Source organism: Schistocerca gregaria, chromosome 3, assembly GCF_023897955.1.
Source record: "Schistocerca gregaria isolate iqSchGreg1 chromosome 3, iqSchGreg1.2, whole genome shotgun sequence".
NCBI classification, from domain to species: Eukaryota; Metazoa; Arthropoda; class Insecta; order Orthoptera; family Acrididae; genus Schistocerca; species Schistocerca gregaria.
This window is the reverse complement of record NC_064922.1, coordinates 830,251,866-830,531,895: the sequence shown is the minus strand read 5'-3', so window position 1 is coordinate 830,531,895 and position 280,030 is coordinate 830,251,866. Positions and strand designations below refer to the sequence as shown.

The 280,030-nt window shown below is 40.4% G+C and overlaps 1 protein-coding gene and 1 non-coding gene across 2 annotated transcripts; both read left to right on the top strand.

The window, feature by feature from the left end:
• Window positions 1-68,682: 68,682 nt before the first annotated feature.
• Window positions 68,683-237,599, top strand: LOC126354623 (cilia- and flagella-associated protein 45-like). Its single transcript, XM_050004387.1, has 9 exons — window positions 68,683-68,918; window positions 97,392-97,657; window positions 130,390-130,512; window positions 170,176-170,365; window positions 185,535-185,708; window positions 193,609-193,782; window positions 208,527-208,742; window positions 236,517-236,686; window positions 236,775-237,599. Exons 4-9 carry the CDS (start codon window positions 170,213-170,215, stop codon window positions 236,836-236,838), a joined length of 951 nt encoding a protein of 316 aa, XP_049860344.1. The 5' UTR covers window positions 68,683-68,918; window positions 97,392-97,657; window positions 130,390-130,512; window positions 170,176-170,212; the 3' UTR covers window positions 236,839-237,599.
• Trnat-ugu (transfer RNA threonine (anticodon UGU)) lies at window positions 143,652-143,725 on the top strand. The gene has a single exon. It is a non-coding gene; the product is annotated as a tRNA-Thr (tRNA).
• Window positions 237,600-280,030: the final 42,431 nt, after the last annotated feature.

Below are 280,030 nucleotides of genomic sequence, written 5' to 3'. Positions count from 1 at the left end.
CAACGATATCCGAAATGGAATGGCCCAGGAATCTAACGGCAACTACCATTCCGCAAACGAAGTCTGCTAATTCACATCATAAACTTTTTCATGGGACCCACCTGAGTACAAATGACAGTTTCACCAATGCATGCCTGTGTGTGTGACACTACAGCCATATGTATATGGGAGCATCGCTGTCCCATGATTAGATTAGCATACGCAAGCGTCTGCTAGATATATGGAAGTGTCAAAATAAGTGGAACCCAGCTGACAGATTGGTAGCTTTTCATAAAAAAGACTTATAATGTTTGTATCTGTCTATCAAATGGAAATGGCTTGAGGTGTGAATTTATAAAAGCAATCTGAAATAATAATATCAGCAGATATTACTGCCAACTTGCAACTTACAGACTGTCATTAATAACATTACAGAAATAACTCAAGATATCAATAACTGAAACATAGTTTATACATGAATGAAAAATAAGTAAACACAGCTTTATATACAAAGCTATAGTTTGTGAGATTATGAGGAAGTAACTCACATGATAGAAACTGGTGATATGCATATTTTAGAAACGATTGATGAAAATAGTGAGGATCGAATTTTAGAAAATCACAGACAAAGTTTAAAACATATTTATGACAATGACAATCACACTGAGTTGAAAGTTAAGAATTCAGTTCAGCATATTTACTAAGTTATTATTAATAGTAAAAATAGAATTCTGAGGATATTATTCATTCCTTCATTCATTCACACACCGTTTTCACTTGTCCCATCATGAAGAAGAGCTTAAAAAGTGTCAGATTACGCATTAAGTAACATGAGTAGCCACTCTAGGTTACTTCTGTTAAGTGTACAAAAACAATTTATGACTAGGGCTAATTTATTCATAAAATGTTAACTCCATCCAAGAGCCCTCAAGGTCCATTTGTACTGAGTGATCAGCCTCTGCCACTGGCATCAGTGGACGTGATATGGAGATGCATGGAGTCAGCACACTGCTCTCCTGGACATTGTCAGTTTTCAAGACACAGAGCAGCTACTACTTGATCAAGCAATTCCCCAATTGGTCATATGAGACTGAGTGCACTACTTTCCAGTCCTCCCACCAAGCAAGACTACCTAATAATGCAGTAAATCGAACCCAAGTTCTCTGCATGGCTGTTATCGGCACTGACCACACAGCTATGGACATGGAAGCTAATCCATCCATACACTCCTGGAAATGGAAAAAAGAACACATTGACACCAGTGTGTCAGACTCACCATACTTGCTCCGGACACTGCGAGAGGGCTGTACAAGCAATGATCACACGCACGGCACAGCGAACACACCAGGAACCGCGGTGTTGGCCGTCGAATGGCGCTAGCTGCGCAGCATTTGTGCACCGCCGCCGTCAGTGTCAGCCAGTTTGCCGTGGCATACGGAGCTCCATCGCAGTCTTTAACACTGGTAGCATGCCGCGACAGCGTGGACGTGAACCGTATGTGCAGTTGACAGACTTTGAGCGAGGGCGTATAGTGGGCATGCGGGAGGCCGGGTGGACGTACCGCCGAATTGCTCAACACGTGGGACGTGAGGTCTCCACAGTACATCGATGTTGTCGCCAGTGGTCGGCGGAAGGTGCACGTGACCGTCGACCTGGGACCGGACCACAGCGATGCACGGATGCACGCCAAGACCGTAGGATCCTACGCAGTGCCGTAGGGGACCGCACCGCCACTTCCCAGGAAATTAGGGACACTGTTGCTCCTGGGGTATCGGCGAGGACCATTCGCAACCGTCTCCATGAAGCTGGGCTACGGTCCTGCACACCGTTAGGCCGTCTTCCGCTCACGCCCCAACATCGTGCAGCCCGCCTCCAGTGGTGTCGTGACAGCCGTGAATGGAGGGACGAATGGAGACGTGTCGTCTTCAGCGATGAGAGTCGCTTCAGCCTTGGTGCCAATGATGGTCGTATGCGTGTTTGGCGCCGTGCAGGTGAGCGCCACAATCAGGACTGCATACGACCGAGGCACACAGGGCCAACACCCGGCATCATGGTGTGGGGAGCGATCTCCTACACTGGCCGTACACCTCTGGTGATCGTCGAGGGGACACTGAATAGTGCACGGTGCATCCAAACAGTCATCGAACCCATCGTTCTACCATTCCTAGACCGGCAAGGGAACCTGCTGTTCCAACAGGACAATGAACGTCCGCATGTCTCCCGTGCCACCCAACGTGCTCTAGAAGGTGTAAGTCAACTACCCTGGATGAAGCGTCGTCTCACGCGGTCTGCACGTCCAGCACGAACGCTGGTCCAACTGAGGCGCCAGGTGGAAATGGCATGGCAAGCCGTTCCACAGGACTACATCCAGCATCTCTACGATCGTCTCCATGGGAGAATAGCAGCCTGCATTGCTGCAAAAGGTGGATATACACTGTACTAGTGCCGACATTGTGCATGCTCTGTTGCCTGTGTCTATGTGCCTGTGGTTCTGTCAGTGTGATCATGTGATGTATCTGACCCCAGGAATGTGTCAATAAAGTTTCCCCTTCCTGGGACAATGAATTCATGGTGTTCTTATTTCAATTTCCAGGAGTGTATTAATAAGTGAAGGGAATTGTTGCTAGGTTACTTTAGGAACAGTACAGCAGTTCACTTCCTCTTACCCTACATTGCTGCTGTTTGTATCTAATACTTCAGAGAAAGTAGTAATGTAAATTAATAGAAAACACTACCAGCCGTCTATGAATTTATTAAGTTAAAGCCTTTTTAATGAGAACTTTAGTGTTAACTGGATTTTACATACTTGATTTCATATTAAATTACTTGCTAATGATATATACTATTAGTTAGGGTTTGAATATTTCTGAATTATTAGTTTCCTGCCTGATTAGATTAAATTAATACTAGTTCCATAGATCATGAATACGATATTTCGTAATGCTGTGGAAGGAGTCAGATTTTCCAATACATGACATAATTAAGTTACTTTAACAACACAATTAAGTTAATATAACAACTTTAAAAAGTTATAATCTTTTTTGTTTTTTTTTCTTTTTTTCTTAATTTATATCTAAAAATTCATCTATGGAATAGAAGGAGTTGTCATTCAGAAATTCTTTTAGTTTGTTCTTAAATACTTGTTGGTTATCTGTCAGACTTTTGATAGTATTTGGTAAGTGACCAAAGACTTTAGTGGCAGTATAATTCACCCCTTTCTGTGCCAAATTTAGATTTAATCTTGAATAGTGAAGATAATCCTTTCTCCTAGTATTGTAGTTATGCACACTGCTATTACTTTTGAATTGGGTTTGGTTGTTAATAACAAATTTCATAAAATAGTATATATACTGAGAAGCTACTGTGAATATCCCTAGATCCTTAAATAAATGTCTTCAGGATGATCTTGGGTGGATTCCAGCTGTTATTCTGATAAAATGCTTTTGTGCAATAAATACTTTATTCCTTAGTGATGAATTAACCCCAAAATATGATGCCATATAAGCAATGAGTGAAAATAAGCGTAGTAAGCTAATTTACTAAGATGTTTATCACCAAAATTTGCAGTGACCCTTATTGCATAAGTAGCTGAACTCAAACGTTTCAGCTGATCATCAATGTGTTTCTTCCAATTTAATTTCTTATCAGTGGGCACATCTAAAAATTTTGAATATTCTACCTTAGCTATATGCTTCTGATTAAGGTCTATATATATTAATGGCGTCATACCATTTACTGTATGGAACTGTATGTACTGTGTCTTATCAAAATTCAGTGAGAGTCCATTTACAAGGAACCACTTAGTAATTTTCTGAAACACATTATTGACAATTTCATCAGTTAATTCTTGTTTGTCAGGTGTGATTACTGTACTTGTATCATCAGCAAACAGAACTAACTTTGCCTCTTCATGAATACAGAATGGCAAGTCATTAATATATATTAAGAACAACAAAGGACCCAAGACCGACCCTTGTGGAACCCTATTCTTGATAGTTCCCCAATTTGAGGAATGTGATGATTAGATTAGATTAGATTAGATTAGATTAATACTTGTTCCACAGATCATGAATACGACAGTTCGTAATGATGTGGAACGTGTCAGGTCTTTGCATATTATGAGAACTGCTTATTTCAACTTTCTGCACTCTTCCACTTAGGTACTAATTAAACCATTTGTGCACTGTCCCACTCATGCCACAATACTTGAGCTTGTCTAGCAGAATTTCATGATTTACACAATCAAAAGCCTTTGAGAGATCACAAAAAATTCCAATGGGTGGTGTTCAGTTATTCACATCATTCAAAATTTGATTGGTGAAAGCATATATGGCATTTTCTGTTGAAAAACCTTTCTGGAAACCAAACTGACTTTTTGTTGGTACTTCATTTCTACAGATATGTGAAGCTACTCTTGAATACATTACTTTCTCAAAATTTTTGGATAAAGCTGTTAGAAGGGAGACTGGACGGTAATTCTTAACATCAGATCTATCCCCTTTTTTATTCAAAGGTATAACAATAGCATATTTCAGTCTATCAGGGAAAATTCCCTGTTCCAGAGAGCTATTACATAGGTGGCTGAGAATCTTACTTATCTGTTGAGAACAAGCTTTTAGTATTTTGCTGGAAATGCCATCAATTCCATGTGAGTTGTTGCTTTTAAGCAAGTTTATTATTTTCCTAATTTCAGAGGGAGAAGTGGGTGAGATTTCAATTGTATAAAATTGCATAGGTATGACCTCTTCCATTAACTGCCTAGCATCTTCTAATGAACACCTGGACCCTACTATATCCACAACATTTAGAAAATGATTATTAAAAATATTTTTTGTTCGTAAAGTTTTCATTTAATTTGATGGCAATACTGTCTTCCTGTGCTCTTGTGTGATCTGTTTCTCTTTTAATAACATTCCAAATTGTTTTAATTTTATTGTCAGAGTTGCTGATTTCAGACATGATACACATACTTCTGGATTTTTTAATAACTTTTCTTATTATAGCACAGTAGTTTTTTAAATGTTTGATTGTTTCTGGGTCACTACTCTTTCTTGCTGTCAGATACATTTCCCTTTTCTGGTTACAAAATATACCCTTAGTAAGCCATGGTTTGTTACATGGTTTCTTGCGAGTATATTTAACTATGTTCTTGGGGAAGCAGTTTTCAAATACATTTACAAAAGTGTCATGAAATAAATTATATTTTAAATTGGCATCAGCTTCATGGTACACCTCATCCCAGTGTAACTGCTGTAGGCTTTCCCTGAAATTTGAAATTGTTAAATCGTTGACTGAACACACTACTTTGGAGGACTGTTTAGTACTGCTGAATGGGGCTATGTCATATATTGTAACTAGCTGTGCACCATGATCAGCAAGACCATTCTCAACAGGCTGAGCATTTATCTGGTTAAATGTATCTTGGTCTATAAAGAAGTTATCTATCAGTGAGCTGTTATCCTTTACCACCAGAGTAGGAAAATCAATAACGGGTGCCAAGTTGAAAGAACCGAGTAATACTTCAAGGTCATTTTTACTATTACCCTCTTTCAGAGAATCTACATTGAAGTCCCCACAAATAATAATTTGCTTCCCCCTGTCTGGCAGATAGCACAACAAGGAGTCCAAATTTTTTAGAAATAGACGAAAATTTCCCAATGGGGACCTGTATACAGTTACAATTATAAATGTGCCTTTATTTAATTTAAGCTCACAGGCACATGCTTCTATATTTTTCTCTACACAAAACTTTTTTGTTTCTATACTTTTTGCACAATGATAACTTTTGGCATATATGGCAACTCCTCCTTTTTCCATATTTTCTCTAATTACATGTGCAGAGAGCTTATATCCACTTACATTTACCTTATCCCTATCAGTAACAATGTGATGCTTAGACAGGCATAGTATATCTATTTCATCCTCAGCTCCTAAATCTTCTAAACAAACCAGAAGCTCGTCTATTTTATTCTTCAAACTCCCAATATTTTGATGAAATATACTTACGTTACTTTTAATTATACTTTTATGAGAACCTTTCCTTATTCTAACACTTGCAGTACTCTCCTGTCTGAGTTTCTCATTGTGCTTAGGCCTAGTTCCTATACCAGTGGTCACACCATGTTCAGAGAGGCAGATTATGTCAACTGGGTTGGGTGACTTTAATTCATCAATGCAATTACCTAGGACTGATATACAACTTGGTGGAGATAAAATTTCTGGTGATTGGTGAAAATTTATAATTGACAGCTGTGATTGGTGATCCAATGTGCTACAATTGTGCTGCTTAATTTCTTTCCTAAACTGAAGATTTGTTTCAATCCTGACCTCTCGTAGAACTTGACATCGTTCTGTCTTATCTATCCTAAAAAAGGTGCTGCCCCAACACCTGTAACCACTGGTATTTTACCATTCGTGGCAGTGCCGCCCCCCCCCTTAAATTCCCTTAATTACCCCAGCCAGTTTACCCTTCCCTTTCCTGTTGAGATGTAGGTCGTACTTACAAGTACTTTTAGTACTTATAAGTCTATCTCTGTTATGTTTTTTCGTTGATTAATATCAGTTTTCGTAAATTAAGAGATACATCAACATAATATGTTGTATTAGTTACCTTCTCAAACGCCTAGGATAATATGTGAAAGAGTGATGTAGACCTAATAATTGGTTGGTACAAGATTTAAGCACTTTGGTGGGAACCTAATTTTAACCAGGAGAGTTAATGTTTTTCAGTGATTTATTGATTTTCGTAATCACTCTAATAGTTGAACTGTCAAAACTAATATCTCTTTGTGAAATATGCAAAGCCTGTGTAACAAGGATACATCATGAACTGGTCCTATTTGATTTTCTTACAAAATCTCCTTTGAAGATAAGAAAATAGTCAAGTGCTGTTAAATAAAAAATATTTGTAGATTATTAACATAGTTAATGGAAGATGAGGGAAAAAATTCCAGTATAAAAATTGCTGATTCGTATCTCATTAGTAAGAATATTCTTTCTTTCATTTAAATGTCATGTTTATTAACAAACAGAAATGTTAGCTAATAAGTACTGAATCATAATTTTTAATAAAAGCGTTTTTCTTAGAAATTAGATGAATATGGTAGTATTCGCAACAAATAAATTTGTTGCAAAACTATAGGATAAGATACTGAAATCGTAATACTTTTTAATTTCTAAAGAGTAAACAGTATTACCGATGTACAAAGTTTGTTTGACTTAACAATAAGTCATTTTAAAAGCCAACATCAAATTTTTGTTTCTGTTGTGTGATCAGTAATTAAAAAACATTCTACTTTTCATTAAAAATTTATGGTTCAATATCGTCAATATCGTCAATCAATGGAATTTAAATAAAAGTAATAAATATTACTATTAGTGAGATTGTAACCAGTGACATTATAACTACTAGACTTCTGTGCTACATACATTTTTGTTTTGGCGTTCCTTGTACTCACCAACATTTGCATACTTGGCATGGCTTCAGACTCTATTGAACAAAATTTTCTCTTCTTCAAGAAAATGAATTCGTTTCTGCATCACTATCAGGTAGAGAAACACTTCCTTCTTCATAAAACATAATTTCTTCTTTTTAAAATAAATATTGGCTTCTTCTGCTAGCTAAGTGCCATAATTACATTAATTTATTATTATTAAAATAAAAATAAAATATATAAATAAATAGTTTCTCTTTCAAAAGGCCTTAATATATCTCATTAAATTTTTGCAAACTGATTGCTATATCAAATTATGTACTACGTGTAGTTCATTCCTTATTTATTCGTTATGTAGATGATGTACAATTAATCCATTAGTACATGGAGCTCACCTTTGTCCAACATTAGATGTAGCAGTATGTATGTCCTGTTTCAATTTTACTACAGTATTCAACTATTTTTTGCCTATAAAATACTATCTTAAATGTATAAAATGCACGTTTGACCATTAGCTGCATTTAATTTAAATCTAAATATCAATACTGTGTAGAGTATTATTTAAGTAATGACAAGTGTAATGTGGTGGCTTAAACACTTTTAACCTTTATTTGTGAAGATGGTTCATGCCTGAAACCAGTTGATATTTGGATTTAAGATAAAAGTAGCTGTTGGTCAAACACACATTTATACGTTACTTAATGGTTGTTGATAGTCACCTTCCAAAACGTTTATCTTGAATACTTTGCCAAAATTCGTGTTATGATCTCTTCTTGTATGTTCTTTATCTAATTTAATTTCAGGGTAAGATTTCTATTACTCATTTGACTCAGATCCTCTGCCATGGTTCAAACAGTTCATGAAGATTTATATTCTAAATCCTTGAAAAAGGTTAGTAATTTTTGGGAATATCGTAGGAAGAACAGTGTTCTAGGTGACATATCTTTTTATGCTTTAAAACAATCTTCCCCCATGAACCACAAACCTTGCAGTTTGTGCGGCAGCTTGATTACCTCAGCGATATAGATAGGTGCAACCACAATGGAGGGGTATCTGTTGAGAGGCCAGACAAATGTATGGTGTCTGAAAAGGAGCAGCAGCCTTAAAAAAAGGGCAGCAGCCTTTTCAGTCGTTCCAGAAGCTGCAGTCTGGGTGAGCGATCTGGCCATTTAATATCGACAAAAACAGGCTTGCTGAGCTGGTACTGTAAATTGCCATAGGGTATGCAACTCTACCATATGGTTAAATGACGATGGCATAGTCTTGTCTAAAATATCCTGCAAGTAAAATAATTACCCATTTGGATCTCCAGGTGGGAACTGCTCAGGAGGACGACGACCAGGAGAAAGAATATTAGCATAGTATGGATTAGAGTGTGGAATTTTAAGTCCCCTAATCAGGCAGGTAGGTAAGAAATCTAAAAAAGGAAATATTCAGGTTGAAGTTGGATATAGTGGGAATCAGGGAAAGTTTAGTGGCAAGAGGAACAGGAAATCTGGTCAGATATGAAACCAACAGAAACCACTCTACTATAAGTTTATAAGCCCACCAGCATCCCAGATAATGAAGAGATTGATGAAATTGTGATGAGACAAAAGAAATTACGCAGAAGGAGATGAAAATTTACTTGTGATGGGGGACTGGAATTTGATAGTAGGAAAAGCAAAAGAAGGAAAATTATCAAGTGAATATGGAATGGAGGAAAGGAGGGAAGCAGGAAGCCACCTGGTAGAATTTTGTACAGGGTATAGTTTAATCATCGCTAACAGTTCGTTTAAGAATCATGAAAGAGTTGGAAGATTCTTGGAGACACCTGGAGGCTTCATGCTGATTGTATAAGGGTAAGACAGAAAGTTGCAACTAGATTTTAAATTGTAAGGCATTTTCAGAACCAGATGTGGACTAAAACCACAATTTCTTGGTTGTGAACTGTAGATTAAAACTGAAGAAACTGCAAATGGTAAAAAATTAAAGACATAGGATCTGAATAAATTGAAAGAACCAGAGGTTAGCCGGCCATTGAGTTCGAGCGGTTCTAAGCGCTTCAGTCCAGAACTGAGCTGCTGCTACAGTAGCAGGTTCGAATCCTGACATGGGCATGGATGTGTGTGCTGTCCTTAGTTTAGTTAGGTTTAAGTCATTCTATGTCTAGGGGACTGATGACCAAATTTGTTAAGTCCCATTTGAGCCAAAGGTTGTTGAGAGTTTCAGATGGAACATCAGGCAACAACTGACTAGAACAGGCGAAAGGAATACAGTAGAAGGGGAATGGATAGCTTTAAGAGACGAAATAATGAGGGCAGCAGAGAATCAAATAGGTAAAAAAACGAGGCCTAGTAGAAACCCTTGGATAACACAGGGGATACTGACCTTCATTGATGAAAAAAGAAAATAAAAAATACAGCAAATGAAGCAATGGAAAGGAATTACAAAGTCTAAAAAATGAGGCAGACAGGAATTGCAAAATGGTTAAGCAGGAATGGATAGAGGACAAATGTAAGGATATAGAAGCGTGTATCACAACAGGAAATATGGATACTGCCTACAGAAAATGAAAGAGGCCTTTAGAGGAAAGAGAAGCAGTTCTTAAATATCAAGAGCTCAGATGGAAAACCTGTCCTAAGCAGTGAAGGGAAAACTGAAAGGTTGAAGGAGTACACATAGGTTCTATACAAGTAAGACGCACTTGCAGGCAATGTTATAAAAATGGAATAGGTTGTAGATGAAGAGGAGATGGGGGACGTGAAGCTGTGAGAAGAATTTGACAGAGCACTGATTGATGTAAGTCAAACCAAGATCCTAGGAGTAGACGACATTCAGTCAGACCTACTGATAGTTGCAGAAGAGCAAGCCATGATAAAATTCTTCCACCTGCTGTGTAAGATACGTGAGGCAGGTGAATTACTTTCAGACTTCAATGAAAATGTAGTAATTCCAATTCCAAGAAAGTCATGGCTGCGAGGTACTAACACGAATTCTAACAAGAATTCCTTACAAAAGGATGGAAAAACTGGTAGAAGCTCACACTGGGGAAGATCGGTTTAGATTCCGAAGAAATGTGGATACACATGAGGCAATACTGACCCTATCACTCGTCGTAGAACGAAAGTTATGTTAAGGAAAGGCAAACGGATGTTTATAGCATTTGCAGACTTCGAGAAAGTTTTTGAAATACTCTGAAATTCTGAAGGTTGTTGTTGTTGTTGTGGTCTTCAGTCCTGAGACTGGTTTGATGCAGCTCTCCATGCTACTCTATTCTGTGCAAGCTTCTTCATCTCCCAGTACCTACTGCAGCCTACATCCTTCGGAATCTGCTTAGTGTATTCGTCTCTTGGTCTCCCTCTACGATTTTTACCCTCCACGCTGCCCTCCAGTACAAAATTGGTGATCCCTTGATGCCTCAGAATATGTCCTACCAACCGATCCCTTCTTCTAGTCAAGTTGTGCCACAAACGTCTCTTCTCCCCAAACCTATTCAACACCTCTTTATTAGTTATGCGATTTACCCATCTAATCTTCAGCATTCTCCTGTAGCATCACATTTCGAAAGCTTCTATTCTATTCTTGTCCAAACTATTTATTGTCCATGATTAACTTCCATACATGGCTACACTCCATACAAATACTTTCAGAAACGACCTCCTGACACTTAAATCTATAGTCGATGTTTCCAAATTCCTCTTTTTCAGAAACGCTTGTCATTGCCAGATAACATTTTACGTACTCTCTAGTTTGACCATCATCAGTTATTTTGCTCCCCAAATAGCAAAACGACTTTACTACTTTTAGGTTTCTCATTTTCTGATCTAATTCCCTCAGCATCACACAACTTAGTTAGACTACATTCCATTATACTCGTTTTGCTTTTGTTGATGTTAATCTTATATCATCCTTTCAAAGCACTATCCATTCCATTCAACTGCTCTTCACAGTCCCCTGCTGTCTCTGACAGATTTACATTGTCATCGGCGAACCTCAAAGTTTTTATTTCTTCTCCATGGATTTTTCTTTTGTTTGCTTTACTGCTTGCTCAATACACAGATTGAATAATATCGGGGAGAGCCTACAAACCTGTCTCACTCCTTTTCCAACTTCTGCTTCCCTTTCATGCCCCTCGACTCTTATAACTGCCATCTGGTTTCTGTACAAATTGTAAATATCCTTTTGCTACCCTTATTTTACCTCTGCCACCTACAGAATTTGAAAGAGAGTATTCCAGTCAACATTATCAAAAGCTTTCTCTGAGTCTACAAATGCTAGAAACGTACATTTTCCTTTCCTTAATCTAGCGTTTAAGATAAGTCATAGGGTCTGCATTGCCTCACATGTTGCAATATTTCTACGGAATCCAAACTGACCTACCCCAAGGTCGTCTTCTGGCAGTTTTTCCATTCGTCTGTAAAGAATTCATGTTAGTATTTGGCAGTTGTGAGTTATTAAACTGATTGTTCGGTAATTTTCACATCTGTCAACACCTGTTTTCTTTGAGATTGGAATTGTTATATTCTTCTTGAAGTCTGAGGGTATTTCACCTGTCTCATACATCTTGTTCACCAGGTGGTAGAGTTTTGTTAGGACTGGCTCTCCCAAAGCTGTCAGTAGTTCTAATGGAATGTTGTCTACTCCTGGGGCCTTGTTTCGAAGTAGGTCTTTCAGTGCTCTGTCAAACTCTTCATGCAGTATCATATCTCCCATTTCATCTTCATCTACATTCTCTTCCATTTCCATAATATTGTCATCCATTACATCTCCCTTGTATAGATCCTCTATATACTCCTTCCACCTTTCTGCTTTTCCTTCTTTGTTTAGAACTAGGTTTCCATCTGAGCTCTTGATATTCATACAAGTGGTTCTCTTTCTTCCAAAGGTCTCTTTAATTTTCCTGTAGGCAGTATCTATCTTAGCACTAGTCAGATAAGCCTCTACATCCTTACACTTGTCCTCTAGCCATCCCTGCTTAGCCGTTTTGCACTTCCTGTCGCTCTCATTTTTGAGACGTTTGTATTCCTTTTTGCCCGCTTCATTTACTGCATTTTTATATTTTCTCCTTTCATCAATTAAATTCAATATTTCTTCTGTTACCCACGGGTTTCTACTAGCCCTCGTCTTTTTACCTTCTTGATCCTCTGCTGCCTTCACTACTTCATTCCTCAAAGCTACCCATTCTTCTTCTACTGTATTTCTTTCCTCCATTCCTGTCAATTGTTCCCTTATGCTCTCCCTGAAACTCTGTACAACCTCTGGTTCTTTCAGTTTACCCAGGTCCCATCTCCTTCAATTCCCACTTTTTTGCAGTTTCTTCAATTTTAATCTGCAGTTCATAACCAATAGATTGTGGTCAGAGTCCACATCTGCCACTGGAAACGTCTTACAGTTTAAAATCTGGTTCCTAAATCTCTGTCTTACCATTATATAATCTATCTGAAACCTTTTTGTATCTCCAGGGTTCTTCCATGTATACAACCTTCTTTCATGATTCTTGAACCAAGTGTAAGCTATGATTAAGTTGTGCTCTGTGCAAAATTCTACCAGGTGGCTTCTTTCATTTCTTAGCCCCAATCAATATTCGCCCACTACGTTTCCTTCTCTCCCTTTTCCTACTACCGAATTCCAGTCACCTATGACTATTAAATTTTCTTCTCCCTTCACTATCTGAGTAATTTCTTTGATTTCATCATACATTTCTTCAATTTCTTCGTCATCTGCAGAGCTAGTTCGCATATAAATGTGTACTACTGTAGTAGGCGTGGGCTTTGTGTCTATCTTGGCCACAATAATGCGTTCACTATACTGTTTGTAGTAGCTTACTCGCACTCCCATTTTTTATTCATTATTAAACCTACTCGTGCATTACCCCTATTTGATTTTTTATTTATAATCCTGTATTCGGCTGACCAAATGTCTTGTTCCTCCTGCCACCAAACTTCACTAATTCCCACTATATCTAAATATAACCTATAAATTTTCCTTTTTAAATTTTCTAACCTACCTGCCCAATTAAGGGATCTGACATTCCACGCTCCGATCCGTAGAATGCCCGTTTTCTTTCTCCTGATCATCTTGAGTAGTCCCTGCCCGGAGAGCCAAATGGGGGACTATTTTCCCTCTGGAACATTTTACCCAAGAGGATGCCATCATCATTTAACCATTCAGTAAAGCTGCGTGCCCTCGGGAAAAATTACGGCTGTAGTTTCCCTTGCTTTCAGCCGTTCACAGTACCAGCACAGCAAAGCTGTTTTGGTTAGTGTTACAAGGCCAGATCAGTCAATTATCCAGACTGTTGCCCCTGCAACTACTGAAAAGGCTGCTGCCCCTCTTCAGGAACCACGTGTTTGTCTGTTGTCTGGCCTCTCAACAGATACCCCTCCATTGTGGTTGCGCAGCGACAGTACGGGTATCTGTATCGCTGAGGCACGCAAGCCTCCCGACCAACGGCATGGTCCATGGTTCACGGGGGGGGGGGGGGGGGGGGGGATCTGAAGGTAGCATGTGTAAAATACAGGACATGAAAGGCTGTTTACAACTTGTACAGAAATCAGAAGGCAGTTATTAGAACTGAAAGGCATGAAGCGGAAATAGTGATTGAGAAGGGGGTGAGATAGGGTTGTACCTTATTCCCATCGTTATTCAATCTGTAAATTGAGAAAGGAGTAAAGAAAACAAAAGAAAAGTTTGGAGAAGGAACTGAAGTTGAGGAAGAAGAAATAAAAACTTTTAGGCTTGCTGATGACATTATAATTCTGTCAGAGGCAGCAAACGACTTGGAAGAGTAATTGAACATAATGGACACGAAATGTGGGTATAAGATGAACATCAACCAAATTAAAACAAAAATAATGGAATGTAGTCGCAATACGTCAGGTGATGCTGAGATAATTGGATTACAAAATGTGGACTTAAAGTAGTAGATGAGTTTTGCTATTTGGACAGCAGAAAAACTGATGATGACCAAAGTAGAGAAGATATAAAATGTGTGCTGACAATGGCAAGAAAAGCGTTTCTGAAGAAAAGAATTTATCGTCATCTAATATAGAGTTAACTGTTAGGAAGGCTTTTATGAAAGTGTTGTATGGAGTATAGTCATGTATGGAATCGAAACATGCTTGATAAACTGTTTAGATGAGAATAGAAGGTTTTCAAATGTGGTACTACGGAAGAACACTGAAGATTAGATGGGTAGGTTGCATAACTGATGAGGAGGTACTGATTAGAATTGGGGACGCAAGAACTGTGTGGCATTACCTAGCTAGAAGAAGGGACCAGTTGATAGGACACATTGTGAGGGATCACCAATTTATATTTGAGGGAAGTGTGTGTGTGGGATGGGGGGGGGGGGGGATGGTGGTTGGAGGCCAAGGGATGTTTACAGTATAGAGATTCAGAAGGTCACAGATTACAACAGAAGTTTGTAGGTGAATAAGCTTGCACAGGGTAGAGCGGCATGGAGAGCTACATCAACATGGGCTTTGGACTGAAAACCAGAACAACAAGATCAGCAACCACAAAAATAACAGAACAGTCCTGATTACATAAAAAACATCTATGAGATTGGTGACAAGTTTCAGGCAATTTAAGAAATCTTCAGGACAATTTCTGAAATATAAGTACATATACAAACTTAGGGCTTCAAAACAACAAGAGTTACAAATTGAAGCCTATAAACCTAACGATAACTAAAAGAAGATATACGCAATGGTTGCAGGCAGAGTTGGTGGGCGAAGACATGTTGAGAGATGGTCGTCAGCTGTTAGATAGCATGGGAAGGCTAAGGTTAAGTGGGAGGGACTCCACCCATAACCTTCCACATGACGTTGATAGGAGCCAATAGAGCACACAGTAAGTAAAAATATTATAAAAGTAATTCATGTGCAAAGTATTAACATAAATAATACATGTAAAAGGTGAAATCGAAGCTAAATAACACAAAAAAACCCTAGAGGAAGCAGTTTTCAAAATACTTTTAGTAAAATTGCAGGTTGTAAATCAACTGCAATCTGTTGAAGAATATCCTCCATGGGCAGTTCATGAACTTGGCATCAGTATATAGAGCATAATCATACGTGTCTTTTTTTGCATATTCGTCGCAAAAGGTACTGTGGCTGCACTCTTTCAAATATATACTTTAGCTTTCGGGAAAGCATCGTTAGATTTTTCTGTTGTCCAGGTATCGTCGTGATTGCAGTAGCCATTCTAGAAGACGAATTTAACCAGGAGTTCTTTTTGTCTTCAGCTGGTTCATTCGCTGGAATTTGGAAACTATTACTGTTCGAAAGCGACTACCTGTCAACTTTATACTCGTTGTTTGTGTAGTGGTATATAGTACGAAAAGTAGTTAAGAAGCTCCCCCTGCGCTAAATAAGTGTGCTGGTTATGTGAAGAATGTTCTAATTAGTGTGAGAAAGTGCAACTAGAGTTGTATTTTCTTTCTTTGAAAGTGAGAACTTGTCAACTACAAACTATTTATTTAAGTAGTGATGTATATAACGAAATGTTCTTAAGGTGAAGCTATTCCACTACCAAGTAAATGCGCTGGTTGTGTGAGGTACCATCTAATTTGCACAGAAAATTACAATTCACTGCAATGAAAGTAAACTTCTTCCTTCTTGAAAATAACAGGAACATCAGCAGAGATATGCCTACACTATGACTAGAATATATATTGTATGCATATGTGCTCTTTTTGAAGATGTTCTTGTTTGCAAACTAGTCATCTAAAACAACTAGCTTTAAAATTTGTTTTATACTTCACAGGCGACTGATAGTGAGACTGTCTCATATTAATTCTTTCTCGCAGGTGTAAGTCTTTTTTATGCTTTTTGTTCCGACGATGAGTGGTAGTTTGTTTTTACCAGATAGTCAATGTGTTTTGAATATTCACTCACATTTCTTTGTTCTCATGCTCAGTTTGTAAATTATTGAGAATGACAATTGATAATGACAAGTCCCAGAACCGTGAAGGTAAATAACAAAATGTTTGCAGGTGGGAGGACTCGACCTGATCCGAGCACTTCTGTTATTCCACTTCGTCGTTTACTACTTACGATGATAAACAGTATATCACAGTGGTGGAGAGCATTATAAATATTTGTTCTATATGAAACTTCTCTTGAAACCTTTAGACGCCAATAACTAATTATCTGACAATTAATGTCAACAAAATATAGCTATACGAGAAATCGCCAATGTGCTAGTGTTTTGGAACAGCATTTATTTATAGGACGCAATTTATAATATAAAACAGATCAAATATGAGCTAGGGGAAATCCAGTACATCCTCTCCCACGTGCTTCATCCGAAGCATGTCTTTGAAAGGAGCGCAGCCACAGTCCCTCCCATGTAGGCACTTGCGTAATCGTAGCAGAGATAAACCAAGGAGACGCCCTCGGTTTCAACAGACACGGCGTGAAGAGTATCGATATGAACCATTTGAGGCAATATGGCGTTAGTATCGGGGACATAAAGGTGGATTCATACGTGAACGAAAGTTTCACCACAGCTGGTGGCATAATGCAGCTGTAATGCAGTTACATGTGTGAACTCCCAGTGTATAGTGGCACAACTCAAGAGATTCATTTGTCTTGCCACAAAAAGTTCAGCTTGGTTGTACTTGAATGAGATTTTCGCTCTGCAGAGGAGTGTGCGCTGATATGAAACTTCCTGGGAGATTAAAACTATGTGCCTGACCGAGACTCGAACTCGGGACCTTTGTCTTTCGCGGGCAAGTGCTCTACTTTTTTTTGCGGGGAAGTGATCTTCCAACTTTTTTTTTTTTACTTTGCCTTTCACGGCAAGTGCTCTACTAACTTTTTTTAATTTTTCTCTCTCTCTTTTTTTGTAAATTTTTCTCTATCAAACGTTTGTTTTTATGTGGAAAAAGGGGTCGCTTAGTTACGACAAACAAAAGTAGAATGTACATCCGTAGCAACAACAGAACAAGAGTTCCTTCTAAACTATGAAATAGGATTCGAAACTAATAGTATGATTATAGATAATAAAGAAAGAAAAATGTAACCAAATCCCGCACTGTGAGGGGGTTATCGAAGACACTGCGCAAATAGTTCGCAAATAGTTGTCGGTACTGGGTGTACACTGAAGTGTGCTATGACTGTCCTGGAGAAATTGCCAGTAATCAAGTACCATTTTCTCATCATCTCGAAAGAGGTAGTATATGGACATGCCTTTAAACCACGTGAGAGCGTGAGTCTTCGCAGGTGGGAAATAAGTATCCTCTGGACAAAGAAGGATCCGTGGCTCAATTGTGCGAGGCGCGATACGTAGGTAGCAGACGAGGACCTTCTGCACTAGCAGCCATACCTCTAACGCCGATCCACATGTCAAACGGTATTCGTCAGTATCCACTAGGTGGCAACGTGGCCAAAGGGGGGAATCCGACATCCCAATAGTGTGCAGCCTTTGTCGTGTTACAAACTTCCCGTACACCACCTGGTACCACGCTGCTCGTACCCGCGTGGGGAGAAACGGCTTCTGGACCGCTCTCCACACTGCAGGCCATAGGGTGGTCGGGCTTTTCCTCTCAATCGTATTGCGAGGGATGGACCTTAGCAGCAGCCGGTAAACGTCTCTCGCCTTGGGAGTGCACGTGTGGGGGAGGTCTGGGTGCACGTAACTATACTCAAGAATAAATGCCGAGAGGCGCCTGAGTGAGGGTGTAATGTGCGCAATCGTGACAGGTGGCAGAAGAGACGCCGGCAGCAATTCCTCTAACAGATGTCCCCTAAGGGGAGCATCTTTGTGGGTCCACGATTTCATCATTGTGCACAAGTACAATGCTGTAGCTCTCACTCGTACATTTATAGGTCCCAGTCCGCCATCACGCAGAGGGAGGGTGAGTGTTTCGTAGCGGACTTTGAATAGGTGTCCGGCGTTAAGGTAATATCCAAACGCTGCTTGCAGTCTGTGTGCCATCGCTGTCGATATCGGTAGGACCTGAGACATGTGGATCATCTTAGTCACCACGTGAAGGTTGAGGTATTCCACACGCTGTAGGAAGTCCATCTGTCGAAGTAAGTTCCGGCGAACTTCTGTGCGTATTGCCTGTCGTAATCGTGCATAGTTCATGGCAGCTGTGAGACGCACATCCTGTGTAAATGTTATGCCCAAGAACCGGATCTTGTTAACTAGTGGGAGTGGGGCTAAAACGTCCTCCTGTAGACCTCTCCCAATGGGCATCGCTACCGACTTGGCCACATTCATGAGGCTGCCCGCTGCCAATCCATAGCGATTGATCCATTGTATCACCGAGCGTAGCTCGTCACCAGATCGGACAAGTAACAGAAGGTCATCAGCATATATCCTGCAGTGAAATGTGTGATCCCTCAATGACATGCCCGAGAGCCTGTTTTTCAACCCTCCGACAAGTGGTACGAGTGCGATCACGTAAAGGATCATGCAGAGTGGGCATCCTTGGCGAACTGACCGTCGGATCGGAAAGGGACCCGAAATCCGTCCATTCACCAGTACACAGGATGCAGCTCCAGGAAAAGGCGCTGAAAGATGTCGAGAAAGTCAGGCGGGAAGCCCATGCGAGCCATAATGGACAGGAGGAACTTGTGGTGAACTCTGTCGAAGGCGCGGTCGAAATCAATGGAGATCAGAGCAGCTCGAAGGCGACAGGATGTGGCGATAGCTATTAAATCCCTGCATTCGCTGGTTGCAGTTTGCATGTTGGTCACTCCGCCCTGTGTCGTTTGCTCCATGGAGAGGAGTAGGGACAGAACCTTCTTTATACGGCTGGCGAGTAGTCGGGCGAAGATTTTATAGTCCGCGTTGAGCATTGTAATTGGCCTGTAGTCCTCGACCGTCCGACCTCGGGAAGGTTTGTGTATCGGTATGAGGAGACCTTCCACGAATCCAGGTGGCACGTGGGAACCGGGGGTCATCAGTTCTTGGTACATGGTGATCCAGCGGGGCATTATTAGATCGCAGAAAGTCCGATAAAACTCGAGCGGCAGTCCGTCTGGCCCGGGAGATTTGTTGAGTGCTCCCTTGTTAAGCGCGTCCTCGATGTCGTCCCTCGTAAGTCCAGCTAACAACGTCGTCGCTGCTGCATCGTCGAGGGTGTGCGACACGTGCTGCAGTATGTCGTGCCCATCCGCTTCCTCTGTATTCACCTCGTCGTAAAACCGGCGATAGTAATCTACAAAGGCTTCTGTAACCGCCGCCTGAGTCATTACGACCCTACCACCTAGCAATGTGAGGTCCGTGATCAGCTGCTGTCGGCGTCGGCGGCTGTCGAACACGATGTGATGCATAGACGAGTTTTCTCCTTCCGCTCGGTCTTGACGTCGCGATCGCACGACGACCCCCGACAAACGTTTCCTCGTAAGCGACAATATTTCACCTTTATTCGGCGGCTTTCCATTAGTCGATTTGGAGATCGTGGTTGGCTGGCGAGTTCGCGGAGCATCGTGTAATAAAAGTCCAATGTGTGACGATGCCACGCTGCGATATCTTTTCCGAACTGTGTTAGCACATGCCGAAACACTGGTTTAGCACACTACACCCACCATGCTAGAGTCGACGGGTATCGAGGAAGACGACGTTCGCAATCCATCCATGTGTTGGCGATAATCTGACGGCATTCCGGGTCTTGAAGATGTGCCACGTTCAGCTACCAGGGTCCTCGGTTGCGCCATATCCGCTGCTGCTGTAGAGTGAGTGTGCATATGAAAGCGCTATGATCGGAGAAGGCAAGCGGCCAAGTTCGGCGTCCAATACTCCCGGCGCTAGAGCTCGTGAGACATAAATGCGGTCTAGGCGACTGGCTGAGTGACTAGTAAGATATGTCGGCCCGGGACGGTCACCGTGTAGTGTCTCCCACGTGTCGGTGAGAAGCATATCACGAACCAGGAGCCGACGTTCTTGACAAGTCGAGAAATGAGGGACTTGGTCTTTGGGGTGGAGCACATAGTTAAAGTCGCCGCCGAAGATATATTGATCGAAGCGACTGATAAAGAGAGGGGCGATATCCTCGGAGTAGAACAGCGATCGTTCGCGGCATTGGTCAGTTCCTGATGGAGCATAAATGTTAATGATGCGCGTGCCCAGTGCTGTGATCGCCAGCCCCATTCCTGACGGAAGGTAAGTCACTTCTTCGATGGCAATTCCGTCGCGCACTAGTATTGCCGTACCGCTGCCATTTCGGTCCGCCGGTGAAATATATGTCACATAACTGTAGAAAGCAGGGAGGGCCGCTATATACACTTCTTGCAACAGGGCAATGTCAACGTCCGAAGAACGAAGCATCTCACGCAGCAACTGGATCTTCACTGCCGTTCGTATCGTGTTGAGGTTAATTGTGGCGATACGATAAGCCTGTTGCTGAACCGCAGGTGCTAAGTTATCCATTAAGACTGGAAGTACGCTTCGGACTTATTAACACCTCCGCATCCCCCCAAACCTCACCTGCAGTCCTTTCTAGAGAGCCGGTGCCAATGGCGTGGGTCCTGTTGGCGTAACTTGCATGGTGGCGTCGTCGTCGTGGTCATCCGTCCACGTCGGGGAACTCGAAGCCAGATCGGTTTCCCTAGCTTCCTCAGGACATGGCATGGGTGCATGCACTCCAGAAGGTGGTGGGCAGCATCTGTCCTGCGTATCGGCATCCGATTTTGCCACTGTAGATACATGTGGTTTGTCCTCAGTTCCGTTCGGTGGTGCCACACTGCAGCAAATGGCGGCTGCCTCTGTGGTAGCGTCGTCATTGAAGGTGGAGTCGTCATCCTCTGGAGGCTGTGTCGCATCCCGTTCGGAAGTTGCTCTACGCCTCCGCTTCCGTCGCTTCGGAGAGCGTTGCTTCCTGGTGTGTCCTTCTGTGTCAGACGATGGCAAAGATTCACGACGTTCCAGCACAAAGGCAGCTGTAGGCACAATAAGCAAGTCTACGGCCATGCTGTCGTCATGTATCTTGTTATCCGTCGACGGGGGCGGCTGCATCGGAGTTGAATCCGTAGCTTGTGGAACTGGTGTGTCGTCATCGCACTGTATTGGAGGATGGAGCCGCGGCCCAACAGTGGATGTCGGCTGTCGTGGTGAAGTGGTAGCTGTTGTGAGGGCTACTGCATAAGTCACGGGAAGCAGCGGCGGCTGCGACGCGGGTCCTCGACAGCCGGCGGCAGTTGCATGATTCAACGTTGGATACATTCGGATCTGAGGTGTCCCTCCTTCCCAAAACTAGAGTAGGTCTTCGGTTGCCCGTCGTAGATGACGATGGCACGGCAGCCACTGATATTCAGATATGAGGGTACATGTCTTTTAAGTTCTACTCGGACCTGACGGACTCAGTTCAGCACAGGACATGTCTGGAATTGCGTCCATTTTTCCGCAATATGATCATGCACCGTGCCGTAGGGGCGCAGCACTGTCACGACGTCCTCCGCCGGTAGTTCGAAAGGAAGTTCGAAAAGTCTTATCGTGCGGAGTCCCATGCCAGAATAATCGACGTGCACAGTCCCCACACTGCCATCAGCATGGCAGAAACGGAGGCCCTGTTGCGTTTCCCGCAGGATCCGTTCACATGTTGCGTCGTTGATGATCTTGACATATACGATACTGCTCACAATGGACAAGTGAATGCCGAGAATGTCGGTCGCCGGGATTTTAACTTCTTCTCGTAGAAATCGTTCGACTTCGAATGCTTTGGGCCGTGCAAATTCGTTGCGGAACGTAAATTTGAGCGTCGATTTTCTGTACTGGTGCGCCATAGTGATCTATATGCTGAGTACGGCACGCGCGAAACGGCCGAGTACGATGTAAACAACACGAGCGCTCGCTCCGCGGCAGAAACACAAACAGCGCGTCCTCACCGCAGCACTGCCAAAGGCCAACTCGTCCATCTGAGCTACCGAAGCACGACTCACAGACCGTCATCACAGCTTCAGTTCTGCCAGTACCTCGTCTCCTAACTTCCAAACTTTGGTTGTACTTAGTTGCGCCACTTTCCTTCCACCACTGCTCCCTGGTGACAGTATTTCGAAAACACGACTATTCTGTCTGAGTTATCGTGGAGTAGTTGCTACTGTAATCTATTCTATTTCAGTGTGTATCATTTAATTTACTGAAAAGAGTGAAAACAATGGTCGGCATGTACACTTTTCCAGCCCTTAGAACTGCAAGAACAGTACCCCATGTTTGATTTTCTGCAGTGTGTGTGTGTGTGTGTGTGTGTGTGTGTGCACGGTATTTGCTAACCAATGACGTAGCCCCAACCTTAAAAAGATTTATGCATGAGTAAATAAACAAATAAATACATAAATAATAATCTAACCAAAAAAGGGACTTGTATAAACTTTGTGATTTGTGAGACCAAGCATTATATAAATTGTGGATTATATGCAGGAAATAGCTCCTTAGTGTGACATGGCAGCTGGTAAACTAAAATTTTAGTTATCCAAATGCCTATATAAATGGATGTACGTAATAATATCCTAAAATCTTGGACGAGTGGCGTGTCTGCAGATGAAATGGACATGACAGTTGTTGGTTATTGCCACTGGCGAAAGCATCTTCACCTCCAAGTGTTATTTTGTTTGATAAATATGTTTGTGCCTTCTGATTTATCACTGTGCGAAATCTATTTTCAGATCTGCACTATAGCACTCATACCCACCCATATGATTTCAACTGACGCAATATTGGAAGCTGCAATACTACACATAATTTGTGGCATACTGTATGAAAGGTAGCTAATGATGCCACTACATAAAGCCCGGAGCTGTGGTGCCACAAGCAACTAATGTGTGTGCCTTTAATAGGTTCCACAACGAAACATTGTCTCGAAATTTGGTAGAAAATCCGAAGAAATTCTGGTCGTATGTAAAGTACACAAGCGGCAAGACGCAGTCAATACCTTCGCTGCGCAGTGCCGATGGTACTGTTATCGACGACTGTGCCGCTAAAGCGGAGTTATTGAACGCAGTTTTCCGAAATTCCTTCACCAGGGAAGACGAATGGAATATTCCAGAATTTGAAACACGAGCATCTGCTACCATGAGTTGCTTAGAAGTAGATACCTTAGGGGTTGCGAAGCAACTCAAATCGCTTAATACGGGCAAGTCTTCAGGTCCAGATTGTATACCGATTAGGTTCCTTTCAGATTACGCTGATACTATAGCTCCCTACTTAGCACTCATATACAACCGCTCGCTCACCGATAGATCTGTACCTACAGATTGGAAAATTGCGCAGGTCGCACCAGTGTTCAAGAAGGGTAGTAGGAGTAATCCATTTAACTACAGACCTATATCATTGACGTCAGTTTGCAGTAGGGTTTTGGAGCATATACTGTATTCAAACATTATGAACCACCTCGAAGGGAACGATCTATTGACACGTAATCAGCATGGCTTCAGAAAACATAACTCTTGTGCAACGCAGCTAGCTCTTTATTCGCACGAAGTAATGGCCACTATCGACAGGGGATCTCAAGTTGATTCCGTATTTCTAGATTTCCAGAAAGCTTTTGACACCGTTCCTCACAAGCGACTTCTAATCAAGCTGCGGAGCTATGGGGTATCGTCTCAGTTGTGCGACTGGATTCGTGATTTCCTGTTGGGAAGGTCGCAGTTCGTAGTAATAGACGGCAAATCATCGAGTAAAACTGAAGTGATATCAGGTGTTCCCCAGGGAAGCGTCCTGGGACCTCTACTGTTCCTGATCTATATAAATGACCTGGGTGACAATCTGAGCAGTTCTCTTAGACTGTTCGCAGATGATGCTGTAATTTACCATCTAGTAAGGTCATCCGAAGACCAGTATCAGCTGCAAAGCGATTTAGAAAAGATTGCAGTATGGTGTGTCAGGTGGCAGTTGACGCTAAATAACGAAAAGTGTGAGATGATCCACATGAGTTCCAAAAGAAATCCGTTGGAATTACTCGATAAATAGTACAATTCTCAAGGCTGTCAATTCAACTAAGTACCTGGGTGTTAAAATTATGAACAACTTTAGTTGGAAGGACCACATAGATAATATTGTCGGGAATGCGAGCCAAAGGTTGCGTTTCATTGGCAGGACACTTAGCAGATGCTACAAGTCCACTAAAGAGACAGCTTACACTACACTCGTTCGTCCTCTGTTAGAATATTGCTGCGCGGTGTGGGATCCTTACCAAGTGGGATTGACGGAGGACATCGAAAGGGTGCAAAAAAGGGCAGCTCGTTTTGTATTATCGCGTTATAGGGGAGAGAGTGTGGCAGATATGATACACGAGTTGGGATGGAAGTCATTACAGCATAGACGTTTTTCGTCGCGGCGAGACCTTCTTACGAAATTTCAGTCACCAACTTTCTCTTCCGAATGCGAAAATATTTTGTTGAGCCCAACCTACATAGGTAGGAATGATCATCAAAATAAAATAAGAGAAATCAGAGCTCGAACAGAAAGGTTTAGGTGTTCGTTCTTCCCGCTCGCTGTTCGGGAGTGGAATAGTAGAGAGATAGTATGATTGTGGTTCGATGAACCCTCTGCCAAGCACTTAAATGTGAATTGCAGAGTAGTCATGTAGATGTAGATGTAAACGTGGCTTAACAGCCATTGACCACTGCTACAAGTTAACATGAAAGGGCTAGTACTAAGATCCATTAATGTGTCTGTCAGACACAGCTAGTAATCATGACGTTGTATATTTCATAATGAATCGCCAAAAAAGCAAATACAGATTTAGGAACGGCTGCAGAAGCAGAAATACTGTGTTGGGTTTTGTAGTGCTGACCAGTGGAACATCATTGGGCTACATGGAAACTCGAAGGTTGCAGAACGTAGGCAAATGGCACTGATAAAAAATAGTAGCCCTAAAACTTAGTATACACAGATATTAAAACAATAATTGTAATTGTAATAGTGGCACAGCTTCATGGAAGACGGTTGGTTGAAATAATAAGAGATGCACAGTAAAATAAATAAAAGATGATTAAATATTAATGGAAATGACATAAGAGAAGTTAATAACTTCAAAAACTTTTACAAATGCCGTAAGATGTTATAACAGGAAACAAAAGAGCGGGTCAGTTTTACAGGTCCTCAAAGACATCAAAAATATAGTTGTATCCCAAATCTAACTGCTAATTCAGTAAAGATAACAGTTATTTTTGTGATGTATATAAATTTCTATTTCTAATAAATTATTCAGTAAGAGTCCTTTGTGAGCAATATGGACAATTTTTAAATTATTCCGAATGGGCACTTTGGAAATATTTCGTTGGATGAGATACTGCACCAATAGTGATATACTACAAGTAGTGTCTGATGTATGCACTCTAAGCCCAGTGGAGACATTATGGCCCATCTATCTGATGTAATATTTATCACAGTCATCATACTGTATTTTATAAACGACAGAATCTAAATATTACTATCACCATTACCAATAGTGTGTCTGAACATATTCTGTAAGAGATTACCAGTAGTGAAAGCTATGATCAGTTCAGCACCTTTAATTAGTGTATTTATTTTATCATTAATGCTCCTCCATAGAGGACATTTTAGTGAATTATCTATTGAAGATTATGAACGAGTCACATGACTGTTGTAACTTATCGAATAAAAAATCAACTTCATTGGTATTAAAATCGTTGACCTTAGCAACTTGTTTGAGAATTGTTACTTCTTTTTGAATTTCACCATATTTAAGGAAAATTTTCACATTCTATGGATTGTTGATTGAAAAAATTGTTTTTATATTTAAAAGCATGGCAAGAAGCATAATTAATGATGGCATTTGTTACAATTGGCTTTCTATAAACGACAAATCAATGTTGCTGTCTTAATTACGAATTGTGAGATCCAAAAGGTTTATAATTCTACGGTTTTTATGTTCTACTATGAAGAAAAGATAAGGGTGGACATTATTTAAACTATCACTAAGTGAATCTATTTCATCTTGGAGCCACTATAAAGGAACAGAGTGTTGTCAACACAGATTTTGTAATACAGGATTTTACTTGTGTGTTCAAGGCTGTCTTTGAAAAATTGTAGTTCAACATGATTAAGAACATGTCTGCTGAAGTTCCAGGTAGAGAGTTTTGCATTGCCAAGCTATCTTTCTGAAAATATATTTAATCATTACAAGAGGATTAGCTTAAAACTAGAGTACCTTCAAGTAGCTAAATAACTTCGGTCACTTCTCCTGTACTCATTATTTTATGTTCAGTACGCTGCTTTTAATAACAGCAGTTGTTTCTGTGTTGGTATATTAGTCTATAAACCTGTAGTATGAAGTGAGTCAATCTAGTACCATTAGGAATATCAGTGTTATAAATGGCTTATACCAGTCCATAACTATTTTTATTGTTAAAATTTGTCCCTTAAATGTAAAAGATTCCAAAATCTTTATTTAATTTATATGAAGGACATTTTTTGTTATTCACAGTTGTATATACTGGGGTGTTTTGTTTGTGTAGTTTCAATTGGGATCTCAGTATGGGCAATTGGGGAAACGTAATCTTCAGTAATGTCTTTCCTTGAAGTAACTGTAAAAAAATATTCCATCAGTAACTTTTTGGTCTTGGTTTAAAATTTAGAGGATGTATCCTTACTAAATTCTGTAATATCATTTTCATTGATGAATGGAAGAGTTATGGAAATACAATCACCTTCATTAATAATTACTAACACATTTCCTTTGCCCACTTTTTTTATGCTATCTTCGCTGTTGTCACTTTGTTATTAATATTTTTAACTATTTTAGATTCAGTATTCACACTATATTTACTTCCTTCTTGGCAATAAATTCTTTGGTTTTAAAGCTCTTTTGGAAACCTCCGTATTACAAAATTAAGCGCCTTAGCAGCTTTAATGTGATTTATAAGACCCCCATTCCACAAAACTGATAACAGTCGCATTATTTCCATAAGATTAATGTAAAATACACTGCATGATGTATCATATCTCCAATCTCTCCTCCAATAAGAAATTAGTAGTTTCACCACTGTTAAGATGAAACAGCCAATCACAATGAAGCCCCACCTTGGCTGTGCTCAAAAATATCCAAATTATTTGTCCAAAAATTATGTTCACGTTACTGCACACCTAACATATGTAGCCCCTTCAAATTGTGTAAAATGATGCAAATAAGTTGCAAACTATGTTTTCACTAGTTACTTAATAATTATTTACGAACTGGCTTACCAGTTGCATCTGTGAATTTCATTGGAAACTGTATACCATTAATTATGAATTGTTAGAACGAGTATACATACTCTCAATAAATACTTAAACCACAACATTTGTGTATACAATATTATAATTAATACACTAGTAATGTAATGTTTAAATGTTGGACTTAAGTTTTACTTTAAGTATTCCACAAAACCACAAAAGTTCGATATAAAATCAAATGCTGATATGCACCACTCTTATTTGTCTTTCCCAATAGATGGCTCTACTGGTAAAATTTGAAAGTCTATTTCTTGTACTACAGTGTAAGCTACAACATATGCATAAATTAATTATTTACCACATCAAAAATGCTTTTAAAATGTTACAGTATTCTAAAATGTTTGCAAAAATGAATCACAACACAAGAATTTTACTCACATATCACAATCTTAAAGTCAAGCGTCATACTCGAAAATATCGCAGTGCACTTCCAAATCCTGTGCCTCAATGTTATGTTGATACTTAAAAATTACCAGACAGTTCATATTCGAAGTTAGTCTAAAAGATCGACTAACCTGACCAGGCTTATAACTTCAGAAAATACATGTTAGCCACAGTACTAGGTTAGCACACAGAAACAGTGTTACTGACTCTTAAATTAAGTGTGTCAACGCTGTTTTCATGACTAAGTACAAATGGTTTAAGAAGAAAAAGATAGTAACAATAAAGTGAGTCCTAAAACATCGAAATTGTCTGACCAGGATAATACTAGAGAAACACACAAACAAACTGGCATTCTGTACATAATCATTTAGGCATACTCTTAGTGTAACACTCCATTTCTTCAGCAGCAATTTAGGAGAAGGACCAAGATGATGTATCACTAGAAAAATATAATTGATTACATTTATTGCTGTTATGGATTTAGTCCAAATATTATGTTAAGAACGTTTAATAAACACACACACAAGAGTGTCAAAATGTTGAGAACCTAAACAAGAGAACATTAAAATCAAAGGAAAAACAGAGGTCAGACAATGAACAGGAGTCAGTGATCACATTGCAGCACATAATGAACTAACGTCCTTATCAGATATAATCACTCCCCCCCTCCTCTCCACCACCACGTTCTAGTGATATTTTCTATTAAAATGGACATAGCATCCAGACCACATGACATGTGCAGGGGTAGGTGATTCTTCCAGTCTGCTGTAGATTCGTCAGTCATTTTGTCTGATGACTAGTGTTGCTTGTCCAGTTTGCAAGTATCAGCATAGGAGGTGCACAAGGTGGGCTTAAGGTAATCGATTAAATCGTACTTCAGGTACCATTCACATTGATCATTAATGTCTTTTTATCTCGATCAAGGGCCCATCATATGGTCACTGCAGAGGCTTGTGGACAATGACAAGTCTAACAAAAACTTGGTTCTCTTTCCAGCACTCAGCGAAAACGAAAGAATGGCGAGTATGTTTCTGTGTCAGTGCAACTAGACAAAGTTGTAGAATGTATAAACGTAATTTTTTGAACAAAAGCTGATTCCTTGAGCAGGTCATAAGTCATGTTGGGCAACTGTTTCGAACGTCCTTGACAGAAATGCAGAGACCCAGTAGGAGAATTGGCAGAATTTCTATCCAATGTTGTGATTCATGGGATCACAAAAAAATTACAGAACAACATTCAGTTACACCATTTGCTGCTTGGTTATAAAGCAACGAATGATTTGGATAAACATGATTCAAATCGCCTTCATTGGTTGGTAGTGATATAGAGAGGCACCCTGAATTGAGAAATCCTTGCATGAAAGAATGTGGTGGCGACTGTTCCAGTGGTGCACTGACAACCAGAAAAACGTCAGGCCAATGGGTGGAGCGTTTGATGGCCGTTAGACAGTAGATGTGTCCTTCAGATGGCGGTAACGATCCAACAATGCCTATGTGCAAATGTTCGAACAGTTGGTTCAGTGGAAGAAAAGTGCCAAGAGGTGCACTGACGTGACCTGTGATCTTTTCAAATTAACAAGCTACACAATGATGGACAAAAGCTTTGGAGCCTCCGTCCATATTCGGCCACAGAAAAGCATTTTACCAGAGTCATCCTACCCTGTGGACTACAGGTTAAACTCCGTTAACATTTCTAAAATTGTATAGTTTAAATAAAACATTGCAGTGACGAGATTGCCTGCTGACGAAACTTCTTTGTCCTGAATGGGGGTGCATTTGATGTAGAAACATCACAGTGCAACATTACAGTCAAATAACCAGTCTGGAAGCAATGAAGTTGTAAATCAGATGGACATACAACTAAATCTTGCAGGATGCTGTATTGTTGTTGCACCAAGGCGAATGCTTGATAGTGACTTCATCTCTAATTGTGTTTATGTGGGTGAGAGCATCTGTTGGTGTATTCAGCTCCCCATTAAAATAAAAGTTAGCAAAACCAAGAAATCTTCACAATTCACAAACTTTCATAGGCTCTGGGAAGTTGTCTATGAGCTTCACTCTCTACTATGGTGGCCAGATTCCTTGGGTATTGATGGTATGCCCCCATAAGTGAACTTCTGCTAAGCCAAATAAGCACTTTGAAAGATTGATGAGTAAACTATGTGAATAAAGGTGGGAAAAGATTTGCCATAAATGTTTCAGATGTTCTGTCTCAGACTTGTACAACACCGTAACATCATCAATACAGACACAACAGAAGTTAACATAATGTGCGACTGTGTTGATAAAAAGCTGAAAGATATGGCAGCATTGCATAATCAGCATACTCAATTAGGCTGAATCGAGTACAGAGAGCTGTCTTGGGTATATCTTCCAGAGCAACAGGTATTTGGTAGGAAACACTTGCCATATCTATTGTTGAGAAGCTGTCTTTACCTTGGATACTAAATGTGAAGTCTTCATTGTGTGAAACAGGATACCGATCGGGCATTGTTCTAGTAAATTGCCAGTAATCACCAGATCGGAGCCATCCATTGGTCTTACTTAGAACTACGTGGAGAGACAATGCCTAGCTGTTGTTTGACAGATGATACATCCCTTGGCCTAGCAAAAAGAAAATTCTTTCTTCGCTACCTTCAGTTTGTAGGGAGGTGGTCGACGAGGTCTAGCCAGAATCGGCGGTCTTGAGGTCGTTAGAATATGATGGATTGTTGAGTCTTGTGTGGGTGCTAGTGAGGGTAGCTGTTGAGAGATCTTCAGAAACCGCTTAAGGAGCTCTAAATTCATAGTATCACCAGTGATCAAACATATGGCAGTGTTGCCTATACAGTGTAAACACCCACAGTTAGCTGAGGTTGTGGTTGTATGAAGAAGAACGATCCAATGGCAGGCCATAAAATGATATATAGTCTGCTCCAAAGATGGGGTATTCTACGCCTGCTACAATGAATACCACGAAAAGTCAATACTTAAATTCAGAGAGAGTATCACATGACCATATGTCTCGATTGCGGAAACATTAGTGGCATGGAGGTAACAGTCATTAGTGTTTCAGCGAGGTAGTCGAGAAGATGGGTACACTGATACATCAGCACCTGTGTCCAGTAGAGACTGCAAATTTATACAATGTTTGGTGACTTCCAGGCATATTTCCCATCTCACATGGGGAACAGCATTTTCGAACTTCAGAGTCAAATCATGTGTGGTACCAGCATATCTTTGCAGCTGAAGGCGAATAGAGAGTCATGGTGCTTTGACGAGCAACTGGAACATAGTGTTTGAAGAGCAGCAACTTTTGTGGTAATTTTTGCAACTTGTGCTTTTATGAAGGACAGGGATCAGTGTGATTCTTGGCATATGACTGCAGCGCATGTGGAAGGTTATATCTTGGCAATATGGTTCAGAATGTGTGAAACGGCTTCAAGATCACCAGTGCATAAAGTGAGTATTTTCTATGTGTAATGCAGTAGGTGCAACAACCAGTTGTTTCATAGAATATCTTCATTAATAGCATTGCTTCCATGGGTAGGGCATTGCAACAGTTATGAAGGGGTCCAAGCACCTAAGTCTCTTATGCAGAGTAACTGTTCTAATCGTTTGGCGACTGATTAGTACACTTTTAATGGCAGTGTAACACAGTGATAAGTCATTGATGGTGATCCCAAAATGTCCTGGACATTCGAGGCCATGTCCTCATAGAAAGCAAAGATGACAACAATATATTTAGTTATTTCAGTGGTTACATGAGCTAACACAAACTGACTTTTGAGTTGAACAAACCATAGTAGAGGAATTAGTTGGCAGTATGATGATGGTGGTTTAACTGTTATGTAGTTGATGAGTGAGTTTGTAGGCGCATCAGCAGTCAGCGTCTAATTGTGCATGATTGTTAATTACGATTCAGTAAGTGGAAGATGTGAGGTGTGGTTGTTTTGTATTCAGTAACACTGCCTGAAGTGTCAGTACTCACCAAAATGTTGCAGTTTTAGTATGGACACTTCATTAGCCACATTTAATATACACGAATGTAAGAGCACGAACAACTCAAGATCCAAAGCATGAAAACATTAAAAGCAAAGAAATAGTAGGTCCAACAACAGACAAGAATCACTGATAACATTTCAGAATATAATGAAATCATCTCTTCATCACACTTCATTACAAATGATTGGACCAAGTCAATGTTAAGAAGGGAGCAAACTGCTACAATGGAACTATGGTTCTCTAAAACATTTACCAGTTAGAACCAAAGCTTTCTAAAACCTTTACAGACTGTATTTCCTACAATCAAAACCAACACATAATAAAAACAGCACCACACTCACACAACAGAGGTAAAGACGAGTTAGGAAGAAAGGGTTATTATGACTTAAACTGCAACAATATTTTTAGGAAGGACAAACGTGTTGTAATATGATTAAGCAGTTAAACTGGAGAGTGATGGCTTTGTTCATACACTCACAAACAAAATTGTCAAAGATAGGGGCAGAGACGAAATACCTCCATAGTTGATGACAGAATCGATATCACGAAAATAATAATTTCATGAAATTTTTCATCATTGATCAAGAACAAAACATACACACACATGCAGGCTGCTTATCACAGTATGTAAGTATAATTACATGTCTCTATGGAAATTTGACCAAAATTAAATTGTATTATTTCTTGAAATATACAACAGTTGATACACTTTCCTTATACAATGGACCTTAATTAAATATTTCCACATATATGTGTCCATATTTAGGATAACAGAGGTCAGATCTTTCCATATCTGGCTGATCTACTATTTACCCCTACATTAGTTTCCACAAAACATGTGTGCACACATCAGAAAAATTATGTACAGTATTTCCACATCTGCTATCCCATCATCATAATCTCTCTAATTTACACACCAAAGCAAATTTCATCTCTCTGTAGTGCTTACTTTAATGGGTAACAACATGATAATGTATATAACAGAACGAATGCTAGGCTGGAATGCTCACCTGAATGAGAAAACAACAATACAGTCTATCACACAGGGAATACAGTTTTCCACTGTGTAACAGCAGAAAATGACAGTGTTTTGTGCTCTGCTGGTGATAGGCATTCTAGTCATACTGACATATTAAATGAATTGCAAGATGTATGGAGAACTGGTTGTTGTGGTGTTTTCATTGTTTACTTGGCAATTTATCAATGTAAGTTTTGATGTAAGTAAGATCTGCAGCATTGTTCTATATTAATTTAATGTTGTCAACAGCTAGCTGTGTGTATTTTAATAAGTTAGGCAGACAATTCATATGTGCAATGTTAAGGCCCATTGTGATTAGAAAGTGTGCAAAATCTTACTTATATCAAGGACTAACACAATTTGACTTTGTTCAAATTTTCATAGAGATATATAATTACATCTACATCTACATTTATACTCTGTAAATCACATTTATGTGCCTAACAGAGGGTTCATCGAACCACCTTCACAGTTCTCTATTTTTCCGATTCGTATAGGGCACAGAAAGAACAAACACCTATACCTCTCTCTATGAGCTCTGATTTCCCTTATTTTATCTTGCTGATCGTTTCTCCTTGTGTAGGTCGCTGTCAATAAAATTTTCGCATTTGAAGGAGAAAGTTGGAGAGAAGATTCTGTCACAACGAAAAACGCTTTTGTTTTAATGATGCCTAGTCCAAACCCTTTATCATTTCAGTGACACTCTCTCTGATATTTCACGATAATACAAAATGTGGTGCCCTTTTTTGAACTTTTTCGATGTACTCCATCAGTCCTATCTGCTAAGGATCCCACATCATGCAGTAGTATTCTAAAAGAGGACAGACAAGCTTAGTGTAGGCAGTCTCCTTAGTAGATCTATATTTGAGTATTACGATAAATGGCCTGTGTGTGTGTGTGTGTGTGTGTGTTTGTGTGTGTTTGTGTGTGTGTGTGTGTGTGTGTGTGTGCGCGTGTATTGTTCTTGTTATAAGATGAATAATTGTATGAAATATTTAAGGATTTTTGTACATACAGTCGCTACACCTTCTGGTGTGAAAGTTGTTACCGTTTGACAGCTGAAGCGACACTAGCGCTCCAAAAAGTGGGAAAGAAGCCACATGTGTCATAAGGATAACGCATAGTTGTAATTGTTTTCTTACTTAACTAATAAATATATGTTATATTTTTTCCATTGCATGCATTAGTAAATTACCAAGAGACATGAATTATAGTGAAATAAATATAAAACCAGCCAAATTTCACTGATTCCATAACACAAGGTAAAGTTATGTATGAAGAAATACTTTCAAATCTGTATATAATTGAAGCATACTCCACTGATAGCAAGGTAATATAAACACACGTTTCACACATGACAAACATATTTTTCCTTTCCTGACTGTTCTTCTTACAATATCCAATCTCATTGAGGTGTTAAAAAAATGTTATAGGGTGTAATGATTCGCCCATTCTCATACTTTACTCGTCTTTCTTATTCACGAATGTTTTTATAAATGTAATTATGTTTGCTTCAAAAGCAAATCTCTTGAAAAGTTTTGCTATTTGTGGCTCATATGTAGTGACAATAGTGAAACTGATTTCTTCTCTGTTGGGAAACATATTTATTGCTTTTGACATTTTAATACGATGTCTAGGCGGTTTTACCTTCAGTTACAAGTCTGGTAGCTTATATGGTACATTAAATATTATAGATATTTCATTCCATTCAGGTTTCTTACATCCCATATTCATTAATTTGGCTGGAAGCGTACCAAACGAAACTTCACGTTGTTGGATAGATATACTACGTCTGTCTGCAGAAAGTAAGGTCTTTTGGTGTTAACTAGCAATTTTTTGTATTTTAAAGTAAACAACATTCTCCAGTAAATATCTGTACATCACAAGGCTATAACAATAAACTGTCCTCTAATGTACGAATTCATACTTCCCAGGGCTCATAGAAAACTAAACAATGACAAATGTGGTGTAGTTTTTAGTAAGTTTTCATTTTTATGGCCTTACGTTCCCTATCATAAAACTATGTTACAAATCAATATCAACTATAGTATTTGCTCTCATCTGATATCATACTCAGAGGTGTCAATTCTTTCCTGCTCGGCGCCCTGGAATTGCAGTGGATAGGAAAAACGAGATGGAGTGTCACGACAGTTATGCTAGACTGTGATATTTACTTACTAGGTATTGATTCTGTCAGCGACTTGGGAGACGTTTCGTCCTCTGAATGTGTCATATCAGCTGATCCTTTCCTTTAGTCAAGATATGTCACAAATTCTTTTCTCTTCAGTTCTATTCAGTGGTTTCTCATTGATTACATCTTGCACCCGTTTCTATCTAGCACCATATTTGAAAAACATGTTTTATTCTTGTCTAAACTGTTTATCATCCCTATTTCACTTTCATACATGCTTACACTGCATACAGTTACTTTCAGAAAAGGTCTCCTGACACTTAAATATTTATCTGAAGTTAACAATTTTCTCTTCATAAGAAACGATGTTCTTACCATTAGCAGTCAACATTTTATATCTTCTCAACTTTTACTGTGTGAATAACAAAACTTATCTACTACATTTAATGTATCGTTTCCTGATCTAATTTTCTCAGCATCACCTACCTGTAATTTAATTCAACAACATTCAGTTACCATAGTTTTGCTTTAGTTAATGTTCATCTTATATTCTCCTTTCAAGACACTGTTCATTTCTTCAAAATTTCAAATAGCATATTCCATATGACACTGTCAAAAGCTTTCTAAAAATTCATAAATACTTAAACTTAGGTTTGTCTTTCTTTAATCTGTAGTTTAAGATAAGGTCAGTATTGTCTCACATGTTCCTATTTTTTTCCAGAATTCAAACTGCTCTTCCCTATGGTCGGCTTCCAGCAGTTTTTACATTTTTCTGTAAATAAGTCTTCAACCTTTTGCGTAACACTACCTCTGAAACTCTTAAAAACCTACGCAAATATCATCTTATTAATTTCCTACCTTTTTTCAATTTCTTCAGTTTTAATCTACAGTTCATAAACAATAAAACTGTCTAAAATCTGGTTCAAAGAATCTCTCTTTCTATTATATGATCAATCTCAAATCCTCTGGTGTCACCAGGTTTTGTCCATGTATACAAACTTCTTTTCTTAGTCTTAAACCAAGTTTTAGCGATGGTTAAATTATGCTCTGTGCAAAATTCTGCCAGAAGACTTGCTCTTTCATTCATTTCTCCCAGTCCATATTCACCTACTATATTTCCTTATCCTGCTCTTCCTACTACCAAATACCATTTCTCCGTCACAGTTAAATTTTCCTCTCCCTTAACTGTCCAAATAATATCTTTTATCCCAACACAAATTCCATCAATATCTTCCCTGCCTGGGGAGTTGGTATATAAACTTTTACTATTGTAGTGGTGTTGATTTTGTGTCTATCTAGGCTATGATAATGCATTCGGTATATTGTTCATGGTAACTTACCCACATTCCTGATTTCCTGTTCAGTATTAGACCTGATCCTGCATTATGGATGCTTGATCTTGTGTTTATAACCCTGTAATCACCTGACCAGAAGCCCTGTTCGACCAAACTTCGCTAATCCCCACTACATCTAACTTGAGTCTATTCATTTCCCTTTTTTAAATTTTGCAACCCACCTTCAAGATTAAGGGATTTAAGGATCCATACTCTGATGTGTAGACTGCCAGCCTTGACATCCTCTTAACCAGTCCAACCTCAGAGATCCAAATGGGAAACTATTTTACCTCCACAAAATTTTACCCAAGAGGGTGCCATCATCATTTGACCATACAGTACAGCTGCATAACCCCAGAAAAATATGGCTGTTGTTTCCTCTTGCTTTCAGCTGTTTGTAGTGTCACCACAGCAAAGCTATACTGCTTGATTTTACAAAGCCCCATTCAGACCACTGCCCCTGCAACCACCGAAAAGACGAATTTGATTGATAGGTATAAATAGCATTGTTATATATTATGTAAACATTGTGAGAATAGATGTAAACATTGCACATTTTTGCATTGCTGATGCATTTTTCAGGTATTTTAGAATGTAGTGACATTTGTTAAGCATCATTGATGTGGTAACGAATTAATTTGGCCCTATATTGTGGTTACACTAGGCGGATTTAGAGCATTTTGACATTGAAACTATCTGTTGATGCAGACAGACAACAGTGACAAAATAATCAGTTGATTTTATTTGACGTTTTTATGATTTTGCGTAATATTTGAAGAAAAGCTCAAGTTCAACAACTACATGTTACTAATGTGCTAATTACACTGTATTAACAATCGTTTGTTTTCAAATATTTTATGTTTTATACTCGTTCTAATAACCCATAGTCTATAAATGGTTCCTTTAAGTCAGTAAGAAAAATATAATTGACAGTATTTTTAGTGTCATTTTGTAGAATTTAGAAGAGATTATGTATTTTAGATGGGAAAGTATTGAAACGCATTTTTTCGAAAATAATTTGGTGATATTTGAGAACAGCCAAGATGGAGTTTTATTGTGATTAGCTGTTTTATTTTAACGATGGCTGAAATACTAGACCATGATAGCAGAAGGGAGGTAGTACAATTTCCAGAGTGCATGTGTTAACGTAATATTGGGCAAATATTATGGAAGTTATGCAGTTTGGTGTTTTTAATACTATGCTGTGATAAATTGCAAGGAGGGGGATTTTAAATTTCCCACTACCACACTTAGAATACTTCTGCCACCTTGGATTTGATTAACTGTTTCATATTAATACACTGTGACTGACTGGAGACAGGGAACGGGAGAATAGAAAGGGGGTGTGGCTTGATGATGTCACTATTAAGGATGATGATATCACTGGTGAGCAGTGCTCTTTTTGCAAAAAAAGATGCTGGTACTCACAAGGAATACGCTATATCAGCAACTTCCACCACTTACCACATTCTCTGATGTACACTCATCATTTAAAGACTGCTTCTTGCTTTTGCTACCAACTGCAAACTGATGATGATGGAGCCGCCATAAATCTACATATCTGTTAGATTTGGACTGAGAAATAGAAGGCCCTACCAGCTTAGTGAGCAGAGAGCAGAAGTTGTCCTTACAGGCATAGATGATCTAAATGAAGTAATTAGTTTCAGAGAAACCCCTTTCACATTTGCTGGAAGATATGGAAATTGTGCCCAAAGTGTATTTCAGAGGAATTAGTCTACCTAGGAATGCATTTTCTTAAAGATATTCATGCATATCACTAATTGTTTCTCCTTCAGTTAAGTGACATTTGTAGGCTAGCTTTACAATTATGGTTTCACCAAATGTCTGACACTTCCTAGGATTTATTGGTCAATACTTAGAATCTAAAGTCTTGACACTTTCAGATAAATCAGTATCATCTCCTTTAATGGGACCCTTTCCAAGACCTTCTTGCAGACTTTTATAAAAATCAGATGCACTAATTGCAGGTTTGTGTCTTCCATATTGGTGGAGTTCAATGCTTCTAAAGTACATGGTCAGCTTACTTTGAAGAGAGATGCTCCAGTGTGGACCATGATTTTCTATATCTTTTCAAAAATGTGGACTGTATTCATTATTCTCTTGAGTGCTTGGCATATTCTTGTACTGCATCACAGATAAGGTACACATCTACAATAAACTCGCATGACATTATTTTTCTCAAATGATTCTCATAACGACAGTGGTTGATTTAGTTTCTTTTATCGTCTTCGTTTGCCTTCTGAAAGTGATGAACAAGCTTGACACACTACAGAAACATCCTAAAAGCTAGATGCACCTCAGCAAGTGCTTAATATTCTGCCAATTTATGTGTATTTTTTCTAAGTGATTATTAACTGTTGTTTCTGGGATTCTTCAGAGTGGCTCAGTTTACCATTTGCTGACACCACTTAAATTTTCATTTCCATTTGTTTATCAAGAGATTTTGTTCTTGACATATAACCACTTATTTCTCTTTCAAAAGTCGGTTTTCTCCAACAATGTCCAACGTTAGTGCCAGTCATAATCAGAATCTTTCTTGTTTTGATCGTATGCAGTTTCGACCTTATCTACTTCTCTGGCCTTCCTTTTCTTACTATGCAGCAAAAAGAAAGTACTTACTTTACTCATTTTGAAGAATTATTGCAATGATTCAAGGTAGACTGACTCAAAATTAATGCGAGCAGCTCACAAACACTTGCTTGTAGCAAAGCAAACAATCATAGAACAAGAATCACTGATCTAGCAGATGAGCTGAGTGCAACTTCCTGTTTCCAATAACAACACATGAAACAAAAACTGTGGTGCCAACTTAAGTGGAATAAAACTGGAAATTTCTTTTAGGGAAGGCAGTCTCACCCATCGTGATATTTATAATACATTTTTCTCTATGTAAGTTGAATATTTTTAAACATAAGAAAGAACATGCCAGTATTGCATTCCATTGTGAACTGCGAGAAAAAAACGCTGATAAGAACTGTGACATCACTTATAAGGAAAGGCATGATTTGATGACGTCACTGATAAGGATGATGGAATAATAACAATTACTTCACTGATGAAAGGTGTGGCTTGTGATGTCATGGGTGTTCATATGACGATCATGTGATCACCTTCATGAGTTAGGGCAGACATTTGAAGGGCAAAGTGTGCTGGAGTCCTCAAAGATATGGTATTAGCAATTTCAATAAAAACGTCTGCAGGGGTAACTCAGTATATGACTACTGAGTAAATTTTTACACTTCACAAACTTTTATTCCTTGTTCAGTGTATATATACTACTGGCCATATATTAAAATGTTACTTCAATTCGCATAGGCGTCTAATCAAGTGTGGCATAGAAATAATGAACTTGGTACATACCACATGTTACTAACAAGAGAAGTAAACAATTTCTTCAATTATCAACAAAGTTTTATTGACATTCAAGGAAACAATACCAATTTATTTAGTTTTTACTTTTAGGCTACCAGTTTCGACGATACAATACATCATCTTCAGGCCTGGAGTTGGCCAAGGAGCATCCTTGCCCATAATAATCTTTTCGAGACCAGTTAAAAGTGCTGCTGTATTTTGTAACACGAAGGTTACTTGACTGAACCAGGCCTGAAGATTAGGTAGTGTATCGTTGAAACTGGTAGACTAAAAATAAAACCTAAATAATGGCGATTGGTATTGTTCCATTGGATATTGACCATCTATAGTCCCATTCTCCAAATAGAAGATGGAGTTATATTCAGGTATTGACATAGTTGGAAGCATCTCCTCACAGTGCATGACTGTTGGTTCAGGTTCAAGTTGGTCTGACACCTTAAAGTAATTACACAGTAATCTTTAATGAACCATGACTGGAGCCCAAACAACAGGTGTAGATGTACTAGAACATGTATAACAACTCTGAAATACTGCATTCATAATGACTAGCTACTTGTCAAAATTTGAACCTTCTCTATTAAAGCTAGAGCAGAAACAACAACTTATTGCTGCTCTTTGTCATTTTGAAGGACTTATCCATTTCTCTGTGAAAATAACTTGGTTTTATGTTAATAGTGCAGTCTGCTTTTTAATGTGGAAAATCAACTGTGATGTCAGGTTACACACATATTCAAGAGTGGAAGAATCGCCGACTCAAATTATATAAATACGTTCTGGCATGATTCAATATTTCTATCCCTACTTTGATTGTTTAGTGAAACTTTATAATTCTTTACAAACATTTTTCAAATAGTGACATGCTCTGCGTAGTAAACAGTTACTGTTGTTTAAACAGTTCAGCAAATGCGAAACATCCTTTATGTACCCAACCATTATTAAATAGTTCATGTGTTTTCCATCCTAAACAACTATGTAACAATACGTGTAGACACTTTACACAAGATGTTTGCTCAGCCGCAGTACCCAAGTAAACTTCTGTATTACTTTGAATTGGTGAGTACAAAGAAGTGGATACCAAGTCTCTCACATGCATTTGCCTGAACTCACTCTACCTTTCCACTATGGGAACACATAAGGCATATTGTGTGGTCAGTGGTATAGATGGATCAATATTCTTTGCTGTAAAATGGTTTCATTGGATATGTGTTATTGACAGGTGATTCCCCATGGTTACAAAAAAAAAAAACCCAAATCAAATCTCACCAAGCCACTGCTTTTGATTTTCAGCAATAGGATGATTATTTGTCTACATCTCAATGATGTTATAAGGCGCATAATATTTATTTAGCAAAAAGAAGACAGTTGGCTAACAGCTTAAAAGCTTCTTTATCAAACAACAAGTATTGAGTTTTACACTCTTTACAAGACTTGGCACATTTAAAGGTACCAATCGTTGTACATACAACAATCACATTACAATATATAATGTTAACGAGAGGACTGATGAAATGTATACTCAGTCCATAAGTATCAACATTACTTCATTTCCATTTTTCATAAATGCAGTTAATTAGTTTATTTCTACATGAGACATTACCTTCTACGAATTAAACATGTCGATACGAACATTAACAATGTTTCTGACAAGTCTTCATCGTCTATAATTTTATGCAAGGAGCAACTCCAACATAAAAGCATCTCCAATTATCTTTTCTTTTTAAAAAGACATTAATACTTCATAATATTAATTAATGTGAGTGTTGATAACTGAGAGACTGGATAAATATGTATAAATTAGCATCTGAGCAATATTGGTTTATGTCATACAACACACATAAATGTAACTGGAATTAATACAAATTTTGATATTAGAATTTTCTAGGAGAATGCCAGGAATTTATTTTGTGTTGGCTGTTGTTGGTGTCAGGAGAACGAACTTTGACACTGCTTCGACCTGTATTCGCCCACAGATTGTCAGGAAAACGGTTTCTTGAAAAATGAACAGGAGGAGGCCTTCTGGAATCTCTCTCACATTTGGTTAACAATGCAGTACAGGCTTAAACTACAGCAGGCAGACAACAGCATTGGATCAATAACAGCAACAATTTGTTGACACCTGGAGATGGCAACAGGGATGCAGATCTGTATACTTTTCAGGGGCTTGTGATGGTGATCGTGTTGTACATGCACAACACACATTGTCTCAACCACAGTAAACAAGTACAGGGTCCTAGAAGCATTCACAGACCTGTACAGTCACACTATTGTGGTGTGAAAAACTTAAGTACGAAAGTAATTTTTGCATTATATGTCACTGCCAAGTCGTAGCTCGATCACACTCGGACCATATGCATAAATAACTACTACAGTAAAGTACAAAGGGTAATTCAGAGAAACACCCAATGAGATGAACAGAAATGACGCTTTCTTTCAAAGGCAATAATTACACTGAAGCCACTGTGATTTATTATGTTCCCCTGGACATTGCAAAAGGCAAGGCCTAGTTCTTCATAAGCTGCCTGATCAACATGGATGGCAATGTATGCTCTGCAGCATGCTCCCGTGTTGGTCACAAGGTTGGTAAGGAGTTCTAGTGGTAGCGCATTCCATTCCTCCACGACAGAAGGATGGTCGTTGGTACATGTGGATGTGCTGCAATACATCTCCCCACCGCACCTTACACATGCTCAATGCAGCTTAAAGTTGTTCAGAGGTGAAGGCACTCCTGAAAACACAAATGATAGAGAGGAGTTGAGTGTCACTATGATGTTGGGTGGTGAGTGTATGTGTTCAAATATTTCGATGCAGTGCGGCATAATTGTTCCCACCTCTTGCATATGAGGCCATACGTAATCCACCCAGGAACATTGTCGAACATGATAATTTTGATGGTCCAGGTGATAGGGCGTGGGGAGGGATAATGTTTTACGGATGTACTACCTCCAAATCTTTGAACACAGTGCACTAAACAGTCAACATCATCTTGAAACTCTACTCCTTCCTGACATTTGTCTTTTCAGTAGTGCATTCTGTCCTGACTACATTTTTATGGATGACAATGCACAACACATCGAATAGTGCAGGTGCAGGAGGGTTTGGAATGAGAGGAGATTTGGAAAATGGACTAGCCTGTTCATGCCCCTGCTTTAATTCATATCTAGCCTGTATGGGATGTGTTAGGGAGATATAGTGCAGTACATCCACTGGCACCAAAGTCCACACTGCAGTTGTCAACTGTGTTGGCAGAGGAACAGAACGCCCTACCACAAGAACTTCTTACCAATGTTGTGGCCAGCCCAGGAGCACATTGCAGAGCATTCATTAACATCTGTGCTGATCATACATCCTATTAAGAGATGCATCACCCTTTTTGTAAAGTTCAGAGTTTTGCTTGCAACGCTAACTATACAAGTATCAATTACAATCAATTAATGGTCGCTAAACAATTTTGTAAAATTGCTTTTCTCAAGAAAATACATTTAATCTTGAACTAAACCCAACCTCATTACACCTCTCAAATGGATAAAGAGTTTTCGCCTTAATGAGAACCTGTGTTTGATTTTCAACATAACAGCTGTTCTTGAATCATGATCTTTTTTCTAAGGGGGTCAGTAACGCACTAGCTCACAATTCTCAGTTGGGGAAAAATGAAAAAAAAATTCAATACAGAACATTGTCAACAATGAAACAAGCCACATGCAAACAGTTAACTACTGGCATCTGCAAATACTGTTTCTGTATTTCTTGTTGTGTATGACATATGGTCAGAGCATGATACTGCCTCCTCCTACCACAGAATATGTAGCTTACCCTCAGGTCTAGTTAGCTAAGAGGTGGTAATTTGGTTGCAAGTCTATGAATGTGATATAATTTACATATTCATCTGTAGCATAGCCTCATGTTGAATTTTGCTACTGCAAAAGTACAAACCAATACAAATACAACAAAACAGGTTGTAAATATGTGCCTTACTTAGCATACACTCCAACTCCATTTTTCTTTTCTGTGCACATTTTCCAGGTAGGGTCCTTATTGCTGCCATTTCGAGTATGTCTAAGCTTCACACTCTCTTCACAACACCTTAATAAAGAAACTAGTTGTGTGGTAGGCACTTTAATAAAGCAAAGCAACTAATACATTATTCATATCTATCTTCTCACACTGTGCAGTTAATGTTCATTTCACTAAGCATCTTCGAAATATTTCGTCCATGGCTATAAATTAAAACTAGCACTTTTCTGTCTTTATAAGTTTTGTCCTCGCACTTCATGTTGCCACGGGGAAATGTGCTGTCCTTGTTATTCAGTTTTGTACAATTCGTTTGTACTTGTAGAACTTTCATGGGAATATTCACAGTATCTAAGGAATCATTTGGTTTCCTCAATGTTAGAATTATCGTATGGGTACATTTATCACGTGAAATCACTTCAAAGCTGTATTTTGTAGACACGACTGTTGTAAACACTTGCTGCTATTATTTCACGAGTGAAATTAGCACAATGCAACAGTTCTTATTTTCCCTACCGGTGGCGTCACTAGAAATTTTCACTGTGAGAAATTTTACGACGGTCCCCCAATTACAAACAAACCTTTTTGCTGCCGTAAGTCCCTGATGAAGCGCATCGGCAGTACTTTCTTCTACTCCAAGAGGAACCTTCTTAACAGCAGTTTATTGAAAGTCACATGTTTCCATACCACAATCACAGGTTTCATTTATCGTGCCTACGCTCGCCAAACATGAAATGTGAGCCCACAACATATACATGAAAGATTAAATACATTTCTGATTTCTACAGAACGATTTACAACAACATCTACAAGCAACATCTATTATTTCGTGCTTTTCGAAAGCGTCGCATTTCTAAATATCTATACATTTTCTACCCAGCTATTAAAGTCATAAAAATTAAATGTCGTACACACATTTAAGATATGACACAAAATTATGTGGAATAGTTACTTTCTGAAGTTGTTTTAATCTGAATTACATACCGGGCATGAGTAAACGTGAGTAAACTATTTTTCAAGAACTTGGCTCCAAAGAAAACAAATTCCATCAAAAAATATCAGCATTGTATACACGTTGATTTTTCTGTGTAGGGTAAAGGGAGATATATTCGTGATAAATATGTTATTTTGGAAATTACTTTTGATGTTTATGAAATTAATCTTTTATGAATGCTTGTCCGTTTGGAATCGGACGTAATACAACGGTTTTAGACTGTATTTCTTATTTAAATAGTGCTACTGAACAAATTTGTGGCAAAACTTGACTAGAAGAAGGGATCGGTTCGTAGGACATGTTCTGAGGCATCAAGGAATCACCAATTTATCATTGGAGGGCAGTGCGGAGGGTAAAAATCGTAGAGGGAGGCCAACAGATGAATACACTAAGCAGATTCAGAAGGAAGGTTGCAGAAGTTACTTGGAGTTGCAGGACAGAGTAGAATGGAGGGCTGCATAAAACCAGTCTCTGGACTGAAGACCACAACAACAACAACAACAATTAAATATATATTGCAGCATCTTCCAAATGATAAAGAGTATGCAATTTCGTAACATGGGTAAGTAATTTTGTGATAATGGTAATTTAATTTCGTGGTAAATCGTAATTACACTAATTTCACAACGAATCTACATCTACATTTATACTCCGCAAGCCACCCAACGGTGTGTGGCTGCAGGCACTTTACGTGCCACTGTCAATACCTCCCTTTTCTGCTCCAGTTGCGTATGGTTCGCGAGAAGAACGACTGTCTGAAAGCGTCCGTACGCGCTCGAATCTCTCTAATTTTACATTCGTGATCTCCTCGGGAAGTATAAGTAAGGGGAAGCAATATATTTGATACCTCATCCAGAAACGCACCCTCTCGAAACCTGATGAGCAAGCTACACCGCGATGCAGAGCGCCTCTCTTGCAGAGTCTGCCACTTGAGTTTGCTAAACATCTCCGTAATGCTATCACGGTTACCGAATAACCCTGTGACGAAACGCGCCGCTCTTCTTTGGATCTTCTCTATCTCCTCCGTCAACCCGACCAGTTTCGGATCCTACACTGATGAGCAATACTCAAGTATAGGTGGAACGACTGTTTTGTAAGCCACCTGCTTTGTTGATGGACTACATTTTCTAAGGACTCTCCCAATGAACCTCAACCTGGCATCCGCCTTACCAACAATTAATTTTATATGATCATTCCACTTCAAATCGTTCCGCACGCATACTTCCAGATATTTTACAGAAGTAACTGCTACCAGTGTTTGTTCCGCTATCATATAACCATACAATAAACGATCCTTCTTTCTATGTATTCGCAATACATTACATTTGTCTATGTTAAGGCTCAGCTGCCACTTTCTGCACCAAGTGCCTATCCGCTGCAGATCTTCCTGCATTTCGCTACAATTTTCTAATGCTGCAACTTCTCTGTATACTACAGCATGAAAAGCCGCATGGAACTTTCGCCACTATCTACTAGGACATTATATATATTGTGAAAAGCAGTGGTCCCATAACACTCCACTGTGGCACGCCAGATGTTACTTTAACATCTGTAGACGTCTCTCCATTTATAACAACATGCTGTGTTCTGTTTTCTAAAAACTCTTCAATCCAGCCACACAGCTGGTCTGATACTCTGTAGGCTCTTACTTTGTTTATCAGGCGACAGTGCGGAACTGTATCGAACGCCTCCCAGATGTCAAGGGAAGTAGCATCTACCTGGGAGCCTGTATCTAATATTTTCTGGGTCTCATAAACAAATAAAGCGAGTTGGGTCTCACACGATCGCTGTTTCCGGAATCCATGTTGACTCTTACAGAGTAGATTCTGGGTTTCGATTCACCCTCCCCCCAGAGGGGGGGGGAGCTGACAGCTGTTTAATACCCTGCTCTACAACCGAGAGATGAGTTACACAAACAATGGTAAGTTAACAAACAATATGAAAAAGGCTATAAAATGGAAGCTTTGTTAATAACACTAAAATGGCGTTAAGTTGCGAAATTTAAAATATAAAAACACGGCGTTGTTGATGCAGATGAAAACACAATGTAAGTAAACAGGCACAATTATAAAAACAAGGCGATAGTCTGTTGTTTGTTCGCACGAGATAAAAAACACTACGAGAGTTAGTATAGTGGCAGTTCACAACACTGACAGGGGATGCACAACACTGAACATTCACTTAAAACAGCGCTGTAGGGGACATGGAGGCTGATGGGGGCAGGGTTAAGACCCAGGCCGATGAGGGGAAAAAAGGTGGGGAGGAGGGAAAAGAAAACGTGGGGAGCTGATAGAGGAAGAGGACACAGAAAAAGGGAGGGCAGAGCGGATGTGGGAACGACTGGGGAAGGCAGTGGAGGCGAAAGCAAAAGGACTCAGAGGAGAGAAGGGAGTCAAAGAGAGGATAGGTGGGAAGAACAGGATGGAAGGAGAGAGGAAAAGGACAGAGGGAGGGAGGGGGAGATGAAGATCAGATGGAGAGAGAGGGCATCATCAGGGAGAGGGAGTTGGTGGAAGCCACCTCGAGAAAGGAGATGAAGGGTGTAAAGGTAGAGAGGAGAGGGGGCACAACGGTGAAGGCACGGCAGTGGGTGGGGGTTGGAGAGGAGTGGAGCAACCATGGGATGAGAGGGACAAGGCGGCGGGAGGTGTAGAGGACATGGCTACGTTCTAGGAAAAGGAACAGATGGGAAAATGGAATTAGGTCGTAGAGGATCTGCGTGGGGGACAGGAGGTGTATACAGAAGGCGAGGCAGAGTGAATGGCACTTGAAGATCTAGAGGGACTTATGGAATTTGGGAGGGGGGGGGGTGTGGACATCCAGGTGGGAATGGCATAACAGAGGATGGCATGGGTTAAAGATTTGTATGTGTGGGGGATGGTAGAGGGGTTCAGCCTCTATGATGTCCAGCGAGAGAGGAGTTTAATTAGTCAGAGGCGGTTGTGGGCTTTGGATTGGATAGAGTGGAGATGAGGGATCCAGGTGAGATGATGATCAATGGTGAGACCAAGGTAGGTAAGGGTGGGGAAGAGGCAGACTGGACAGGTGCATATTGTAAGGGAAAAATCAAGAAGCCAGAAGGTGCAAGTGGTATGACCTTCGAAGGTTGCCTGGGTCTTGGAAGGATTTATTTTCCGGAGCCACTGGTTACACCATGTGGCAAAAAGATGAAGGCGTTTTGACCGTTGAAGGGTAGGAGCAAGGACAAGGAAGGCATTGTTATCGGCATACTGCAGGAGGCGTACTGGAGGGGGCAGGGGGTTGGGGCATACCTGCCGTGTACAGAAGGTAGAAGAGAGGGGAGAGGACAGAGCTCTGGGGCATACCTGTGGAGGGATAACATAGGAGGGGTGGTGGGAGAGGAAAGAGGCAGTCAGATGGACATAGTTGATAGGAAGGGCGTAGGTCTGGGAGACCATGGTGCCATACATGGTTGTAGGCCTTTCGAGGTCGAGGGAAACAAAAATGGCAGAGCGATGGGAGTTAAGTTGGAGGTGGTGATGGATGCCCCAGGTAAGGATAGAGTCCGAAAGCTTGCTGAACACCAAAGTAAGACATATAGGGAGATAGGAAGAAGCATCAGAGGGAGGCTTGTGGGGTTTGGAAAACATCAGGATATGGGAGGTTTTCCACAGGTCAGCGTAGAAGGCGGTGGCAAGGGTTATTTTATGGAGGGTGGCAAGGAATGCAAGGAAGGAGGAAGGACAGTGTTTGAGATGGCGGTAGGTAATGCAGTTGTGGCCAGGAGCGGTGTTGCGTTTAGTGTGGAGTGTGAAGCTGATGTTCTGTGTAGTGAAGGGAATGTTAAGTTCGGATGGTTGTGTGGCCCAAGCACTGGAAGCTAGGAGCAAGGAGAGGAATAGCCAGTATGTTCAATGACATCAGGAAGAGGAATAAGCAAATTGGGGATCATCTGGAATGGAAAAGACATCAGATAGGTGGGAGACAAAGTGGCTCGCCTTACTGAAATTGTCAGGAAAAGGACAGTCATCAAGAAGGAGAGGGTATTGCGGGATATGGCGGTTTGCAAAGAAATTCACTGTTCCCCTTAAGCAGCATTCTCACGTGTAACTTATGCCATGTACATATATATATATATATATATATATATATATATATATATATATATATATATATATATATATATATATATAATTAATAGAATTAATTACATTATTGTCATGTTTGATTTTTATGAACTTTGCAGGTAATGAATAGCCTCTCACTTTTAATTCACAAATCTCGTAAATTGTAAGTCAGTGGTAGACATTTACGTCGATTCGTGTATTCTCTATGCTGTTGAGATTTATGCAACTTGGTTATATGCTTCTTCTTTTGCCATGACTCCTCATTTTTGACCATGAATACAATACTGATTTTATCGGACTTCCTCTCCAGATGCAGGCAGCTACAGTGACATGACATTAACGTAATGCATGGGAGAAAAGAAAACTTTCGTGGTTTTGCACTAAAAAGTAATCTCACACTTCATACTTTCATAAAAATTATTATTCAGGTAACACGATGTCTACTACACACTTCTCACAAGAATAAGTCTTCTCCCTACGGGAAATAAATACAGAAACCATCTAAAAAATTGAATGGAGTTTCCATCCTTTGTCAATCTCCTTCCGGCATAGCAAATTACATCTTTGCCGAAGTTTACAGTTGCCACACTAGTGTTTACTCTCATTGGTAATTACTTTTATTGTACCATGTCAGGGCTTTTCCTTACGTATCTACACAATTGCCCCTACACTGTGCGGAGACATGAAATGGAGGCGCCCAGTGTTTTGTATACACTCATACAGCTTAAATTTAAATTTTGCCGAAAGGGGTACAATGACCTTTATTTGTCAACGTATTTTTCTTTGTATACTGGGTTGGAGATGTAAGCTTGTCTTGCTTACGCATTATTTTACAGGAAATACATTACTTACATAAGGAATGATAATTCATTAAGTACTTACATGACAGCACTGCAAGAGCGGCTACTTGTCGTTTTGGCAACAATGGCACTCTCTGTACCCATGTGCACAAAATATATTTGTTGGCTGTGCAACAGCTGTTAATGCTCCATGTATTATTGTGTACGGTCGTTCGCGCTTCCACTCGCGCTTTTAGTGTGATTTTCACACTGAGTGCCGTACTATCCGTCGAATAATTTGCTGTGGCTTGGTTTTCCATTGTGAGTGCGGTGCATGTGCGTTTACTCTTCATTAACCGATGCTGTAGCAGATAATTCACCTTTGATAGGGCCCAGGATGAAATCTTCTTCGTCGTACCCACAATTTCAATGGGGTGAACACTGCACATCAACACCTGACATCAAGGTAAGTGATCCTTGCACAATTGTAATTTGCTGATAAGTATATCACACGTTGGGTAGCATAACATTACCAAAATTGATTCGTTGCACAATTGCACAAGCGTTTGGATACCACTATGTATTTCGTTGTTCATTTTGTCTTGATGTTTTTTCCTTTTTTGTTAGTTTTTCAAGTTCATCTTTTACATTTGGCTCGATATACACTTAAAATTCAAATAAACATTTCGACATAACAGTGCATGTTACAAGGGCTTACATCTAAGGCTGACATTCCACCCATTATTTGTATCAAACATAGAAAATTTTTAAATACTAAAACATTACAGAATTCCTTCTTCAATTAGTTACTAGTTGGTATAGTTTGTTTAACTTAAAAAAATCCTTTGTACATAAATACAAATAACTTATTTACATTTCATTACATTGTGCTACTATATATGCATTTAATGGATCCACATTTTAATTTCCAGACATGCATACATCAGTTATGAGAGTTTAATATTTTCCTAGAGAGAAATAGAGAAAATCATTTACATCAGGATTCCACATTATGCTTTGCTGGCTTAACTACTCTTTGGCGCTGCCTCCAGCATTGGGGAGTGAATAAGCAATACTATTCTACGGTTTTATGGGTTACTAAGGAAATTCTGTTCATCTTTTCTTAAATCACTTATCAAGGAACTTCTTTTTCATCGAACCGAACCGTATTAACGACTCAGGTATTATATACCAAAGTGTTGCTTATATTTGTATACATGTAGCTTTGTGTTTGTAACACAGAAGTTCTGGAATTATCTCATGATTATCTTTTTACAATTATGTAGAAATACCTTCGTTTATATTCACATGTGACGTGATTTGAATTGATTAGTTTTATTTGTGGTCATATGCCTCCATGTTTATGTGCACTTTGTAGTCAGTAGGTAGGGGCCAATGTTTTGTAGTTGCACTGTGACAATGAATTTTTTTATTCTTCATTTTCTTCATGACCAACATATACACGTAGACATACTAATAACTAAATCATTTCTTTGAGGTGTGGCCAGTTTCTTCAATTGGTACCTATAACACCCATAGTAAATCTCTTCTTCTGTGTATGTCGATGCACTGGTCACTGCAGTCTATAAAAGAAAAACTTATAACTAACTTAAAAACTAATTGTGTTATCTAGCTCACAGTCCACTCATACACTCGGTCATCACATTCGTCCACAGACATTTTTCATATTTCATTCTTATTTGTTTGTATATTTATTCACTTGCATTTTTTTCTTTTTATTCATTTACCCTGCAAAGAAAGTTACTGTGACATCTCCTACGGTATCTTATCTTTTGTTAGCTAACATGTCCTGTATATTTCGTTGTAATGATTTATTTTAATTCTAGTAACAATGTAGATATCTTAGTACTGACACAACCTCACATGTTGATATGGTATTATATTATTTCGTTCCCTGATAGTAAATATAGTTGTTATGTGCTATTTTTACGCATTTGGAAATTGAGTTTGATACTTGTGTAGCTTCGCATTTCTGTTTGGTTGCGCTGTGAGTTAGCTTGTTGAGCTTGCCCAAGGTCAATGTCTCTTCCCTAGTACTGACGTAAGCACTGTTGAGCGCGCACAGCTCAGTCATACGCTGCCCCAGTTTGCATTTTGCTTTGCAAGAAGCTGTGTTTTTACACTTCCTTCACGCCAAATGTTTGTCTTTGCTTACAAAACAAGAAAAATACTTAAGTCTATACATATTTCATACAAAAATACACATGATAAAATTTTTTACTTATAAAAGTATGACATTACTTATAAATATATTTTCTGACAAGAAAACTGCTGTGATATTGGGTCATTACTCGTGAAAAGCTTTTAAGTCTTTGTGAGTATGAAGACCTTTGTCTCTCTCTGTTCTTTCATATATCAATCTATAAGTTATAGGATAAGGTATTTTAGCAGTAATATATGACCATGAGTATATTAATTGCCATTTTTTATTTAGATTAGCGATCTTTGTCGATTTGGGATGTGTTCTCAAGAGAACTCGTTGCCATTCGAAAAAAATGTTTGGCTTGTTTTAACTTTTCGTTGTATATTCTCTTTGTGTACTCTGCCCTATTCTCCAGTGTAATTACTGCTTGTTTGATTTTATCCTGTAAAGTTAAGTCTTTAACAGGTAATTGTGGTATAGGTGATTCCCATTCATCAGTTTGCTTTGTGTTAAACATCAGTTCATTAGGGATGAAACCTGTGGAAGAGTGAGGGAGATTGTTTGCTATTTGCCTAAATGGAGTCACGTATTCAATCTGTCGTGAATGCTTATGAATGCTTATTATGAGCGTATGTCCTTATAAATCTATTAAATTCTGTGAACACCCTTTCCATGGGACTTGCTTCTGGCTGAAAAAAAACTTACCAAGATGTGTTTAATGCCCCCGTGTATTCATGTATTGTTTCCATTTTCTTCCTACAAAATAGGCTGCATTGTCTGTTAATATTACTTTGGGTTTCCCAACTCTTCGTAAATAATCTCTTCAATTCTCCTTGTGATGCTACTGGCTGAAATGGTTTTGTTAGCATAAAGAGTGGTGTATTTTGCGAAAATGTCACAAAGAGCTATTATGTATTTGACACCACCTTTTGCTCTGGGCTATTGCCCTGTGATATCCAGAGAAATCATTGCAAGTGGAGCTTTGGTTCGTTTTGGGTGTAGATCTGTAAACTTTGACGTAATGGATGGTTTTGTTCTTTGGCAAATAGCACACTTTTTTAATATTTGTGAAACACGTCATCGCAAATTAGGAGAGTAACAAAGTTTGGAAATCTTGTCTGTACATTTTGTTACTCTGTAGTGTTCCCTTACTTTGTGTGTATGTTTGATAAATTCGACGATATATTCCTCTAGAAGGCATACACACCGATGGTTAGAACTTCCGCATTTGCAGTGGAACAAAACGCCTTTGTATCAGTGATACCGCCACCCCCATGAACCATGGACCTTGCCTTTGGTGGAGAAGCTTGCGTGCCTCAGCGATACAGATGGCTCTACCGTACGTGCAACCACAATGGAGGGGTATCTGTTGGGAGGCCAGACAAATGTGTGGTTCCTGAAGAGGGGCAGCAGCCTTTTCAGTAGTTGCAGGGGCAACAGTCTGGATGATTGACTGATCTGGCCTTGTAACACTAACCAAAACGGCCTTGCTGTGCTGGTACTGCAAACGGCAGAAAGCAAGAGGAAACTACAGCCGTAATTCTTCCCGAGGGCATGCAGCTTTACTGTATGGCTTAATGACGATAGCGTCCTGTTGGGTAAAATATTCCGGAGGTAAAATAGTCCCCCATTCAGATCTCCGGGAGGGGACTACTCAGGAGGACGTCGTTATCAGGAGAAAGAAAACTGGCGTTCTACGGATCGGAGCCTGGAATGTCAGATCCCTTAATCGGGCAGGTAGGTTAGAAAATTTAGAAAGGGAAATGGATAGGTTGAAGTTAGATATAGTGGTAATTAGTGAAGTTCTGTGGCAGGAGGAACAAGACTTTTGGTCATCATCCGCATAAAATTCTCCACAAAATTAATAGCAAAGCTGGTGACTCCTATCTTGCTCCTGAGATGCCTTCCACTTCATCTATCTCTATTAGCCACACAGTCTTCGTTTCCTTTATATTTTCCTTAATCATGTTTCATCATGTCTCTCTATTCTTCTCCTCCCTTCACCATGAGTCTCCCCCATACTCCCTGCTGCCAGCACTCCTACCTAAAATCTTTCTCTTCAATAATGTATTTTTCGAGGTGTACCTTTCTAATTGTTTATCTCACTTTTTGTATTAGATGTAGTTTAACATGCCTACTAAAACATATGACTGTAAAATAAGTAGAATGCCTGGTTAGATGTAAGAGAGGGCCTGATGGCCCTAATCTTGCCAGGTTAAATAAATAAATAAATAAAATAAATAAAAATAAATGCAAAATCAAATAGGGGTAATGCACGAGTAGGTTTAATAATGAATAAATAAAAATAGGAGTGAAGGTAAGCTACTACAAACAGCACAGTGAACGCTTTATTGTGGCCAAGATCGACATGAAGCCCACGCCTATTACAGTAGTACAAGTTTATATGCCAACTAGCTCTGCAGATGATGAAATTGATGAAATGTATAAGGAGAAAAAAGAAATTATTCAGATAGTGAAAGGAGACGAAAATTTAACAGTCACGGGTGACTGGAATTCGAGAGTAGGTAAAGAGAGAGAAGGAAACATAGTGGGTGAATATGGATGGTGGGATTAAGAAATAAAAGAGGAAGCCATCTGGTAGAATTTTGCACAGAGCATGACTTAATCATAGCTAACACTTGGTTCAAGAATCATAAAAGAAGGTTGTGTACATGGACGAAACCTGGAGATACAAGAAGGTATCAGATAGATTATATAATGATAAGACAGAGGTTTAGGAACCAGATTCTAAATTGTAAGACATTTCCAGAGGCAGATGTGGACTCTGACCACAATCTATTGGTTATGAACTGTAGACTAAAACTGAAGAAACTGCAAAAAGGTGGGAATTTAAGGAGATGGGACCTGGATAAGCTGACTAAACCAGAGGTTGTACAGAGTTTCAGGGATAGAATAAGGGAACAATTGACAAGAATGGGGGAAAGAAATACAGTAGAAGAAGAATGGGTCTCTCTGAGGGATGAAGTAGTAAAGGCCGCAGAGGATCAAGTTGGTAAAAAAAAAACGGGGGCTAGTAGAAATCCTTGGGTAACAAAAGAAATATTGAATTTAATTGATGAAAGGAGAAATTATAAAACGCACTAAATGAAGCAGGCAAAAAGGAATACAAACGTCTCCAAAATAAGATCGACAGGAAGTGCAAAATTGCTAAGCAGGGATGGCTAGAGGACAAATGTAAGGATGTAGAGGTTTATCTCACTAGGGGTAAGATAGATACTGCCTACAGGAAAATTAAAGAGACCTTTGGAGAAAAGAGAGCCACTTGTATGAATATCAAGAGCTCAGCTGGAAACATAGTTCTAAGCAAAGAAGGGAAAGCAGAAAGGTAGAAGGAGTATATAGAGGGTCTATACAAAGGCGATGTAGTTGAGGTCAATATTATGCAAATGGAAGAGGATGTAGATGAAGATGAAATGGGAGATATTATATTGCGTGAAGAGTTTGACAGAGCACTGAAAGACCTAATTCCACACAAGGCCCCAGGAATAGACAACATTCCATGTGAACTACTAATGGCCTTGGGAGAGCCAGTCCTGGCAAAACTCTACTTCAAGAAGAATATAATAATTCCAATCCCAAAGAAAGCGGGTGTTGACAGATGTGAAAATTACCCAACTATCAGTTTAATAAGTCACAGCTGCAAAATACTAACGTGAATTCTTTACAGACAAATGGAAAAACTGTCAGAAGCTGACCTCGGCGAAGATCAGTTTGGATTCCGTAGAAATGTTTTAACATGTGAGGCAGTACCGACCCTATGACTTATCTTAGAAGAAAGATTACGGATAGGCAAACCTACGTTTATAGCATTTGTAGACTTGGAGAAAGTTTTTGACAATGTTGATTGGAATACTCTCTTTCAAATTCTGAAGGTGGCAGGGGTAAAATACAGAGAGCAAAACGATATTTACAATTTTTACAGAAAGCAGATGGGAGATATAAGAATCGAGGGACACGAAACGGAGGCAGTTGTTGGGAAGGGAGTGAGACAGAGTTGTAGTCTGTCCCCAATGTTATTCAATCTGTATATCGAGCAAGCACTAAAGGAAACAAAAGAAATATTTGGAGTAGGTATTAAAATTCTTGGAGAAGTAATAAAAACTTTGAGGTTCACCGATGATGTAATTCTGCCAGAGACAGCAAAGGACTTGGAAGAGCAGTTGAACGGAATGGAGGTGCTATTGTGGTCTTCAGTCCTGAGACTGGTTTGATGCAGCTCTCCATGCTACTCTATCCTGTGCAAGTTGCTTCATCTCCCAGTACCTACTGCAACCTACATCCTTCGGAATCTGCTTAGTGTATTCATCTCTTGGTCTCCCTCCACAATTTTTACCCTCCACGCTGCCCTCCAATATTAAATTGGTGATCCCTTGATGCCTCAGAACATGTCCTACCAATCGATCCCTTCTGCTTGTCGAGTTGTGCCACAAATTCCTCTTCTCCTCAATTTTATTCAATACCTCTTCATTAGTTTTGTGATCTACCCACCTAATCTTCATCATTCTTCTGTAGCACTACATTTCGAAAGCTTCTATTCTCTTCTTGTCCAAACTATTTATCGTCCATGTTTCACTTCCATACATGGCTACACTCCATACAAACACTTTCAGAAAAGACTTCCTGACACTTAAATCTGTACTCGATGTTAACAAATTTCTCTTCTTCAGAAACGCTTTCCTTGCCATTGCCAGTCTACATTTTATATCCTCTCTACTTCGACCATCATCAGTTATTTTGCTCCCCAAATAGCAAAACTCCTTTACTACTTTAAGTGTCTCATTTGCTAATCTAATTCCCTCAGCATCACCTGACTTAATTCGACTATATTCCATTATCCTCGTTTTGCTTTTGTTGATATTCATCTTATATACTCCTCTCAAGGCATTGTCCATTCCAGTCAACTGCTCTTCCCAGTCCCTTGCTGTCTCTGACAGAATTACAGTGTCATCGGCGAACCTCAAAGTTTTTATTTCTTCTCCATGGACTTTAATACCTACTCCGAAATTTTCGTTTGTTTCCTTTATTGCTTGCTCAATATACAGATTGAATAACATAGGGGAGAGGCTACAACTCTGTCTTACTCCCTTCCCAACCACTGCTTCCCTTTCATGCCCCTCGACTCTTATAACTGCCATCTGGTTTCTGTACAAATTGTAAATAGCCTTTCGCTCCCCGTATTTTACCCCTGTCACCTTTAGAATTTGAAAGAGAGTATTCCAGTCAACATTGTCAAAAGCTTTCTCTAAGTCTACAAATGCTAGAAACGTAGGTTTGCCTTTCCTTAATCTTTCTTCTAAGATAAGTCGTAAGGTAAGTATTGCCTCACGTGTTCCAGTATTTCTACGGAATCCAAACTGATCTTCCCCGAGGTCGGCTTCTACTAGTTTTTCCATTTGTCTGTAAAGAATTCATGTTAGTATTTTGCAGCTATGGTTTATTAAACTTATTGTTCGGTAATTTTCACATCTGTCAACACCTGATTTCTTTGGGATTGGAATTATTATATTCTTCTTGAAGTCTGTGGGTATTTCGCCTGTTTCATACATCTTGCTCACCAGATGGTAGAGTTTTGTCAGGACTGGCTCTCCCAAGGCCGTCAGTAGTTCTAATGGAATGTTGTCTACTCCGGGGGCCTTGTTTCGACTCAGGTCTTTCAGTGCTCTGTCAAATTCTTCACGCAATATTATCTCTCATTTCATCTTCATCTACATCCTCTTCCATTTGCATAATATTTTCCTCAAGTACATCGCCCTTGTATAGACCCTCTATATACTCCTTCCACGTTTTTGCTTTCCCTTCTTTGCTTAGAACTGGGTTTCCAGCTGAGTTCTTGATATTCATAGAATTGGTTTTCTTTTCTCCAAAGGTCTCTTTAATTTTCCTGTGGGCAGTATCTATCTTACCCCTAGTCAGATAAGCCTCTACATCCTTACTTTTGTCCTCTAGCCATCCCTGCTTAGCCATTTTGCACTTCCTGTTGATCTCATTTTTGAGACGTTTATATTCCTTTTTGCCTGCTTCATTTACTGCATTTTTCTCCTTTCATCAATTAAATTCAGTATTTCTTCTGTTACCCAAGGATTTCTACTAGCCCTCGTCTTTTTACCTACTTGATCCTCTGCTGCCTTCAGTACCTCCTCCCTCAAAGCTACCTATTCTTCTTCTACTATATTTATTTCCCCCATTCCTAACAATTGTTTCCTTATGCTCTCCCTGAAACTCTGTACAACCTCTGGTTCTTTCAGTTTATCCAGGTCGCATCTCCTTAAATTCCCACTTTTTTGCAGTTTCTTCAGTTTTAGTCTACAGGTCATAACCAATAGATTGTGGTCAGAGTCCACATCTGCCCCTGGAAATGTCTTACAATTTAAAACCTGGTTCCTAAATCTCTGTCTTACCATTATATAATCTATCTGATACCTTTTAGTATCTCCAGGGTTCTTCCAAGTATACAACCTTCTGTCATGATTCTTGAACCAGGTGTTAGCTATGATTAAGTTACGCTCTGTGCAAAATTCTACCAGGCAGCTTCCTCTTTCATTTCTTAGCCCCAATCCATATCCACCTACTACGTTTCCTTCTCTCCCTTTTCCTACACTCGAATTCCAGTCGCCCATGACTATTAAATTTTCATCTCCCTTCACTATCTGAATAATTTATTTTATTTCATCAAACATTTCTTCAATTTCTTCGTCATCTGCAGAGCTAGTTGGCATATAAACTTATACTACTGTAGTAGGTGTGGGCTTCGTATCTATATTGGCCACAATAATGCGTTCACTATGCTGTTTGTAGTAGCTTACCACGTTCCTATTTTCCTATTCATTATTAAACTTACTCCTGCATTACCCCTATTTGATTTTGTGTTTATAACCCTGTAGTCACCTGACCAGAGGTCTTGTTCCTCCTGCCACCGGACTTCACTAATTACCACTATATCTAACTTTAACCTGTCCATTTCCCTTTTTAAATATTGTAACCTACCTGCCCGATTAAAGGATCTGACATTCCACGCTCCTATCCGTAGAACACCAGTTTTCTTTCTCCTGAAAACGACATCCTCTTGAGTAGTCCCCACCCGGAGATGCGAATGGGGGACTATTTTACCTCCGGAATATTTTACCCAAGAGGACGCCATCATCATAGAGGTATTGAGGAGGTATTGAATAGAATTTGGGAGGAGTTTGTGGGACAACTTGACAAGAAGAAGGGTCCAGTTGGTAGGACATGTTCTGAGGTATCAAGGGATCAGAAATTTAGTATTTGAGGGCAGTGTGGAGGGTAAAAATCGTAGTGAGAGGCCAAGAGATGAATACACTAAGCAGATTCAGAAGGATGTATGTTGCAGTAAGTACCAAAACATTGTTTGTGAGATCCACCATGCTTGTTTCCATTAAATTGTCCCGTTGATTTTTACGTAAAATGCCAAATTTTCTAAAAATTTTAAAGTTACCAAACTGAAACTTAACACATTTAACTATTTTTTAAGGTATTGCGCAACATTCGTGACGTCATAGCTAGTTACAGTGGACTACACTGGCACACAATGGAAAGCATATTAATTTTATATGGCATGTGTAGGCTGCTTCCCTACAGTGTTCAGACAATTTATTGTACTCGTCTAGTCCCTAAGGTAATCTGAATGGTGCATCTGTGATAGTATTAAGACTGACTTTTGTTTGTATTGTTTCAAAATTGAATTCCTGCAGGTACAAACACCACCTCACTAGTCTTTGGTGAAACAGTTTACATGTTAAGAGGAAAGAGAATGATTGGTGATCACAATAGACTTTCGTGTTTTTACCCCAAAGAAAATACTCGAATTTCTTAAACGATCAAATTACCTCTAAACTTTCCAGTTATGATACGGAACATGATCTTTCTGCCTCTGATAAAGTTCTGCAGGCAAAGCTGGTGACTTTGGGTACTGTTTTTCCTTCTTTTTCTTGTATCTGGAAGAACCATGCCCCCAGTCCCTGAGACAAGACGTCTGTGCGTAAACAAAAGTCTTTAGACATGTCAGGATGACTCAAAATGTTTGCTGATATTAATGCATTTTTAATTTTAGTAAACTCCTCCTGACATCTCTCATCCCATAGCCAAGGTTTATTCCTTCTCAATAGATTAAGGAGGGCATCGCTATTCATAAGTTGTTGTGGTATAAATTTTCGGAAAAAGGAGGTTAGTCATAGATATGCTTTCAATTTTTTTTTGTTTCTTGGGGGTGGGCAATTACGTACGGCTCTAGTTCCTTTGGGTCTGGTAATATATACTGTTCTGATACGATATGTCCTAAAAATTTTACTTGTTCTTTGCCAAAGTTAGAATTTTTAAGATTTGCTGTTACTTTGTATTCTGTAACTCTGAACTACTTTTTCCATTATACTGATGTGTTCTGTTCAAGCTGATATGGCTATTAAAATATCATCAAAATAAATGGTAACTTTACTGAGCAATTCTGGTCCTAAGAGCCTGTCCAAAGCCGATATAAATACGCCTGCGCTAATGTTTAAGCCAAAGGGTAGAACTTGAAATTCATAACTCCTGCCATTGCAGACAAATGCTGTGTATTTTCTACTCTCCTAATGTAACTTTATTTGCCAGTAGGATTTTTTTAGATCGAGGGTGCTGAAATATTTGGTGTTATGAAATTTAAGTAACTGTTCATCTAAATTGTCTGGTTTAATTTTTACTGGTACTAGGATTTTGTTCATGCCTCCAGCGTCTAAAACTAGTCGCACTGATCCATCAGGTTTGCTGAATGGTAGTATTGGACTGCAATATGGTGGAAATGATGGCTGTATGATTTCCGATTTGCACAACGTATTGATTTCTTGCTTAACTGCTTCAGACTTTGTCCACGGTATGGGGAAGACATAACACAAAATGTTTCATGAGGATAGACATTAAGTTTATGTTAATAATCTTTGATTACTCCTGGATTCTTATTAAAAACATTTGCATTTTTAAAAAGGATGTCAGAAAGCCCTTGTCATTGTGTAGTATATCTGATTCGTTCAATTTTTGTTCTACTAATTCCTGGTTAACTTCAGTGTTTGTCTCGTGTTTGTTATCATATTTGTTCAACACATACACAGTGGGATATGAATACTATACAGCGACATTGAGTTCTGGGTTTACTTTGTCATACCTCTCCAGTGTGGTAATCAGGCTGATAGAAAACCTTTGGCCTTTCACAAAGAAATGGCACTTACCTTTATCTTTGTCCATTTGAGTTTTGCAGGTTCTAAATGTGTCCATACCTATCAATCAGTTGACTATGATTTTGTCTACTATTAAAAAATTACACTTCACAGAAAATTGTTCAATGAGCACAGTGATACGAGCTTGGTGTTTTACTAATTTGGTTTGTACTTTGCAATTTTGTAGTGGCAGAACAGAATATTAATTTCATCTTTTTAATTCAGTGAAAAATGCTTCAGACATTAAATTAGTCGTGGTTCCTGTATCAAGTATTAACTGTGTCCAGAATGAGTTCGCAGGAGAGCTTCTATAAAGTTTGGAAGGTAGGAGACGAGATACTGGCAGAGGTAAAGCTGTGAGGGCCGGGCGTGAGTCGTGCTTCGGTAGCTCAGATGGTAGAGCACTTGCCCGCGAAAGGCAGAGGTCCCCAGTTCGAGTTTCGGTCGGGCACACAGTTTTAATCTGCCAGAAAGTTTTATTAACTGTGCGTCTATACCAAAAATTTTCACCCTGATTACTGCTTACACTTGTTCTTCTAGTGTATTTTTCGCCGATTCTAGTTCATGTTGGTATAGACCGTCTTTTATGTCTCCTAGCTCATCACATCATACGAAACATGTTTGAAAATCTGATTTTCTTCCATCGCTTATAATGTCAACTACGGCCAATTCATGTTTTCCTGCGGTGTAGTCTTATCTACTACTGTGCACAGAAAAATTTCTGTTAGTTGTACTGTGTGATTGTTTCTCCAGTTTGAATCGTTGCCAGCTTGCGACATACTTTCTAGAGTGTTCATATGGCTGTTGTGAAATGTTGCCATATTGTGATTTCGTTGAGCAGAGGTTTGCTGTGGTACAGTGTGCAGCATGTTATTGTTGTTTCCGCGTGCCTACCACTGGTGCAGCTGACTGTTTTGATTTACACGTGGTGCATAGTTTTGAGAGGAGGGATTGAACTAAGCTTGGGGATGGTAATCGTCCCTGTTATACGGAAAGTTTTGTTTAAATCTCTTGTTCCTGCCATTTCGATTCCTATATCCGCTACCAGGGTTAATGTATCCTTGCAGTTGGATGTACCAGCCTTGCTGTATGTTCGTGTCTGGCGTTTTGTATCGACCATTCGAGTTATGTTGTTGTGGTGTTTAGCTGTCTGACACCCTTTTTTTTACTTTCTCCTTATATATTAGGTCGATTAAATTAAAAATGGATAGAAATTATTCCTTGTAGTGCTCAGGTGTATTAATTAATTTTTCACGAATGTATAATGGTAAACGACTTTTTAGAATTTTTAAAACATCAACTTGAGAAATAGGATTCGTCCAATAACGTTTGTTATAGAGATACTTCTCAAAACACCCTCGCAAGCTACCATATTTGCTATTAAAAGGGGCAGGGTTAAAACCTCTCACCCAAGTCTCTCCTGTACAGCTTCTGACCAGTATTTGTCAAGAAATGACCATTCAGATTGTAAAGATGTGGCACAATGCTCAGATACCTTGGTCATCCACAAAAGTAAATCGCCTTGGGTGTACCCAACAACAAACCTGATCTTTCGTGTCTCCGTCAAATTTCTAGGGAACACATGTCGAAAATCACCAATCAATACAACAAGAGTCATCTTTTTACCTTCACTTGTAAACGATGGAAATTGACGGTTTCTTAATAGATCTTCCTCTGCAAATATAGTGCACAAGCTGTTTGCATTTTGTGCTGTGTTTACATAACTATCATAATTATTTGCATATCTCGTAGGTACTGGTCCTGGTGTTATGCCTTGTAAACTTAAACTTACAGTATGCGGTCTGTCATTACTACTGGAATTGTTTATAGGGTTTGCAATGATCTGTGTGCATACATTACTTTGGTTTGCTGTGGCTGGCTCTTTTTATATATGTACAGCTTGTGTCTCTGTAACACTTTCCCCTAAGTAGTTGAGTATCCTGTGCTCTGTAGCTGGCAAATTGGTGTTCACTTTATCGATAATGTCATTTTCCCCTTGCTGAATAACTTTTTCAACTACATCATTGATTAATCTACATTCCTTCACTACCCTTTCCGCCACAGTACTGGTTTTGTCTAAAGTACCTGCTTCATCTTGCGGAATTACATCAGATAAATTTTCATTAATTTTGTCTCTCTCCGTTTTGGCACAGACTGTTTCGATTTCAAGTGATGCTACTTTTAAAGTGAGTTCATCAACTGCTATTGGTATACACTACTGGCCATTAAAATTGTACACTACGAAGATGACGTACTACAGCCGCGAAATTTAACCGACAGGAAGAAGATGCTGTGATATGCAAATGATTAGCTTTTCAGAGCATTCACACAAGGTTGGCGCCAGTGGCGACACCTACAACGTGCTGACATGAGGAAAGTTTCCAACCGATTTCTCATACACAAACAGCAGTTGACCGACGTTGCCTGGTGAAACGTTGTTGTGATGCCTCGTGTAAGGAGGATAAATGCGTACCACCACGTTTCCGACTTTGAAAAAGGTCAGATTGTAGCCTATCACGATTGCGGTTTATCATATCGCCACATTGCTGCTCGCATCAAGATGGTCGCATCCGTGTTTGGTGACATCGCGGTGAACGCACATTGGAAGTGTGTATTCGTCATCGCCATACTGGTGTATCACCTGGCGTGATGGTATGGGGTGCCACTGCTTACACATCTCGGTCACCTCTTGTTCGCATTGACAATACTTTGAACAGTGGACGTTACATTTCAGATGTGTTACGACCTGTGGCTCTACCCTTCATTCGATCCCTGCAAAACCCTACATTCCAGCAGGATAATGCACGACCGCATGTTGCAGGTCTTGTACGGGCCTCTCTGGATACAGAAAATGTTCAAATGCTGCCCTGGCCAGCACATTCTCCAGATCTCTCACCAATTGAAAACGTGTGGTCAGTGGTGGCTGAGCAACTGGTTCCTCACAATACGCCAGTCACTACTCTTGATGAACTGTGGTATCGTGTTGAAGTTGCATGAGCAGCTGTACCTGTACACGCCATCCAAGCTCTATTTGACTCAATGCCCAGGCCTATAAAGGCCGTTATTACGGCCAGAGGTGGTTGTTCTCGGTACTGATTTCTCAGGATCTATGCACCCAAATTGCGTGAAAATGTAATCACATATCAGTTCTAGTATAATACAGGGTGATTCAAAGGAATACCACAACTTTAGGAATTTAAAACTCTGCAACGACAAAAGGCAGAGCTAAGCGCTATCTGTCAGCGAATTAAGAGAGCTATAAAGTTTCATTTAGTTGTACATCTGTTCGCTTGAGGCGCTGTTGACTAGGCGTCAGCGTCAGTTGATGCTAAGATGGCGACCGCTCAACAGAAAGCTTTTTGTGTTATTGAGTACGGCAGAAGTGAATCAACGACGTTGTTCAACGTGCATTTCGAACGAAGTATGGTGTTAAACCTCCTGATAGGTGGTGTATTAAACGTTGGTATAAACAGTTTACAGATAATGGGTGTTTGTGCAAAGGGAAAAGTTCTGGACGGCCGAGAACGAGTGATGAAAATAAAGCACGGATCCAGCAAGAATTTGTTCGCAGCCCAGGAAAATCGACTCGCAGAGCTAGCAGAGAGCTGCAAATTCCACAATCAACTCTATGGAGAGTCCTACGAAAAAGGTTAGTTATGAAACTTTATCGTCTGAAATTGATTCAAGCACTGTCTGCAGCTGATAAGATTAAAAGAATTGATTTCTGTGATTTTATCCTTGCTCAAATGGAAACAGATGAATCTTCCGTTTCAAAGATTGTGTTTAGTGATGAAGCAACTTTCCACACTAACGGGAAAGTCAACCGTCACAATGTCTGTATATGGGGCACTGAGAATCCGCGGGAAAGAACTCAGTATGAACGTGACTCGCCTAAGGTGAACGTTTTCTGTGCCATTTCAGCCAATAAAGTTTTTGGTCCCCTTTTTTTCGAAGGTGCTACTGTAACGGGACTACAGTATCTGGAGATGTTAGAGAATTGGCTGTTCCCTCAGCTCGAACAAGAAGCACAACAATTCATATTTCAGCAGGATGGTGCGCCACCACATTGGCACTTATCTGTCCGTAACTACCTGAACGTCAACTACCCGAGGCGATGGATCGGCCGCCAGGCAGCCCGTGACAGAGCACTTCATCACTGGCCTCCAAGAAGTCCTGATCTTACCCCCTGCGATTTTTTCTTATCGGGGTATGTTAAGGATATGATGTTTCGGCCACCTCTCCCAGCCACCATTGATGATTTGAAACGAGAAATAACAGCAGCTATCCAAACTGTTACACCTGATACAGAGAGTGTGGAACGAGTTGGAGTATCGGGTTGATATTGCTCGAGTGTCTGGAGGGGGCCATATTGGACATCTCTGAACTTGTTTTTGAGTGAAAAAAACCTTTTTAAATACTATTTGTAATGATGTATAACAGAAGGTTATATTATGTTTCTTTCATTAAATACACATTTTTAAAGTTGTGGTATTCTTTTTGAATCACCCTGTATAGTTGTGCAATGAATACCCGTTTATCATCTGGATTTCTTCTTGGTGTAGAAATTGTAATGGCCAGTAGTGTATTTTCGTAATCTTTATGCAGTTTGTTCACTACGCTAGAGTGTTCTTTACTGAGGAAGTTAATTGTGTTTGTGTAGCTTTCAGGTTTGTGTGTGTGTCTTTAATCGCTGCTCTACTGTATCATTCGTCTCGTGAAGAGTGTCCAATTCCTGTTTTATTTCCATAATGTCATTGTTTACTTCGGAAAGCACATCTTGCTTTAACTGTTTTTCCATGTCTCTAAGTTTTACATTCATTTCCTCGTGAAAATTCTTAGTCAAATCAGTGATCTGTTGTGTGACTGTATCGTGAAAATCTTTTAAAACTTGTTTCTGCTCTTGTTTTATGTTGTTTATGTCTTGTGTGACTATGGTAAGGTTCCACATCAAACTGTAAAATTTTGTATTTATGTCTGCACACAAATTGGTGTTTGTATTTTTTTTATTTCGGTGCTCAAACTATCGAGTTTTTGAAGTATCGCGGCAAGTGCTCTATTTTGGTTGCTATATAATGTACAAATGTAATTTGTAAATTGACATTTGGATTAAGTGTAATAGGGTGACGGTAAAGTGTCATCAAATATCATGTTATCCTTGCTTTCTATGTTTTCCCGTGCGAGCAGAATGTTGCTCCCAAAGATACATGATGTAGTTTCATCCTAGTATCTATGGTCGAAGGTTTCATCTATTATCAACATATCATCAAAGATAGAACTCTGTGAAAGCCTTCGACCATAGATACTAATATCTATGGTCGAAGGTGAAAGCTCACTAGCACTTGTTACTTCGGTTATATTCATCTCTGAAGTACTTAATACTTCTGAGTGTGGAAGTCATGGCGCTGATATTTCGCATGTTCTGTCTTGCAACTCCACGCCATCTTGGGTCATTACGTTTTCGACATTGTCAACAAGAATGCAAACTGATTTTTGTGTCATTTTGATTGAATATTAAAATTAAAATTTTGAGAAATAAAAAATTGAAATATATTATTTTTGGAAATTTGAACGTACGATTTACGTGTCGTCTAGAGTTAATTGGCTAGTTTTATGATGCACAAAATGTTGTGACAAAAAATTTTTTAAAAATTCGTTACAGTACATTTAAGAAGAGAAATTAAGGGAATGGATGTCTAATTACTACACAGGAGACACTACCAAGCATAGCTAAGGAAGTGGTTGCATAGCGGTCCTACCTTTGCTGCGATGAAACAAACAGCGTATTTCCAAAATTTTCCGTAAATTCCGGCTTCACGTTTGATTCATTTTTCAATTGGTTCTTTTATCCACAAAAATTTTTGGCTCTGGTTATTTTGCTCCCAGTCATGATGTTGCACATGCAAATTTAAAAATAATTAGTACATGCAAATAATTCATACAATGTCATAAATAATTTTGAACAGTTTACACAGCTGGATTCATGGCTTTCTCAGTGTCCTGTCACGGTCCCCAGGTGTGCAATTGTATATAAAAATATAATTAATCGAATTAATTACATTATTGTCATGTTTGATTTTTATGAATTTTGCAGCTAATGAATTGTCTTTCACTTTTAATTCAAAAATCTCGTCAATTGTATGGAGTGAACTTACATCGATTCATATATTCTCTATGCTGTTGAGATTTAGGCAACTTGGCTATTCGCTTATTCTTCCGCCATGACTACTTCTCATTTTTGACCGTCAATACAACACTGATTTTTATCGGACTTCCTCTCCAGATGCAGGCAGCTACAGTGACATGACATTAGCATAATGCGTGGAAGAAAACTTTCGTGGTTTTGCAGTAGAAAGAAATCTCACACTTCATACTTACATAAAAATTATTATTCAGGTAACACGATGTCTACTACACACTCCTCACAAGAATAAGTCTTCTCCCTACGAGAACTAAAGACAGAGTCCATCTAAAAAAATTGAATGGAGTTCCATCATTTGTCGTTCGTCTTCCGACGTAGCAAAATACATCTTTGCCGACGCATACAGTGGGCGCCCAAGTGCTTATTAGTAATAATTTTTATCGAACCGTGTCGGGGCTTTTCCTTATGTATCTATACAGCTGCACGAGTAATTGCACTGGATTTTTACGTTTAGTGTATCACTGACTAAAACATACCGTATAATAAATCGCTTACCTTCAATAGTTTCTACACAGAATCAAAAATACACAGACGATTCAATAACCGCCACGGTATTTCACGAAACAGCACGAAGAATGAGACAAAGTCCTGTATTGTTGACTTTACTCGTAGTTGAACAGAAACAGGCCATCTGGCGGGAAGGACGTAACTACCAAAACAAGGGCCAACCCGCTGAGGGATGTCCGCTGCACTTAGGCAAAAAAATTTATCACGAAATTACTTATACCACGAAAATATCTCCCTTTGTAACATTTGATTCAATTGTTCTTTACAAAGTTGCACTTATTTAACATTATCTATCTTCTTGCATTTTGGTATTCATCCCACTATCTCTTAAACACCTTACGTAGTATAATTATTGCAAAATAAAATTGCGCGGTTAAGCACATTATTTTATTTCAGCATTGTTATGGCTTTTTTTTTTTTTTTTTTTTTTTTTTTTTTTTTTTTTTTTTTTTTTTTTTTTTTGTAGGCACGCTTAGCTTATTTCGTTTTGGAGTGTTTGTGTCATTGATAATGACTGCTCATACGAACTGCGACATGGTGGTAGATTGTTGCGATTTGTTGGAAGTGTTTGGGTACTCATTGCCACTTACTAATGTTATAACGTCCACGAGAAAAAATAACAACGATTCCTTGTAACTTATTTTGCCGATTACTGCGCAATCTCTGTTTGTAACTATCAGATACACAATTTGTGGACACTGTAAAATAGTGAGGAGGGAAACGTTAAAAGAAGAAGGTATAGCGTTACTGATTTGTAGTAACTGTATTACGAAAGACGAGAATGATAAATTTGACGTAGCTTTCTAGGAACGAATATTCTGCCTATGGAAACCAAGCTGCAGAGTAAAACAAAAACAAAACATAAAAGCTAACGTAACCCTATATTTGATCCTTCAACTCGTGTTTTATTTTTTTGACATACTTATTAGTACCTCTCTTGTGTGTTGTAAGAATATGGACCGTCAAATCCCTGAGGGGACAAACAAACATTTGCGCCGAAAATCTAGGCGACCATAGCAACGAAATGGTATTTTCACAAGCCGTTGCTGGTAACAACACATTATTAAGGCAACGCAGTTCGGTAAACAGGTACATCTGATACATCGAACACTGTATCCTCCGTAGTAGGTACTGTATTTTCAGGTTTTTATTCTTCACTTTTTGACCTACGAACATTAACTTTTGCATCGTATTGTTTCTGTCATGATAGATAAAAGCAGTGGTATTTTACAGCACCACATACGAGCTTTCTTCACTACTAGTTACGCCCAACTAAAATTGTGTACCTTTCTATGTAGTCCAATCTGAATAGTGGCGGTATCACACTTCTGTGTAGCCTAGACAATACGATCCGTTGTGGATTTTATCTCATTTGTGTGCTCTCCTGTTATTACTGGATGTGGCAGAATGTTGTTTACATAGTTTTGGTTCTTTTCTTTTGGATTCTTCGTCTCATATTCGAAATTAATATGTTATTTCATTCTTGTATCCACAGACATAAAACTACTGTTTGGTTCCCAATTTTTGCCTACCTCTCCATTCACTTACTTTTAGCTCTTTTGTTTGTTAATATAGCGGTAATGATTCCTAGGTATAAAATTAAATAATTCTGTTACATTTACTCAGAAAGAATAGGTTTGTAGACATGAAGTTATTGCTGTATGACTGGTATTATATTACTTAACACTAGCATTTACTCTGTTATGTATGAAAATTCTGGCTATATATCATTGTGCCATTTGCATGAAGTGTACACCTGTACTTTTCCTTGTGCATGAATTTCAGTGTTAGTGTTGCTACTAACTTTTATATTCTTATCTGTTTTGTGTGCTGTTTCCAACTATTGCCTCTTCAGATTTCCAAATAAATTGCTTAAAAGACTGTGTTGATGCAATTTGATCATTTAGTTGTACTACAGAGCACTTCTCACTGAACACACACTCTATACAAATAATCAGGCACTAATGATTTATAGCAATACTTATGGAGAAACCCATAGCTCAATGTTTTTCAATATATAAAATTTGTGAATAATTTGTCTGAGTTTTGGAGGCATATGTGATAAGTTGTTTATACACATTGGCAGTTTTGTGAGGGAGTACCATCCCAGTGCTGTGCTGTGAAGGCATTGGTAGTGTGCATAAATTGCTCGTATGGCTCATAGTTCTCTAGGGAGGGAACAGACTTAGAGCACTCATTTTATTTGTTAAAAAGCACATTGGCACTGTTAGGATCATTCATATTCCACACTTTCCTTGCATAAATTATCGAGTGATATGGCAATACTGTCAGAATTAGGTATAAATTTGGCATAATAATTAATTTTGCCAAGAAATGATTGGAAGCATTTTAAGTTCGTGAGCACTTGAATTTTGCCTGGGGCTTTTACATGTTGCCGTGTTGATAGCAAACCTCTTTGACTGAAGATGTGGCCCAATTGTTCCACTTGGTTTTTTTGAAAAATTCACAGTTATTTAAAACTTCCTTCCAGATTCAAAGCGTTTGCCAAACTGGGACTTGAATCTGAAAGTTTTACTTTTACAGGCAAATACTCTACTGACTGAGGTACCCAAGTATGACTCATGACCTGTCCTCACAACTATACCTCTACCAGTACCTCATATCCTACCTTACAGAGCTGTGAGGACAGGATGTGAGCTATGCTTGGGTAGCGCAGTTGGCAGAACACTTGCCTGTAAAAGGCAAAGGTGTCAGGTTCAAGTCCCAGTCCAGTATGCAATTTTAATCTGCCAGTAAGTTTCAGATCAGTGCAAACGCTGGTGCAGTATGAAATTTCATTCTGGGGATGTTTACTTAAATTGTATTTTAGTCCATTCATCGTAACACATTGAGAGGATAAGTAGGTTTGCCTGGCATTACCTTTTAGCACCAGTCACAATTATATTATCCAAGTACCCTGTGTTTGGAATCTTTTGAGCTAATATCTGGTGCCATAATGATTCCAAAAGATAGTCTGCATTTGTTTGTTAAGATGTGAATTCTTAAACACTGGAGTCTTATTGAGCACTGTGGGCAGTCCAACTGTTATGTGTTTTAATGATGATTGGCTTCACAAATAGGAAGTCGCTCTTTGTAACTTACAGGGTATTTCTATGTCAATTTATTAAAATGGTGGCAGCTGGATACAAATGTAAAAAATGTTTAATGAGTATGGTAAACAGTAGAGTTGACCTAATAAAATTACCTTGCCTCTACATGTTCTATCATATGTTGTTTCGGTTTCCATATAGATCATCACACACCCGGGTGGGTGTGCATGTAAAATACCACTTCTGGGATGGGGAGATGCACTTGCACGGATTGAATACACCTGGCAGGTTAACAGCAAGGGTGGATGTGCCAGCCAGCATAGATTGATTTTTAGGTAATTTCCCATATCCCACTAGGTGAATACTGGGCTGGTACCCAATGCCTCCTCAGTTGTTCATACGTAATTCACAGACATTTAGAAAACTTTTACTCGGTTGCACATGAATAACACTACATGCAGATAGTTGGGGTACACATTCTGTCCTGGGAAGTAACAGGGTGGTGGCAGAAAGGGTTCTGACCATCCCTTAAATTTGTGTCCTTGTAGTTGTCTTACAGTGAAAATTAAATCTTCTGTGTGCTTTCCTACTCTTAAGTCATGTTGTTTTTGTCTCGTCCTTCCTTCTACTTTTGTCTGAATTCATGTTTCTTCCTCAAAGATCTTTGCACAATGGCTCATCAATGTGATTTCCCAATAGTTTTTTCACTCTGTTCTATTACCTTCCTTGAAGATAAGAACAATTATTCCCTTCTTTACTCATCTGGGATCCTTCTCTCTTTCTGCACAATTTTTATCACTAAATAGAGCCATTTTATCCCCACCTCGGCTGTTGCTGTCATGATCTCTACACTCGTCTCATCAAAATCTGATGGCTTCCATCATTCCATCTTTCTCAGTGCGTCTTCCACTTCTCTGCATGTTAAACCATTTTCTGTTTGTAGTTCCTCATCTTCCTCCTTGTCCAGGTTTCCAATTGGGTTCAAGAGTTCTTCAAAATCCTCCCTCCACATGAACTTGAGTTCCTACTGATATTCTACCTCATGGCCACTTTTGTTCACCATTCATCATATCTTTCCATCTCTCACATTTAACCATCCCGTGTAGGACCTATTTTGCACCTTTGGTCTCCTCCTCCTTCATTAAAGTCCATTCTTCCATCCACCTTCTTCTCTCTTCTATCACCATTCTCGTTGCCTCTTTCTGTCTGGGACCCTTCTCTTGTCTCTGCTGATCTAGCCTGGAACTGTACCCTGAAGGCTCTATTCTTCTTCAGCACTGTACCTTCCGTATCTTCATTCCACCATGGCTTTCCCGTCCATTTTTTTTTTTTTTTGTTGCTTGTCCTCTAACATATAACTTTTGCTGCACTTAGTGATTCCCTCTTAAATCTGCTTCATTCCTCTTTTACTGTTTTTGGTTCGGCCATTGGGACATTTCCCTATTCTCTTAGTGTTTTAGCATCCATAACTTTACACAGCTGTCCTGATTTTCTGTCACTTTGTTAACCTTAGCCCTTCTCATGTTCGTTATTATTCTCTTCATTTCTTCTTTTACCCAAGTCTCACTCCATTCCTGCTTCAATATAATGGGTAGTCTTTTTCAGTTCTCTCCTCCCTTCTTCTTTACACCTTGTTTCTGCCAACCCCAACAAAGCCAAGTGCCTTCTTTCCATCATATGTGTCATCTCCTCCACCTCACCAGTCAATGTCCAAATATTCATTGCTCTAAATTATAATCCATATTTACAGCTGGATTGTTATCTAATCTATCTATCCGTTCTGAGGCTTATTCCATTCTTGAAAGCAGAGGCGTTATCCACTACTGGCTTGTTGGGCCTATTATAGCTTCACCAGGGCAGCACTGCCCATCACTTTCAAGGGTTCCTGTAGGCATCAGGGCACATGCAGTCCCCACTGTACAATTATTTTAATTGGTAGATTTAATATACACTCCTGGAAATTGAAATAAGAACACCATGAATTCATTGTCCCAGGAAGGGGAAACTTTATTGACACATTCCTGGGGTCAGATACATCACATGATCACACTGACAGAACCACAGGCACATAGACAAAGGCAACAGAGCATGCACAATGTCGGCACTAGTACAGTGTATATCCACCTTTCGCAGCAATGCAGGCTGCTATTCTCCCATAGAGACGATCGTAGAGATGCTGGATGTAGTCCTGTGGAACGGCTTGCCATGCCATTTCCACCTGGTGCCTCAGTTGGACCAGCGTTCGTGCTGGACGTGCAGACCACGTGAGACGACGCTTCATCCAGTCCCAAACATGCTCAATGGGGGACAGATCCGAAGATCTTGCTGGCCAGGGTAGTTGACTTACACATTCTAGAGCACGTTGGGTGGCACGGGATACATGCGGACATGCATTGTCCTGTTGGAACAGCAAGTTCCCTTGCCGGTCTAGGAATGGTAGAACGATGGGTTCGATGACGGTTTGGATGTACCGTGCACTATTCAGTGTCCCCTCGACGATCACCAGAGGTGTACGGCCAGTGTAGGAGATCGCTCCCCACACCATGATGCCGGGTGTTGGCCCTGTGTGCCTCAGTCGTATGCAGTCCTGATTGTGGCACTCACCTGCACGGCGCCAAACACGCATACAATCATCATTGGCACCAAGGCAGACGCGACTCTCATCGCTGGAGACGACACGTCTCCATTCGTCCCTCCATTCACGCCTGTCGCGACACCACTGGAGGCGGGCTGCACGATGTTGGGGCGTGAGCGGAAGACGGCCTATTGGTGTGCGGGACCGTAGCCCAGCTTCATGGAGACGGTTGCAAATGGTCCTCGCCAATACCCCAGGAGCAACAGTGTCCCTAATTTGCTGGGAAGTGGCGGTGCGGTCCCCTACGGCACTGCGTAGGATGGTACGGTCTTGGCGTGCATCTGTGCGTCGCTGCGGTCCGGTCCCAGGTCGACGGGCACGTGCACCTTCCGCCGACCACTGGCGACAACATCGATGTACTGTGGAGACCTCACGCCCCACGTGTTGAGCAATTCGGCGGTACGTCCACCCGGCCTCCCGCATGCCCACTATACGCCCTTGCTCAAAGTCCGTCAACTGCACATACGTCCACGTTGTCGCGGCATGCTACCAGTGTTAAAGACTGCGATGGAGCTCCGTATGCCACGGCAAACTGGCTGACACTGACGGCGGCGTTGCACAAATGCTGCGCAGCTAGCGCCATTCGACGGCCAACACCGCAGTTCCTGGTGTGTCCGCTGTGCTGTGCGTGTGATCATTGCTTGTACAGCCCTCTCGCAGTGTCCGGAGCAAGTATGGTGGGTCTGACACACTGGTGTCAATGTGTTCTTTTTTCCATTTCCAGGAGTGTATTTGATTTGTAAAATTATGTAATGACAAAGCTCAAATGTAGAGATGCATCATGTAACAATTAATTAGCTCAAATGGCTGATAAATAAGTACCATCTAAAGTGCATGTTAATTACCATGAATTGACATGACTTTGTCTAATAGCAGTTGAAGATATGCTTGAGTTAGATCTAATTTGGAGAAATATTGACCATGAGATAGTTTCAACAGTAGTTCATTTGGTTGTGGAATGGGATAGACTTAAGACTTGCACATTTATGGTTATTTTGAAATCACTGCAGACATGGAGGAAATAATCAGCTTTGCCTAAGACTGTAAACAGAGTTGCCGATTGACCAGTAGTAGTAGTAGTAGTAGTAGTAGTAGTAGTTTTATTCATCCGTAGATCTCTTTTTACAAGGATATAGGACATGTCAAAGTATTTACAAGCTTAGATCAATTTACAATAAGCTAATTCGTATACACATATATTTACAGACTTCTAGTTAGAGACAATCATTAGATTTTACTCCTGGTATACAATAATTTATTTACAATTAACTCATTAAATAATGTAATGCCACACTATTCACTCATATTTCACTATCAGTCACTGCACACACTATACACACATTGTTTCATAACACTTCACACACACACACACACACACACACACACACACACACACAGGTGATCCTTGGGCCATTTTCTGTACTGCAAGTTCCCATTTGCTATCCTGAAAAACTGAGTCAGCATCTCTTCATAATGAGTGAGATGTTGAGCTCAGAAAGAGGAAGAGGTGTTAGTATTGTGCTATGCATAGCTTGAGGGGAGAGTGTCTCTAGAAAGGAAAAAAGAAGAAAAATAATAAAGTGAAGGTGTTATGTGGAATATTGGATGTTTTATAATCATCATTATTATTATTATTTGTTTGTATAACATTTTTTTATCAAACCCCTACTCTGCTTTATCTAAGTAATCCTTCAATGTATAAAATGTATTGCATAACAGGTACTTTTTAGCTGCCTTCTTAAATAAGTGTATTTTTGAAATTTCTTTAATCTCTTTTGGTAATTTATTGTACAGTTTTATTCCTTGGTAGAAAATGCTGTTTTGAGTTTTATGTTTATTTTTTCTTGGTAAATGTAAGTTGAGTCTATCTCTTGTTGCATGGTCATGGACAGAGCTGTTTGTGCAGTAATTGCCAATGTTACTTTTGATGTGTACAACTGACTGGTAAATGTGTTCACATGGAGCAGTTAAAATTCCCAGTGTTTTGAACAGATCTTTACAATGAGCTCGACTACTGTTTCTGGTTATTATTCTTATGGCTCTTTTCTGGAGTTTGAAAATTGTGTCCATATTTTGTGGATTTGTTCCCCAAAAAAGAATGCCATAGCTAAGAATTGAGTGTACATATGAATAATATGTAACTAAAAGACACTGCATGTTACACACAGATGATAGAATTCTAAGGGCATAACATGCTGATGACATTCTGTTTGCAAGTACCTTTGTGTGTTCGCACCACTTCAGCTGAGAGTCAATATTCATTCCTAGAAATTTTGCATTTGTTACACAGTCTATAGAGGTGACATCTACATTTAATTTAACATTGTCATTTTTCCTCTTCAAACTGAAGTTCATGGCATTAGTTTTCTTTATGTTTAATGTCAATTTGTTGCTTATTGACCAATCGTAAACTTCCTTGAGAGTTTCATTTGCTTTCTCGGTAAGGAGTTCTCTTGTTCTCTCAGTGACTATAATATTGCTGTCATCAGCGAAGAGAATTTTCTCACCATGAGTAACACTACTGGGAAAGTCATTGATGTATATCAGGAATAGTATTGGTCCTAATATGCTACCTTGTGGAACCCCTATATTAATATGTTTTGGTTCTGATAAGTATTTTACTAAATGTTTAGATCTATTTGAAGTATGTGTTATCTCTACTCTTTGTACCCTATCTGTTAGGTATGATCGAAACCAGTCATTAGCTACCCCTCTTATTCCTAATGCTTCTAATTTATTTAATAGAATATTGTGGTCGACTGTATCAAAAGCCTTAGAAAGATCCAAAAATATGCCTGTGACACACTCATCTTTATCAAGAGCATTAAGTACAACTTTTGTGAATTCTACTATGGCTGACTCCGTATTTTTGCCACTTCGAAAACCAAACTGTGATTTGCTTAAAAGATTGTATTTATTCAGATAATTCATTAATCTGTCTTTCATAATTGCTTCTATTATTTTTGAGAATGCTGACAGCAGGGAAATGGGCCGGTAATTTTCTATGTCTTCTGCATTACCTTTCTTAAGCAAAGGTACAACTCTTGCCTGTTTTAGCTGCTCTGGAAATGTCCCTGATGTGAAGGATTCATTTATTATATTTGTTAATGGGCCTTGTATAATCCCAATGCATTGTTTCAGTACACACATTGGTACATTATCTAAGCCTTCTGACTTTTTATTTTTTAGCTTTTGAACAGTTTTATTGACTTCATTCTCTGTGGTTGGAAGTAACATCATTGTATCTAGTGCAACAATTTTTGAAGGTGTTATATTTGTTTTGGGGAATTTTTGCTGTAACTTCTCTGCAATACTTGAAAAATGCTCGTTTACATAGTTTGCTAAGTGTTGTGGATCATTTATTACCTTATCCCCCTCCCTTAGCAGTATGTTATTCTGCGTTTGTTTGCCTCTCCCCGTTTCCTTTTTTATAACATCCCAGACTGCTTTGCTTTTATTCTCTGCATTATATATTATTTTGTCATTAAATGACTTTTTTGCAGCAATCAGCACCTTCCTATAAATCTTTTTGTATCTATGATAGAAATTTAAGAATTCTGGATCATTGTGAATCTTTTTCATGGAACTGAGGTGTTTAAGTGTTTGGGAGGACTTCTTAATACCTGCTGTTATCCATCTGTTTTTGTGAGATGTTGATACAGTCATGCATACTTTTGGAAATGCTGTTTCAAAGTTCAATTTAAACAATGTGGAGAATTTGGAGAATTTCATATTCACATTGGTTTCCTTATACACTTCATCCCAGCTTTGTTTTTCTAGTTCTTTTGAAAAATCTTTTATTTTGATTTCTGATAGATGTCGTTTATAGGCTTGTAGTTTAGGGAATGATTCGGTGCCTGATTTTACTGTTGTTATTTGACAGAGATGGTCTGATAGTCCGAGATCTTTTACAGCTACATCACATTTTTCCCTGTCTATGTTTGTGGCCACATGGTCAATTACTGATGCAGTCATTGTAGTAACCCTTGTTGCACTATTGACCAATAGGGACATGCCAAAACTTTGAAGGATATTTATGAAGGTGCTGCTGGATTCATTTATGATATTAGTGTTGATGTTTATGTCCCCACACAGAATTATGTTGACCTTTGTACTTGAGACTTTATCTAGAACTTCTGTTAATTTATTGAAAAAAAGTGTCCACACTACCACTGGGAGATCTATACACACACAAAATGATTAATTTCTTGGTGATATCGAGCCCTGATAATTCAATAGCTGATATTTCAATGTGTTTGTTTTCACTTACTGTACTGAGGTCATGTCTAGATTTGAACTGTGTTCCTTTTCTGATATAAATGCATGATCCTCCACCCCTTGAAGTAGTTCTGCAGTAAGAGTTTGCCCTTTCATACAATGATAATACTACATGTTGGATTTCTGTGTCTCTACACCAGTGCTCAGTAATACAAACTACTGTGCAGTTCAAAGATTGGAGCTCAACTTCTAATGCTTGTATTTTATTTTTTATTGATTGCATGTTTTGATGGAGGATTGTTAAGTCTGTGAAATGCCCCATGTTACTCTTTCCGATGGTTTGTTTTTCTTTGTGACATCTGGTATGTGTGATTTTTGAAGTGTTATAATCTGTCTTGTGAGTGATTGTTTCAGTATTTTTTGAACTGCTAGAGATACTCTTTAGGCAGGGGAACCTGTTGTCTGGATTTATCCTAAAAAAGACCTACTTTTCCTACCTATGACAACAGGTATTTGACCATGTGTGGCCCGAGATCCACCCCCTATACTTTCATGAATCAGCTGTACCAATCTTCCCTTCCCAGTCCTGTTTAGGTGTAGGCCATGCCTAGTGAAACCCTATCTGTTGATAGTCCCGACGGGCACCAGAGAAACATGAGCAAAGTTGGCCGTCCTCAGAGCCATCCCCAGCCCCACATTGATTCGCCTCACAGCTCCATCAAGGCGTGGCTGATCATGACGCCGGAACAGCTCAGATGTAATAAGCATGATGATATCTTGTTCCCTTAAGTGATGTAGCTCACTTTTGAGGTCCTCTTCCAGTGCTACTAATAGTGGTTGGGGTTGTAGGTAATGAAGTGTTGTGGGAGATTTCAACCGAATTTGAGCTGTGTAATTGTTGACTCACTCTAAGCCTAGTAAAAAGAAAGCAAAAATTCACTACATAGTGAATGATACTACTCAGGGCACAACATAACGTCATCTATTATTTGAAATGAGAAAGTTGTAAAGGTGTCCATCCCAGATATTTTTTGTGTCTTTGGTGAGGGAATATCTAAAATGTAAATGAACAGCTGTCATTTATCTGTGACACTTATTGTACATTCGTTGCAGAACTGGATGTGGTATTTGCTATAGGATGTTAATGTTTCTAATGTAGGCTGTAATGGTGGTGAACCAATTTATTTATTTATTTGGTCCTGTTGATTAGATATGATACAGCCAGTGTACAAGTAATATAGGACAAGTCAATTGATTCAATTACAGTAGTACATGCACATTTATGTAGAGATGTGAAAATTACTGAACAATCAGTTTAATAAGCCATAGCTGCAAAATACTAACACGAATTCTTTACAGACGAATGGAAAAACTAGTAGAAGTCGACCTCGGGGAAGATCAGTTTGGATTCCGTAGAAATACTGGAACACGTGAGGCAATACTTACCTTATGACTTATCTTAGAAGAAAGATTAAGGAAAGGCAAACCTATGTTTCTAGCAATGTAGACTTGGAGAAAGCTTTTGACAATGTTGACTGGAATACTCTCTTTCAAATTCTAAAGGTGGCAGGGGTAAAATACAGGGAGTGAAAGGCTATTTACGATTTGTACAGAAACCAGATGGCAGTTATAAGAGTCGAGGGGCATGAAAGGGAAGCAGTGGTTGGGAAGAGAGTAAGACAGGGTTGTAGCCTCTCCCCTATGTTATTCAATCTGTATATTGAGCAAGCAGTAAAGGAAACAAAAGAAACATTCGGAGTAGGTATTAAAATCCATGGAGAAGAAATAAAAGCTTTGAGGTTCACTGATGACATTGTAATTCTGTCAGAGACAACAAGGGACTTGGAAGAGCAATTGAATGGAATAACAGTCTCTTGAGAGGAGTATATAAGATGAACATCAACAAAAGCAAAATGAGGATAATGGAATGTAGTCGAATTAAGTCGGGTGATGCTGAGGGAATTAGATTAGGAAATGAGACATTTAAAGTAGTAAAGGAGTTTTGCTATTTGGGGAGCAAAATAACTGATGATGGCCGAAGTAGAGAGGATATAAAATGTAAACTGGCAATGGCAAGGAAAGCGTTTCTGAAGAAGTGAACTTTGTTAAAATCGAGTATAGATTTAAGTGTCAGGAAGTCTTTTCTGAAAGTATTTGTATGGAGTGTAGCCATGTATGGCAGTGAAACATGGGCAATAAATCATTTGGACAAGAAGAGAATAGAAGCTTTTGAGATGTGGTGCTAGAGAAGAATGCTGAAGATTAGATGGGTAGATCACATAACTAATGAGGAAGTATGGAATAGGATTGGGGTGAAGAGAAGAGTGTGGCACAACTTGACCAGTAGAAGGGTCCAGTTGGTAGGACATGTTCTGAGGTATCAAGGGATCAGAAATTTAGTATTTGAGGGCAGCGTGGAGGGTAAAAATCGTAGAGGGAGACCAAGAGATGTATACACTAAGCAGATTCAGAAGGATGTATGTTGCAGTAAGTACCAAAACATTGTTTGTGAGATCCACCATGCTTGTTTCCATTAAATTGTCCCGTTGATTTTTACGTAAAATGCCAAATTTTCTAAAAATTTTAAAGTTACCAAACTGAAACTTAACACATTTAACTATTTTTTAAGGTATTGCGCAACATTCGTGACGTCATAGCTAGTTACAGTGGACTACACTGGCACACAATGGAAAGCATATTAATTTTATATGGCATGTGTAGGCTGCTTCCCTACAGTGTTCAGACAATTTATTGTACTCGTCTAGTCCCTAAGGTAATCTGGATGGTGCATCTGTGATAGTATTAAGACTGACTTTTGTTTGTATTGTTTCAAAATTGAATTCCTGCAGGTACAAACACCACCTCGCTAGTCTTTGGTGAAACAGTTTGTAGGTTGCAGCAGGTACTGGGAGATGAAGAAGCTTGCACAGGATAGAGTAGCATGGAGAGCTGCATCAAACCAGTCTCAGGACTGAAGACCACAACAACAACATGCACATTTATGCATCACATTGCACAGACATTGGTTTATTTAACAAGAACAATTAATTGCATGCAGCATTAAAGCCTGCATTATGCCAAAAACATTTTAAGTGATTGTTTAAAATAGTAGAATAAGTGACAGTGCATATTTTTATGCTACTGACATATATAAGCAAGTAAATTTTCTTCATGGTCATGGTTTGAATTAAATACAAATTTTAACTGCCTTCCTTAAGAAGAGGTTTAAGTGAATGCTCAAGAGAGTGGGATGCATGGGAGTTCACATTTTCTCATAATGGACATAGGCTTCCTCATTTATGATAGAGGCTGTTATCAGTATTGACTAGAAAATTAATTCACACATTCTTAGTTACTAATGGAAGAGATAACTTATTTGCTCATGCCATTAAAGGACTCAGTTGTGCCTGAAGCATGTTTATGCTATGTCAGTGTTGCTGGGACTTATTTAGCACAGCTGTCGCAGACTTCTGCCAATGTCCCTGTTTATTACACCGTCCACAGAGTGATTCTTTTTATGGGTAGTAACAGTGAGGATGCCTTGAACAACAGTATAGACAACCTCAATACGTAGCCCTTTTTGTTGTTATAATGAGATTGTGAGTGTTCCTGTGAAGACTGAGATGTTCACTACTGCTGTATCAGTGCTGTGTCGAAAGATTTCTGTACTACAGCTGACATTCCAAAAGTTTTTGCAACAGATAACACTTTCTTGACAATACTATTTGATAGTATAAGTGTTTCTGTCCATAATTCCTGATTACAACCCCTTATACTAGTGATTCAGCATAGGATTGTTTACAAGTTACATTTTCACAGTTGAACTGACATTTGCGCATCACACCATTTAAATCAGCTGACCATAGGGCATATGATTGATTTGATTTCTTATGAGAATGAACACTGTGAGCCTGCCTGCATAACGTTAGTTTGCTGTCTATAATTTCAAAGAGAGTGTACTTTGTTTCTTAGTAATTCTATACAATCCAAATTGGTGGGAGGATGCATCTGTAATGTGATTCTTCTTCTTTTTCTGTGTCTTTGTCCCATATCAGTGCAGGGTCAATATGATTTTAATGGGACATGGTTAATTTAAGGGGCAGCGGATGCCCTTCTTGTTGGTAGTTCGCTATCCCCTGGCACAGAATATGTGTACCCCAACTGTTTGCAATTAGTGTGATTCATGTGAAAGTAAGTGAATATTATCTAAATGTTTGTGAATCGTGTACCTGACGGGGGGACTTGGGTACCAGCTTGGTATTCATTTTCTGGAATGTGGGAAACTGATTAAAAACCACATCCAGGATGGCTGGCACATTGACCCTTTTTGTTAATCTGCCAGGCAGATTCAATCTGGGGCCAGTACCTCAGCCCATCCCAGAAGTGGCATTTTAACTCACATGGGTATCTGGATGGGTCAACTGTAGTATGATTCTGTTCATAATCTTCTGGATGAACTGGTGCAAATGGTTGTGGCAACTGCTGGCATAATGGGTTACCGTAGTATGAGCTGGTACTGCTTAACCCACTTGCTGTATTGTTTCAGTATGACTTGTAGCTGAGAGTGATGCAGTCCTTTCTGTTGCATTAGAAGCTGCAGCTGCTGCTGTCACAGTTGCATGAATTCTGGATCCATGTTAGTTGAAACTTGATCCACTGTTCGCACACATGCAGTAAGTTGGCAATAGTCAGCAAAGCACAGCTTAGTCCAAACACATTATGCTACACTGGATGGTGAGTAATTGTCTGTGTAATGTCAATAGCTCTAACATGTAACTATCTTCCTACACCATCTCACAGCAATAGAATGGTTGCATTGTCTGCCATGAATAATACTTGAAAAATTGTTTGTGGGTGACACAGACAGGTACAGGGATAAAGCATAAACAAGAATGTAACAGATTTAAAGAACAGTTTAATTGCCTCTCAGATATCCAAAATAATTACATTTTTTTTAGAATTAAGCTTTAAATGCACACCATGTTTTGTTTTCTGCTGCAGAAATGCAGGTCGCACTGCAAGCGAGGGATACATGGACAGGGTTGCTACATTCTCGTATGAAGAGTTGGTAATTTTGGTCAGGCTAGAAGCATGTTCGGAGGGCTGAGGCATTCTAGAGAGGCAGAGCATCCAGGTTTGAGTCCCGGTCCATCCAACAGAACAGACACCACACAGTATTATGATTCAGTGAGGAAACAAAATCTGGAGTGCATCTGCACTGAAGGAATCATCCAGAATGAAATTTTCTGTCTGCGGCGGAGTTTGTGCTGATATGAAATTTCCTGGCAGATTAAAACTGTGTGCTGGACGAGATTCGAATTTGAGGCCTTTGCCTTTCACAGGGAGAGCTACCTAACATGACTGATGACCTGTCCACACCTTCAGTTTTGACAGTACCTCGTCTCCTATCTTCCAAACTTCACAGAAGCTCTCCTGTGAACCTTGTAGAGCCCTCCCTCCTGGAAGAAAGGATATTTCAGAGACATGGCTTAGCCACAGCCTGGGGGATGAAGCTGTGATGGTGGATCATGAGTTGTGCTTGGAAGCTCAGTTGATAGAGCAGTTGCCCATGAAAGGTAAAGGTCTCAAGTTCGAGTCTTGGTCTGGTACACAGTTTTAATCTGCCAGGAAGTTTCATATATGTGCACACTCCACTGTAGAGTGAACAGGGGACGAAGTACTTGCAGAATTGAAGCTGTGAGGACAGGTCATGAATTGTGCTTGGGTAGCTCAATAGGTAGAGCACTCACCTGCGTAAGGGTTTCTGAGTTTGAGTCTCGGTCCAGCATACAGTTTTAATCTGGCAGGTAGTTTGCAGGAATCGTGTTTGGCCATCGGGCCTATGGAAATGTTACATTTTTATATGTGTGGTGTCTCTTCTGTCAGATATGTCATTGGCATATGACAAGTTGGGAATGTGGGACAACCGAGGAGCATCTCCTGATGGCCAAGGTGGTTAAGGCATCCATTCTAGGGAAACTGAGCATCCGAGTTCGAGTCCCTGTCTGACATAAATTTTCAACTCGCAACACTGATTAATTTCAATGCCCTAATGTGGCTGCTGTCAAAAAAACTTCAGTATAATTAGCAGCAATTTCTTTTTTCCATGTGGCCTTATTGTCATGTGTTCTGTTTATTTGCGAAGTAGTAAGCTGTTGATTCTGGAAACCACTTTACTGTAGTTTCTTTCCGCTAATCTGTTTCTGAACTTTTTGACGTGCAATAAATGAACAGCCATCACTAAAACGTCTGTTTCTGTCATCTCAATTCTGTAAATCACAGGACTTTATTAATGTGGTGACAAGTGGACTACTGGTAATCAACTTAGAATTTAACTTATACAAGTGAAAACCTTAGGCCACTCCATGATGTGTACTAAATGAAATACTGAGGCATGTCACCAAGCCTAACTCACATTCGATAGGAGAGGGGTACAAGCAGTTTAAAGCAATAGTTTGGAGCTGATTAATTATCCAGAATACATTTTAATCCACGAAGAAGAAGGGGGAAAAAATCAATCCCCACTGCTTAATGAGAGGAGCTCTGGGAACTTAGTAGTGTTTCATACATCAAACTTCAAGCATAACACTAAGCAAACCAGACAAAAAACTAGTCACCTGCATGAGACATCATGCTGATCCTATGTAACACTGACTCAGTTCAGCAAGGAAGATATTCCACAAGCTTCTTCAGATATGCCATATCCAGCTGAAGCCACTAAGTGGGCTGTAGATACTGTAGAGTTATGGCACTGTGGGGATGTTGATTTCTATATTTCAACTGCTGTTCCAGACACAACCAGAATTTTATATGGAGTTAAATTAGATTATTTACTTGGTTAGTCGAAGAGTAATAGTGTGCCTAAGTGTTTGTCAAACCAGAAATGTCTGAACAGCTCAGTGAAAATGGCCATTCTCATCTTCGAAGAAGAGAGAGTCGGCAGTATACTTGTAATGAAGATATAAAAGAAAAGACAAAACCTGGCCATTGTGAATGTTCAAATAAAAGTCTTAGTTCATGTTCTCAATAATGTGTGTGAATGGGCCAAAATCATGGTACTGAAAGATCTCCAGTACATCACAGAACCACCTCCTGCCTGACCTGTACCTCGACAAACTGCAGATTAAATGCCTCATTGAACCACTGATGAATTCAAAGCTTTGGATCATTTGAAAACAGGCAGAGTTTACATTAGATGTACTTTTTGTTCCAGTAGATCCTTAGCGAGGAGATCTTCCATGACATAAAACTTAAAAGTTAAAAAAAATAATCTTAAATTTAGTTTTGTTTGAAAGATAATAAATAACTTGTGGCAAAACACATCAATGTTCAATACACTGAGGTTTGTCTTATGCTATTGTAGTCATAATTCATAAACAGAAAAATCATTTCACAACATTTATTTATTTTTAATTTATTTTATTTATTTAGTCCTTCAAATCCTACATGTATAGAATAGGATATTGTACATGGTTAGGTATTTACAAGATAAAATACAGTTTGTATTGCATTCCTAAGGACTAGATATTGAAGTAATTTAGCAAAGAATCATACATACAACAAACACTAGAGGCAACATACAAAGTAGAATATTCATAATGCATCTTAGTTTTGTTGTTTGGCTTCTAGGTACTCTGTCAGACTCTAAAAGCAATGATCAATTAAATATGCCTTTAGTTCAGCCTTAAAACTACTTAGTATGCCTACTGATTTAATATGGTTAGGCATATTATTGTAAATTTTTATCCCAGTATGTAGAGAGCCTTTTTGCACAGTGATGTTCTCACCTGTTTCATATGAAGTTCAGATTTTTGCCTTGTACTGTATGCATGTATATCTTCATTTTTTTAATCAGATATCTTGGTGTCTATCAATATATTGTCTGATGAAAACTGATGTTTCGTAGATAAAAATGCAAGGAAACGGAAGAACTGACGGTTTTTTGAATATGGGTCTATATGATATCATATTGTTTACCTCTTCAATAATTCTTAACATTCTCTTTTGCATCCTGAAAATTTTAATATTTGTTGTTGCATTGTCCCAAAAGATTATGCCATATTTAATTACAGAATGCACATAGGAGTAGTATACATTTAACAGGCTGGCTTTGCTGCAACAAGCTTTTAAGATCCTTATCATGTAACAGGTTTTGCTTAGTTTTCTTTGCAAATATTCAGTGTGTTCCTCCCATATTGTATTGTTCTGGAGCCAGAGTCCCAGAAATTTTGTGCTGTCAATGCTTTCAAGAACTTTGTCCCTAAGGTCTATTTGCATGTTTGGGTGGTGTCTTTCTTTTAGATTATACCTGTAGAAGTTCAGTGCTACTGTCATTTCTTTGTTTATAATTAGCTTGTTATAGCTGAACCACTGTTCTACACTGTTCATTGTTTGGATAGTGGAGTCTTTTAGTTTTTCTTCTGTTTTACCACTAATAATGAAGCTTGCATCGTCTGCAAATTGGAGGGTAGTTTGGCAATACTTGTTGTACATCATTGACATAGAGGAGAAACAGAATGGGTCCTAATACTGATCCTTGAGAGATGCCGTATTTGACATTATCACATCCTGAATAGTTGATGTTGTTGTGGTCTTCAGCCCTGAGAATGGTTTGATGCAGCTCTCCATGCTACTCTATCCTGTGCAAGCTTCTTCATCTCCCAGTACTTATGCAACCTACATCCTTCTAAATTTGCTTAGTGTATTCATCTCTTGGTCTCCCTCTATGATTTTTACCCTCCACTCTGCCCTCCAATGCTAAATTTGTGATCCCTTAATGCCTCAGAACATGTCCTACCAACTGGGCCCTTCTTTTTGTCAAGTTGTGCCACAAACTCCTCTTCTCCTCAGTTCTATTCAATACCTCCTCATTAGTTATGTGATCTACCCATCTAATCTTCAGCATTCTTCTGTAGCACCACATTTCAAAAGCTTCTATTCTCTTCTTGTCCAATATATTTATTGTCCATGTTTCATTTCCATACATGGTTACACTCCATACAAATACTTTGAGAAACGACTTCCTGACACTTAAATTTATACTCGAGATTAAAAAATTACTCTTCTTCAGAAACACTTTCCTTTGTGTTGCCAGTCCACATTTTATATCTTCTCTACTTTGACCATCATCAGTTATTTTGCTCCCCAAATAACAAAACTCCTTTACTACTTTAAGTGTCTCATTTCATAATCTAATTCCCTCAGCATCACCCGACTTAATTCGACTACATTCCATTATCCTCATTTTGCTTTTGTTGATGTTCATCTTATATCCTCCTTTCAAAACGCTGTCCATTCCGTTCAACTGCTCTTCCAAGTCCTTTGCTGTCTCTGGCAGAATTACGTCATTGGTGAACCTCAAAGTTTATATTACTTCTCCATGGATTTTAATACCTACTCCAAATATTTCTTTTGTTTCCTTTAGTGCTTGCTCGATATACAGATTGAATAACATCGGGGACAGGCTACAACTCTGTCTCACTCCCTTCCCAACCACTGCTTCCCTTTCGTGTTTCTTGACTCTTATAACTGCCATCTGCTTTCTGTACAAATTGTAAATAGCCTTTCGCTTCCTGTACTTTACTCCTGCCACCTTTAGAATTTGAAAGAGAGTATTCCAGTCAACATTGTCAAAAGCTTTCTCTAAGTCTACAAATGCTAGAAACATAGGTTTGCCTTTCCTTAATATTTCTTCTAAAATAAATCGTAGAGTCAGTATTGCCTCACGTGTTCCAATATTTCTACGGAATCCAAACTGATCTTCCCTGAGGTCGGCTTCTACCAGTTTTTCCATTCGTCTATAAAGAATTCACGTTAGTATTTTGCAGCTGTGACTTATTAAACTGATAGTTTGGTAATTTTCACATCTGTCAACACCCGGTTTCTTTGGGATTGGAATTATTATATTCTTCTTGAAGTCTGAGGGTATTTTGCCTGTCTCACCAAATGGTAGAGTTTTGTCAGGACTGGCTCTCCCAAGGCCGTCAGTAGTTCCAATGGAATGTTGTCTACTCCTGGGGCCTTGTGTCAAATTAGGTCTTTCAGTGCTCTGTCAAACTCTTCACGCAATATTATCTCCCATTTCATCTTCATCTACATCCTCTTCCATTTGCATAATATTGTCCACAAGTACATCGCCCTTGTATAGACCCTCTATATACTCCTTCCACGTTTCTGCTTTCCCCTCTTTGCTTAGAACTGGGTTGCCATCTGAGCTCTTGATATTCATAGAAGTGGTTTTCTTTTCTCCAAAGGTCTCTTTAATTTTCCTGTGGGCAGTATCTATCTTACCCCTAGTCAGATAAGTCTCTACATCCTTACACTTGTCCTCTAGCCATCCCTGCCTAGCCATTTTGCACCTCCTGTCGATCTCATTTTTGAGATGTTTGTATTCCTTTTTGCCTGCTTCATTTACTGCATTTTTATATTTTCTCCTTTCATCAATTAAATTCAATGTTTCTTCTGTTACCCAAGGATTTCTACTAGCCCTTGTCCTTTTACCTAGTTGATCCTCTGGTGCCTTCACTACTTCATCCCTCAAAGCTACCCATTCTTCTTCTACTGTATTTCTTTCCCCCATTCATGACAATTGTTCCCTTACGCTCTCACTAAAACTCTGTACAACTTCTGGTTTAGTCAGTTTATCCAGGTCGCATCTCCTTAAATTCCAACCTTTTTGCAGTTTCTTTAGTTTTGTTCTACAGGTCATAACCAATAGATTGTGGTCAGAGTCCACATCTTCCCCTGGAAATGTCTTACAATTTAAAACCTGGTTCCTAAATCTCTGTCTTACCATTATATAATCTATCTGATACCTTATAGTATCTCCAGGATTCTTCCATGTATACAACCTTCTTTTATGATACTTGAACCAAGTGCTAGTTATGATTAAGTCATGCTCTGTGCAAAATTCTACCAGATGGCTTCCTCTTTCATTTCTTACCCCCAGTTCATATTCACCTACTATGTTTCCTTCTTTCCCTTTTCCTACTCTCGAATTCCAGTCACCCGTGACTATTAAATTTTCATCTCCCTTCACTACCAGAATAATTTCTTTTATCTCATCATACATTTCATCAATTTCTTCATCATCTGCAGAGCTAGTTGGCATATAAACTTGTACTACTGTAGAAGGCATGGGCTTCATGTCGATCTTGGCCACAATAAAGCGTTCACTGTGCTGTTTGTAGTAGCTTACTCGCACTCCTATTTTTTTTATTCATTATTAAACCGACTCCTGCATTACCCCTATTTGATTTTGTATTTATAACCCTGTATTCACCTGACCAAAAGTCTTGTTCCTCCTGCCACCCAACTTCTCTAATTCCCACTGTATCTAACTGCAACCTATCCATTTCCGTTTTTAAATTTTCTAACCCACCTGCCCGATTAAGGGATCTGACATTCCACACTCCGATCCCTAGAATCCCAGTTTTCTTTCTCCTGATAATGACGTCCTCTTGAGTAGTCTCTGCCCGGAGATCCAAATGCAGGACTATTTTACCTCTGGAATATTTTACCCAAGAGGACGCTATCATCATTTAACCATACAGTAAAGCTGCATAGTAGTAGCTGATTTTGTTGTGGTCAGTAAATTGCACTTCAACCACCTGTTTCTCACCACATAGGTATGTCCTGAGCCACTCATTGGATATACCTCTAATTCCTAATTGGTAAAGCTTCTGCAGTAGTCAATGATGTCAAAAGCTTTAGGTAAGTCAAGACGTATGCTCGCCACAAACTCACTTGCATCCAGTTTAGTAAAGATTTCATTAAGAAATTCAAATATTCCACTTTCAGTTGAATAGCCTTTCCTGAAGCCATCCTGTGAGAGAGAGAAAGAATTTTATTTTTATTTAGGAAATCAGACAATCTCTTATAAAGGAAATTTCTATAATTTTTGAAAATACAGGCAGTAGGGCTATTTGTCTATAATTTGAAACACATTCTGGGTTTCCTTTTTTGAGCAATGGTTTCAGTTTTGCTGTTTTTAAGCATAAAGGGAAGGTTCCTGGCGCCAGTGGGCTGTTGTACAAGTGTGTCAACGGTTCAGTTAAGGCAGGACAGCATTTTTAATATTTGCATCTGGTATTACATCAATTTCACATGAGTAACATGTTTTCAAAGTTTTTATAACTGATAAAATTTCTTCAGTATTTGTGGGTGAAAGGAACAATGATGTAGACATTTCTCACGCTATTGGATGATGGAGGTATTTTGTTGTGTTCTTCCAGTCCACTAAACAACTGTTCACTTATGTTTGCAAAATATTTGTTGAAGGTCCCTCCAATTTTTGTTGGGCAAGAAATCATTTGTCCTTCATAACATAAGTTTCACTTGTTGCTTGATTTTTTATAGCTTCCCATATAGCCTTAGATTTGTTTTTTGAATTTTCAGTGTATTTGTCATTTGCCATTGTTTTAGCTTTCCTTACAATATTTTTGAGGATGCCCTTGTAATTCTCCAGGTACAAATGAAATGCATGAGGCATGTTCTATGTCTTTGCTATATTGTATAATCTTCTTTTCTCTGCACAAGAGATTCTAATATCTGTTGTAATCCATTTGTTCTTTTTAAGTTAGGTTGACATTTTTGTTTTTTAATGGAAATGCCGCTTCAAAGTATGACATGAAGATTTTCATAAATTTTTCAAACATTTTGTTAGTATTTTCTCAAATATACACTTCATACCAGGTTTCTTCACTTAGTCTCTGTATAAAAAAGTTTATTTGTTTGATAGTGAATTTTCTTGTTTCTTTTACAAGTTCCTCTTTCTAGTCGTTTCACTTGGTGTGTGTAAAGCAACAAACTGTGCATAGTGATCACTGAAGCCAGTATTAAGATTTCCGGCACAGAAATTGGGATTTACATTAGTGTTTATTATATCTGACCAATAGTAAAGCTAGTTGTTGGTGTAACTCTTGTAGGGGAACCTGTGGTGGCTTTTATGTTATATGTTTCCAGTAGGGCCATTAAGCTTTGCTGGTCTTTTGAGATTTCTTGAAAATCAATATTGACATCTCCACATATGATCACTGTTTTGTTAAAGTTTTTTATAGTATTTAAAGCTGCTTCTAGTTGATGACAGAAATCATTTATTTACAATCATCACATTAGTGTACTGAATTTGTAGAATGGGAATTTGAAAAGTCCGCGCAAAAATAAAAACTATTTACATGTTTGGGGTAAACCTTTTTTATTTTTTAACATAGTCTCCTTTTAGACTTATACACTTCATCCAATGCTGTTCTAATTTGTTGGTCCCTTCCAAATAATAAGAATTGTCCAAGTCTGCAAAATAGCTATTAGTTGTTGCAATCACCTCCTCGTTTGAATAAAATCTTTGTTCCGCAAGCCATTTCTTCAAATTGGGGAACAAATAGTAGTTTGAGGGAGCTTTGTCTGGAGAATAGGGGTGATGTGAAATGAGTTGGAATACTATTTCCATTAATTTTGCTACCACAACTGCTGAGGTGTGTGCTGCTGCATTGTCGTGATGGAAAAGGACTTTTTTGCGGTTCAATATCCAGCATTTTTCTTGCAGCTCGGTTTCCAAACGGTCCAGTAACGATGAATAATATGCACCTGTAATAGTTTTATCCTTTTCCAGATAGTCGATAAGGATTATCCCTTGTGAATCTCAAAGGACAGTAGCCATAACCTTTCCAGCCAAAGTAATGGTCTTCGCTTCTTTTGGTGCAGATTCTCCCTAGGTAAATCCATTGTTTAGATTGTTATTTGGTCTCAAGAGTATAGTATCCATGTTTCATCCACAGTGATGAAATGACACTTATAAAGTCCTGTGGATTCTTCCTGAGAAGCTGCAAACCATCCTTGCAACACTTCACACGATTCAGTTTTTGGTCAAGCATGATCAATCGCGCAACCCATCTTCAGATAGCTTTCTCATGTCAAAATGTTTATGCAAAATATTATGTACCCATTCATTTGAGATGTCCACAGCACTAGCAATCTCACGCACCTTAACTCTTGTGTCATCCATCACCATATCATGGATTTCATCAATGATTTATGGAGTCGTAACCTCCACAGGGCGTCCAGAACGTTCAGCACCACTTGTGCTCATGTAAAGCACTCTGTCTTCAGGCCACAAGTGGTCTGCCGGGACCATCCCACCTCCGTGTCATCCTCCAATGGTGCCCATATAGCCACTCAGAAAATTTTGAAACCACTTATAAACTGCTCTAATAGAAGGTGCAGAGTCACTGTCATGTTTCTCAAGCTTCTCTTTAGTCTCCTGAGGCGCTTTGCCTTTCATAACATCATGTTTATTCACCACACGAGTTCTTTTTCATCAATTTTTTGACAGTTACTCGGCTTCCTTGACTCACACGAATGCCAATCACAAAGAAAAAGACCGATATGGCTGAAACTTGGTGTGCATTCTTTCCAAAGATGCTACTAACTAAACATGATCTTAATATGCACCGTTACTGCCATCTCTCGGACTTTGCATGGACTTTCCAAAGGCCTCCCCCCGTATGAAAGTCAGATTGTACTAATACATTATTTGATATTATTAGTAACATATACACACCAGTTGGTTCTGCTAAGAAATCGATTGATGGAGTAGGAGTTGGGCACCAATTAATCTTATAGGTTTCTCTTACACTGAACTTGATTAGTAGTCAAATTGTTTGTGGCTGCTGGCAAGTTATTGAAACATGTGTTTCTGAGTAATGGACACTTTTTTCGACCATAGTAAGTGACTAAAAGTGGCTGGTACAGTGGGATGTGTCGTCTGCGATGCACATTGCAATGGTTTGCAGAGAGTAGATGTAGATGTAGATTTGTGAAGATCATTCTTATTTCCAGTATTAATTCCATAAACTGAGCTGTTGGTTTGAAAAAATGTTATACTTTATTATGACAAATTTCATTAAGAAATAAATGTATTAGAAAGCAATAGTTAGTATTCATTGTTCCCTAACCAGGCCTCTGCAGAATGTTCTTGAGTTCATACCACAAATAATTCTTATTACACATTTCTGCCCCCCGAAAAATTTAGCATGGGTTGACAAGTTAGCTCAAAAAATAATGCTGTGTGACATTGTGGAATGAAAGTGAGCATAGTATACCAGCTTTTTAATTTATGTATCACCAATGTCGGGCAGTATTCACATTGAAAATTTTAGTTTGTTTAGGCACTTCAGCAGCTCCGTGGTATGCTCCTCCCAGCTGAATTTAATTTTTTTCAAAGTTTAGTGACAAAGAATTGGCTAAGACGACATAAATGTTTTCTTGGCATGGTACCACATCATAATGTATAAAAGTACTGCTGCTGGATGAAAACCAATGTTTCGGCTATGGTTGCAGCGGCTTTGTTCTGGGTCTACTGGTACATTCTAGCTATGTTGTTACTGTTCACTGTGCATGCCATTATGTCATCATTTTAAAAAGATGGTTCATTTCATTGGTTACTTAAGGAAGAAGGTTACTATGGTGGAGGGAGAGCCAACAGTGAATGGGATCAATTTGCCTGCTTACAATTTTGCAAAGTATCTAGCCTGCAAATTAAGACATCTAGCTGGCAAGATAGACTCTTATGTGAAGAACTCAATGCACTTTATAGAATGCCTAAAGGGAGTAACAATTTTACATATGGACATCATGGTCAGCTCTGACGTGAACTCACTATTTATCAACATGCTAGTAGATGAAACTATTCACATCCTTCAGGAGCATGTCCTGCCAGACATATGTGACCTGGAAGCGTTTGAAGCAACGGTTCTTGGTTCAGCTCCTTTACATCCATGCTGCTGGTTCAGATATGTGGATAATGCGGTCGCTATATGGCCACATGGTGAAATGGAGCTACACAAGTTTCATGAATATTTGAACAACATGCACGGGAAGATATGATTCACACTCGAAGTAGAGAAGAATGGTGCAATTCCATTTCTAGACATTGAAGTATACACGACAACAGAGGGCACACTGGGGCACAAAGTACATCAAAAGCCTACACATACAGGCGGGTATCTGCACACCCAATCCTACCACTACTCAGTGCACAAGAACTCTGTCATCCATTCTTTGGCAATCTGTGTGCAGTGCCTAAGTGATTCTCAAAACATAGCATCAGAGATTAAAAGGCTACGCACAATGTTTCTAGGCAATGGCTGCAGCCATAAGTTGGTCCACACAGCCTTGTAGATGAAGAAAACTAAGCAAGGTAAGCAAGAAATAGACAAACTGCAGCCAACAGTGCACTTACCTTACGTGAAAAATGTTACTGACCAAATAGACAAACACCTTTGCTGGGTTGGGGTGCAGCCTGTTTTTTATAGTGGTCACAGGATCCAGGACATGCTAGGCTCCTCTAAGGTCAAGGTGGATGCATTACACACTGCAGGCGTGTACAAGGTGGAATGTGAATGTGGAGAGGCATAGATCGGTGAGAATGGCAGGCCAGTAGCAACATGCATTTGGGAACATGAGTGCTATATTCATCTAGGGCAACACAACAAATCTGCAGTGGCAGAGCATCAGCAACATTGCAGAAACGAAATAAAATTCAGCAAAGTCTGTGTGTTGGCCAAGCAGCCGGTTATGATGAAACGCAAAATCAGAGGGGCCATCGAAATACTTAAACACCCTAAGAACATGAATAGAGAGGATGGATTCAGACTTGCCCCATCTTGGCTGCCAGCAATCAGAGCCCAACAGACAGCACAGTAAACATGAGGCACGAACACTACTGGTGAGTAACTGCCGCGGTGCGGCTGACATCCAGCATTTGGTAAACAGGAGCCAACTTCTCATTCGACAGTGAACACAAGTCATGGTGCATAACACAAGAGCCAATAGACAACAGAGGCTACGTACGCTCCCCCTCCACTGCAATAACCTATTAAAATAAAGTTCCCTCTCCTTCTTCCTTAAGTAGCCAATGAAATGAATTATCTTTTTAAAATTATGACGTAATGGCATTCACAGTGAGCAGTAACAACAAAGTATAAGGGACACTGCATAGCTAGAACGCACCAGTAGACCCAGGAGAAGGCCATTGCTACCATGACCTAAACTTTGGTTTCTATCCAGCAGCAGTAGTTTTATACATTATGACACAGTACCATACCCAGAAAATTTTTATGTCAATTGACTGTGGCCATGGAAGCCTACACAGTTAAAATTGGCTAGGCGTCATTTATTAATGTTCATAAAAATTGCATTAACCAAAATTTCTAAAACTATACTAGATTTGCTACTTATTGCAATATTTGCATCATCTGCAAACAAAACGAACTTGACATCTGGTAGTGTTACAGATGAAAGGTCATTGATATACACAGGAAAAACTAAGGGGTCTAACATGGAACCTTGAGGAACACTGCATGTAATTTGGTCCCAGTTGGATGATGCCTGATAGCTTAAAACAAGTCTCTTTCCTGATGACACCCTTTGTTTCCTGTCAGAGATGTATGATTTGAAGCATTTTGCAGCAAATCATGATCTGTTGGACTACACTGCACACAACTTCAGTTAGATACTGTCTGATTTCTGTGTTTGGACCACTGAAGACATGTAGCTTTGTATACCACCATGAGCAATAGCCTTTTGCCAGATATGCAACTACAAATGTTCATTGCATGTAGTCTTCTTTGCAGTGTGTGGAGACTGGTTAAGATGGATCTGGAGTCACTGAGAGCAGCAGTTCTTGTCAGATTGGAAACTGATCGCCACTGACAAGATATGACATTTGTGTTGGTTAGGTTCTTTTAACAGCTACTGGTCTTATACACTTTTGTGAGTGGTATACAATTCCTTAGATATGTTAGTCAGTCTACTTTGATGCACCCAAAAATCAGGCAACTTCATTCATGGTGTGGTCATCAGCACATCCCAAGACTGTACTTCCTTTATGGCATTTGTCATGTCTCCACTTTGGACCCATCTTACTGTGCTGATTTTGCACAATTAGCTTGCACACACACACACACACACACACACACACACACACACACACACACACACACCGCTTCACTGTTATGACTCATATCAGCATTGGAAGGTCAGTGCAATTGCTTGGTACCATTTTTACACCAACTTCAGTGCTTCAGAGTGACAAGTGTGCTCTTTCGTGGGGATTACTAATACAAGGGCTGTTCAAAAAGTATCCAATCTTATTTTTTATTGTTGAAACCAACAATGGTACTGGGGCAGATGCACACTCTATGTTTGTTGGCATACATAGTATGCATGCCTGATTTTTCATAAGTACAGAAACAACCAGTTGCTGGCTAGCCATTTTAAGCTTAGCAATTCTCGGCTTGGAACAATCCGCAAGATTTGATAAGTATTTATGGATGAAGCAATGGGGCCCACACAGATCAAGGAGTGGTCATCAGTGAAGAGTGAAGCATGTTTGGATAGGCACTCAGTATCTGCATTTGAGGTTGTTATTGATCAGGCAAGGACCCTTGTGATGCAGGATAGACAAATCATGATCAGTGGACTTGCTGATAAGGTTAAAATTAGTACTGGATCCATTCATTCAATTTTAATGAAACATTTGGATCTCAGGAGGATCTCAGCAGAATTTGTGCCAAAGTTGCAACAGCTGAGTAGAAGCAGCTACATTTAGAAATAACACATGACATACTGTATACTGTGAACAGTAATCCCGGCTCTCTAAGCAAAGTGATCACTGCTGATGAGTCCTGGGTGTATTGGTATGACCTGAAAACGAGGTTCCAGTCATTGCAAGGGAAGCATCCATCATTCTGTGAGGAAGGTCTGCAGCAATGTGAAAGTCATGCTGACCATCTGTATGACTCCAGAGACATGGACCAAAAAAAAAAAAAAAAAAAGGTTCAAATGGCTCTGAGCACTAAGGGACTTAACTTCTGAGGTCATCAGTCCCCCTAGAACTTAGATCTACTTAAACCTAGCTAACCTAAGGACATCACACACATCCATGCCCGAGGCAGGATTTGTACCTGTGATCGTAGGCGGTCGCACGGTTCCAGACTGTAGCACCTAGAACTGCTTGGCCACTCCGGCCGGTGACATGATCCATCAAAGTATGACCCAGAAGGTACTAGTGTCTAAGCAGTACTACCAAGGGGTTCTGTGATGCCTTTGTGAAGCAGTGAGACTCAAATGGCTGGACTTGTGGGCAGTCGGTAGCGGACAACTTCACTACAATAACACACCCGCTCATCATTCTCAATTAATTTGGAGGATTTTGGCCAAAAGCAACACAACTGTGATTTGTCAGCCTCCTATTCGCCTGATCTAACACCAAGTGAATTCTGTATTTCCCCTAAGCTGAAAAAGACTCTGAAATGGAACAGGTTTCATAACATGAAGACGTCATACAGAATTCGACAGAGCAGCTGTGCACCATACAGCAGAAGCTTTACAGCAATTCTTCCAGCAGTGGCAGTAGTACTGGGAAAGGTGTGTAGAAGCTGAAGCTTTGAGGGTGACGAGCGTCAAACAGTTGTATCTGAATAAAGAGTGTTTTTATGAATAAAAGTTGAATACTTTTTAAACAGCCTTTGTATTCTGTTCGGTGATGTTATGTATAGCTTTTTTTGTTTGCACAGATGCTAATGTACTAAAACTTTTATGATACTGTTATCCTACTAAGAAGCATTCCAAGTCTGCAATAACATTTGATAGAAATATCATGAACAAATTATATATTGCTATTTGTTATTATTTCCACAGAGTGACGAGGAAAGGAAAGATCTGATATGGCCTTACGAGTTGAAACAAAAAGCTTAACACATAAGAAAAGTCCTGTTGTTTCTATAAGTGAGAGCAAAGCACAACACAAAAGAAAAGTCAAGAGTAAACCAATTGATGGGAAAGAAGTTGTGTGTTTGATTTCTCATGACATGATTCGAGAACTACTTGTCCCGAGTGAGGAATCTGATCAGCATCCAGCTGTGATGAAGAAGAGTGAACTGGAAAATCTGAAAACACATTTGCAGGTTAGCAGATAAGTGTTTTGTGTATGTATGTATTATTATTATTATTCACTTTTATCTTTATCTGCACATTTTAGACATTGCAAGAACAGTTTCTCTTAAAAGTGAACACTGTCTTGTTAACATCTTTTTTTATGTTTTTTTTACTAGAAGTCAGAAAAGTGAAGAAGAATATATTGGCAGCACTGTTACTTTATAACAGTTTTAGTCTCGACTTATTTATTATCATTTTCTCAACATACACTGATCATCAGTTGCATTATATCATCTGCAATTTGCTTTTATCACAAGAAATTTAGAGATAAATGTTTTTGTAAAGGTCTTTTTGTGATGAACATGATATTTTTGGAAGGAGAGCTTGGGCGATGTACATTTTTTACAGTGGCACAGTAATCATTGTACATAATTACAGATAGACAGAATAAATGTTCAATACTTCCCTTTAGGAGGTGAAATCCTGGTATGCCAACAGACACATTTTAAAGTGGGATCACTTGTGTAACTCCGGTACTTTAGTGATAGCGAATTATAGACAACACAGTGGTACAGAGTACACAACATACTTTATTTTATAGAAACTGGACACATGCAAGGATACATGATATTACACACTAGTGTCACAGAGCTAAGTGAACTGCTGCCATCAAATGTCAGAGATGAGACCAAGAGTTGTTTTCTCTTGTCATCCATGCTAACATTCCCACAGAGTCCGCTGTCCCATCCGCCACCCAGTAGTGCAGAGCAAACAGTGCAGCGGTGATGACCGGGGGGGCGGGAAGTACTGGCGAGGTTGGCCTGGTGCAGGATGTAGAGATGATAGTCACAAAAATGGGCAGATGAGGGGATGACACAGTCCGTGCCACTGAGCATGGAAGGGGGAGGTGGGGAAGATGTATCCCCTGGTATGTGTGCATCAGGTGCATCTGTGAGGGCTACACTGTCTGGAAGAGGCAGGGGAGTGGTGGAGATGGGCAAGCGTCCATCATCGGTGAAATGTGCATGTAGAGCTGTGGGGTCGATGTTATAAGGTGAGGTGAAAACGTCTCAGAAATTGTGTACTGGTGGCTTAGTGAGACCGTGCAGTCATCGTGGGCCCCTGTGGCTACCAGCTCCTTGTCTGTAACTGTGAGCTAAGATCCTCCAGGTGGAAGCAGCAGACGTTGATTTGCATCCAGAAAGAAGGGGATGCAGTCACAAAGGGAGGAGTAGGTGGAGTCTGTATCAGGGGGCTCATCTATTAGATACCAGGCAAGTTCCAGTTGGTTGATGGAGACCGTGACTGGCTTGCAGTTAAGCAGAACGTCATAAGTGTTGGGGCTGAATCGGAGAACTCTGTGCAGGCTCGAGAATGGGGCTGGAGCGTGGTGTGGACAGTTTCGTCATGCAACAGGATGTAGTCACCTATAGTTAGGTCTCTGGAGACAAAAATTTTAGGGGGGGGGGGGGGGGGGGGAGAAATATAAAGGTTGGCAATGTGAGGCCAGACACTGTCAACCAAGGCAGGAAGCAAGGTTGGCATTGGGGGTGGTTGGAAGAGTCGAAATCACTGGGGAGGGTTAGTGTCTCGCCCTATAAAATCTTGGCTAGTGAGGCACTAAGGTCTTGTTTATGCTCCTTGTGGGCACCCAGCAGCACCCACAGGAGTGCATCAGACCACTCATCCCCATGGCACATAACAGCGGCCTTTAGGGAGTGATGCTAACTCTCGACAAGCCCATTAGCTTGAGAGTGGTAGGTGGTGGCTCTGTAACGGGCAATGCTGCATAGTTTACAGAGTTTGGCGAACAGCACCCTGTAGGCAGGGTAGCCAAAAGACAGGAACCAGGTAGACAACAGAGTTATGACAACTGTTTCAGCTGGGATGTCTTGGATGAGGGTAGCCTCTACCCAGTGTATTACCTGGTCAGCAATGGAGGGGAGGTAGAGGTAGTTGCCAGATGAAAGAAGGAGGCCAACCAGATCGACATGAATGTATTGGAACTGTCATTTCAGTATCTGGAAGGTGCCTAGTGGGAGCTGAGAGTGCCAGGTGGTTTCACATTGTTGGCGCAGTACACAGGCCTTCATCCACAACTTAGTCTCACTTAACATGGGAACAAATGTATCATTCAGTTTGGGGCCAAATGTATTGCTCATTTATAAGGCAGGTAGTGGGTTTGACACCGGGGTGGGTGAGGTTGTGAAACAGGTCAAAAATAATTCTGTGGAATTGTTGTGGGACAAGTGGTTGTGTGCATACCTGGGTCACATTGCAGAGTACAGGGGAGTTGAATCAGGGATAAACTTTGGGTTAATGATGAGGGTAGGGAGGGCATCGTTTAAGAGGTCCTATAGCTGAGGGTCATCTTGCTAAGCCTCCGTGAGCTTGTTGAAGTCAATTGTGGCCAAGATGGTGCCGATGCATGATAAGCAGTCAGCAACCACATTGTCTGCACCTTCTATGTGACAGATGTCCATAGTGAATTCCATGATTTATTCAGGTAACGGTAACGGTGGGGCACTTGTCCATGGGTAGGTTATAGATGGCGTTGGCCAGAGCCTGTGGGTTGGGTAAATGATGAAGGGATGTCCTTCAATATCTTCTATGAAATTCTGCACAGCCTCATAAATGGTCAGTTGCTGCTGGTTGTAAGCCAACCTCTTGCTCTGTGCCTCAGTCAGATTGTGGGAGGAGAAGGACAAGGGTTGACTGGAGTTGTTGACCTCTTGCTGAAGGACAACTCATATTTCTATACTGCTTGCATCAGTGGTGATGGACAGGGGAGCTTCTGGAACTGGGTGAGCTGAGGTGGCTGCCTGTACCAGATCATCCTTTATAGCTTGGAAGGCGTGTTGGATGTCCATGGTCGATGTGAGCTTCCTGTGACTGGTGGTATTTTTGTCTTTGAGGGCCTGTGTTAAGGGTTCTTGCAGGGCAGTAGTGTGGGGCAAGTGATGATGATAGAAATTGACTGTCCCGAGGGATAGATGGACTTCATGGTAGTCGGGTGGTGGCAGTAGGTTACAAATCAGCTTGGTGCACTCTGGTATTTGATGGATGCCAGAAGTGTGGCCCAAGAAGGTGACTAACACCTGACAGAGTTGACATTTGTAAGAGCAGATCACTACACCATTGGCTTTGAGAGTGCTGAGAACTTGTTGCCAGTGGGCAGAGTGTGAGTTAATGTCTGGTCAAAAAATGGGGATATCATGTGGATATATGTAACAAAAAAAATTTAAAAAGCAGGCTGCCTATAAAGCATTGCCAGATTTATGCAGTCTATTTTGGACCATAAGGCATAAAATGGAACTCAAACAATCCAAAACGTGTGGTGATCGCAGTCTTGCAAATCTCATTTTTGTACATCGGTATCTACAGATATGCTTCTCACAATCAATTACTTTAGTGCTGGCAAGATAGTGTGTGAAGTCTTGGATATTAGGAACTGGGTAACTGTCCACAATTTTGCCAGCATTCAAGGCACAATAGTCCTCACAAAATCAGGCAGATGGGCGATACCCAACTGCTGTCTACTGGGTGAACATTGCCTGCATGTAACAGCTCATCCACCACTGCCTTCACCATGTGGAGGCAGTCAGGGGATCGACATCTGGGGTGCCGACTATGAGATGGACTGGGTGTAGTGTCAATGTGGTGTGCTGCACCATTGTTGATGGCTGACAAGATGAAAAGATGATATGGAGTTGAGGCACTGGTTGGGCATTTTTCAGCATGGGCGGTGTGGAGGTCGGTGTCCCAAGGAGCATAAATGACATCAGATGTCAACTGTAGGCTGGAACTGGGTTGGCTCAGCAAGGCTGCAGATGAGTGGCATAGTCAGCGAGCTGTGGAGGTTCAGATGCAACGTGGCTGGCAGTGTCACGTGCAGATTGCAACACCGTATGTAGGTGCTGGCTTGGCTTGGGAGGTGGGGGCTTCAGAGGCAGCTACAAACTGGAGCTGTGCTGTGCGCATGCGAATGTGCTGCATGCTCGGTGAGCTGTGGGAGTTCAGTTAGAGCACAGAAGGCAGTGCTGACTGCAGGTACTGACTTGGCATGGGCAGTGGCAGACTGTGCAGGCATGGGTGTGTTGTTGGTAAGGCCCTTCGCTGCAGGTGCAGGACAGACTGGGAGGCAGCATACTGGGCAGATGCAGACTCGGCACAAATGGCATTGTCTGGCATGGGCCCAGGGGTGGTGGAGGTGAGCAGCAGCAGTGCAGTCACAGAGTGGATGACAGCAGTGGTGAAGGAGTGGGCACAGAATAAGTGGCAGGTGATGTACTGACCTGAGTAAACAGTGTGGTGGGGGCAGCTGTGTCAGGTGACACGACTTGGCAGGTCTGCAAGCATAGGCAATAGTTGAGGAATGGACGTGCTCGAGGGTGGAGCGAGCCTTTGCAAGTTCTGCCTGTACTGTTTGGATGCAACTACGTAGGGACGCATTGCTCTATCTGCGGCGAGTGAGTGTTTCTTGCATGCTCATGTGCTGTTGACAGATGTGTATTATGCGGTCAGCGCAGTCCACACACTGCTGTATGTATCATTGCATGGGCATGTCTGAGAGTGAAGGAGCGTCGGGTGTTGGCATAGATGTGTTAGGGCAGTGGGGCGGTTGGGGCACGTGTACTGTCAGCAGCATGGTCAGGAGTTTGCATGCAGTAAGGGTACAACGTGAAAAGCCACAGGACATTAGCACCTAGGACTGGTTCCTTAACATCAGCAATGATGAATGACCATGTGAAGGGTGTAACAAAGCCAAGCTCTAAAGCCCATGTCTGGATACCCCTACCAGCAATGGGGAAGCCGATAGCGGTTGTATAGTGAAGGCACGAGTCTTCAGATGTAGGCAAAGCAGGCTTGTGAGGTTTTGTGCAGTCCATTGTTGATCAGGCAACATAGTCTGCTGATGTGGTCAAGGAGGTACAGACAATTGTTCAGAGTGTGGCATCAGAAGCTGGCTGGCAGGCAGTGACTTTGTGTGTGTTGTGGCGGCTTACGTGTCGCACACAGCTAGGGGCGCCTCTTGGAGGCTGTGAGATGAGCTTTGGTAGTCAAAATGTTGACGAGAGAGGCACATAGTGTGATACCAACAGAGGCAAGACTGCATGTGCAGTGCTGATACACCGGGATTGACAACTGGAGCCAGTTTTGTTTTGTAAACACAGGGCAGTGGCCACTGTGATGTCAGCATCAGGCAGGGCTGCTCGGCAGCTGTTGGTGGCTGCAGGAGGTTATGTGTGTGGCAGAGCAGCATGCATATCCATATGATTGTTGGGAGCTTTGTTGATGCTGTGCCTATCTTGAGAAATGGTGAAAATGCAGTTGCACGGGGACAGATGGGCATTGACAGACTGGTTAATAGTGATGAGTAAAGTCATCTGCACCTGGAATGGGAGCTTGACAATCCAGCTCATTCACAGCACCTCACTGGGAATGATGCATGGGTGTGTTGTGCTCTGAAGATGCTGACGCAATTCTTCCTGTGAATGTTATTATAAAATACATGGTGTAGTTGTCCTTTGGGAGTCCAGGAGGGGCATCATAACAGCATTGTTTTAGTGGTCCTATACTTCTCCATGGAAGGTTATGCCAGGGTGACAGTGTAGATAACATCAGCATGGGTGCCAAGGTGGCTGAGTAAAGTGATGTACTTCATGTCGTCCATCACAATGACGCTGGAGGTGAACATACTTTCGACAATCATGAATCATAGGTGCGGATTGCAGTAGCATCAGCTTGGAGCAGTTGATTGTTTGATTCAGAAATGTGATTGGAATACGGCCGCACAACATGGGGAGAACTGTGGGTGGGTGGTGGCTGGTAATGCAGGCAGTTGGCCAGACCGGTGGACTAATGGCCCGCTGCGCGGCATGGATGAGACAGCATGCATATCGGGTTGACACATGTCTGGCGTGTATGATAATGGCCGTGACACGGTTGACATGGATCAGTAGTTGACAGAATGAGGGGTAGACATTACTTTGTTAGAGTCTGTAACTAGGTTAGTTAGGGGATTGTCAATTGCATTGCATTGTTGTGCCCCTATACTTTGCAGTGAGGCTGCAAATTATTTATCATTTGTCATTAGAGGAAAAATGACCACCACTTACATCCTACTGAGAGTGTTTCAAAATTTCTACATTTTTAACCCAAGTATAGGGATTTTATATTTCAGAATATCTTGAAATTTGTGCTCATTGCTGTACTAACCCAGATAGGGTAATCAGTGAACACAAGTAATAAGTAACAGACAATGTTTCCCAGCATTTATGATGAGCTGTTAGCTTAGTTTCTCATTTGTGTTTCTCACTAGTACAAAGGTACTATCTTCCATTTTACTTGTGACGTACCATATAGCGGAGATGCCGAGTCGTGATAGGCACAATAAAACGATTCACACAATCATAACTTTCGGCCATTAAGGCCTTTGTCAGCAGTAGACACACATAAACACATGCACACACATACTCACGCAAACACAACTTGCACACATGTCTGCAGTCTCAGAGAGCTGAAACTACTAGTGTGTGTGTGTGTGTGTGTGCATGTTTGTATGCGTGTCTACTGCTGACAAAGGCCTTAATGGCCGAAAGCTATGATTGTGTGAATTTTTTTATTGTGCCTATCGTGACTCAGCATCTCCGCTATATGGTGAGTAGCAACTTTCCTTCTCTGGTATTGTTACATTCCATCCTGGATTTTCCATTGTTTGATTACTTGTGACATACTCATAGAGTCAAATAAAACAAATTTCCTTGTAACACTGTTATGAAAGGGTTAGTTGCTACTCACTATATAGTCACAGATAGGCGCAACTAAATATCCTTTTCATAATATTGTTACAGTCCATCCTGGATTTTCCAATGTTTACTTTGTAACTAAAATTTTATGTATAATTTTAACTTTTTATTTTACTGTTTTATTTTTTACTATTTATCTTAAATATATTTTAATTTGCCGACATCTTGGCAAGTAATATACACTACTTAAAATTTATATAAATTTCTGTTATTATTGTAAATAAATGTTGTTAAAACATAATGATTTACTATCTGGGTATTGGCAGGCTGCTGCTCCCCAACTCACGTGCTATCTACTGTAAGCAAGGTTACTTAAGTGGTGTTGAGGGTCACTATATTCATTTGTTGTGTAGCTGGCTATATGTCACATCAGTATTTATTCCTTTATGTGAATGTAGTAACTTCATGGTCTTAGAAGCTGAAAGAGTAGTTTGTCTCAATATTGTAATTATATTGTTTGTGAGCATGTCATCTGATGATGGACAATGCCTGAAACACATTATGAAAAATTAACATCTAGTGACACTACTTTTTGTGGTCTGTCAACTCCTTTACAATCATATTAAAATGATTTGTTAGCAGTATCTTTTACAGAATGCATTTCTCTAGTCTTCTGACAATAAACTGAAGTCTGCCACATGTTTTACTCATAACTGAGTCTATGTGACTGTTCTATTTCATAACACTACAAAGTGCACTCAGTTGAGTTGACCAATACCAACTGTGACCCATTGATACCTTAGTCATAGGATACTGCATTTTCTTCATTTTTTCAAGTGTACACTTATACATTTTTGAATATTTCAAGTAAGTTACCAATCTTCGCACAGCTTATAAATCTTATTGAGATCTGACTGAATATTTGTGCACCTTTCTTCAGACACTGCGCGATAGCGATGGAAATGTTACCGATGATGGTGTCACTAAAGCAGAGTTACTAAATACAGATTTCCATATTTCCTTCACAAAAGAAGAAGTAAATACTCCAGAATTTGCAACCAGAACAGCTGTTAGCATGAGTGACATAAAAATAGATATCTTATGTGTTGCGAAACTACTCGAATCATTTAAGAAAGGCAAGTCTTCCGGTCCAGATGGTATACCAATCAGGTTCCTTTCAGAGTATGCAGACACAATAGCACCTTTCTTAGCAATCATATACAACCACTCACTTGATGAAAGGTATGTTCCTAAAGACTGGAAAGTAGCACAGGTCACACCAATATTCAAGAAAGGAAATAGGAGTAACCCATTGAATTACAGACCCATATCACTGACCTCAATTTGCAGTAGGATTTTGGTGCATATACCGTACTCGAACATTATGAATCATCTCGAAGGAAATGACTTATTGATATATAACCAACACGGATTCAGAAAATATCGTTCTTGTGCAACACAGCTAGCTCTTTATTCCCATGAAGTAATGAGTGCTGTCGACAAGGGATCTCAGATCGATTCCATATTCCTAGATTTCCAGAAGGCTTTTGATACCGTTCCTCACAAGTGACTATTAATCAAATTGCGTGCATATAGAGTATCGTCTCAGTTGTGTGACTGGATTCATGACTTCCTCTCAGAGAGCTCACAGTTCGCAGTGATAGACAGTCAATCATCGAGTAGAACAGAAGTAATATCTGGCGTTCTGCAAGGTAGTGTCATAGGCCCTCTGTTGTTGCTGATTTACATAAACGATCTAGGTGATAATCTGAGCAGCTCCCTTAGACTGTTTGCAGATGACGCTGTAATTTACCATCTAGTAAAATCATCAGACAATCAATTCCAATTACAAAATGATCTAGAGAGAATTTATGTATGGTGTGAGAAGTGGCAATTGGCAGTAAATAAAGAAAAGTGCGAGGTCATCCACATGGGTACTAAAAGAAATTCGGAAAATTTTGAGTATACAATAAATCGCACAAATCTAAGGGCTATCAGTTCGACTAAATACCTAGGAATTACAATTACAAGCAACTTAAATTGGAGAGACCACATAAATAATATTGTGGGGAAGGCAAAACAAAGACTGTGCTTTGTTTGCAGAACACTTAAAAGATGCTACAAACACACTAAAGAGACAGCCTACATTACACTTGTCCATCCTCTGTTGGAATATTGCTGCGTGGTGTGGGATCCTTACCAGGTAGGATTGACGGAGGACATTGAAAAAGTGCAAAGAAGGGCAGCTCATTTCGTGTCATCGCGCGATCGGGGTGAGAGAGCCACTGATACAATACATGAGTTGGGGTGGCAGTCACTGATACAAAGGCAGTTTTCTTCATGGTGAGATCTATTTACAAAATTTCAATCACCAACTTTCTCTTCCGAATGCGAAAATATTTTGTTGCATAGGCAGAAATGATCATCGTAATAAAATAAGAGAAATCAGAGCTTGAATGGAAAGATTTAGGTGTTCTTTTTCCCACATGCCATTCGAGATTGGAATGGTAGAGAAATAGTATGAAAATGATTCGATGACCCCTCTGGCAGGCACTTAAGTGTGAATTGCAGAGTAACCATGTAGATGTAGATTATAGATAACTGCACCATCTGTAAAAAGTCGGAGGTTACTGTTAACAGTGTCTGCAAAGTCATTAATATGCAACATGAACAGCAAGGATCCCAAAATACATCCCTAGGTCATGCCAAAATTGACTTAGAGTGACTTTCACTTGTATTGTTGGCAGTATCAGAATTTTGTCTGCTGAACATAAGTGCTAGCTAGCCATTCTCTCTCTTTGTAATTTTCTAGTTTTCTCTCAGGAATGTTCCTTTTGAAACAATTATTTGTTAAAGCAATAATGCTTTAATTAGCTGTGCTATATATGCCTCACATCCTCTTCATTTTTCTTGGAATTATAGAAACTGTTTGTTAACAGCTACAATTGAAGGCAAGCTTATCTCAGATAAAAAAAGGGCAACCAATCCCTTTGATTTGTATGTATTTAGTCCAATACATCTGGCAATCCTAGATGATACAGGGGGTGGACAAAACTATGGAAGCACTGCAAGAAATGCATGCTTGAATATAAATGCAGATGCTAGCCAAGCTTGCAGGTTGTACTGTTGTGCTGGACCATCAACAGCACCTGTCCAATGTCCTCAATACGTTGTTCTGTGTGATTGTGAGTGCATTATGTTGGAGCTCAGTGCATTTGATCATAGGCAAGTTGTTGATGATTGCATAGTTAGTGTTCCCATAATGAAGTTAGCTGAAGTGTTTGATGTTTTAAGAGGTACTGTGTTTAAGATTTATATTGCATACAGGGAAAGCAGAAAACATCATCTGCCAAGTCACAAAATGGACAAAAGTGTGTGTCATTGAAGACTATTGTGATGAAAAATAAGAGGACGACAGTTGCAAAAGTCACTGTAGAAATGAATGTTGCATTTGTGAACCCTGACAGCATCAAAGCAACATGAAGGGAGCTCCATATGTAGGGAATTGCAGGATGAGATGGACTCCAAAAAGCACTCATCAGTGATGCAAATACGTGTAACGTATTGTGCATGGCAATGTGTTGTGTTTTTGGAGTTTCGTTATTTTTGCACATCCTCCCATGTCTTCCAAAACATTTTACAGGTCTCAAAATTCTTCTGCAGCTCATGGATTGCTTTGTTACAGTGCAGTGTGTTCAGCCTGTACACTCAAATCTGATATATGATAAAATGAAGAACTGCACTGTATGTGTCAGGATTCTATGATGATAAACTAAAAAATTTCTGCTAATGGGGAAAGAAAACTATAACCATCCCATTGATTCCTCAGTCCTGGTGAACCACATTATCTTCAGACTCTGCTTGCATGTTTGCTTATGGATCACAATGATGCTGCCATGTCCCTTCACAAGTTGCTGAAGCTTTTCATGAAGTTGCATATCCTAATGTTACACTTCAGCAGTCTTGGCATCTACCGTAACAGATGTGGTATATAGAAGCAATGGTGAATGAACTACAGTTACACATTCTCCATACTTTTGTCCATCAATTATTCAGAATTTTTCCATTAAATTTTTAATCGTTTACATGACAATATTTAATGTGGAAATGCAGTTGTTCTTAAACTATTAGAACAACCAAAATGAAATTGAATTGTCAAAGTATATCTTCATTCAGGTGTCTTCTTAAACATTCTGTGGTTTTACACAGTGGATTTCAGCACTGCAGCCTGCTCAGAATGAACCGTCTCTGTTTTTCATGTAGGGTTGTTTACCTTTCACTGTTTTTTCTGCCAGTGTTGGCAGGCACATAGTCATGTATCTTTAACTAACTTACAGAACTTCGCCAGGGGTAGTGGTTTCCTTGCATGAAAATAGTGAAAATACCAAGTTGCACAGTGATTTGTATTTCATATTAAGCCTTAAATTCCCCTATAGCTAGATGGGTTAACTTGCTGTCAGTTTGTAGTAAGACAAAGGCATACTATCTACCAATAGATCATTCTTAATAATTAAGTAAGTGGTATTGAAAGCAGACTTCCTTGATGAATGTTTTACATTCTTATAAAGTTGATATGACATTCAATAATGATTTTCCTCAGTAAACAACTACTTCTCTGCCACATTTGCATAGATGGCTTAAGCTGGGTGAAGTGTCATGAGTTCATATTGTCTTTGTTCTAAGAGAGTGCTTCACACAGGATAAATGAGGCAAAGTTAATTCACTTATCTCCTTTCTTATTTTATTCAAGACTGTATTTGAAACAGAAGCAATTAAGTCATTTTGTATTGTGTTTGTCACACTTGTAAATGCAGAAGAATTTTCTAAATTATGTTTTACATTTTCATCTTATTTGCTGGGAAACTGTACAATACAAAGAAACTGCCTTTATTCAGAGACTCGTGTGGTTCATCACATCTTCTGAACACCATCTCCTGTGCTGGAAAGAAACAAGCTATGTCATTTTTTCATAAAAGATTGCTGTGTTATAAATTATCAGCCGTCTTATGATCATACAACATGCAGTCCTTTCTCATCTTTCTGAATTTCTTTTTGTTTATTGTGGGGAGCAAATGGTTCTAAGATTGGTTATGCTTTTTAATGGCTTTGTGAACACAAGCTGTGGCACAATAATCAATACTAATCCATATGGATTTATCATTAACAAACAAAAGACTTGACTGACAGTACAGCTTGTGTATATTAGGGCATTCTGTTAGCCACTCATTGATGCTGTAAAGTGTTTATTGAAACAGCATATGCAGACTTTCACCTTAGTCATGATACATAATTCAGGCATAGTTCTAATTTGTTGTACTACATTCCTCTTCTCTTTCAAACTGTGTGTGGCAAAGTTGTGAAGAAGAATCCCACAGCCTGCAGGTTCACACTGGCGCTGCCCTACTTGGGTTTCCATGCTTTCTTGACTCTACACTGTGAGCTCAGTTGCTGGCCTACTTATCAAATGGAACATGCCTATATGATGTTTATTTTGAGTGACATTCTGAAAGTAAGTTTCATCATTGTTTCTGAAAGAGAAGATGGTACACCATGTGACCTATGAATCCACACAAATTTCTGCTTCAGTGATTGAAGGGACATCATCGGAGGAGGGGTGATGGATGTGCAGAGCATCAAAGAAGAGTGCACATCACAATAGCAAACAGATGTGTACTGACTACGTGGTCACCAGGACTCTTGAGTGAAGGTATTGTGTTCGTATACGAGAACACAAAACCCCATACAGCAAAGCTCTCACAAGATCAGATTCGTCACTTCAGATTTGAATCACCCAGCCTACAGGCCTGATCTTCTTTCTTGGGACTTCCACATATTTCATGCATTGAAAGTCACACTCTTGAGATGACACTTCCAAACCAATGCTGAGTTGGAGCTGACTGTGTGACAATTCCTTGCATTGCAGAGCACTGAGTTTTTTTTTCAGAGTGATTTCTTCAAGCTGATTGCATGCTATGACAAATGTCTCAATATCATGGTGACTATGTTGAAAAATAGTGCAAGATATATTATTCATGATACCATGGTGTATTTATTTTTGGCAGTAAAGTTCTGTGTGAAAACCAGTGACGAAACACACTTTCAGAATGTCTCTCATACACACTGTTAAAATTGTTTATGGCATTGAGATAATGTAAAACTGTGTGCAGTATATGCGATTAGTCATTTTTCTTAATCACAGGTACATATTCTATAGCATCAGTAAAGAAAATACAACTTTTACTCCTTATAATCTCACACCAAGGCCTGCAATGATGTCGTTGTGGATCTGGTGGCTGGGAATATCAGGTAGCCATGCTTCCTGGAGCTCCAGCAGTCACTTGTACAAACCGCTCAGAAAACATCACTCCTCACTTGAATCACAACACATAATGAGTGGAAACTTACAAAGTTCTCTGAAAAGTTCTCTGAGAATCATGAGAAGTCAGCAGTGCTAACTCACAAAATTGTGTGAAATTTGACAACTCATATAAGGGAGGCTTGTAAACTTTAGTGTTTGCCTTAGTATCTCTGTTGTTTCTAGTTTATGCTGGTTAAGCAGAGCTTACCTTCGGTCCACTGAATACGCACCATTGCAGGACTTGGAATTATTTTTTTAACAGAATGGAAATGTGTACACATGAAATTCCAAATTATCCAGTTTAGTAATCTTGCGAATAAAACAGTACATACATATTTGATATTTACAAGACATCCAGTTATTTTGAATATCGTTAGGTAAAAAATAATACCTGTGAAAGGCATTAACACAAACATAAATATACCATAACAGAAAAGATACAATCTGTAGAATAATTCACTACAGATTGTGTATTGCTTACTCCTATTCAAAAGCTAAGGGTGTTCCATTACAACAGCAACTATTTTTTGATCAAAAGTTGAATCAAGACTGGTAAATTAAAATTTCCAAATATACTCTTAAATGTCCGCTGCTTGTGGTCTCACAGTAGCATTCTCACTTCCTGAACACGGGGTCTTTGGTTCGATTTCCGATGGGGTCAGGGATTTTCACCTGCCCGAAGATGACTGGGTGTTGTTGTGTTGTCTTCATCATCAGCATTCATCCCCATTATGGTTGGAGGAAGGCAACAGCAAAGCACCTCCATTAGGACCTTGCCTAGTACGGCGGTGTGGGTCTCCCGTATCGTTCCCCTATACTCTGTCAAGAAGCATGGGACTTCATTTCCATTTTCCATATTCTTAAATGAAATACCAGAGGTACTGAAGGTAGCTTTAATATGCCCCATATATAAAAAGAAATACAAATCAGTTTGTGACAACTATAGGGGCATAGCACTACTAAACATCTGTTATAAGATCTTCTCCAACTGCCTATTAGAACGAATAAAACCTCTAGCAGCAGTCATAATTGGAGGATACCGAGGAGGTTTTCAAGCAGGACGATCAATCACAGGCCAGATTTTTATCCTAAAACAGGTCTGTGAAAAAATGTACGAATACAGTTGAGAGCTACATCTCCTGTTTGTAGACTTCAAGAAGGCTTACAACAGTGTATATAGACCTAGCCTGATTAGAACTATGACAGAGTTTGGTACGCCAAAGAAATTGATCAAACTGGTTGAGGTATGCCTAAATGACACAAAACTTAAGGTTAAGGTAGGCAATAAAATGACAGAAAACTTCCAAGTTGTAACAGGGTTATGCCAGGGAGATGGGCTATCACCTATCCTCTTCAATCTGGCACTTGAGAAGGTAATGCAGGAGTTCAACAAAGAAAACTTTCAGGGCTTTCAAATTGGCAATGAACACATTACAAATCTGGCCTATGCAGACGGCATTGCACTATTAACATGCACGCAAGAAGGTCAGAAAAGAAGTATCCAGACCTTGGAGTTATTGGCGGCAAGGATTGGTCTACAAATTAGCTCTGAAAAGACTAAGTGTATGACCATAGGAAGAAAGATCCAAAACTCTCTCAAGATTTAATTGTGAACCACACCAGGTATAAACATGTGAAAGAGTTCAAATATCTTGGATCAATTTTTTCAGAAGTAACATCAACGGAAGCAGAGATAAAAGCATGGCTGCAGGTGGGAAACAGATGCTATCACCCTCTAGACACTATATTAAAATGTAGAAGAGTCTCTCAACAACTGAAGTTATTATTGTATAAGACATTAATAGTGTCAATAGTACTTTATGGTTCTCAAACCTGGAGCACTCGAAAACAACGACTGCTTACATTTGAAAGGAAGGTCGTCGGGAAAATATTTGGACCAGTCTGAGATCAGACTACTGGAGAATGGAGAAGATGCCATAACACAAAATTAGAAGAGCTTTACAAGGAGCCTAACATCTTGGGAGGGATGAGAAGCAAAAGACTGCAATGGGCTGGACATGTAGTTAGAATGGAGGCAACAAGGTGCCCCAAAACAGCAATGGACTGGATCCTGTCAGGCAGCAGACTAGTCAGAGGTCCTAGAAAGAGGTGGATCAATGGAGTGAGAGAAGACTTGTTGTGGCTGGGAGTCACAGAAAACTGGAGACAGATAGCAGAAGGCAGACACAGATGGAGAGCTCTAACCATGGTGGCGCACGGCCCACTGGGCCTGATTGTGTGAATGATGAATGATGATGATCCTTAAATGTCAGACCTTGCTTGATTACCGTATTTTGTACAAAAGTAATTTTGTTCCATGTAACAGACATTTCTTCTGGTGAACAGGACACTGATTCTGACACCTTAGATAGTGAGTATGACAGACCATATCTCAGACTTACAACAATATCTGACAATCTTCAGAACCAGTACAATCTACTTTTGTAGTTTCCATTCCGTTGCCAATAGTATGGGTCAGTTCTTTCACATGACAAAATGATTTAATACCTTTATTCAGCAACATTTCTTCCTGTAACATTAAAAATTGCTCTTATCCCGTTTCAATAGCTGAGGACTGTGACAACTGCTTTATGTGCCATTGCAGGCTGTTGTCTTACAGCTATGCCAAACAAGCACAGAAGGAAGTACTTAAGTTTGGCAATCAGTGTGGTGTGAAGCCACAGAAAGAGTGCAGAATGATTCTACTTCCATCAAAACACATTATGTGTAAAGACCACAAAGACAGGGTTCATATGAAAGCATATAGATAATCATTTTTGACTTGCCACATTTGGGAATGGAAAGGAAACAACTAACAGTGATACAGGTACCCCTCTGCCATAAATCTTATGAACCCCACATTTTTACAAAACTGGCAGGAGCAATTGCACCTCTAGGATAAGAAACAAGAGCTACAGCAGGAACAGGTGCAGGAAATGCTCAAATAGAGTGCAGAATTGCTCCGTATGCACACCGTCCAGGGATGTGCAAGAAAGCCTTTCCCATGACACTATTCACTGGCCATGACAAGTGTACTAGGTAGGTGGGAGAATCACCTGTACCAGTTCTAGCTGCAGTACTAGGTAATGCAGATAATTGATTCAGTCCATAAGGCTACCTTGTTAATGCCCAGTAGTGCAGGATTGCATGAAATCATGCCGAATTTGAAGCCCTGTACAAAGCCTGAGAAACTTAACTTTGAGAAACCATATAAGTTGCTCATGTGGTATTTTGATCATCAAATCCATGTGTCAGTGGCACAGTTAACCAATAACACAAGCGCCCAGGAGAGTCCTACATAGCGTGGATCGCTGACCTTCAAAGTCTCCTGTGCAAGTGTCATTTTGAGTGTCTCCAATGGGCTGACTACCTCATATGCACACTTGCTGATTAAGATTGTGATCATCTGGTTAACACTCAACCCTCAGGTCCAGACTTGAGCATTGGTTGTGTCTCACCCCTCTCTAGCCAAAGTTGCTAAGAATGCGGAATCACAACATGAAGGATGTAGTGTTCAACAACTGGCTGGTGGCAAAGTTACATGCACATGGCAAAAAGACTCCAGTGCCCTGCGGGTGAGCCAGGTGGCCTTGCCTTCTACTGAGCTTTTGTGTGCTGATACTGTTAATGATTTGAGTGTAGTAACATCACAGTGCTGCCCATCATCACTTGTGTTGGGCTCAGCAGGTAAGATTTAGCTAAATCATTGTAATCCCTGCTCATGAATATTTTATGAATTCTCAGTGTCACTTCCCTTCTATACAAGTTTCCACTCAGTGGGGAAGCCACTATTCATGCTTCAGTTGCCATTTGGTACGTATTTGACAGGATGCCCACATTCAAATGCCATGTGTGGGGTATGCCACACAGTAGGCCATTTGGCAATTGTTTGTGACAGTTAGTCATGGTCATTGGAGGCCCCAGTGCAGTCGCCGGACTTGGAGACAGTCTCTTGGAAAGGAACACCCTCCTCTAGCATTACTTTTCCTCAACAGAAGAAGTCGATACCAAAAATATTTTTGACTTTTTAAACAGGTTAATATTATCTCAGCTGTATTTCTAAAAGAATTTCATATTATTTTGTGCATGGTGTGGTATAATTGGGCTGAAATCAATAAAAAGAAATTCCTTTACTTCTGTCATTACAGTCGATATGTACTAGCTCTATATGTACAGTTGAAATTATTTTCTTTTAGAAACATTTAAAATTACAAAATATTTGGCACACTTAAACTTTCTGTTAATAATTGTACAATCTGACGCTAATTATTATGTTTACTTCTGATGATGATGTTTGGTTTGTGGGTTGCTCAACTGCGCAGTCATCAGTGCCCGTACAAAGACCCAATTTTCTCACAGTCCAATTGTTTTCACATTCCGATCTAGACACTGTCACAGATGATGAGGATGATGGTGAAATGATGAGGACAACACAAACACCCAGTCCCCGAGCAGAGAAAATCCCCAGCCTGCCTGGGAATCGAACCTAGGATCCCGTGATCCAGAGAGCAACGCTAGCCACTAGACCTTGAGCTCCAGACACGTTTACTTCTGGATTCATTTATAAAATAATGATATAAATTGGTGGAGATTCGTTTGTCAAGAGAATCTGTAAACCCTTTGCAATATTGTTTATTTATTTATTTATATCCCATAAATCCAATACTGCAAGACATTCGCATGGATGTAGGAAGTGTTGTTGCCACAGAGTGAAGCAGTAGTGGGCATGCCCTGATGAGATTGGAGAAGAACAATGTAATTTTCCTTCTTTCATTCTTCTTTCATGATTCTTGAACCAGGTGTATGAAAGAAGGTTGTATACATGGAAGAACCCTGGAGATACTAAAAGGAGACAGATAGATTATATAATGGTAAGACAGAGACTCAGGAACCAGGTTTTAAATTGTGTAACATTTCCAGGGGCAGATATGGACTCTGACCACAATCTATTGGTTATGAGCTGTAGATTAAAACTGAAGAAACTACAAAAAGGTGGGAATTTAAGGAGATGGGACCTGGATAAACTGAAAGAACCAGAGGTTGTACAGAGTTTCAGGGAGAGCATAAGGGAACAATTGACAGGAATGGGGGAAAGAAATACAGTAGAAGAAGAATGAGTAGCTTTGAGGGATGCAATAGTGAAGGCAGCAGAGGATCAAATAGGTAAAAAGATGAGGGCTAGTAGAAACCCGTGGGTAACAGAAGAAATATTGAATTTAATTGGTGAAAGGAGAAAATATAAAAATGCAGTAAATGAAGCAGGCAAAAAGGAATACAAACGTCTCAAAAATGAGATCGGCAGGAAGTGCAAAATGGGTAAGCAGGGATGACTAGAGGACAAATGTAAGGATGAAGAGGCTTATCTCACTAGGGGTAAGATAGATACTACCTACAGGAAAATTAAAGAGACCTTTGGAGAAAGGAGAACCACTTGCATGAATATCAAGAGCTTTGATGGAAACCCAGTTCTAAGCAAAGAAGGGAAAGCAGAAAGGTGGAAGGAGTATATAGAGGGTATATACAAGGGCGATGTAGTTGAGGACAATATTATGGAAATGGAAGAGGATGTAGATGAAGATGAAATGGGAGATATGATACTGTGTGAATAGTTTGACAAAGCACTGAAAGACCTGAGTTGAAACAAGGCCCCCAGAGTAGACAACATTGCATTAGAACTACTGACAGCCTTGGGAGAGCCAGTCCTGACAAAACTCTACCATCTGGTGAGCAAGATGTATGAGACTGGTGAAATACCCTCAGACTTCAAGAAGAATATAATAATTCCAATCCCAAAGAAAGCAGGTGTTGACAGATGTGAAAATTACCGAACTATCAGTTTAATAAGTCACAGCTGCAAAATACTAACGCGAATTTTTTACAGACGAATGGAAAAACTGGTAGAAGCCGACCTCGGGGAAGATAAGTTTGGATTCCGTAGAAATGTTGGAACACATGAGACAATACTGACCCTACAACTTACCTTAGAAGAAAGATTAAGGAAAGGCAAACCTATGTTTCTAGCATTTGTAGACTTAGAGAAAGCTTTTGACAGATTGGAATACTCTATTTTAAAAATCTGAAGGTGGCAGGGGTAAAGTACAGGCAGTGAAAGGCTATTTACAATTTGTACAGAAACCAGATGGCAGTTATAAGAGTCGAGGGGGCATGAAAGGGAAGCAGTGGTTGGGAAGGGAGTGAGACAGGGTTGTAGCCTCTCCCAGATGTTATTCAATCTGTATATTGAGCAAGCAATAAAGGACACAAAGGAAAAGTTCAGAGCAGGTATTAAAATCCTTGGAAAAGAAATAAAAACTTTGAGGTTCACCGATGACATTGTAATTCTGTCAGAGAAAGCAAAGGACTTGGAAGAGCAGTTGAACGGAATGAAGTGTCTTGAAAGGAGGGTATAAGATGAACATCAACAAAAGCAAAACGAGAATAATGGAATGTAGTCGAATTAAGTCGGGTGATGCAGAGGGAATTAGATTAGGAAATGAGACACTTAAAATAGTAAAGAAGTTTTGCTATTTGGGGAGGAAAATCACTGATGATGGTCGAAGTAGAGAAGATATAAAATGTAGACTGGCAGTGGCAAGAAAAGTGTTTCTGAAGAAGAGAAATTTGTTAACATCGAGTATAGATTTAAATGTCAGGAATTCGTTTCTGAAAGTATTTGTATGGAGTGTAGCCAAGTATGGAAGTGAAACATGGACAATAAATAGTTTGGACAAGAAGAGAATAGAAGCTTTTGAAATGTGGTGCTACAGAAGAATGCTGAAGATTAGGTGGGTAGATCACATAACTAATGAAGAGGTATTGAATAAAATTGAGGAGAGAGGAATTTGTGGCACAACTTGACTAGATGGAGGGATCGGTTAGTAGGACATGTTCTGAGGCATCAAGGGATCACCAATTTAGTATTGGAGGGCAGCGTGGAGGGTAAAAATTGTGGAGGGAGACCAAGAGATGAATACACTAAGCAGATTCAGAAGGCTGCAGTAGGTACTGGGAGATGAAGAAGCTTGCACAGGATAGAGTAGCATGGAGAGCTGCATCAAACCAGTCTCAGGACTGAAGACCACAACAACAACAATGTAATTTTCGGTTTTGGTGAAGTGTTAGAGAAATGTGAGAGAATAAAATTTTGAGTAAAACAGCGCAGGATTACTTTGAAGTTCTTATGTCAATTGCAACCATGAAAACCTATAATATCAAAAATTTCAGCTTCAAGAATCAGCCCCTAGATGTGAAGAACTGGTGCCAACTATGAGAAAAGAAGATAAGTAAAAATTTATTGTAAATCTTACTGCTCTCGAAGCTTATTAAAAGAGTTAACCATAAAGACAGAGACAATCAACAAATGATGTGAGGGAGGGGTAGATTACAAGTGTTGGTGTCGTCCGGGATCATTTGACTAATAACGAAGCTTTGTGTGCAGCAGAAGAAGGGAGACAGACTTGTGTCATTTGCAGTTTATGTATGAATGGGTTTCCGTGAAGAAAGAAGACCGAGGACTGCTCAACAAAGTCATATCAATAGTGATGTTGTACTACCAACAATGACGGACTGGATTGAATGAAAGAGGACTTTACAGCTACAACCAGGGACATCAAAAAGGAAAGATAAGTACAAACTATTTGTGAAATTAATTTGTTTGTGAACTTGTGTGCTTGTTAACAAAATGAATAGAGACGAGGGCAGATGTGATGTAGAAGTGAAAGCTGTGGTACACAGTCAGGACATTTTTGAGCTGAGTGAAATCATAGTCGTCAAAGAAATAGTAAAAACTGATATTTTGCAGTTAATTTGGGCAAAGATAGAGGAAATGAAGACAGATAACAATAGTAAATTCGATAGGATGCAAGACCAAATGGACCAACATAGTAATCAAGTTTCAGAGCTAAAAAGTGGGTTGTCAGTGCGGTTAAAAAGTGTGAATGAAAAAGTTAATGTCTTAGAAAATAAATTTACTGTTTTGGAAAATGAGTTGATAACTGAATCGGCAAGACAGGCGAAGAATGTTAATGATGTCAGAGTTGAACACAAGGCCGTAGCGGAAAAATGGAATAGAACATTGACAGTTTAAACCAAAAAAAATTAAATGTTGAAAACAATGTGCAAACTAATGTAACCATTTTAGGTCAAAAAATTTCAGCAGTTCAGGAAAACTGCATTCACAAAAATCTGTATTCAAACAATGGTATTGCATGTTTCAACACCCCAATCAAAAGTTTTCCATTAGACAGTTTACATCCAGTGGATTTTCTGCACCACTGTAGAGATAGTTTTGTGTCAGGCATGAGTGACAGTCAAAGAATTAAATTTTTTAAAAGGTGCCTTGAAGGTGAAGTCCTGTCATGAATAAATTTAAATTAAGTTAGTGGCAAACATATCAAAGTTCTGAAAAAGCTTTTTCAAATAAATTTTGGAAGTTGAACAGGGGAGAATTACAATTGAATTTTTGAATGGTCCTAATTGTAGGAACAGAGAAGGTACTCTGAAAGAGTTTTGCAAGAATCAACTTGAAAAATTAACACACCTTGACAAACCATTTTATGAAATGACATTGATTGCTGCACTTAAAAACAGATTACCAGAAAGGTTGCAGTGGGATTGATTACACAACCTGACGATTGTCTTGAACAATTTTTACGATATGTTGACAGGTTGGACAGGGCAGTCAAAAGTAGTATGCACTAGAACAATCAGAATTATAGAAATCATGATGGAAATAACTACAGAAACAGAGATGATAGTAACTTCTATCAGGATCAAAATGTTAATAGAGACAGAAATTTTGAACATCAGCAGGATAGGAATAATGGGGGTAACCATGGACAATTTAATAGGAGAAACATTCATGGAAGTAACTACTCAGGAAATGGCAGTGTGCTTTAATGAAGGTCCACAGTTCTGGGGTGATGAAACATAACAACAACTGAACCCCCAATTTACACTTGTAATTAAACAATAACGAATGTGTTAATGATATGGCACATATATCTGAAATTGAACAGAAGGCATATCAAATTTCTCATATATGTTTTTATCAAAAAGTTTTGGGATATTGTGTTTAATTGTAGTGATGTAGATGCTAATCACAAACCAGAGTGGGAGAGTAGTGAGAATTTTGACGTAGTTTGTACTAATGATTTCTTCTCTTGGTAACAGTGTTATTGATGTATGTAACTCAGATGATGACTGTATTGGATCTGAACTGGGTGATATTTTTGATATAGATGTGAAAGAGAGCTGTGAAATAACAGAGGTTGGTAAATCTGAGATTGGTAGCGTATTGCAAATGAATATAAGTGTTGATGTAGATGATACTTGTGTTGTTAATTATGATGTTGGTGAAGTAATTTTGAAGAATATGATGATCGTGATGTTGATGACATTGATGAATATCAGGTATTTGTGGAGTTTAAGAATAATGAAGTTTCAGAGTTATTTGTGAATGATGTAGAAAATGCAGATAAGGTAAGTGATTTATGTGTGAGAGTCACGGAATACCAGTCCAGGTAAAACAGTTTTTCATTAATGTCATGCTGAGTAATGATCCAAACACTAAAGGTGAGTTATTGTAAGCCAAGAGAATAACAGTGAAAACTTTTTGTAGTTTTTTTGGGACCAGATTGATGATGACATAGCTAAATCTGCATTTTGAAATAAGTTAGCTGTGGTTAGTCAAAATTTGTATCCAAATTGGTGGAATGAAGTGAAAGGAGATCTAAGCAGGAAGTGTAATTTTGACAGTAATATATTTGTGTTCTTTCTGTAATAAGTGATGGTAGTTGTGTCATGGAATCCATTGATTGTGTTTAATCTTTACCTGACAACAAGAGTAACCAAAGAAATGCTATGATACAAGTGAAGTTGATAAAACCCTCCTAGAAAGACAGTGTGGCTGTAGCATTTGATGAAACTGAATGTGATCTTTTGCATGAAGTGTCTAACAACAGAAAAGATATTTCAGATTTTGGATGTCCTTACTTTAAGATTAAGATTAATCAGTGGGAAGGGAACTGTTTGTTGATGCAGGAAGCCCAATTTGTGGTATATCTGAACAATTTAGAGACAAGATTAGGTATAGTAAGAATTTTGTGGAAATGTCCATTGCACATGTAAAGATAAGAGGAGCTACTGGTAAGCAAAGCAAGTTTGTAAAAAGTCAAGTACTGTTAACTTTTAGTGTAAAAGACAAGACCTATCAACATGGATGCATAATGATCCCTAGTCTGGAAGAAAATATACGCTATGTTTGCAGACTTATACAACTTATATAATTGTGTTTTGTTTATCAGGAATGTAGTATGTAAGATCATGTAATTTCTTAAGCCTTCTTAAGCCTTATCTATTGACTGAGTTTGGATCTACGCTATATTTACAGGTTCATACAACTATGTAAATATGCTTTTAATAGATTTGTGCTGTAGAATTTGATACATACATGCCATGATACTAAATGAGTAGATCCTTTTTACAATTTTGGAATGAGACAATGCCATTAAACACTGTAAAAATGAGGAATAATGTCTTAGTATATCTGTGTGTTTTACCTGATTAGTTAATTTTTCATTGCATTTAACTTTGTTTGTTAAAAGTTCATATGTGAACAATTCTTAATCCTATATGAAGTAAATCCTATATACTTGTTTTTGCAATGTAAATAGGGAGAGCATATGCCATGTGATGTGAGGAAGGTATTAAACAGCATATTTAGTACACAAAACAATTTTTAAGTATTTGATGTGCATGCTAGACAGGAAGTTACCTATCCGTTGGACCATGTGGTGAGAAATATATAGAAAGGAAACTGAAAGATGTGGGTGAATCCACTCCCACACTGCTGTATGGGTGTACCCTGCTGGACAGTTGACCTACAAGAGGTCATAGGTGCTGGGTAATGTACTCAAGCATCTGTCAATTACATCAGTGTTGTGACTGAGATTTATAAACTGTTAACCAAGAATTTATCCTATATGAAGAATTCAGGGAATCATTTACTTAGAAAAATCATCACTATTATGGACAGTGGTAATCCACATAAATGCATGATTTTTCAAGTAGGAGGATTAACTTCCCAATACACTGTGTAACTTGAAATCAGTATGTATTTTCTAATTTTTTTTATAAATTGTAAATGAATTTTCTAGGCTTCTATGTATGTAGGTTAATTTACGTACACAGTTAGCAAATAGCTTGGAAGACATTTACTAGTATAGACAATATAACAAGATATATACATGTCTCATTCCATACACTGATTGTGGTCCTCAAGTTACTCAATTATGTCATGATTCAAAACTATTTATGACTCTGATTACCTGTATTTATGCTGACTACTGCAATATTGTGGTGTGGTTGGATTCACGGGTCAGTCCCCATATCGTATGCTTAGGCCCTAATATTTTGTCATTGTTTTGTCCTTTCATGAGTCAACATATCCTTAAATACACTGGTTTATGTGGCTGATGGAATTTGTGATTGCTCATGATCATATATATTCTTCTGGTCTGTACGCATCATTGTAAGTTTTTCGAGCCAGCTCACTCATCGTACACTTAGGATCTGAATTTTTTCTCTCCTCTGTTGAAGGTTTTTAAGGTGTGATTTTATAGATGTAAACTTCCAATTTGTAATTCTAGTGGTTTACATTGTCACTGCACTTACTTCTATAATCTTGTGTTGTAATGTTGTACTTTTGACTTTGTATTATTTGACTTATGACAGAATGTTCCACAGATATGAAAATCTGAATGCCATGTCGTGATATATGTATAAACTATGACTTGTATAGTAGATATTTTTCTTATGTTTTCTGTAGTATGTTATGTACCAGATACTTCTATACATCTGCATTCCATCTTTTGACATTATTTTTTACACTGTTTGACAAACCTGATAGTAAGTCACAAAATATTTTAAACACATTGTTTCCAAATTTTGTGAGAGGGATATTGTAAAGGGACACCCTCTAGCACTACTTTTCCTCAATAGAAGTAGTCAATACCAAAAATATTTTCGACTTTTTAAACAGGTTAATATTATCTCAGCTGTTTTTCTAAAAGAATTTCATATGATTTTGTATGCAATGTGGTATAATTCAGACTAAAATCCTTAAAAATAAATTCCTTTATTTTCACTGTTACAATCAATATCTACCAGCTCTGCATGTATGGTTACCATCTGGAATATTGTTGTTACCACAAAGTGAAGGAGTAGTGAGCATGCCTCTGATGTGATCAGACATGTTTTAGTTTTTCAGAAGAACAATGTAATTTATGGCTTTGTTGAAGTGTAAATTGTAAAGACAGTGTGATACAGAAAAATGTCAGGGAATAAAATTTTGAGCAAAACAAAAAATACAGTGCAGGATTACTTTGAAATTATTACATCAATTGGATACATGAGAACCTATAATTCAAAAATTTCAGCTTCATGAATCAGCCCCTAGCCCCTAGATGGGAAGAACCAGAGCCAACTATGACAAAAGATGATAAGTAAAAAATTTATCGTAAATCTTACTCCTCCCGAAGCTTATTAAAAGAGTTAACCATAAAGATAGAGACAATCAACAAATAATGTGAGTGAGGGGTAGATTACACTCTGACATGCCACACGCATTGCCCCAACGTATTCAGCTAACACTGGTAGTGGACAGGAGACCAACTGTGTTTCACGTAGACACAGGAAAAATGGTCAGCCTCATTAACATAGACATGTTCAGGCTCATGGGCTGGACTACACTAGAGTGTCCACTACCACAAGCTGTGTCTTACAGTAAAGAGAGTAATCCTTTGAGGGGACAGTTCTCCATTTCCGCATGTTATAAGGAAGTGGAACAGCAACTTATTTTGTTAGCAGTTAATTTATCATTAGTGCAAAATATTTTTTGGTCAGACACCTTTTCTGTTTTTCCTGCCAGATAGTTGACAAAGTATGTTTAATGCCTTAATCACACCCCTTTCAAGATCTGGACTCTCCTGTATGGTCATACTGTTTGAGAATACATTGGCTTGGTAGAAAATTTCAAGGCACGCATCTCACTTAAGACATCAGCAATACCAAAACTTAGTCACCTCTGCACCATTCTCTTCACCATGTGTGACAAGGTCAAGGCTGAGTACAGCATTATCATTACACCATGGACTCATATCCAAAGGAATTTTTGGCAAAGTTGTCAGGGGCCAGTATTTTTCATGTACCATCTTTGGCAGTTCATACTGCAGTTGACTTTTTTAGAATTTTTTAATGCTCACCACCCTCTTTGGGCTTTGCTTGCCCTTTGGAATTGACTCTGCACTATCAATGATATTTGGAGCAGTTGATTCATGACATTTCCTGTTGCATCAACCATCTTGGTGAAATATGGGTCTCGGGCTCCAGACGAAAGTAGCATTTATGAGATCTGCATGTGCTTTTCCAATGCCTTTTGGAGAATGGGCTTCATTGCATCTTTTTCCTTGAATGTGCATTTTTTGTGACAATGCTTAGCAAAGATGGCTTTTGCCATATGGATGAGTAAATCAAAGCCATCATCAACCTGCTGGCAACCAAGAACTTGAAGAAGGTCTCATCCTTTATGGACAAAATTTGTTGTTATACTTATTTCATTCCCCAAGCTTCACACATCTACCATTGTCTTACCCAGCTTTGCCAAAATGGTATCAAATTCATTTTGTCTGTGGACTGTCTATGGACTTTTCAGTACCTCAAGAAGTGTCTGTGCTCCACTCCCTTTTGGTTTATTTTACAGTGGGTTAATCATTACCCCTGGCCAACAAAGTGTGTCAGTGTGGTGTTGGTGCAGTTGTGTCACATTGGAACCCAGGTGTCACTGAACAGCTCATTGCTTGCATGTTGAATACACTTTCTGTGGTGCAATGTAACTACTTGCTGTTGGAAAAGGAGGCACTGGTTATCATTTTTGGCATTAAATAGTTTCATGGTTTTCTATCTGGAGCAATGTTCCTACTAATCACTGAACACAAGTGTCTGGTTTCTTTATTTGGCCTTCACTCTAAGCACCTGAATGCAACTGCCCACTGTTGCAGAGGTGGGCCCTCTTCCTTAGTAATTATTACTATGACATGCTTGCTGGTATACTGTCCAGCATACTAAAGTGGATGCGCAATCACAGTTGCTGGCAGAAGCTGATTCAGACTTGTCAATAGCAGGCTCCCATTTTGGGACTGCACAGTACCGTGCAGCAGACACTGCTGGATTTTCCTTCAATTTCATAAGAAGTCACAGCTGCCATGGCCTCTGACCCACTTTTTTTGAAAATTGTTTTGGGGTGCAAATGGGATTGCTTGAGAGCACTCCTTCGGGAACAGATTTAATGTGGCATACGTTTTTTATGCTGCTGAATCAGCTCAATGTTGTCCAGTGGATCTTCGTACTTGCCACTTGGGAGCAAAGCTGATGATTAGTTGTCCCTCTGGCTCTGCATTCTAGCACACTTCAGTTGCGGCATATGTCACACTGGGGTACATGTCGTACAAAGGCTTTGGCCCAGCGTTACATCTAATGACTGGCAATAGAGTGCAATATTGAACACTGTGTGTGAGCTTATGTAGCCTGTGCTTCTGTGTAAGTTTTCCACTTGGCCAGTTCTGGAGAACCAGTAGAATAGGAAGAATGTCAACTTTGCAGGCTTCTTTTTGTGAAATGTGAGGTTGTAGCTGGTCAGTGCATTGTCAGACTTCCCTTATGTTACTGTACTGCCATCCATGATGTTGACAGTAGCTGTCCAAGTGCTGTCAGTCATTTTTGCTGTGAATCTATCTCCTCAACAGTCTGCAATTCATGTTAGGAGGGGGGGGGGGGGAGGAGAGTTTGCAGATTTATGCATTTGCAATGGTATGCAGCATCTGTCTACCATCACATTTCATCCAGCTTCTAACTCAGAAGTGGACTGCTTCATGCAAATGTTCAAAACTCAAATGAAGAAGTCAAAGACGATTTTGCACTGTCTGGTTTTCTTGCCACATAGAGGGTGGCACCAGTTAATGGCTGCAATGCAGTGGAATGCTTGCATGTGTGGCAGCCAGGGGTATTTTGGAGTTGTTGCACTTTGAGTCACATGCCCCAGACTGTCACAGCCCACCACGTTTTCCTCATAGGGCTGCTGTTTGGATCTAGTCTTTCAGCTGGCAGCAGGGGTGGCGGCTGGATGTAGCGGTGAGTCACAAACACTGGCACTTGTTTGTGGTGGATGTCGGTTGTGAGTAGTTGAGTTCTCATTCCAGTCAGTTCCATCTGTGACGTGTTTGACCCTGGACACCATTCTATTCAAGCCAGCTGGGCGACAGGGTCAGTCACAGTGTGGGACACTCCTAATAATGGGAGCATGCTCGTCCAGCTGCCACTGCCACCCCCACCATGCCTTCTATCAACCTAAGTAACCCAAGTACCTCTCATAAGATCTCCCAAAATCTTTATGTGCTACCTCACCAATATGATAGACGTGATAAGCAATCAGCTTACGAGAATCAAAACTCTCCAATCTGGCAACAAGAGGAGCACTACTGTCAGTTCTTACAATGGCCACAGAAAACCACATGTTACCATGACTGAAGGTATCATTATTAATAGTACTAAAATTAAAGTTATAGCCAACAAATACACAAGGTCCTTCAAGGATAGAGGTAGATGCAACCCCTTTCAGTTTATTTTTTGTGACACCCATACCAGTACCACTCTGTTTCTATGTTTACAAAGCTCATGAAAACAGTAGCAGAATGATGCACATATCAATGATGCTGGTAGCGTGGCATGTCTCAGTTGCTCCATTCTGTGCAGTTGCCTGTGCAACAACCAGGTCCAGACTGGCAGTGAGACCCGCCATCCCACTGCTTAGATAGCAATGTAATCTGAATCAATGATCTGCTTCTGTCATTTGCCAGTGGATGAATCCTGCCCCTGCTGTTGCTAGTGAACCGAACCACTGTCTCAGACTTCACAATCTTCCACCCTTCCGGCAGAGCCAGCTGTGCTAGCTTTGTCTACTTTGATGATCAATTGCTGCCAGGAAATCTCATGTCCTCTCCATTTTTGTGAAAGGGGTCACAGCAAAAGCTAGGCCATTTTTGGTCCTTTGTGGCCTTTCCAGTGAGTCAGGGGCTTAGTATCCCCACCAGCAGACATGAAGATAAATGTAGATGAGCTGGTGTGGACATTATAGCAGAATAATTCAGAAGGCTGTTATGGTATGTGCAGACCCAGGTGTTTCTACATCTGCATCTACATTTGTATTTTGCAAATGACCGTGTGGCGTACGGCAGAGGATACATCGCATTGTACCAGTTATTGTGGTTTCTTCCTGTTCCACCCATGTATGAAGCATGGGAAGCATGATTGTTTGAATGCATCTATGGATGCAGTAATTATTCTAGTCTTATCTTCACAATTCTTATGTGAGCAATACATGGAGTTCCAGTATATTCCTAGAGTAATTTATTTAAATGTGGTTCTTGAAACTTCGTTAATAAACTTGGTGACAGCAATAGGCTTGGTCCAGCAGTTCTTACATGGATGTTAACTACCTTGGAGCTGCCCTTCACCTCATTTCAATGCTTTGTTTTTTGTGTGCTTAGTTTTTGAGTCACTCTTGCTGGTCATGTTGTGTTTTTTCCATGTTCGTCTGCACATGGTATTCTGTCTCTTTGCTGCCCTGTAGATTTTGATTTGTATGTCGAGTTTTGTTTCCCTTTTCCAGGGTTCAGCTCCCCAGCTTTGTAGTTGAGCCAATTCAGCTAGTATAGTTACATTTGTGCTGACACTGATGATTGCGTGGCATTATTACATATGTATGGATACAAAAAGGAAAATAATTATATATAAAATTTAACATAAAAGAACTTGTTTTAAGACTGTGGGAGAGTGGTTACATAAGCAGACCCCCATTCTCAAAACATTCCTCCAAAAGCAATTACTTTTTACTGGTAATCTCATTGTGTTTAAATTCAATCCTGAATACCAATTACTCAGTGATAATACAGCTCAGGACCTTCAGTCCATTTCCCAAAATGTAAGCATTGTGAAATGCATGGCATTTTGCCACTGCTATAATCTTAGATGATGTGCAGTTGTACTGTATCTAAGTCTAGCAGCTCATGTTAACTTCTAAAGATAATGAGAATTAACTGGCAGGACTCTGTAATTTGCTACTACAAATCATTGAAATTATGCAACCACCATGTGGCAGCAGCTATGGCAAAAATTGTGCTATTTTTGTAAGAATAATTGAGCTTTATGGTGCCAAACTCTTTGTCATCCTTTTTCTTTCTTTCTTATTTATTTAAGGGCATGAAAGCAGAAATGTGTATTGTCTGGAGGAAATATACAGGAATATACAATTGAATGAAGTGGTGTATTCCTTCAAAAAATACTGCATGACTGTGGCATAGCACCATCGACAACTTTTCACAGCAATATTTTCTGGAGCTACACTGATGTCTTGTAGGAGGGTATCAGAAAGGTGGATACCAATCAGATGTCACTGTTGGCTAAAAAAAAAGAGATAAGTTATGTAAAACAGTGCAGAGTAATTTTATGACTAAAGCACTTTCATCCCTTTCCAGTCAACATCCAATTCTTCTGAATTTAATATGCTAAAAATAGCTGACTTGCAAGTCATTATACTGAGGAGTAGAGAGTTAGAAACTGCGGAAAAATGAGCATACAGAAAAACAAAGTGTAACCAGTGTGAGCAGCTGACAGACTAAGCACACAGAAAACAGAGCATGTCGTTTGGTGAAGGCCAGGTCCGAGGTAGTTGATGTTCATGTTAAAACTGTTGGGCCAAACGTATTGCCACCAACAAGTAAATATCTGGGTCAGTGGCTCTACCCATAAAATGCTTCGCACACACTCTCCATGACAGTGTTCAGCACTGTTCAATTGTGCTATGCACACCAGCCCACATGCATCCATTTTGATTTCAATTTGTTGCAGGTATATTAATATTTATATTTTGACTACTTCTACATCCTAGTGACATGCATGCACAAATATATCAGTAGAATGTATATGAAAATTGAAAAAAAAAATGGTAAGTGTGCCTCCTCTGAAGTACATATGATACTACAAAGATAGAAACTTCCTGGCAGATTAAAACTGTGTGCCAGACCAAGACTCGAACTTGGGACCTTTGCCTTTCGTGGGCAAGTGCTCTACCATCTGGGCTACCCAAGCATGACTCACGCCCTGTCGTCACAGCTTTACTTCTGCCAGTACCTCGTCTCCTACCTTCCAAACTTTACAGAAGCTCTTCTGCGAACCTTGCAGAACTAGCACTGCTGAAAGAAAGGATATTGCAGAGACATGGCTTAGCCACAGCCTGGGGGATGTTTCCAGAATGAGATTTTCACTCTGCAGCGGAGTGTGCGCTGATACGAAACTTCATGGCAGTTTAAATGGTAGAGCACTTGCCCGCAAAAGGCAAAGGTCCGGAGTTCGAGTCTTGGTCCGGCACACAGTTTTAACCTGCCAGGAAGTTTCATATCAGCGCACACTCTGCTGCAGAGTGAAAATCTCATTCTGCTACAAAGATTGTATTAAAATGACAGTTGAGTTGCAGCCCTGCTTTATTCTGTTTACAGAATAATGGCATTATTTAGAAAATTGATTATATTTATTCACCAAGGTTTTTGATTTGTTACCACCAGTTGTTTCAGATTGTTTCATTTGAAATCATTGCGCTCTTCCATTTGTCATTTAGGTTGTTATCAGTTGATTTGTAGGCATTATAATAATTACTGTTTTTATTTATAGTTGTAGTAATTACTTGTTCTAAATGATTAATGGAAAATCTCATATAAAGATGTGAAACAAATACTAACAAAGAGATATAGGGGCTGGCCATTACTTACCTCAGCTCCGTACAGCCGATAGATACACAAAAAACAACCGAAAATATACGTTCCTAGCTTTCGGAATAAATGTTCCTTCATCATGGAGGAGAGAGGGGAAAGAAAGGGAAGAAGGGAAAGTGGATTTAGTTACTCACAACCCAGGCTATGAAGCAACAGGGAAAGGAAAACATGGAGGGTAGCAAGGATGGAGAAAGTGTTGTCCCTTTTGTTAGCTATCACTTACATCTGACATCTAAACACTATCTCTTCTTCAGTGTTTTATATATACATAAATAAATATTTTCACCAACTGTGCTAGTTTCATTTTCCTCCTATTATCTTGTTCTGTTTATACTATATACCTCTTTACTTCTTTATGCATCCTCTTTGGTTTGAAGCTGGCACAGTATTTACAATAGAATATCTTTGGCTTCCCTCTGACAACCATAGCTCCATCCTTGCTACCCTCCCTGTTTTCCTTTCCCTGTTGCTTCATAACCTGGGTTGTGAGTTACTAAATCCACTTTCCCTTCTTCCCTTTCTTCCCCCTCTCTCCTCCCTGATGAAGGAACATTTATTCCGAAAGCTAGGAACGTATATTTTTGGTTGTTCTTTGTGTATCTATCGGCTGTACTGAGCTGAGGTAAGAACTGGCCAGCCCCTCTATCTCTTTGTTAGTAATTACTTGTTCTCTATATCACCTCTTATTTCCCCAATTCTGAATTTTCATTGTGAATTTAATGACATGTGTGATTGCATGAATCATTAATTTATTTGTTATCATAATTTGACAGAGGAAACAGCATTTGGAGGACAAAGAGGAACTGCAGACAAAACTAATGAAAGACAGTGAGATTCGCAAGAAGAAACTCCATAAGTGGGACGAAAAACGCAAACAGAAGCTCAAGCCAGAACTGGTAAGGAAGTTGAAATTGATCACTTCATATTAGTCTTTAAGAGATTCATTATAGGTGCACTAAACTTCTACTTTGATTGTTAGAGAAATGTTACATAGATTTACATTTTGTGTGTAATGGTTAAAAGTAATCACTTAGTCGTCATATTGCGCTATACTGCTTATAGTTTTCCTGTGGCTTGTTATATGTAAATTGTGGACTCAGTGTTTCTGAATTTGGCTCCCTTCTTTAAAGTAATAACTTTCTTCATACATTGTAAAGAAAGAAACAGAATAACTTAATTATTTTTTGGTGCTCTATTTGTCTCTTATGTTGTTATGGACTTGTCATAGCCTCTTTCATCAACAAACTATTTGTGGCAATGTAATCATTTTGTATTGCTTATAGATCCAGATGAATGGAGCAGAACTCATGGGCAATGTAATCATTTTGTATTGCCTATAGATCCAGATGAATGGAGCAGAACTCATTAGCACAATGTATTTTGTTATTTTATAGTGCTACTGTAGCTTGATGCATTAGTAGTGACCTAGTTAACCTACTTACACTTCAAAAGCCACTTCTAATCCTCAATATATTGCAACTCAATTTTGGAACACTGTTGACAATGTCTGATATCAGTAGTGCAGAATCAATAATAAAGAGTCATAATATTTAATTCGCCATTGATCATTTTATAATGAAATAGGCTTCATCATTATAGTAAAATACATGGTGTAGTATACATACTAGTACATAATTGTAAAATAAACTAATGTCAGTTAACTATTGTATACCTATTAAGCACAGGAATAATAAAATATACTACAGGAAAATTTTTAATTGCTAGTGTCAATAAGTTTATGGGATTCTGGATATGGATCATAATACACGTAACAAACAGTTCCCAAGTTTTCTATATACACATACATTTTACCATAAAGACTGATACACATGAACACTGCATGATGAACAAAGACAGACTGAATTAAACATGGTGGCTCATCAGAACAGTTAATATTCCAAATATTGTAATTTGTGTGGTCGATGTGACCTGTCGACGCCACACAGGCTGCCCCTACCTCCCCTCCCCTGCTGCATGGAGTAGGGCCTATGAGATCTTTGGGGGGGGGGGGGTGTCACCATCGGCGTGAGTGGTATTAGGTGGCAGGCACATGATCGGAAGCTTCATCTCCATCGGGTCGGCGTGCGATGGTGCGGAGGGCGGCTGCCAGTCCAACTTGTAATCTGAAAACCTGGGGGTGGGGTTGAAAGGGGGGGGGGGGGAATAATGCATCATGCATCGGCCAACTGGGGAATAGCGGTATGGGAGAGGAGGCAACTTGTGAGTGTGCCTTCCCCAAATGCAGACATGAAAGCTTGAACACATGACAGGTCGCACTCTTGTGGGAGGGACAAGCTGTGAACTATCTTGATGTTGAGTTCCTCAGTGAGGGTCGAGTCTGTGCTGTTGGTGGGCACCAACACTAACACCATAATCGACACGTTGCAGTGCAAAACAAAGTACGGGACGTCTGCGTCTAGTACCTGAAATGTCTTCAAAACCTGTGAGTGGGGATGATGATGACATGCCTGAGGAACTTGCGAACTGTGGTGGTGAATCTTTGGACTGAAAAACCCAACCGTAAGTTGAACAGACGCGTTAGCAGGTTTGTCAAAAGAACATGTGCTTGGGCAATCCGAATGGGACGGCAGAGGGGTGTCGGAGTCTACGAAGGCAGGCTTGAGCCTGTGTAGAGAAATAGTTTGCGGGCGATCTTTTATCATAATGTCGAATGTTGTCTCGCCCCTCTGGAGTACTTTGAAGGGGCCGAGGTAAGGGGGTTGTAAGGGTCGTCTGGCAGAGTCGTCCCTGAGCATGGCGTGCGAGCAAGAGCTGAATAAGGTCGGCACGTAAGTGACAGGTGGGGAATGGCTGACAGGTGGTTGTAGCCGGGTGTTTCTAAAGTGTGCACACATTCTTCCGATAAAGTCTGGGAAGCAGGGGAAATCCCGGGATCTTGGGGAAGGATTAGTTCCCCAGGTAAAACTGGGTTTTTGCCGAAAATGAATTCAGAAATCGTCCCATGTAAATCTGGTTTAAATGTAGAACATAGACCCAGCAACACCCAAGGAAGTGCCTCGGACCAGAGACAGTCATTGCACCTGAGTGCAGTTTTAAGGGTGCGGTGCCATAGTTCCACCAACCCGTTGCTTTGCAGGCTGTCGTATGGATCTTTTTAATACCGCAAAGATTACAGAGAACCGTAAAAAGTGCAGATTCGAACTGTCAACCCTGGTTGGTTGTGATGGTGGACGGACAGCCGAACCTAGTGATCTAAGAAAAAACGAATCCTTTGGCCACAGTTTCTGCTGTGATTTTGGGTAAGGGGACGGCTTCCACGCAACGAGACATTCGATCTATTGTGGACAGGATATACCTGTGGCCCTCCAATGGAGGCAGGGGCCGTTAAGGTCGATATGTACCTGATGGAAACATAACTTAAGGATGTCAAACTTGCCATGTGGTGGAGAGGTGTGACGCTCTATTTTGTGTCGTTGACAGGAAATGCAGCTGCGTACCCATGTTTGACAGTCCCGTTTCACATCTTTCCACATAGAATGTTTGGTGACGAGGTGGGCTCGGATGCTGGGGTGGACGAGATAATGCAAGGTGTCGAAAACCTGTCAGCGCGCCATGGGCGGGAGCAAAGGCCGCAGAATGCCAGTAGAAGAGTAGCAACACAGTTTGTCCGAAATGCCAGGGAACTTAGCTTTGGTAAACACGAGTGAAGACTGCGGGTCTGTGAGCAGAACCTGAGTGTTCTTGTCCGAAGCCTGTAGAAGTCGGATAAATCGACGATACTTGAAATGGCATTGATCTGTGAGAGGAAATCAGCGGGGATGTTCTCCATGCCTTTGATGTAGCATATGTCCGTAGTAAATTGAGAGACCAGGTCGAAGGAGCAGAAATGTTGGGGGGGGGGGGGGGGGGGGGAGGGGGGGGGGCATCCTCTGGCAGGTTGCAGGAGGCATTCACCAGCGGTTTGTGATCAGTAAGAATGAAGAAAGGATGGCCCTCGATGTCAATGCGGAAATAATTGCAGCCTCATACACCACCAGAAGCTCTCTATCAAAAGCAGAATATTTCTTCTGTGCTGTAGACAGTTTTTTGGAGAAGAAATGAAGTTGTGAAATTGTGTTGCCTTTTTTCTGTTGTAACCAACCACAATGTTACTGGCATCTGTAGTGATGAACAAATCGGCAGACTGATCAGGGTTGGGGGAGTATGAGTGCAAGAGCTAAAGCTGTTTTAAGAGCCCTGAAAGCCTCTAGCATGGGTTCAGTCAAACGGACTGGTTTAACTCCCGAAATTTCTTTGCCGGAGAGTGAATCCGTCAGCAGAGCCTGCACGGTGGCGGGGGAAGGTAGATGACAGTGGTAGTAATTTATAGTACCTAGGAAACGTGTGAGTTCTTTGTACACAGCTGGGGGTGGCAATGATTTGATAGCCTGCACGTGGGATTTGGGTGGCTGTATTCCATCTGCGGAGACAGTGTAACCCAGAAATGTCACAGAAGGCTGACGCAATTGGAATTTTTCTTTGTTGACATCAACACTGTAGGATGCCAAAGTCTGGAGGACCTGGGATAAATTATCTTCGTGGTGTTCAGTCGATTTTCTGAAAATGAGTATGTCATCCAGGTATGTGAAGCAGAACTCGAATCATCGTAAGATTGAGTCAATGAAACATTGCCACATTTGTGCTGCATTCTTTAAACTGAATGGCATCAAGTTGTACTGGAACAAACCAACTGGCATAATGATCACAGTCTTTGGAATGTCTTTTGGCGCTTGCGGGGAATCTGGTGATAAGCACGTTTGCAGTCAAGCACGCTGGAGATTGTGGCACCCGATAACATATGAGTGAAATCGTTTATGTTTGGAATGGGGTAATTGTCCATGACAGTGCAGCATTAAAACATCTGTAATCACCACAAATTTGGAAAGAACTGTCGTGTTTGGTGATGAGGTGAATTATGAAGACCAATTGCTGTCCGATGGCTTTAGAATGCCTGCCTTCAGAAGTTCTTTAATTTGCTGCCGGGCCATGTGCAACTTAATGGGGTGAAGGCATCCAGCCTTGTGTCTAATAGGAGAGCCAGCAGTAGTAATTATCTTGTGTGTCATTCCGTCAGTGACGGAAGGGACTGAGAACTGCACATGAGGCTGAGTAACGTTCTGACATGGAGTTTTGGGACTAGTGGGGTGCGATGAAGCCTAGCCATTAGCGCAAGTGGGAAAAGGCAGCACGAAAGTCACATGCCTATTATGTGAGCGCAGTATGGGCTTGTTTGTAGAGGTCGGCTGCACACGCAGCACGGAGCGGAGTCGGCACACAGTGACTGTCTGTTGTTAACTTTGCCTTGGGTAACTGGTGTGGGTGAGAGAGGCACTGGCCTTGCGCGAGGGACAGCGATGGCCACCGAGTTGCTTGGCTGGCGCATGGGAGAGGGGGAATATTTCTCTACAAGGGGGGTGGCTACCTGCGTAGTGGGCGTGGTCATGCTGCGCGAGCGACTGTTATTAGAGACACTGTTTGAAACACGAGGCACTGTGCATAGTGGGCTCTTGGGTGGTGCGAAGGTCACTGAACGCGAATCATCACATGCAGTGGATGTTTTTGAATTACCCTGATGAGTGTTTGAACTGATGCCTGGCGAAGAAGTTCGATCCAGTGAAGGAACTGCGGATTGCACTTCCAACAGCGAGGTGCGGGCCCCAGCGAGCTCGTTATAAGTGTGAGCAATGCGTTGTTTCAGCTCATTGTTCTCCTGGCGAAGGTGCACCATTAAGTTGTATTCTCAAAGTAGGTTAGTGACACAGGTCACAATCTTGCCCACTAGGGCGGAACACTCGCGAACTAAATCCCATGTTGCGGTGGAAATGGAACGAGGAGTATGGGTGCTGGAGCACGGTATCTGAGTGTTAGACGGGTGGTGTAACACTGAACTACACTCGGGGAGAGCTTGCAATTGGACAAAAAATCCATGCCAAGGATTGGTTCATTGATGTCGCCGATGTAGAAGGTCCACGGGAAATGCAGAGAAGGGGATAGGTGCACCACCAGTTTTACAGAACCGACAGTTTGTAACATTGATGTGTTGACAGCTCGTAGGGGACACTTCGTCGGTGAAAAGTCAGTAGGAGCCAACGATCTAGGTATGGTAGACACATTAGCACCAGTGTCAATTAGGTAGACAAACTGCAATGAAATGTTTGTCACGTATGGACGACCACTTGGCCGAGGGGACGAGTGGACACAGTGCAATGCTAGGCGACGCCTGTGATGTTCCCCGCAGGACTCGGTGTTACTTAGTTCCTACAGTCAGCATTTTCGGTGTTGTCAAGGTAACCTTCACTTCTTGGTCTCAGCCCCAAAAATCTTGTGGTACCAATAGTACGGATGAGCCGGATGCGGTGGTGGCAGTGACTGTGATATCGGGGGAGGCTTGTCCTAGGTTCTGCTCTGGGACGTAAACTGGGACATATGGAGCATGGGCGAGTCTTCAGTGCTCGGCAAGAGGAGAGAGAGCAAACAAGTACTGCCTTGCGGCGTAGAAGGTGTGGAAGTGGAACAGGCCCTGCCCCTGCCTGCAGATGGCTGGTAAACAGGAGGGATGGGGGATGAGCTGGGTGTTCTGGCACAGGAGCACATACAGCTGATCTGCGATGCGTAGGTGAGAACCAATAGACTCGAAAGAGTGTGGCAGTAGGTGTACCTGTAGATCGGTAGGCAACTTGTCAGACCATACCACCCACAGAGTGACGTCTGGCATCGTGTGTTCACTCATGAGTAACCTGAGGCAATGCCAAAGTTATGGCAGAGTGCGGTCCCCCAGGTGCTCCTCATACAAAATCTTGATTATCAATTCCTGTGGCGAGCAGGATAGCCAGTCCAATATTGTTTTCTTGGCGAACTCGTACTTCAGTAGCGGTGGAGGCGAAAGTAAGAGATCACAAATTAAATCCGAGTGGTCGTGAAGGTGTGTGACCCAACATAGGAACTTGGAGTTGTCATTAGTCACTTGATGCAGTTCAAAGATGTACTCCACCAGTGCGAACCATGAAACTGGATTGTCCTCGTATAGGGGAGGTAGCCTGGGTAGGCGGCCTGGAGGTGGAGACGAAGATGGCTTCGATGTGCCTTGGAAGGCCTGCGGTCCTGCTGGGATCCAGCATCACTGAAGTGGAAATGTAACCAGCACACACATTTGGAACAACGGCTGGTTGTAATGTATCTGATGACACCCGAAAACACGACGCGTCAGGCATGGTTGCTACCGTGCGAGCGAACGGATGAGTGGCATGTAATGAGGATCCGTAAAGTGGACCGGAAATTGCAGGAATAGCACTAACATTGTCCAACTCAGAAATGACGCGGAAGGCCGGTGCGGCAGATGCAGACGGTACTGCGGAAGGAGCGAGCAGTTGTATGGTTGTAATCGAGGCACCAGTGGGTGAGGGAGGGGAGTAGGTGGGGTGTGGCCTGGAGCTTAAAGTGGCAACAACGAGAGTTTTCTGCACACTCTGGCCTTGCACCCTTCATGGAAAGACCATAAAACACTTGTGAAGCCTGTTGGCGGTCGCACTGTCATAGTAAAACGTTGCTGGGTGAAGAGGCTATGTTGGGTACACTCCTATCCACGTTGTTGTGAAACTGGGCCGCTGATCTGGTGGTTTGTTCTGGCGAACTGGATGCATAAAAATGTCTGTTACCAATTTGTGAGGAAGGCGAGGCTGGCGTAGCTTGGTAATGGTTGACTGCGTGTGCATTTTGCACAAATGACAGTGTTGCACATGGCACTACTATAACCGACATAGTGGCGCATAGAGGATCATAGCACATGAGCAAATTTCGGTCCCTTTGAAATTCGTACGAGTGATCAATCGTTGCACTATTTAGTAGATCGTCCACTTCATGTTTCTTGTTGTTGTGTGTAATCCAGCTAAACAAAGCTTGAGTCCATTGTTTGAGGTAACTGCATAACACTCGGTCATTGTGGAGTTGCTAAAGTAGAGATTATCCTCGTTGAAGATCATAGATGATTGTCCATTAGCTGCGAAATAACTGATGGCAGAGGGTTGTGTTGGCTTGGTCGTAAGAGCCGGCCCCCCAAATCTTCATAAAGAATGTTCGGTGATGTAGCCATGGTGTCGGACGTGAAACCTGTTGATTCTATATGACTGGTGCGGAAGTCACGGAAGACGTAGAACTTTTTGTCTGGGGTGACCAATATGGGATTCTGGATATGGATCATAATATACGTAATAAACAGTTCCCAAGTTTTCTATAGACACATATATTTTACCATAAAGACTGATACACATGAACACTGCATGAAGTACAAAGGCAGAATGAATTAAACATGGCGGCTCATCAGAGCAGTTAATATTCCAAGGATTGTAATTTGTGTGGTCAATGTGACCTATTGCCGCCATAAGTTATACAGTAATATAGTATGGTACAAAGCCTTTGCAATAATAATTGGATAGAATGTACAGGACACATAATTACACAAAACATAAAGCCAGTGCACCATAATAAAATAAAATACAGAACAATTTGTTAAATTCTAATATCCTCCCCAGGCACCTCAAATAATTTGTTAATATGGTAAAATGGGTGATCTGATAGCTAGCTATGCCACTTAATTTCAAAAACTTTTAGATCTGTATACCAAACATAGATTGGTAATTTGTTAAAAATTTGAGTGGGTGAGTTTTGTGAGAATTTCCAGTTCCTGCTAACCTGTACCTTGGTATATCTAAATTAGTCTTAGCTCTGGCATTGTGTTCATGAGTCCCCCTCGTCCCTCCTCCCCCCAGCAACAAATTCTGAAATACTATTTTTAATCAGATACATATATGTATAAATTTATAATTGTTACTATTCTGAGACTGGAAAAAAGAGGATTTTTTTTTTTTTTTTTTTTTTTTTTTTTTTTTTTTTTTTTTTTTTTTTTTTTTTGCAGTGTTCCATACAACCTGTTTTACACATTATACATAGGACTTCTTTTTTGTATATTTAAAATATTCTTGATGTGAGGAGAGTGTCCCCTTACAATCAGACCATATGGCATATGTGACTGGAACAGTCCAAAGTGTGTCACCCTAAGGTCATACAAGCTCACTAAATCCATAAGTTTCAAAATGAGGCATGACACCTGAAATATATTTTCATGTACGTGATATGTTCCTCCCAGTGGAGTTTGGAGTCAATGTAAATACCTGGAAGTTTTACTGATTTATTTTCTGAAAAGTGGGCCCCATGGCAATTTTGAAGGAATATAAAAGGCTGACATGTAAACAAAACAAAAGTGCAGCAGGCAAAGTAGTGTCTGATTCTTTATAGGGCCTAACAGAACAACGTATTGGTAGGTGACGTTGTCCTCTAACCACTTTCTATTATAATGCTATCTGAAACTGGAAATATCTCAAAACCTTTGTTGCCACTGTGTTTGTTATGATGTCATTTGACTCACTGTTGTTAGGTGCTGTCATATTACTTCATACACATTGGTTAAGTAAGGTATAAATTGATAGATGGGTGTAGTCAGTGCTGATTTTCTGGGAAAAAGTTAAATGCTATTATGGGTGCCCTGTTCCTAATGTCTAACATTAACAAGTTATTGCTGTAAGAAATTATAACATACTTTTCTGTATACCTTAAAGTAAGCAAATAATTCAAATTTATAAAATCTAGAATTAAGGTTAAAAGAGGCACCTTGCAGATGCACCTGGATGTTTAAAGCAGGTTCCAAATTGGTATCAGAAAATCACTGTCATATTTCTTCTGCTTATACTCTTTGTTTTTGCTGTCTGTAACCAAGTGACTTCCTTTCAGAAACAAGGTCTCCACATAAAGAGCTGGGGTGGACAGATGTAAAGAAAGTCCTACTAAACTTTCTGGCAGATAAAAACCAGGCCAAGAATTGAACTTGGCACTCTACCTTTTTGTGGGCTTTACCAACTGAGCTATCCAAGTGCAACTCATGACCCATCTTCATGCTTTACTTCTGCCAGTACCTTGTTTCAGTCTGGCACACAGTTTTAATCTGTTAGGAAGTTTTATATCAGTGCACACCCTATTGTAGAGTGAAAATTTCATTCAAGATCATACTAATTACATCAAGTTGTCAACTGTATTCAGGTGCCGTAATGCCCTTGGAAAGGGGTTGAAACAATGTTCATTTGAGAAAATCCCCTCTCAAATTCACTAGCAGATATTGGAATGCAGTTAATTGTGTTTATCTAAGGCAGTAGGGAAACTGGATACTTCTTTTCTTCTAAAAACTCTTGAAAACCTCTGATTACTTTCCTTTCAGGAAACCTGAGTCATTGACATAATTTTGTTCGTTTTTTCTCACCAAAAATGACTGCAGGATTGTCACATTAATAAGGAAGATTCATTACTGTAGTATGTGAAGAAGTATCTTCTTCACCACTTCAAAGTCTATCATCCATTAAGTTGCATAATCTTTCATAAAATGATGGTGGGGCAAGGGAACTACGCCTATCCTTTCTGATCAGAAAGGCCCATGAACTGTAATTGTTTCTTTGCTCTGAGTGCCTCATTATAATTTGCCTTTCTCTCTTCAAACACTCTGAATTGTGTTTTATTTATTATTATTATTATTATTATTATTATTATTATTATTTGTAGCAGTATGAAGACTGATTTCATGAGCCTGCAGTTCTAAACTAGGGTCAGACAACTCCTGTAGTGCATCACAAATAAAACCCAAAATATCTGTGTTGCTGTAGCCATATCACTCTTAGCACTAGCAAAATTTGAAATTAGTGCCTTGTAATTTTTCCAAGCAGTTGAAACACTCCTAAAGTTAGAGGCAAGCCACGAATTACCCAAGACTCTGCAAATTTTAAGAACTAGGGATTCAAGTTCTTCTGCCTATCTTCTTAGTTCTTTGGAATTTTTGGGCAACTGATTATAGAGGGTGTGCAGTTTACTCCAGGAAAGATTTAAAGTGATTGATTTGTGAATGAAAATCTTTTCTTATAACATCACCAACAAATAGCTCTAGTTTATAGCTGGCAAAATGTCACCTTAAAATTTGTGGAAAAGCTTGTTTCAGCAATGCAACTGCACCTTCCTTTTTTCCAGCATAAATGCCATGTCTTTAGTGGCAATAGAAATGAGGTTTTCTTTCAAAAAATCTTGGTGAAAACCTGATGTCTTTAAATTTTTCAATACAGCAATGAATATACACTCAGCTGTTGTGCATCCTATTTCAATCAAATCTAGGAAAATAATAGTTGTTTCTGTCATATCAGGTAGCATTGATGAATGTAAATAATCAGTAAAGACAATTTTGTTAACATTCATCAAGTATAAATAAAATTTTGCTATGTGCTTCAGTTACATTTTTGATGACTCTGGTTTTCATTTCTTCAGTCATATGACTTGATATGGTAACACATGCTAACTCGAAATGAAGATTCGTATGACCCATGTCTACTCTATTTGATTACTGAACAATAATTTCTGACCCAAAATCATTTAATGGTTGAGTCCTTTTGGCAACTTTGTAGTTCTGAAAACATTGGCTGCTACTGACTTGTCATTTTCCAGTGCTTTAACACAGATTCCCAAGATTTTTCAATTGCTGCAGATATATTTTCAAAGCAGTTTTATGGGCTGAGCTTTTTTTGTGTTTAAAGATTTTCTTTTGAGGAGATATCTGATCTGGTTTGCTTTTCTCCAAAGGATGGCACTGAAATTTCCACTCTTTTCCTTACTTCCATCACCTCTGCCATTTTCATCATTACCTTCAAACAGCTTAATCCTTTTATTCACTGGGGATAATAATTACTGCATATTCCTATGATTCATTTCGACTGAGAAACTCTAATAGAATTATAGACTTTGCCTTTACTTCTTCAACACTGAATACGAAAGTGAACGAACAACATTATGACATCGCTGCATAACAGTGAAAGCAGTACCTTCTGTACACATATTTTAAAACCTGACTGCATATATTTATTTTCATGGCTCTTAACATTCACATGTGGAATGATTTCAATAGTAATGTATAGATCAATATTCTAGTCACGTTTCAAATAGGCAGTGAGACTGGCTGCCATGACACCTAAAAGGAATACCAACGAACCATTTATAAATGTCCCATAGACAAAATCTAATATCATTGCCACCCTTTGCTAATAATGTTGTTGGTGTATGATTTTTCTGCCCTTTAATATAAATAAAATGTAGCTCATTTTGCCCTCTGGTGAGACAAGAAGTTAAAGGAGATTTACCCCTGAGTGTATCAACAGAAACTCAGCAATGTGTGTAACAGAATTTCAACAAGTGAAATGTCTGTTATTTGGATAAGTGTTGCGTCTTCATTTGGCACATCAACATGCAGGTCCTGTGGTGTGTGTATGCCTAGATCCTCACTGATTATTGGGCACCACTGAACATCAGTGGTTGTCCAATTACAATCATGAGCAGTACTTGTTCTGTGACAGGTGTCTGTAGCAGATGATAAGTTTCTGTATGCTGTCAGGAATTACAAATCTCAGCATATCACTAATTATGATGGCAGGTGACAATGTAAATAGGGACCTCAAGCATAGTGAATGAATATATTCTTATGATTGTACCGAGTGATGACATATACCTCCTAGTCAAGTTCCATATAACATCATTGCTGAGAGATCACTGCTGATTTGGAATTCAGTTGACTGTTAAAAGCATGTCTATAATATCTTGGTTGGAACTGGAAGAGTACTGATTGTAGTTACAAACAATGCAATATTTTGGTTGAGTTTGTTTTGCTTACAGGATTGGATCTGCACATGTGAAGAAGATGGTCAGTACATCTCCCCTTTTTTGGTGCTCTCTGATTTGTTGTGTTTGAAAACATGGACCATCATCCCACACTCTCCACTGGCTTGCACATGTGAGTGGGAAGGGGGCACATCGTGTGCTGGCATTGTGGAAACAGAACAACTGAAGTTACTCCATACATTGCAGCCTGTTGTCTCTAAAGAAAACCTGTCTCAAGAAGCTGCAGCAGTCAGATCCCAATGCCTGGAGACAGTGGCCATGTATGCTTGAGTTGTGCTTGTGTGAATGTGTGTGTGTGTTTTCTATTTCAGAAGAAGGACTTTCTTGTTCAAAAGCTTAAATGTGTAGCAGTCTTGTTCATTGTATCTGTGTGTGACTCAGTACCTTCTCTATGTGGTGAATAGCAATCTGTCCTATTCATATTGTTGTAATTCTAATCTTTATATTACATAGATTCTGCCTTTGCCAGAATATAGGCAGCCATTATTGGTGTGTGCGTGTGAAGATACATGAATGCTTTGCTTGAACTGTTGGACGAAAGCAGCAGCTGAGTAGTAATTAGCAGTGGTTGCTTGTGCCTGAAAATGTATAACTTTTTTCATTTGATATCCCTGAAGGCTCTCCTAAATGATGAGATTTACAGAACATAAGTAATTGAAACGCTCAGCTGCTGACAGGTGTTGCTGATATACCTCAATGGGGACAGCTGAAAATGTGTGCCCTGACCAGGACTCGAACCCAGGATCTCCTGCTTACATGGCAGATGCTCTATCCATCTGAGCCACCAAGGACACAGATGAATAGCATGACTGCAGGGACTTATCCCTTGCACCCTTCCCATGAGACCCACATTCCCAACTGTCCACGATCTACATAAGTGATGTTCCTAATAGATATTTGCCCATCCACTCATTACTCACGTCCACTAAGGTGAAGATTCTCGTAAGAGTTTGGGCAACCTGTGCACATTTTCACAGACGAAGGTCAATTGCTGGGTAGCCTTTCAACTATATATGAAGATAGTAACTGTTCTCGAAAGAACAGATACCATTGATGACTCTGCAGCGTCTCTAGAATAAATGATAATCAATTGAAACCCTCAGCTGCAGACAGGTTTTGTTGATATACCTTGGGTATCGTCAACTTAGTGGGCGCGAGTAATGAGTGGATGGGCAAATATCTATTAGGAACCTTATGTATGTAGATTGTGGACAGTTGGGAATGTGGGTCTCATGGGAAGCATGCAAGGGATAAGTCCGTGCAGTCATGCTATTCATCCGTGTCCTTGGTGGCTCAGATGGATAGAGCATCTGCCATGTAAGCAGGAGATCCTGGGTTCGAGTCCCGGTCAGGGCACACATTTTCAGCTGTCCCCATCGAGGTATGTCAGCAACACCTTTTGGCAGCTGAGGGTTTCAGTTAATTATCATTTATTCTAGAGAAGCTGGAAGGTCATCTATGGTATCTGTTCTTTCGGGAACAGTTACAATCTTTATACATAAACTGAGAATGACTGACTGAATTTGTTTCCTTAGGAGAGGTACCACCTTGGCATTCCCCTTTAGCAATGTAGGGAATCTGGATGACCAGGTGAGAATTTAAATTTTATTCCTCTCAAATACAAATATAATAATTGCATCATATCCCTTAATAGATCAAGGAGTAAATAACATTTGAAAACAGGAGACCAGGTTCTTAAATGAAATATAAGTTACTCCCAATCTTTAACTAGTCAAGACACAGTTTCAAAACTCAAATAACATTTTATGAAAATGAGTTTGAAATCTCAGATTAGCAGTCAACAGCTAAAAGATGAGAATGAGACAGTAGGATGTACAGAGGAAAGGTTAGGAAAGGCAAGCATTAATGTAGATGAGTGGGAAAAAACTAACTGCATTTTTATCATAAAAGTGAGACAGTGCATGTTTTGAACAGCCATTCATCTGGCTGATGGTGTTGCTGGATATGACTATTGACCTGGTCTAACAAGAAATGTGATTCATCCAACAAGGTGACACATTTCCATTTATCCACAGTCTGGTCTTAATGATCCCATACCCTGTTTAGTCATAACTGACCACATTGTGGAGACAATGTGCAAATGTATGTAGGTCTTCTGCTGCACAGCCTCATCTTCAACAGTCTGTGCTGAACAGTGTGTGCTTTGGAACAGTTGTGACTGCACCAGCAGTGTACTCTGTCATCATATCTGCCACAAGTTACCACATATCCTGCTTTACAAAGCAGGCAAGTGCTGGACCTCCACATTGTGTAATGAAGTGTGGACATCCAACTCCTCATCACCTGCATGTGATCTCACCATCCTGCAGCTGCTTTCTATAGATGATCACGACAGTAGCTTAATAAGAGCCAACCTGCTTTACCATTTTTGAAATGCTTTTTGCCAGGTGCTGGACCATAACACTCTGCCTTCTGTCAAAGTCACTTATGTAAGTGGATTTCCTTACTTGCAGTCCGTATCATTGCTAGAATGATTCCCCATTTGATTCTGCTCCACTTATGTATTTTCCTCACATCATATACCTGCAATGCCATCGAGCAGCATTCAGTCTTGCAGTGGGCAGTGGTCATAATGATCTGTCTCATCAGTGTACACATTGACACGTAAGTGAAAGAATCCCTGGGTCCATCCGCAGGCTACTACAAGATGTTCAGCTTTCTACTTTACACCGTATTCTTATTGTACACTTCTACAGAATAATTACATGTTTTACCTTAGCTGTATTGCACTACAAGACTAAGCCACAGAACAGCAGCATTAAGTGCAACTACATAAAGTGTTCTGGAAATCCCATGTGCAGGTGAACACAGGAATAAGTTTTTCATAACTGATAAAGGAACACTGTATGATTGTTTCATAAGCACCTAAATTTACATTTTCAAGTATGTAATTGATTCTGGTCAAAAGATTTTTGACTACATTGTATGAAATGTGCAATATTGAAACGTCAGCAAATGTTCTTACCCTGATTTTGAATATGGTAGAAAGTGTGTGTCCATGCAGGTTTAGAGTGAGCTGTTCCCTTCTGTTTTCTTTCTGTGTGTGTGTGTGTGTGTGTGTGTGTGTGTGTGTGTGTGTGTGTGCTGGTATGGTGTAGCAAGTGTACTATTTGTGACTTTTTGATTATATTGTGTACACTGATGAACCAAAACATTATGACCACCTGATTAATAGCTTGTTTGTCTGCCTTTGGAATGAAATATGTCACTGATTGGAATCCAACAGTTTGTTGGTAGGTTTGCGGAGGTATGTGGCATTAGATGTCTATGCACAGGTCATGTAATTCATGTAAATAATGGGTTGCTGACATGTGTACGTGATGGTACCTGATAGTGACACAGATAGGTTCTATAGGATTTACATCAGATGAATTTGGTTGCTGAGACATCAACATGAGTTCACTATAATCCTCCTCGAACCACTGTAGCATGGTCCTGGCTCCAAGTCATGGACAGTTATACCACTGAAAGAAGACATTACCATCAGGGAAGACATCAAGCATAAGGGATGCAGGTGTTTCGCAGCTGTCGCAGCTGTCGATTACTACAAAATGCCTCAGGAGAATTTCTCCCATAACATAATACTGTGTCCACAGTGCATGTCTGTGGTGCACTACTTGTTTCGAGCTGCTGTTCACCTCAGTAAAGGCGTTTGGGAGATGGCCTCGACCTAGTGTAGGAAAAATGTGATTCACCTGAAGAGCCAACATGTTTCCATTGGTTGCTGGTTGAAGCTCAATGGTCCCAAGCCCAGTGCAGCCATAATTAATGATGTAGTGGGGTCAACTTGTGAACACGTAGGGATGGTCTGCTGTGGAGCTCCATGTTCGACAGTGGGGGGTGAATCGTTTGCTTCGAAACACTTGTGCATGCAGCAGCATTGTGGTCTTTCAGCAGGTATGCCACAGATCACCATCTATCCTACTTTACTTAGCAGACAAGCCTCCAAACTCCATATTCTGTGAAGAGTCATGGATGTCCAGCCATTTAGTGCCTAGTGGTAGTTTCACTGTTCTTGTACATCTCTCCATAGATACTCATGACAGTAGCAAGTGAACATTCAACTGTTTTCGAGATACTCATTCACAGGCTCTGTGTAATAATAATCAGCCCTTTGTCAAAGTTGCCTGTCTCAATGGATTTCCCCATTTGTGGCCCATATTTTCACTCGGGTGATACCTGTCCGTGTCTGCTCCACTTGCATACTTTCTTTAACGTGTCACATGCCCACAATGCCACCAGGCAGCATCCAAACATTGTTGTGGACAGTGGTCATAATGTTTTGGCTTATCAGTGTAAGGTAGTATAACTGATTATTGAAACTGCAACAAGCACAGAAGGGCCTGCAGAAATACAGAAGGTGGTTCATGTTCGAATTAGGTAGTTTATTCCAAAAGCACACAAAATTCAGAGGTAAGGAAGAAAATTCAGAAATAGACCTAAATATTGGCGACTCATTGAGTCAAGGAATATGTGTATGTGCAGTGAAGAGTTAAAAGTAATGTGGATATGTTATAAAACTAAAATGTTGTGTGAATACCAAACATATGTGCTAAGAATTTATTACATTTAGTCTGAATAAGTAATTATCAATAAATACATCAATTACAGGTTGATGGAACTGAGAGCAGACGGGCTTCTCATTTAGCTCAGAGGGCACTAGAAATGAGACTAGAATTGGAAGATGATGTAAAAAAAGCAAATCAGCTTATCCTCAGCACCAAATGCCATGCCATTCGGGATGCTCAAGTGCTGGAGAAGAAGCTTATGCGGCAAGTTAACATTTTCTTGACAACACCTAAATGAGAGCACAAGCTAAGGATTTAGATACTTGAGTGTTACTTCAAGAATTACTTTTTGCTGAGATTAACATTTCTGTATGAGCATGACTAACTAGTCATACATCGTTTTACTTTTATACAAGTTTTATTTTTATCTCTCATTGCTTTGATCTTCAGGTGTACATGCTAGTGTAATTTTTATCCTATGATACCACATTGTTTTGTGGAATGATTTTGAGCATGGTGCAAAGAGTCTAAACAACACATTGATGTGGGAAAAGGAGCAATAAGAAGACAGAGCAAAAAGAAAATAGCTGAACACTACTTTTCAGAAATCCCTAAATTCGATCATTTGATGATCACAGTGAATAATTTCTGACTACATTATGTGGGGTGTTGCATTGTTTGTTCATTATTCTTCTGTTACATGATTTACAATGACAGGATGATCATTCAGACTGCATCTGGAAAGCAGTTTGGTGTACTGGTCCTTCAAAGTCTGTGCATTTCTATGTGACCGTTTGCATTCCTGGAATAATGACCTGATGTTAGCTATACCATCATTTAGTAAATCACTCATCACGTACCTCAGATCTTAATTAGCAACTGATCAATTTGATATGGTCAGTGGTCAGATCTCAAATACCAGTATATTTATCTTATATCTAAAAACAAAGATGATGTGACTTACCCAACGAAAGCACTGGCAGGTCGATAGACACACAAACAAACACAAACACACACACAAAATTCAAGCTTTCGCTACCAATGGTTGCTTCGTCAGGAAAGAGGGAAGGAGAGGGAAAGACGAAAGGATGTGGGTTTTAAGGGAGAGGATAAGGAGTCATTCCAATCCCGGGAGCGGAAAGACTTACCTTAGGGGGAAAAAGGACAGGTATACACTCGGGCACACACACACATATCCATCCGCACATACACAGACACAAGCAGACATTTGTAAAGGCAAAGAGTTTGGGCAGAGATGTCAGTCGAGGCGGAAGTACAGAGGCAAAGATGTTGTTGAAAGACAGGTTAGGTGTGAGCGGCGGCAACTTGAAATTAGCGGAGGTTGAGGCCTGGCAGATAACGAGAAAAGAGGATATACTGAAGGGCAAGTTCCCATCTCCGGAGTTCTGACAGGTTGGTGTTAGTGGGAAGTATCCAGATAACCCGGACGGTGTAACACTGTGCCAAAATGTGCTGGCCGTGAACCAAGGCATGTTTAGCCACAGGGTGATCCTCATTACCAACAAACACTGTCTGCCTGTGTCCACTCATGCGAATGGACAGTTTGTTGCTGGTCATTCCCACATAGAAAGTTTCACAGTGTAGGCAGGTCAGTTGGTAAATCACATGGGTGCTTTCATATGTGGCTCTGCCTTTGATCGTGTACACCTTCCGGGTTACGGGACTGGAGTAGGTGGTGGTGGGAGGGTGCATGGGACAGGTTTTACATCGGGGCGGTTACAAGGGTAGGAGCCAGAGGGTAGGGAAGGTGGTTTGGGGATTTCATAGGGATGAACTAAGAGGTTACGAAGGTTAGGAGGATGGCGGAAAGACACTCTTGGTGGAGTGGGGAGGATTTCATGAAGGATGGATCTCATTTCAGGGCAGGATTTGAGGAAGTCGTATCCCTGCTGGAGAGCCACATTCAGAGTCTGATCCAGTCCCAGAAAGTATCCTGTCACAAGTGGGGCACTTTTGTGATTCTTCTGTGGGAGGTTCTGGGTTTGAGGGAATGAGGAAGTGGCTCTGGTTATTTGCTACTGTACCAGGTTAGAAGGGTAGTTGCGGGATGCGAAACCTGTTTTCAAGTTGTTGGTGTAATGGTTCAGGGATTCCGGACTGGAGCAGATTCGTTTGCCACAAAGACCTAGGCTGCAGGGAAGGGACCGTTTGATGTGGAATGGGTGGCAGCTGTTATAAATGGAGGTACTGTTGCTTGTTGGTAGGTTTGATGTGGACGGACGTGTGAAGCTGGCCATTGGACAGATGGAGGTCAACGTCAAGGAAAGTGGCATGGGATTTGGAGTAGGACCAGGTGAATCTGATGGAACCAAAGGAGTTGAGGTTGGAGAGGAAATTCTGGAGTTCTTCTTCACTGTGAGTCCAGATCATGAAGATGTCATCAATAAATCTGTACTAAACTTTAGGTTGGCAGACCTGGGTAACCAAGAAGGCTTCATCTAAGTGACCCATGAATAGGTTGGCATACGAGGGGGCCATCCTGATACCCATGGCTGTTCCCTTGAATTGTTGGTATGTCTGGCCTTCAAAAGTGAAGAAGTTGTGGGTCAGGATGAAGCTGGCTAAGGTAATGAGGAAAGAGGTTTTAGGTAGGGTGGCAGGTGATCGGCGTGAAAGGAAGTGCTCCATCGCAGCGAGACCCTGGACGTGCGGAATATTTGTGTATAAGGAAGTGGCATCAATGGTTACAAGGATGGTTTCCAGGGGTAAGACTGGGTAAGGATTCCAGGCGTTTGAGAAAGTGGTTGGTTTCTTTGATGAAGGATGGGAGACTGCATGTAATGGGTTGAAGGTGTTAATCTATGTAGGCAGAGATACATTCTGTAGGAGCTTGGTAACCAGCTACAATGGGGCAGCCGGGATGATTGGGTTTGTGAATTTTAGGGAGAAGGTAGAAGGTAGGGGTGCGGGGTGTCGGTGCGGTCAGGAGGTTGATGGAGTCAGGTGATAGGTTTTGTAGGGGCCTAAGGCTCTGAGGATTCCTTGAAGCTCCGCCTGGACATCAGGAATGGGATTACCTTGGCAAACTTTGTATGTGGTGTTGTCTGAAAGCTGACGCAGTCCCTCAGCCACATACTCCCGATGATCAAGTACCATGGTCGTGGAACCCTTGTCCGCCGGAAGAATGTCGATGGATCGGTCAGCCTTCAGATCACGGATAGCCTGGGCTTCAGCAGTGGTGATGTTGGGAGTAGGATTAAGGTTTTTTAAAAGAAGGATTGAGAGGCAAGGCTGGAAGTCAGAAATTCCTGGAAGGTTTGGAGAGGGTGATTTTGAGGAAGAGGAGGTGGTCCTGCTGTGGCGGAGGACGGAACTGTTCCAGGCAGGGTTCAATCTGGATAGTGTCTTGGGGAGTTGGATCATTAGGAGTAGGATTAGGATCATTTTTCTTCGTGGCAAAGTGATATTTCCAGCAGAGAGTATGAGTGTAGGACAGTGACGAGGGCTGTTTGGTTGAATCTGGGAGTGGGGCTGAAGGTGAGGCCTTTGGATAGGACAGAGGTTTCGGATTGGGAGAGAGGTTTGGAGGAAGGGTTAACTACTGAATTAGGGTGTTGTGGTTCCAGATTGTGTTGATTGGAATTTTGAGGTTTTGGAGGGAGTGGAGCTGGAAGTGGGAGATTGAGTAGATGGGAGAGACTGGGTTTGTGTGCAATGAGAGGAGGTTGAGGTTTGCTGGAAAGGTTGTGAAGGGTGAGTGAGTTGCCTTTCCGGAGGTGGGAAACCAGGAGATTGGATAGTTTTTTGAGGTGGAGGGTGGCATGCTGTTCTAATTTGCGGTTGGCCTGTAGCAGGATGCTCTGAACAGCCAGTGTGGATGTGGGAGAGGAAAGATGGAGGACTTTTATTAAGGATAGGAGTTGATGGGTGTGTTCATTGGCTGAGTTGATGTGTAGGTGAAGGGTTAGGTGGGTGAGGGCAATTGATTGTTCAGTTTGGAACTGGTATAGGGACTGATGGAAAGAAGGGTTGCAGCCAGAGATGGGAACTTTAAGTGTGAGGCCTTTGGGGGTAATGCCAAATGTCAGACAAGCCTGAGAAAATAAAATATGGGAGTGTAATCTGGCTAGGGCGAAGGCATGTTTGCGGAGGGAATGTAAATAAAACTCAATGGGGTCGTTGTGGGGGTGTTGTGAGGGTGACATGGTATTAGAAGGTAGAAAGTGTAACATGAGGCATAAATGAAATTGAAAATAAAAATATATGGGGAGAGCTCCCTTGTACAATTTTCTATATAATGTATTTTCTTTCAAGACAGTTATGCCAACAAGGTATGCAAGAGAGCTGTTGCGAATTTGGGTAGTAGGAGAGAGAGGAATAAGGGGTTGCCACAAAATGTAATAATCATCTCAAACAAACTAAGTTACATAATTAATTTTTTATGTAAATGCTTTAGGGTTAAAGGAGACCACTCAGTGAAAAGCAGCAGCATTGAGTTGTTGATAGGCTCACACACAAGAAAGAAAACTTGCCAGGTTTAGATTTATCCTTTGACGTATGCCCCCACATGAAGCCAACTAGACAGACAGTGCCAGTGCTCCTTTGCAATAGTGGACTGGACTGGTTGAGGAGTGTGTGTGAGTGGGGTTGGGGAGGGGGGGGGTGTGTGGGAGTGTAGGGTGGTGCCAGGTGGGGTGGCTGGAGAAAGAGGGAGGCAGGGTGAGGGACAGCCATGTCATAACCAACTCTGCAGCAAACAATGCACACCATTTTGCATTGGCATGCCTACCAACCAGCTGTCCACCAGCATGAATGGCCACTGCCAAGTTGTTGTCAAGAACAAAGCTGACCACCTGGTGGAACAATGTGCAGCTGAGCACCACATGCTCAATCTTAATGGCAAGCCACCTGCTTCCTTCCTTCCACCACCAGCTTCTGTGATCTATGCAGATGGGAGTTATCCTTACAACCTTACAACATATCATCCACTTCTGTAATTGTCCAGGCCTCAATCTCAGGTAACCAACTCTTCCCCCACACTCCAGCCAAAAGTTACCCCTCCTCTGTGCTGTCACCCCTTTCCAGTTCACATTCCCATTCCACCTTCAGGCTGTGCCATTTCCCACCAGCAGCTACAATTGTGGCAGAGTGTATACCTGCCAACCCTCCCTCCCGATTTTCGAGCCAGCAAACCAGCTGTCTTCTGCTGAGCCATAACCACCAACCTCAGTCATTTCCCTGCCTCCCTCTCCCTTCTAGTGAGCACCATGTAAGGGCATAGGCATTTCTATACCTGTGTGTGTGTGTGTTTTACTCTAGTTCATCAAAGAATAAACCTGAAAGCTAATAAGTTTTCTTTCTTTTGCGCATGCCTGTTGACAACTCAACACTTCTGCTTTTCGGTGAGTTGTCTCCTTTAATCCCAAAGATTTTATATTCTACAAGAAATTTCCTACAATAGTAAGTATTTTTTTGTTTGTTTGGAGGTATATGTGTACAGTCCTGCTACACACTGAAATTCCCTCTAGTGGCTAGCGTTGTTACCTCTGGATCACGGGGTCCGGGGTTCGATCCCCGGGTCGGGGATTTTCTCCACCCGAGAACTGGGTGTTTGTGTTGTCCTCATCATCTCATCATCGTTTGGGAAGTAGTGAGATTTGAACTGGAAAGATTGGGAACTTGTATGGGCGCTGATGACCACAATGTTGGGCACCCTACAAACCAAGATTGTCATCATCATCTGAAATTCCCACACCACATTATTGTAGCATGTCACTAGAGGAGCCAAAACGAAATGATGCAGCCCATTGGTAAAGTGGAATATCATGCGGTTATTTGTTTTCTGCTTTTGAAGGAGATCAACAATCTGTGCTGAGTTAGTGGAAGTGCACAGCAACAGTGTGCTAAGATGTGACACAGTAGTTAGCTGATCCAGATGCTTACATTGTGGTCAAACATGTGGAATGACAAAGAATGAAGTCAAAGATATTTCTCTCTGCAGAACGAGGAATTCAAGAGAAGTGGATACCCTGTTATTTAAAGACCGGTGTATGACAATGGAGGAGATAATACAAAAAATGAAATATCAGTCACGAATCAGTTTTCATCTTGTGTGGTATTTTGATCATGACAGAGGCCACTGGCTGGATTCTGTGATTGCTGAAACCCATTGAAAAAGTCCACCAAAGTGTGGCAGCAGCAGAAATGTTGCAGCTGTGTAAAACCAATCCAGGTGACTTCCATAGCCACTAATCGCTGTGGATGCATCACTATGATCAAGAGACAAAGAAGCAAATCAGCAGTTGATTCACCACCACTGAAAAAGGTGAAGATCTGACCTTCACTGGGCAACATTATGCTGAGTGGTTTGTGGGACTGTCATTGTGTGATCTTAACAGGTAATGTGACACTGGGCAAACAGTGGTAGAACCTTAATACTGAACCTCCTGGCAAGTTTATGGGAGGCTGCCAAAACAAGCATCAGAGGAAGTTCTCCAAGGCATGTTTTTTCTGCACAACACTCCCCTAGTTCACTCAACACAGGACACAGTCACACATGCTGCTTCTTTGTGCTACCCAACTTACTTCACTCTCTTTATTCTCCTGACATACCACCCAGTGACTTCGTCCTCTTTCCTCGTATGAGGAAACCATTGAGTGGCTGGCATTTCCAGAATGGCAGTGGGGTGATTTTGGTGGTGGAACATTTCATGAACATCCAAAATGAAGACTTCTACAACTAACGACTTTGTGAAGTCATCCATAATGTGGATTATTGTGTCACACGGAATGGTGAATATGTAGTGAAGAAACAGTACTTTCACCTAGGTTTTGCAAGATGATGATTAAAACTTTATGACCACCTCTCATATTGGAATAAGCAAAGGCATGAGGACAGGTTGTGATCTGTGCCTGGATAGCTCAATCAAAAATAGCATTGCCCTCAATATGTGAGGTTCCGAGTTTGAGTCCCAGCCTGAAAAACACACACACACACACACACACACACACACACACACACAGAGTTTCAGTTTGCCAGGAAGCTTAGAATCAGAATCCACTCTGCTTTACAACAAAAGATTCATTATGAATGGAAACTCTTGGTTTTCTGTCTTTATTTCTCCTTTTTTTACCTTTCTTTCAAAATTTGTTTGGTTTTGAGAAGAAAATGAAATCATGGGTGCATATCTGGTCAGTAAGGTCACTCTTTTGCACACAGTCCATACTTTCTCCATATCTTGTTGAACCTGTATACAACTAGAAATACATTCCTAGCTGTTCATTTTTGGGTAAAATTGGTATGGCCCTCTTTCTTGATTTGTTGAAATACTGAAGACAAGTTTTGGCGTGTCAGATACTAAGTGTATGTGAATTTTGGATGCTGCATTTTCAATTCTAGGTTCCAGAGTTGTGGCAGCTTCCAACCATCAACCAGCCTGTTGGAGGATACAGACAGCCACAGATTGAACACCAGTAGTATACTGAATTTTCTAGTAGATATTGCTGATGTTGTGTGTTATTGTTCTCCAAACCCAAAATGTGTGTGTGTCATGAGAATGACCATGGTGAATGTTTGTACTGTGTAGTATTATTTGTCTATTCTTGTTATGGATAAGTATGGAATGAAACTGAGGAACAAGGTGCAACCTGTTGCCAGCTTAAAGCACACTTTTCGAGAAGAACACTGGCAGAGCCACTAAGCTTTAAGTCCCCATCTACTGTACAGATCATCACCAGTAGTTTAAATACCTTCCTCACGTGATGAACTCCAGAATGGTAAAGAATTTAACACAGGACATTCTACATACATACTGTGCAAACCACTGTGAAGTGCACAGCGGTTGGTACATTATTTGGTGATCAGGAGCTGTGCAGCACCACTGCTCCTCAACTCCTCAATCACATTTTGATGATGTAAATATCTTGCACTTCCAGGGTTTCCAGGTCTCAGTTTCAAATCAGTGCACTCTCCAGTGTAAATAGAAATTCATTCTGGAAACAATTCCCTAAGTCATTCCTCTACAATTGCACTATCCTGTAGCCTGAGAAGATGGGCAGAACATCTGAGAATTTTGGAAACTAGGAGAGAGATATTAGTGGAAGTAAAGGTGTGAGGATGGGTTGTGTGTCATGCCTGGATAACTCAGTGTATAGAGCATTTGCTCACAAAAGGCAGAAGTACTCGGTTCATTTTGTGATCAGGCACAGTGTTATAATCTGCCAGGAAGTTTTAAGATTTCTGTTGACTACATTTAGGTTGAATACTGCCACATCAGATGTTTAATAACCCCAACAATGCAGGCATATGTACTGAAGTATACTGGTTAATTTTTTGTCACTGCCCCTATTTTGTCACAAGGTTTATACATTATGTGTGCCCAATTTTTAATTGTCAATGCTAATCTGTACTGCCCCTATTTTGTCACAAGGTTTATACATTATGTGTGCCCAATTTTTAATTGTCAATGCTAATCTGTACTTTTTTGTGTAGATTAGTTCCACTATTAAAGATGCTGGTTCAGTGAACCCCCTGTCAGGCAATTAAGTTTGATTTGAGAGTATGCATGTGGTTTAGGTTATGACTCTTTTTGTCTCTTCCTGTATTGGTTTTGAGCTGTGTGAACTAATCCTGTAAAGAACCTTGTAGCAGATGTGAGAATGGAGAGAAACCAAACATGAGAAAACGTGAGCAGCTTTTATACATATTGTTTGGTAGCGTGGTGATGCTGGTAGCTCTGTAAGTGTTTAACTTTGCAGTGCGCATCACAGCTGATGCTGGTAGCTCTGTAAGTGTTTAACTTTGCAGTGCGCATCACAGCTGATGCTGGTAGCTCTGTAAGTGTTTAACTTTGCAGTGCGCATCACAGCTGTTGAATGAGGGAAAATAAGGGGAATGGAAGAAGAAGGCAGGAATGCATGGTCCAGTGAAGTAACAAAACAGAGAATAGATGAATTTTTGACAACACAGGCTATTTATGAAGATAGACAAACCACTACATATTATTAGACAAAAACATAAAGAGAAATATATGATCTGTACACAGTTGAGATGCAATTTGCATGGCAAAGGTCTCAGTTCATTAATTTGAGTGGAGAAACAAACACATGTTAATTCATTAGGAGGAGCCTCCACTAAGATTTACACAAGTTTGAAAGTTCAAGGGAAACACTAAGGGAGACCGGACAACCAAGAGTACAGGATGACGGCATCATCATCAAAGAGAATGGAAACTTGATAAACAACAAGCCGGAAGTCGGAAACATTTTGAATAATCATTTTTCAAATGTTGTAGTGAAAATAGGATCTAAATGTTCATCAGAAGAAGCAAGGCAGTTAATGGAAGAGGCCTTACCCACACCATTTGATACAATTGAAATTCCACCCACCTCTCCATCTGAAATTAGTAAGATAATAAACTCTCTCAAGAATAAAAGCTCACATGGGATTGATGGCGTTTCCAGCAGGATAATAAAAGCTTGTTCCCAAGAAATAAATGGGATTGTTAGCCACGTATGTAATAGCTCTCTGAAGCAGGGTATTTTCCCATTGTTATACCACTACATAAAAAAGGGGATACGTCTGATGTCAACAACCACTGCCCCAATCTCTCTTCTGACTGTGTTATCCAAAATTCTTGACAAAGCAATGTATTGTAGAGTAGCTTCATACCTTTGTAAAAATAAAGTTTTAACAAAATGTCAGTTTGGTTTCCAGAAGGGTTTTTCAACAGAAAATGCTATATATACTTTCACTAATGAAATATTAAATGCTCTGAGTAACCGGAAGTCACCCATTGGGATTTTTTGTGATCTATCAAAGGCTTTTGATTGTGTAAATCATGGAATACTTCTAGATAAGCTCAAGTACTGTGGTATGAATGGGACAGTGCCCAAATGCTTTAAATCATACGTAACTGGAAGAATGCAGAAAGTTGAAATAAACAGTTCACATAATATGCAAAAAACTGGGGATTTCTCAAACTGGGGAACAATCAAGAATGGGGTGCTGCAAGGTTTGGTCATGGGTCCTCTGCTGTTCTAAATATATATGTTAATGACTTGCCATTCTATATTCACGAAGCTGCTGATGATACAAGTATAGCTATCACACCCGACAGACAAGAGTTAACTGGTGAAATTGTAAATGATGTTTTTTTAGAAAATCATTAAGTGGTTGTCTGCAAATGGGCTCTCATTAAACTTTGACAAAACACAGTATATTCAGTTCCACATAGTAAATGGAATGACCCCATTAATAAATATAGACTTTGATCAGAAATTGGTAGCTAAGGTAGAATATTAAAAATTTCTAGGTGTATGCATTGATGAGGGGTTGAACTGGAAAAAACACACTGAGGATCTGCTGAAACGTTTGAGTTCACCTACTTATGCTATTAGGGTCATTGCAAATTTTGGCAATATACATCTGAGTAAATTAGCTTACCACACTATTTTCATTCTCTGCTTTCATATGGCATCATATTCTGGGGTAACTCATCATTGAGTAAAAGAGTGTTCATTGCACAAAAGCGTGTAGTCAGAATAGTTGCTGGAGCTCATCCAAGATCATCCTGCAGGCACTTATTTAAAGAGCTAGAAATCTTCACTGTAGCCTCACAATATATATATTCATTTATGAAAATTGTTATTGACAATCCAAATGAATTCAAAGGTAATAGCAGTGTACATGGCTACAACACTCGGAGAAAGGATGATCTTCACTACTCAAGGTTAAATCTAACTTTGGATCAGAAGGGGGTAAATTATGCTGCCACAAAAGTCTTTGGTCACTTACCTAATAGCATCAAAAGTCTGACAGATAGCCATATAGCATTTAAAAGGAAATTAAAAGAATTTCTTAATGGCAACTCCTTCTACTCATTAGATGAATTTTTGGATATAGTAAGTGGGTACCTTTCCAACCTCCACAAAAAAAAAAAAAAAAAGTGTCATGTAATATTTTGCCTAATGTAATATCTTGTATAGACACCTTTTATTAACCTGACACATTCCACATCATTACAAAGTGTCATATTCATGATCTGTTGAATAAGTACTAATCTAAACTATACATCCATCGCTAGCAGAGGCGACAGCAAATGATGAGTGAAACTAAAAAAGACATAGTGGCTAGGCACTATTACACGTGTGGGAAGAGAATTTAACAGGCCTGTCCTTGTGGATGCATGGAATAGGCACAAAGCAGTAAAATATACAGTGTGTTTATCTGTTCCACTGCACATGGAATTAAGGCCCTCCAGAAATCAGGAAGTGGCTCTCCAAAGCAAGTTGGAAAAGCTAAAAACTGCTGAATTGCAACTGTTTCTGCTCAGACAGCTATGGCACTCGCAAACTGTCTGCCCTGAGCAACACACAAGGCTTACTCACCAGATTTGCCCTCAAATAGTCATTATGTGGTGGCTCTTGGGTCTTCACTGAAAGCTCTGGTTTACAGACAAAAGCACTGGTTTCACAAATAAAAGCACTAGTTCACAAATGAAAGGTCAGGTACACAAATGAAAGGAGGACCATTCACACCAGTGCTATATCAGTCATTCAGTTCTAGCACATGCTGAAGAATGCCTGCCTTGCACATGGGTGGGAATAGTGGGCAGAAGCCCCAGTTTGGTAGCTTGCAGTAGTGGGGAGAAGGACATTTCTGTTGGTAGAGGTTCACTTGGCATGAGTGCAACTGCAAGGGGGGAGTCATCTGCTAGGGCAGACTGTGGGACTCACAGAATTTTATAATTTATGGAGGCATCACACAGTTCCCACTCCCCCCCACCCCCTCCCCCTCCCCTGCTTCATCTTGATGACAGGACGACATCAGCGTAAAAACGTCAGATGCAGCTCCAGGTTATCAAACACTAGCCTGGATGCCGTGGCGATGAGTGTTGTTGATGATGGCATGGGTGGGTGTCAGGTGAGGTTTGCTGTGCCTGACAGCCTGGTGTTAACAGCTGATGTGTTTACAAAGGGGTTTTGTAGTGCAGAGTGCAGTAGGAGAAAACAACTGGCCACCACTGGCAGCTGGGGTGGTGTAATGGTTATAGTGGCATATGGCAGTGATGTGCTGTGCGTGGTGGCAGGCAGTAGTCTGGAACACCTGATGGGTGACTGGCACGGTGGTGCGCTGGACCACATGATCAAAGGTGCACTTGTTGAGATGCAACATGGGGCTGCAATTCAGGAAAGAAGCTGCTGCATGGCACAGAGGCAGGTGTGGAGGAGGAATTGGGCAGCATGAGGAACTACAATGTGCTGCAGTCTCACTTAGTGCGAGTTGGGGCACAGGTACTCGGGCAGGTGGGGCTCAAAAGGTTCAAATGGCTCTAAGCACTATGGGACTTAACATCTGAGACTTAGAACTACTTTAACCTAACATCGCACACATCCATGGCCCAGACAGGATTTGAAGCTGCGACTGTAGCAGCTGCGTTGTTCCGGACTGAAGCACCTAGAACTACTTGGTCACAGGTGGGGCATGTATGGCTAAGCACTATGTGGCCAGCATGTATGGTGTAGTGGTTACTGGAGTATGCAGGTGCCAGCAATTCCTGCTGCTCCTGTTTCTGCCATCTGCCAGATCCCCTAGTGAGAGGCTGACGTGGCAGTAGGATATGGCGTTGACTCTGAGGTGCTGGTGTGTTTGGAGTCGTGGCAAGGGCTGCAGGGCTGCTGAAGGTGCAGTGTCTGTGAATCCATTGGGTGGTGGCAGTGATGCGTTAGGCTCAGTGTCAGGCGCTGCATACTCAGTGTCAGGCTCCATGTGCTTGAAAAGTGGCAGTGGGAGGGAAAATGAAGGGGAGTGAGATGGCTTGATTTGGGTGCCAGGTGCTGGTTGGTGGTTTGGCAGCACTGGTGGAGATTGTGTCAAGAGTGGTGCTGGTGGTGTTGCGTGTGGCACTGATGTTAGCATCAACAGTGACATCAGAGGCATTGGAAGTGGGCAGGGAGACCTCAACTGTTAGCAGTGTATGGGCAGCACAGAGGATGAGCACCTAAGCTGACTTTAACCTGTGAATGGACACGACTGATGGGACATCGTGGAGATGCTTGGGTAAATGTTTTGTCATTTTGTCATTTTGTTGTAAAATGATGTGAATGCTCGAGTATTGTGGGCAGAGTGGGGACTGGCTGGCATTGATGCATAGCATCACATGAGTGCATGATGCAAGGTTCCAGTTTCCAGTGAATCAACGAAAAGGTGAGGGAATGAATTTTTGGCAACACTAGCTATTTATTGAAATAGACAAACTACTATATATTATTTAACAAAAACATGAAGTGGAAGGTATAATGTGCAATTTGCACAGCAAAGGTTCTCAGCTCATCAGTACTGGAGAAACAAACACATGTTAAGTTCATAGATGGGGGCCTTCACTAAGATGTGCAGAAGTTTGAAAGTTCAATGTAAACACTAAAAGTTCATCCCTAGCAGAGGCTATAGGAAATGTAACAATAAAATAGACACAGTGTGTAGGTGCTGTCATGCATGAGGAATGTCCAAAACTGTGTGAGAATTGTATGGGATGGTCCACATGGACGTTCGGCACTGGCACAAAGTAGTACAGTGTACAGGGTGTTTACCTGCACCACTGCACATGGGATTAATGGCCTCCAAAAATTGGAAGGTAGCTCTCTATAGTGACTTGGAAAAGCTAAAAGGGGTGTAGCATGTGATCCATAAACTGCAGATTGCAACTGGTCCTGCTAGGAAAGCTAAGGCACTCACAAGCTATCTGCCCTAAGCAAATGCACAAGGCTGCCTCACCAGATTTGTCACTCAACAGCCATCATACAGCAGTCCTTGGGTCCTAATTGCTCAACAAACAAAAGCACTTGTTCAAAATTGAAAGTTCAAGTTCACAAATGAAAGATCTGGTTCACAAATGAAAGGAGAAGCATGTGTACAGATACTGCAACAAGGATTCGTTGCCAACACACTCTGAAGAATACCTGCCTTGCACGCAGACAGGAAATCTGGCCAGAAGCCATGTTAGGCAGATTGTGATAGTGGGAGGGGGAAAGACATTCCTGTTGGCACGTGTCCACTATGGCATGGGTGCTTTGGAGAATGTCTAGATGCAACTGCAAGGGGAGAGTTGCCTGATACAGCAGACTTTGGAACTCGTGAAGTTTTAGACTTTAGGGAGCCGCCATAGTAGTTATATTATAGAAGCCCAATTGAAACTCAACAGGCATCTGTGAGCTCCAGCTTAACTTCGAATCATATAAAGTAAAGAATTAATTTTTTTTCTTTTCCTGGTTTGAACCATTTACATTATGCACCACATCCACAGTACTGCTGTAATCCTTCGATGCTGGATTATTCAGTAACCAGTAATCCATCCCCAATGCTTTAAAGAATGTAATCCCCATGTGTAAAAGAGCTTCAAACACCTGAGTACTTTACAAATGAGTTCTCACATTAAATATTTAATATTAAGCATGTACATCCTTTATGGTTAAAGATGCAAAACCCTAATTATGATGGTTTCATTAGTTTTGGATTGTTCACCCAGAGACTAATGAAAAAATAAAACACACTGGATGAGTATAGTTAGGGTAATTTGCAATCTGTTTTAACAAAAAGTAGTTTTCACCCATTTCAATGTTTATGATATCAAATCTCCTGAACTGTGAGTAATATAATGATATAATTTTGCATCTACATTCAGTGGTATGTGTGGATACTTTGTGAAAATTGAGTTATGAGTAGAGTCAGCAGTAAAGCTGTAATAAATTAAAACATCATGCCTGATGCTTAACTTTGCTGCATGAAAACTGAAAATGTGTGGGGCATCAGTGAGAAAAATTTTCAGAAAGGTTTGAAATTATGTGTTAAGTTCATTGGAAGTAGGTAAGTGCTCCCATTCTCAAATACTTCATGAATACAGTCAGGGTAATTTGTGTGATGTGATTTATGCTCCTTCAAGACATATACACTTTCAGAGTTCAATACTTGTATTATTTTGTTAAACTTTAAATGTAAGATTAAACCTCTTGAAGAGTAGATTATGGTAACATTTTAAATTTCTAATAATTATATGAAATACCAAACATCAAATGTTTGTTATCCCTGAATGCTGTTAGATAAGCAACCTGCAAATGGGACCAGTGTCCATTGTAGCTATTTAGTAACACAGACGACAGTAGTGTTCTCAATGTACTGTGCCATTTGATATGCCACATATCTAAGTAAGTCATTGCCAGAGACAAGAAAAGAACAATGACAGAACCTTGTAAAATGCCATACACAGTTATAAAGCAACTGCATATGAATCATTCCTTGCAGAAGGGGCCTCAATCCATTGTACATAGTTTCGAGCAAACAAAAAAAAGAAAAAAAAAAATCTAGACACTAGAGTATGAGGTCAAAGCTAAGAGAAAAAATATATGTTGTTTATTGACCAAGTATCAAGGTCCTTACAGAGTTTACAGGCATTTAAAGTGTTTTAATTTAGGAAAAAAAAAAGTTTTTTGGCGATGGACCAAAATAGATTTTCATGCTTTTAGAAGTTTCTTGAGGAAAATATAATGATTTGTTTATTACTTTGAGGATATGCTTATAGTTTAGGAATGTGAAACGATCATGAGCATTAGATCAAGCAAAACAACTGGTCTTCAATCAATATTTATTAAGAAAATAACTGAGAAGAAAAACAATTCAATACATATTTTTGAGTTTCCTTAGTCATCTTGCTCTTCACTGTTAACAACATCATTTGTGGGCCAATGTGTCAGTTCGTGGTAGAATTCTTCATGTTCATTTGTTATATATGGTAGTAGTCTAGTAATGTCATTAATTTTTGCTGCTTTTATTCACACTTTCTCCATGGGATATGCACAGTTGGGTGGAAAAGTAGAATGTGACTATTGGCCAGGTTGACACAGACAGAATGTGTGTTTCACAATAACATCAATACACTGGGATCTTACTATACATCTACAGAGTAGGCTACTGTATGAAAAGTGCATCATTGTACTGATTCCAAAATGTACTTTCTGGTCTCATGGTACTGACTTTGGTATAGTTTCGTCTGATATGCAGTTGTTTTTATAAAGAATTGGGCACCAGTTCTTTAAATCCAAAATATCCTCTGTTTTCACAGATGTGCTCCTTTCTATGATCAGTTTGGTTATTTCATGCACAAAATATAGTCAATCATGCCTTCTAAGGGTGCATTTGATTGTAGCAAAATCCCTGTCACAGGGCAGAAAAAAGTGACCACTGACTGGAAATAACTGCTCAATTTGTTTAAATCGGCCAGTATCTGTTAAAAACAGAAGCAGCCTTACTAAAGTATGGTTCTTATTCTGCCATGCACAGTTATTGGAATACAAATGTAGCTATGTAATTTCAGCAGGAATGTCCTGCAGGATTATATAAGAAAGGCCTCATTACATCTTTCCTGGCAATTCCCTCGTGATAAATGTATATTTTAGCTTTATTTTTCTCGATATCATGAATGCAAAACACATGCACGTAAAAGACTCCTGGACAGGGATCACTGGTAACTGAATGTTCTGCATAAAATCTATGGCCAGAGATAATACGTGGCATTTATCTTTCATTTCAGTTTCCGCTTCAAGTTTATTATAGAATTTTTTAGCCCATCTCTTGTGCACCATCAACTCAGCCACTGCACTCCATTTTGCCACATCATTAATATGGGGATTTCGAATCTTAACTCATAATTCTTCACACAAGCAGCATGAACCTACCAGAGGTTGTCCAAATGACAGCAGTTTTCATTGAAAAACAAAGCAAATGTCTGGCAGCTACATTTAACGTCAGTATGTTTCTCCTTGAACATTTTATATATCAACTTAATATTGAGTCTTGCATCTAAATACTTAGTTGTTCTCCCACTGTAGTGGCTTTCTCTTATTGGGTAACTATTAATGTGTTCTCTCGTGAGTTGTCTAACTTCGGCTGACAAAGTGTTTACACTGGGAGCTTTCCCCCTTTTATCACGTGGTCTCTGATCTGATATAGACAGCTTTCTCAGTCATTTCACTATCTTGTCAGTTGAAGCTAGAAGAGCCAGAAATGTTTTGTAACATACCTTCCTTTTGATGTTACCCACAATTACATACTTTGTCGACTTGTTAAATTGAATCGTCTTTTCTAGGTCTACGTCGCTGGATGTTATGTATGTCTATAAGTGACTGAATATAAACATCTTGTTCATCTTTAGAAGGCAAGTTATGAAGCTGTACTAAAATAGATTCCTTTTCATCTGCACTGATGTCTTGAAAACACTTGAACCTCTTGCACCTGAAAACATAAAAGAATCCTATATAAAAACATATTCTCAATTGATTGCCATACTAGCAGAGACGATGCTAAAATGTGAGTGATGAACAAGAGCAGTGTCATGGACAATCCATAATAAAGTTTATTTCAAACACTAGTTACAGTGTTCAAAAAACTGTCAGTAACATCCAATATAATTAAAAATTACCTGCAGTCACATCCTGTAATTTTAGCTGGTATGCGTTGTCCTTTATAGTTAATATATTCTTGGCCTTTTAGCCTTGCTGTTTTTGAAATATTCCTCTTCCATATTGAAGGATTCCTTTTCATTTTCTTCCCTTGTCTACTTTCTTCTTGTCATGATACAGTGGCACCTTCCAAAGCTTTCAGAAATAAAACTGGAAATATTGTCAACAAACGAATGTGTAGGTTAATAACATACACTTTCAGCTGTTTTCTTCCACCTAATAAGTTGTGCAGCTTAGCCAACATGCCCTGCACATTGAAGTTAACATTTCCGTGTGAAGTGTCCAACTTCGTGGCTGAAATGCAGTTGCTTAGCAAGAAGGGCTTCAGTCCTGGACTGAATTCCTTTCTGCATATAACTCAAAACAAGAAGCTTCAGTTTGTGTATTTCCAAGCACTTGATGGAATACATTTTTGCTCAGAATGATAACAGCCATAAAGATGTGATTTACATCATAATCTCATTTTCACGATTTTGTGACTGAAGCCCTTTCTGTATGGAGCAATTCATTTGTTCTACTGTCCAACTTTATCACTACACTAAGGTAACCCTCTGTTGAGGGTACTGTGTGGAAGTGCTATGGCTAAATTCAAACTGGCAATGCCAGAAGTACACATAACTAATCATTGTGAAATGTTAGCCATAAAATATACTGATTAGTTCCAAAAGAAAAGGGTAGTATTGCAGGATGGTAAACAATGACTCGGCCATGCTGTTTACAGACAAGTTACAGGAAAAATGCTGGGGACAAATTTACAAAGAATACAGTGTAGAAGCAGAATTTAAATGTTTCTTAAACAGCATTTTCAGTCTTGTTTTCCCCTAAAACGGACAAGGTTAAAATTGAACAGAAGCGAGTTTAAGTGATAGATAATTTCTGTGATTAAAGTATCTTGTTTGAGAAGAAGAGACCCGTACTTGATTCAGAGTATAATCTTTTGTCAAGAGTTGAAAATCCATGATCACCAGTATTGTAAAATCTACCAGTACATTTTTGAGAAAGTGAAACACATCATCTTTTACTATAGATTATCCATCTTTAGCTGACTGCAATTTAACTAAAACGAATTACAACAGATATATTTTGCTTTTATGTTTAAAGCATTATCTGTGGTTATGGTGTTTCTTTACATATTCTGCTCCCTCCCTCCTTGCTAGCAGAGGTTGGCATCGAAAGGCTTCATTTCTCGTGTGCACTTGACAATTTTTGCCATTCTGCAGTATTTCCTGCCCTGTATTATTTACACTTCACTTTCTTAAACTGTTTAAATTGTTACTCATTCACATTAAGAAAGTGAAATGTAAATAATGCAGCACAGGAGATACTCCAGAAAGGCAAAAACTGCCAAGTGCAAATGTGAAATGAAGCCTTTCGATGCCAGCCCTGCTAGCAAGGAGGGTAGGAGCAGAATATGTAAAGAAACACCAATAACCAAGGAAGATGCTTCAAAAGTAAAAATGAAGTGCATCTGGTGTAATTCTTCTTAATTAAATTGCAGTCAGTTCAAGACAGATAACCTATATTAACAGATTGTAGCAGCTGCTGTGGAAGATGGCCATGTAAACAAACATATGACAAAACACATCACTATGCACAAAAATAAAACACTTCAAGAATATGTAAACAACCATTTAAAACATTATCAAACAAGAAAGAAACAAAAATAGTGATCCAAATGAAAGTGAGTTCTAGAAAATAGCTTTGACGAAATGGTAACACTTTCAAATAATTGGTTGCCAAATTAAGTGATTACTTTGTCACATTGTGAGCAAACATTGCACCAGTAGCTGTAACTGATGCAAAGAAATATAAACTCCATTACAAGGTTGTTGACCTGGTGTGACCATTAACTTTCTCTCACATATATCTCCACATATATCTTAAAATGGATTGACAGGTTTAAATGTTGGCCAATGGCAGTTCCACTGAAGAACATCCTTTAGGGAATGTTGCCAGGTCACTCTTCTCATCATGGACTGCATATTTTGGAGTCCAAAAAATCATCACCACTTACAGAAGATGACAGGTTGGTTGTCAGTACTTCACTTACCTGACACGACCATATGTATACACCACATCAAAACCACTGATTGCCATCCAACATCAAACACCATGGTTGAACAGTGGCATCACAACATCAAGGCAACATTAAGAGCCTGACTTTCAGATGACTGGCTTGACAAGTTACTAACTTTTCTAATGGGTCTCTGTGCGTGTGTGACTCCATAATATAACACCACTGCACCAGAGATGATTTAGGGTATGAGAGCTATACTTCCAGTTGGTTTTTTTCTATCTACACCATTACTTCACCCCAAAAAGCATATGGCATCACATAACCCAGTAAGTGTTTGGGATGCTACAGCATCCGTCTTCATCTATACTGAACTCCTGATCTGTTCACTTTTATTCATAAGATACACTTTTACAACCTATCTATGATAGGCAGTATCTGGGACATTCACACTCTGAAAAGCACTTTGCTGTTGAAACACCTCATAATCAGATGACTATCTCCATTAACAGGCTCAAACCAGACTTTCTGCTGAAGAGTATGAATCCCAGATCACCCATGTCAACTTCAAGTAAACAACCAGCTCCAATCATTAAACCTTCATAGTATCACAACCAAGCCAGAACTCGCACATGGTCTGGTCACACAGCACACTTCCCAAAGAAATATACAAACACTGTCACTGGGGAGGGAGTAGTAAGTGGCTGTAACTGATGCAGTCTTTTTGTTTCTGTTTATTGTATTCACTGCAAAATTGCTAAAATATAAGTGCAGTCATTATACCTTTACCTTGTGCTGCAGATCTGTTTAGTAAAAGTAGTGCTAAATAAATAGCTGCCATTAACATCACAACACACACATCTGAATTTGGGGTGGTGTTGAGACTGAGAAGCATGGAATTCTGTTGAACAGAATTGCATTGTATGACCATCATTGATAAGCATGGTGGTGAGCTAGAAAGAGATGCTGTTCTTCCAACACTTTTGGGAGGCACGATGGTGCTACTCCTGGTGTTATGGTTAGGGAAACCATTGGATACGACTTCGGGTCATGGACTTTAATGTCACAGTATTATGTCACAGACATCCTGTGTCCTCCTCATGTGTTACCTCTCTTGCAACAGCATTGTGCTGCCATTTTTTGACAGTACAATGCTTGTCTGCATGTTGCACATATCTCTGTGAACTGTCTGTGTGATGTTGAGGTACCCCTTTGGCCAGTAAGATCCCCAGATTGTCCCTGATAGAATATGATTGGGAGCAGCTTGGATGTCAACTCTGTTCCAGTCCCAGTAACCAGGATAACAATTGTGGGCTACCTTATCTCAGAGAGGATACAATAGCTTAATGATGCTGTTACCAACCAAATCAAAGCATGCAGCCAGGGGGTATGGACCCATACTCCAAGATCTGTGTAAATTTGCCTTGATTTTGTTATCACTGAAATAACATCACATAACCTCTCAACTCATGAAGTTTCATTCCATTTTCTCCTCTCCTTGTGAGTGCCTCACTTTTTTTGTTAGACTGTGTATATATCAAACTAAGGCTGAGTGATAGATAGTATAGATCATTCTTCTTCCTACTGTTATTTTTGTGAGTCTTACTGTTGTCTTCAATTTGGCTGATTGTTGATAACAAACTGCATTTATGAGTAAATGTAGGCTAATCCAAGACTGATGTCAGTATGCTCAACTGCTTAAAGAGCTTTTTGCACAATGTTCTAGAATGTACACCATATATTAGTCTTATCACACACTTGTATGGAACATACACCTATTTCCTCAGTGATGAGTCATCCCAGAATATGGTACAATAAGACATTAGGGAATTAAAGTAGAAAAAGTAAGTCAACTTTTTGACATTTTCATCTCCAAAATCTGATACTACTCATAATGCAAAAGCTTCAAAATTTATATGTTTAAGACAGTCTGTAACATGTGACTTCCAGTTCAGGATCTTATCAATATAAACAAAGAAAGATTTAGAATATTATGTTTAATTTACTGATTTACCCTCATGAATTATTTCTAATAGTGTGGTCAGACCTTGTGTAATACTGAATTGCATGTCTTGTGTTTTGTCTAAATTGAGTGACAGTCTGTTTGCAGAGAACTAGTTATTACTTTTCGAGATATGTCATTCACATTTTCAAGTGTTGAAACTACTCTATTTGATGTGATTATAATACTTGCATCATCAGCAAAGAGAACTATTTCTGCTTCTTTGGTATTTGATGGAAGATCATTTTTAAATAACAAGAACAAGGGTGGACCAAATATCGAACTCTTTGGTACACCTGTAATCATTATACCCCATCCTTAAGATGCTTTTTCACAGCATATACTCCCTATGTTTCTTAATACAACACTCTAGCATCCATTTAGTTAGAATTATCTAGAACAAAGTTAGAATGAAGCTGCAAGGCCTCTGGTACAATAATATGTGAGCTTCTCAGGGGTAATACTGTGAACTGCTCAACCAAGTGATTTTGGCAAGTGAAAGAAAATACCATTTGTCAGTATTTTGTCACTAAAGCATTGTTTTATATTGATTTGTGAATTAAAAAGCAGCATGTTCTGTTGGGAGATCGTTTTGAAAACCTAGCTGAGACTGGCTAAGCATTTTATTTTCATAGAGGTGTATTATGGTTCTTGCTTGCATAATTTTGTGCAGTGCCTTTGAGAATCTGGTCAGTAGTTATTTATATCTATCTTTCTACCTTTCTTGTAAAGGGGTCTGACAATAACTTATTTCATATAATTTATTTCATTCAATTTAAAAAAAAGAAAAATCCACTGTGATAATAATGAGTTGCATATGCAACTGAATACATTGCACGTATGTGAAGAACAGGATTTCAGTTCTTTATTTGTGGAGTTGTAAACTGTGTGAATTGATCTCTCAAAGATTTTAAAAGGTGATTCAAAAACTTAGGGTATGCTGAAGACACAAGCATACAGTTGATTGCTCCAAACTCTACCTTACCAGTTACAGCTCAGATGATGTCTGAATAGACTTATAAGTGGTTCATAGCTAAAATTTTAATCTTATTGCCACTGCCGAATGGTGTTTGAGAATAGTGTAAAATCTTATTATTTACATAAGGTTTGAAATCTATTGGGAATTTGTGGATGACCCAGAGTATATTAATGAACTCCTAAGAGTAAGTTAGAAACACCATTTGGTATAATTTAGCAGTAAAAATTTGATTATGCTTCCATTTTTAATTTTTCACATTGTTATCACTGAATACCAGAGGCAAGAATGCTCATGCATCATGTTCCTATATGTGCACATATGCACCAGATTCATTTCAGTGGCACAAAATGCATAAAAAGTGTTGCATGACTGCTTTGATGCTGATTGCTCAGTATCTAGTATGCCAGCACCAGTTGCAGATGTGCCAGGTCTGGAGTGGAAACATAACCTGAATAACTTTTAAGCAGTATAAATGCTTGAAAGGGCAGGTCCACGTAGGACCCTATTTTCTTTACCATGTCGCCATGTCGGTGTGATGTGGTGTGTGTGTGTGTGTGTGTGTGTGTGTGTGTGTGTGTGTGTGTGTGTGTGTACATGCAGTATAGAGGGGGGGGGGGGGAGGGAGAGAGAGAGAGAGAGAGAGAGAGAGAGAGAGAGAGAGAATTTGTTTACATGTACTTGGTATTGTAGGATTTCTCTTTTTATTCGGCAGCATAGTGATCATAGTTAATTCTAATTTTATTTAGCATAAACCTATGAAGCATTTATTTAAATGTATTATTTAATGGCCTGCAAAATTTCTCCCTGCAGGAAGGAGCTAGAAGAGAATGAACTGAAGCTGGACCATATGATGGAACAAGAACGTTTACGAGGATTGAAAGAAGAAGAGCGTCAAAAAGAGAAGAAAGATTGTCAAAAATATGAATATGTACAACAGATTATGAAGCAAATGAAAGATAATGAATCTGAAAGACTTAAAGAAGCAAAATATATTGAACAGGTAATGTAAATAACACATACATAAAAGAGAACCAAATAAAATACTTTATGTCGACTCAGTGATTAAAATTCATGCTTGTTATGAGACTGCTACAGCTGACTTGCCTGCATAGTTCAAAAATGACAAACAGATCAAAACAATTCGAAAGTGGTTTTGTGTATCTTTTGTGTGTGGGGTGGGTGGGGCAGACTTGCAGGGAGGTGGGGCAGGAAGCTGGGCAGGCATAAGAAAATTATTTAATATTTGTCTCTTATGAAAACACATAAATACAATTTAGAGAAGAAACTGAGTGGACATGTTTGTGAAGCATTCCAGAGTTACTGTATATATTTTACATTTCGTTTTCAGGCTTTTTTTAGCTTAACTACATTGTGTGGTCGTAGAATTAATATTTCTGCATCAAACAGTGAGTTTTTCTTCCCAGGTGTGGTAAATAGCTTGAGTGCTACAATTTTTTTAATGTGTAGGCTGCATGTGCATGCAAATTAACACTATGCATTAACTCTTTTTGTTGATGTAAAAATACTTGAATTAAATTTGTGAGGATAAGTAATATTGAAAACCAACTTATTAATGTGTACTCATATTGTTAATATGGGGTAACGCTGTTTGTGGTAGAGTAGGATTGCAGTAATATTGTATCTCAATTTGCATGGAATTCTGAGCATCTTTTAGAGTCTTATTAAATTTTATCATATCTGGTTTTTTAGAGTTACTGTTTTGTAGCCACAGGAGAAAATTGGAGTTGTATTATGCTAATGGCAAGTACTAAATGCACTGTCAGTACAATGTAGCTGGCCAGGCCCCAAATCTGTGCTGGTGTGTCAATTCCCGAACTCAACGCTGCTTTATTTCTTTTATCTGCCATCAGTTAAGTTCCATTATTTCTCATTTCCTCTTACTTTCTTTCAGCTTTTTGAATGAGGAATTCCCTCACAGTCTATTAAAGCAAGGGTTTTTCTGGTCATTACTAGTGTGGTTATATCTTCCAACAGCTGATTGTCCATGTAATATCTGTGTTGATGAAAAGGGGATGCATGCTCCTTTTATGCAGTCATGAGTTATCTTCATATGTTCTCAAGTAGTAAGACTCTATTTTGTTGTTAGTCATCTGCATGTAACAGCTATGCTAGTCATTTGGCATCTGGGAAGATAACTTTTTCAACCATCCTTTGAGTGCTGCTTTCTAGCATCCTGTTTCTTGGGAAGATATATTAGCTGCCGAATAACACTTGGCTCTCTTTGCAGATCCTTCCTGAACATTTATTTATCTGCACCACATCTGTTTCTTCACAACACTTTTTCACAATCTGTTACCTCTGCTACTTCCCAGAATGAAGTTGAACAAACTCTTTTCTTTCCTAATTAGTTAAATATACACTCCTGGAAATGGAAAAAAGAACACATTGACACCGGTGTGTCAGACCCACCATACTTGCTCCGGACACTGCGAGAGGGCTGTACAAGCAATGATCACACACACGGCACAGCGGACACACCAGGAACCGCGGTGTTGGCCGTCGAATGGTGCTAGCTGCGCAGCATTTGTGCACCGCCGTCGTCAGTGTCAGCCAGTTTGCCATGGCATACGGAGCTCCATCGCAGTCTTTAACACTGGTAGCATGCCGCGACAGCGTGGACGGGAACTGTATGTGCAGTGTATGGACTTTGAGCGAGGGCATATAGTGGGCATGTGGGAGGCCAGGGTGGATGTACCGCCGAATTGCTCAACACGTGGGGCGTGAGGTCTCCACAGTACATTGATGTTGTCGCCAGTGGTCGGCGGAAGGTGCACGTGCCCGTCGACCTGGGACCGGACCGCAGCAACGCACGGATGTACGCCAAGACCGTAGGATCCTACGCAGTGCTGTAGGGGACCGCACCGCCACTTCCCAGCAAATTAGGGACACTGTTGCTCCTGGGGTATCGGCGAGGACCATTCGCAACCGTCTCCATGAAGCTGGGCTACGGTCCCGCACACCGTTAGGCCGTCTTCCGCTCATGCCCCAACATCGTGCAGCCCGCCTCCAGTGGTGTTGCGACAGGCATGAATGGAGGGACGAATGGAGACATGTCGTCTCCAGCGATGAGAGTCGCTTCTGCCTTGGTGCCAATGATGGTCGTATGTGTGTTTGGCGCCGTGCAGGTGAGCGCCACAATCAGGACTGCATACGACCGAGGCACACAGGGCCAACACCCGGCATCATGGTGTGGGGAGCGATCTCCTACACTGGCCGTACACCTCTGGTGATCGTCGAGGGGACACTGAATAGTGCACGGTACATCCAAACCATCATCGAACCCTTCGTTCTACCATTCCTAGACCGGCAAGGGAACTTGCTGTTCCAACAGGACAATGCACGTCTGCATGTATTCCGTGCCACCCAACGTGCTCTAGAAGGTGTAAGTCAACTACCCTGGCCAGCAAGATCTCCGTATCTGTCCCCCATTGAGCATGTTTGGGACTGGATGAAGCGTCGTCTCACGCGGTCTGCACGTCCAGCACGAACGCTGGTCCAACTGAGGCGGCAGGTGGAAATGGCATGGCAAGCCGTTCCACAGGACTACATCCAGCATCTCTACGATCGTCTCCATGGGAGAATAGCAGCCTGCATTGCTGCGAAAGTTGGATATACACTGTACTAGTGCCGACATTGTGCATGCTCTGTTGCCTGTGTCTATGTGCCTGTGGTTCTGTCAGTGTGATCATGTGATGTATCTGACCCCAGGAATGTGTCTATAAAGTTTCCCCTTCCTGGGACAATGAATTCATGGTGTTCTTATTTCAATTTCCAGGAGTGTATTATGCTTCCTCTATTATTGTAGACCTATGGTAGAATTTGGTTACAGATCCATAGAGTTGTAGATTTTACACAAATGACATTAGTTTTGATCAGTTCTGGAATAATATGTATTTTCTGAGTAGAAAGAACAGAGGCACAAATAGACAGCTTATAAATTGATGCCACAGGATCTCTTATCTGGAAGAAGAGAGGAAAGGAGTGGAACAGATGTGACTCAATAGGAAAAACCCTTTGACTTTTCTGGACGTGTTAACTCATTCCACTGTTACTGTCCCAGGGTGTTCTGGATGCCCTTATGTGTGCCTTTCATCCTTCCATTAGGTGCTTTAGATATGTATATTTACACCTCCTTGTCACTGCCTTTGTGCTCCTGACTTGTTAACACAGCAAGCTGCTTGGGTCCTTCTGAGCTTCAGATGCATTAATGCATGAGTCATTTAGTGGCCAGATAGAGCAGCCAAGTAGCTGCATTTCCACCCTGAGTGCTCACCGGGTTTCCATCATTTGGCCTATGTTCATTTGCTGCTGTGATCTTATTTGTATTGTGGTTTCCATCTTCATTATTAACAGTGAAAGAAGCAGAAGTAGAAGTGCCAATGTGGTTGTACAGAGGAATAAATGATGTAGATGGTGACAGGCAACTACTCCTGATACTTGGCATCACCGATAAAAGAAACTTAAGCAGAGTATCAGATGCCTCCATATAAAAACCATTCAAATAGTGTTGCTGGAGAGACTAGTTGGCAAGCCGACATCAGTACATGTTGCTGTAATCATTCTAAAGGTTGTAAATAAACAAAGATCTGGATTGAAACTGAAATAATTAAAAATTTAGCAACATAGTAATTACATCTTGTGATATAACAACAAAGAGCTCTCAATTAAAGTTGAGTATCCCACATACAATACATAGAATATCATAAATATTAATGTGTGTAATGCCACAATATTATTTCTTAACTATGTATTACATCCTTTTAAGTGAAGTACATCTTTACAACAGAAAACAATATAGTTATGTCTATATCTCATTAGACAAAACTAGCATAGAGTCTTAATCAAATGCCAATATATCACATCTTTTTACATGCTATCATTTGCAAAAAAACCTTGTTTCTTGTTTCAATATCTTGAACCATTTATGAAACATGATGGCTGTTACAACCACGTGATACGTGTTGTGCATGGACAGAAGTCTGCGCACAATGGGTGCATTCTGTCCATAAATACAAAAACCAATATCTTGAGAATATCTTGAGTATATTACTCTGCTCTCGCTTTTAAATACAATTTCAAAATGTTAGCTATATTTTTATGCAGTAATCAGTGTCATAAAATGAACCATACACAAAGTCTTCTCAGTGTATTTTTACCTCCGCAAAAATCTTGAAATATTGTGCAATGCTTTATTTGATTAGATGTAGCACTAAGACAAATAATGAAAAGAAGTTTATTTATTTATTGTGTGAATAAATCATACTTTAAGATGCAAGAGAATCAAATATTTTCACCAAATAGTTTTCATAATATTGAATGATACGTATTTCATAGTGGTCAACAAGTCCACTGAAACACATCACTGACAGTTTGTGTGACTCACCCATAGAAATAAAAACTAATATCTTGAGAATGGTGAGATATATCAGTCTGCTTTCAGCTTTAAATACAGTTTCAAAATGTTAGCTGTATTTTGTATGCTGCTATTAGTGTTATAAAATGAACCACACACAAAGTCTACTGTGCAAAAATCTTAAAATTTCATTCAGTGTCTCATTTAATGCGATGCAGTACAGTAACTAAGATGACTAACAAATCGAAATTCAGCCATTTATTGAGAGAAGTTCTCATACTGTAAGATGTGAAAGAATAAAATTTTTCACCATATAGTTTTCTTAAAATCGGATGATAATTTTCTTATTAGTCAACCGCGGGTGTGCTCAACCAAGACACTGACAATTTGTGAATAGAATCAGCGAATTCTAAGCAAATAAGTTATTGTAAATAAAATAGAAAGAAACTTCCACATGGGAAAAATATATTAAAAACAAAGATTCCAAGACTTACCAAGCGGGAAAACGCCGGCAGTGCGGATGGATATGTGTGCATGTGTGTGTGTGCGCGAGTGTACACCTGTCCTTTTCTTCCCCCTAAGGGAAGTCTTTCCGCTTCCGGGATTGGAATGACTCCTTATCCTCTCCCTTAAAAGCCACATCCTTTCGTCTTTCCCTTTCCTTCCTGAAGAAGCAACCATCGGTTGCGAAAGCTAGTAATTCTGTGTGTGTGTTTGTGTGTTTTGTTCATGTGCCTGTCTGCCGGCGTTTTCCCGCTTGGTAAGTCTTCAAATAAGTTATTGGTGTGATTCCTAATGACTGCAGATGTATTAGAGCGATATCACTGATAGGGCCATCCTTTCCATGAGTTATTACACTTGTGAATATATATAGGACAGCAGCTTTATTGAAGACATAAGTGACACACCACTTTCTACATAGGCTCCTAACATCATATTAAAAACTTAAGCACGAAACAGTATTGGCATACCTCTGTGTCTGTTTATGGAATGTTTTATTCCCAGAGTTATAAAATGAAAAATTTTAGTTGTTATAGGAACCATATTTATTTTCTATAGGGGGCATTTAAACCCAGATCGGCAAACAAAACTGTCATGTCCAACACACCAGGAATATTCAACTCAGGGGAGCCAGACCATAAGGCAGAACCAGTACAAAGATAGTACACCTGGAACATAGTCCTCCAGCTCTGGTAGCAGTGTGACAACAAAGCTGCACTCTCCATGGAATGCAGTAGGTTCATTTGTATCAGTCAATGGGTTCATTTAGAACATCAGCCATATCCTTGACTGAAGGGAGAGAACAGGGTAAGTCTACAGGAAAGGCAATAACTGGTAACGAAAAATAATATTTTTTGTAACTTTGTGACGTCAGTGATGTATATCCCAGCGAATGTTCCCACAGTGTGGAGCACTGGAGGGAGACAAAAGTGGGATCAGTGACTGCTTCAGTGGTGGGTACTGATGTGAATGACTGCTCATGCCATGGCTGGGACTTCCATAATCATGACCAAATCATTTCTCAAAGTGATATTTTCCAGATGCTCATGACTAGTCGCACCCTACCTGGCACTTCCATGAAACACGATTGGATCATCTCTCGAAGTCACAGTGGGTGTAGTATGAGTGCTGAACAGGTGGTTTGGCTGAAGCTGATGTGGAAACACCCAGTGTGACCACACAGATGCCGGTGGTATGATCAGAGAGGTGGGGGCAGGGTTTCAATGGTGAGGATATTGGCTCCATGTGACAGAGAGACTTTGATCTGATCAAAGGAATGGAGGGGGATGTGTGGTTGATGTGAGCTTCTAATTCATTTGCTGGAGTGAAAATCAATATTCGTTGTCTGTACAGAAGCCATCCATGACAGAATTGGGGCCATTTGGAGCTAGGAATGCAGGGTACCAGCGTGTTTTGGGTCATTGTTCAAGTTGGTATAGATGAAGATGCAGTCACAGAGTCTGGTGGCGTTGTTGCAAACTTGTGTCAGGAAGAGGTGCTGTAGTTGTCAGTGGTGGGTGATTGCATGCTTGAAAATGATTAAAAAGGCATCATAGAGCATCATGAGCCTGTGGTAGCTGTTGTCAAACACAAAACAGGTAAACATTACCAGTGGAATCAGTGTTGTCATATGAAAATCAGCTACAGGCAGCAGTTGAGCTACAAGGTGGAGAGCAGTGTGGAAGAGATGTGGCAATGATGTGCTGTAGAGCTGGAGGGGTGTGCCCAATTATGCCAGCAGCAGGGTAGCTGGATGGCGAGGCAGGGCATGTTGTACTAACGTGTGCTTTGCTGAGTGCTCAGTGTCAGTGGCAATGTGCGTGCTGGGAAGACTGAGTAGTAAACATTTTTGGATGTTGGTTGGGTGTGACTCATTGGAGTGGGCAGTGTGTATGATTGGATGTTGGGTGGACGTGACTGATTGGTGAGACTGGGGCCACGCATTGTCATGACAGTTAAGTGACAAGATCATGAGCTGCTTTCACATCTGGGTGAGGGCAGTAGATTTGTCTTCATTACTTTGCAGGAGCAACATGTTCCTCATACGGAATGTGTCCAGTGATGCACAGCAGTCATTGGGTGTTGGTGAGTCACCAAGAGGTCTTCAGCTGAGGAGGCACACTGCTTGGGTATGTCGATGGTTGTATGGTAGTCTTCCTGTTGTTTGTCTTGATGGGGAAGGTCCTAGGATACAGCAGCCCTTATTAAAGTACAGGAGTGTGGCTTGTTGTATGACCAAGGAGAGGTGGAATTAGCATAAAAAGTCTATTGCTAGGTCTGGTTTTGTGCTGTCCTTAAAAGAGAATGTCCATGTGAGGTGGCAAGATGGTGATTGTTGCACAGCTTAGGTCATCAATTTGTGCACTGTGATCAATGATCTGGTAGCTTGGTGTGGCTAAAATGTCATAGGTTAGTCCTTTGTCAATGAGCTGTCAATCAGTAGAGGGTTGATGTCAGAACCTATACCTGCCACAGGTTTTTCATCAGAGGGAATGAGGCAGGCAACATATATGAAAACATTGTTCTTGGAATTGGGACCAGCAGAGGTGGAAGCTTTGTAGAATGCTCATCAGAGTCGAAGTCGATGAGAAGTTCGGAGATGTAAAGTCTGGTAGCAGTCACTGTAGGTTAAGTGAGAGAAGATTTGCTACTGTGTGTAGCCTTGAAATGACTAGAATATTCTTCTTGAATACCTGAACTTGTTGCAGGCACTATTGAGAAGTCACAAGACAGGCAACCATCGCACACATTGTTGTCAAATTGGGCTCACTTGGAGAAGGTGGTTTGCGGGGCATAGTTACTTAGTGTGACGCAGTTAGGAGTCCCTGTGCAAGTGTGAGCATGGTGGGGTTGGTGGCATGTTATGACAGCCCAGGTGCAATGCGGTAGCAGATGTTTTGCACAGATGTGGGTGCAGTCATGTCAGTGGTATAATGTGGCTGCATGGGTGTGGCATGAAGGGTGGTGATCTGTGTAGGGTCAGGTGCAGCATGACTAGCAGTGTTCTGTGTCAGTGAAGACAGGGGAGCAAGGACTTGTTGATGTCATGCATTAGTCATCACTCCAGGTGAGCATTGTGATGTCAGATTTTCTGATAGTTGGGTGGTGTCAGTCAAACTTGACTACTGGGTGGAATTAAGCATGGTGAAGCTGGTACCACAGTGCATGACCAGCAGCACTGTTGCCAGTGGTATGAATGCATTGTTGGTATTTGCTAAGAGTTCTTGATGTAATTGTTCATGTGTTGTTGATGAAGACATTGAATTATGGCAAATGTGCTTGAATCCAAGCCAACAGAATGCTGTAGTTCTGCAGTTGCAAGATGGATGTGGCAATGTGGCCCCTTAGTAAATTGTTTGTTGTTTTTGATTGTTCAGCTCTAATGTTGCAAGTTGAACCACTGTAGTGAAGCACCTCACTTGCACAATTGATGTCTATTAATAGTCAGATAGCCATTTGAGAAGCATTACATTGTCCATAAAGGAAAACATCAGTATGGTGTGTGACTTTTGGCACATGATGGGTACATGTGGACTTCATTTTTGTTGTGTAGTATCTAGTTCAGCACGTATTTGGCATAATTCCAATCTTTGCGGGTTGCTGATGTAGAAATTGTATGGTGTGGGTACAATATAATTGAGGTATGACATAGTACAGAACTATAATAATGCTTTATTGCACAGTAAAAGATACATGTCCATTTGATTTGAAGCTAAGAACACACTGAAGTCTGTGGCCAAGTCACAGATATTCCACTTATCATACATCAGTGATGGATATCACAATAGATCAGTGGATGCTGCCCCCCCCCCCCCCCTTCCCCCAACCCCACATGCATACATATATAAAAGTATTGTCTCTGTCTATCATCAACCCCTTCTACACAGGTTGGATGATTTGCAGAACATAATTGGACATAATGCTAGTTTAAGTGACTGATAACAGCAAATATGGTCTTTTAATAGGTTCACCACACATTAAAAAATGACTTATACCACATTCTAGTCTTTATCATAAACATATATGGAACATGTAAGTAAGTAACCGACTAACAAATGAACAAGAGTGTATTGTGAAATGAATTCTCCTCCAAATATAATTGAATGATGGAGGTGTAAAATAATAAGAAAATACATTACAGTCTTCAAATCTAATGTGACGATAGCCACTGTGCTCATACAAATCAGAATGTTGGAGTTTCAGTCAGAAACGAGACACAGAGAAAAAACAGTGGAAGTGACATTTAGTGTCACAGACATCAAAAGGTGTGTGAGACCTCTATCACAAAGGCAAATCCAAGAACTTTGGACATTCATCTAAAGAATTTTAGAAATGCCAAAAATCTTTTGTAGTGGATGAGGATACTGAGTTGGACAGAGACAAAATGTAGGAAATCGGAAGTTAGTCTGGAATGTTAATTTGTTAATATCAAAAATATTATTTGCTCAATTTCACTTCCTCCTATTTCACTTGGGAGCTAGTATGTTGGAGAGGTTTGCTGCTTAGTCCTTTATTAATCTTTCTTCTTCAGTCTAAATTGCCACCCTAGCCAAGGCCTCTAACATCAACCAATACAGTGGTACTTTACATAAAGTTGAACCAAATCTTAATAGTAGAAAAAATTTTCTTCATATTTAGCTGGCTGCAAAGGTGAGGAAAATTGTGGGGTACACTTCCTATTCAGTAGACTGTCAGTGTCAGATTATCATTTCTCCACAATGCCTCATAAAGTGAGGGATTGTGACTCTGTTGATGGTTATCCATCCATTGGATTAGACATTAATTTTGGTGGGCATCTCAGTAGTATTAGGAATAGGGTATATGTTGATACTTGGTCCAATCCCATTATGGTTCACTATCAGAACACTGCTGTAGTACCACACTTTTCATGCACTCATCTCAGTGATCTACACAACTGATACATGTTAGATAGTCAAATGTCACACAAGAAATATGCCAATACATGTGAAGAAAAGGACAAAAAAAATCTTTTAAATTAATGAGTTCTTTGTTTTGAGCTCTGCATCGAAAAACTTTCAAAGGACTCATTCATCTTCCACATTGTCGTTATTTATAGATGAATGTACATTTATTTACTCATGATCATTTGATATAAGCTTAAACCAGTTTCAGGTGTATCTTCAAACAAAGTTCTGTACTCCATTGCTTTCTTGTACTTAAAAGACTGATGTAACAGGGATTGCTAAGCTTGTGTTACTCTTTACTGTGACTCAAGTTTTCTTTTGAGTGTAATCTGAATATTCACATCAAAACAGTTTGATATGGTTAAATAAACACATTTCATCACTGAATAATGCCAAGGTGGAAGATGAATAATTCCTCTTAAATCAGGTGACTAAGTGACAGTCCTACAGTTTTTCCCTCCATGTTTCCTCTTTATTGGATGAAGAAAACTTTCATTCTGGAAGTTATTATTTCTATGGCTTCATGTTTATCCCCCCATAAGTTGTAATCAAAAACACTATCTCTTGTATCCCAGCTGGAAACAGAAGACATAAATACAGCCAGCAGACATAAACATGAAACTGATCATGGAGATTGTTGACGGCAACATGGTGGGTGCCTCCAACATGGCTTTGCTTTCTGCACTGTCAGAATATAACTGAGAGGGCACCGTCAATCTTCACATGACCTGCAAGCCCCACCAGCAGCATGGTATGACCTGCATGGTTTTGCTCATCCAGGGCTGTATATAAAGTCAGCTACAATTAGCTGCAGGCAATTCCTATTTGATTCTCACCATGCTCCAGTTTCCTTATGTTTCATGCACCATTGTTGACATTCCTGTGACCTGGACTTTGTTTACAGCTTTATCATCAAACCAACAAGTGAGTGCTGTGCATTAGACGCTGCCTCAGAATGCATTATGGTCTCCAATTATGGACAAACTGTCTAATTTAGGAGTGAGCACTGCCTCTCTGTACTCTGCTCTGGATCACCACTGGACTCAGCAGATGATTATGCTGTGTACCATAGTGAGCATGTAGTAAATACTAGTTGAAGTAGAATGTTGGTGAAAAGCTAAAAGGACTTCAGGATGGACTCAGTTTTGGCAAAGCTGTTTGAACAACAATGGCTTTAACTGACACTGATACAATATTGATTATCAGCTCAAGAGGAGAGGCTTCACCAGTTCTTGGAAGAAGTTCTACATGTCACTCAATCATTCAAAGTTATGCAAGTGGCCAGGTTGCACATATTGGCCCCCTCTGAATTATCCAGATCCAGCTCCTGCAACAGTGTCATCCCTGTTCCTCTTCAGAGTCTTTTTTATTATTAAATAGCACAACAGTTCAACATTAGTGCCAATCGCACCCATATATGAAGGCTATTTCAAAACACGGTGACACTTCAACAATTCACTTTGCTAGGCAAGCTGTGCAAAGTTGAAATGTTGATGACAACTTGCAGTGGTGTGTCGGAGCAGTAGCACCCATTTATGCCCACCGGGGCCCCATATGGTACACATGGATGCCAGCAGCATAAGGCCACAGACAACAGACTCACTTAGACTGCAACAAGTGTTTATGGGCATAGCTATAGGGAATACTTTAAACTGACAACCATTTAATCTCACACTAGAGAATGTTTTCAACAGATGCTGGTTATAAGAATGTTTCTCAAAATCTGCACATACTTTTAGTAGAGCACATAGCAGTAGAGAATATTTTTCGGTAGACTCCTTTTCACCTTTTTGGTTTACTGTCACTGATAAAATAAGCCTAGTTTTGTACACAAGTCCATTTCAATTGCTAGAGACACTGCATAAAGTATTTTCTGCCATAATTTCATTCAGACTGGGATGTGAAACAAACCATACAGCCGATATAACTTCTCATACACAACTGTCTCAACCCATTCTATTCACATTAAAAGAAGCAGTTAACTCTGAACTGAACCAATTAGAGCAGCAGAGCATTCTCAAACAAATCACTTCAATTCAATGGGAAACACCATTAGTGGTTATAAAAGAACCAAATGGGAAACTATGCCTTTATGGAGACTTTAAAGTAACAGTCAGTTCGCAAGTAGTTACTGATATTTACCCACTTGCATGCCCAAAGAACTCTTAGTCAATATTTGTAACAGACAGTACTTCTAAAAGATCGATCTTTTTGATGCATAACTGCAGATCACATTGTAAGAAGTGTGTCAGTAGCTGTGTTTGATAAAGCTTCAGTTTCTACCAGTTTCACCACTTGCCTTTCAGCATTGCTAGCGCACTAACACTGTTCCAACAGAAATCAGAGGGCTTGTTTAAAGACAAACCATCGTTCATAAACTATTTGGATGGCATTGTCGTCATGAGAGCTAATCTGCAGGAACATATCAAATCTACACATTTTATTCAAGAAATTGCAGGCAGCTGGGCTATGAAGCAACTAGATCAAAAGCAAATTGTTTCAGGTGTAACTGGCACATACTAAACAAAAATGGCATCTGTCCAACACAGTATCACTTAGAAGGCACTGACCAAGTGCCAGTACCAAAGAATGGAAAAGAATTGCAATCTTTCAGAGGCTAAATAAACTATTACATGAAATTTATTCATATACAGCTACTATTGTCTGTGTCTTAAACAGCTGCAAGAGAAAGGGATACAGTTCAAAACGTCAATAGCTAGCAAAAGGTCCTGCAAAAAACTGAAGGTACATGCACGATCCATCCCATGCCTAGCATCATTTGAACCCAGCCGACCACTGATCTTTACAGCTGATGCCTCACCCTATGGCTTAGGGATATTATTGCCTCAAAAGAATGCTAAAAGGGTTGAACGATTAATACTATATGCTTTAAAAAAACTAAAATCTCCCCAGAAGAATTATTGCCAGATAGAATCGAAAACTTTAGCCGTCATGTACAGCATCTAAAATCTTCACACCTATTTCTAAGGATTGGTGTTCCATCTAATCACTGAACATAAGCCCTTACTGGCAATATTTAGGGTGTTTCATGGCAGAGCAGACAGCACAGTGCCTGCAATGACGGGTCTTGCTCCTCAGTCGCTACAACTACAAAATTCATTACAAGCCCACAACAAATTGTCCCATTTGCCCATGGGTCCCAATGTAACATTTGATAGTAAGAAAGATTGTTGCTTCCAGATGAACTTATTATCCCACTGTGCTGTGCTAAACTTCCCAATAATAGGCAACAAGCTAGCCTATGTCACAAGACAAGACTTAACACTTCAGCACATCCTGCTCTGGTTTCATCCAGGCTGGCCTAAGTTGGCCATCTCCACAGCTTCCCACTGCTGATCCTCTTTCATTAGAAAAATTGCCTTTAAGTTTTTGATGGAGCTATACTACTAGCTGCAGATTACAATGAACTTTGCATAGTCATTCTCCAGTCATCAAGTTCCCAAATGTTACACCTTCTTCATCGGAACCACTGGGTGAAAATGGCGTACCGACAGCCAACATGTACATTGGCCACTGACTGATAAAAATTACAAACGTCAGCACATGCTATTATCAGATGTGCTGATCATCAAGCAGTTCCATCACAAAAGAGTGCTCCATGGGCAGTAGTCCTCAGCTCGTGGTCTAGTGGTTAGCATTGCTACTTCTGGATCACGGGGTCCTGGGTTTGAGTCCCAGTTGTGTCGGGGATTCTCTCCGTGCAGGCACTGGGTTTTTGTGTTGTCCTCATCATCTCATCATCATTTGGGAAGTGGTGAGATTGGAACTGGAAAGATTGGCAACTTGTATGGGTGCTGTTGAGCTCTCCACAAACCATCATCATCATCATCATCATCATCATCATCATGGGCAGCACTACAACAGCCATCAAACAAGGTACATCTATATTTTGCAGGGTCTTTCCTAAATACAAATTGGTTCATAATGATGGATGCACCATTGAACTACGCTTATGTAGTCAATATGAGGCTCACCAACATAGAAGCTAACCTCCAGGTGCTGACAAAAATGTTAGATAGAAGGCCTCCCATGCACCATAGTAATGGACAACAGTACCCGCATCCACCATCACAGACAGTGCAGAGACAACTACTCAAGGACTGGTCCAGGTCCAGCTTGGCTTTCTGGAACTATTCCAGCATCCATGCAGCTTTCAGCCAACATACAGCCAACTTCTGCCTCTTCTCCAAGACGCAGGCATGAGGCCATCCATTATTAGCAATGTGCACAAATTAAAGGGGGAGGAATCTTGTATGCTAGCCAGAAACAGAAGACACAAATATGGAAGTAGTTCCAGAGAGAGACGACAACAACAGAAAGTGTACTGCTGAGGCAAGTGTACAGCCAGTGGACAAAAACATGGAGCTGACTGTCAATGGAAACATGAAAAGCACCTCTGACATCATGTTAGTTCCCACAGCATTGATGCACAGCTGAGAGGGTGCTGCTGCTTGTAATGTGACCTCCAAGCCACATAGGCAGCACCATTAGACATGGGTGGCTCTACTTTTCCAGGACTTTATGTGAGGCCAGGCAGGATCAACTAAAAGCACTTTGTGTTTGATTCTTGCCATGCTCTGTCTGTCTTAAGTTTCTTACACTTCTTTTTGGCATTCCTGTGTCATGGACTTGTTAATGAGGTTTTTTCTGTCTTTTTTTAAAAATCTATATTCTTGTATCAGAAGAAGTTTGTTCTACTAAAGGAAAGAAAGGGAACAGATGTATAAGAGATAAGAACAAATTATGTTGTTTCCTAAATCGAGAAGTACGATTATTGAGCGTTTGGCAGAATGTGAGGAATCACTTTTTTTTTAATCATTTGGTCCACTCCCAACTGCCATCATTTTACTATCCTACTTTTACTGTACTTTGTCTTTACTCTCAAAGTGTTTTCTTTTATCAAGAGGCCATCACCTATGCCAATTTTTTACTACTTGACTGTTGCTTCTTGTCAATTACTGGTATTTTTAATTTCCGGTTTCATTCAGTATTTTGTGATCTCATGTTATTCTGAACTTTCAGTGATAAAACATTGCATTTTTTACTAGCCAGTATTTCTTTAACACTGTTGTTATTGGAAAAGAACTCTAAGTGTAAAAGCTTTGGACCCATTCTATACTTCCTTCTTCAAGTGTATCACACCATTTTAATTCTGCTGACAAAAGCTTGTTTTGGGTGTCTGTTGAAGACAGCTGTTTCTACAGTGACACTAATGGTGACATATAGATCTATTATCCATTATAAGACTCCTTTAGTGTTCATGATAACTGAATTTACTGTTAATATTTTATTTAGTTCCATAAGTTTACATTCTGAAACATTTATGCAAATTATTATTTTTTGTTTAGGAGAGTGAGATGATGAATAAACTGAGAGTTCAAATGCAAATAGAAGAGCAAGAAGCTGCACGCAAAAAAGAAAAAGAACAAGAAAAAATGAAAAAGGGACTCGATGAAGTGAACAGACAATTGCTGGAACTACAAGAGAAAAAACGACTTGAAATCCAAGCACTAGAACTCAGGGTAAGTATAATACTTCTGTTTTATTGAATTTAAAGCTTCACAATCTCATGAAATAGAGTAGTGTGAGTTTGTTTCAGTAGATTGAGAAGGAGCTTATGGTTGTGACTTGGTTGCTTCATTGCAACGTCACCAGTCCCTTTGTGCAGGGATAGTTCATCTGGAGTTAGTGATGACCACCAGGAATGTGTTCTGTTTATGAAAATACATTAACACTCCGCCTTCAGGCCACAAGTGGCCAATTGGGACCATCCGACTGCCATGTCATACTCAGCTGAGGATGCGGAGAGGAGGGGCATGTGGTCAGCACACTGCTCTTCCGGTCGTGATGATGGTTTTCTTTGTCTGGGGCCACTACTATTCGGCCAAGTAGCTCCTCAGTTGGCACCCCAAAAAATGGCAACAGTGCATGGTGGCCAGAATGGTCACCTATCCAAGTGCCCAACAGTGCTTAACTTTGGTGATCTTATGGGAACCAGTGTATCCACTGCAGTAAGGCTGTTACCCATTAAAATACATATGAGTTATAAAATTGAGGCAATGAAGACAATACTGATACCAGAGCTGAGATAACTCATGGAGATAGATATGTATAGCACTTTACACAGGCCAGAGTGCATGAGGAGTCTCCCAGTGCTCATCCATGGTGAGAGGAACCCAACGCACATTCAACCCTCACCATGCCAATGTGATTAAAAGCAAAGACAGTTACAGAGCAAATAATGTCTTCTAGTCAGGAGGTTCAGAACAGTAAAAGTGAGAAAGCTAAAAACATAATGGACCTTAGTTGGGCCATCAGCAATAAAAATAAGATGCTAAGACTAGAGAAAGTTGAGGTGGGGGGATGACAGCTGTGACTTTTGCATAATTGGTCATCTTGCCTCAGAAATGGCAGATGTCAGAGTGATTTTTATTTTTGTATTTTCTATTCTTTTTTAAGTACTGGGCACACCAGTGAATGTGGAGGATGATGTTCAGTACAAACGGCACACAAAGATGCTTATTCACAAGGATGACCTTCATGGACTGATTGTCTGCAGTTTTTTTCATTTTGTGTCTGCTGTGCAGGGGGGACAACATATGAACAAAGTGTAAACATCGGAAACACCTCATGGGCTGCGGGACACATCAAGCATCACACCTATACACCATAGCTTTAAGGGTGGTAGGATGTCAAACGGGCTGACTTGGAGCAGAAGGGACACCACTGGACATTTTAATTTCCACTGTCTATTCTTTTAAACTTTGTCAGCATGACCAGGAAGGATTCAGGATTCACACTCATAGCAGTGAAAGTTCAAAAACATAACAAAATAATTTTTTTTACATGTGAAATTTCATGATTTTTTTCACTTACTATCGGCTGCATTTGTTGCTATAAGTACACTTTTCTTCATAAGTAACAGAGATTCTTCAATGAATTTTGCATAGCATACAAACCATCCTTACAATTAGGCAGGATAAAATGTATGGTAGATTACGGAAAAAGGGAATTCCCTTTTTCTGTAATTTACCATACATTTTATCCTGCCTAATTATACTCAATAATATGTAATTTACTTCCAAACCATACTTACAGGTGTACAAAACCCTAGAATTTATTTAATTTATGAAAAAAGGTTCGCGTCGCTCGAGGCGGAGGGTCAATGTGGAGGCTGGGCCAGCTGATCTTGCCCATTCATCCTGTCAGTGGGCAGGTGGCTGCTCCTTCAGCAGGGCCCAAGCAGGCACACGGGGGCATAGGATTGCTGGTTACTGGGAGCTCCAACATTAGGCGGACGATGGAGCCCTTTAGGGAAATAGCATACAGGGCTGGAAAGAATTCCAACATGCACTCAGTTTGTCTGCCGGGGGGCCTCATCCAAAATGTGGAGGCGGCCTTGCCTGTGGCTGTCAAGCTCACGGGGTCCAGTCGTCTGCAAGTAGTTGCTCACGTCGGCACCAATGATGCCTGTTGCCTGGGTTCTGAGCGATCCTCAGTTCGTACAGGCGCTTGGTGGATTTGGTGAAGACCGCTGGCCTCGCACACGGGGTGCAAGCAGAGCTCTCTACTTGCAGCATCGTTCCCAGAGTGGATTGGGGTCCTTTGGTTTGGAGCCGAGTGGAGGGTCTCAACCAGTGGCTTCATTGACTCTGTGACGGTCTTGGCTGCAGATTTCTAGACTTGCGCTATTGGGTGGGGAATTGTGGGATGCCCCTAGATAGGTCAGGGGTGCACTACCCAAAGGAAGTGGCTAATCAGGTAGCAGAGTACTTGTGGCGGGCAATTGGGTTTTTGTTAGGCTAGGCAGTTGTGCGAGGTGTCCTGATGAACACTCACCAGTCGACGTGCAGGCAGGGAAATCAGGATGCGCTCAGTGTAAAGACACTTCAGCTATCAAGATATTAGCAGTAAATTTTCAGAGTGTTTGGAATAAAGTTCCTGAATTTATTGCCCTCCAGGAAGTGTGTGGCGCGCAAATTATCCTCGGGACTGAGACCTGGCTGAACCTTGAGATAGGATGTTCTGAAATATTTAGTGAGGGTTGGAACGTGTATCGGAAAGACAGATAAGACACCGTAGGAGGTAGTGTCTTCATTGCAGTTGACAGAAATATTGTGTCTACTGAGGTCGAAGTAGAGTGTGATTGTGAAGTTAGTTGGACACATTTAACAGGGCTAGGAGAAATAAAGTTAATTGTTGGGTGTTATTACCAGCCACCAGGTTCCACTGTGACAGTTCTAGAATCATTCAAAGGGAGTCTACACTCTGTATCACAGAAGTACCCGCATCATGCTATATTATTCGGAGGCGACTTCAACCTACCTAGTACAGAGTGGTATGCCTACAGATTCATTACAGGTGGTACAGACAAGCCGTCAAGTGAATTACTTTTGAACACATTATCCGAAAACTGTCTTGAGCAGCTAAATTGACAGCCAATGCGTAATGGAAATATTTTGATCTGGGAGCCACGAACAGACCAGACCTCATCAGCCGTGTCAGTGTTGAGACAGGGATTAGTGATCATGATGTTGTCATTACAACTATGGTTACAAAAGTTAAAAAGTCACTCAAGAAGGCTAGGAGAGTATTCTTACTAGAAAGAGCAGGTAAGCAGTTGTTAGCATCCCACTTAGTAAATGAATCAACTTCATTTACTTCTGGTACGATGGACGTGGCAGAATTATTGTCAAATTTTAAATACATTGTAAATCATGCATTGGAGAAGTATGTGCCAAAAAGTGGGTTACGGATGGAAAAGCCCCACCGTGGTTTAATAGTGCAATTCGGAGAATGCTCAGGATGCAAAGACAGTTGCACTCGGGCTACAAGAAAGATCGAGGGAATGAGGACAGACAAAAGTTAGTAGAGATTCATGCTGCTGTAAAAAGAGTGATGCGCAAAGTGTACAACCACTACCACCATCATACCTTAGCAAAGGATCTTGCTGAAAACCCAAGAAATTCTGGTCTTAACGTAAAATTGGTAAGCGGGTCAAAGGCTTCCATCCAGTCACTCACTGATCAGTCTGGCCTGGCAACGGAAGACAGCAAAACAAAAACAGTAACTTTATATTTAGCATTTGAGAAATCTCTCATGCAGGAGGATCATACAAACATACCACCGTTTGAGTCTCGTACAGATTCACGTATGGAGAACATAGTGATAGACATCCCTGGGGTTGTGAAGCAGCTGAATGGGTTGAAAATAAATAAATCGCCAGGTCCTAATGGGATTCCAATTTGGTTTTACAGAGAGTACTCTACTGCATTGGCTCCTTACTTAGCTTGCATTTATCGCGAATCTCTTGCCCAACGTAAAGTCCCAAGCGACTGGAAAAAAGTGCAGGTGATGCCTGTATATAAGAAACGTAGAAGGACGGATCCTCAAAATTACAGACCAATATCCTTAACATTGGTTTGTTGCAGGTTTCTCAGACATATTCTCAGTTCGAAAATAATGAATTTCTTTGAGACAGAGAAGTTGCTGTCCATGCATCAGCACAGCTTTAGAAAGCATCGCTCCTGCGAAATGCAACTCACCCTTTTTTCACATGATGTCTTGTGAACCATGGATGAAGGATACCAGATGGATACCATATTCCTTGACTTCCGGAAAGTGTTTGACTCGGTGCCTCACTGCAGATTCCTAACTGAGGTATGAGCACATGGGATTGGTTTCCAAATATGTGAGTGACTCGAAGACTTCTTAAGTAATAGAACCCAGTACGTTGTCCTTGATGGTGAGTGTTCATCGGAGGTGAGGGTATCATCTGGAGTGCCCCAGGGAAGTGTGGTAGGTCCGTTGTTGTTTTCTATCTACATAAATGATATTTTGGATAGGGTGGATAGCAATGTCTTGCTGTTTGCTGATGATGCTGTGGTGTACGGGAAGGTGTCGTCGTTGAGTGACTGTAGGAGGATACAAGATGACTTGGACAGGATTTGTGATCAGTGTAAAGAATGGCAGCTAACTCTAAATATGGATAAATGTAAATTAATGCAGATGAATAGGAAAAGAGTCCTGTAATGTTTGAATACTCCATTAGTAGTGTAGCGCTTGACACAGCCACGTTGATTAAATATTTGGGCGTAACATTGCAGAGCAATATGAAGTGGGACAAGCTGGTAATGGCAGTTGTGGGGAAGACGGATAGTCGTCTTCAGTTCATTGGTAGAATTTTGGGAAGATGTAGTTCATCTGTAAAGGAGACTGCTTATAAAACAATAATACGACCTATTCTTGAGTACTGCTCGAGCGTTTGGGATCCCTATCAGGTCGGATTGAGGGAGGACATAGAAGCAATTCAGAGGTGGACTGCTGGATTTGTTACTGGTAGGTTTGATCATCATGCGAGTGTTACGGAAATGCTTCAGGAACTTGGGTGGGAGTCTCTGGACCAAAGGAGGCGTTAATTTTGTGATCGCCACTGAGGAAATTTAGAGAACCAGCATTTGAGGCTGAGTGCAGTACAATTTCACTGCCACCAACTTATATTTTGCTGAAAGACCATAAAGATAAGATAAGAGAGATTAGGGCTCCTACAGAGGCATACAGGCAGTCATTTTTCCCTCGTTCTGTTTGGGAGTGGAACAGGGAGAGAAGATGCTAGTTGTGGTATGAGGTACCCTCCGCCATGCACCGTATGGTGGATTGCGGAGTATGTATGTAGATGTAGATGTAGATGAAAAAAAATGAATGAACTGTTACATTTTAAACTTCATGTTTAGAAAAACTCAAATTTTGTAGTTAAATATCTCAGTTTTTACCACAGTTTTTGATATATTTGGAAAATTCTAGAGTTTCATACACTTGTAAGTATGGTTTGTATGCTGTGCAAAATTCACTGCAGAATCTCTGTTACTTATGAAGAAAAGTGTACCTATATCAACAAATGCAGCCTATAGTAAGTGAAAAAATGATGACATTTCACATGTAAAAAAAATTATTTTGTTATGTTTTTGAACTTCCGGTTGCTTTGAGTGTGAATTGTGAATCCTTCCTGTTTGTGCATATAAAGTTATATGAATTTATGTGTAAACGTATAGACGGTGGAAAGTAAAATGTCCTGTGGCACCTCTCCTGCTCCAAGTCAGCCCATTTGACGTCCTACGCCCTTAACTTTTTCTGGAAGGATATTACCTTCAAAGGCTAAGGTGAAAGTGCCTGTATGGAACTTTTTGTATGCATGGATAAATGTAGATCTCACTGTTCAAGATTATTCCATAGCTTCTCACCTGTCTGGAGTGTAAAGTATCTGTGAAAGATAACTCTTTGCACCATATTCAAAATTTTATGTGGGGTAATAGTGACCCAGCAATTCACATACCTGAAGAGCATGAGACTGTGGAGCAGAGGAGTCCTTAACAACTGGTGATCTACTGAGCATTTTTCCCAGTAAGTCAACTTTACCAAATATGTCTTCTGTGTTGTTCACAAAATATAATGGTTTTCTATCAAAAAAGTACCTCTATCTGTCTTAGTACACACCAGATATTGAGTAAACTGTTTTGGTCCCAATTGTCTGGCTTGTCCTTCTTCCTATGGGGTAGCCAGCATAGTAAAACCAGTAGGATTGTAACTGTCTGTGTTGAAGTATCTATGCATATCTCTTAAGATGACTGACTTGGAACAGCCATTGTGTTGGTTCAGTTTGATACATTTCATGTGACAATCACCTGATGCCATCTGCTCTGATCAACAGCGCTTTCAACATGCACCACCTAGCCACAGTAAAGGTCATCTGGCACCTAGCCACAGTAAAGGTCATCTGGCACAATGGCTGTTGCTAGGAGTTCTGACATCCCAGAAAGATGGCTTCTATTCCTTGACGTGTGTGGGAAGCTAGCAGCTCGGGCATCAGAAGTGTGATTCCTCTGTTGTCAGCAGACTTGGAAGGGTTCATAATGACACTACCATGTTGGATTGGCTACTGCATTGGCTTTTAAGTGCATATATGTGTCTACACAGTTATTGTGCATAGAACATCATCAACACTGTGGACAGTAAGTGCTACAGAAAATATTTTAAAAATAGAGGTCAGACTTGGGAGGGGCCAAAATTACTTCAGCTGAAAAGTAACATAAGGAAAATGAATGAAGATGTGGACAAAAGGAGCAGAACCTAGGGAAATAGCTGAATCGACATCAGAGGCTGTCACCATGAGAAAGAAGAAGAAGTAAGGATAGCTTGATATGGAATGTTGCTGCCCAAGAAAGGAAGTAGGTGCTGTGGTAGTTTGGGACCTTGTGCTTACTGCACAAGTGATGAGCCATTTGTCGGAAATAGACTACACACACACACACACACACACACACACACACACACACACATGATAACAGTTTCTGGCTGCTGAGGCCACACTGTGAGCAGCAGTGCATGATGGGAGAGGCAACTGGGTGATGTCACATTCAAATAGACATAATTTGCGTAGTGAATCACTGTTTTTGATTCTAGATGCATCAGTGTACCAAGGTAAAAGTGCTGTAAATGTCATCATTGCAGGAACAGCTCAGCATAGTGTAATTGTACTGCTCTTCCATTACATTTAGTGAATCCACACAGAAGATACTTATTGCCCTGTGTTGTTAAGGGAGTATTTTATCCCTTAAAGCTATTTTCATTAATCAAGTATGTCAACAGTTGAAACCATTATTAACCAACATAATGCTGCACTTGCTTAGCATGGGCATCCACAAAAAGGAGGGAAGTCGTAGGTGACTCTAGCATAATGAGGACAATCACATTGAGAAATATTATGACTTTAGGAATAACACCATAACTTATGTTTGTTTGGTTGTTACACCGTTCATGTATTCATGGGAAATTAAACAGTTTCCTTTGCTGCAGCTGTTTGTGCTGACCCAATTTCATTGCAGATACCAACCACTGAAGTATACTTCTGACAAAGAGTCCACAAACATTTTTTGTGTTGATTCACACTTTAAAAACTCTCTAACAAATGTATGATGTCCAGGCGAGGCCCATAGGAGCAGTCCAGCAGTCTTGTGGTATAATAAGTTTTCCATGTCTCCTATAAAATTTATCTTCAGTAGCATGACACACATTCCAACTTACCAAGTCAGTTATATAGAAAATGGCAAATGTGGAGTCTTTACTACCAAATGTTAGGGAAAGAGTGCTAATAAAAACAGTTGGCTTGATACAGCTTGCAGATCACAAAACTGTTATAAATAGTCATATTCAAGAGACAGTAACAAAATAAATTTTGAGCAGTATTTTGTGAATAAATTTTTGTGAAACTTATTTTACAGAAATTCTTAGTACTAAGAAATGCAATAATTATGCTGCTGTTTGTTTTACAATGATTAATGTATCCATAATTATTATATCAATATGTTGCACTCAGATATTTCATATGTTTTAAGCAGTGACCATTAAAATCAAAATTTTTTGCAGGTTCAGGAATACTTATGCCGAAAGGCGGCTCAACATAGGTCTCGTCAACAAGAACAAGAGAAGTTAAGATTGGCAAAAGAACAGGAACTGGCCCGTTTACGTTCTTTGCAAGAACGGCAACAAGACTTGCAAGAAAAAATGGAAGAAATATATGCACAGCGAGTACAAGATGAGGTAATTTATAAATACAGTTCATAAAATACCAAATGACAATAAGAAGAGACAGTTAGACTAGGACTGATACTCCCACATGAAGCAGCAAACACTGTTGAAACTCTAGCTTTAGAATATTTAAACATACAAAAAGAGGAGATAGAAGAAATTTATGAACATTACTACTGCTTTGTTCACATATGATGTAGTGATTGTATTTTTGCTGTTGTGACAACAGATTAACTTTGTACTCTAAAGTTTTAATCTTGTGACTGGAAAGTTATAGAGAGAACATCCACTCAACTTAGAGACAAGTCAATGAAAATTGAAACTTCCATTTTCACTGCTGAGCTTTTGAGCTCACACCCGTCTTCAGAATAGAGGCTTGTCTTCGCAGATATATATACTTCAGATAAGAGGCATAACTCATTTGCAGGAGTTGGCAGTGAAGTATTTTGTTCTGAGAAATAAGCACAATGGACAAGAAATTAGTCACCCTGTGGAAGAATCATGCCAATACCATGTAACACCATCTCCAACCTAGACAGTAGCTTCAATTTGAGTTGAGAGGGACTCCACAAGTTTCTTCAGGTATGCCATATTAGCTGAAGCCACTCATTGATTATTAGACCCAATAGAGCTACCAAATTGCAGGGATGTTGAATGCTATGTTTTACCTGTTGCTCTGTATAGTCTCAGGCATTTCCTATGGGAATAAGACTGAGTGATTTAGCAGGACAGTTTAGGTGTGATGGTGTTTCTGTGTGTGCATCAAACTGGGAAAATGTCTATTCTGCTCTGTGATATGGCTGTCATCATCTTGTAAGACGCTGAGTGTCCATAGTAGACTTATCATGAAGGTGTGGAAGAAAGTGCAATGCTTGGCATTGAGAATGTTGAACTTAACATCCTGATTCTTGTTCTCTCTGTATTGAATCAATGGGTTAAAGTCATGACAAGAAAAACACCACAAAACTACTTTTAGGCTGAATTACATCCTCCACACACTGCCAGCTAAATGCCTCCTTGGGCCATTGTGGACGAACTGTGAGAAATGGCCTTTTGTGATGTACCTGATTCTGAATACCTACTGCATGCAGTTCCCTTCAAGATGTTTGCTGGGAAGTTGAATAACAAGCTCCTGTATTCTGTGACATCGGCAATACCTTTCTGGCATGAAACTGACTGTCACTACAAGGTGTAAGACTTGTCTCTGAGCTGTTGGCTAGGATTTTTTTGTGGCATTGTTCATAAGGCATGTTACATGGCTGCAAGTGATACACTGATACCCCATTCCTTAGAGACATATCGGACAACCACATTGAGGACACAACTAGAATTGCCATGAAACTAAATATAAGAACTAAAGAAAAATTAAGAAATCATGTATGTTACTTAACAGGAAACATTCTATCAAAAACTGACAACATTCATATAGCGTACATTGTGTCATAGATGAATAAAGAAATCAATCAGTCAAACGCCAAAATCTTGGACATAGGCATGTCTAAAAATGATTGCTACTTTCTACCAGCATGTCATATCTTCATGTTGACCCATATTACTGAACTGATTCCATACAACCAACTGGCACATAAACACCATTTGAATGGCTTACGAAAATGAAACAGGTGAAAAGGAATACAAATGTCTCAAAATGAGATCCACAGAAAGTGCAAAATGGCTAAGTGGGGATGGCTAGAGGACAAATGTAAGGATGTAGAAGCATGTATCACAAGGGGTAAGATAGATACTGTCTACAGGAAAATTAAAGAGACTCTTGGAGATTAGAGAACCACCTGCATGAATATCAAGAACTCAGATGGAAAACCTAACCCAAGCAAAGAAGGGAAAGCAGAAAGGTGGAAGGAATACATAGAGGGTCTATACAAGTGTGATGTACTTCAGGGCAATATTATGGAAATGGAAGGGGGCATAGATGAAGATGGAATGGGAGATATGATACTGCATGAAGAATTTGACAGAGCCCTGAAAGACTTAAGTCAAAATAAGGCCTCGGGACTACACAACATTCCATTAGAACTACTGATAGCCTTGGTGGATCCAGCCATGACAAAACTCTTCCATCTTGTGGGCAAGCTGTTTGAGACAGGCAAAATACCCTCAGACTTCAAGAAGATTATAATAATTCCAATCTCAAAGAAAACAGGTGTTGATAGGTGTGAAAATTACTGAACTATCAGTTTAGTAAGTCATGGTTGTAAAATACTAATTCGAATTCATTACAGATGAATGGAAAAACTGGTAGGAGCCGACCTAGGGGTGGATCAGTTCGGATTCCATAGAAATGTTGGAACATATGAGGTAATAGTGACCCTATGACTTATCTTAGAAGATAGGTAAAGGAAAGGCAAATATACATTTCTAGCATACATAGACTTAGAGAAAGCTTTTGACAATGGTGAATGGAATACTCTGTTTCAAAGTATGAAGACAGCAAGACAGCAGGGATAAAATACAAGGGGCAAAAGGCTATTTACAATTTGTACAGAAACCAGATGGCAGTCACAAGAGGTGAGGGGCAAGAAAGGGAAGCAGTAGTTGAGAAGGGAGTGAGACCGCATCATAGCCTATCCGCGATGTTATTCAATCTGTATATTGAGCAAGCAGTAAATGAAACAAAAGTAAAATTTGGAGGAGGAATTAAAATCCATGGAGAAGAAATAAAAACTTTGAGGTTTGCCGATGGCATTGTACTTCTGTCAGAGATATCAAAGGACGTGGAAGAGCAGCTGAACAGAATGGACAGTGTCTTGAATAGGAGGGTATAAGATGAACATCAACAAAAGAAAAATGAGGATAATGGAATGTAGTTGAATTAAATCAGGTGATGCTGAGGGAATTAGATTAGGAAATGAGACACTTAAAGTAGTAAATCAGTTTTGCTATTTGGGGAGCAAAATAACTGATGATGGTTGGAGTAGAAAGGATATAAAATGTAGACTGGCAATGGCAAGAAAACTGTTTCTGAAGAAGAGAAATTTGTTAACATCAAATATAGAGTTAAGTTTAAGGAAGTTTTTTCTGAATGAATTTGTATGGAGTGTAGCTATGTATGGAAGTGAAACATGGATAATAAACAGTTTAGACAAGAAAAGAATAGAAGCTTTCAAAATGTGGTGCCATTCAAGAATGCTGAAGACCAGAAGGTTAGACCATGTCACTAATGAGGAGGTACTCAACAGAATTGGGGAGAAGAGGAATTTGTGGCACAGCTTGAATAGAAGAAGGGATCAGTCACTAGGACACATTCTGAGGCATCAAGGGATCACCAATTTAGTGCTGGAGGGAAGCATAGAGGGTAAAAATCGTAGAGCGAGACCAAGAGATGAATACACTAAGCAGATTCTGAAGGATGTAGGTTGCAGTAGTTTTTCGGAGATGAAGAGGCTTGCACCGGATAGAGTAACATGGAGAGCTGCATAAAACCAGTCACTGGACTGAAGACCACAACAACAACAATGAAAAGGTGGACATGCAGACTGACTTCCTTGTACACAATGCCAAATGTCCAAAAATTGCTCACCATATAACGCCACCATGAAGAAACAAATAGAAATGTGTGCAAATGTCACATGTTGATTTCTGTAATTTTTGCTACTTAACGTAATTCCACTTTTATTCAGGGTGATTATAATTAAAGTTCCAGTCTGAGAACACTGTAAAAAAGAATCATTGTTCAGACTGACATGAAATTTCAACTGAATGAAAAAATGAAATGATCGTATGGCATTGTTTTTTTTTTTTTTAGACCACTTTGGCAACTTGTGGGACTCCCTGTGATGGGCGGAAACGCTTCAGTTGTGCACTATGGGGGCGGACTTCAACTGAAACTTCCTGGCAGATTAAAACTGTGTGCCGGACTGAGACTCAAACTTGGGACCTTTGCCTTTCACGGGCAAGTGCTCTACCAACTGAGCTACCAAGCTCGACTCACGCCCTGTCCTCACAGCTTTACTTACGCTAGTACCTCATCTCCTACTTTCCAAACTTCACAAAAGCTCTCCTGCGAACCTTGCAGAATCAGGACTCCTAAAAGAAAGGATATCACTTTTATAAGTCACAGCTGCAAAATACTAACTGGAATTCTTTACAGACGAATGGAAAAACTGGTAGAACCCAACCTTGGGGAAGATCAATTTGGGTTCCGTAGAAATGTTGGAACACGTGAGGCACTACTGACCTTACGACTTATCTTAGAAGAAGGATTAAGGAAAAGCAAACCTACGTTTCTAGCATTTGTAGACTTAGAGAAAGCTTTTGACAATGTTGATTGGAATACTCTCTTTCAAATTCTGAAGGTGGCAGGGGTAAAATACAGGGAGTGAAAGGCTATTTACAATTTGTACAGAAAGCAGATGGCAGTTATAAGAGTTGAGAGGTGTGAAAGGGAAGCAGTGGTTGGGAAGGGAGTGAGACAGGGTTGTAGCCTATCCCTGATGTTATTCAATCTGTATATCGAGCAAGCAGTAAAGGAAACAAAAGAAATATTTGGAGTAGGTATTAAAATTCAGAGAGAAGAAATAAAAACTTTGAGGTTCGCCGATGACATTGTAATTCTGTCAGAGACAGCAAAGGACTTGGAAGAGCAGTTGAACGGAATGGACAGTGTCTTGAAAGGAGGGTATAGGATGAACATCAACAAAAGCAAAACGAGGATAACGGAATGTAGTTGAATTAAGTTGGGTGATGCTGAGGGAATTAGATTAGGAAATGAGACACTTAAAGTAGTAAAGGAGTTTTACTATTTGAGGAGCAAAATAACTGATGATGGCCGAAGAAGAGAGGATATAAAATGTAGACTGGCAATGGCAAGGAAAGCGTTTCTGAAGAAGAAAAATTTGTTAACATCGAGTATAAATTTAAATGTCTGGAAGTCGTTTCTGAAAGTATTTGTATGGTGTGTAGCCATGTATGGAAGTGAAATGTGGATGATAAATAGTTTAGACAAGAGGAGAAGAGAAGCTTTCAAAATGTGGTGCTACAGAAGAATGCTGAACATTAGATGGATAGATCACATAACTAATGAGGAGGTATTGAATAGAATTGGGGAGAAGAGGAATTCGTGGCACAACTTGACTAGAAGAAGGGATCAGTTGGTAGGACATGTTCTGACACATCGAGGGATCACCAATTTAGTATTGGAGGACAGTGTGGAGTGTAAAAATCGTAGAGGGAGACCAGGAGATGAATAAACTAAGCACATTCAGAAGGATGTAGGCTGCAGTAAGTACTGGGAGATGAAGAAGCTTGCACAGGATAGAGTAGCATAGAGAGCTGCATCAAGCCAGTTTCAGGACTGAAGACCACAACAACAACAACAACAACAACAACTTCAGTTTCTACTCATATGCTCCCAAGAAACCTATCAAGGTCATATTCCGAGGCTTTCCAAACTCCCTTGACCTCTGATACATCCTGGATGAAGTAGTTAGCACAAGATACAATGAGCAGTCAGTGTCCCACATGAAATCACCAAGGATACACAAAAAGACAATCGTGATTCTCGTCATTATTCCTGACAGTAGAGAACAGGAATATCTATAGTGTCACATCTGTGTGTACTTACTGAGTGACAGTGGAAGGCCTAATACCAAGCACCACCATCACAGTAAAAGGACTATGTCACTCATCATTGTGCCATGCCTCCTCAATTTGTCAAGTGCAATGGGGAGCACCATACCATTGAATGTGCCTTCACCTCTGCATACAGAAGCCCATCTGCACCCATTGTCATGGTGATCATGTCACCAGCTACCATGGATGTCCAAACCACTTATTTTCTCTCTCTCTCTCTCTCTCTCTGGCTTGATGCGAATTTCTCTCCTGTGCCAACCTCTTAATCTCAGAGTGGCACTTGCAACCCATGTCCTCAATTATTTGCTGGATGTATTCCAGTCTCTGTCTTCCTCTACATGTTTTACCCTCTACAGCTCCCTCTAGTACCATGGAAATCATTCCCTGATGTCTTAACAGATTTCCTATTATGTTGTCCCTTCTCCTTGTCAATGTTTTCCACATATTCCTTTCCGCTCCGATTCTATGCAGAACCTCCTCATTCCTTACCCTATCAGTCCATCTAATTTTCAACAATTGTCTATAGTACCACATTTCAAATGCTTCAATTCTCTTCTATTCCAGTTTTCCCACAGTCAACATTTCTCTACCATACATTCTCAGAAAATTCTCTTTCTATCTCTAATAAATAAATGTCGTGTGATTAGGGCCACCCATCAGCTAGACCGTTCGCCGGGTGCAAGTCTTTTGATTTGACGCCACTTTGGTGACTTGCATGTGGACTCTCTTTAATTAAGGCCTTTGTTTGATACTAGTAGACTTCTCTTGGCCAGGAATGCCATTTTTTGCCCGTGCTAGTCTGCTTTTGATTCTTCCTTGCTCTGTCCATCATTGCTGCCTAGGTAGCAGAATCCTTAACTTCATCTACTTCATTACCATCAATCGTTATGTTAAGTTTCTCGCTGTTCTCATTTCTGCTACTTCTCTTTACTTTCAGCTTTCTTCAAGTTACTCTCAATCAATATTCTGTACTCATTAGACTGTTCATGCCATTCAGCAGATCATGTAATTCTTCTTCACTGTCTCTCAGGATAGCAATGTCATCAGCAAATTGTATCATTGATATCCTTTGGCCTTGAATTTTAATTCAACTGCTGAGCCCTTCTTGTATTCCCATAATTTCATCTTCACTGTACAGATTGAACAGGAGAGGTAAAAACTATGTCCCTGTCTTACAACCTATTAATCCAACTTCATTCTTGGTCGTCTACTCTTATTATTCCCTCTTGGCTCTTGCACACATTGTATATTACACATCTCTCCTTATAGTTTACCCCTATTTTTCTCAGAATTTTGAACATCTTGCACCATTTGACATTGTCAAACGTTTTTTCCAGGTCAACAATTACTGTGAACATATCTTGATTTTTCTTTAGTCTTCCTTTCATTATCAGCTGCAATGTCAGAATTGCCTCCCTGGTGCCTTTACCTTTCCTAAAGCTGAACTCATCATTATCTAATGTATTGTCAATTCTCTTCTCCATTCTTCTGTATATTATTCTTGTCAGCAACTTGGATGCATGAACTGTTAAGCTGTTATACTGATTGTGCGAGAGTTATTTCTTTTAATAAGCAACACGAAGCTCATGAACTATCATGAGGTCAGTCTAGTGCTGCTGAAGCCTTCTGCAATGCTCCACTCAGAGAGTGGTTGTGCAACTGGGAATGCACGTTGAACGCAGCAAAACGTGACTTGCAGTTTCCAAGCGTAGATGCAGGCCACTGCTCAATGCACAAACCAGCGCCAATAGTGCACCATGCTCTTGCAATCACCATCAAGAGCACTAATTAGCTAATGCAGCATCCAAGCAGTGCTGCTAGAGGAACACCTGGGGGCACTACAGCCACCAGTGCCTCAATAGAATCTTACGATGTATGTTGGGCACCCTGTGAGAGAACATGCAAAAACTCACTAGCATGAAATGTTAACTTCTGTAGATGATCAGCACTGCAGTCAAGACTGGCACTGAGGCCACCTACCAACATGAAAAATCAGCAGCCCTTGGCCTTTGAGTGAACTTGCAATTGTCGTTTGGGGTGCCAGTGGTATCAATCTGCAGTAAAGCGAATTCCAACAATTTTCAGGTGGAGGAAAGGATGTGTGGTGCCAATAAACTTGTCACCAGAAGTATCAATACATAAACAAACCATCTTTGCATAGTTTTTCATCTCTGACTTTTCTGCTTCCCGCCATGTTAAAATTCAGTTCCGTATGTGATGTTCTGCGATGATGTGCAATAAAATATAGTTCTCAACATGTTGGTGTATTCTCTGGAGAAAACCACCCTAAATCCACCACAGCGGTGACCCAGAGTTTCTTTGTTATTCGTTTTTGCTTTCCGACAGTGGCCGCGATAACCGCACTGGTTATTTTTGTGTGTTTTACCACAACAGTGTTCAAGCAATGACTTCACCTCCATGCCTAACACCCGATTTTGTGACAAATATGCACTGTGTTGCTGGCAATGTACACCTGCCAGGATTGCAACTCGTTTTTTCTCCTTTGACGGCTCCCCTGGTGTCGCTCAATATTTTCGAGCCTGTAACAACAAGTGAGGTTAGGAACATGCATGGCTCTGGATACCAAATGCCTTTGTTCCCACCACCTCATGTGCCTACCTCCACCAACCAAGCCACCACTACTTACGGCTCTCGATGCAGTGTGGTACCATCGTCAAACTCCATTAATGTTTCATTGGACAACTTTCCACTGCCGGAGCAACAATTCTCGACACCCTATTCCGTGCAACCCCACGTCAACTACAGCCATGTGGTCGGCTCTGCTAGGCTCATGGGGGGCTTTAATCTCAGCTTCGACCTCGTTTGCTGCTACTTCTGTCTCACATCAATATGTGTCTTCCGACTTCGGTACATCAGCCTGCAACATGAACAACAAGTGGTCTAGTGGGACTAACAACACCCTATGTTCTACTGCTACACCCCAGTGCTCTGTGCCATGGCTCTCACCTTATCTGAACGTGATTCAGAGTGGAGTGACTATGAACAATGAACCTTTTTACCACTCACCCCATGTTCGGCATCACTATACATACGGTGCTTCGGTTCAGCCCACACCTCCGCTACCTCCCTGCCACACAGATGATTACGACTCAGCTCTCTCATCGAGCTATCAGCGTGTTAACACATGTGCCCACAGTTCATGAATTATTTCTCACCTGTTGCATCCGCGTTGGCTCCAGTCGAGCTTTCGCAACCGTTTTCGGCACAGCTGGGTGCCTCTTCCACGTCGGCCATCCGCGATGTACCACCGAAACACATCTCTCCTGTCGCATCCACGCTGGCTCCTGTCAAACTACCGCATTCATTTTCGGCACAAACCGGTGCCTAATCTGTGTTGGCCTTCCGCAACGTGACACATCGTCCTCCACCGCAGTGTGCACCTTCACTCTACCGCAGGGCCAATTCACAGCTCCGTCGAGCTCGCACCCTACAACCACGAACTGCTCACCGCTACCTGTATTGAGCACGTCCCCACTCTCGCCTGCTTCACCGTGTCGAGGTTTTCCTCCTGCCGCTCCCCTGGTCAACACATCCTCACTCGAGGTGGCAGTCCCTGTGCTCTCTGACATCATCCACGAAATTTCTATAATACTCAGGGACAATTTGCTATTTATCATGTGTTTCTGATCTCCCAGTGTTCCCAGTGATAATTCTGTGATACCATGCCACTCAATTAAGTGTTTCCCTCTGCTGCCTGACATTGATCTTGAAACACTCTGGACATTCGCAACACCTCTGGCCGACATCGTCGTGATTGCTCCGCATAGGCCCACCTCCTCCCGACACACACGGCCTGTACAACGACCGGCTCACTTCCACGATTTCCATGTCAACTGGCCAACCCTTGCAGCTCACCAACTCCCAACACCACTACCGGAGGACTCTGATGAGCTTACTATTGTTCGACTACCTCGCACAACTCCACCTGATGCCATAGTTACTCCTCCTCCGGCCTCTCAACAGTACTCTGTACTGGAGAGGGAGGGGGGGGGGGGGAGGGCTATGTAGTGCCAATAATCTTGTCACCAGATATATCAAATATCGATACGTAAACAAACCATCTTTGCATTGTTTTTCATCTCTGACTTTTTTGATTCCAGCCATGTTAAAGTTCAATTCCGTATGTGTTGTTCTGCAATGGTGTGCAATAAAATATAGTTCTCAACATGTTGGTGCATTCTCTGGAGAAAATCACCCTGAATCCACCACAGATGTATGTATTGGTCATCTCAAAAATGAATATTAAACCTGGCATCAATGTCAAGAGTACCCAACTGGTGCTACTACTGGTCTGGTCATCCTAAAGTCAGTGGGGGAACTACAGTTTACATTTGTTCCATGTTATGCCATGGTTTTCTACATCTGTCAGCACTCACGACTGTTGAAGCAACTGCATTTGCTTTTGACACTGCACAGGGTTGCATTGCATCACCTTTAAAACTGAATTCCAACTACTGAGAACACCACTGGATACTGGAGACTTCAAGCCATTGCTGTTCCTTGCAAGGAAGTCTTTCCGGGAAGGTGATTTCAACATGAAGCACACCACTGGGATTGCAGGATCGCCAGTACCAATGGCAGGTAGTACTGGATGCCATCAAGAATCAGGACATGGTGATGCAGGGGCTGTACCAACCCACCATTTATCCCAGCTGAGGACAGCCTAATGCAATTGACAATGGAATCTTCAGACTACTACTGCATCACGTACATGCGAAGGTAGACAGTGTTATATCTTCCAACCACGTACCTTGTTCTGTCTAGAAGTGGGCCTAACCTGGACTCCAAAACATGGGATTCCACCAGGAAGACAGACTGGGACAGTTACACGGTGCAGCTGGCAGCTGAATTACCACAAGTACCCAATCCAGGCGATGTAGGATCAAGAAAGCTCTATACTTGGATTCCACTTGGAATGCCACACCTAGATCAACTTTCTGTCTGTCGCTTTCGAAGCACCTAATAGAGGCCATTGCAGAAAGGAACAGAATGTGACATAATTATCAGCACAACCATAATTCTGCAACAAAAATGCTTTTAAATAGCATGCAGTGAGATGCCAAAAAAGAACTAGAAGACCATTGTAACTAGGCAAGGGTGGACAGGATTACCGCACTATGCATCGATGGTGGAACTGCTTGGCAAGGTACCAAACATTTTGTGTGGCAAACTCTTCACATGCTACCTCTTCAAGTGGGCAATGAAGTGATCATTGAACTGAATGTGTAAACAGAAGGTCTAGCTGATGTATGCAGTGACACATTCACATTCGTTGATAATCTTTGAGTGACAACTAGATCGCCATAGTCAACAACTGTCTCCCATCCTTCTTTGCTGCCAAAGAGGAAGAAACAACACTGGACCACCAGCAACTCAACTTTCTCAATCCACAGAAGTCAAGGGAAGCTGACATCATCAACACAACAACATGTTGAAGCAGATGCTGCAACTAAACACTGTAACGTTCTCTAGCAGCATGCATCCAAAGAGAAAGTTAAAAGAACATTTTGATGTATAATGCTTATTGTAACAAATAATTTATATGTATTTCTGTTAATTGAATTTCAAAAGGACACTTAATTTTGTGAGGAAAAGTATAATTATGAATTTTGCTATTATAAGTGATTATTCAAAAGTGTGAAATACTATCTGTGGCGGAGGACATGAAAACCACAACAGAAGAAATGATATGTAATGAGGAATGACAAAGACTGTAGAAGAATTAGTTAAGATATAAATAGGCAGTATATTGTAATAGAATCGCTTGTCTTCTGCACAGACTGACTGGGAGAGGAACCTGTGACATTGTATTAGGCTCTTACGTAGTCTTCATTTGTCATAAGTCGATGATCGACGCCATTTGTAGCTGGGATTGTAAAAGGTGTGTAAAGATTTTAATTGTTTCTGTTAAAATATATTTATCTAGTAAAATCTGTGGTCACAATTACTGCAAAGTTCACACCGGACATTACCCATTTCATTTAAGAAATTTCAGCATTTTATTGGATATCGCTGGCGATGCGGAAATGCGCCGTCAGCGAGCAGTCTGCAGCAGCGGCAGATTTAAATATATGATCGCTATAACGACAACATCCTAAAAAGGGTACAGGTGGAGGTGAATGAAATTAATAAAGTGTTTCTTTTCACAGCATTCCAGACACAGAATAAAAGGAGATAGTAGATTTTATCTTGTGCATTCACAGGTGGATACAAGCTGCAGCTTTTGTAAATTTTCATTCGAAAAGCGATAAATTCTGAATATATCGTAAAGTGTATTTAAAACTGGATAATTTCCATGAGAGCTTAGCAATATAAAAAAGAAAACATTTTCATGTGGTAAAGATAGTCTTATGCTTCAAAGCTAGTCAGGGTGTATCCAGTTAAACCAAAAATCCACTGCAACGTGAAAATGTTTGCTAAATTTGATGGACAATAATATTTTCATTCTTGCACAAACAGCTTTAGTACTTGAATAAAAGTAAAACTTGAATAATTATTTTGGAATATTCAAAGAAATTCATTTTTATTTAATCGGCAACAGAATATTTCATATGTAAAGTAATAATCACAGATGAAAAATTTATTGCAACCTTTCATTTCTCATGTCCATCCATGAATATCTTAAGTTCAATCTCAGCGGTCTCCCTGTCAAATTAAATGCAAAATTCAAAGAAAGTTTAAAACCAGTCAACTTCCGAATGATTAAAACAGACAGAATCGCATTAAAACACATATCTGGAATCTTCAGCTCTGTCATAAAGACTGGAATTTACCCAAAAGCCTGGAAGCATGCAGAGGTAGTTGCCATTCCAAAGCCTCGTGAGGATGCATGAACTCCCAAAAGCTACAGACCCATCAGCTTGCTGCCAGCACTATCAAAAGTTTACAAGAGAGCCTACCTGTATTGCCTGCTCCAACATACTGAAGATGAAGACATTCCTCTTGATGTCCAGTATGGTTTTCATTCTGGACATTCCACCGCTCACCAACTCCTTTGTCTGGTGGAAGAGGCCATGGAAGCAACAGACCATTCACAGTACTTCAGAGACCTCTTGCTAAATGCCGTACAAGCAGTTGACTCTGTATAGCATGAGGGTTTTCTGTACAAGCTCTTCTTGCTGGGACTACCAACATCATATGTGTAGCCGATACACAGCAGCCTCCAAGACCGCACATTACATGCATGACCTGGGTCTATTATCTCCATGTAATATCAAATCCAGGCTGGCATCACCCAAGACTCCATGCTCGGCCCATCTGTCTATCCAATATACATACAGTGGACCTACCATGGACTACGTGAGTACAATTAGTGCTGTATGTTTATGATGCAGTGTTATATAGAAGAGTGGCAGCATACATCTGGTGCATAGGCAACTTCAAATAATTGTTGACAATCTAAACAGTTGTCCAACAACATGTTGACCAGAAATGTGGTGAACCATGACAGCTCAACAGTGACAAGGTTCACCCTCACACAATCCAAGGCCCTTGGCGCAAATTCAATTTCAACAGAAATGCACATCTACTGGTGGCAGAGGATAGAAGACCCAACAGTTTCTAAAGGCTCTCACAGAAGTCAGGGAAAGACGAAGACAATCACATGTCTACTGAAGGCAAAGCACTTCATGCTCTTACTTCACACAATACAGGCCACAGGGAATCCTGTCTGTTTGGGGAGTGGTGGTGATATGTTGCTGGTAGATGAGTTGTAACAGCAGAATGAGTCACTCAGGAGAGCTCAGTAACTTCAAATGTGGACTAGTCATTGAATGTCACCTAAGCAAAAAATCCATCATGGACATTTCAACCCTTCTAAAGCTGCCCACATTGACTGTTGGTGGATGTGGTTTTGAAGTGGAAATGTGAAGAACAAACGCAACTAAACCAAGACCAGGCAGACCTCATGTACTGATGGACTGGGACCATCAAGCATTGGGAGGATGATTATAAAAAGTTGCATGAAATCTTTGGAATGAATTACTCATGAGTTCCAAAGTGCTACCGGTGATCAAGCGAGGACAGTGACTGTTCGTAGAGAATTAAAAAGAATGGTGTGCATTGGTCAAGCAGCTCCTCATAAGAAACCTATTTCTGTAGTCATTGCTAAGCAATGTGTGAGGTGTTGTGAAGAGCAATGCTGCTGGATAATGGTTGACTGGAAATGAGTGATTTGGAGTGATGAATCATGCTGTACCCTGTGACAACCCAAATGGAAGGGCTTGAGTTTGACGAATGCTAGGAGAATGTGCCCTATCGTGTTAGTGCCAACAGCAAATATGGAGGAGATGGTGTTACTGTATATGGAGGAGATGGTGTTACTGTAAGGGGGTTTTTCAAGGTTAGGACGTAGTACGCTTATTTCACTTAAGAAAATGTTAAACTCAGAAGAATATGAACAAATTTTACAGCATTGTGTACTGCTACAGTAAAGGAATAATTTGAATATGATGACTGTTTGTATCAGCATGACAGTCACCCTGTCATAAAGCAGCATCTGTGTGGCAATGGTTTGTGAACAATAAAAACCCTGAAAAGGACTGGGCTGCCCAGAATCCTAATGTAAAGCCAATGGGCCTTTAGGGGTGAATGATTAGAACATTGTTTTCATTCCAGACCCCAGTGTCCAACATCAGTATATTAACCCTCAATGGGACACCTTAGGGGTGAGTTAGAACATTGTTTCCATTCCAGACCCCAATGTCCAACGTCACTATCTTATCTGAGTTCAGCTCTTGAGGAAGAATTGGCTGCCATTCCTCCACAGACATTCAGACACCTCACTGAAAATGTCTTGAGCAGAGTTCAAGCTGTCATCAAAACGAAGGGTGGACACGCCCCGTATTAATGTCCTTCAATAGCTGTCTAGATACTTTTAATCAGATAGTGTATTTTGCTAGGTCATAATGTGTCCTTTGAAAAGTAATTCTGCTGGATTAGTCAATCCTGGCCTTTTTCATTGTTTCTTATGCTGAGTCATATTTTTGGTTTCCTAACACTATGTTTCCTATATTTTTCAGTTTAGTGTGTGGGGATATTCATGTCTTCCATTTCTTTTTTTAATCTACCCCTATAGCTGACAGATATGTTTCTTCTGTGATAATCATGACTGACAAGGTTTGTTTTTGGCGACCTCAAAATGCTAGATGGAACGTGAGTGGCGTCGAAGAGAGCTAGAGGCTGTCCGCAAGAAAGCTCAAACAGATGAGGAGCTTAAGAAGGCACTTGCTGAGCAAGTCAAAGAGAGACAGCGCATTCAAGCACTGGAGATTGCAAGGGAAAAGCAGGAATTTGAGAAAGTGCAGAAGATACAGGAGCAGCTCGCAGAAAAGGAAAGACAGGAGCAACTGAAGAGATTACAGGTAAGAACATAAGTTCTGTAGGATTGACTTAGATACTGGTAAAAAATACAGACGCACTATGCTGAGAAAATACCGTAAAAAAAAAAAAAAAAATTAACACATACATAAACTTGCTGGAAGGGAGGCTTACATCCATTACTCATGTCTGTAACAATGTTCATTGTAAACAAAATCTGATTTGGAGAACGCCCACAACTGTGAATCATGGGAACTGAATTAAAAATCTGCTGCAGATGTAGCTAACATTCTCTTTTTCTTTCACAGGTAGTCTTGGAGGCTTTACAGCTCCATAATCAGGTGCCTCCCAATGAATTGTTAAGTAATGAGTCCACCTACCATACAGTTCATCGAGTGGCGCCTGATAATGGAGCAGTAAAGCCTCCGAAACTACACTAAAGTGATTTTTTATTTAGTTATAATGTTCCTTGTGCCATAAACAAATACATTTATGGTTAAAACCCCAAAATAAAATACTGTACCATATTACTGCCAAATTTGAAATGAGAAAAGTTTGTAAGTTGAATATCACTATTTCTAGTTTATTTTTCAAACAAAAGTTTAAAGCTATTAACCTGATGAAGTAACACACACTCAAAATTGCACTTCTTTCTCCAATTTAGTTATTGGACATACAATTTTAGCTGAGATTTCAGATTAGCTGACATAAAGATAAATGTCCTAACTAAATAGGTAGCAGTCAAAAAATTCTCTTGTAACCATTCAAATCAATCTAATCAAAACATATTACATGCATGGGCCACAAGGAAATCCCAGATAATTCCAAGAACACCCGAATCTCCTTAAAATGTGCAGTACAAATCTTGTAATCAGAATAGTAAATCTTCACAGAAGGAAAATCTGTATGTAACAATCACTGCCATTCTAACTACATGCATATCCCTATGCCTACCATACCATCTAAATTTACAGCTGTTCTCTGCAAATCACTGTTGAGTGCATGGTAGAGGGTATGTCCCACTGTACCAGTTATTAGGGCTTCTTCCAGTTCAATTCACATATGCAGCATGGGAAGAATGATTCTTTGAATGCCTCGGTGTGTGCAGTAATTATTCTAATCTTATCCTCAAGATACTTACGTGAGTGACACATTGGAGGTTGCAATATATTCCTAGAGCCATCATTTAAAGCCAGTTCTTGAAAATTTGTTTTGGTAGGCTTTCTTGGGATGGTTAACATCTGTTTTCAAGAATCTTCCCATTCAGTTCCTTCAGTATCTCTGTGACTCACCACAGATTGAACAAACCTGTTACCATTCATGGTGCCCATCTCCATATACGTTCAGTATTCCCTGTTGTTCCCATTTTGGTACAGGCCCCACACATTTGATTAGTATTCTAGAAATGGTCACACTGGTGATTTACTAGCAATCTCCTTTGTAGACCAATTGCACTTCCCCAGTATTCTACTAATAAACCAAAGTCTATGACCTGCTTTAGCTATGACTGAACCTATGTGATCATTCCTTTTAATGTAGCTACCAAGTGTTTTTATGAGTTGGGCGATTCCAACAGTGACTGATTTATATTAAAGTCAAAGGACACTACGTTTTTTCATTGTGTGAAGTACACAATATTACATTTTTGAACATTTAAAGGAAGTTGCCAATTTTTGCACCACTTGGAAACCTTATCGAGTTCTGACTGAATATTTATGCAGTTTATTTCAGACATTACTTCATTATAGATAACTGTATCATCTGCAAAAAGTCTGAGGTTACTATTAATGTTAGTCACTAGGTCATTAATATACAATGTGAACAGCAAGGGTCCCAACAAACTTACCTGGGGCACACCTGAACTTACATCTGCATCTGACCTTAAGTCTCTATGCGGGGTAACATGCTGCATCCTCCCTAACAAAAAGTCCCCAATCCAGTCACAAATTTCACTTGATATGCCATATGATCGTACTTTTGACAATAAGTGTAGATGTGGTACTGAGTTAAATGCTTGTTGGAAATCTATCTGCCTGCCTTAATCCAAAACTTTCAATGCGCCATGTGGGGAAAGTGCCAGTTGGGTTTCACAAGGTCATTGGTTTCAGAATCCATGCTGGTTGGCATTGAGGAGGTCATTCTACTTGAGATACCTCATTATGTTTGAGCTCAGAATATGTTCTAAGATTCTACAACAAATCCAAGAACTGGGCACGGTTTTTTGTTTGAGGAATCTACAATAGATTATAGTTAGAAGAGGGGCTAACTCAGCCGAGAATTCAGTATAGAATCTGACAGGTATTCCATCAGGCCCTGGAGCATTGTTCAATTTTAATGATTTCGGACCATTGTTGAATTTTAATTATTTCAGCTGTTTCTCAACACCACTGACACTAATACTTATTTCATTTATCTTTCTGGTGGTACGAGGATTAAATTGGGGCAATTCTTCTGGGTTTTCCCTTGCAAAGGAACATTTGAAAATGGAATTGAGCATTTCAGTTTTAGCTTTGCTACCCTCAATTTCTGTCCCTGTGTCATTCACTAGGGCTGGACACTAACTTTGATGTAACTAACATCCTTTACAAATGGGGTTTTGTGAAATATCATTTGACAATATTCTATTACGCTAGAAGGCATCACGCATTGCTCTCTTAACAGCCAATCACAACCTCTCCATCTATAGACCTATGCTTTGTTCCACACCTATTATGCAGTAATCTTTGTTTCTTTAGAAGTTTCCTTACAGTGACCATAAGCCATGGAGATCTCCCGCCGTTATGAACTGTTCTACTGGGTACATACAGGGTGTTTCAAAAATGACCGGTATATTTGAAACGGCAATAAAAACGAAACGAGCAGCGATAGAAATACACTGTTTGTTGCAATATGCTTGGGACAACAGTACATTTTCAGGCAGACAAACTTTCGAAATTACAGTAGTTACAATTTTCAACAACAGATGGCGCTGTAAGTGATGTGAAAGATATAGAAGACAACGCAGTCTGTGGGTGCGCCATTCTGTACGTCGTCTTTCTGCTGTAAGCGTGTGCTGTTCACAACGTGCAAGTGTGCTGTGGACAACATGGTTTATTCCTTAAAACAAAGGATTTTTCTGGTGTTGGAATTCCACCGCCTAGAACACAGTGTTGTTGCAACAAGACGAAGTTTTCAACGGAGATTTAATGTAACCAAAGGACCGAAAAGCGATACAATAAAGGATCTGTTTGAAAAATTTCAACGGACTGGGAACGTGACGGATGAATGTGCTGGAAAGGTAGGGCGACCGTGTATGGCAACCACAGAGGGCAACGTGCAGCTAGTGCAGCAGGTGATCCAACAGCGGCCTCGGGTTTCCGTTCGCCGTGTTGCAGCTGCGGTCCAAATGACGCCAACGTCCACGTATCGTCTCATGCGCCAGAGTTTACACCTCTATCCATACAAAATTCAAACGCGGCAACCCCTCAGCGCCGCTACCATTGCTGCATGAGAGACATTCGCTAACGATATAGTGCACAGGATTGATGACGGCGATATGCATGTGGGCAGCATTTGGTTTACTGACGAAGCTTATTTTTACCTGGACGGCTTCGTCAATAAACAGAACTGGCGCATATGGGGAACCGAAAAGCCCCATGTTGCAGTCCAATCGTCCCTGCATCCTCAAAAAGTACTGGTCTGGTCCGCCATTTCTTCCAAAGGAATCATTGGCCCATTTTTCAGATCCGAAACGATTACTGCATCACGCTATCTGGACATTCTTCGTGAATTTGTGGTGGTACAAACTGCCTTAGACGACACTGTGAACACCTCGTGGTTTATACAATATGGTGCCCGGCCACATCGCACGGCCGACGTCTTTAATTTCCTGAATGAATATTTCGATGATCGTGTGATTGCTTTGGGCTATCCAAAACATACGGGAGGCGGCGTGGATTGGCCTCCCTATTCGCCAGACATGAACCCCTGTGACTTCTTTTTGTGGGGACACTTGAAAGACCAGGTGTACCGCCAGAATCCAGAAACAATTGAACAGCTGAAGCAGTATATCTCATCTGCATGTGAAGCCATTCCGCCAGACACGTTGTCAAAGGTTTCTGGTAATTTCATTCAGAGACTACGCCATATTATTGCTATGCATGGTGGATATGTGGAAAATATCGTACTATAGAGTTTCCCAGACCGCAGCGCCATCTGTTGTTGACAATTGTAACTACTGTAATTTCGAAAGTTTGTCTGCCTGAAAATGTACTGTTGTCCCAAGCATATTGCAACAAACGGTGTATTTCTATCGCTGCTCGTTTAGTTTGTATTGCCGTTTCAAATATACCGGTCATTTTTGAAACACTCTGTATCTATTTAGTGCATAGTCAAATATTTTTAAATTTCAGCAGCAATGTGTACTCATATTTATGAAATGTATTATTTTACTTCCACATTGAGAAAATGTCTAATGAAAAAAGGATTTCATTAATTTAAGCACAAACTGATGCCATTTATATTGATTTGTGAACTAGCAAATGAGAAGTATAGTAAGTGTTGCTAAGGCTGCATTCATGGCATCAACTATGGTATCCAGATGCTGTCACCAGAGGTCGCCTGATTACATTGGCCAACAATTTGGTTATGTTGCATCTGATCCCCTTCATCAGTTTTTGGTGGAATCTACAAGGTTAGGTTAGCTTAGAATTACTCTGTGAAAGGGGCTAGAATCTATTTTAACCTCATTAAGTGGGATGGATGCTTGAAGATGAGTGCTTCATTCTGGCTTTTACTATTAAAGTGATACCAAATATGTGTGAATGAGCTAATCCAGTGGTTGTCAGATTTTTTTGGTCAAGAGCTAATACTGACACCATGGGGCAACACCTCAGGCTACATAGTGTTGTGACAGTGCCACGACATTTAACAGTGCCGCCACGACAGTATGCGCAAACGGCGATAGAGGTGCTCCGCAAATCGGCTGAGCACGGGAGCGTCACCTAGCTACGAACGGCGCTGGCCACATGTCACGGCATGGCAGTCGAATACGAGAGACTGAGTTGTAATCATGTGATCAGCTATTGTTTCTAAGAGAGAGTGTTGAATATCCACGCAATTATTGGTGATTAAAGGTTATAACACTTTTTGGTGACGAGGATGGGATATTTTCACTGCGTTGTGGATCTGCGTGTTCGTGACGGGGCAGACATGGAACAGCTTATGCAAGCGCTCATTGAACAACAAACACAGCTGACGGCTACTATTCAAGCTCAACAAACACAACTGACGGCTGCGATTCAGGCGTTGTCGACGTCGCTTACTCATCGTCTGTCTTCCTCTTCTCCGCCTCCATTCCCTCCTTACGACGAGGCTGCTGAAGACTGGGAGGATTATGAGAAGCATTTGCGGCAACACTTCTTGGCTTTCAGCGTTGTCGACGCTCCTATGTGTAAGTCATTATTTCTATCTTGGGTTTCCCCTCGGATCTATCAGCTGCTATCTCAGTTAGCCCCTCTGCGGGAACCTGCCTCCCTGTCCTTCCAAGAAATGTATGACTTATTGTCTGACTATTTTTGTAAAAACACCCACGTCGTTGCTGCCCGCGTTGCGTTCTACCGGTGTCGTAAACAGCCCCATCAATCTTACCGGGCTTGGGCTGCGGAACTGCACGGTCTGAGTAGGAAATGTCAGTTTGTCACGGACACACATCACGAGTCTTATGCTGATTCAATGGTTAGGGATGCTATTCTACGGCTTGCTCCTGATAAAGAAGTTCGGCAACGTGCCCTACAACTGCCAACCCCGTCGTTGTCAGAAGTTCTAAGCATCGCTCAATCCTTTGAAGTGTCCCACGCTGCTGGCACGCAAATAGACGCGTGGTGTGATGTAGGCGCTGTACAGTCAACTCTCGACACGGACAATTTGCCTGTTTCACAGGAGAACGACGATGTGGCGGCGGTTGGGCCGCAACGCTCGCAGCGAAACCAGCAACCACAGAAGCCGGTTCGTTCCGCACTTCCTTCTCGCCCCCGTTGTTTCGTACAGCACGACAGGGCAGCGTGTCCAAAACGTTGGGCCACGTGTAATTCATGTAGGAAAAAAGGCCACATTGCTTCTGTGTGTCAGTCCCCTAAAGTTCCTGTCGACGAGGACGAGGCGTCGGACATGGATGTTCACTGTGTGCTTTCTCAAACAAATAAGTTGTTTGTTACTGTTCGTGTTCTGGATAAAGACATACGCATGCAAGTGGACACTGGCTCTGCAGTAACTCTCATTAATTCTCACACGTATTTGGCGTTGGGCTCCCCTCCTTTGTCTCCAGTTACGCAAAATCTGAGGACTTATAATAAATAGAAAATTCCTATCATGGGCCAGTTTGATGCTTCCAGTGCCTACAAGTCTGTTGTTCGGCCCCTCACGTTTTATGTGGTGGATCATGCGGGCAGTGAAAACCTGTTCGGTTATGATGCCTTCCAGTTGTTCGGGTTCTCTATTGATGATGTGCACCTCATATCTGAGGATATTCCGTATCAACAGCTGGATGGATTGTGTTCTGAATTTTCGTCCGTGTTCTCTGCTGGTCTGGGTTGTGCCAAGGATTTTGAAGCCCACATTACTCTTAAACCTACGGCTCGCCCTAAGTTTTTCCGGGCACGCCCTATTCCGGTGGCGTTGCGTGCACCTGTCAAGGCTGAGCTAGACAGGTTAACAGCTTCAGGGATTCTCCTTCCGGTTACCTCCAGTGAATGGGCATCGCCGATCGTGGTGGTTTCTAAACCAAACGGGAGTCTGCGATTGTGTGGTGACTTTAAAGCCACTGTCAACGCTCAGAATCTCATTGACACTTATCCTCTTCCCCGTCCTGAGGAGTTGTTTACCAAGCTCGCTGGGGGCCAGTTCTTTTCCAAACTTGACTTATCGGAGGCGTACCATCAGTTGCCATTGGACGCTACTTCCAAGGAATTTCTCGTTATCAACACTCCTTGTGGGTTGTATCAGTACCAGCGGTTACCATTTGGCGTCGCTAGCGCACCAGCCATTTTTCAGCGGTTTTTGGAACAGCTCAAGGCTTCCATTCCCGGCTGCATAAACTATCTGGATGACATTTTTGTCACAGGGGCCTCCACTGAGGAGCACCTTCGTAATTTGGGTTCTCTGGTTTGCATTCGGCTGGGTTGAGGTGCAATCTGGATAAGTCACAGTTCTTCCAACCGTCCATTGTGTATCTTGGTTTCCACTTATCCCGTGAGGGTATACGTCCTCTACGTCAGCACATTGCGGCCATTAACGCTCTACCCCGGCTGTCTACGGCCAAAGAACTTCAGGCAGTTCTAGGCAAGATTGCTTATTATCACAAATTCATTCCATCCACAGTGGCGGTTGCTTATCCTCTGCATCAGCTGTTACGCAAAAACGTCCCCTTCTGTTGGTCCGACGGGTGTGAGCAGGCTTTTGTCCGCCTGAAGGCTCATTTGCAGTCGGCGCCTTGTCTGCCACATTCCGTCCGGGTTAGCACTTGGTTCTGGTGACTGACGCGTCACAGTATGGCCTAGGGGCTGTTCTCGCCCATCGGTATGAGGATGGGTCTGAACGACTCATCACCTATGCTTCCAAGACCCTCAACGAGGCGCAACGGCGTTACTCTCAAATCGAAAAGGAGGCGCTCGCTATCATTTATGCTCTAAAAAAGTTCAGCGTTTTTTTGTATGGTTCTAAGTTTCACCTCATCACCGACCACAAACCGCTGGTCTCTCTGTTCAGCCCATCGGCGTCGCTTCTGGATAAGGTAGCTCACCGCCGGCAATGTTGGGCCTTATACTTGTCTCGTTTTCATTATGAGATTCACTATTGCCCCACAGCCCAGCACGCCAACGCTGACGCATTGTCGCGATTGCCGATGTCACGGCACGGCAGTCGAATACGAGAGACTGAGTTGTAATCATGTGGTCAGCTATTGTTTCTAAGAGAGAGTGTTGAATATCCATACAACTATTGGTGATTAAAGGTTATAACACATAGATACCAATCTCATTATTAATTGGTAACCTACATAAATTGGTGTGTTATGGGCTACCAACAGACTAGCAATGGTAAGAGCACTAAAAGTTGGCCGGTGGCCCCCAGATACTGATCATAAAAAGTCGGGACCATATGAACCAGTTCCTATTGACTGTTCCCTGTTTCAGATTGCTGCCACCCTCACTGACCCAAAAGCTATAATACTGTAATTGCCTGGCAACAGGTTGTGTTGTCCATGTTTTAGTGGTTCTGCCTGCTTTATTTATTCCTTTGTTGCCCTCAGTGTCAACAAACTGCATTGCTACACTGGCTGAAAAATGGGGTTTGTAATTTGGACACTGACTGCGGTAAATAATGTAGCTGACAGGTGGACAGTTGCATTTCACAGATGTTTACTTTCACTTTTCACAACTCCCCATATACACATTTAATATGGCCATTGCACTATTGTTTAACTTTCCATAAGCCCCATTAATAGTTTGCAGGCGAACATCCACACACTGCTATAATAGTTTCCAGTTGAACATCTACAAGCAGTAAAAACATAACCACATAGTTCACAGTTCTTGAAGAATAATCAGGTACGTATGCAGCAGACACTGTCACTGTTTTAACATATGGCCTGATTGTTTAAGACTTATTACACTGTTAAGTTGAAGCATTGTTGTTGTTCTAACCAGCACAGGTTACTCTTCTGAAACTCAGACGTGGACTGACTGAATTGTGACAAAAAATCGGGTCCTTGTATATCATCACAATAATACGTGCTGAAACTACATGTTGTTCGAAGTTTAATTTGCAGAAATTACAATTAAAACTTAACTCATTTGATTGACTGAATACATAGAAAAATTGGTTCTTTTCAAGTTTCTTCTACTACAAGGGTTAAGCTGAATTATGAAATTAACATTTATAGATGAGCAAACAATACTTTTGACAAAACTATTAATTATTTTGGAATAATGAAGGGCTGGTTTTGCTAACATGTTTTCGAATAGAGTTAAATAGATCCTTTAGGAATACTATTTGTTGTTCCTCCAAATGTTTATAATTAGTACAGACTTTATAGTTGTTTATATGTCAACAATAGAATTGAAGTTATGAAACAAGTTCTGATTTCACCCCGTGGGGATTGAGATGTTACGTACAGTAATATTGAACCCAACATTAAGTATTCGCTCATTTATAATGAATTAACTTTATTTTGATCATGTCGGTACAAACACAGCCGCTTGAATACAGAGTTCAGAACACACTGAGATCAACAGTTTTCAAAGAAGTTCGTTCTCAAAGATGAGGTGGTAGACTCTTGCAGTTGATGACCGCCACAGAGCCCCCACCGGTAGTGCGGAGCACGGTAAGGATGATGAGATGCGTGTGTGCACCTGGCCGGCTGATGGCGCAGGTGCATGTGACCGATCGTGTTGTGGCAGGCGCTAGTGAGAGGTGCGATCGGACCGTTTCTCGATGTCTCGGTAGGCGCGACCAGCGGCGGGAAGGAGGTGCGGAAGGCGTCCACAGGTTGACTGTGCCATGCTGCGGATGGCACGGTGGAAGCAGAAGGCGGCGGTGTGTTGGTGGGGAGAACATCGTCGTGCCAAGGCTGTGCGGCGCAGTGGGATTTGATCCGATCAAAGGCGCGGAGTGCGTCGAAGATGCGATACGATGTATTGCCAAAGTATTTGCTGGTGAGTGCTGCGATAAGCGCATGTCTGGTAACAGTTTGTTATTGGCTGTATGACATAAAGGAGCAAGCATGCTGTGGCTTAACAGGATGCATAAGAGATGCCGGATGAGCAACACTCATGGTAATGATGGAGTTATAGAGGCGCTTGATGTCGCAGCAGGGTTGAAAACAGCAAGCTGCACATGACTGACCTTGGCGGTGGATAACTTTGGTGTAGATGGAAGCGTCACCTCAGAGTCCGTGGACGGTGAGTGTTACAGTGGCAGATGGCAGGGTGTTCCAAGTGGAGTTGACAGTGTCGATGTTATGATGTGCAGGCTGTGATTGAAGGTTGGGGGAGGGGGGCAAGGCCGTGAGCCCTGTGCATGAGGCATGGCAACGACGAGAGGTGGTGGAAGGCGGACATGGTCGGCGAAACTATGGTTGGAGCAGGAAGGTGCTGAGATGTAATGTGAATATGAAGAAGTCGAATCAGCGGATGAACTACTGGTCCATGGTGGAGAGGCGACACAGTTCGTTGGAACTGGAGCTGCGTGTGTGTTGTCACTGTCAGCGCTGCGGTCGAGTCGTAAGGCTGCAACCTCCTCATGCGAAACTGCTGCCCGTTTGTGTGTCGGAGCGGAAAGATGCTCACTCGTCGAAGCAGAAACGGCAGATGTGTTGGTCGTACATTGCAGAGGTAGTGAAGAGGGCGGCAAAGCAAGCGGCACTGGAATGTGGCTGGTTATGCCGTGGTACAGAAACTAAGTGTCTGGAACTACCAAGGAAAGGTGGCAGTGGTGTAAATAAGTTGCTCGTATCACATCAGTAACGTAGAATTTCCACTTGAGGCGGTGTAATGATGACATCTGGGACCTAGATCCATGTAGCGTGTTCGTCTGGGTATTAGTTGTAACTGGTAGTAATGGCAAAGGATCGTCAGCAGTCAGAGGCAGAACAATGACAGGAGCATCTCGTTGCATGTCGTGCTTGGTCGGTGTCGGCTGCAGCATGTGTAACTGATCTTGTACCAACAAGTTGTATGTTGCAATTTACTTACGTAGCTGTCGCAGTTGTCCAGGCAAAAATGTATGTCGTGAAGCAGTCTGCTGTGTATCACTGAGAAAGATGGGGTTGAAATCAGAATCTATCTCTATCAAAGGGTAACCTGGCGTACAAGACAAGGTCGGTGGCACAGTATTGATGTAACAGTTTGAGTAGAAGAGATCGTGTGTGTGATGGTGAATGTGAAACTCAGTACTTGGTGGTGATGGTAGAGTGAGAACACGTTCACTGCGTATGAAGCATTGATACAGCTGAAATCGTCTTCTGGGGTGGGTGATCAAGTTGCAGGCACGATCGAGTAGTGAATGCCCGGGCGGTAAGCGTGCGCAGTGTTGGTGAGTTGTTGACAAGATGTGGGCGTGTTAGCCGTGGCGTGACCGTATGTAGTGCAGCCGCAGCTGTTTGTTTTGACTGGGTCAAGGTCAGTGAGCCAGCAGGCGGCGGCCATGACGTCACTGTCGGTAGTGGTTGAGTAGAGTTGGTGTGGCTCGGGTGCTGTGTAAAGGGAGGTGTGGCACGTCTAGTGTTGCAGTGAGAAACAGCCGGAATTATCGTTGGTGTCATTGGTGCATTGTCGTTGATCGGTAGGATGTCCTTGATGAAATTGTTCCTGTGATGTTGGTGACAGGCACTGAATTAAAGCGGTTTTCGCTCTGGTGTACTTGTCAGTCAAATTGTCACAGATAATGTCCGTAATTATATAATGATAGTCCTTTAGGTGCCTGAAGAGTACAAAGTATTTTTCACTTTCGTCGGTGATGCCATAAGAGGAGAATATATTCTCTGCAGCCATGAACCACATTGGAAATTGGTCCGAGAAAAATGTTGGTAGTTGAATGCTGCAAATGAGGGACAAGCGCGGAGAAGCGGCGGAAAAGTTGGCGCAAACATTCGAACTCTGGAAGACGGGCTGTGTGGAAACTGGGTCGAACGAATTTGCATGCGGCGTGGAAGACGCAGTAGCTGTGATGGGTGTTTGTGAATTCGACCAGGCATGCAATTTAGCCATAGTTCGGAGTTTGTGCGAACTGAGATTTTTGCAGTCCATTGTTTGGCATGATTGTCTGATGTCGAAGCACTGCACAAAGTTAATTCATTGCACAAAAGCAAGTCAAAATTGTCCAAATTAATCGGTGAAGAAGCATTGCACTGTCTGGAAGTGAAATTACTGATGCGTTGAGCGGGTTTCGACAGACGGCGTCTGCGCCTCGGTCACATTGTCAATGTGTGAGAAGGTGACGAAAGTTACCAAAAAGCATGATTCACACAAGAGTCGAGAATTTACACACTAATTACACTTCCTGTACACTGCATCCAGATGCGGTGCGATGCGAAGTTGATGGACGTAGAAATCCGACAAAGGGTTGCTGCATTGTTTGTCCATGGCGATGTTCCAGTACACAATTCTGGCATCATAAGTGGCATTTGTGAGTGTCAGGGTCACCAGTGTGGGGATCGAGATGTTATGTATGGTAATATCGAACCCAACATTCAGTATTCGCTCGTTTATAATGAATCAACTTTATTTTAATCACGCCAGTACAAACACAGCCGCTCGAATACAGAGTTCTGAACACACTGAGATCAACAGTTTTCAAGGAAGTTCGTTCTCAAAGATGAGGTGGTCGACTCTTGCAATTGATAACCGCCACAACCCTATAATGAAAGATACGAATTAGTAATAGTTGACATAAATTGTAGAATCAGTTACATACATAAACTAAGCACAACATTAGGTCTGGTGTTATATTCTTTAAAACTGAGGGCCAACCTTTCTCTTTTATGAAAATACAGACTATACTCATGTATGTTAATAGTGAAAAAACGAATTTAAGGAGGTAGATGGCAAACCAAGAGGGGAAGTAAAAATACCCAGCTTGTTTCGTCACATCACTCCTTCAATGGATTGACCAGACAGATATTGCAAATAGCCAACTGGACAAGTCAATGACCACAAGTGACTCCAGAAATTGGGTTTAAAATCTACACACAGAAAAATACGTAAGACATCTTATCAAAAACTACAGTACATATTTTTTTTACAAATTTATACATATGTGAACTGGCCATATGAAAATCCCCATACAAAATAATTACCTACTGTGTATTGTTGTACAGTATCACACACTATCCACAAGTTATAATTTTAAGAAAGATTACATATCTTCATCATAAGTGATGTCCTTTTTTGTTAAGCAAAGATTACATTTTAAAATATATATCACTTTGTACAAGTCTTGTCTTGATAAACAAAATAAATCCCAATGGGCTGCAATAGACAGAAAATTTCACTTGCTCAATGTTTAGTAATTTTCCCGAACATTTTCACTTTTTCAATGAGCTTTTACACATTTTCTCACCAAGTTGTCCATGCCTTCAACAGGTCCAAGTGGCAGTTAGTAAGGATATGCACTGCTATCACTTCCCTTGGAGGTGGTTGTCCTCCACCACAGTACATGAAAAAATGAGACAAAATGTCCTACTTAAGTACACTTGCTTTTACTTCTAACTTAAGTCTAAAAAAAGTTTAACACTAATGGCAAATGATATTAATTACATCATAAATGAATACAGTACATAGTTCTCATAATATTACAGTAATTAGCACTAAAATTGACTATAGTACGAAAGGTGGTGACTGGAATTTTTTTAAAAAATCAACTGCACATTACACTACCAAATCATTACTGTAAGTTATAACTGTATGAAACTGGTTAAACTTGAAAGATCAGGGTCTCTTTTCCATTTGCAAAATATAAAAAACTCAAGATGTGCAGTAGCATAGATTTACTAATCATTACATTATGAAAAAAGAATAGAGTACCATCACATAACTTAATTACTATTCAAATCAAGATCAAGGGTGTGAAAGTTGTATCAAATCATTGCCCCATTTCTCTACTCCACTCTGAGCTCTACTCTCATTCAACCAGAAAATTAAATCCTCACAAAACCACAAAATGTTATCAAATAGTTGACCTGTCAGAATATTCATGTCAGTCTAGCACCACCATTATCAGTTAATCAGCAAAATTACTTTTCGTCATCCCAGTATTACCACTTTAAGCTCATAATAGAAGTTTTCAGATAACCTATAGATCAGATGATGCAGAATCATATGACTTGTAAATATTGCTCTTTCTGTTAATCTCTCATTCCAGTTGCAGTGTCACGAATTGCACAATATAATCAGTACTCAATGTTGCCTAGTTCAAAATTGGCTCATCCATACAGTTACAACATTTGTTTTTATGCAGTCATCTTTTTCATTAATCATGTCTGTCAGTTCCATTATTTTACTTAAATTTCTTATCTTGGTAATTAGTGGAGTGCATTCTCAAAAAATATTCCTATTGCAGAGACAGGATCCCTAACCATTAAGACCCTAACTTTATTCATTATTTTATTATTGCTTCATTATATAATAAATAAACGCCTGCTCTGCTTATCTAATGCAAAACTGACTCTACTGAAAAACACTCCACCGTAACCGAGCCTTATGTTAAGGCGAACTAAATTCTCATTACCGATCAGATACAATCGTCACTTAGACAAACTATTATTTCACTGTATTCTAGCCTGAAGGGAGAGATACATACAAGTCTTACTGATATATTCCACCCACATTACTCCAGGCAACTATGTTTAAAAGTTGTAATTCCTTAATGTTAGAAAAGGCTGTACCATGACACACAACTATAGGTAGACAGTTATCTCCATACACTGGTTGCACAGAACACAAACACATCTATTATACCCCAATTAATATTAATACCTAGTATCTAAGATGGTTTATACTGCATATTGCTGCTGCATACATGAGCTGATTACTTCAGGTGTTAATTACCCTCCACATATTCTGACAGCTTTCATTTCCAGTTTATCTTACCTCTTTGTTCGACAGAAATTCTTTGATCATGGTACCAACTAACTTTTTTTCCATCCTCCTATGACTCCATTATTTATAAGTAACACAACATAATATAAATAGATATATAGATTACCCCCAAAGAAAACTTTTCTAACATATTTCTATTCTAAAGTGTGCTACTGCACAAAACCACATGAAAGGCAAAGACAGAATGTTTGTGATTCACTTATAAAATATGGGTAGGATAGGAGAAGAGTTTGACTGCCTCAGGAAATATGAAAAATGAGACAGACAGCTGGGGTAAGCATTATCGCCACATAATGAATCCAACACAGAATGCTGAACCCCCTACTTGGTAATTGCACAAGAAATTAGTGCCAAATATTACATCAAATGCTGAGATTTTGAATCACCAAAAACTTGCATTCCAACAGCTGCCCTGCCAATTTTATGGTTAATGGAACCTCCTGTTTCACACTCTTTGATACCAGTAGTACCAATAATTTTATTCCAGAAACATGCCCCACTACTAGACCCTCTTTGTTCTTAATAGATTAAAAAAAAAATGCCTGTGAAATGTCATTCAAATCACTACCACTGTCCAATACACACTTAACATCTATACCTTGTACACTTGCTGTTGTTACAGGGTGCCACACTTCCTTTTTACTTACCATGTGATCTTGTTCATACAACAAATCCTCATTAATCTTTTCCCTGAAAAAACTGTCAGCCTGCTTACCAAAGAAATTATCCAACACAGTCAAATGACAGATAGCATGGTTCTCTTCCGCGTTACCACTCTCAAACTCCAACTCTTCACTAGGCCTAATATTATTCTCCTTTATTCTTTCTTTATGTAACATATTGCCCTCATTATCATTTATAAATTCAAATACCCCATTCTCATGATTACTGGATTCGTCATTGCTATCATCATTACAACTACTGTCAGAGACAGACCCACTGTAACTTTCTTTATGCTTTAGATTTTGTATATCTTCCATGTTTTTCTACATTTCAGTCAATTCTGAATCTGCATTTTCACTTAATTTTTCCAGTTTTTCCCCTACCACTACTGCACAGTTGGCTGCTACCTTAATTTCTAAATCATTTTTAATCTTATCAATTTGGTTATTAAGTTTAACCCTATTTTCAGCACACCTCCATCTTCATACTATTGTGTTCATAAAGCTTCTCTCTCTCTTCCACACGTTTACGACTCAATGTTAATTAGTATTATCAGCATCCAACATCTTGTTTAATTCTAAAAGATTAAAGCTGACTACCTGAATCTCCTTTTTAATTTCTTTCTTCAATTCGTCCTTTAAGCTAACCATGTCAGTTCTAATGTTATCAATTTTCTTTTCCACCTTACATATGATGAGGGGCGTTATAAAAGTCCGTGCAAAAATAAAAACTACTGCAATCACTTCCCCGTTTGAATAAAATCTTTGTCCTGCCAGCCATTTATACAAATTGGGGAACAAATAGTAGTCTAAGGGAGCCAAGTCTGTAGAATAGGGGTGGATGTGAAACGAGTTGGAATCCTATTTCCATTAAGTTTGCGACCACAACTGCTGAGGTGTGTGCTGGTGTATTGTCGTGATGGGAAAGGACTTTTTTTGCGGTCCAATCGCAGGCGTTTTTCTTGCAGATCGATTTTCAAATGGTCCAATAACAATGAATAATATGCAACTGTACTAGTTTTACCCTTTTCCAGATAGCCAATGAGGATTATCCCTTGCGAATTACAAAGAGCAGCCGCAATAACCTTTCCAGCCGAAGGAATGGTCTTCGCCTTTTTTGGTGCAGATTCTCGCTTGGTAACCCATTGTTTAGATTGTTGTTTGGTCTCAGGAGACTAGTAATGTATCCATGTTTCATTCACAGTGACGGAACAATGCTTCAAGTCCTGCGGATTCTTCCTGAGCAACTGCAAACCATCCATGCAACACTTCACACAAGTCCGTTTTTGCTCAAGTGTGAGTAACCACAGAACCCAACTTGCAGACAGCTTTCTCATGTCCAAATGTTTATGAAAAATATTATGTACCCATTCATTCGAGATGCCCACAGCACTAGCAATCTCACGCACCTTAACTCTTCTGTCATCCATTACCATATCATGGATTTTATGAATGATTTTTGGAATTGTAACTTCCACAGGGTGTCCAGAACATTCAGCATCACTTGTGCCCATATGGCCACTCCAAAAATTTTGAAACCACTTATAAACTGTTCTAATCAAAGGAGCACAGTCACCGTAGTGTTTATCAAGCTCCTCTTTAGTCTCCTGAGGCGTTTTGCCTTTCATAAACTAATGTTTAATCAGCACACAAAATTTTCTGACAATCTCTCTTCCTTGATTCACATGAATGCCAAACACAAAGAAATAGACCAATATGGCTGGTGTGTGTTCTCTCCGAAGATGCTACTAACTAAACATAACCTTGATACGTTTTGGTAGTGCCATCCCTCGGACTTTCCACAGACTTTTAAAACACTACTATTACAAGTCAGTATGTTTCATTATAGGTTGACATCAGTAATTGTTTTGTAACTTAAATTCTATTGTTGACCTATAAACAAATATAAATTCTGTACTAATTATAAACATTTGGAGGAACAACAAATAGTATTCCTAAAGAATCTATTTAGCTCTACTCGAAAACATGTTAGTAAAACCAGCCCTTCATTTATTCCAAAGTAATTAACAGTTTTGTCAAAAGTATTGTTTTCTTAACTATATATGTTAATTTCATGATTTAAATGAATAATTCGGCTTAACCCTTGTAGTAGAAGAAATTGTTAAAAAGAACCAATTTTTCTATGTATTCAGTTAATAGGGGTGTTGGTAGGCATGCTTGCAATCGATCATACTGAAAATTGTAGCACCTGTGAGAGCATGCATAGTGTGCATGCTGGGAATGGGGTAGCTGTCATGTGCTGTTCGAGAATTCAAGACCCTGTAATTGCCACAGAGTCACTGTTGAATGTCATGAGTTCTAGTTTATTGTGCCCACATACAATAGTCCTCATGTCGGGGCACCATATGTAGCAGTTCTGCCTGATTTATTTATTGCTTTGTTGTCCTCAGTGTTGATGTACTGCGTTGCTACACTGGCTGAAAAATGGGGTATGTAATTTGGACACTGACTGCGGTAAATAATGTAGCTGACGGGTGGACAGTTGCGTTTCACAGATGTTTACTTTCACTTTTCACAACTCCCCATATACACATTTAATATGGCCATTGCACTATTGTTTAACTTTCCATAAGCCCCATTAATAGTTTGCAGGTGAACATCCACATACTGCTATAATAGTTTCCTGTTGAACATCTACAAGCAGTAAAAACATAACCACATAGTTCACAGTTCTTGAAGAATAATCAGGTACATATGCAGCAGACACTGTCACTGTTTTAACATATGGCCTGATTGTTTAAGACTTATTACACTGTTAAGTTGAAGCATTGTTGTTGTTCTAACCAACACAGGTTTCTCATCTGAAACTTGGCTGTGAACTGACTGACTCATGTCCAAAAATCGGGCCCTTGTATACCATCACAATAGTAGGTGTTGAAACTACACATTGTTTAATTTACAGAAATTACAATTAAAACGTAACTCATTCGATTAACTAACTCAGGCATACTCAAACAGTCCAAACAGAGTTATAATGGCAGTGTTCCAGGTGTCGTTGAAGTGCATCAGTAGTTATAGGTAAGCATGCCTGTAATCGATCACGCTGAAAATTGTAGCGTCTGTTAGGGCATGCATAAAGTCCTGTATGCTGTGAATGGGGTAGCTGTCATGTGCTGTTCAAGAATTGACTACCCTGTAATCGCCACACCATATGGTAGAGCGGTTTTTCTTAGAAAGGAACTTGATTCTGGAGGCTCCGGGACTATCTGCAGGTTGAGCAATTTCTTTTTTTAGGGAGTTTGGTAACAGTGGCTTTGGGAAGTTGTAGATCTGCTGGGGCCAACTGTCATGGTTTATGTCAAACTGGGAATCCATCTGTGGTTATAATGCACTGTGTGGTTCCACCATGAACAGTACCAGCTCATGCGCATATGCATGGGGTGGGGTGGCCAGGTGCACTGTTAACAGATCACTGTGTGCTGTAGTTTACTGCCCTTGGGATGGCTGTTGGCAACTGGCAGCATCTGTGTTATGGTGGTGTGTGTTGGAGGGGGAGGGACATGCCCATGTGAGGGAGGCAGGTCCATATCCAGTTGTTTGTTGTCTCCCATGTGGATATACTTGTGTGCTGCTCCTAGGTTTGCAACAGCAGCAGTGATGTGACATTGAAGCTCATCTTTTCTGTACAGAGTGATTATGTCTCCACTTTGCAAGTGGTGTGCATTGCAAGTGGTTAGTGTCAATATGTGTGGAGAATGTCGCCTGAAAATTTGACGTATTTGTAGGGAATGTCATGGGCGGTGTGATCGAGGGGGAGTGTGATGGGTGCCAGTTGTGGAAGCAAGGAAGAGGTAGAGATAGCTTGCACCTATTCATCTGGGACGTGAATGAGGGTGGACTGTAAAACATTGGCAGAGGGCCAGTGATGTAAAAAGTTGATTTCGATGACGGGTTCTACCACATCAGTAACTAGGAAGACCCATGAACACTGGAGTGTGTCTGACAAGGGTACAGTGTGTGTGACAGTGCCGTATACCCTAGTGTTGGAGTCATTGGCAGCCTGGAACATGTGGGTGGCTGTAGGCTCAGAATACGGAGTGGAGGAGTGCGGACACAAACTAACGTTGGAATCCATGTCTACTAGTAGATACGGGTTTGATGCTTTGTCCAAGATGAAGAGACATCCATGAGCAACATCTGAGACGTGTGTGTGTGTGTGTGTGTGTGTGTGTGTGTGTGTGTGTTAGTTATTTTGGTGGGCATGAGGCAACATGGTGAGGTGTTGCAGGCCAGAGCACTGAGTGTGACCCGCTCATGGAGTTTGGGTACCCATAAGGGTCCTGACGTTCGCGTGCAGTGTCACTGAATGACATATGATACTTGCAGGGAACAAGACATGGAGCCTGTGTGGGTTGCATGACACTGTTGCTGTGGTAGCTTTGGGTATTGGTGTGAATTATTTCACAATTGGCAGAGTTTGCTGTGAGCTGCCATGATTGTGACCCTTTGCATCTGGTTGGCTGCATTCATGCTACATAGGGGTGTGGAGTCTGCTGTGCATATCGCTGAGTCAAATCTTGGGACACTGTTACTTTTTGCCTATCATGAATGACAGTGAACATTCTGTCGGCCATAGCCAAGAGCTGTCTGATCGATTCTGCCTCATTTGTGATCATGGCAATTCATAGGTCTGTCAGTGACTTGATGAACCACAGAGCACACACCATGGCATCCGATGTAAGAGCTGGTTCGGCTGAGTTGCAGAGATGGCAATAGAGATATGACGGTGTACTCTTACTCAGTTGATCTTGTACATGACATCTTGAAGTTGCTGCTCCGGAATGTGGGATTGCCTCTGTAGCAGCACCACGTTGGCTTTCTTGATCTGTTCTCCACCAGAGGTAAGTTGATGACATTGTAAATTAGTTATGAGTGGCCCTTAAGGTGGCTGATCGGATGAATGTATTCAATTGGTCATTGAAAATGTCGATTGTCTGAAAAAAACATGTGATTACTGTGAACCACAAGCTCGGATTCTTGGCACATGTAAATTTGCTGATGGTCGCACTATGTCCATGAAGTGTGTGAGGCAGGATAGCTGCTGACTGTTCATGCATAGTTAGTTATTGCATGGCAAATTGGAATGCTGAAATGCATCGTGTGGTTATGAATATGCTGCTGTTGTGAACATGGTGGTGCAGAGATAATTAGAATTTAGAAGGCACTCAAATGAATCTGTGTAATACCCTGGATTTAAGTCAGTTAATGGGTCATCATATGCCATCATTGTTGATGTGCCATTGTACTGCTGTTGGCTACTGGTAACGGAAACAGATAATTCATTTAGTCTATTTTTCCAGTCAAGTTTACACCCTGTCCTTGCTGATTCTGTACTACATTCTTGTGGGTAGCGTCCATTGATGTAAGTACGGTATCCAATGATGAGGTGTAAGATGGCCACATTGTTACTGCGCAGTAAGCATGATTTAGTTCAGAGATAAATTTGGATGTATATGCATTTGATGCAGGATCACCAATATAGGAAGTGGGATAATACGTTGGTAGTAAGCCATCAATAGGGACAACACACCCCCATCATACAAATACTCTTTATTAAACAAAGCCCTAGTACAGGGCATCTAGTCAGTCACATTGTCCAGCAATGAATATGCGTTGTGCCGTCCCATAGAGCTTCCGCACTGCTCTTGCCAAAGATGTTCAGTCACTCTAGGATGAATGTCCCCACAACATTCAATGTGGGACTGCTGGGCAGTTAGAAAATTTTGCTACTAATGTGTGCAGTAGGTAAAAAAGATTGACTGCCCCTGATCTAGGCCTAAAATTTATGGTACAGATGTCACCTGTGTTGCAGATGACATGTGGCATAAATTATAAACATGAGGTGAAATGACTAAACAGTCACAAACCATGCATAATGTGGTATAAGGTAAAATTCAGAAAATTATTATTATATTTTTAAGCTGTTTGAAACTTGTTTTCAATAAAGTAATAATTTGAGGTCAAAGATTTGGAGACATATCGCTGATACTATCTTTCTCTTCTTTAGGATGCCACAAACTACTTCTGTCTTGTACTAAACTTAAACATTTCTCAGAATTCAATTTTTGCATGTGGGAATGTTGGCCGATTCAACCAAAGAAAAGAAACTGGTTTGAATTCCATCAACCATTGTCCAGTGTTTGTATTTGGGTGCTGGGATTGGTTGCACTGAGACTGCACCCATATTGGTGTACTGATTTGAAAAGATTGGTCAGTGTCAGTCATTGGTGGAATCCCACAGTTGCGGTGGCAATGTGATTGCAGCCTGAAGCAAGCCATCTGAGTTGACTCTTATTAGCTCCATTGACACAACAAAGAAAAATCATAAACTTGGAATAACATTTTAGGACACAAATTGCTTAGTCCATATACACACTGAAATTGACCACTTGACCAGGGTGCTTTTACTTTCAAGAAGTGGGAAGAGTGAAGGGCCCTGCACATGCATCGATTTATCGGCCAACCAACTGATAAACTTTGCCGCCAACCCCTACATGACCCAACCAACAGCACGCAGCGATCATAGCACTACTCTGTTTCTATTGCTGGCTGCCTGTTGTTTATGTTAGGCTCATTTAGGTTATATTGCTTGAGATGCTGCTTATTGTGAGAAAGACACACAAATTTGGATTTGCCTCAACTGTTTTAGAACTGACAATGCCTGAAAAAAGTGAGAGAAAGCTGTGGGAAAAGAAATGGCTTGCTCAAAGGAAGAAATTCACTCATACTTGGATCTGACAATTTCTGAAATTATTTAAGAATGGACGAGAAATGCTTTCCTGAGAAGCACAAGGAGAGGTGCAGGTGTCGGGTACAGAATCTTGTTTTTGCTAGACTGTTCATATGCTGGTTTTCTGTTTGTCGGTAGTGTTACACAAATGCCATCTGGAAATGAGCTATCCAGTTTCTCATTTAGTCAGTACAATGGCTCTTTTCATACAAACAGTCACTCGGTTTGGATAAATCAAAAATTTTAAAAGTCAGGATGTAATCTGACAATGCAAGCACATTTTAAAAACTGTTTGTGCACATGGGAGTGGAAGGCGAGTGTGGAACAGGAAATCTGGAAGCTACAGCCGTGTTTTAAGAATCAGTATTGGAATGTTTACATGACCAACCAGAAGCATTATGGGTAAATCAATTAATGGAATCCAGATTTTTTGAGCCCTTGTAAATGTAGTGATATTTTAGCTCAATGGTCATAACCGAAAATAAATATCAATTCTGGTTCTTATGCTGTATGACTGGCAACAGTCAGGTCGGTATCCTGCCACTGTCTGGGGCATCTCCAGACATGTCTTTGCTGGTCTTTATGGCTCAGTTCGAAAGAGGATTCATCAATGAAGGCAGTTTTAGTCCAGTCAATAACAGTTCAGGTGACAGGACCCCTCTGGTTGTCATCTGCAGCACGCATACAGCAAAGCGGTGTTCAGTGATATTTTGCACCCCATATTGTTGCCATTTGTGGCAAGCCATCCTAGGCTTATATTTAAGTAAGATAATGGCCACCCGCAAACAGCGACAGTTTCTACTGCTTCTCATCATGCTTGCCAAACCCTACCTTGGCGAGCTTGGTTGCTGGATCCCTTCCCAACTGAGAACATTTGGAACATTATGGGCAGGGCCCTTGAACCATCTCAGGGTTTTGACAATCTAATGCTCCACTTGAACAGAATTTGGCACGATATCCCTCAGGAATACATCTAACAACTCTCTCAATCAATGCAAAGCAGAGTAATTGTTTGCATTAGGGCCAAAGGGGGTGGATCAACATGTTGTTGAGTTACGCGGTTTGTGAAGTACTTTCTGTTGAATAAATTATTTAATTGGATTGATAAAAATCCACTCACCAAGCAGCGGCAGAACACACAAATAAAAGACTACTGTATTTGGCAAACCAGTGGCTCCTTCTTTAGGCAGAAGGGTTGAAGGGGAAGGAAGAAGGGTGAAGGAAACGGACTGGAGAGATCTAGGAAAAGAGGTAGATTTCGGGAAAGTCAACCAGAAATGCAGGTCAGGGGAGACTTACCATACGGGATGAGAAAGAAAGACTGATTGTTGGGGACTACATTGTTAAAGGTGAAAGACAGGGTAATATGCAGACAGAGATCACTGCTCAAACATCATGCATGCGCTAATAAGAGTGAAAAGCTAACTGCATTGTACATAACAGAGGTGGGAGGGAGAAACAGAGTGAAGTAACAGAGGTGGCAGGGGAAAACAGGGTTGAGTTACGTGCTATATGCTGTAATGTTTGAATACAGTTTTGGTAATGTGCTGCTTGGTAAAGTCACAGTGATTAAATATCTAGGCATAATGTTGCAAACCGATGTGAATGGAACAAGCATGTAGGGGAGCTGAATAGTCAACTGCAGTTTATTGGGAGAAATCTATGAAAGTGTCACTCGTCTATAAAGGAGACCTCATATGTAACACAAGTGTGACCCATTCTTGAGTATTTCTTGAGCGTTTGGGATCCCCACCAGATTAGATTAAAGGAAGACATCAAAGCAACTCAGAGGGATGGTGGTAGATTTGTTACTGGTAGAATTGATCAAAATGCAAGTCTTATGGAAATGCTCCATGAATGCAAATGAGAATCCCAGGAGAAAAGACGACATTCTTTTTGAGGAACACTGCAGAGAAAATTGAGAAATGCTCCATAAATGCAAATGAGAATCCCTGGAGGAAAGACGACATTCTTTTTGAGGAACACTGCTGAGAAAATTGAGAGAAGTGGAATTTTCGGCTGACTGCAGAATGATTCTACTGCTGCCAACATATGTTTTGCTTATGAACGGTGAAGACAAGATAAGAGAAATTAGAGCTCGTACATAGGCGTATAGACAGTTGTTTTTCCCTTGCCCCATTTGTGACTGGAACAAGGGAGTAATGGTAGTGGTACAAGGTTATCTTCTCTATCCTTCTTGTTGTTGTTGTAGTCTTCAGTCCTGAGACTGGTTTGATGCAGCTCTCCATGCTACTCTATCCTGTGCAAGCTTCTTCATCTCCCAGTACCTACTGCAGCCTACATCCTTCTGAATCTGCTTAGTGTACTCATCTCTTGGTCTCCCTCTACAGTTTTTACCCTCCATGCTGCCCTCCAGCACTAAATTGGTGATCCCTTGATGCCTCAGAACATGTCCTACAAACAGATCCCTTCTTCTAGTCAAGTTGTGCCACAAACTCCTCTTCTCCCCAATTCTATTCAATACCTCCTCATTAGTTATGTGATCTACCCATCTAATCTTCAGCATTCTTCTGTAGCACCACATTTCGAAAGCTTCTATTCTCTTCTTGTCTAAACTATTTATCGTCCACATTTCACTTCCATACATGGCTACACTCCTTACAAATACTTTCAGAAGCGACTTTCTAACACTTAAATCAGTACTCGATGTTAACAAATTTTTCTTCTTCAGAAACACTTTCCTTGCCATTGCCAGTCTACATTTTATATCCTCTCTACTTCAACCATCATCAGTTATTTTGCTCCCCAAATAGCAAAACTCCTTTACTACTTTAAGTGGCTCATTTCCTAATCTAATTCCCTCAGTGTCACCCGACTTAATTCGAGTACATTTCATTATTCTCTTTTTGCTTTTGTTGATGTTCATCTTATACCCTCCTTTCAAGACACTGTCCATTCCATTCAACTGCTCTTTCAAGTCCTTTGCTGCTTCTGACAGAATTACAGTGTCATTGGTGAACCTCAAAGTTTTTATTTCTTCTCCATGGATATACAGATTGAATAGCATTGGGGAGAGGCTACAACCATGTCTCACTCCCTTCCCAACCATTGCTTCCCTCTCATACCTCTCGACTCTTATAACTGCCATCTGATTTCTGTACAAATTGTAAATAGCCTTTCGCACCGTATTTTACCCCTGTCACCTTCAGAATTTGAAAGAGAGTATTCCAGTCAACATTGTCAAAAGCTTTCTCTAAGTCTACAAATGCTAGAAATGTAGGTTTGCCTTTCCTTAATCTTTCTTCTAAGATAAGTTGTAAAGTCAGTATTGCTTTACGTGTTCCAACATTTCTACGGAATCCAAACTGATCTTCCCCGAGGTCGGCTTCTATCAGTTTTTCCATTTGTCTGTAAGGAATTCGCATTAGTATTTTGCAGCTGTGACTTATTGAACTGATACTTTGGTAATTTTCACATCTGTCAACACCTGCTTTCCTTGGGATTGGAATTGTTATATTCTTCTTGAAGTCTGAGGGTATTTCGCCTGTCTCATACATCTTGCTCACCAGATGGTAGAGTTTTGTCTGGACTGGCTCTCCCTAGGTTGTCAGTAGTTATAATGGAATGTTGTCTGCTCTGGGGGCCTTGTTTTGACTCAGGTCTTTGAGTGCTCTGTCAAACTATTCACGCAATATCATATCTCCCATTTCATCTTCATCTACATCCTCTTCCATTTCCATGATATTGTCCTCCTTGTAATGGTCGCTTATGACTAGTTGTGGTATAAGGTGCCGCCACCATGCACTTTATGGTGGTGTGTGGAGTATATGTCTAGATATAACTGCAGAGTTGTCAAAACATCAATCTGCATTGTTTGTACTAATAAATGCAATAATGTACCAGTTGGTTGTAAGAGACATACTGTTGGTTGTAACAGACATACTTAATTTCACCACGGTAAGTAAACTGATGTAAAAAAAATCGCAGCACCAAGAAGGAGCTGAGCGACATAAATGAAAGCTTGTAGGCATCTTTTTACATCTGAAAGATAACGTATATTCAAATCTCATGCCATTCACATAAGAGTGGAGCTAGTAGTGCCACTATGAGGACGGAAGTCAGTTTTGCTTTAAATACACACTGTAAGGGTCATGAATGTTACTTACCTTTGAGACTGGACATGGTGAGTTCATGTTACTCAAGAATGCCTTTAAGGCAACAAAGACACCATTATCAATACCTAACTGAGTTTGAACGATGTCATATAATAAGGCAAGGAGAATTTGGATGTTCCTTCTGCAATATTGCGGGAAGACTTGGCATGACTTGTAGCCACTGTACATGATTGCTGGCAGCAGTGCTCACGGGAATTTAGAGTCACAAGAAGACTGGGCTCCAATAGTCATGTGGCACTACTGAAAGGGAAAATAATCCTGTTCAGTGTATGGCTCTGGCACATAGTCCTGCATCTGCAGTAGCAATTTCAGCAGCAGTTGGCACCTCAGTGACACAACAAACTGTTACAAATCGGTTGTGTCAAGGGTAAGTCTGATCCAGATGCCCTGTAGCGTGCATTTCACTGATCCCAATCCACCACCATTTGTGACTTTAGTGGTGTCAAGCGAGATGTATTTGGAGGAGGAGATTAGGCAAGGAAGGAGAAGGAAATTGGCTGTGCCCTTTCAAAGGAACCATCCCAGCTTTTCCCTGTATAGATCTAGGAAAATCACAGAAAACCTAAATCACGATGGCCAGACGACAGGAGTTTGAACCGTCATCCTCCTGATCCCAAGTCCAGTGTGCTAACCACAATGCCGCCTCACTCCCTGAACTAATTGGAGGGCCAGGTCAAGGTCTACTGTGTTTTTTCATGAAACCTGGTTCTGCCTTGGTGACAGCGACAGCCGTATGTTGATTAGAAGGAAGTGAGTTATGGGCCTCTGGTGACTGGACCTGGATAACAGTCACCACATACCGCTGTTGTAATTCAACACGCTATACAGAGTTCGACATCTTGCCTTGGTCTGCTTGATTACCAGATCTGTCTACAATCAAGCACATATGAGACATCGTTGGATGACAATTCCAGCATCATTCACAACCAGTATTAACCATTCCTGTATTGATCTACCAAGTGCACAGGCATGGAACTCCATTCATATGTTGACATCTGACACCTGTACAACACAATGCATGCACGTTAGCATGCTTGCTTTCAACATTCTGTGTTACACCTGTTATTAATGCACCATTTGCAATGGCTTATCTTGCACTAACCTGTGATCTTGCAATGTTAATCACAAATATTACCTAGGCAAATGTATTCCTGAAATTTCATTACTCTACATTAATTATCTTGTGGTGTTGTGTTTTGTTTTGTCATTATATTTGTGTTTCCTGTACCTACACTAGGATGAGGGGGCACCCATTTCATCAAAAACAGAAAACTTTCTGAGTTTGATACATACCTAAAAATCTTTAGTAAACATAAAACAATTTAAGGTAATCTTGTGAAAACATAGTCAGGATGATTAGGCATGGATTGCAGCCTTGTTAATTTTTGCTATGACCACTGCAGTGAACAGCATGGTTGGATAAAATAAGGCAAATTTGGACTTACTCACTTCTCAATCTGTTACAAGAAAGCATGCAGTTACTTTTTAACTTTTGCTTCTGATGATTGCATCTATATGTTGATACAGAAGTGTTAATTGTGAGCAGAACTACAGCTGCTTTTCATTTTTCTGTTTTGTCTTTTGTTTGGTTGACACTTAAAGTAGAATTTAACTCTTCATAACCTTTTATTACTTGTAGGATCTTGAGGCACACAGAAAAGCCATACTGCAGCAGATGAGAGAGAAAGAGATACAACGTGTTCGGGATAGAGAGAAAATGTACCAAGAGGCTTTAGAACAGCATAAAGAAAGAACACTTCATGACGAAAATGTGAAGAATGTTATGTGTAAAAAGATACATAATCTAAGGTAACACACCCTGATTACTTTGTGTGTGTTTGTTTCCGGAAGCGATTTTTAAAGCATTTCCTTATATGAAGTCATATGTTTGTTTCAGGCATCAGAAAGTTCCAGAGCGCTATATTAAGGAGATTGAACGGGCACTCAAACTTAAACCATAATCACCGCTAGTCCAAACTGGATATTGAGCAGTGATGAAGGTCACTTAATCGATCTTCCACTATTAAACTGCTACCAAAACCAGAGAACAATGCAGTTTCTATACATCTTATAGTATTTGGTTTGTCCATACGAATAATGAACAAGGGCCAATATTGTAGCTAAGAGATGCACGTTTTCTATCAAACAATAGTTATTACAATGCACACATTTTATAACTTGAATTGTTTGATGTAGTAATTAGTTTTTCATATATGCTTAAGAATTTGTCTAAGATGTATTTTTTCTATTATTTTGATGAAGGGGTATCATGTGTGTGGAGCTAGTTCTTAAATTTTAGGGGCAATTGGAAACCCAGTGACGTTTAACCCCTTACTGCATGTTTTTTTTTTCTGAATAAAATGTTACCTGTTATGTTCGATGTTCTGATTTCATAAAAAATGCTTAGAAAATTCTAAATCTTATGTAGGGGCGATTATTTTAGAATTAAGGGTTTGTGACATATATGGGACAGCATGCAGTAATGACTAATACCATGTGATACCAGTTTTGGGATTGATGATGCACAATGTGGAAAATACACAATAAGATTTGTACATGGACTAGCAGAACTGTATTAATGTAAAACAATTACACTTTTTATTCATTACAATACACATATTTTGAGGAAATAACACACACTCTGTTTCCATTTTTCTCTATTCATTATGAAACTTGATGAAGCAATTTCTCTCCTTATTCAAGCACAATGTTGTACTACATACACGCTTCCCTTGCATTCTGGATACTTGCAACGACCACGGTTTTCCAGCCAGATAGGCATGTGATGTATCCCATCAAGTCACACCTGACGCTGTGGAAGATCTGTTGTAGCGCCTCTCTTCTTCTTGCAGTCAAGCTGTTTTTGTATTTCATGTTTCTTGGATAAGGATTTCCCGGTTGTACAGAGGGCCTCTGCAACTGCGACCTTGAAATCAACAAGAGGCATGTAGTCCGTATTTCTTCTTCTCCATAACAGCCAGCTGTTCACACAAGCCAAGTCAATTAGATGAAAGAATATCTTCAAGTACCATTTCTTTGATCTGATTTGAATTCTATAATATCCTAGCTTAGAATCTAATAGATCGACACCCCCCATGTAGTCATTGTAGATCATCAAAGTGTGTGGACGAGGTACCATTTTGTATTCTTTTTCCTCCCTGAAAAGCCTCTGGTTTGCATCCAACGTAAGTTGACAAAGTGTTGACTACTTATTATCAAACCAGGAGACTACTGACAGTTGCACACCATCTACTGTTGCTATCTTTTCCTCCATGCTGCCTAGACCATTCTTCTTCATTGCTGCCTCCTTAGGTAAAATGCAACCACATACTCGATTGGACCGGACTGCATGTTGTGCCATATGCGTCACAGACCTATTTTTCAGTATTATATGTATTCTAATAAACAAATATAAACTTACCTCTTTATAACTGTCCACAGATGTCCTTTTTCCTCTGCAAATAATATAAACACTGAAATCAATCATTTACTGTACCTGATTGCAAATGTTTGTGTGACCAGACTTGGATGTAAACAGCAGCAACACAAAGCAGAGTCATAACACGTAATTCCTTATTCTCCCAACAGATGGCATACACTACTTGCACAGCTGCTCTGGACTGTGTGCCATATCTGTCCCAACATGCAGTTTGGAAATATATTCTCAGATATGAGATTGACAAAGAGAAAAGTGGTATGTGCCATATCTGGCACATTATGCGGTAAGGGGTTAAACAGTAATTTTTTAATATAAAATTCAATTATGTCTGAAACTGGAAATATCTAGATATTAAAAAATAAAATAAAAGAATATCTGTATGGAAATTATTTTTAATTCTAGTATTACGATGGCCAATTTCAGTGCCAGTGTTATGGTACAATCAGGTGGTGAAATCATTTTTGATATAGAATAAAGTATTGCTTAAGATGTCACATTGTAACAACAACCAAGTACAAATCTGAAAGCAGGGTAGTAAGTGAAGTACAACACTTTACACTGATAGAACATTTAATATGGACACCAACGTATGAACAGAACAGGACTGCCTAGTGGGTGTGAGTGGTGCTATTTGTAGAAATACTGAATATTCCAGAACATGCAGACATTGCAAACATAATACATTTTGAGGACCTTCTAGAAATGATAAATACAAAATAACAAATATTTACCAATTATCTAATCTGAAATGGTGACATTAAGCAGGGAAACCAGTGATGCTAACCACTACTAGATTAGACGTACTTTTTGTTGCATTAGATCCTTAGTGAGTAGGTCCTCCAGGATGTAGAACATGTCAGAAAAGTAGGAGTACACAATAAATATTTGTAAAGAAAAATAACTATTTTAATTTACCTTGCGCAAATCCTAAGTGAAATCATCTTCATGGATATGGAATAAATAAAAAAAATCTTAAACATATTTACATTTAAAAGGTAGTAAATAACTTGTCACAGAATGTGTCAACATTCAGTGGACTAAGATGCACATGACAGTTTGTAGACCATAGTGGACATGTGTCATCAAATAGAAAAATCATTTCATGACACTTATTTAGAATGATAGCATTACTACACTGATTTTGTAGAGCAGTCAGATTGTACATAATACTCGTAGTATTTGACGTTGTGCATTAGTAACAGTTACACATCCATTGGTTATACTGAGAAATTCATCAGTGGAGTGGAAGGAGTTGGCCACCAATAAATCCTTTAGGCTGCTCGTGAACTGAACTTTGTTAGCAGGTAAGGTTTTTGTGGCTGCTGGAAAGATATTGTAAATGTGTGTTCCTGAATAATGGTCACTTTCTGGATTAAAGCAATTGACTTTAAATCTTTATGATGACTACTCTTATTTCTAGTATTGTTTCCATGAACTAAGCTGCTGGTCTGAAAAAAGAGATATAGTTTACATCAAGGAAAAAATACATTTGGAAGCAGTAGTTAGTATTCCTAGTTCCCTAAACAGGCCTCTGCAGGTTGTTCTTGAGTTCACACCATAAATAATTCTTATTACACGTTTCTGGACTCATAATACTTTAGCTTGGCTTGATGAATTACCCCCAAAAATAATTGAATGAGAATAAGCATACTATGCTAGCTTTTCAATTTTATATCACCAGTGTCTGCCAACATTCACATTGCAAACAGAGATTTGTATAGGCACTTCAGCAGCTATGTGGTATTCTCCTCCAAGCATAATTTATTGTCAACATGTAATGTCATGAATTTAATACTGTCAGCTTCTGCTTTCTGCTTGTCATCATATTTTAGGCAGTTACTAGTGGAAACATCATAAAGTTCAAGTTCTATAGAGCATATAGTCTTTTTTTTTCAAATTTTAGTGACAAAGAATTTGCTAAGAACCAGTTATTAATGAACACACAAATTCCATTATCCTACCTTTCTAAGGCTATACTTGATTTACTGTTTATTGAAATGTTTGGATCATCTGCAAACAGAACAGATTTGGCATCTTGTAATCTCACAGACAAAAGCTATTGACATACTGAAGAAAAAGGCGGGGCCCTAAGGTGCAACCTTGTGGGACACAGCAATGTAATTAGTTTCGAGTTGGATGATGCCTGATAGCTTAATGTATGCTGTGTTTTATTGAGAATCTTTATTTCCTGTCAGAGATACAAGATTTGAACCATTTTGTAGCATTTCGTGTTATATCAGAATATTCTAATTTAATTAAAAGGATATTCTTCTTTACTCAGTCAGAGTCATTGGACAGATTACAAAATACACCAGTAGCTTGTAATTTATTGTTTAATGAATTGAGCACATTTTCACTGTATGTGTTGATAGCTTTCTCAATATTGGAACCCTTTAGAAATCTGAATTGTGAGTCTGACAATATAATTTATCAGACATTCAAATTATGAATGTATATAACACTGCCTGAAATTTCTGAGACTGCTAGCAAAAATGAAACAGGAAGTAAATTTGATTGTCTATCTTTATCTCTTTTCTTAAACAAAGGCTTAACCTCAGCACATTTCAACTATTAAGGAAATCTTCCAGTGGTAAATGACTGGTTACACAGATAATGTTACTAAATGCAAAATCACACTCTCTAACTTTGTTGATATTTTATCATAACCACTGGAGTTCTATGATTTTAAAATTTTTATAGTGGACATTACGTCTACTGGTGTAGTGAGGGTCATATTCATATTACTGAAGTTATTTTTTAATGACTGGTATGAGATATTCCATGGCAGCATCTACTGAACCTGATGACCCCAGCTTTGTTGTAACAGCTCTGAAATGCTTGCTGAAAAGTTATGTGACACTGCACACATCTGTTATCAATGTATCACTTACTGTTAATGCTATCTGCATCTCTGCTACCACCACTCCCCTCCTTCAATATATCCCATATTGTCTTTATTTTGTTATCTAATGTGATTATCATTTTCTCATAATGCATTAGCTCTGACGTTTGTATTACTGTCTTTTAACATTTTGCAAAATGTCTTGCAATGAGCTACAGCATCAACGCCGGATTTTTATATTACTGAATGATACAGTTCCCTTTTTATTTTACAAAATATCTTTATACCTTGGGTTATCAGTTGCCTATTTGTAGACATTGGTCTAATCTGTGTTTGTTTTGGAGGAAACAGTATTAAGACAAGGTAAGGACTTTTTTTTAATAAGTGTTGTATTAATAATCCATGCCATGTGCTCTGTACACATCACTCCAGTTCATATCATGAGGGGCATCTTAAAATAATCAATTTTTTCCTTGTTCCACAAAATTCTGGGAGAAGTGCCGGATGTTTGTAACTTCTTGCCACAATATTTTGGCGCAGAGTCTTCTGGCCATCTTCAGGTGATACTGGCGAAAACTCCCCGAGCTCCTACAACATCTCAATTCCATATACAAAAACATAAAATTCACTTTGGACTTGGAGAAGGAGGGTTGTGTGCTGTTTTCTTGGTGCAACGTAAGAGCAATGGCACACTTGGTCATTCGGTATACAGAAAGTCCACTAACACAGACCTTTACTTGCAAGCCACTAGTTGCCACCATCCAGCACAAACGATGGGTGTTTTGAAGGCATCAGTTCACTGAGCCCATGTCATCTCTGACACCGATAGTTTACAAACAGAACTGGAGCACCTGCAGACTCTATTTCTGAAGAATGGGTATTCGCCGCAGCAAGTGGACAGAGCACTGCAGACCTGTAAACAAAGGAGCAAAGAAGAGCAAGAGGCCTTTAAAACAACTGCCTATTTACCATATATTGGTAATACTTCAGTGCAAATAGGCAGAATACTAAGAAAATATAAAGTGAAAGCAATCTTTCGCCCTCCTGGAAAAATTTCAGCGCTGTTGCGATCTGTCAAAGATCACCAGAGCTGTGAAAGGAAGGTGTTTACAGGATTCCATGTGAATGCAGCAAGTCTTATATACGGAAAACGATGCGTACTATGCAGGATAGCATTGTGGAATATCAGTGGCATACTCACCTTTTTCAGCCTTGTAAGTCTGCCATCACCGAACACTGTATTTCCACTGGTCATGTCATGAATTACAATGAGACAAAAACTGTGGCCCATACTTCTAACTTTTGGAGTTCTATTATTAATGAATCTGTCTGACAGTGAGTCTCTTATTAATCGTGACGGCGGTTTGCAATTGAATTCGGGATGGACTCCAGTCATCGAAAAACTTCATGTCCTCCGTAGCCAGCGTAGTTCTGTGATGGAACTGTGGGAAGATAATCAAACTGATATGGATATGGCGAGTTTTCACCATGGAAGGTGCGCGGTGCTGCAGAATTGAATGTGCTCAAGTACCTCATGTGCAACGCCAAGTGAATCCACTAAGCATGTGCTGGCGGGGCCTTAAATACCAGAGCTCAGGGAGTTTTCACCAGTATAATCTGAAGATGGTCAGAAGACTCTGCGCCAAAACATTGTGGCAGGAAGCTACAAACATCCAGCAGTTCTCCCAAAATTTTGTGGTACAATAAGTACGCCGGGAAAGTTTTAAATCTCACAGTTTTTTTTACTGGCTGCCCTCTTGAGCTCAGATATAGTAGATTTCATATCCTGTTCAGTATTAAAATTTGACAAAAGAAACTGCATGCCACAATCTGAAAGGCCATTCAGCTTTGGTTTTGTAACATAAATTTATTCATTACACCTTTTTAGAAAGAGATGAACAGTGGTTGTTTGTGAGTAATTAGCTACCTTATTTGGGAAGGGTACAGCAGAAATTAAATCAAATAATAGTGTTACTAACAGTTATAAATTTATTGAGAGAGTTTTTAAGGAAATCTACATTCAAATTACAAGCAACCACTATTTCAGTTTATTTTATTTTATTTTTTTACTGTTTGATAGGCCAGTAGAGCTTCAAGGTGATTTATGAACAGATTAAAGTCACCTGCGGGTGCTCAGTGTATACTTACTATTATGAAGGATTCGTTATTAAATTGTACTTATTTTGCACATTGTACTGTATGGAACTGGGAACCTAGAAATGATGGAGAGGCTTTGTCCCCGCCATAGCCCTCAGTGGTTCGCAACCCCACGACAGGCTACAGCAGTCCACTCACTTCACCACCGCCCCCCATCAAACCCAGGGTTATTGTGCATTTCGGCCCCCAGTGGAAATTCCCCAGGAACATCTCACACCAGATGAGGGAACCCCAATGTTTGCATGGTAGAGTACTTATTGTGTATGCGTACGTGGAGATAGTGTTCACGCAGCAATTGCCGGAATAAGGGGAACCAGCCTGGATTTGCTGAGGCAGAAGGTAAACTGCCTTAAAAACCATCTACAGGCTGGCCGGCACACCGGACCTCGACACTAATCCACCGGGTGGATTCGTGCCGGGGACTGGCACGCCTTCCCGCCCAGAAAGCAGTGCATTAGAGCACACAGGTAACCGGGCCATCCATCACAAAGTGAAAGAAGTGGTCCAACTAAAACATTCATATTTCTTTACGTACTACACGAATATGTAATAAAAATGGGGGTTCCTATTTAAAAAAAGAAAAAACGCAGTTGATATGCGTTTGACCTATGGCAGCGCCATCTAGCGGGACAACCATAGCGCCATCTGGTTTCTCCCTTCAAGCTAGACGAGTTTCGTTCTTTGTAGTTTTTTCGTTTGATGCTTATTTCGTGAGATACTTGGCCCGGTCACTATCAATGGACCACCCTGTGTATCTCACGTAATGATCATGACGGGAAAATTCGAGAAATTAGAACCAATACCGTGGCTTACCGACGATCATCCTTCCCACGCGCCATACGCGGGTGGAACCAGGTAAGGGGATCAGTTAGTGGTACCAGAAGTACCCTCCGACACCGACACACACTATTACCATCGGGGGAATCGAAACTCAATAAAGAGAAAAAAACACACCATTAGGTGGCTTACGGAGTATGATGCAGGTTGTTGCCGAGCGGTTCTAGGCGCAACAGTCTGGAACCGCGAGACAGCTACGGTCGCAGGTTCGAATCCTGCCTCGGGCATGGATGTGTAATTTGTTCTTAGGTTAGTTAGGTTTAAGTAATTCTAAGTTCTAGGGGACTGATGACCTCAGAAGTTAAGTCCCATAGTGCTTAGAGCCATTTGAACCATTTTATGATGTGGATGTAGATATAGATGATGAGTATCGAAGGCAACGCTCCCGTTGAAGCTTCACTGTCGCTGAGCTGGCCTTAAATTCCCTTGAACAAGCAGGTCCATCACTGATATGCGCCTCAGGACTATAGTAGAGCTTCATACGGTGGACATGGAAGACGTCTCTGCGTTTTTACCTTCTTGATGAAGGTCCATTGCCGTTGACGTCATTTGTGACGTCTGGCAAGCGATAAAGGATAGGTATGGCTCAAAGAAGTGCTTTAGTGTTAGTCACATTTTCTGCGCAGATGTGAAAATGATACCAACTCTCCAGGTCTGTATCTCACTGCTTATGCGAGCCAGCTGTCTTGCTTCTTTTGTATGGTCCAGCAGGAGAAACTCAGCCCTAATGTCATACAGCGGAACCCTTGTAGTCTTAAAAACAATCAGCCTGGTAGGGTGACACCCCCATCAAGTGTTCAACAATCCAAACTCACATTCAAATTAATTCAGCAGAACTTTCAAAGTCTTAGCAATAAGCACAATGAGTTGGATACCATTGCAGCAATTGATAACCCAGATGTTTTAGTTATAAGTGAACACTGGTACACAGATGAGCTAATCAGTGTATGTAAGCCACTCTCCATGATCTTTTGCTCTGCCTTCAGTAGAAAAGAGAAACGTGGTGGTGGGGTAGCTATCTTTGCTACCAGCAGTAGTAATTATAGTGTAATAGATGTAAGTGCTTTCAGCATTGAGGGAATAATAGAACTAGCAGCAATTAATTATAAGTGGGGGAAAGAGAACTTAATTATTATAGGCCTATATAGACCTCCATCTGGTAGCCTAGATATTTTCTTTGATGTTCTTAACGACCTGCTTGTTGACATTGACAGTAAACACTGCAGTAAAAATGGCTGGGTTAACATAATACTAACTGGAGATATAAACATTGACCTGTTGTCCAATGACTCTATCTCTAAAAAACTAATGCTAATACTAGCACAGTTTAACTTAACATTTCTGATAAATGAGCCCACTAGAGAGGTCAATAGTATCAAATCATGCATTGACAACATTATAACTAACATGTCCCACTTTACATGCAGTGCATCAGTTCTGAAGCTTGCCATTTCTGACCACCACGCAATACAGGTATGGATAGAAGCTGAAAATCCTCATGTCAATAGAAAAGAGAAACAATATGTAACAAAAAGAATCACCAATGATGACAATGTTAAAGATCTCAACAGTTTGCTGAAAAGCTTACAATGGGGTGAAAAAAACAGCATTACTTTCAGTGAATTTGCATCAGATTTTTATTATTGCTTCAGTATTTCATGCCCAGAAATGACCTTTACAGTAAATGACTGCAAAAAGAGACAAAAAAATAACTGGATAAATCATGAAGTAAAAACAGCAAGAGAGAAACTTAGACTTTTCCAATATGCAATGGTAAATAATAACAATAATAATAGACTAAAGGTAGAATTTAAGAACTATCATGATTATTATAAAGATCTGATGCTAGAAACTAAAAGTAAATATGTAGCCACAATTTTAAGGAACTCTACTAACACTGGACTAGCTGTTTGGAAAGTAATAAATAGCTTTAGGGATTGTAAGGACAGATCTACTAGTGATTTTACTATAAACCATAAAGGGCGTATCATGAAACTTCAATGTCAGATTGCAAATGTTTTTAATGAGTACTTTTCTTCTGTTGGAAAATCTGTCAATGACCATTTTAAGAATCTTCAGTATAGATATAAGGGCATTCCAAACAAACAAAGCATATACTTGGCCCCAACCATTAGCAAGGAAATCCAAACCATAGTAAGGTCATTAAAAAATACAAAATCAGCAGGCTATGATGGATTGTCTATCAGTACACTGAAAAGATGCATAGACAACATATCTGATGCCATGGCCACAGCAGTAAATGATGTAATTGCATCAGGTTGTTTCCCAGATAGTCTAAAGATAGCACAAGTAACCCCGATTTACAAGAAAGGTGATAAATCAAAAATTGAGAACTACCGTCCCATCTCAATCTTACCTGCATTTTCTAAGGTAGTTGAGAAAGTTATTTATACTAGATTAATGACATTCCTGAGTCAACACAATTTAATATTTGAAAATCAGAATGGCTTTATGAAAAACAAGTCAACTTCAGTAGCCGCAGCACAATTAATAGACAAAATAATAACTGCCATAGAGAATAAGGAGTATGTAACTGGAGTGTTCCTTGATCTAGAAAAAGCTTTTTATTGTGTCAACATCACCATATTACTTGACAAGCTATGGAACCTGGGTATTAGAGGAACTGGCTATGATCTAATAAAATCCTATATGTGCAATAGAAAACAATTTGTCTTGCTTAAAACAAAAAGTGGGTCTTTCAAATCTAAAATTACTGATATCGAATATGGAGTGCCTCAAGGTTCTGTCTTGGGACCCCTTCTTTTCTTAATTTATGTTAATGACATACAGTATTGTTCCCCTAACTGTAAAAAAATATTGTATGCAGATGATACATCAATTGTGTGTAGACACGAAGACTATGACAGTCTGGAGGTGCTGTGCAACAGTGTAACTAATGAAATAGTGAAGTATTTTAATGAAAGCCATCTAAATGTAAGTGCTTCGAAGACTGCAATGATGGAATTTAACACAAGGAAACAAATAGAATTTGGTATGAAATTATCCATAGGAAATGACATTGTGAAAAAAGAAAAATGGACAAAGTTCTTGGGAATTACAATCCAGGACAGCCTCAAATGGGACATGCATATCGATTCCTTAGCCTGTAAGCTGTCGAAGAATGTATTTGCTATAAATATGATGAGCAAATATTGTAAGGATATGGGTGTACTAAAAACTGCTTATCATGCACTATTCTCATCAAATTTAAACTATGCTGTAGAAATATGGGGTGCAACAACTCAAGCCAACCTAAGCACATTATTAATACTACAGAAAAAAGTTATCAGAATTATTTGTGGTGCCAAACCCAGAGAATCATGTCGAAATCTGTTCCCAAAATTAGGAGTGCTTACCATTATAGGTTTATACATATTGAAAGTTATATTGCTCGTTAAAACAATAAATCCAAATTTCAACTGTGACCTGCACCAGTACGATACAAGGCAAAAGTTCAGATACCATGTAAATAGCCACAGAACAGCTTTATATGAAAAAAATGCACTTTATGCTGGGATGAAGCTAGCTAATGCCCTACCAAAAAGTTTCACAACCCTTCCTAGTAACAAATTAAAAGATCAGCTAAAAAAAATTCTAATTGAAAACCCTTTTTATTCCTTAGACGAGTACTATATCTATATGAAAAGTGCTTCATAAGTATGTCAAGCTCATAGTTTAAAGTAACTTACAACTAATACGATGTTGATAACAACAATATTTGTAATATTGTGATTGTATACTACCAAATGTAAAATGCATCAAATGTAAAATTTATTAATACAAACAAACCATTAGTTTTTAAATTTATAAACTGACGTATTCAGAAGAATAATCTATATGATGTCCTGAAACTGTATTATTGCTAGGGATTGTATTTGATTATTCGATGTTGAATAAATATTATTATTATTATTATTATTATTATTATTATTATTATTATTATTATTATTATTATTCTTTGATCCTTGTGATGAGATGTTTCACTTAGTCATTCCGATTGTCGTCCGGGTGAAACAGGAACACTATATCGATTTTTCGCTCTTACGGCCGAGGTGCAGAAAGACAGATGTGATGCCGGTAAAGTCTTGTTTCGCTCTGTAATGTGCGAATGTCGCCGCAGACAGAATTAGATCAGTGTCTTGTTTAAGTGTTCTGTGAGACAATTCACCTGTGGACGGTAGGACGTTTTCACCTTGTGGGTGATCTCGTAAAGTGAAATTACCTCTGATACGAGTCTCGATCGGGAAACTTCTTCACGATCAGAGATCATCATATGGTGTACTCCGTGAATCAGAATGAAGTCTTCTGCTAGAATCCTTGTAATTTCCAGACCTTTGGCTGTCGGCACAGCTTGGGTGACAGCGTAGCAGGGGACGTAGTGGATACAGAATCCGCCGATTACCGTTTGTAGACGCCGTAAACCTCTCCAAGAGGTCGATTCCAGTCGAGTGGAATGCTGCTGCTGCAGGCGGAATTGGTATCGGAAGCCCTGGAGGTAATTGTGGCACGTGCTTCCATCCCTGGAATTACTTAAAATGGATCACGTAGTGCCTCACGTATTGGTAGAAGCCTGGTGAGTGATCTACGTCTGATTCTATCTAAGGTCTTTGAGAATTCCAGATAACCAGAAGCTGGAGCGTCGTGGTAATACTTCAGGAGAGCTGGCCGTAGATGAACTTGGATGAAGAGAACATTTCTTTCCCTTTTGGTAATACTTCCTCTTGTACAAAGTTGAGTTAATTAACTGGAATTTTTCTTTGGTCTGTTCCGCCTCCTTCAAGGTTTCTATGGTTTTCATCAGTCTTGGATCTTCCCTCTGTTCAACAGAAATGTCATTTAATGTAGCGATGACTGAGCCATCGTCCACGCTGCTGTGTTCCACCAAATGATTCTTTTGAAAGTCAGTCGGCATCCTTGTGTTTGTGTCCGCTTATGTACACCATCCTGACATCATGCTCTTGAAGCCTCAGTGCTCATCTTTTCAGTCTCCCAATGGATCTTTCAGTGTAGACAGCAAGCGCAGAGAATGAGTTGCCGCCGGCCGGGGTGGCTGAGCGGTTCTAGGCGCTCACAGTCTGGAACCACGCGACCTCTACGGTCGCAGGTTCGAATCTTGCCTCGGGCATGGATGTGTGTGATGTTCTTAGGTTAGTTAGGTGTAAGTAGTTCTGAGTTCTAGGGGACTGATGACCTCAGAAGGTAAGTCCCATAGTGTTCTTATCCATTTGAATTTGAAGAATGAGTTGTCAGATAAATATGACTGGAACTTGTTGATGGCCAAACAATGGGAAGGCACTCTGTCTCAGTTACTGAGTAGTTCATCGCAGACTTGCAGAGTGCTCTGAAAACACAAGCCATCACCTTTCCAGTACCTTCCTGAATTTGAAACTAGAGCTGAACATATCCCATAATTGCTAGTGCCATTGTGAAGTTCTGTCTTGGCACTCTCGTCCTACAATGCTACAACTGGAGAAAATGTTTGCGCCTCCTTAAGGACATGGAAAGATCTTTCTTGCATTTCGTTCCAAGTAATTTGAAGCCTTGCTAAAGTAGTTCGTGCAATGGCTGTGCCTTGGTACAGAAGTTCTTTATGATCGGCTTTAGTATGGGTACATCCTGAGATATTGTCTCACATCACGAATGTGCTGAGGAGTCGGTAAATCTGTGACTGCTCTTATTTTCTCTGGATAGGGATGGATTCCACCGCCATTAAGTATGTCCCCTAAGATTTTTATTTATTGGACGACGAAGAGGCACATTTTCGGTTTCGGGGTGGGGGTGGTGGTGGAGGGAGGGGGGACTGCGGTGTGAACGCTCTTCAACGTGAGGCTTAGATGTTTTTTAGATGTGTTTGAAAAAATGGCAGTGTTAGTCAGGTAGCAAAGACATGCCGTCCATTTAAGGATTCGAAACACTTTGTCCATCATACGCTGGAAATGACTGGAGCATTACATAGTCCAAACGGCATAACTTTGAACTCACGAGGGCAGTTAGGTGTTATGAAGGCAGTCTTTTTCAGGTGAACCTCGTGTTGCCAGTAGCCTATTTGCATGTCCATAGTTGAGAAATACGTTGCTCCTTTCCAGCGGTCTAGGGTGTCATCAATGAGTGGCAATATATACATATAACTTTTATGATTTTGTTCAGTCGTCAGTAGTCGACACATAAAAAAAAATCCATGTGCCCTCCTTCTTCAGAAGGCCCACAGGAGAGGACCAAGGACTCTCTGAAGCTACAGTGATGTCGTCTTGGAGCATCATTTCGACTTCCTCCTGAATTATGCGTCGTTACCGGCGCGCAAGTCGCCCAATGTGGCGTCGACTGAAATAAAACTTGCACTTGGCGGCCGAACTTCCCCGGATGGGGCCTCCCGGCCAACGATGCCATACGTTCATGTCTATTTTATGCGTTGTCCAGTCAGCGATATCACGTAAAACTACTGGATAATTGATGGGCGATTCTCAGTGCTGACAGTCTTTCAGCTTGGGCCCCTAATCTGTTTTTACCACACACTGAATTTGCAAGCATTCGAAAATTGGTACAGAAGAGACATTGTTCTTTCGCTAGGACACATCCTGATGGGAGTACGATAGCCACTCCCTCCCCTGCGTTGCCATGAGTGAAAAATCAAAAATCGACGCGTAAAAGGAATTGGGACCCTCTAAGCGTCAAACCGCTAAGACGTTGAACCGTTCAAGTTCACCGATGGATAATTTCGTTTTACTGGGTACACAATATCGACAGAGCAGAAAATAATCGGCAAAGTAGAAAATTATCTGAGGCACCGAAACTGTTACTTTTGGTCGAGACAAGGGCCACGAACTGTTATTCTTCGTATCCTGTTGCCGATTCACAATTGCCAGTAACTGCCAGACTTGAACGTCACATTTTGTCAAATGACAAGAATCTTGCATTCAAGAAACGACTGCAGAAACCTTCTCTGACACTCAAATATTAACAAGCTAGATTAGAATTTTCTGGAAATCATGCGAGGCTTGCCCAGAAAGTAATGCACCGCATTTTCTTTCTTCAACAATTCTTTATTGAACGTAATGAGAATATACGCATGAAAGAATGGTGTTTTATCCACACACCCTATTTTTCCACATAATCTCCATCCCGTTCTATGGCCTTCCTCCAGCGTGTGTGCCCTGTGGGTACCAACCAAGCCTTGTCCTGATGGCGGAGCCAGTGCTTCACTGTGTGAATCACCTCCTCATTGTCCTCAAAATGTCTTCCACGAATGGCTCCTTTAACGGTCCAAACAAGTGGACGTGCGAGGGGTCTAGTGCAGTGTTGTCAGGTGTGGCAGCCGTGAATGGTCTTCCCGACCACTGCAAATCATATAGCTCCGCGCGAACCGCCTTCTGATGACCTCACCCTCCGTGCCCAGCGACTAACTGTTTCTCCATAGACTTTGCACAAGCGTTTGTGAATATTCCGCGCATTTCCTTCCCTGCAGTGAGAAATTAATGATAGCACGTTGCCTGTAACGAATATCACTCACAGTCGCTGTTTTGAAACTGTCCTGCAGCTACGCTATCTCTCAGAGGTCACGGAAACTTGGCGCCCTCACTCAGGAGAATTTAATAATACACTATTGGGCATTAAAATTGTTACACCACGAAGATGACGTGCTACAGAAGCGAAATTTAACCGACAGAAAAAGATGCTGTAATATGCAAATGATTAGCTTTTCAGAGCAAGCCGGCCGCGGTGGCCGTGCGGTTCTAGGCGCTCCAGTCTGGAGCCGCGCTGCTGCTACGGTCGCAGGTTCGAATCCTGCCTCGGGCATGGGTGTGTTTGATGTCCTTAGGTTAGTTAGGTTTAAGTAGTTCTAAGTTCTAGGGGACTGATGACCACAGCAGTTGAGTCCCATAGTGCTCAGAGCCATTTAAACCATTTTTTTTTTCAGAGCATTCACACAAAGTTGGCACCGATGGCGACACCTACAATGTGCTGACACAAGGAAAGTTTTCAATCAATTTCTCATACACAAACAGCAGTTGACCGGCGTTGCCTGGTGAAAAGTTGTTGTGATGCCTCGTGTAAGGAGGAGAAATGCGTACCGTCACATTTACGACTTTGATAAATGTCGGATTGTAGCCTATCGCGATTGCGGTTTATCGTAGCGCGACATTGCTGCTCGCGTTGGTCGAGATCCAATGACTGTTAGCAGAATATGGAATCGATGGGTTCAGGAGGGTAATACGGAACGCCGGGCTGGAAAGACTACAAACCCTAACAAAATCAACCTCAAAGAGAATTTTCGAGGTAACAACGTACAACGGAGGTTGGACGAAGTACAAAAAATGCAATAACACAACAGGACAGTGAGTACCTTTATGCCAACTTCCATACAGGAAATGCAAATGCCTTATTTTGTACTCATGTTATGAAAGAAACTATGTAACTATGGTTCAAATGGCTCTGAGCACTACGGGACTTAACTTCTGAGGCCATCAGTCCCCTAGAACTTAGAAGTACTTAAACCGAACTAACCTAAGGACATCACACACATCCATGCCCGAGGCAGGACTCGAACCTGCGACCGTAGTGGTCACGCGGTTCCAGACTGTAGCGCCTAGAACCGCTCGGCCACCCCGGCGCGCAAACTATGTAACTCCGTGATGACTATTTATGTCTTCATGTACCTACTATTTTCATAATAAATTCGATACAGTATGCTACAGACATTGTAGTATTACTCTCGTAGGAACTCTGCCTTTACACTGATTTCCATTATGCATTATTTATTACCTGATGCATGAGACAGACGAGGTTAAGGTATTCTTCTACATTCGAGAGTCGATTATACCTCTGTCACCCAACTATGTTCCTTTTCCTCGATTCGCTGGCACCACTTAGAAGAATTCTTCTTTCACTGTGACTTCCTTACTACAAGAGCTTGGTACATGTCTTTTGCAACTCCTTTCATTAAATGTGATATTTTGTCGGTTTCTGTCATATTCGGATTCACGATGTGGCGTACGTCCAAAATATTCAGAATGTGAAGCTGTGTCGTTTGGTCATGATGCTACGCCCTGTTCTTAGATTGTTCTTCCGCTAAGCGAGGTTGCTGCTGATTGCCACCAAATATTTTCTTTAGTTCGGCCTGGAATTTATTCCAGCAGTCGAGCAGCTTTTCGTTGTTCTCGGACCACTGCCGTCGAAATAAAATTACACGTTTGCCAAATACGTCATGCCATCCCACCTCTTGTACTTGGCGACTCATTCGAATCCTTCGTCATTTTGTCCGGTAGTGACCAACGTCTTCGGAAAACACTGATGGATGCCTGATACGCACCTTACTTACTGCTGTTTTGGAATTCATCTGCCTCCTGAATACCTGGATCTTAGGGACGATGTACTGCCCGTAGTAAGGTTCCCGTCCATGTAGACGACCGCTTTTATGATGTCTAACTGCAGCAGCGGTGATACAGACGTTTCGAACAGCCCAGAATCGTAACCACAATGGAATCCAAATCAGGAAGCACGGTAGAAATGAATTACAACAGTTAATACTGAAAGCACATTTATTACGGCCCCCAATTTACAGAGAGAACAGAACTGCGTCCTGGATGGAGAGTACTGCTGTTTATATGAACACTGAATATTCGAGAATAAGAAAATATTATAAAGATATGAGATTTAGAAAACCGTCCAGAAATGATAAATAATGTATAGCAAATATTTTGTCTCGGTTTGAACAGAAGTCTCGCACCACGGCAGCCAGCAACACTAACCGCTACTTCACAATGCATGTAACATAAACCACGGAAACTTAGCAATATCTTGAACTTCCATTTGTGTTCCTTGGTTTAGAAAAATAGTTATTGGACTTTAACCACCGGTATTTTTTATTTCTGTTGTCTGTATAATTGTCGAACGGGTGATGATTGTGGTCCAACGTAGTTTCATGCCTTGTGTAGTCCCAAGCCCTAGGTTATCGCTTATTATCTATCTTGTAACCACGGGCCTCCGCAGACATTTTTTCAACTGGGATAAGATTATAAAATTACCATTTGTTATAAAACTGAAAAAGTGTCTTGTCCTAAAACGTGCACAACATTTATGTACCTCAAATGATTGGCAGTCATCCACTTAGTATTTAAGATTACTTTGTTGCATGGTATGTGATTTCGATAGTATATGCAGAGTATATTTTTGATGTTACTATTATGAATATGGATGCCAACTTTCTGATTCGGTGATCAGAAATTACATCTGCGGATGAATAAATCCAGCGTATCTAATGAGTTATGAAATAAATCTAGAAAAGAGTTTTTAAAAATATTCATATTCCCATGATGTTAAGTTGAAACTGAAAATTAAAATTATGAAATACAAAAAGAGTCAAAGCGACTTAGGAGATCGAGTGGCATATCAACAACAAAAAATGTTGCATTAATACTCCTCGAAATGGAGAAACTGGGAAGAAACCTTAAGAAACGCTTACTTATCTTTGATCCTCTTTACGTTTTCTATGCTTGCAAAACTTCACACCTGATCTCGTTTATGGACTTAGTGCATTACTTTCATGTTTTCTATTTTTTGGTGCTGATTGGCATAATCAAATTAATGCGTTTTGGAAGCTACAGTTTTTAAGATATTTAATAAAATGTAACCTAATGCCAGTATACGACTAAACGAACGTGAGAAGTCGATTCTGTAACGAATCGAACATCTATGTATAAAAAGCATCTCAATGGTTATGACGTCATATCTCCTGAACTATTTGTCCCCGTACAAAGATATAATTTTGCAGGTACATTCAATGGTACATGTGCATACTATCCGCAAAATGTATTGCGAATAGAATCAGTAGTAAAGAAGCAATAAATTAAAATTTCATGCCTGAAATCCGAAAATGACTGAAATAACGTGCAAAGTTTATTGGAAGGAGCGAAGTTTTCTCGTTCTCAGATACTGGGTGAATATGTTGTGGGTAATTTGCGCACTGTGGGTTACGCTGCTCAAGATATATAAATAGTTTCTAAGTTTAATACCTGACTTATTGTGTTAAAACTTTAATGTGAGGTTAAACCTACTGAAGAGTAAATAACGATAGCACTCTAAATTTTTGAATTCGGCGAGTAATTGTACAAAATATCAAAAATGAAATTTTTCTTGCCAGTAGAAGGCTATGGCAGGATCTTGAAGACAGACGCATACTGTCCCGAGAAAGTCTACTAACAAAAGTTTCAAAAACCAACGTTAAATAATAACTCTGGAAATATACTACAGCACCTACATATCGCTCCAATAAGGATAACGAGGACAAGCTTCGATTAATTATATCTTGCACAGTGGCAATTAATCTTTCAGACCTGAATTTTTTTATGGAGGGTGGAAAATTTTTCTTTATGTGGTAATGCTCTCAGGAGATTTTCTGATGATTTTAGACGCAGGTTTTATACAAAAATATGCACCCGTTTTCAGAACATACTTTGTGCACTTGGCTTCATTATATGGACTACAATAACTAATTACAAAATATTCTCTATTGCAATAAATAACAAAATTATCATTAAATAATTACCACACAAAATAACAATAACAATATTCAGTTGTACTTTGGCATGCACAGAACCAACCGCATCCGTGTCTTCTGGCGGTCACGAACTGTTGTGCACTGCTACACTGGCTTGCTAATATTTCCATAGTGATGCCCAACCGTTGGCAGTTGTTGCACGTTTTGAAAAGTTTGAACATTAACAAATGTGTACATCAGGTTTCCATTGGGAAAACAAACTTACGTTGCAGCTAAGACACAGTAAAAGTTAATGTACTCAATTGTAATCACAAGGTCTGAAAGGGTTAAACAGTCGTTTTTCCCGCCCACTAATCTTGAATGGAACGGGAAAAACTCCTAATAACTGGTAACGTAGGATGTCCATTCTGGACTGCACTTCACAGTGGCCCGCAGAGTGTAAATGTAGATGCAGATGTAAATAGATAGGTAACCTGAACTGAGAGTGTCCATCCGTGTGCCCGTTTTAGCCGTTTAGTTATGTAGATTTTCCTTTTATTTCTCTCACTCTTGATAGAGCGCTTTGGTGAGTAATATGCACCGAAAATATGTGGCTGCACTGACGATTTAATTTTCTTGTTGCAGACCACGGGTAACTTAGAAAACTCTGTACTGGAGTACATACTGTGATCACAATTTGCGACATGTTAGAATTACGTGTATATGCTAGGCCGTTATTCGAACCCATAAAACTTATTTTTCGCTGTTTTTTATGAAACGCAGAGAAAAGCGTGACAACTCGAAGCTTTGAGTTAGTCCACAAGGTGTGCACAGATGTAATGGGTAGCGCAATGTCTGCGAAAGGTAGGGCATCTGGGTTTGAATCACTGTCCAGTATTACAGTACTAATTTGGAACAAGAGTTCATCTATTGGACAAGTGTCTGGGATAGAGTGTTGCACCATGATTTATTTGGATAGTGTTCCTTTGCGTTTTTACTTTTGTATTCACTGCGTCCTGTCCAGAGTTAGCTTGTAACTGCAACTAGTTCAGTTTAACTACTTCTATTTCTCATTCTATCAACCAGATCGATCGTTCTTGTTTTAGAAACGTAGGCGTCGCCTGCAGGGGACACAACGAGTGTTGTTGGGAGATGCCAGGCAGGACTGGACACGTAGCTTTTTAGAAATTGCAATATTTTCTGAACGTCGTAATGGAACATTTTTCATACTGAAGCATAGTGTTATATTTTACTTAACAGAATTATAAAACTCCATGTCATAAGAATATACGTTCGTTGATTTTTTTAAAAAATATATCCCCCACACTTTGGAAAAAAAGGGTTCAAATGGCTCTGAGCACTATGGGACTTAACTTTTGAGGTCATCAGTTCCCTAGAACTTAGAACTACTTAAACCTAACTAACCTAAGGACATCACACACATCCATGCCCGAGGCAGGATTCGAACCTGCGACCGTAGCGGTCGCACGGTTCCAGACTGAAGTGCCTAGAAGGATCGTAAGTGGCTATAAACTTGAACTTGTCCATCATCTCACCTAGTTTGTAAAACAATCTGACAACTTCTTTCTTGCTGAAACCTAATGCTCGTTGCAAAGTCGTGTATACATTAATACTCAGTCTTAAGTCTTCAGATCATTTCGTAAAATGATAGTTAAAGTCTGTTCGCTTTCTTTTTTGTCTTACTTTCAGTTACTCTGCATATAGATTTAAGAACTCATCTTTACGCAGAGCCATAAACTGGGTATCTAAGTAGTTAATCAGATGATCGTGTAATCCGGCGTTCTGTCCATCACTGAATGAATTTGGGAAAATGTTTGAATAAATTCGGAAAAATGTTATCATTTCCCTTAAACAGGTTTCATGGCCACCTTTTTGTTTCACTGTAAAGCTTCAAGTGGATCATCGAATGTACTTCTTGGAACTGAACGTTTATCATTCGTTTCCTGACAGTCATTTCACGGAGTCTGACTATTTTTGCGGCTTTCCTAGTGTTATTTTCACCTCATTTATGTCCTAACTTCTCCGTCTTTGCCTGTTAAATAACAAAATGTCAAAATTTAAGTCTTTATGCTATCCGTTTTGTCCAGTACAATCCAAAATTACTTTGTCCAACCTAACCAGAAAGTACCGCTGTGGCAGTTCAACATTCCCAGCGTTATTATACGGGCTAGATACTGTCACGGATTGTAACATAGAGAATGATCTGTTATCTCCACTTCACACAATAAAAATATAAAATCGCTTACTTACATATTAAATTTTTCTCTTTGGAGTCCGTTTTTGTCGCCTCCTTGACGGTATGTATTGTTTTGGCGTCTTGTCTAGCGAAACAGTTGCCTAGCAACTGTCTTTCTGTGAAAGTCATTACAGAAGTACGCCGTTCAAATTGTCTTGAATTATTTTTGTTAATTCGAAATGTGATCGAGTTTGCGTCGTTCCAGAGCACGGCCTGCTAGCCAACATACTTCGAGTCGCAGAACGTGTGCAGCCTTGCCTCAGTAAACAGAAAAGGATTACTCGTAGGCAGCTGTTAGTGCGACACGTTTGGTGGCATCTATGACGAGGCCGATAACGGAGCTGCGACTCCAGCCCCTGAAAACGCGCCAACGGCACTGCAACACTCATCAACAGGAGTTCTCCAAACATCTCCAGTAGAAGAATGAGGTGAAATCCAGCCGACTGTCAACCAACTAGAGTGTGTCGAACAAAACAGTGTTACTTTAAGGGATATCATGGACGTTGCCATGATCACCCGACAGGAACATAGTGGAAAACGATGGAGCAGTGCAAAGTAAAATGAAGAAACACGGAGGTAAGGGTAATTTCCAAGAACGATTGCCTATCGAAGTTGGAGTGCTCCAAGCGATACATTTCCAAGTTGCGATAGTAAATCGATTATGGAGGTCTCGTGGCGCGCGTTATGATAAATTACTTGTGATTGTCATTTGTATCAGTTTTGTGTTGTTTCTTCAGTTTCAGTAAATTATGTTCCGGCCATAATGTTTGTGACATTTTCCCTTCATAACGAGTGTAATGAGTGGTGCTTCTCAAGTTTCGTCTGCGAATTGCCTCACATGGAGAACTCTCATCCCATGCATAAGCAGTGTAGACAAATGTTTGACTTTTTCCCGGAAATATGGACTTCTGCCCGACGAAGTCACGAGAGACTGTATTGACCGTGGTGCTGCCAAGTCTGTGAAACTGCGTAAGAGGAGTGCGGACACAGAGATTCCATTGCAATTTCATTGCGGGCTTTGTGGAAAGCGAACCAGCATAAGGAAAAATACGTGGTTCGAGTCCTCTAAATTGTCGATTGAGTCGACCATAATTCTTGTGTCGTGCTGGATTCGTGATTACACTCTGCAAGCCACAGCATCAGAAACTGGGCTGTCGGCGGATACCGTCTGTGATTACTTCGGATTTTGGCGAGAAGTGTGCTACGTCATAGTGACAAACGACAGTGTGCCAATTGGTGGACCGCATAAAATAGTGGAAGTAGACGAGTCTCACATTGCTAGGCGAAAGAATCAGAGTGGGCGGCCTACTAATACTGAAGTAGATCATATTTGGGCTTTTGGTGGCACAGAAAGGGAGTCACGCAAGTGTTTCGTTGTCAGGGTATTGTCGCGAGACATGGCGACTCTAGTGGGTCTTCTAAAGCATTTCATACTGCCAGGAACAAAAGTCATCACCGACGGGTTTCAGTCATACCAGAGTCTCAGAGCTGAAGGGTTCGAGCACGAATTTGTGATCCACTCTGTAGAGTTTGTCTCTTCAGATGACGCCAGTGTCCATACCCAGAACATAGAACGCCTGTGGAAGTCTGTCAAGTCAACCATAAAAAGAGAAGGCCGTCCAGGACAGAGGGACGACCTCTATTTATTCCAGTACCTATACTTTCACAACTTGCGTCTCCAGGGGAAAGTCGACGCATGCGACACTCTGCCGATATTCCTACGCGATATTGGGAGAGTATACCCCGGGTATGGCAAAAAAGGACTTGTCCCTGCAGCTTATACATCGAGCGGACTCTCACAAGACGATAATACCGATGGCGACTAAGGTAAGTCGTCTCCTTTCAATTTACCAGTGCTTCTCTAACGCTTTTGTTTTGTCATTCTCTAGTGACAATTTGAAACATACTCGTAACGCGCGCCACGAGACCTCCATAATCGATTTACTATCGCAACTTCGATACGTATCGCTTGGAGCGTTCCAACTTCGATAGGCAATCATTCTTGGAAATTACCGAGATAAGACTCAGTAATTGTTCCTTACAATACTTTCAGTCGTATGATTACATCACCAACTACCCTTTCTGAAATTAAGAAACAAAAACTCTTATGGTCTAGTCGTGTTTTCAATAAGAAAATGAAATTAGCATATGGCATCGTAGGCCGGGAGGCCCCAACCAGGGAAGTTCGGCCGCCAAGTGCAAGTCTTAGTTTAGTCGACGTCACATTGGGCGACCTGCGCGCCAGTGGTGTGGATGAAATGATGTTGAGGACTACACAACACCCAGTCCACGAGCGGAGAAAATCTCAAATCCAGCCGGGAATCGAATCCGGGCTCGCTGCACAGGAGACGAGCACGTTACCATCCTGCTAAACAGGTGGACGTGTCTTCAGTAGAGTGTTGAAGATTTGTTCCCATATAATAAGCCCTGCCTGTTTACGTCAAGTATAGATTTAAGTGTCAGGAAGTCGTTTCTTTAAGTATTTGTATGGAGTGTAGCCATGTATGGAAGTGAAACATGGACGATAAATAGTTTAGACAAGAAGAGAATAGAAGCTTTCGAAATGAGGTGCTACAGAAGAATGCTGAAGATTAGATGGGTAGATCACAAAACTAATGAGGAAGTATTGAATAGACTTGGGGAGAAGAGGAGTTTGTGGCACGACTTGACCAGAAGAAGGGATCGGTTGGCAAGACATGTTCTGAGGCATCAAGGGATCACCAATTTAGTAATGGAGGGCAGCGTAGAGGGTAAAAATCGTAGAGGGAGACCAAGAGATGAATACACTAAGCAGATTCAGAAGGATGTAGGCTGCAGTAGGTACTGGAAGATGAAGAAGCCTGTACAGGATAGGGTAGCATGGAGAGCTGCATCAAACCAGTCTGACTACTGAAGACCACAACAACAACAACATCTGAAGCATGTAATGCACCACTAAGTCAGGGCATCTTATCAGAGAGACTGAACAGTTGCATTGTAAATTCCTCCATAAGAAAGATGGTAGGAGAGATGTCGATAACTACCGACCTGTTTCACGGAAGACACTATTTTCCAAACTTTTTGAGAAGGTGCTGTATTCTAGAATGGTATCTCACTTAAGGAAAAAATAGTCTCAGAAAATCATAGTACGGATTTCAGAAGTGTCTACTGAGAATGCCATCTACATGTTCACTTACCAAATTTTACAAGCACTAACTAATAAAATAGCACCATCTGGTACTTTCTGCGACCTATCTAAGCCATTTGACTGTATGACCCAAAATATTCTTCGAGATAAATTGAAGTTTGTGCTGTTGACGGTACAGGCAACCAATGGATAAGGTCACATCTATCCAATAGAATATAGAAAGTTGTCCTTACTAATTCAACAAATGTAGTCCGTGGACACTATTCTGACTGGGCGGAAGATCACAAATGGGGTTGGTTCACCAAGCCTCAGCCTTAGAGCCAGAAATGTTCCTCATATACATAAACGATTTTCCGTCAGCAGAATTACTTCTTTTGGAGATGACACTAATATCGTAATGCGTCCGAGAATACACACAGTAACAGAAGAAATAGTAAACAACGTTCTTAAAAGTATAATTGACTGGTGTCCTGCGAATGATCTCACTCTCAATTTTTTTAAAAAAGTACCATTGACTGGTTTCCTGTGAATGGTCTCACCCTCAATTTTAAAAGGACACAGCGTATTCAGTTTTGTACATCTAGGCGTGCTTCACCAGTGACAAGTGTAACACATGATGAGAAAATAATAAATAGGGTGCAAGCTTCAGAATTCTTAGGCGTCCATATTAATGAAAATTTAAACTGGGAAAAGCACATTTTGGAACTCCTAAAATAACTTAGTTCTGCCTCATTTGCACTTAGAATCATTGCAAACCTTGGGGAGGAACAAATCAGTAAACTGAAATACGTTGCATATTTTCATTCAATAACGTCACATAGGATATTATCCTGGGGTAACAGATCTTTAAGAAAGAAGGTCTTCATTGCTCAAAAACATTCTGCAAGAGTAATATGTGATGCTTCCCCACTATCGTCTTGTAGCCTTTTTTAAGGAGTTGGGCATTCTGACTGCTGCTTCAAAGTTATTTACTCGCTCATGAGGTTTTTTGAAAATAGCCCACTACAGTTCAGAAGGAACAATGATGTATATAATTACAATATGAGAAGGAGAAATATATTCATTATTCCACATTAAGGTTGTCTCCTGCGCAAAAAGGACGCACAATACTGCAACTAAACTTTTTGCTAACTTACCCAGTGACATAAAATTTCTGACAGATAGCAACGTGAAATTCGAAAACAAACTGAGAACGTTTCTGCTTGACAAATCCTTCCATTTCGTAGAAGAATTTCCGTTACCTTAATAGGTAAAAGGTGATGACTAGGAATTACTGTACATTAAAAGAATACTTGATAAATGTTCATCATGTAGCCATGTTTAAACATTAATTTAATTAGTCCTAAATGTGGTAAAAAGTAAGTTATTGCGAATGAGTAGGAAAATTCAACATGTAACGTTCGGATACAGTTTTACTAGTGTCCTGCTTGACATAGTCAAGCCGTTTAAATGTCTGGGCATAACGCTGCAAAGCGATATGAGGTGAAACGAGCATGTGAAAACTGTGGCAGGGAAGGCAAATGGCAGATTCCGGTTTGTTGGGAGAATTTTAGGAAAGAGTGCTTCCCTTGTAAAGGAGGCCGCAAATAGGACGCTGGTGCGGCCTATTCTTGAGTACTGCTTGACTATATGGGATCTGTACCAGGCCGGATTGAAGGAAGACATGGAAGCTGTTCAGAGGCGGGCTGGTAGATTTGTTACCGGTACGTTCGAATAACACGCAAGTGTTACAAAGATGCTTCGGGAAGTCCTTGGAGGAAAGGCGACGTTCTTTTCGAGACACACTATTGAGAAATTTTAGAGAACAAGCATTTGAAGCTGACTGCTGAATGGGTCTACTGTCGCCAACGTACAATGCGCTTAAGGGTCACGAAAATAAGGTACGAGAAATTAGGGCTCATACGGAGACGCAGAGACAATCGTGTTTTTCTCGACCTATTTGCGAGTGGGACAGGAGGGGAAATGACTAGTTGTGGTACAAGGTACCCTCCGCCATGCACCGAGCTGTGGCTCGCGGATTATCTATGTAGATGCAGACTAATCTTGTGAAGCATTTACATTCTCGTATACAAAGCCATGGGAATAGCGGCCATAGAAAGTTTTTCTATATGGAAAGAACAAGAATTTAGTGAAACTTCACACTATGGCAATCGTTACCTATCTTAACAGTTCAAAGTTGCTTTTCACCGCTGATATTGTTGACTTTTGTAATACTGGCAGGAACGCGATTCAAATAGAATAAAAATTAGCCAAAGTGCTAATATATTAGTGAATGCAAGACTATCGAGCTACACTTGGCAAAGTGCTGCGGTTGTTCACAGACAAGAGTAAGCATTGGTGACGCGATTGTGTATCAGGTTGGAGGCAGTCAATGGATGGGCTATTCAGTATCTGATCAGAAGTACCCGGACACCTGTTAGTCGACAGTAATATGGAGCGCGTCCACGCTGCGCCTTTATGATGGTCACACCTCTGCTGGCTACACATTCAGTCTGATGTCTGAATGTCTATGGTAGCCCCTTCTTCCCCAAGAGCCGAAACCAAAGAAGGTAGAGATATTGGACACTAATCTTTGGAGACAAGACGACTTTGTAACTCAGCCCAAAGGTGTTCCGTCAGTTTCGGGTCAGGACCCTGCGCATCCCAGTCCATTTCAGCTACGTTACTGTACACAAACCATTTCCTCGCTGATGCTACTGTACGACCGGGTGCATTGTCCTGCTGATACAGTCATCCTTTCAGAAATGTTCCTCTAACAGTAGAGGAGTGATGTAAAATGTGCCCACATCCTTCCGCATTTAGCCGTGTCTTAAGGGCAATAACGGGACCACACAGTAACCACTAAAAATACCCCCATGCTGTAACACCGCATCCTTTGTACTTCACTGATGGCACTGAACATGATGGCAGGTACGATTCTCCAGGAATTCTTCAAACCCAAATCCTTCCATCGGATTGCGACAGCGTGTAGCGTGAGTCGTCACTCCAAATCATTCGTTTCCAGTCATCCACTGTCCAGGCGTCACTTCTTATACTTCGTCAAGCGTCACTGTGTGTGTGTGTGTGTGTGTGTGTGTGTGTGTGTGTGTGTGTGTGTGTGGCTTGTGAAGAGCTGCTTGACCATTGTACTCGACTATTTTTGAGTCACTACGCACTGTCATAGAGGTGTCTGGACTGCTTGTAGGACTTTGGAATTCACGAGTGATTCCTCCCATTGATTTCACGCAGGTTTTTAAAACGACCATCCACAATACTCGATGGTCCCCGTCCGTTACTGTATGAGGTGTGCCTGGTCTTGCTTTAGCGGCGGTTGTTCTTTCGCGTTTCCGCCTTATAATCAAATAACCCACAGTCGAAACAGTCAGCTTTAGAAGAACTGAAATGCACCTGGTGCATCAGCCTGGGACAGTTTCACCTGAGTTTTCATGGTACAAATGGTTGTATTTATTTATTTACTTATCCATTTTTAAGGAAAAACCTGCTACCTGTTGTTATACAGCAGGTCTTACATTCTGTGATTTTATCTGTTGTCATACAAATTCAGTTTTATTACAAGTACTCTTTTTAGAATTTCACAAAAGTATAAAATAAAAAAGTAACAAATAAAAATGTGCATAAAAACTACAAATGTATGCACTGAAGAGCAAAAAACAACAAAAACAAAAAACTGGTACTCCTGCCTAATATCGTGTAGGGCCCCCGTGAGCACGCAGAAGTGCCGCAACACGACGTGGCATGGACTCGATTAATGCCTGAAGTAATGCTGGAGGGAACTGACACCATGAATCCTGCAGGGCTGTCCATAAATCCGTAAGAGTACAAGGGGGTGGAGATCTCTTCTGAACAGGACGTTTCAAGGCATCTCAGATACGCTCAATAATGTTCATGTCTGGGGAGTTTGGTGGCTATCGAAAGTGTTGAAACTCAGAAGAGTGTTCCTGGACCCACTCTGTAGCGATTCTGGACGTGTGTGCTATCGTGTTGTCCTGCACTGTGGACATGAATGGATGCAGATGATCAGGCAGGATGCTTACGTATGCGTCAGCTGTCAAGAGTTGTTTCTAGACGTATAAGGGGTCTCATATCACTCCAACTGCTTACGCCCCCCACCATTACAGAGCCTCCACCAGCTTGAACAGACCCCTGCTGACATGCAGGGTCCTTGGATTCATGAGGTTGTCTCCATACCCGCACACGTCTATCAGATCGATACAATTCGAAACGAGACTTGTCCGACCAGGCAACATGTTTCCAGTCATCAGCAGTCCAATGTCGGTGTTGGCGGGCCCTGGCTAGGCATAAAGCTTTGTGTCGTGCGGTCATCAAGGGTACACAAGTGGGCCTTCGGCTCCGACAGCCCACATCGATGATGTTTCATTGAATGGTTCGCACGCTGACACTTGCTGATGGCCTAGCATAGAAATCTGCAGCAATTTGCGAAAGGGTTACACTTCTGCCACGCTGAACGATTCTCTTCAGTCGTCGTTGGTGCCGTTCTTGTAGGATCTTTTACCGGTCGCAGCGATGTCGGAGATTTGATGTTCTACCAGATTTCTAATATTCACTGTCGTACGGGAAAATCCCCAGTTCATCGCTACCTCGGAGATGCTGTGACCGATCGTTCGTGCGCCGACTATAATACCACGTTCGAACTCACTTAAATCTTGATAATCTGCCATTGTAGTAGCAGTATCCGATCTAACAACTGCACCAGACAGTTGTCGTCTTATATAGGCATTGTCGACTGCAGAGCAGTATTCTGCCTGTTTACGTATCTCTGTATTTGAATACGCATACCTATACCAGTGTCTTTGGCGCTTCAGTGTATGAACAATTTCGTTTAAATTTGTTGCTAACTTAGATAACGATAATAAATAAGATACATAGTACGTTGTGAATGTATTTTACATTAAAATTGAAAGTGTATTTAATGGAAGAAGCAACAGATGACAGTTGGACTTAGACATGATGTTACATTTCTTCCTTCTATACCTTCTTTGTGTATGGTTAAATCTATTAAATAAGGTGTCTTGACTGTGGTAGTACTTAATTAATAATGTATTGATTGATTAGGTTACAGTGTGTTTCCGAACTTAACAGTGCAGGACTACTGCACCTTGTGCAAGGAAGAAAAGTTCAGGGCAACGAAGGACACAGACGAGTGCAGAGTGAGTGGAACACAAGGATGGGGCCCCTCCACGCCCACACCAACGTGGTGTCCAAACCAAAAGTTCAACTGTCACCTCCGTATAACATGTTAGTTTTTGAATCAGGAGTCACAGGATACGGGCTGTGATGTTATCCATGCGTCTGGGTAAGATTACTCATTAACATGGTCCATCAGGAGATAGAAAGAGGACGAAAGCGATCGAAGGGCAGTGGTTGTAAGGGCAGAGAAAAAAAAGTGCCAAGGCAAGCGCCAAGGGAAAAAAAACCTCTGCGACAGTAGGACGGGTAGTAAGGGCAATAGCTGTTTGCTATATGCGACAGCGCATGCAAGGTGTGGTTATGTTAGTGCGAGGTATCGTGCATCGTTACCTTTGTCGTTGTTGGAGCTTGTTGCGGTGCTTGCTGCAGTTGCTGCGTCCCTGCAACAGTTCAAGGTCGTTGTACATTAGTGGGCGATCGGACATAGATCGGCTCGGGTGTGTGTGGTTGGTTTGCGTGTTGTGTACAGTACGGTTTCCCTGCGGTTGCCTGTTTTTCGGCTGGTCAAACATCTGGGGTTGCCAGTAATAGCTGTGTTGCAGGGGCTCGCCAGTACTGTCGTGTTAGCGTTGTATGGACCATAGATGTTTAGTTCCTAGGCAGTAGTGTCTTTGGTCTGTTATGCTTCATCTATGGTTGTGGTCGTAGTTACCCAGAGAAAGGATAAACGGGTTGCGCGAGTGTCTCGTGTTATTGTACAGTCGTGTGGAGAGTTTTTGGAATACGTACAAGATAGTATCTAGCCGGTATTCCCGATGCGTGTGTAGCGCGGAGCGTTGCTTATGATTTTGAGTACTTTGTTCTGTGTGAGCTGCAGACGGCGCAGGCGAGTTAGCGCAGCGTATCCCCAGACAGGGGCTGCGTATGTCATCAGGGGTCGAATAAATGTCATGTATATGGACCTAGACACCCTCCTGCTCAGTGTGCTACGCCTGTTAAGCATAGGGTAGAGTTGTTTGAGCCTCGCGGTAGCTTTGTTGTTCACGTGTTGAATGTGGTCCCCCCAGAGTAGTTTCCTGTCCAGCCAGACACCGAGTGGAAGAGACGCGTTAGCCACGCATCCGGAGTCCTCACTGTTCTGCTGCCAGGCAGTCTTGGCACTAACATTGTCAGATCGTTCCCTGCTGGGTATCATCCATGCTAACCTGCATTTACACCCATACATATTGCCGATCATACTGAAACCAAACGAACAAGGCAAAGTTGCCCGATGAACCTTCTCCTTGCGCATCCTGGAACTTTCAGCAGGTGATCCGCAGATGTGCAACAACATACTGATGTCAGAAGAGGTCCATTTTCACGTAGGTGGTGGTGTAAATTCCTGTCGGCTGCTTGAGAAACTCCTGCACTGTGAGCGTGTGACTTGTGTGGTGTGGCATCGTTTGGCAGTCCATACTTTTTTTTAGAATCTTCAAGGCCGTGCAGTTAAGGTTACTAGCGATCACTAGTAATGCTGAACGACGATATGTGGTTCCAACAGGACGGGGCAACAACTCACGCCGCCCGTCAGCCTACGAATGACGCCTTGCACTGCTAGTCGATTGGTTTTTACCTTGTCCAATTATTTTCGTATGAGCACCGCCTATGTTCGACGTCAGCGTGCAATCTCACAGTGGCAGGTGGCAGCACTAGCAGAGGATATATAGAGAGCATTAGGGGGATCCGGAAGACGGTGTAGTCATTGTCGTGATGTGTAATCTGATGCCCGAAAGGGCATGATCATTCGCTTTCAGACCAAAGGTGGAAGCAATCCAAAAACAGTTTAGTTTGTAAACTGTTTGTGCGTCGCTGTGATTGTGGAAAAGTGGCGCTATGCAGAACCGGCGCCGAGGCAGCTGTGGTGCGGTGCACCACGGGCCACAAATGTTAGGAGATGTGTGCGGGCAAATACACTTGCAACTGTTGAAATAACTGACCTCCCAGATGAATCAAGGAGCTACCAAGAGTGTGTCCTCAACAACCGTTCAGCGAGTGTTGCTGTGTATGGCCCTCCGCAGCAGGCGCCTGTTTTATCTTTTTTTTTTTTTTATTTACTCGTTAAGTTCCGTTGGACCAAATTGAGGAGCAAATCTCCAAGGTCATGGAACGTGTCAGTATATGAAATTACAACATAAATGTAATAACAGATAAAAATAAATGTTCATGAATCTTAAAAAGTCAGTCCATAAGTTTAAGTAAACGCTACCAGCAATACATTAAAAATCAGCTTAATTTTTCAAGGAACTCCTCGACAGAATAGAAGGAGTGACCCATGAGGAAACTCTTCAGTTTCGATCTGAAAGCGCGTGGATTACTGCTGAGATTCTTGGATTCGAGTGGCAGCTTATTGAAAATGGATGCAGCAGTGTACTGCACACCTTTTCGCGCAAGAGTTAAGGAAATCCGATCCAAATGCAGGTTTCATTTTTGCCGAGTATTAAACGAGTGAAAGCTGCTTATTCTTGGGAATAAAGTAATATTGGTAACAAGAAACGACAATAAGGAATATACGTATTGAGAGACCAATGTCAAAATACCCAGGCTCGAGAACAGAGGTCGACAAGAGGTTCGTGAACTCACACCTCTTATTGTCCGAACCGCCCGTTTCTGAGCCAAAAATATCCTTTTAGAATGGGAAGAGTTACCCCAAAATATAATACCATACGACAATAGCGAATGAAATCAAGCAGGACTAATTTTCGTGTCAAACGATCACTCACTTCTGATACCGCTCGAATAGTAAAAATGGCAGTGTTAAGTCTTTGAACAAGATCCAGACCGTGGGCTTTCCACGACAGCTTACTATCTATCTGAACACCTAGAAATTTGAACTGTTCAGTTTCACTTATCATATGTCCATTCTGTGAAATTAAACGTCAGATTTTGTTGAACTGTGCGTTGTTGTTGTTGTGGTCTTCAGTCCTGAGACTGGTTTGATGCAGCTCTCCATGCTAATCTATCCTGTGCAAGCTCCTTCATCTCCCAGTACCTACTGCAACCTACATCCTTCTGAATCTGTTTAGTGTATTCATCTCTTGGTGTCCCTCTACGATTTTTACCCTCCACGCTGCCCTCCAATGCTAAATTTGTGATTCCTTGATGCCTCAGGACATGTCCTACCAACCGATCCCTTCTTCTAGTCAAGTTGTGCCACAAACTTCTCTTCTCCCTAAAATTCTATTCAATACCTCCTCATTAGTTACGTGATCCACCCACCTAATCTTAAGCATTCTTCTGTAGCACCACATTCCGAAAGCTTCTATTCCCTTCTTCTTGTCTAAACTATTTATCTTCCACGTATCAGTTCCAAAAATGGCTACACTCCATACAAATACTTTCAGAAACGACGTCTATACTCGATGTTAACAAATTTCTCTTCTTCAGAAACGCTTTCCTTCCCATTGCCAGTCTACATTTTATATCCTCTCTACTTCGACCATCATCAGTTATTTTGCTCCCCAAATAGCAAAACTCCTTTACTACTTTAAGTGTCTCATTTCCTAATCTAATTCCTCAGCATCACCCGACTTAATGCGACTACATTCCATTATCCTTGTTTTGCTTTTGTTGATGTTCATCTTATATCCTCCTTTCAAGACACTGTCCATTCCATTCAACTGCTCTTCCAAGTCCTTTGCTGTCTCTGACAGAATTACAATGTCATCGGCGAACCTCAAAGTTTTTATTTCTTCTCCCTTGATTTTAATACATACTCCAAATTTTTCTTTTGTTTCCTTTACTGCTTGCTCAATATACAGATTGAATAACATCGGGGATAGGCTACAAACCTGTCTCACTCCCTTCCCAACCACTGCTTCCCGTTCATGCCCCTTGACTTTTATAACTGCCATCTGGTTCCTGTACAAATTGTAAATAGCCTTTCGCTCCCTGTATTTTACCCCTGCCACCTTTAGAATTTGAAAGAGAGTATTCCAGTCAACATTGTCAAAAGCTTTCTCTAAGTCTACAAATGCTAGAAACGTACGTTTGCCCTTCCTTAATCTAGCATCTAAAATGAGTCGTAGGGTCAGTATTGCCTCACGTGTTCCAACATTTCTACGGAATCCAAACTGATTTTCGCCGAGGTCGCCTTCTACTAGTTTCTCCATTCTTCTATACAGAATTCGCGTTAGTATTTTGCAGCTGTGACTTATTAAACTGATAGTTCGGTAATTTTCGCATCTGTCAACACCTGCTTTCTTTGGGATTGGAGTTATTATATTCTTCTTGTGTGTTAGAAACTGTAAAAACTGAGTCTTACTGTGACTTAGCGTTAGTTTATTTTCTACAAGCCATGAACTGAGGTCGTGTACTGTACTATTTGAAACCGAGCCAATGTTGCACACAACATCCTTTACTACCAAGCAAACAGAAATATTTTAGAGTTACCCGCAATACTAGAGGGAATATCACTTATATAAATAAGGAACAGGAGTGGCCCCAACACTGGTCCCTGGGGCACCCCCCACTTGACTTGACTTGGCTCTTGCATCCGTGCTGACTGCTCTTCATCGGCGATGAAGGCTAGAATCTGCACGCCAACACCACAATTGGTGGACGTCCACTGAGTGGCGACAGCTTGTCTTTTCAGATGAATCACGTTTTATGCTCATTGGAGTGATGGAGATCGGTGTGTTCGGAGTGAAATGCTTGAAAGCAAACATCCTGCTTGCGTTATGTACTGAGGAATGTTTTGCGTGGCATTTCCTGGATGAGATCGTCGATCTGGAAGGCACAATGGATCAACACAAGCATGCATCTGTCCTTGGGCACCGTGATCACCACTACTTGTTTGTTTCTCCTCCGCGAAACCGTAATCCCATGGCCTCCATCAGAGTCCCCGCATTTAAACCCAACTGAGAATCTGTGGAATCACCTCGATCGGACTGTTCGCGCCATGAATCCTAAGCCAAGAAACATGGCGTCACTGGCCACGACACTGGAGTCGTGGCACCACATCCCTGTCGCTGTCTTCTAGAGCAGTGGCTCCCAACCTTTCTTAGCGCATTACTCCGGAGTGCAGTTAGACATTAACTAGTGCCCTCGCTCTCCCCCGACTCCCTCCCTCTCGCCCCCCACCATTCTCAAAAAGTGCGTGTTCACGGTCTATTCGATGACATATGCGGTTGTATACTATAACGGTACTTTGTGGGCAGACGTGTCAATTAGCATCATATTAATTATAATCGGGGAAGAATTAAAAAGGGGAAAGTAATACGAAATTTAAATAACTCACAGTATTACTAAGAAGCAATATAATGAAAAGTAATAAAAAGCAAAGTAGCAAAGACCATGCGGGACAGAAATACATATAAAAAACAACATGTAACACATTATTGAGCTCGCTACCTTCAGTTATCGCGATCAGGCTAGTCGATGACAAAGGGGTACGCGACTGCGAAATTCGTTAAGCAGATTATTTAAAGACTCTTCAAGCACGTTTGAAATACATTACGTGTGGCGAAGTGATCAGGGACGTTTAGTGTCGGGTGAAGTGAAAATGAATCCGACAACATTATTCGAACTTTGTGTTAGCTGGGAAAAAAATACTCTTGGGAAACTATTATGGTTGTGCAACCCACGAAAGTTGTGCGCAACAGAAAGCTATAGTTTACGTAATTCTGCATTTTATAAAATGGTGAAACGCGTGTGCGCGGAACATTAATAGAATCTTATCCTTGGACGGTTGCAGGGGTGCAGCATAAAAAATAATTCGCTTCTTAACTACCAGACATTAATTAACGCGGACGTAAAATACTAAAAAAGGATAGGATCATCACCTCCAATCCCAATTCATATTTCATATTCAATTAGTGAAAAGAGAAGTGTTAATAAACAAACTACATTTCAATTTTATCCACGATTTTGGCTTTATTACGTAGTGTTGACCACATGATAAACAATATCTGTAGAACTTGTATGCAACGTATCGTCATAATATTTAGCAAACCAATATTGTGCGGTACCAAAAAAGCAAATGCTTGAAATTCTTCTTACAGCGGATGTATAATGTGTGAGTTTGACGAACTATTTGAGAAACTGAACATCCATTACGTACTTGCATGTTTATCTGCGAAAATGGTCCTTGTCGGTACATCAGCATAGAGTACGAATAGAATCTCACGAACATTACAAACCATTCAGATTAATCGAACATATAAATAAGAATAATACTGGTACCATCAGGATGTGTTCTTTCTCCTCACCCCCGTGGCAGTAATTGAATTAAGAGTCAACCGGGAAATACATTTAAATCAATTGACGACCATCACGAATTTTCAAACGTCCACTGCCATGTATGAAGGCGACAGCACGAGTGTTAACGTCGAACGAGGGGTGTCGTCGTGATCGTATTGAATGACATTGAGCGGTTACCGTTCTTAGCGCATTACTCCGCATTGCAATTAGACATTAACTAGTGCCCCCGCCCTGCCCCCGATCCGGTCCACCTCCCTCTCTCCCCCCCCCCCCCCCCCCCCACTATGATCCAGCATGTGCGTGCTTACGGTCTATCCGATGACATATGCGGTTGGACAGAAAGTTTTTTAACAGAGAGGGAGCAACATGTCATCCTGAACGGCGTGACTTCAACAGAAACAAGCGTAACTTCAGGTGTGCCCCAGGGCAGTGTAATAGGTCCGCTGCTTTTTACGATTTACAGAAACGATCTGATTGATGGTATTGACCACGGCACTAGACTGTTTGCCGATGATGCTGTAGTCTACAAGAAAGTAGTATCACACGACAGTTGTGAACAAATCAATGAGGATTTTCAGAAAATAAATGCGTGGTATAATGACTGGTAGTTGTCTCTCAATAATAGTAAGTATAACCTACTGCGTATAACAAGGCGAAAATCCCCATTAATGTACGAGCACAAAATAAATGCCCAGTCTTTGGAAGCGGTAACATCCGTCAAGTATCTGGGTGTGACTATTCGGAAGGATCTCAAATGGAATGACCAGATTACACAAGTAACGAGTAAGGCGAACTCTAGATTGCGGCTTATTGGTAGAATCCTGGAGCGATGCAGTCCTTCAACAAAGGAAATAGCTTACAATACGTTAATTCGTCCAGTCTTAGAGTATTGTTCGTTTGTATGGGACCCTTACCAGTTGGGTCTGATTCAAGAGATTGAGAAGGTCCAAAGAAGAGCGGCAAGGTTCGTGATTGGTACATTTGGCCATCGCGAGAGCGTTACAAATATCATAGAAAGTTTGAAGTGGGGCACACTTGTAGATAGACGGCTCGCTAAACGGAAGGGGCTGCTCACTAAATTTCAAAATCCGATCTTCACGGATAATGTAGAGCATTTATTATTACCACCAACGTTCAAGTAGCGCAATGATTACCATTGAAATATAAGGGAAATTAGAGCACGTACTGAGGCGTTCACACAGTCGTTTTTCCCTCGCGCGATACGCGAGCGGAACAGAGGGGTGGGGGGGGGGGGGGGGGAGGGAGGGGGGCGGGGAAATATGACTTTGGAGCGAATTGTGCCCTCCGTCACACGCCGCTTGCTAGCTAGCGGAGTATATACGTAAATGTAGATGTAGATATAGATGCCGTATGTTGCCTCCCCGTACCCCACATTATCATCAACTTTGGCACCTAACTAAACTGCAGAATAACTTTTCTTGGAGCACTTTTATTTTTAAAATGATAAAAGGTGCATGACATTTAGTTGTGCGTGTGTGTGTGTGTGTGCGTGTGCGTGTGTGTGTGTGTGTGTATTAGACTAAATGACGAAGGAATTCGCGATGCATCCCAATGCTACCCACAACTCCTTCTCAGATAAAAAGTTAACTATCGACAGTGAGGTTAGACACTTGTTGAAAAACAAGCTTCCCCTGCACTACTCCCCTTCATTGCGGCACTTGCTTGAGCTGCACACTGGAACCCCATTTAAAATCAACCAAATTGAAATGTGTGCACTATACTTACTGTTCGTAAATCGTTTGATTGCTGCGTTACTTACTTCTGAACTTGCAGAAATTGGAAAATTTAAGGCTATTAATGCTTTGTGTCTCACCACAGCCACTAACAGCAATAATAATAATAATAATAATAATAATAATAATAATAATAATAATAATGCTGAGTGTAGCACTACAGTAGCACTTACATAGTTACTGCTGCGTCGTGCTGCCAGTTAATTCATTTATCTGTTTCGTAGCGAATAATGAAGCGATTTCTGAACTAATGCACGCACTGTCTACAACTTGGAGAAGACATTTCCTTGAGGTATTTAGCATTTGTTATGTATATGTCTCATTTTTGTCATCAGTGGTGTACAGGACACGGCGCGATATATGTGTGTAATGGGTGCACTGTGTGAGGAACCTGTGACCTCCATCGCATTAATGCTGCTGACTGAGAAAGAGTAAATATTGGTAACTTACATATAATCAGTATTAGAGTATTACGAAATTGTGATAATAGTAATAATGTTTTGAAAATAATTTGCCAGCCGCTGTGGTCGAGCGGTTCAAGGCGCTTCAGTCCGGAACCGCGCAGCTGCTACGGTCCCAGGTTCGAATCCTGCCTCGGGCATGGATGTGTGTGTTGTCCTTAGGTTAGTTAGGTTTAAGTAGTTCTAAGTCTAGGGAACTGATGACCTCAGATGTTAAAACCCACAGTGATTAGAGCAATTTTTTGAGAATAATTTACTTTTGTGGCTGAATCAGAATAGAATCGTTTAGTTTTTACCCCTTGGATAATTTCATTTTACTGCTCAGGAGGTAATTATCCCCAGCTTGGGAACCGCTGTTCTAGAAGCTCACTGCCTCTCTTCTTGCGCTGCGAAAGTGGTTCCCGTTAGCCCAGAATCATGAAATGTGGCAAGAAACAAGGTTTCACTGTAAAACCAAAGGAAAAAAAATCTGAAAACTGTTAATCTGTAATTAATTCACACGAAAAAATTTTCATTTCTTATCTGACTTTCTGTCCGTTCATCCTTGTGTTAAGAACCATTTTTCTCATAGACGGGTAGATGTACGAAGTTGAAATTTATGTCACTTATTATAGAGTCTAATAAATGTAATCATCTAAGGCGATGCAACAAAAAAATACTGCCATTTAACTAAGATATTTTGATAGTCGCAAAGTAACTCATCACAATCTATAGAGTACTTACTGTTGATCGAGAATCATGAAATGTAATAAGAAATGTTGCACAGTGTGACCAAAGGAAACAAACACCGAAAACGGCAAATTTGTAATCATGTCACACGAGAAAACCTTCTTTGTGCTTTGTTATCTGCCCGTCCGTCTGTTAAGACCCTTTTTTTCAAGAATGGGTAGACGTATCAAGTTGAAATCTATGTCACGTCCTAAGATCTATAGTCCCTTGGCAGTGTAATGCATGTAAGCTTCTATGTCAGTGCAACCAAAAGATACCGCCAGTTATGTCACATATCTTGATACTAGCAAACACACTCATCAAAACTTAAAGGGCATTTCCCGTTGGCCTAGAATAATGACATTTGGAAAGAAGCAAGGTTTCACAGTATAAGTAAAGGAAAATCTCCCAAAATTGTTAATTTGTAATAATATCATACGGAAAAATATTTGTTTTGGCATTTATTATCCGACGTCAAACTCGAAATTAAAATAGCCAGTAGGTCTGCTATCAGGCTGACTGGATCGCGGTAGTAGGAGTCAAAGACCTAAAAATGGCTCTGAGCACTATGGGACTTAACATCTGAGGTCATCAGTCCCCTAGAACTTAGAACTACTTAAACCTAACTAAGGACATCACACACATCCATGCCCGAGGCAGGATTCGAACCTGCGACCGTAGCGGTCTCGCGGCTCCAGACTGACGCGCCTAGAACCGCTTGGCCACACCGGCCGGCAGTCAAAGATCAGATGGGGAAAGACTTTATTGCTCACATGACGCATTTCGCAATTTATTCATCATCAGATATCCAGGCTCCAGACTGACGCGCCTAGAACCGCTTGGCCACACCGGCCGGCAGTCAAAGATCAGATGGGGAAAGACTTTATTGCTCACATGACGCATTTCGCAATTTATTCATCATCAGATATCCAGGAACGATTGCTGGACGTAGATATGGCGCGCCGAATATCTGATGATTCCAAAACGCGTCATGTGAGTAAAAAAAAATATTCATATATTGCATGATGGTTGACTTTTACCACTACGACCTGCTCAGCCTGAATGCAGAACTGCTGATTATTATAAGAATCTGCATGATTTTATGACACATGTATATTATTCAAATTAAAACACTCTTGAAAATTTTGGACTCTAGGACCGGTATCTTGCCAATACCAATGTCGGTAAAAGGCGAAAACGGTCGAGATTTTCGATTCCCGTTAATGGATGAACTGTTTGCATACATAATTAAGTTTGCACGGAGGACAATGCGCGTGTCCTTCTCCCGTCTGGAAATTTTTTATATTCTACTATTTTTTCCGCCGGCCCTTGTAGAATCAGTCTGCGAAGGAGATCTCTTACAAAACACTCGATCCATGTATCCTACATTATTGCCCAAGTGTGTGGGACCATGTAAACACGACTAACGGTGGATATTGAACGTACAAAACGAAAGACAGCACGAATGGTTATAGTTTTGTTCGGCTCACCGGAGAGTGACACGGATATGCTGATAAACCTGAACAGACAGACGCTTGAAGACAGGCGTCAACGGTGCCGCGAAAGACCACTTAAAAATTTTCAAGTGGCTTTGTTGGGTATCTAGCAATATACTACAACCCACCAATGTTTCACTTCCACAAGGGCCGCGAACACAAGATTAGACTAAATAGAGCACACGCACAGTCATTTAAAGCAATTATTCTTCCCATGCTCTATCAGCAGTTGAAATGGGAAGCACCCTCTGTCAAGTACTTCGCAGTGGTTTGCAGAATTGATGTAGATGAAGGAATCTTGCGCCAAGCTGATGCTGAAGTCTCCCATTCGTCTTATGTAATTTTGCTTCATAATTGGAACAATTCTATTGAGTGACTGTAGGAGGATACAAGATGACTCAGACATGATTTGTGATTGGTGTAAAGAATGGCAGCTAACTCTAAATATAGATAAATGTAAATTAATGCAGATGAATAGTAAAAAGAATCCTGTAATGTTTGAATACTCCACTAGTAGTGTAGCGCTTGACACAGTCACGTCGATTAAATATTTGGGCGTAACATTGCATGAAGTGGGACAAGCAAGTAATGGCAGTTGTGAAGAAGGCGGATAGTCGTCATGGGTTCATTGGTAGAATTTTGTGAAGATGTGGTTCATTTGTAAAGGAGACAGCTTATAAAACACTAATACGACTTATTCTTGAGCCTTTGGGATCACTATCGGGTCGGATTGAGGGAGGACATAGAAGCTATTCAGAGGCGGGCTGCTAGATTTGTTACTGGTAGGTTTGATCATCACGCGCGAGTGTTACGGAAATGCTTCAGGAACTCGGGTGGGAGTCTCTAGAGGAAAGGAGGAGTTCTTTTCGTGAATCGCTACTGAGGAAATTTTGAGAACCAGCATTTGAGCCTGACTGCAGTACTGCCGCCAACTTATATTTCGCAGAAAGACCACAAAGATAAGAGAGATTAGGGCTCGTACAGAGGCATATAGGCAGTCATTTTTCCCTCGTTCTGTATGGGAGTGGAACAGGGAGAGAAGATGCTAGTTGTGGTATGAGGTACGCTCCGCCACGCACTTTATGGTGGATTGCGGAGTATGTATGTAGCTGTAGATACTAATGTATCTACTCCAATTCTGATATTCAGCAAGCTGTCGTTCCTCATCAGTTACCGTCTTCCAAGGATACAAACTTTGTCTTCTATAGTGTGGAGAAAAATTTTGTCATGAAATTTTGACCTTGGATAGCTGATGCCAGTAGGAACCAAAATTACTAATGTTGCGTAGGTCGACAACGCACCATTTTTAAACTACGGAAAATTGGCGCCACGCCCTCTGATTGGCCGTGGGATTGCCCTGTTGCCGTTCGTCGGTTGACGGGCAGCGCTGCGATCGTCAGTTCACACACACAATGTCCCTCGGCCCGTCACTGCGCAATGTGACACGCACACGTGTCGAATGTGCAGAGCATCCGGCAACAGGGCAATCCCACGGCCAATCGGAGCGCGTGGCGCCAAGTTTCCGTAGTTTAAAAGTTGTGTGTTGTCGACCCACACAACATCAGTAATTTTGGTTGCTACTGGCATCAGGTATCCAGGATTAAAATTTCGTGACACAATTTTTCTCCACCCTGTATTATACGTACCCGATACTAGAGTTCTACAGAAACATCAACACATCAACACTGCTCACTCAGAAATTTACTTTACCCTTAACACTGAAATATGTATGTTTCCTAGACACCACAATAGAAAACAAAAACCAGAAACACCAGTTCTCAATGTACAGAAATTCAACATGAACCAGAACAGTTATTCACAGTAGGGCAAACCACCCAACAGCCTACTAGCAGGCCAGTCTCAGATACCTCCACACAGACTGAACACAATCCCGAAGCATAAAGATAGCTACACCCAAGAACTAAACATAATCAGATGGACTACTACAGAAAATTGTTACAGAATAAACACTTGCGACAAACCAAACCATAAAATAAAAACACAGTTGACACCAAATACACACAACAGTATAACAATACAACACACAGCAACCACGACACAACAGAGACCGCACAAGAAGAAGAAACCACAAACAAGAAAACGTGGCACACCCTGACATGTGACAACAAAATAGCACACAGAATAGGAAACATAACGAGAAAACAGGGTATACATATGGCATATAAAACAAACAACATTCTGCAGAAAAAACTAAGGTAACCAGCACCACCGTAGATAAATTGAACAAAGCAGGTGCATTACCAGTTAACCTGCAAAGACTGTGATTTAGCGTACATCGGACATGTTAAAATTTCAGGATGAGATACTCAGAACATTTAACATCCCATTTGCAGAACACCTCATCAGAAATAACCATCACCCCAGAGGCACAGAAACATACCTCTAAATTCTCAAACTCAGTATTCTGTGCCAGTTTCTTAAAATGGCGTAAAATTACCAAGCCCAAAAAGCTGTCACACAGGGCAAAAAAAATATCAATGACCAAACAGTACTGTGTAACGAAGCACTATTCAACACTCTAAACGAACTATCGGGCAACAAAAAATAACACACACACACACACACACACACACACACACACACACACACACACACACACGCACACACACACACACACAAACGAAACAGATACAAAGTTCGCGGATGTCAAACTAAAACAAAACAGTAAACAAACGACAGTCGCAACCGCATCAGAAACTAAATTTACGCAATGAAACGAGTGTCCAAGCCAGGGCAACATAGCAAAACGTAATATTTACAAAGGAGCAGGAGAAAACGTGACTAAATACTGTCAAAATAAGAAACATAACATGTGAATAAAAAATGGCACAAAATATTTCTCCGAAGGTAAGCTTCACAAAATTTTTACCGACGTCCGCAGGTCAGTCCATCTACGCAAGTACACGTTTCGCACACAGAAGCAAATCTGTTACAGCTCAAGAATAGCCATATACTACAATGGTAAGGAAAAACAACGGGCATAGTTGTATGCCACGATTTTTACCTGAACATACGTTTTAGAGATTGGATTATAAACAAAAATTCAATGCAGACGATATATCCTAACATCCCTCACGTTTACAGATGACTTGGTGTACTAATGCAGAGCTGTGGCTGATTTCAGTTGGCAGCCAAAGGACACAAACATGTAAAATAAAAGATAAAGTGGCATATA

What these genes read in the sequence shown, in the direction of transcription:
- LOC126354623 (XM_050004387.1), top strand. Translation starts at nt 170,213, where the DNA reads ATGATGGAACAAGAACGTTTACGAGGATTGAAAGAAGAAGAGCGTCAA. An exon ending in AAGCAAAATATATTGAACAG is followed by an intron (nt 170,366 to 185,534) that starts GTAATGTAAATA and finishes TTTTTTGTTTAG; the next exon opens with GAGAGTGAGATGATGAATAA. An exon ending in CACAGCGAGTACAAGATGAG is followed by an intron (nt 193,783 to 208,526) that starts GTAATTTATAAA and finishes TCAAAATGCTAG; the next exon opens with ATGGAACGTGAGTGGCGTCG.